The following is a 288,358-nucleotide window of genomic DNA, read 5'->3' as shown; positions in this document are numbered from 1 at the left end:
CAAATAACTTTCATAGTGATTCAATCATGCAAATATGTGTTCTAAGTAGGGATGGCAGTGGACCGGGGCAGGGGACAAGGTCTTCACCCTCGCCCCATTTCAAAATCTAAACCTTCATCCCCACACGGGGATGGATTTTAACTTCCACCTCCGCCTCCATCCCTGTTTCATATCCTCCATCTCCAATCCAAACGGGGTGAGGCGGGGCAGGGGCCCGTTTTCCCTCGGTCTATTGGCATTCCTTAAAGGATTGGGGATGGGGCGGGACGGGGAAAGGCGGGGATTGAGATGAGAATGGGGCGGAGCAAGGAAAGCGTACATCCATGCCCACCTTCATTCTCGCACAGGTTTTGATTTTAACCTTCGTTTCATGTCCTTCGTTCCATTCTAAACAGGTCGGGGTTTAGTTTTCCTCCGGTCCACTGCCATCCCTAGTTCTAAGGCAATAAATTTTTTTTATATTGATTCAATCATGCATATATGTGTTTTAAGGCAGTAAAACAATTTCATAGTGATGAAATCATGCTTATATATGTTCTAAGGTTGTCAAAAATTTTTTATAGTGATTAAATCATGCATATATGTGTTCTATGGTTGTCAATTATTATTTTTTTTTGCATCTTTTTTTTTTTGCTGAGAACTTTTATTTTGTATAAACTTTTTCAGTAATAATAATAATCAAAAGACATGTTTTATCATAATGATAAGTTCTTTTTTTGCAATTTTTTTTTAATAAATCTTGTTTAAGCTTGGCTCTGAGCTAGAGCCAAGCTTGGACAAAGTGATTTTGAACCGAGCCGAGTTTGAACAGCCCAGGCTCGGCTAAAACTCGGCACATCCCTAAGAATTTGATAACCGGGGTATGCATTCTATCTACAAGATCATGGCCAATGAAAAACTATTCTCAGTGGGTAGAGAGGGAGTACTGAAAGAAGCAACAGTGGATCAGGTGCAATCACATTGCATACTTTAGTGTGCACCTGATTCACGCTCCATCTTTTGTTGGGCTCCACAGCTAACAGGTTGTACCACAGAGATGATGCAGCAGCACACTCAAAAGTGTGCCAAGGCGCAATACCTTTAACAACTGGGGGCTGGGTGTGTGGTTGGTAGGAGCTGTCAGTGCACGTCTCCTGTAATGGGACGTTGCAGGTTCAAAACGCATTGGATAAAAACTGGTGGGGGTCTGCCTAACCCCAACTGGCCTGCCAAGATAATCAAACTTGTTGAGCTATTATCCCAGCTTATCCACATGCTTGAGATGACAAGGCCCTATGACACTGACCAGTGGCCGATAAATCAAACTTTTTGAGCTGTCATTCTTGTGTTAGATCCATACAAACAAGAGTCTACCATCCTATGGTATCTTGGTACAAAACCACCTTGTATTCTCTCTCTCTCTCTCTCTCTCTCTCTCTCTCTCTCTATATATATATATATATATATATATATATATATATATATATATATATATATATATTGAAGGGAGACCATCCGATCGAAAGAAAGTCAACAATCTACAACCAACCATCATCAAATGACTTTCCTTTGATCAGGTTTCATATACCTATTTTTTATAATTTATTTAATAAAAAACATATTTTATAAGAAGACTTTGTGACATGTACTATTATTTTGACCATGTTGAACGCATCCCTTAGTTCAGATTTGGTCAAATCAACCTTATCATGTGAGTTCTAACTAAGGGTTCCTTACCCACAAGGGTAGTAAATGATATCTCCAATACACATATAATTCAATTCATATTAAATTTCACCGTATTCAAATCAAAAGAATATTAATAGAAGCAAACGATCACCTTTCAACCAAGAAAGTCACTATTTTACATATGGTGGATTTAATCAAGCTATGAAAAACAAGAACCCCAACTTTTCAATCCCTTGAAGTAGGGCTGCACAATGAGCTGAGCTAGCTCTAGTTCGGCTCAGGCTCGACTCATTTAAACTTGACTCAGACTTGTCCAAGTAAGTAAACGAGTCAAGCTTGATTAAGCTCAATTAGCTCGATTAAGTTTGTCTAATAGATTCATATGGGGACTACTTTTAGGATATGTAATATTTTCGTTGAGTAATAATCCTAAAACCTGCCTTTAGCCAAGTGGGTAATGTCGATTTAATAAAAATTTTATTTTAAAATGTAAGTAAATGTAGCTTAAGAGCAAAGCCAGGCTCGAGCTTGAACTCGAACCGAGTTTGTATACAACCTTTCAAGCTCAACTCAATTCGAGCTGAGCTTTTTGAGCCTAAGCTCGGCTCGAGTCGGGCTCATGTGCATCCCTACCTTGAAGTCAGGATTATAATAACACATCGTGAGTTAAAGTGCTTGTAACCTTTACTTAAAGAGTTGTGCATTACAGGCCCCTAGTATCAAACTCTCAACCTTTTTCAACTTGAAAGCCTTAAGGCCATCCACCTAACCTAGTATGAAGAGCCATTATTGACTCTTAATGTGTAGCTTACAGACCATTTATCTCCCATACCATCATTTCAGATCCTTTTAAAAAATAATTTTTTATGTATTTTTTTTGTTTAATCTAAATCCTTAGTTATGATCTCTACTCTTTATTTTGTAGAAAATATGCATTGATCTAAACTTTTTTTTTTATATTTAGATGTGTTTTTAACTCCACAAAAACATCACTGGTATATATTGCACCAAATACTTGATTAACTAAAAATCAAGAATTCTTGTTAAATTAATTTAATTTAAAACATGATTTTTAATAAAAACACAAAATGATAAATGTTTGGTTCATGTAAAAACACACGCAAATATATTTTTTAAATAAGTCTAAGACTATATGGAAGATAAATGGTCTAGAAGTTAGACATTATTCTTATATTAAACACAAATAAATGCACTAAATTTTTTTTTCTTGGATAATCCAAAGAAACACCCCTCAAAAAAGATAAAAAATCACTGGCCGTGCACCTACTAGGGACACCACCGGACAATCACAAGTCACCTCTACCTATCTTGTATAAGCTACTAATAAGAAAAAGTTAACAGAGGCCAAATTGTTGATTTATTCTTTTTGGCTTCCTTTTAGGCAACATCAAAGAGGGCGTTTCATTTTGATTAATTGTCTTTTTTGCTAGGCCAGCTGGCTGGGCCCTAATCATATCACTACTAATTTATATGTTGAATCATAAGGACATATGAAAGATCTTACAGGCTGTTGAAATAGGGAGGTGCATTCATATTTTTGTAATAACCAATCCTACTGGAGCTTGTAATTAGGGGTGTCAATGGATTGGGTTTGGGTGGGATCCAGCCAGACTTGGATTAGATTTTTGGGTATGATATCAAGTCCGGACCTAGTTTAATCGGGTTCACAATAAAAAAACATACCTGGACCCCATAAGAACTACATGAACCAAACCTGGACCATGCCCTGCAAAACCATATTTTTATCATTTTTACATTGAAAATTTGTGGGTCTTAATTGAAACTCGGTTGGGGTCGGGGTCGGGATTGGGCATGGTGAATTTGCTAGAAATCAACCATTGGATTGTGTATTTTTTTGACAAAAAATGTGTTTTTTCTACAAAAAATGTGATTTTTCAATGCTTGAATATTTATAAAAATTATGTGCCATTGATTTTAAAGCCTTAAAACATCTGGTTTACGCATCAAAATCTGATGATTAAGAGTGAGTTTTTATGAAACCAAGCATGTAGATCACATTCGTATCGTTAGATTCCTGAGAAAAGAATAAAAAATCCATGAAAATCGTAGTTCACACATCAGTTTTTATAATTTTTAGTATTTATATGCTAGCTTGTAATTCTCTCTCTCTCTCTCTCTCTCTATCTATCTATCTATATATATATATATATATATATATATATATGTGTGTGTGTGTGTGTTGGGGGGGTGGGGGGGAGTGTGGGAGACCTTGTGCTTTGCTCTTTGTCTTTTTTTTTCTTTGAACTCAAATATTTTTCTTTGTCGTGAGGGGCGAACATATATTTTGGAGCATGCATTTGAATATTTATTACATGCATGACCATGTCTTGTCATTGGTGTTAAAAAATTGTAAAATGACAAACATTTCCATGTCGGAACTCATTTTTTTATTGAAATTTTCATTTAAGAATCCATCTTTTGCCTTATATTCTCAAAAAGGACGTTTCAGAACCCAACTTTTTTACTAAAAACTGTCAAATGGAGACTTGAAATAAATTTCATGGTTAAGATCCATGTAAGATATTTACAAGTCCTGTTTTATTACGCAATAAGAGCAGCTTTGTAATTTTACAATACATAATTCAAATTTAACTTGATTTAATCCAACCAAGATCTCCATTCGCTAGTTTTAATCAAAAGTTTGGTTCTGAAATGTCTTTTAATTAACATGTAAGCAAACAAAACATAGACTGATAGACAGAATATTGATCCTTTCTACTTGAAGGATGTAGGGATGCACACGGAACCGAGCTGACTTGGCTCGGTTAAAGCTCAGCTCAGGCTTGTCCGGTTCGTAAATGAGTCAAACTTGAACCATTGTATGAAGCTCGGATGAGCTATCATGCCAAAATGACCTGTGGAGTCTGATAAGGCTCGCTTTATTGCAAACCTTATATATATATATATATATAATATCTTTGCAAAACTGCATTATTACTATAATGGGTAAGGGCATTAGTCTTTATTAAGAACATGGTTTAGAATCCTGCCTTTTGCATCTTTTTTGCTGAGAACTTTTAGTATGTATAAAACTTTTTCAGTAATAATAAAAATAATTAAAAGACATCTTTTGGCATAATGGTAGGTCCTATTTTTGCAATTAATTTTTTTATAATAAATCTTGTTTAAGCTTGGCTCCGAGTTAGAGCCAAGCTTGGAAAAAGTGATTTTGAACCGAGCTGAGTTCAAACAAACCAGGCTCGGCTCAAACTTTGCTCGTATGCATTCCTAGAAGGATGCTAAAAATTTGATAACTGAGGTACGCATTCTCAGTGGGTAGAGAGGGATACTGAAGAAGCGACAGTGGATCAGGTACACTCACATTGCATACTTTAGTGTGCCGCTGCACCTGATTCACCCTCCATCTTTTGTTGACCCCACTGGTTATACCACAGAGATGGAGGGCAGTCAGATGCAGCAGCACACTCAAAAGTGTGCAATGTGATTGCACCTGCTCTCCAGGTAGGGCTATGCAAAGCACGACAGCTTTTAACAACGGGGCGGTTTGGTGTGTGGTTGCCTGGTTGGTAGGAGATGTCTGTGCACGTCTCCTGTGATGGGACGTTGCAGGTTCAAACCCATTGGATAATAACTGGTTGGTGTCTGCCTAACCCCCAGCTGGCCTTTCAAGAAAAATAAACGCAACATCTTTTATCACGTAACAAGAAAAATAAACCAAAGTGGTGATTTTTCCCCGTTATTAAAAAAAGGAAAGAAAAGCTATCATAAAACAAACTTCAAGAGCCATTGTCCCAGCTTATCCACAAGCTTCAGATGACGAGGCCCTATGACGAGGCCCTATGACACTGACCAGTGACCAATAAATCAACTTTTTGAGTTGTCATTCTTGTGTTAGATCCATACAAACAAGAGAGGTACGGCATCATGGTACAAAACCACATGTATTCTATCTCTTTAAATATAAATACAAATAAATAAATATATATATATATATATATATATATATATATTACTACAAGAAAAACTTTATTTAGCCATGAAAATAATCTATCGCACCGTTGCGACAGATTAACGATACAAAACTATCCGTACCTAAAATTTAAATTAATTGCATAATTTGCGACGAAAAAATTTCAGCGCCAATGTTGTCACTAATTTACGACGGATAAATTCTGTTTCATGCTCCGTCGCAATTTTGCGATGGATGAGCGACACTATTTTTTGTAGCTATTCCGTCACAAATTTGCGACGATGTTTGTGACATAATTTTTTTGTTGTTAATCCATCGCTGAATAACCCGTAAAACCTTAATGCGAGCCCCTTTTTTCTCTTTTTGTTTTATTCTATCGCCCGTCACCCACCGCTCGTCACCCGTCGGTCGTCGTCCATCGCCCGCCACCCTCTCATTCACCTCCTCCTTCTTGCCTCACTCTATCTCTCGCCGCCACCGCTGACCCCGAGCACCACCGTCACCTCCGTCCCCGAGCACCGACGCCATTGTGTGTTGTGTGCCAACGACCCTCAAACAACCCGATTAGTTGAGAATGCCTCGTGGTGCGACAGGGTTCGAACATGAATGAGCTCTCACCCTCTTTGACGCCGTGTGCAGCCGCCGCCGACTCCTGAGCATCGACGTCGTCGTGTGCTGTGTGTTGTCACCGTCGACCCCTGAGCACCGACGCCGCTGTGTGCCAATGACTCGACGACCCACAAACAACCCGATTCATTGACAATGCCTCGTGGTGTGACAGGGTCCGGACACGACTGGGCTCTGACCCTCTCTGATGCCTCCTTTCAGGGGACTTGGGTCCAGTCTGTCGATGAAGACGCTTCTACAAACTACAATTCGGTAGGCGAAGCCTATCGATTCTCAAGCTGAGCTATTCTCGGTTCACTCGTCGTTACTAGGGGAATCCTTGTAAGTTTCTTTTCCTCTGCTTATTGATATGCTTAAATTCAGCTGGTGGCATCACCTGACCTGGGGTCGCTAAGCTGATACGCGTAATCACCTTTAAAGTTCCAGCAAACTTCTGACGCTTCATGCGAACTGTGACAATCCACCGTACACAAAGTGGACGACTATGGTAATCTCTTGCTTACCTCACCGCATCGTGCCGTGAGCCAACATTTCAGTCGATGACACACCGATAAAAAAGGCACCGCAGGCCAATCCTCAGTTTGTATATTTATGCTTTGCAGGTGCGTAGCTGAGCTAATTGCGCGATACTTAGTGTTAAGCATCACATGCAGATAAAAATGCTATGCAAAAAGAAATAAAAAAATGCAAAGGTAAAAGCATGCAAATCAGTTAAATACCCATAGTGAGTAAGTGATGCAGGCACATCACAAGTTATTTAATTTCTTGAATGCAATACTTTTTTGTTCACACACTCACTTAGTTGTAGATATCTATGACTGCTTTGTTGGAGTTCAGAGATCATGATGAACATGATTTGAATGTATGAAAATATAAGTGATCTTATTTTTTGAGTTCAGATTTCATTTTAGTCATAGTAGTAGTTAGTGAGATATTGGAGTGTATTTACTACATGTACATATTTGACATTGTTTTGATATGATTGATTTGAATGTGTTTCAATGTTTGATGTAATTGTATCAATGCTTGCATGAAGTTATTTTCAATTTGATTATGCTTTTTATGTGACATTATATCATGAAAATATGCTTCAAATGAATGTATTGTGTTGATGAATGTGATTTCATCATTCTAAATATTCTTATGATGAATATAAATATGATGTGATGGTTTTGTAAATGAAACTATTAAGTTATCTACGTTTGTATCATCTTGTGATTGAATGATATATATATATATATATATATATATATATATATATCAAATCATTACATTCATCATAAATGCATGATGAATTAGATATTTTCTTCATTATAGCATTCTTATGATTCTCTTTTAACTGGTTAGGATAATATCCGTAATATCATAGAGCAAAATGACTCTAAACCGTGAATAAATGTACCGTAGGATACTTGACAATGGGGTATCCCTTGAATATATGGATGATGTTGACTGTTTTATTGAATTTGCAATGACAAGTGTCAATATAGTGGATCCCACTAGTCGGATCAGGTGCTCCTGAACAATGTGTAAGAACAATCGATTTGTAAATAAAAAATAATAAATGTTTAGTTCATGTAAAAACACACACAAATATATATTTTTTAAATAAGTCTAAGACTATATGATATATGAAAGATAAATGGTCTATAAGTTATTCTTACATTAAACGTAAATAATAGCGAGTGAGAGCAGTCCGGCCGACATCATACACTAAATACACTAATAAGAAAAAGTTTTTTTTTTTGAATAATCCAAAGAAACACCTCCCAAAAAAATAAAAAATCACCGGCCGCGCAACAACCAAGGATCACCGACCTCTTGTTTGAGCTACTAATAAGAAAAAGTTAACAGAGGCTAAATTGTTGATTTATTCTTTTTGGCCTCCTTTCAGGCAACATCAAAGAGGGCGTTTCATCGTGATTAATTGTCTTTTTTGCTAGGCCAGCTGGCTGGGCCCTAATCATATCACTACTAATTTATATGTTGAATCATAAGGACATATGAAAGATCTTACAGGCTGTTGAAATAGGGACCATTCCTCAGGTGCATGCATATTTTTGTACTAACCAATATTACTAGAGCTTGTAATTAAGGGTGTCAATGGGTCGGGTTTGGTTTCAATCCAGTCAGGGCCAGACTTGGATTAGATTTTTGGGTATGGTATCAAGTTGGGAGCCAGTTTAATCGGGTTCACAATTAAAAAACAAACCCAGACCCTATAAGAACTACATGAACCAAACCCAGACCATACCTTGTAAAACCATATTTTTATCATTTTTACATTGAAAATTTGTGGGTCTTAATCAAAACTTAGTTCAGGTCTGGGTCAGGTATAAAATTTCACAAACTATACCCGGGTCCATGTATTAATCGGACCTTCGAGTCTATACCCGGGTCTTCTTATTTATCACCATACCCAGACCCTATAGAGTTTGGTTCAGGTAGGGTCCGAGTAAACCAGGCCCGTTGCCACCCTAGTTGTAATGTTTGAATCATGATCAGGATTAGGTGTATTTTGGTGTCACGTGAAACGTGACCAAGTTCTGAAAAGTGTAAATATTGCTGCACAAGAAACACGAACAAGATCATGAACTAGGGCGACTTTTGCACTACTAGTCTAATTAATGCATGTGGAGGCCATTGTTTGGTGTATTAGTAAAGTTGTTTGGCCACCAGTGAGAGGTCATAGGTTCGAACACTGATGCGTCCACATCTTGCAAAAGGCCGAAAGCTAAAACGAAGGGTGCCAATCTGGTTGTGGGTGACCTGTAAATGTCACTAAGTTGACGGGACGTCACAAGTTTGAAATCCATGTCACAAGGTCCAAGCTGGGAGTACTCTCCAAGATCTGAAAAGCGTACGTCACAAGAAACGCGAACAAGATCATGAACTAGGGCTACTTTTGCCCTACTAGTCTAATTAATGCATGTGAAGGCCATTGTTTGGTATAATAGTAAAGTTGTTTGGCCACCAGTGAGAGGTCATAGGTTCGAACCCTGATGCGTCCGCATCCTGCAAAAGGCCGAAATTTAAAACGAGGGTTGCTTATCTGGTTGGGGTGGCCTGTAAATGTCAACAAGTTGATGAGACATCACAAGTTCAAAACCCACGGGTGGTGTAGCAAGGTCCAAGCTGGGAGTATTCTCCAGTGGGAAAGGAGGACCTCAAGAATCAAGATCACGATTAGGTTTGGTGTCACGTGAAACATGACTCAGTTCTGAAAAGCATGCATATTGCTGCGCAAGAAACGCGAACGAGATCATGAACTAGGGCTACTTTTGCCCTACTAGCCTAATTAGTGCATGTGAAGGCCATTGTTTGGTGTAATAGTAAAGTTGTTTGGCCACCAGTGAGAGGTCATAGGTTCGAACCCTGATGCGTCCAGATCTTTCAAAAGGCCGAAAGTTAAAACGAAGGGTGCTTATCTGGTTGCGGTGACATGTGAAAGTCACCAAGTTGGCGGGACGTCACAAGTTCAAAACCCACGGGTGGTGTCACAAGGTCTAAGGCTCTAAGCAGGGAGTACTCTCCTGTGGGTAGGGGGGACCTCAAGAGTTTTATCAACCGCCCCATCCTGCGTATCAAATGTGGGACAGCACACAGGCAGGGACCGTTCAGTCCCTGCACGGGTGTGTCCCGCATATCAAACACACCCATTACCACTCTATGATTTCAGGGACATCATCCGTATTTGACCTTAATAAATGGTGACAACAAAGCTTGCTTAAAAGGGCGGTGTCCTAATATTTTGCATGTTTTTTGTTTTCTTTGTATATTTTATGTGTATGTCAATCAGGGTTGACCTGAACCCGCCCATATCTAATAACCGGGTTCGTGTTTTGATGGGACTCAAAAATAAAATCCCAAACCTGGACTCACATAATTTCAGAAATTTATTTTTATTAAAAATATATATAATACTCAGGCCGGGTCAGGTACCGACAAAAAATCATGACACAAATCGAGCCCTCATATTGGATGGATGGGGTTTGGGTCGACCCGAATATTATTCAAGTTCGTATTTTCGATGCCCATTCTCGGGAATTCAGATTTGGGTCTGTTTCTGGTGGGTGTACCTAACCCCAGCTGGCTTATCCTAAAAAAAGGGCAGCCTCCTAACATTGTCAGTACTTACATGCCCTGTGGCTGCCTTCCTCTGCTTATTTTTGTCCTTTTGATCGTTCAAAGGCAATTCAATTGGTAGTAAATCTCTTTTTTTTTTGCTTTAAAACAGCAAAAGAACGTCATAGTTACATCGCTCTATAGTTCTTTGTTCGTAACTATACCACTTTTCAAGACCGGAGCTATTACTCAGCCATTATATATATATATATATATATTGTTAGAGCATGATCTATCATGCCCGTCATTTCTAAAGTAAATAAAACTGGACCCTCACCCCATATAAGATCCAAATAAGTAATGAGTTCTAAAGGATGAATAAATTCATGGCCAAATAATTCTTTTATGATGCATTTTCATGGCCAAATACCTTACAATTTTGTCTGAGAGATCAAATGGTATAGTTCATTCTAGCCAGTCACTTGCGTTTTAGAATAGGAACAGTTCTTGGGGGTGTAGACATTCATGCCCCAAATGGATCAAGACCAATGTCACAAATCCAGATATCAGGATTTTTGCGACAAGTTTCATGATAAATTAGAAAATTTTGTTGCCTTGGGAAAATCTCTGAAAAATTAGCAGCATATATATAATTTAAAAATAAGAAATTATTCAAAAATTTAAAGAAACATATGTAAATATGAGCAATAAAAAAGTAATAATATCTCTATAAAATCCTGATGTTTTAAATAGAAAATATTTTGAAAATGTCAAGAGTTTATCAAAATTATATATTTTTTGATGTATTAGAGACTGGTACAGTTCAGGACCTAACTATATATATGATGTTTAATCAAAACTGACTTTGTGATCCACCAAGATCCCATAGCTAAAGAAGAAACTAAAAATAAAAGTCGAAGAGGAAAGCAGTCTGATCTGGGGTCTATACCAATGTTGTCAGTATCGGTATCGGCCCTGAATCGTTTGGCCACCTATTCAGCTGTATCGGCCCCCATACCGATACTCAAGTGAATCGTTTTGTATTGACCCAAAAATAAGAAAAAATTATTACATATCAATCATAACGTGACACATTAAAGCCATTAAAATAATTACAAAATAATATTAATTTTTTTTTTGTATTTTTTATATTTATTAAAAAATAGCCTATTCGGGCTTGCAGTGTATCGATTTTCTGCATATACTATTCGTATCGGCCGATACAGGATGATACACACAGATACACACAGATACTGATAACATTGGTCTATACAGAAACCAACTCAGGCTTGACTAGGATCTGACTCAGACATAGATTGGTTTACATGTACCAGTTCCATATCTGACAAATACCTTCTCATACTGTTTTAGGTTGGGGTGGGTGGGTTCAGGTCGGGTTTGAGTTTTGTTTTGTTAGACCCATTTTAGAAATGGTAGACCCATATAAGTTAATTTACTTGCATATGTTTGGTTAAGAACAGTGCAAGTGCAGAAAACATTACCAAAGGGGCATAGCTTTCAAATATAATTTTTTAATGACGAGAAACCCTTGCCGGGTCACTTAATGGGCCTGCCCCTCCAAGGTAAAACCGGGTTGGGCATGATTTTCGAATGGGTCACGGTTGGAAGGAGGGCAGATCAGGCCATATTGAGCACGCCATATGTCACTTGGGAACCATGTATCTCACTTGGTGACTGTGAAACTAAGGCGAAAAAGTTAGAAAATGGCCCACTTTGATCCTCCATAAACTCATGGGCATCTTGGAATCAAGAAGATTCTCCTATTCTCCAAAGGGGTTTGGCATAGTGGGATGGGACCTAGGCTGCTAGGCAGTTGATCTAGGTTCAAACCCCATGGGCGTCACCCCTTGCACAAGCCGAAGCGTGGCGACTCCCTGAGAGCAAGGGATAAGCGATAGAGTTTTATGCTGCCAGGACAGTTGGAATCGAACTGGCATTGGCCATGAGCTGGTGTCGTTTTGTAAAAATGTAAATGACTCTTTTGATGCTATTGAGTTTTTTCACATGTTTGTACGATTTTCACATCTGTATCAGAAATTTTCTCCGTATATATAAAGGGTGGAGAAATGTCTTGTTTGTAATTTTCATGCTTTTCATATCGATGTGTTATGAATATTCAATCTTTCCATGAAAAATTGTACAGCTTCCAAACGTAGTCTAATACCATGAACTGCTGCACTATCAGAAGATCAAAACAATTCCATCAAAAGAATCTATAGACGTAGAATACAAGATTAATATAAAAAAAAAAAGAAAACAATAAAAAATGTATATAGACAGCTAATTAAACTGTCAGTAGTTAAATGCAATATAAAGTTGAAGTATGCCAAGGATTGGACACCCATGCAGAGTGACAAAAGTTAAAAACAGCAAAATCTCCGCAGGAAAAAACTCGAGAGATTTTGAAAATTTTATAAATCTCTTGTTTTTTTGGTAAAATCTGGGGAATAAAAAAATTTAAAAAAAATAATATATATATATATATATATATATATAATTAAGAAAATATAAATAAAATTAACACATTTAAAAACAAAAATCTCGAGAGTTTTTGTGATAAATATCTTTTAAAAATATAAATATCACGATATTTGTCAGGGTTTGAAAATCTCATGAGAAATTGTTGTTTTAAACTTTCAAGCAATTTCTTGCGCTATATCGGCGAGATTTTTTATAAATCTCACTATATTTGTCATGGAGCACCCATGTCATGTACAAGTTATGCCTTAAACCAAGCATTGAAAGAAACCAATTTTTAAAATAAAAATAAAACTAAAAATAAAAATAAAAATAAAAATAAAAATAAAAATGCTAACTTTCTTTTCTTTGGTAATTATAATAAAAATAAAAAATTTAAAAAACAGAATAAGAAATTCATTGATCCAAATTTATAAAAGAATTCATTGTTTGTTGTGGGATGCTCGAGATCCTCAATTAGATAATGATGCGGCAATCCCTCATTTGGGGTATCCAAAATTGAATTGCCAATTTTCTTCTATCTATGAAAGAATCCAAAACAATGGAGTTGGCAACAAGAAATGGGTGGATCCGGTTTTATTTGGTATCCATGTTGATTCGCCTGGATTCGGTAATCCCATTCCAGATCCAATTAGCCAAAAAACCTTGTTTCCATTTTCACATCTGAATCCAAACACATGTAAATTCACATCGGGTAAGGGTTGAAAGCTAATCGGATCATGATAGGGTGATCGCTTTTCCCATCAAACATGAACCCGAATCTAAACCCCCAAAAGGCTGAACCTGATTGCATTAGGATTCGGTGATGCCTAAACTGATTCCGACCCGTTTTGGTTCCTACTCCACTAATTCAGCTCCTGGACCCCTCCAGGGTCCAGATCCAAACAGCGACCCCCATTAACCCTTAGAAGATCATGGGTAAGACCGTCAGCATAGGCAAAACTACAAGGGCTAAATGGTCACACCAAAAAGCCATAAAATGTAAACAGATGAGACACTTAACCACCAACTGCCGGCTTACTCAGCCTCACGGGAAGACCGTGAAATGCAAAAAAGGCGCCGGCCAAGCTACCAAAAAGGAAAATAAAAAAAGTTATATTTCTTTTCTTTTTTTTCACGTAAGTACCTATCTTTTACATGACATTTTAAGTACATAAGTTTTATAAAATTCTTGATACATACCCATCGTTCCATCAAAACTGCCAAACTAGGACCTGTGGTGGTTGGCTCACTTCAGAAAAAAAAAACTTATATTTGCAGATTAAAATAAAATATTTGCCTTTGATACCGATTTTTTTAATTATATATTACAAATATTATAGCTGTTTGCCATAGGTTGTATAGGATAAGCAGGTTTATTTTCATAAAAAAATATTGATATAAAATTGACAATAACTTAGATAAATTTAAAATCATGTTTGTCTCAAAATATCATGATACTAACCCAATAAAATTCACATTTTAAATTTATTAAATTTATATAGTTTTATTTCCATATTATTTATAGTTTTATCTTGCAATTTTCAATTTATTCCCAATTTTTTTTTTCAAAAGATGTAAAATTTTAATTTATCACGACATTTTCCTTCATTTATAAATTAGCAGAGAAGCGCTTTCATGGTTAATTACTTTCAATTTTTGCTAGTATTTACTCTTACAAATGTATCTGTTTTTGCATTTACAGCCCAATTATGAGTAGCTTAGGGAATTATAAATTAATTAACTCATAACTGGATAGAGGTGATAGTGGGTCTTTTTTCTTTGTCAAATACACAAAAAGATAAGGCTTTTCTTGTAATATTCAAAATATCAAGTCATGATCCGGAATTATCATATAAGGTAGTCAGTTTGTAGAATTTTGACTCTTTTTCCTGCAACTAGTTTTAGAAATTTCTCAGATGCACTCGCTATTTCATAAATTCTCAAATCTCGCCTCTCCCTTTAAATTCCTTCCCTCCCTCGGTCTTCTTCCCGACTCTGCGTCCTTCCTCCGATCGTTGTCTTTCTTCTTCCTCAAAACCCTGGGGTTTCTCCGGAAACCGTCGACGGAAAGGCGTACGGCATCGCGGAGAGCCCCCGGCAGCGGGGATTTCCTGCCCGGCGTCGGCGAGGGCGTCCTGCCGGGGGTGGGCTCGATGGGTGTGGCCGGGGAGGAGGGCTCTGCGGCTAAGCGATTCTGGATCAAGTTCCAGAAGGAATCTCTCTTTGCGATGTACAGCCCGTTTCTGGTCGGATTGGCGTCGGGGACGCTCGACTTGGGGGCGTTCCGGCACTACATTGCTCAGGATGCCCATTTCCTTCGGGCGTTCGCGCATGCGTGAGTTTCTTGGGGTTCTGGTTCGGTTCTTGCGCGGGGTTGTGATTGATCGGTTTGGTTTGGCGTTTTACTGTCAGTCTTTGATGGATTTTGGGTGGGTTTTTAGGTACGAGATGGCCGAAGAATGCGCGGATGATGACGACGCGAAGGCGTCGATCTGCGAGTTGAGGGAAGGCACTTTAGAGGAGCTCAAGATGTACAATTCTTTCGCGAAGGTGAATCTTTACTCTTTAGTTCGGGGTGTTTGATGGGTTTGATCGGCCTTGGGTTTTACGAGCGTATTTTGCTTCAAATTTGCTTAAACTTCTGCTGTGCCTGTATCCTTTTCTTAGGAAGATTGTTTATGATCGTGTTTTCTTGCTCTGATGATTTCCTTATGAATCTGAGTGTCTGTGTTTTCTTGGTCTGATGGTTGTCTTATGAGTCCGAGTCATTTGAAGCTTTGGTAGTGGTTGTTTCCTCGTATGGTGTAATTGATGATCCTTATCGCGACAATTTGTGAGCTATTACCGCCATTTAATTGGTTCTTAAAACCTGAAGAAAGAGATTTGGATTATTCATGAATGTCAATATCATTATTTGTTAATGAAATTAGCGTCGTCCTTTTTGTTAGGGGGTCGAATCGCCGTTATTTGTCCTCTTTCTCTCTCTCATGTATGTGGAAGGGCGGCCGAGTTTTCCCTTTCTTTTTTTCTGTTTTGATGTGGTGGGTGGTTTAGGTGAATGATACAATGTAGGAAGTTAGTTGGGTATTTTGTCCAATTTGTGACAACCACGGGCTAGAGTTTTTAAATTTTTCATTTCGTTTCTTTTTCTGGTTGGGGGAATGATGATTTCGATGTTGGTTCCATTCTCTACGTGGAATATTACATGATGGGTTGCAGTTTGTGGAGACTATTTTTATTATCTCCTATTTAAACAAGCGTGTTTTTTGGTTATTCCCCTGCCAATTATGTGTTCTATTTGTGGTCTTCCCCATAGTCACAAAAGTTAAAAAACGGCAAAATATCTTTTTTCAAAAACTCGAGAGAATTTGAAAATTTTCATAAATCTTGATTTTTTTGGCAAAATATAGGCAATAAAAAAATAAATTAAAAATATATAAAATAAATTTTTATAAGAAAATATTAATAAAAAATATTTGAAAATAAAAACACATGTTTTTTTTCATGATAAATAGTTGTTAAAAATGTAAATATCGTATTTAAATCATGGTATTTATGTTTTTTCATAAATCTAGTGATATTTTAAAGATCTTGCGAGAAATCGCCATTTAAAACTTTCAAGCAATTTCTATCGATATTATAGCAAAATTTTCAGAAATCATGCGATATTTGTCACTATGGTCTTCCCTCCTGTCCACCTCCCTTACTGATATTAGATATAATCAGGGGCGGAGCCACATGGTGGGTAGGGTGGGCACTTCCCACCCTGACCTAGAAAAAAAAGCTCAAACCTTATCCTGACTGCAGGTGGGCATTGCCCCGGGTCGGGGTGCGCACCACTCATGCTCGACCCAAATAGGTCAGGGCATAGTTGGCAAACTAGTTCGAGTCAAGTCAAACCGTTGACTCGGCGACTCGGGCTGAGCAGACACCCTAACAATTTCTGATCTGAAGTAAAACCGGAAGTTGCCAAAAACTAGTGAAAGTTCTGCATAAACCAGTGAAACTCGTCCGAGTGGTGAGTTTTTGAAGAATCATACGAGTTTTGCATGTTTCCTTATTTTGTTTTTTAATATTTTATATGTATTTTTTATTATTTATAAAATTTGTTTATAAAATATACGAAAAAATCAGAGTCGTCGACGTTAATTGGCCCAGTCTTGCCGAGTCACAAGTTGGACCCAAACGATTTTTGGCTGAGTCACCCGGTGGGCCAACTGTGGGTCAGGGTGACCCCGAGCTGAGTGTGGCAAGTACGTACCCACCCCTTTCTCTAGACTCTGTTCCTTTGGTTAGACAATTAGGTTTTCTTATTTTCAGTTAGAATAAATTTATGATTTTTTTTAATTAAAGTATTGATTTTGTCTTTTCTGAATGATATAAAATTATAAATGTTTAATTAGACATACCCACCCCTCTCTCTGGACTCTATTCCTTTGGTTAGACAATTAGTTTTTTTTTTTTTTTTCAGTAGAATAAATTTATGATTTTTTTAATTAAGGTATTGATTTGGACTTTTCTGAATTATAAATAAATGTTTAATTAGGGGGTTTAGTTTTTTTTGTTCTTTTTCTTAAGAATTTTCTGATAATAGCATGAATGTTTTGATTTTAAGGGTTTTATTTGATTTTTGTTAGCATGATGTATGATGCTTGTTAGGGATTTTGTTTTTTATTTTATTTTTTAAATGAAATGAATATTTAATTAAGGTTTTAAGGTTTTTGTATATTTTTTAATTAGCAATTAGGCATATAATGAATGTTTGATTTTAGTTAGAATATTAAGTTTTTTTTTCAATGAACATAAATCCATGAAATTTTCAGAGATTAGGGTATTGGTTAGCATTTTTCCAAATGCTGCAAATGTTTATTTACAATATTTTGGTTTTTTGTGATATTTTTTCTTTTTTATATATCATTAAGCAAGATTCTATTAATGAATGCTTGATTTTGGTTATTACTTATTAAACCTCTAAATCTTTGATTTTTTTACAATTTAAGTTTTTTATTTGGTTTCTTAAATGCCATGAATATTTAATTAAGCATTTTTGTCTTTTTTATTTCAATCAATATTAAACATGGTTTCTTGAATACATGCTTGGTTTTGGTTAGAATTTAGGGATTTTATGTTTCTTTTTCAATTAACATATTTATCTATGAATCGTGTTAGAATTCCGGATTTGTTTTTTTACTGTGCATTTGTGCCTACCCTAGTTTAGATTCCGGGCTCCACCCCTGGATATAAGCTTAGACATCTTTGCAATTCAAGCCCCGGTCCATGCAAAGAACCCAAATTGGAAACCATGCTGTGAAACTGCACCCAAGACTCTACTTTCTTTTTCCTATATTGCGATAATATGACTCATTACCTTTGTTGTTTTACTTTTTTTTTTCTTTTAATTGGTCTGACTGACTTTTAACTTATTTTCAATAATGTGAGTTTTCTTGGGGTCGAATCAAATAGCTGGATGGTTAGCCTCGCGCTATCATAATTTACAGGTCTCGGGTTCCATTCCAGAGGAGTTATCTCCCAGCTTGCCTGTCAAAAAACAGAAAAAGTACGTGGGCTTGGACACAAGGGAACCTTGAGCAAGACTTGTAAATGAAGTACTTAAATCTAAGATGAGATATTCCATCAACTGAAGTTCTCGTGAGTAATATTAATCTATCTGGTCTCCCTCGTGTCATGCCTATTCAATGGGCATGAACAGTGTGTCATGATGCAATGAATAACATGGTGCACAGGGTTCCTATTGGGTATTGAATCATTTGGAACTCTTCAATTTTCACCAAAACTTCTGTAGTCTACACATGCAATGCCAAAGCACATTGGCGGAAGCCTGGAAGGCCATGTTTGCTGGGGCCTTGAATTGCTAGGTACCTAGAGAGTGGAGACTACATAAGAATCACATGCGATGCTTGCATTTGTGTGTGTACTTTCGAGTGAGGGAGTCAGAAAACTAACGTCAAGATAAATGTGTGTGCTTCTGTGACTCATAGGTCATGCAGATTGCTAGATATGGAGAACCAGTGCATTAGAGTTCAGTGGGTTCAGTAAAGTTCCATGACCTATTATGCATGTTGTTGGGTTACAGGCAGCATATATTTCATTTGCATGCCTGTGAGTATATCAATGCCTAACTATGGATTCTTAGTCTATTTGATATCAGTTTTAATGATGGTCTATCATGTTGTATGGGGTTGCAATAATATGACAAATGTATCATACAATGCTACCATTTTTGCAATTTTGGCATTAGGTTTTTTGAGTTTTGGTGGCTTTTGAAGTTTGTTGGGGCTTGAGCGCTTTTCAGATGGAGTGTGGCCTAAGTATTTTTATGCATTAATATCATTAGGTTTTTGAGTTTTATTTGCTGGGCTTTTGGCCTTGCACATTTTTTTATTTGGAGTTCGAGCCCCTTTCTCTCTTGATCGTATAGGTCCTCTCTCTCCTGCTTTTTTTTTTCTTTTTTTCCCCTCTTCCTATTATGGTTTCTTCTTTTGCAACAGCAAATGGAAGAACCCTTACATGGTGAGTGGGTAGGAAAGCAAATATGTGAAAGTCCTAGGTATGTATCAGGAGGGTGAATGGCTGAAGGCTTAAAAGAGAGAAGAAACTTAACTGAATGAGCGGATTAATGGATGTGTTACTATAGAGCTACTTACAGACGAGTCAACCTTCAATGGAAACATTTTGCATCGCGTAGGATCCACTTCCAGCTATTCTACATGGTATCTACTGGTTCTCTCATCTCTGTGTAGCCTACTTTTTCATTCCCTTTGCTGCTTTCACCAAGATCCTTTTAGTTGCATCCAATTTATCTTGCTAGTTTTGACTTGCTTCATGATAGAGGGGAACTTGTTCATGTGGCTGTCTAGCAATGAGAAGGGGAGGGAGCCTGTTAACAGTCTCAAGTAGGGCTTTGACCAAATCACAATGCTTGTCAACTTTATTCATTTAGCAACACTACATTGCACCAGCAAATCAACCAACTAATTCTTTTGTTCTGCACTTACAGTATGTTGTTCAGATACCATGCAATGGATCAGGCTTTGTGAGGTTGTCTGTATCTATTTTGCTTGTATGCTAGTAACAATAAACATGTAATCTGTAAAGATGGAAATGCCTGATGGCAGGATTATAGTCTTTTATGTCTGCTTAGCAGTATCTTTGGTTGGTATTCCTTGTACTTATTCCAAATGAATCTATGTATGCTCTGTCCAAGTATGGATTGTTGATAGACCTAAGTGGTGTATGGTTCTGTAGAGTCTATAGAAAACATGGAAACATGAGGTGAGGTGGATTGTCTTTCTGAGTTGATTTGTTTCTTCCTTCTGTATGCTTATATAGTTCATTCTATCATAGCACTATCTTAAGAATTTTATATTATAGAATCTGTCTGGTTGGGTCTCACGTGAGAATGAGTTTGATGGTGTTTCTCTGAAGCTAGTTCCTTTTTCAGGCATGGGGCGTTGACCTTGTCAAAGAAAGAGCTCCTAGTTCTGCGACAGTCAAGTATACTGAGTTCTTGTTGACAACAGCAGCTGGCAAGGTTGAAATTGGAAAAATTCCAAGCAAAATTGCAACACCTTTTGAGAAGACAAAAATTCCTGCTTACACTGTGGGCGCTGTGACCCCTTGCATGAGGCTTTATGCCTTTTTGGGTAAGGAGCTGAAGAGAGTTTTGGATCATGATGCCAGCGACCACCCTTACTGGAAATGGATTGAAAATTATGCCTCTGAAAGTTTTGAGGTTAGTATGGCCTTTTTCAACCGATTTTTAAGTTTTCTATATCTGGTGAATTGCTTGCTGATATTGTTATTATAAATATCAGAAATGGTATGTTGTAGAAAAGCTTTTTTCCTACTCCTTTAGCTGACTTCTCTCTCTCTCTCTCTCTCTCAGACATCAGCTCAGCAGACAGAGGAGTTGCTTGACAAACTCAGTGTTTCGTTGACAGGCGAGGAGCTTGAAGTTATAGAAAGACTTTATCATCAGGCCATGAAACTTGAAATTGAATATTTTGATGCTCAACCCGTGGCTCAGAGAAGTTTAGTCCCTTTCTCCAGGGCTCATGACCCAGCAGAACAGCATTTTGTTATATTTTCTGATTTTGATTTGACATGTAGTATCCTGGATTCATCTGCCATTTTAGCAGAAATTGCAATATTATCTGCACTGAAAATGGAACAGGATGAATCTGATACCTCAAATCCTCGGAAATCATCTGTGGATTTAAGGAAATCATTGGATGCTTTGTCAAGGCAATACACTGAGGAGTATGAACAATGTATAGAAAATATTGTGCTATCTGAAGAAGGTATATCTCACATTTAGATAAACTATCCTAGAGATCTGATAGGTTTATAAAAGTGTTTAATTTTGTAACAAAGCATTTGTTCTTATTATGTACTTTTCAGGAATAACCACACAATGTATGTACAAAAGCCTGTATAAGGCACTTGAGCAACTTTCTGAATTTGAAAAGCGGGCAAACTTAATAATCATCGAGTCTGAAGTACTGAAGGGCCTGAATTTGGAGGATATTAAGCGGGCAGGAGAGTGTTTAATACTTCATGATGGTTGCACAATTTATTTCCAGCAGATCATACAAAAGAAGGACGAGTTGAACTTAGATATTCATATACTTTCATATTGTTGGTGTGCAGATCTTATTAGGTCGGCTTTTTCATCAGGTAAGTTGTTTATCATCGTTTCTGCCATGAAAAGAACCCAAGACTCAGGAATGATTGGTTTATCATTGGGACACAATTTGATGGACTTACTGTCATGTATGGGCATGTGTATTGCATATGTGTTCATTTGTATGCCTCTTTCTCTGTGCGTGTGTGAGCAATCAGCAGGGGCTCATTTAGTTGCCTTGTGTATGTGGTTATTATGTGCTTTATGTGATGTATTAAACTCTGAACGGTATAGAGATGTTTATCATCTGATTGATGTGCATTTTTATGTGCACACATGTTTTTTATTCATTGACCTGTCCTTGTAGACATGAATCTGAATTTGAATATCTTTCTGTAGGCCTTTATATTTTCTGTGTTGCCTCCCTTTGTTTAGCATATGCCTGCTGTATCTAGAGGATAATTTACTTTTGGAACTGATTATTATTGGTGATAATTTTCATGTAATGGCATACTTTCTGAGTGTTCCTTCAGAGATCGTGGCTGAAATGTGCTGCATTTTGGAATTATTATTTTTCAATATGGAGTTCTTTTTTTTTTTGCTGCATTCTTTTTCTTCTGGAATGGGAAAATCACAAATATATAAAACTACATTAGAGAAGTGCTTTTGGTTTTTTTGATTGAGATAGGTCTTGTTCGTTCACCATTAGCTCATGCTATGGGCTTCTGCCTGTTTTTGGTTGTCCTACCGCTTGGGAGGTCCATTATTGGTCCCTTGAGCATCTTCAAGCCGTACTTGTGGTGCTACATGAAAATTCTTCTATCTTGGAACTATAATTGATTGGTTCCCCATAGTAACTGGCAAATTGCATAACCTGCTATCAGCATTCATGTGACAGAATCATCCTAGAATTACTGCTGTTAAAATAGAAATAATATTAGCTTCCAGCTCGATTGCACACCACATGTACACATATTGAGCTAGGGTCTTTGCGTGCACCATAAATCACTGCATTGTTCCAGAAGTTTGAGTAGGTTGATATAGTCAAGTTGTTTGGATCAAAAGAACAACTTACAAAATTTTTGGCATAATATCAAAAATATAGTAAATTTATATGTTCGGAGAGTGATGTAATACAAAATTATGACCACATTTATTAGCAAATGGTTGTTAGGTTTTTCTATGAATCATATGAATATTCATGTTTATGAGTTGAAGTTCACCAACAATAAAAGTGTCAGGTATCAACAGTATATTCACAAAAAAATGATACCATATGAACATAAGCATGTTCAGCTTAACTCTTTGTAATATTACCTAGTGCCTGATATTTTTGTTAGAGAAGTAGCACTTTACCTTCTTTCAATGGCCATTTCATGCCACTTTGTTAAAAGGAGTGCTCAGAAATTGCGACTTTCTTTGATGTGCAGATGGTCTTGAAGTTCTGAATATACACTCAAATGAATTTGTATATGATCAGTCCATCTCCACTGGTGAAATAGTCAGGAAGGTGGAATCACCTCTGGATAAGGTCCATGTTTTTAAGGATATCTTGAAGAACTGTAATGATGATGATAAGCATTTGTCTGTTTATATTGGAGACACTGTAGGCGACTTGCTCTGCCTGCTGGAGGCAGATGTTGGTATTGTAATTGGTTCTAGCCCTAGCCTTAGGAGGGTAGGAAGTAGGTTTGGCATCTCTTTTGTGCCTTTGTTTTCAGGGGTTGTGAAGAAACAACGAGAATTTGTTGAAGGGGGGTTTTCAAATTGGAAGCGGCAGAAGGGGGTTCTTTATACCGTCTCTAGTTGGACAGAAATACATGCCTTTATTTTGGGATCATAAATCATTTCCAATAATTTTTCTCGTTTTTCCCATTTTGTTCTCATTGATTGGAATATTGGTCTGATTTTGATATCTAGATATAGAAGTAGACATTAGTTGGTGGCTGATTTTACAAGTGCCACTCTGTAGTTGGACTCCTGTGATTATGAATTCCTGCTTGTCCTCTGGAAAGTTCATGGCATTTCTGGGTAATTCTTTTATCTCTTGTATCATCTATTGCTCCACACCACCTTTCCTAAGATCTCTTTCTGAAACATGCCTGATAGATTGTCATTTTCAACTAATGCAGGTGGGAGGTTCCAGCCCGTGCAACCCTTGGGAGGGAGAACTTGTATGTGATGTTGAAATTGTTAAGTTTTGCATTTGTTCTCTTTTATTTTCTTTGCTGCTTGAGAAGAGAACAGTCATTATTTTGTAAAAGATGAACCGACCCAAGTTTGTAAACTACAAAAATTGATCAATGTTTTGAATCGATCATGTAGATGTTCAATATATACTTGATCTTGGGGTGTATAAGTTTTGCTGTTAAGGCAATGAATAGTCTCCTGATTCCTGTCTATTGTTAGCTTTTTGTCTTTCCAGCTTTCTAGATCAAAGTTCTGTTTGTACTCAGTAGTGCTAATCAAAGGCACCCTCCCTTCCTGACTTAATGAACCTCCCACTAGCTGTGTGCTTATTTCAGATTTGGATGGTCGCATCCTTGTTTTATATCTGGAAGGCGAGTTTATACTTGATTAACATGTATTTTTTTGTTCTTTTTGATGGCCCACAAAAAGTGAAATTATTCAAAGCCATTGATCTTTTGAATTCTGATATTGGGTGCTTTATAAATTGGTGGAGTCACTCTTTGAACCTATCTCATAAATATTGGTGTGAAATTGGATTTCTAAAGTTCTTGATAAAATTGTGAAAAATTCAATTTTTTGTTGATTTTTAGTATATCAAGATGTTGTGGCTCGTTCTAGTACTTTTTTTTGTCGCATTTTGGAATTATAATGTATATGCAGATATTTTCATATTATTTTGATTTATTGTGAGTTTTTCCCTTGCTGGGAAAATCCTGACAATGAGATTTGTGTCATTGATTTGAAATTGAAGGTAGGAATGGTTCCTTTTAACAGCTAATTTGCTCTCTTTTCTCGAAGAAATCAGCATTCAGATGGAGTTTTGCTTCCCCTATAAAGCCTTGCCCCCCTATAAAGCTTTGCTCCATTCTTCATCAGACAAATTTTTATTCAATTACGAGGAAAATAATGAACTGAAATAAGCCCAGGACGAAACTGTTATCAATAAGCCTGTAACAAGTGTGCTTTGGGAGACCTATGCAGCTATGCTTATCAATATTTTTCCTTTTCTTTTCTACTTATCAATCTGTTTTATTTGTTTTCTAAAAATAATTAGTGGGTATTTATGCATCATGTCGATCTTAAGTGTGCAAACCTTGCAAGCCTAGAAAAGAATATATGAATAACAAGCTCATTTGTTTGATCAATCAGATTTTTATTATTATCAAGCGGGGAGATTAAAGCTCCCCCACCTTTAGCTACGGTAGACATGTCCTACTGTGGTTATAATACATACTAGTGTTCCCAATCAGGTGGCTTGTCTTTCCATAATACATACTCTCCTATTGGTAATTTTATATCTATGACAGAACAGTTTCACTTCAGGTCCTCTGCATCTAAATATGCAAGATTCCGTCTCACTGTGCACACCGATTCTCTGTCCCACCATCCATTTTACATATCTGATGTTGATCGAGTGCACCCGGATAGTTGGCTCTGTATCTTGGATTATTTCAATTAGCTTCTCAAGTACTTGGCTTTTTGGAAAAATTCGATCCTCCTCCATTTGAGTTGCTCCAATGGCCACGTAGTGTTAGTCTAAGTTCTCACGTCAAACCCAATTTTTATGTTGTTAGCTTTTGAGTAGGTAAGCAATTGAATGTCAATGAGAGTGGGTGGGGGTCCAACATTGGGGGATGATATTATACCTCATCCAGCAGTCTAGGTAAGATTTTTTATCCTTCGTCCAATTCAGTTTGAGGTAGTTTTTTCTGCATGAGTGCCAAACTGAATGGTTTTCAGCAACCACCGTGAATTTAGTTGAATAATGAATAATCTGATTTTGTACCTTCCATATCTGCCATATCACCAGATGAAATGATTGCTGTCAGCTGTAACCATTTTTGCTTGAATTTCATTCTAGACCACCACCTCGTCTCTTGAATAAGTGGCCGCTCTAATCTCTTTGTCCTGCCAAATCTGGAGATAATATTGTTTCATATCCTTCGTGAAACTGGGCATGACATGAGTAGATGTTGATTGTTTTCCAATGCCTCACAACATAGGTGGACATCGGTTAGCTATACGAATACTCAATCGTTGTATAAGATTTGGGGTTAATAATCGATCTTTATATGCCAGGTAAAGTGTCTATGCTGCATGAGGTAAATGATGTTTAATCCATATATTCATCCTCCATTCTTCTAGGTTAAATTTTGTTCTCATACCCTCCCATAGCTCTTTTGGAGTCACCTCTACACAATCTTTTTCTCTCCAATGAAGGGTGTTTGATGGATTGAAGATGTATGGGATAACATCGTCCCTTGTGGAATCCACTTGCAAATATCATCACGCCTCCTGTATAGAGAGGTGGCCTTGAAGACCATGAGATGTAAATCGCAACGGTCCTTTATCGCTGCAAGCTTTTTGGATGTTCGCTTGTCACTGCAGAAGCTTTGATAATTGAGAGTGCAAGCAATCACTCGAAAGCAATCACAACGAGGGTGAATAAAAGAAAGCTCTTTGCATTTGCATTCATTCAGCGATTTCTATGGTCATTTGATACCCCATTTGGATCTAAAACCAGACACCTATCAGTCTGCCTTATTTAAGTAACATAGGTTTTTATTTCATTTTGTAAGAGTCATATCTCCCTAACGGAAGATCATTTTCCAAATCCGTAAAAGGGGTTTTCTTTCTCTATGTGTCTAGTTTATATTTGGAAAGTTTTATAACTTTCTATGCTCATTTGATATTTCAAACCTGTTAAAAACCGAGACATATCTCTAACAAGTTATAATTAACTTCCATCTACTCAGTTAAAAGGGAATAATAATATGTCTCGGTTTTTAACAGGTTTGAAATATTAAATGAGCATAGAAAGTTATAAAACTTTCAAGATATAAACTAGACACATAGAGGAAGAAAACCCTTTTTACGGATTTGGAAAATGATCTTCCGTTGGGGAGATATGACTCTTACAAAATGAAATAAAAACCTATGTCACTTAAATAAGGCAGACTGATAGGGGTCTGGTTTTAGATCCAAATGAGGTATCAAATGATCATAGAAATCACTGAAAATTTACAGGAATAAACTAGACTTCATAACGAAGACACCACTTTTTACGGATTTAAAATCCGATCTCTGGTTAGGGAGATATGGCTCTGACAAGTTGGTTCTGATTCGGATAGCGATTTGTATCACAAATCGCTGTAGTGTTTAGCGAGAAACACTACAAATCGATATAGCGAGGTCCAGCAACACTATAAATCGCTGTGGGTCTCGTTAGAGACCCGAAAACACTATAAATCATAGTTAAAAGACCGAAAAACACTACAAATCGCTGTGGGGCTCGTTGGAGACCCAAAAACACTATAAATCATAGTTAAAAGACTAGACAACACTATAAATCATTGTTGGGCTCGTTGGAGACCCAAAAATACTACAAATCATAGTAGAGACTCATTAGAGACCCAAAAAAATCATAACAATTTGCTGAAGAATATTGTCAATCAAATAGCGATTTGTTGAAGAAGTGCTACAACAGTCATGATATGGGGGCCAAAATTAGAACATTTATAAAATCTGGATACAAGGTTCTGGTATTTAATCAAAATAAAATAGTAATTGACCATGAAAAATTCTGAAAATTTACAGGGATGAACTAGACACATAAACGAAGAGAACCCGTTTTACAGAATTGAAAAATGATCTCCCATTAGGGAAATAAAATTCAAACAAAATGGATCAAAATCTGAGCCGTTAAAATGACACAGGGTGACAGGGTTATGGTTTTCGACCCAAAACTGGTATAAAAACACCATAGAAATCGCTGAAATTTGGTATGAACAAACTAGATTCAATTTAGAAAACAACCCTTTTTACGGATCAAAAATATCATCTCTGGTTAGGGAGAAATCACTTCCGCAAGTTGGTCCTGATTCTGCTAAAATTCTGACGATGCAAAATAACAGGTTCTGAATCTCGATTTTTAAAGTGGGTCAAACAAACTCAAAATGATCTGATTTTTGGTGGAGAGCATGAAGACATATGCATAAAGTTGCAGTAAAAAATTCAGATTAAAATACGCTCTGGTTACATACAAATCGATAGATCTAAAATGCACTAGAATTCAAAGTATAATCTACAAAGCAACTGAACATGATGAAAGCAAACTGCACATGCGTGGATGTTCAAACATGAGATCTAATGCCTTAAAATATGAATGGGTAAAAACTTTGAATCAGACTCCACAATTCTTTAAGTTGAATGATGCTACCCACGCTGAGAGGAGCCCCCAAACCCCCCTCCTGTAAGGGCAAAAACTCTAAATCAGGCTCCACAACTCATCAAGTTGAACAATGCTACAGTCAGTGTGCATGTCGGTCGGTGTTTGATGGAGAAATTTTGGATCGTTTGTTGGATGTGCACAAAAGTAGAGAGAGAAGGGAGAGAGAGTGAGATGAGGTTTTACCCCTCTCCTGTAAGGGTAAAAACTCTAAATCAGGATCTACAACTCATTTAGTTGAATGATGCTACCCACACTGGGAGGAGCTCCCAAACCCTCCTCCTGTAAGGGTAAAAACTCTGAATCAGGCTCCACAACAGTTAATGTGCAAGTCAGTCGGTGCTTGATGAAGCAATGTAGGATCTTATGTTGGATGTGCACAGAAGCAGAAAGAGAAGGGAGAGAGAGAGTGAGAGGGTTGATGTTCATGGCCTCCTCCAGGGGAGATTTCTTTCTCGGATAATCCTGCAGTGCAAAGACTGAGTCTTAAATAATCATATTTGGGGCACTTAAGTCTTTTCAAGAATCCTTCCTTGATTTCTTCTCTAGAGAGAGAGAGGGTTTTACAGTGTTTTACAGAGAAAGAAGAAGAAGACTTTGAAGAGTCAACATCATCCTCGACTTTCTGGATGGAAGACATGTTTGTCCTTTTTTTGAACTGTTTTTTTTTTTTTTGAATGGAGGGCATTTTTGTCATTTTCTTAAACCATCACTTGCAACAACACCAGAGTCTGATGCAAAGTTATGTCAACATACACGGGAATACGAGCCCCATGTGCTTGTATACGTGGTGCTCATTCAAAGCCCCGAACACAGACGTGGGGTTCAGTGAATCATCGGGGGGGGGGACATACACCACTCCCTCTCTTAAAGGAGGCAACATTGGAAGATTTCAGAATGACTACTAGATGGGTGACCTTTAAAAGAAATCTTGAACTGCCTTGGTGACTTCATCGCCCACAATGTCCCTATGATAAAAACATGTCCGGAATCCGTCAGGCCGGAGCTTTATCACCATTCATTTGAAAAATAATGGTTCTAATCTCCTCCGTCACATTCAGACAGAGCATGGTATTTTCAAAGTGAGACACCTTGGGAGCAAGGGCCAGAGTTGAAAACATACCTCCTCAAGTTGAATCCTTGGACAACAGTTTCATTGAAATAGGATTTTCCTGCTTCTTGCATGCTCTCAAAAGATCGAATACTCTCACCCTCTACATCAATCGAGTGGTTGGTGTTTTGAGTCCGTCTCCCCTGAACACAGGAGTGAAAAAAAGAATTATCTGCTGAAGAAACGAGAGTCTAGGTTTTTGTTTATAGTACAATTCTTCTTCTTTTAAGTGCTACCACCAACTGTTGGCCCAATATAAATTCATGGTCAATTGCTTCCAGGTTACCAGCAGTCATGTCCAATATCATTGATTTCAATGCATTCCTACACTACATGAATCTTTTTTTCCACATCTCCTATGAAGTTCGGAATCCAGACCCACAACTGATTTTGAGACTCATGGAGTCTTTGCAACACACCTTGCATAAGGCAACCCCGGGTCTTTGTTTTCCAGCACCTTTCAACTATGGCTCGACATTGAGGATGCAAAAGCCCCATCTTAAAAAATCAGAATGGTTTTTTGCCACTTGGGTACGAGTGAAGAAGAGAGTATAGTATGGGGGAATGGTGAGATGTGATTCGAGGAAGAATATTTAGTGATTTGTGCCTAGTACTTCAAACCAGACTGTTGGCAAATGCCCAATCTAATTTGCAGAATATGTGATCTACCCCTTTCCTGTGATTAGACCAAGTGTATTGATAACAATCTCGCTTAGCCCACCGCATGAGATGAATTCATTCAGCTGCACACATGAGCTATGCAAGGGAGGGCCTCCTGTTTTGTCGTGATGGCTGCGCATAGCTTGAAATCCCCGACGAGAAGAGTAGCTAGCTGAATGCTGATCACCTGATTCAGTAAATACGCCAAATGCATCTCGCCTCAGCGGAGGTTCCGTGGGCAAGTAAACACCAATTAACATAACCTCTTTGTTTGTGATTTTGTGCATCGCACAGAACTGGAGATGATACATGTCTTTTATGGCCTGCTGGCCTGCCGCACTGTGATGGAGTTTGGGTCCCATAACCCAAGACAGATTGTTGTTGTAAAACTCGTCTATCTAGTAAACATAATAACCCAGCATGCTTACCTCTTGGTGGTTTGTTTGGATGGTGCGAAACGATGCTCCTGCGTATGCATCTTAGTGATCTTCCGCTTCCTCCAGCTCTGTCTGTCTGATGTTTTTTTTTTCTTTTGCTTTCTTTTATTTGTTTTGGTTGTTGCTCTCTCTCTCTCTCTCTGTGACAACCCAAACTGTTGATCTCAAAACCAAACTCATGATGGTTGGTTAATGACATTTCTCACTAGGGATGTAAACGACCCTATTCGGGTCGGATATAATAATCAGATTTGGAGTTGTATTTAACTAATCACATCTGATTTTATATGTAGTTGGAGTAAGATCTAATTGGATTGTATGCAGGATTCAGATTCGGACTCATGTGTAAAATCACAACACTAAATCTGATCCCATTGACTGCTGATTAAAAAAACAAAACAAAACGATTAGCTTGTCAAATTGTATATCCCTAATCGAATCTGGCTATAGTCGGATATGCGACCCAAGTATATAGATTACATCCCTATTTTTTGTCCGCCATAATGTATTAGAGTGATGAGAGTATCAAATCTTAGGGTCCTAGGATCTTGAATCTGAATTGGATGTTCTCTCGTCATGCCTGAATTTGGAATTTCAAGGATCTTAACGGGCTCAGATTTGGATTGGATATCCAAATATGAATCCGTTTAGTCAGATTTCATAAGCTATATCACATCTACTTGATAATAGTTTTCGGATTTGGTTAGAATTTATAATGGAATCTAAATCATGTCAAAGTCCAAACCTGAATATGAGTCGCAATTTAGATCCAGTAAAAACGATTAAAAATAAGGTATTTATATGAAAAAAAATACAAGCAGATGGTATCTGATTTAGATCCGACCTAAAACACTGATTTGAATTCGGGTCTAAATCTTACCGATTAAACCAACTCCGATCTAAATGCACATTCCAATCTTGTTTTAAAGATCTGGATCTGAAAATAACATGATTGTACCCAATCTATTTGCACCCTTAATTTGGAACAGACAATGGTTCTTTAAAATCGATCTCACCTTTTGCTAATGATACCAGCTCCACAACCCAAGTCCCGGCGCAGACCAAGATAACTAAACATTATATCCGATGTGTGGTTTTCTTTATCTAGGGCCAAAAGTATTCATACTGTGTCAGGATTGGGCTAAAACTAATTATTTTGTGTTCAAATCGGATTTGGATGAGTACTTTTGTTTGATCTAAATCAGATTTGGACCAAGAGCTCGTTTTTAATGTTGTTTTACTGGATTCAGTTTTACCACATAATTTGGATCCATATTTAACCTTACTTCATCGGATCTGACCTGAATTCAAGAGTTGAATTTGATTCAAATTTTGGATTCAAGGGTTGTATATAATTTCAAATTTAAATTCAGATCTGGCATGACCAGACCCCTATCCGATTCATTTGCAGCTCTTACTGCTTAATTTTTGTGCAAGAAAAAAAACATTTGAAGTGGTAGGAGAGAGAGATTGCACCTCTTACTGCTTAATCTTAACGCAAGAAAAAAAACATTTGAAGGTGGTAGAGAGAGAGAGAGATTAAGTCAGGTTGGAGGAGAATCCAAAAAGTTGGCGGATCATTCCCTAAGAGTACCAAAAAAGTTGAACACTCTATGTTTGATGGTTTGTCCAGGTATGTTTGATGGTTTGTCCAGGGTTGGACAAAATGAACAAAAAAGACGGAACAGGACATTGGTTCTGTTTGTTCCATAACAACTGTTCCAAGTCCAACGTTTGTTCGGACCGTACTTAGATACTATGTTTTAAATATCCGTTGTTTGATGACTATGTGCGGACAACTTGGGCAATCATGGATAATGGGTCGAATTACTTCATTTTGGATCGAATGACCCGATCTGTCCATCATTTTACATGTTTTAAGTTTATTATGGTTTTTTGCTCAGATATGGGTTTAATTACGAAATTATATCTAAAATCATGATTTTTTGCCCTGAATATGCATTTGGAATTGGATTTTTGTCCCAAATATGGTTTTTTGCCCCGAATATGGATCTTGAATTAAAATTTTGCTTTGAATATAGATTTTTTCTTTGAATATGGATCTCAAATTAGATTTTTGTCATAATATGAATTTTTGCCCCGAATATGGATCTTGAATTGGATTTCTGTCCCGAATATAGATTTTTGCGTCGAATATGAATCTCAAATTAAAATTTTGCCCCGAATATGAATCTCAAATTAGATTTTGCCCCGAATATGGATATCAAATTGTACAAGACTCTCTCTCGCTCTCAACATGATACTAACACATTAAAAACACATTTTCAACTTTTTAATATTGTTAATGTTATCCATAAGTTTATATATTTTTTACTGTTTTATATATTCCTATATCCTTCCAACACCATATAACTAAAATTTGAAAATATAGCAAGCCTTTTCTCACTTCCAACACTTGAAATTCGCTCTACCAACATAAGTGGTGATCATGAATGCCGACATTGTGGGTGTAAGAAGGAAAAATGGATTGTTTTAAATTTTACCAATGCTTATTGGCCAAGACCCAGACATAAAATATTGTAATTTATCACAATATTTCCAAGGGCTGATATAATACCCCCCAAAACATGATGTTTTCAAAATATCACTTTTTCATCATATACTAGCACAACAAAAACATTTTTCAGGTATTTTAATATTATCTATATTTTTCAAGTTTATATGCATATATAACAATATTTTCCAAGGATTTTTTCTAAAAAAACCCAAAACTTTTAAATTTCATGATTATTCCAAATTTTGTTGATATTTTTTTCTTTTTTTGTTTGAAAGGCAAGATGGGGTTTGGCAGACGACCCCTACCAAATATCTCTTAAGCTGCATGTGGCAGAGGGATTGGAACGACCTTCTGCTTTGCACAGGAGCCCGCTTACCACATGGAATATCACCTCAGTTTTTGTTGATATTTTCTTGCAAGAACAAGATTTGCACCAAAACCAACAGGGCAACACTGCATAATTTGAACCTAGCCACATTAGTTTTTGGAGTCTCGGTTGGACAATGTAATCTAGATTGTGGATTGCTCAAATTTTAGTCATCAAAGGCAGAAAATGTGTCGCTATCTTCATGTAAATGAAAATGTTAGTGGCATATGCACATGCATATGCTTGCATGTGCACACACATAGATAGCAGCCAATCAGACCATCACAACCAGCCTCTACCATCACAAACCATAGACATGAAGTTGGTGTCGCGTTAACCATGTGAGTATTAGCAAAATCAATGAGACCATAAATGTATTATCAAAATCAGTAAGAGATGAATGAATAAATTCTGGCTATAGAATTCACAGGATTAAAGAAATAAATTTATAGGTTTAGAAGCCTGATTCAAGTATAAAAGAGAGATTTTGTGCAAAAGAGACGTTTTCTTCTTTGTAATTCTTTCTCCAACGGTCGGTTCCACTTGGTGTTTCTAAGTTCTAAGATTGGTTGATATTTTCTTTTGTGTTTGCCTCTGATGAGTTGTTAGATAAGACCTTGTGCCTTCTACATAAAACCCTATCAAGTATTTGCAGGTCGACTGCTCTGCAATATGGACTTGCAAGGTATCTGGCTGTTCCACATATGATAAGGATGCTTCATCCACCTAAAAATGATATACAAAATGGTTGGTATACTCACAATAGATGATGTATGCATAGAAACTTCAATTTAAGAGACCCTTCACTGAGGATAAAATGTATAAGCTTTTTAAGCTTCTAGAATGCAAGTCAACATTACCTCAGAATTAATGTTTAAATGCCTATCAATTACATATGCTTCTTGTCCAATCCCAGAAGAACTTGAACCAACCTCACATAAATTATTTTCAGTGGCATCAAAATAGTGCAAGAGTTCATCAAGCATTTCAAAACCACTTGAGTCAACATCTGTAAGATTTGAAAGATCATTCATTTCTAAAAGGAGCCATCTTTAATTAGGATATTAGCAACAGAAGCATCAAAATATGCAAGGGAGTTATTGATTGTTTCAACAGTAGAACAAAGATACACATGTTTTGAAAGATCATTCAATTCCAAGAAATAGCCATCTTCAACAGGTTGACACACCTTCACTAGATCTGGCATGAAAACATTGTCAAAAGGACCACAAAACTGTTGTTTCATGCTCCATCTAAAGATATTTCTGGTTATAAATATCTCAAGAAACACAAAGAACTAATAGATCTCCCAAAAGAAGTGAGCCAAGCTAGGATGATGGTCCAAACCCAGATGCAATATGTATCACTTGAAAACCTTAGATGCAATAGTTATCAAATACTACATTCTTATCGAGACAAATACAAATCATATGCATTATTACGATAGATACCATGCAACAAAGCCCACTATCAGCAACTGACAGTACATTCTTTTATTGAAAATGACCTCACAAATCTTACATGACCATGTAACAAACCTCACAACTGACAACCCAAATATTGTGGAAGCAAAAAATATGAAACAGATTACTGTGCAAGAACAAATGGGCACAAATTAGACTTCATACCTAAAAAGGCTTGTAAATAAGTTCAGCTATGTCTTAGAGGCATTTCACCAAATGGTTGGTGAGCACCTCTCAAATGACCTCAAACATATTTTATAGGCACATTCAACAACACGAAAAGCTCATGAAACAGAAATAATTCATCTTAACAACGAGTTTCAGGAATTTAACTCAACATATAAGAATAATAAACATAAAGGTCAATCCCTTAGATTCAGCTGACAAAAGAACCCACAATCAAACATTCACACAACAAGTTAAGGTTACATCAATCATACACCTTCATTCAAAGAGAGGGAGAGTTACGAAACAGACTTAGCTCCAGCAAGATCGGTGCTGGTCAAGAGGGCTTCTCACGTTCTCAACCTCAACAATACACGGAGGAACCAAATCTTATGTCTCGTTCGGCCATTCGGATCGCCCCATTTTTTTCAAGGTTTTCATGTTTCTTTCAAAGGCAACCAGGTCCCTTCCCATTGCAGCTCATGTCTTTTTGTATTTGCTGGAATGAAGGCCTATGAGAGAGAGGAGATCAAAACGAGAAGAGAGAGCGAGATGCTGATTCCCTTCATCCTTCCCATCCCCTCAAATATCGCTCTCTTGTGTTTCTTGTAGAAGAAAGGTCATCGTCTCCTCCACCGCCATGAGGGAGAGAGAGATGCATTGATGAGGAGAGGGTGTCGGGCAAGAGATGTGCGCCCGTCAGGAAAATTTTGTTCCTCTCGTTCATGTTACTTTTGTAACAGGGGGCGAGGGTGGAACAAAAAGATCACATGTATAAGAACACGACAGACGCGCGGAACGCCGTCCGTCGCATCCAACGTTTGTTGAAAATTGTCGTTCTCAGTGAGAATTTAGTCTGAATCACGCTGGGAACGACACATCAAACATACCCTCAGGGCGCGGTATGAAAAACACACACTCCCCCTTTCTCTCTCTCACACAGTGTAGGCCGAGCGAGTTCCTCAGCGGTCGGCCACACCACCGTCGACCTGCCACAATTCTCTCTCTCTCTCTCTCTCTCTCACCCCTGTGCAGGCTAGTCGAGGCTACCAACGGCTGGTCATGCCGTCAGTGACTTGCCATGGTTCTCTCTCTCTCACCCCTATGCAGGCTGAGCTGGCCATGCCATTGGCGACTTGCCACAGTTCTCTCTCTCTTTCTCCTTTTCTTTTCTCTTTCCCTTCTTTTTCGATCCTCTCTCTTTCTGTCCCCTTTCTTCTTTTTCTTCATTTTTTTTTCTTCTTCTTCGTTCTTCTTCTTCATTTTTCTTCTTTTTCATTCTTTTTAGTATTGATTTCTATTGTTTAGGTTTTTTTAATCAAATTTTTTAAATTAGGGTTTATAGTTAATTTGATTAGAGTTTTTGTTTGATTTTTTATGATTAGGGCTTTGAATCAAAATCTGTTTCCGGAATAGATTTTCAAAAAGATTCAGAAAAGCTAACATCCCAGGCTGAATTTGTCTATTTGATTTTTTTAATAAAAAAGAATAAAATAAAAAATACAATAAAAAAGGGGCCTATTCAAACTGATTTTTCTGTTTCGGAGTTGAATTTGCAAATTTTAAGGTTTGATTCAACCATGAAGTGAGACCAATTGACTGATTCAATTGAATTCTGATAACATTGAATCAAACCATACTCAGGAGCTTTTTAGTGCTATTGATCTTTCATGCATTATCACAAAAAATGTATGAATTTTGTGTATTTTGCTAACCTCAACCCCCATGGTGCTGCATGTGAGGCATATTATGGATTTTCAAATAGGTCCACCCCAACAAGAACCGAATAATTTTGGTTAGTAGCATTCAAATCCTTTTTGCAAGCAAAGGTTGAAACCTCTGTCGATGAATTTGAAGCCAATACAACACCACAATTTGGTACTTGTCAAAAAATGTACAAAAGGTTGTAAAAAAAAATCAATGATTACACTATAAAACTTTCCAAACAAAAAGAATACTTATAAGCGGGTTAACATGTATGTTTTGAATTCACTAAACAGGAGGATCGTCAATTCAAATCATGCCTTAACATGCAAATAAAAGAAACTCTATACATCAAAGATATTCATAGCTAGAGTCAACTATATTTTTATCTGTTTATTAATCTATAAGGTACTTTTTTTATCAAGCATATACAATACCACCCTTAAGATAAGCTCAAAGCTCAAAATAAAAAAAAACTATATAGTCATCTTGCATTAATTTTCAAAACATTACAATTGTCACATTAATATTTCTCCAACCTCGAGAAGGTGAATACCAATAAGTTTGTTGACTCGAAGGAGAGACAATTTTGGCAAGTGTACGACATCTCGTATCAACAAGTTTGAAATCGAAGCAGCATTACCTAGTAGGGAATGATTTTAATAGCAATTTTTATCCAATTAAAAGCATATATGCATCTGTCAAAATCTTGACTCCTAAAGCATGTCAAACAAATATTACATAGGGGTAGAGGTATAGATGCATGATCTATTAAACTCTCAAACCAGAAATATGCCATTTGTTCTGTTCTCTAAGGCACATGACCAACAGTTAGTCTAATCAGCTACATCACTATCTCAGAGAGAAACCTTCCTAATTTTTTCATTAATAATGATGATCAAAACTAACCTTCACTTGACCACATTCAAGCTCCAATGCTTAAAGAAGCAAACAACTAATCTAGTTTTTCTAAATCTGTTGGACCTTCCACCTCATGAAACCAGAATTTTACTCAAATGGTTCAAGACATAGCTCATTAATCATGGGCTAGAAAGTTGCAACACTATGCTCAGATCTGTTAATTTTCTAGTTTGTCATACTTGTCAGAGAGTTACTGATTGAAGTGCAGTCGCAGTAAAAGAATGCTCAATATTCAAGCTGATTGGAATTGCATAAAAGCAATGCCTCTAATAAATTTAATACCACTGAGGATACAGTTCTGCAACACAAAGTATAACAAAATGTAAAGCTCCATCTGCTAAGAACCATTGTTGTGAGACAATGCTTCAAAATTTGAAGATCCATATATGATCCAAAATTTGAAGATATATACATATATATATATATAGCTAGTGATCTGCGTAAATCATGAAACAAATATCATATTATCATAGCAAAAGCCATGGATTGAATGGATTTCTTGGCAGAGCTGGCAGCCATTACTGATGTTGTGTCATAGGTGGCAATCAGTTACTAAAAGTTGGCCTTGTTCTGATACATTGTCTTATAATATGGAAAGTGAAGTTCATGGTTCCATTGTGGCACACGCAAATCCCCAATTGTCTATATGTGTGTGTCCTAAAACACCCTGCACAGTACTGGAACCCCACAATCAAGTACTTCAATTTATCAATTAGTTACAGGCGAATCGGTAGAACTCACTGTTGATTTTTGTCTACTGAAGAGAGCAAGTGTACTTGTTTAAATGATGATGGCTCAGTTTTTTTAAGAAATCGGTTCACTAGGTGAATGGGTTTTTTAAGAAAATAATAAAATAATAAAATTGGTTCAATAAAATCGGTTCACTAGGTGAATCGGCTTTTTAAGAAAATAATAACATTGGTCCGGATTGAATTGTGTCAGGATTAAATTTTCAGTTTTATTTAATATTTTTTTTTTAAAATATCCAAGTGAGTTTATTCAGGATATAGTCGGCCTGATTCTGTTTGACTATGCTGATTCAAATGAAAGTCCGCGGTTTTTTTGAATTGGGCCGAACCCGCTTTATATTGTTTCTGTAATGGACCAATTCCATCTGAATTGACCGATTAAGATTGATTTTAACAACATTATTCAAAATAAGGTAGCTCTCTGCTCATCTGGTAGGGGCGACTTGTGAATATCACCAAGTTGGCGGGGGACGTCACAAGTTTGAAACTCATGAGAAGCATCTCTTGCGGCAAGGTCAAAACTGGGTGTACTCTCCAGCGAGCAAGGGGACCTCGGCTGTTTTACCAACTGGAGGCCAGTCAATGTGAGGTGAGTGATTGGACCTCGACTTCTTTTTTTTCTTGGCCTTGCAAAAAAAAATATATTGTTCAAAATAAGGTATTGTACATGTTAGCATCAGGACCACATTGTGATAGATGATTCTTGAACTCGGTTCAAAATAAGGTATTGCCCATACCCACCAGTTATTAATCAAGGTACCACTTGGTTTTGAACCTGCAATCTCCCACCACAAGGAGACGTAGACTGACAGCTCGTACCAACCACACGGAGCCCCCCGCTGGTTTCCTGGATAAAAAACTGGCCACATTAGTTATGACAAAATTTTCCATTTTGATTTTTTCATTATGGCAATCAAACTTCTCCTTAAGGTAAGTTTGAAAGTGGAAAAGATATAAGAAAAATATGAGTGGAAAAGAAAAGATATAACTCTTAATTGTTTCCAACGGGAAAGAATTTTCACATAAATTTTTTTACAACAAAAAAAAAAATCAATCTCTGGAGATGGACAAGAATTTCATATGACAATCTGATCCCTCTCTCTCATCCAATAAGATTCTCATGTCATATAAACAAAAAAGAAATTCATATATAAACTTCTCATAAGTACATGTTTTCTTTTATATAAGATTTTTTCTCACTTTCAAATGTGGCCTTAGAGATACCCACATATAAAAAATAATGTCATTTAGAGATAGTAGAAGGTGGTTTCCTAGCTAGGCTATGGGTTTAAAGAAAATTAACTCTTGACAACTAAGGGAAAACGTGCAACAACTAATAACGATTTAAAAAGAGCATCTTCTTTTTTTACAATGGGTAGGGTTTGGACGTTCCACTAAGGCCAAAAGGTGCCATGTTCGATGTGGTATTATTTTGGTGCCTGAAACCTAAAAACTCCAAAAGTACTCACCAAACTTTGGCCACACCCCAGATATCCACCTGCTTAGGTGTGTGAAGCCTTTACAAACCCACCCATCCAATGAAAAAACTACTTTTTTGTTTATTGGCTGGTACATCATAACTTGACTCTTCGGTAGGGATGGCAGTGGACCGGGTCAGGACACAAGGTCTTCACCTCTGCCCCGTCTCAAAATCCTGCCCTCCATCCCCGCATGGGTCTCGATTTTAACCTTCATCCCCACCTTTATTCTCATTTCATGTCCTGCATCCTTTGTCCAAACGGGGCGGGCCCCGTTGCCTCTCGGTCCACTGCCATCCCTAAAGAAGGATCTGGGATGGGAGGCAAGGCAAAGCAAGGATTGGAGATGGGGACAGGGCGGGGAAAAGCGCAAGTCCATCCTTGCCTCTGTCCCCACATGGGTTTTGATTTTAAACTCCATCCCCATTTCATGTCCTCCATCCCTGGTCCAAACGTGGCGAGGCGGGGCAAGGCCCCATTATTTCCCAGATCCACTACCATCCCTACTCTTCATGGGGTAAAACTTTGAGTTGAGGACTAGGGTGTCAACGACTCGGGTTTACCTGGACCCAACCAGTATCAAACCCTATATGGTTTGGGTATGGTGATAAATAAGAAGACCTGAATCCGACCCCCGAAGGTCTGATTAATACATGAAGCCAGGCATAGTTTGTGAAATTTTATACGAGACCCAGGTCCGACCTGAGTTCCGATTATGACCTGCAAATTTTCAATGTAAGAATGATAAAAATATTATTTTACCAGGTATGGCCCGGGTCTGGTTAATGTAGTTCTTATCGGGTTCATGTATGGTTTCTTTTACGGAGAGCCCTCTTAGACCCAGGTACGGACCTGATACCACAACCAAAAATCGAGGCCAGATCAGGTTCCACCTGAGTTGGAACCAAACCCGACACTTTGGCCTATGCTGGGAGTCAGATAAGCAAGGGGATATATGACGGCCACAAAATTCGAACCTCAATTGCCAATTTGATAGTCTAAGCCCCACCCCACCCCACTATGCCAACCACCTCAGAGCTTTATTTACAACAACAACAACAACAAAAACAACAACAACAACTACGCCTTCATCCCAAAACAATTGGGGTCAGCGATATGAACCAAAAAAGAAATTCATTTTGGGTCTTCCACATGAATCCTTTTCCTCCAATCATTTCTATCCAACGCCATGTCCTCGGTGAGGTTCAAAGCATTCATATCCTTTCCTATCATCTCCATCCAAGTCTTCCTAGGCCTACCCCGACCTCTTTTAACTAATATATTTTCCCATTTCTCCAACCTTCTAACTGGAGCATCATTAGGCCTTCGCCGAATATGTCCAAACCACCGTAAACGATTCTCTCGCATCTTATTTTCAATGGGTGCAACACCTACCTTCTTACGTATCTCTTCGTTCCGAATCTTATCTTTTATTGTATTTCCACACATCCATCTAAGCATCCGCATCTCAGCTACACTCATTTTTTGAATATGATGTCTCTTGGCAGCCCAACATTCCGTACCATATAGTAAAGCGGGTCTAATAGTCGTCCTATAAAACTTTCCCTTCAACCGCAATGGCATTCTACGATCGCACAGCACTCCAGTAGCACTTTTCCATTTCATCCACCCAACCTTTATCCTATGATTTACATCTCCATCAATTTCTCCATACTTTTGAATGATGGATCCCAAATATTTGAAATAATCATTCACCGGTATATCTTGCTCACCAAGCTTCACTACACTCCCATCACTACTTCGTTGCTTACTAAACCGACATTCCATATATTCAGTCTTACTCTTACTCAACTTAAAACCTCTAGCTTCCAATGTCTGTCTCCATAATTCTAACTTAGCATTAACCCCAGCTTTAGACTCATCAATCAAAACAATATCATCAGCAAACAACATACACCACGGTACATTTTCTTGAATTGATCTCGTAAGCTCATCCATCACTATCGCAAATAGGAAAGGGCTTAAAGCAGATCCTTGATGTAACCCAACCGTTATCGGAAAATTGGTTGTCACCCCTCCACAAGTGCGGACATTGGTTACTACTCCTTCATACATATCTTTAATTATACTAATGTACTTGAGAGAAACACCTTTCTTCATCATTGTCCACCAGAGAACGTCCCTAGGTACTCTATCGTATGCCTTCTCTAAATCAATAAAAACCATATGCAAATCTTTGTTCCTCTCTCTATATCTTTCAATAAGTTGTCTAAGAAGATGTATAGCTTCCATAGTTGATCTTCCAGGCATAAAACCAAATTGATTCTCCGATATCATGACAATCTTCCTCAACCTAGACTCAATCACCCTCTCCCAAAGTTTCATAGTATGACTCATGAGTTTTATACCACGATAGTTTGTGCAATCTTGTATATCACCCTTATTCTTATATAAAGGCACCAAAGTACTCTTCCTCCACTCATTAGGCATCTTATTTGTTCGCCAAATCAAGTTAAAAAGATTTGTCAACCATTCTAAACCTTTCTCTCCCAAGCATTTCCAAGCCTCGATAGGTATACCATCTGGGCCAACTGCCCTTCTTGATTTCATTTTCTTCAAAGCCTCTGCAATTTCTTTCTTTTGAATCTTGCGCATAAAGTCACGATTTATCTCATGAAAAGGAATGGAGAAGTCTCCAAGATCTTGAGCATGACTATCATTAAATAGCTTATCAAAATAATCTTTCCATCTCTCCTTAATCTCCTCATCTTTGACTAAAACCCTTTGCGTTTCATCTTTGATACATCTAACCATACCCAAATCCTTCGATTTCCTATCTCTCATCTTTGCAAGCCTATAAATATCCTTCTCGCCTTCTTTGGTATCCAACTTGTCATAAACCTCCTTATATACCTTAGCCCTCGCGTTTCGAACAACTTTTTTAGCTTCCTTCTTTGCTATCATATACTTCTCCAAATTCTCATTATCACGACTCTTACTTAGATTTCTATAACACTCTCTTTTAACCTTAATAGCTAATTTGACATCCTCGTTCCACCATGATGTATCCTTACCTAGTGGTGCACCGCCTTTAGACTCACCCAATACCTCTTTAGCTACTTTTCTCATACCACCCGCTATCTTATTCCACATTGATTCTGAATCCTCCTCGAGACACCAATCAACTTCCTTAACTACCTGCTCTACAAACATTCCTTGTTTAGCTCCTTTCAGTGCCCACCACTTAATTCTAGGATCTATCCTATGTCTATCCCTTTTGCGGCATTGTCTAATTCTAAGATCTAAAATTAAGACTCTATGTTGTGTAGCTACACTTTCTCCTGGTATAACCTTACAATCGATGCAACAACCCCTATCTCTCTTTCTAAGTAGGAAAAAATCTATCTGACTCGTATTAACCCCACTTTTAAATGTTACTAGGTGAGACTCCCTCTTCCTAAACCAAGTGTTTGCTAAGATCATATCATAGGACAAACAAAAATCTAAAATCCTTTCTCCACTTTCATTTCTTTCTCCTATACCATAGCCTCCATGGATATTCTCAAATCCATCCCTACTAATGCCTACATGTCCATTAAGGTCACCGCCGATGAAAAGCTTTTCTCCATAAGATGTCTCTTGTACTACTCCATCTAAATCTTCCCAAAATTGATGCTTAATGGAATCATCTAAACCTACTTGAGGTGCATAAACACTAATAATATTAATAATATCCGTACCTAATACTAATTTAATAAGTAAAATTCTATCACCCTTCCTACGGACCTCAACTACATTATCTATAAACTGACGACTCATAGCAATCCCTACTCCATTCCTATTCCTATTTATTCCTGTATACCAAATCTTATATCCCCAAGGTTCTATCACTTTAGCTTTCTCACCTACCCATTTGGTCTCTTGAAGACATAAAATATCAATCTTTCTCCTACACATAACATCTACTAACTCTACCAACTTACCAGTTAAAGACCCTATGTTCCAAGTGGCTAACCTAATTTTATGGTCTTGGACTAACTTCTTTACCCCCACCCGTCCAACAAAGTGAGGGAACCCTTGCCTATTTGACACCACACCCGGGCGCCGGTGTGACGCGTCGCTTCTGGGCGACGACCTAGCAACCCTTGCACATTTATCACTGCCTCCGGGCCTAGAGAGTACAGCGCGTCGCTCAGTAGGGAACGCCCCAACGAAATTCTCATATTGGTTCATTTTCATAGGATATGACAAAGTTTTTATGCTGGCTGTCACAGGCCTACCGCAACCCTCCTCCTTTATCCGGGCTTGGGACCGGCAGTGTATAACTACACAGGCGGAGTTACCTCAGAGCTTTATTTATTAAAAGAAAAATATTCCTAGCTTTCTACATCTGACATGTCAGCATGCATTGTGCCGAGGTGTAGTGACAAGGAACACTGCTTCAAAGGCGAGCAAAGTCGGTGGTGTTGCCTTGAACACAGGCAGCAAAGTGGCCCCCATGTCTGATCAAGCAACCTGATCTTATCAGCTTGATTGGATCCACTGTGTTGGTTGTATGATCAGGTAGAACTTTGGATCTACCACTGACGACCATGGATCATATTATCATAATCTAAGACATGCTTTAAAGTGATTTTATGTTTACCAAAATTGTCAATGACTTCAAAGCAGCTTACCACCGCAGGGGGTCACACCCGCGTGGCCAATGAGGTGGTTGTGAAGGTGCTCAGATGAAGGCACTGGATCAAACCCCACTGGCACACGGGTGTGTCTGTAGCTTTTAGAGGTGAGCCAAGTAAGGCAGGGTGGTCATAAGCCCCACCCGGGGTTTTTCTTGCTTTGGCGAGGGTTCTTCGTCATAAAAAGAAGAAGACTTTAAAGTAGCTTTATACACCAAAATTTTCAGTATAAATGTTATTGAAATGGTTTCAAATCTGCAGCTCACCGATTTAATTGCAAATCGGCCTGAAACAGTTTTCTTTGATATTTATTCGCAATTATATTGTTTAGGCATTAATCTCATGTTTAGAGAATTGATTGGACCTATAAGTCAATTTGTACTTTTGTTTCTGTATTTTCCTTGTTTTAGATCATTTTCCTAATTTTTTTTATTTTTTTATTTTTAAGTCAGTTTTTAAAATAGACTGATTCAAGCAGAATGGATTCAACCCTATTTTTTGAATCGTTTTAAAAATTACAATTCAGTTCAGAAACGGATCTGATAACATTGCTTAAAACTCAAAAGGATTTCCATTGGATGACCTTAAAAATTAATACTGTATTTTCATTATTATTTTATTTCCAGTTTTAGTAATTGTCAGTCGATATTTTGTATGGCTCAACCAAGTTCACATTACAGTTCCTATAAGGTGTAACCGTCATCATAGTGATAAAAGTTAAAAACGGCAAAATATCGGCAGCCAAAAACTCATGAGAAATTGAAAATGTTTTGAAAATCTTGCATTTTTTGGCAAAATATTGGCAATAAAAATAAATTAAAAATAGAAATTTTAATTTTGTACAAAGAAATATAAATAAAAAATATTAAAAAAATAAAAACCACAGTTTTTTCATGATATATAGCCGATAAAAACATAAATATCATGTTTAAAACACGATATTTATGTTTTTGCCAAAAAACTTGGGAGAAATTAAAAATATCATGAGAAATTACCTTTTTTTAACTTTTGGGTAATTTCTCACGATATTTTCATAAATCTGATAAGCTTCACCTAACTGATTAATATATTGTGGACATTAAATGTATATAGTAACTATTAGGCTTTCAAGCTAGTCATCATATTGGAAACGTATGGATTGTACAATATGTTCCATCCCATCCAAATAGGTGTACTCTAACTATGGGAAAACAGAAATAAGAGAAGCAAATTAAAAGATGCACTATTTTAACGTGGTTCCTACTTCCACAACAATAATCACTCCTTTTTTTCACTCTATTCATATGTTTCATCGTTATATACACTAGTAATATATATGTGTGTTCCATCAGCCTTTCCTTTTATCTAGGATATGGATGTTATAACTACCTTACTTATTTTTGTGCTGGCCACAATTATCCTCAGCAATATTGGTATCACATTTCTTTTTATCCATGATATGGTTGTTACAACTACTTTCCTTATTTTTGTGCTGGCCACAATTATCTTCAGCAATATCGCCTTCTCTAAAATGTGGGATCCTTGGCAACATTATCTCCTTTGAATGTGAAATCCGGATCTTCTACAATATCATCTCTACTTTCTATGTTTGGTTAATATCCCTCCTCAAGCTCATTGCTAGGGGCGTAGCTAGGATTCATGTGAGGAGGGGGGGGGGGGCAAACAGGGGTGTAGCAAAAAAAAAGTTATTTGTGTGATAGTCGGGGGTTCGGGGGCGCTGCCCCCGAAATTTTTTTTTTACATAAAATAAAAAATGGCTACAATTATTAATAAAAATCTATTTCATGTGGACAAATCAAACTATTTGTTGCAGTCAGGGCTGGGCTAGGACCGGGATGGGCTACAAAAATGGATAAAAATCTATTTCATATGGAATCAGGGTTGGGCTAGGACTGGGCTTTTTAAAAAAAAAAAGAAAAATTTGAACTGTTTCGGGAGGCAAGACTGGGCTACAGCCCAGTCCTGCCCCCCCTAGCTACGCCCCTACTCATCGCATCTTTGATAAGATTGAGCTTGCTAACCATAAGAAGGTGATGCTGCCATATGAGAGGCTTTGTCAAAATGTCAGCTACCTAATCCTTGTTTGAGATGTATCGAATCATCAATTCCCCTCTGACAAGTTTTTCTCGGACAAAATGCAAGTCTATTTCAATGTGTTTGCACCTCTTATGATATACTCTATCTTGAGGAATACCCAATTCTTTTAATAAGAACTTGATCCATATAATCTCAGTAGTGGTGTTGGCAATAGATCAATATTCTGCTTCAATATTGGATCTAGATACGACAATTTGTTTCTTAGAGCTCCAAGATACCAGACTGGATCCAATAAATACCTCATATCCACCAGTGGACCGTCTGTCATCGGGGCACCCAGCCCAATCTGCGTCACTATAAGCTGATATGTTGAAGGAATACTTTGATTGAATTGTGAGACCATATTCAAGAGTATGCTTTAAATATCTCAAAATGTGTTTGACTGCATTCTAATGAGTGTCTATGTGACTGTGCATATACTGAGATACTTTGTTCATGGCATAGGAGATATCTGATGTTGTCATTGTACAGTACTGAAGAGCTCCAACTGTGCTTCAATATAGAGTGGGATTCATGAATTTGGATCCAGATTGAGCAGTTAGGAGAGGTGAACTTGCCATGGGTGTGGAGATAGGCTTGACTCCAATCATGCCTATTCGTTTAAGTAAATCAAATATGTATTTCTGCTGTGAGAGAACCAGTTCACCATTGATCTTTCTTGCTTCTATTCCTAAGAAAAAATGGAGCTCTCCTAGATCTTTGATAGCAAACTCTGCTAGAAAATGAGAGATTAGTTGTTGGATCTGCTCAGTAGAACTCTCAGTGACAATTATATCATTGACATACACAAGCACATACATGACCTGATTTGACTTCTTTAAAATAAACAGAGATGTATTTGTTTCAGTACTTTGAAAACCCAAGCTTAGAAGAAAAGAGCGGAGTCGAGCAAACCATAGCCTTGGTGCTTATTTCAGTCCATATAAAGCACACTCCAACTTACAAACATGATTAAGAAAAAGAAGATTTTCAAATCCGGGGGGCTGTGTCATACAAACTTCTTATGAAAGAAAACCATGTAGGAAGGCATTTTGGATGTTAAGTTAATGTATTTTCCAACCTCGGCCTACAACAATAGTCAAAACAGTTCAGATAGTTGTAGGTTTTATCACAGGACTAAAAGCCTCAGTGTAATCTATGCCTTTTTTTTACTGCTTCCTTTGGCTACTAATCTAGCCTTGTATCGTTCCAAGGATCCATCGACTTTCCTCTTTATTTTAAAAACCCATTTGCATCCTACAACATGCCTGACGAGTTGAGCAAGGACAAGCTTCCACGCATTGTTCCTCAGAAGAACATTATATTCTGACTACATGGCTTCCCTCTATTTTTCATGTTTATATGCTTCTTTGAAATCTGTGGGTTCACTATCAAGAAGAATGGTGGCAACTAAGGCTTTTGAAAGAGAGTGTTTGCTAGAAAGGAAAGTTTGAAAGTCATTATAATTGAGATTTGGTCTTAGGATACCAACTTGGGATCGAGTAGTCATAGGATGAGACCGATTTTGACTTGACTTGGTTTGGATATTGGATTGAGTTTCATTGGCTTGGGTTTGATCTTGGTTGTCTATCTCAGTGACCACGAGAACTGGATTTGGATCTGGATCGGGTTGCTGTGAGGCTTCAACTTGGGGAATAAGAATGTTGGTTCCTGGATCTGGATTGGTTAAAACAATGACTTGATTTGGATTTTCTAAATCAAGTGAAGTCGATTTTGAGGAGGCATATTCTTTTCTTGACTCAACAAAGGAAAATATTGACTCATTAAACTGAATATGGCGAGAAATAAAAAAAATTCATGTTTTTAGACTCATGCAGTAGTATCCCTTGTGTTGTGAAGCATATCCCAAGAAAACATTTCGTTCTGATCTAAAATCTAATTTGTGTCTCTGGTAGGCTCTTAAGCAAGGATAACATTCACATCCTAATATTTTGAGAAAAATATAGTCAGGAGACTCTTTAAATAAATTTTTTCAAGGGAGACACAAAATTCAGTACTTTGGTGGGCATGTGGTTAATAAGATAAACCACAGTACTAAAAGCATATGACCAAAATTTGTTTGAAATATTGGCTTCTGCCATTAAAGATAAACTAGTTTTGTCTATATGCTTGTGCTTCCTTTCAGCAACTCCATTTTACTCAAGAGTGTGTGGACACGATATTTTGTGCCTGATCCCATTATCAACAAGAAAAGATTTTAACCCTTGAAATTCTCCTCCCCAATCTGAATGCAGATATTTTATTTTATGTCCTATGAGGTTTTCAGAGAGAACTTTAAAATCCTTGAAAATATAGCCAACATCTGACTTGTTTTACATCAAATACATCCAAATATATTTTGAAAAGACATCCATAAATATCACGTAATATTTGAACCCATTTATAGTTGTGATTGGGGCTAGTCCCCAAACATCTTAGTATACAATTTCAAGAGGTGCTTGAATTTTATTAGCAGTATTAGAAAAAGGAGTTTGTGACTTTTTGCTTTTTGACAAGTTTCATATAAATAGTTTGAATAATCACTGTCATAAGATAAATCAAATTTATTCAAAATGTGCCTAACTACCGCAAGGGCAGGATGCCCAAGTCTTTTATGCTAGTGCTCAATAGAATCCTTCTTTCCATAATACTTTCTCTGTTGCATGTTCTTTAACATAGCAAACATTAGGATGAAATTTAAAATAAACATTGTTATATTTAGTAAACCTCTCACAGATAACAAATTCCTTATAATTATTGGGACATGAAGAACATCATTTAAAATCAAATTTTTGGAACATTTTGAAGAGCCAATGTTGAGAATTTTCAAACCTGAGCCGTCTCCAATTTTCACAACATCACCTCCTTGATATTCAACATGTATTGATAGATTGTTGATATCATTGGTGATGTGATGCGTAGCTTCCGAGTCCAAATACCAGTTATCGCCTCCTATATTCAAATTTGGACTATTTGTTGAAGCAGCGTGATACATCTGAGGACTTGATCTTTTTTCCTTAAGTAAGTTGGTATATGAATAACAAAATTTTGCAATATGGCCAACTTTTTCACAAATCTGGTAGACCGGCCTCTTATTATGATGTAAACGCTCACGACAACAAGCCGATGACACGCTCTGATACCAAATGATGTAAACACTCATGGAAACAAGCCAATGACACACTTTGATACCCAATGATGCCGACTCAGCACAGGAGTCAATCCACGATCCAAGGTCCAATTGGATCTCGATACGCACAAAGGCTTTCAAAAGGTTGTCTGTTGAGTCTGAACAGGACTCAGACATGGGTTGATTCAAGGTAGCAGACCTCTCTTTCGACAGAAATGATAAACACAAAAAATGTGCAAGATAGGTATACCTTTTCAACGAATATGAGAACTTAAAAATCGGATCTAGATCTCCTGATCCAAAAACAAGTTTCTGGACCAGTGGGACTAGTCTTCGATAGGCCGACTGAAAAGTAGTTAGTCATCTTTGAGAGGGGTTTTGAGCCCTCAGACAAAGAAGTTTTAGAAAACTCTGAACAGAAGAATCGAAGATCACTCTGTAATCTTTCCAGAACACCAAAGATTGCAATTTTAGACAACCCCGCAGGATTCTATGTCTGTTTAAAGTTGACAATTTTTTGTCTTAATCATTTTAAATAACAAAACTGAGCAATCAACATGCAATTAAACAAACATAATTTTGGGGCAACTAGAAAATTAAATCAGAAAAATCTTTAAGCTTGGAAAATCCTAAACAGGATGTCTACTTTGCAAGAAATCAAACAGATCCTTGAAATACACCGAATTGAGCAAAATATGCCAGATAGAACAGTCACTTGTTGAAAATGAATTACAAATTCTAGATTCGAAGAATAGGAGTTTAGCAAACAATTTCGAAAAGTAAAGAGGCGGATTCAACGAAACTGCTAAACATCAAAGAGATAGATTTGGATGTTCGCTTTCCAACAAGCTAAGATTCAAATTTTTTTCGACCAGCCATTTGTGAGAACACAGCAAAAAAAACCAGCAGCTGTCAGACAAACCAATGTCTGGATAGGACTTGGGTCACGACCCAATGATAGATTCTTGATAGAATTTTTATCTGCTCTCAGATGTAGTTCTGGCCAAACATACAACACAAAAGATGTAGCTTAACGTCTTCGCTTTCCAACGAGCCAGATATTGCATGAAACAGATTAGTATCGAGGGAGATACATACCAAATTCTAAGACTGTATCCAATAGTCCAGAATGACGAGAACGAAATGAATGTAAATCCGAGACTCGGCAAGATGCAAACTCAAATCCGAACAAGACAATTTCACCAAGAGCTTAACAATGCAAGAAATGTTTTTTTTTATTTCACTTAGTTGAATCAAAACATCAAATGCTTTCAACCAATCTATGATAGGAATAACTACCATTCATAAGTTACTGAAACTACAATCTTCAAAATGAGAGAAAAACAAGGTTAGAAGTTTGTTTATCTTCTTTGCAACCACGAAACAAAAACCAGTTCGGTTTCAATGGCATGAACACGATCAGGTAGACGTCTCTAATGTCTCAAATAGCAGCCACAAGGTGTCCAGACCTTGTTCATAGGACCAACAACACACTCAAACGCACAACTTCACCTCTCCTCCTTTCCTCCATTTTTACCATTCACCAATTTCTCTGGATTTTTTTTTGTCAAACAACCACCCTCAAACTCGCTCCCCCCCCCTCTTCAGCACCAAAAAAAGAGTGTCATTAAAAGAGGGCCTTTCCAAGGAGCCGCTTTTCAAAGCTAAATTCAAATTTTGCACTATTTTTGCCCATGGCTTGAATAGCCTTTTAACAACTCTTTTGACCTCAGAGTCAAAAGCTAATTTCAAACAAGGCTTATATTTGTCCACACCAAGGTGGCGCCAACTAGGGGTCCTCTTTGGGTTTGGATCTTGCCCCAGATCCAAACAATGCTACAATATGGACCCTGCATAAAATTACATTAAAATACAATGCGATTGAAAAATAAAAACTATCTGAATACCCCATACATCCTCTAGTGCCACAAAAGAGATCCTACAGGGCGCTAGAACTATCCGGATCCATAGAATCCAATACCTAAAAAAAACATATTTAATACGATTACTTAATATGACAAAACAGAATCTAAAAATAAAATTATAATCTCTGAGAAGATAAATGCAAAATATCTTAGAATTTGAAATATGATATTCAACATGGACTTGTGTTGGCATAGATCTAATTGGACTCAAATAGTCCAGCATGATTGGATCTGCTATGGATCGCATCTTGGATCAGATCTTGAGAATTAAATTTGGATCTAATTCATCTTCAAAGCTCGGATCTTCAGAATGCTCTGCATCATTCCCCCCTGGGTCAAAAGGCTTCATCCTCGGAGCCTGGTTCTTCTCAAGCGCCACGCCATAATCCTTGCACAAGTTCAAAATATAATCAGTGCAGACATTGTCCAAAGCACTAAAAACTAAACTATGCAAAGACGATAATTTTATATAAGAATGAAAATAATATTTTATGTAATATATTTCATCATTTTTAGAAAAATGGAATTAAAAAAAATGTGATAGAAGCACAAAAGCATCTAAGACAAGAAATTTTACAACTTGTCCATGCATTAAAGCTCGAATGATATAAACAAAATTTAGATCAGCGACTGATAACAACTTTCTATGTATCATGAAATTCAAAATGTCAATTTTGGCATAGAAATATGGACAATCACCAACAATTTACAAGCAACATAATAAAGCAGAAATCCAAACTTATTATTAAAATTTATGAAATATGCAGACTCCATATTATTTACTAAATCCTAATGGTTCCAAAATAAATTTGGAGTATGCACGATTGTCATTTCAACTTTACCCGATTCACATTCAGGGCTCACTTGAGGCTCAAAATTTTCTAATGGTGCACTAAGAGAAATTTCAATATCTAACTGCTCATTGACTTGCATTTCCTTGAATTCTCTTATAGATGTTTTAATTTTGTCATTTTTCTCAGAAATTGGTTCACAAATGACATATATGAAGTCATCAACGACATCCTCACACACAAATGCCTTTTCATCTTTGGCATTTTCATCAGCATCACCATAGAGCGGATTATCAAAGATGAAGTTGTTCTAGACCAAGTCTAGACAACCTTCGGGATTCTCAATGAATAAAGGGTTGTCAAACATGAAGTGAGTCAGTTCTTCACGATCTTCTATGTCAGAAAGTGAAGAAATGTCAGACAAATCGTCGAACTCTCTATCGTGGGCGATTTCCTCTTCATTCATCTTATCTAAAACTGGTTAACCAATAAATCCATGCATAGGAACATCCTCAAGTTCAGGTGAGGTTTCCTTCTCAACTTCATCAATTTCAAATATTAAGTCACCTACAACTTCATGAAAAGGCTCCTCAGGAGGATCCTTTATGGAAATGACATGAGTGCAACTGATTTCATTGCATTGGGACTCTTTTTTGCAATTCGAATCAATTTCAAAATCGTCGCCTATGACTTTTTGGATTTTTGGAGATTCTAAGTCATAAGAAACAAAATTTTTTTCGTCCTAGCAACTTGTATACGAGGTTTCCTCTAACTTGACCCAAGCATTAATACTCTTGAATGAGGTGGGGTTGGGTCAGGACCTAAATGATGAAATAGGCGTACAAGGGCTCTGCCTCGATTCCCTATATAAATAATTTACATAATTGGACTTCAGATTTGGAGTGCAAGACTCCCAATTGGATCTTTTAGGCGCATCTATCAGTCTACCGAATAAGAATACTGATGTGGGTCAGACTCACGAACGGAGTCAGACCACCTATAAGAACTCAAGGATCGAAGCAGATCCGATCTGTGTCAAAGTTCTTCCTCTAACTTTATTTCACAAAGTTTCAATTTTATCCCTGCAAATCGTGTTTGCTCAGCGAGAACTTGACATTCCATATTCCTAATTTTCTTATCTCGTTTCGACTCAAATTCATCATCAGAGTCATAAGAATATGTCTTACGCATTTCTCGAGAACCGTGCTGGCTTTGCTCAGAGGCTCTCTCCCGCTCCTTGGTAAAATCTTCCATTCTGCGACTTAGATTTTCAATTTTATGTCGCAGAGTTTGAGTTCCATACCTAAGGTCGTAAAGTTCCTTTTCAGGGCTATACTCACTTCGACCCCTACATCCTGTTTGCCCAAACATGGCAGATGGTTCCTAAAAAAAAAACTGGGGGGGGGGGGGGACCACAAACAACGGGATCATGTCAGATTAAGAAATTTGGCAACCCTCACTCTGACTTCTAGACCCACAAATTGTGTCGGATTAAGAAACACGATAACCAACTTTCATACCAAATGATGTAAACGCTGGCGGCAACAAGCTAATGCCACACTCTAATATCAAATGATGTAAACACTCGCGACAACAAGCCGACAACACGCTTTGATACCCAATGATGCAGACTCAGTATAGGAGCTGATCCACGATCCAAGATCCAATTGGATCTCGATACACGCAAAAGCTTTCAAAAGGCTATCTGTCGAGTCTGAATAGAACTCAGACATGGGTCGATTCAAGGTAGCAGACCTCTGTTTCGACAGAAATGATAAACACAGAAAATGTGCATGACAGGCATAACTTTTAAACAAATGTGAGAACTTAGAAATCGGATCTAGATCTTTCGATCCACAAATAGGTTTTTGGACCAGTGAGACTGGTCTTTGACAGGCTGACTAGAAAGCAATCAATCATCTTTGAGAGGGATTTCAAGACCTTAGACGAAGAAGTTTAAAAAAACTTTGAACTGAAGAATCGAAGATCACTCCGTGATCTTTCCAGAACACCACAGATTGTAATTTTTGAACAACCTCATAGGATTCTACGTCTGTTTGAAGTTGACAGATTTTTTATCATAATCGTTTCGAATAATAGACAGAGTAATCAACATACAATTAAACAAACACGATTTTGAGGCAACCAAAAAATCAAATCAGAAAAATCTTTGACTTAGAAAATCATGAACAAGATGTCTATTTTGTAGGAAATCAAACAGATCCTCAAAATACACCAAATTGAGCAAAATATTCCAGATAGAACAATCACTTCTTGAAAACGAATTACAAATTTTAGATTCGAAGAGCAGAAATTTAGCAGAGATTGGCAAACAGTTTCGACAAGCAAAGAGGCAGATTCAGTGAAACTATTAAACATCAAAGAGGTAGATCTAGATGTTAGCTTTCCGACAAGCTAAGATTCAATTTTTTTTCAACCAGACGTTTATGAGAACACGGCAAAAAAAAAAACCAACAGCGATCAGATAGACTGATGTCTGGACAAGTCTTGGGTCACGACCCAACGACAGATTCTTGATAAAATCTTTATCTGCTCTCAGAGGCAAATTCCAGCCAAATGCACAACACAAAAGATATAACTTAGTGTCTTGTCTTTCCAACGAGTCAGAGAATGCATGAAACAGATCAATATCGAGGGAGATACAGTCCAAACTCCAAGATTGCATCTGATAGTCCAGAATGACAAGAACGAAATGAATGCAAATCCGAGACTCAACAAGATGCAAACTCAAATTCGAACAAGACAATTTCACCAAGAGCTTAACAATGCAAGAAACAAAATGTTTTTTTTTACTTAGTTGAATCAAAACATCAGATGCTTTCAACCAATCTACGACAGGAACAATTACCATTCATAAGTTATCGAAACTATAATATTCTAAATGAGAGAAAAACAAGGTTAGAAGTTTGTTTATCTCCTTTGCAGCCACAAAACGAAAACCAGCTCAACTTCAATGGCACGAACACGACCAGATAGATGTCTCCAACGTCTCAAACAAGAGCCACAAGGTGTTCAGACCTTGTTCACACGACCAACATCACACTCGAACGCACAGCTTCATGCGACTTCACCTCTCCTCTTTCTTTCCTCCATTTTTACCATTCACCAATTTCTCTGGATTTTTTTTTTGTCAAACAACCACCCTCAAACACCCCCCCCCCTTGGGCTCTTAAGCACCAAAAAAGGAGTGTCATTAAACGAGGGCCTTTCCAAGGAGCCTCTTTTCAAGGCTAAATTCAAATTTTTGCACTATTTTTGCCAATGGTTTGAATAGCCTTTTAACAACTCTTTTGACCTCAGAGTTAAAAACTAATTTCAAACAAGGCTTATATTGGTCCACACTAGGGTGGTGCCAACTAGGAGTCCTCTTTGGGTTTGGATCTTGGCCCAGATCTAAACAATGTTGTAATATGGACCCTGCAAAAAATTGCATTAAAATACAATGCGATTGAAAAATAAAAACTACCTGAATACCCCATACACCCTTTAATGCCACAAAAGAGATCTTACAGGGCACCAGAACTATCCAGATCCATAGAATCCCACACCCAAAAAAACATATTTAATTAGATTCCTTAATATGACAAAATGGAATAAAAAAACAAAATTATAATCTCTGAGAAGATAAATGCAAAATATCTTAGAATTTAAAATGTGATATTCAACATGAATTTGCGTTGGCAGAGATCCAGTTAGACCCAAATTGTCCTGCATGATTGGATCTACTATGGATCGCATTCTGGATCAGATCTTGGGAATTGGATTTGGATCCAATTCATCTTCAAAGCTTGGATCTTCAGGATGCTCTGCATCATATTGTTTTTGAAAAAATCATTTTTTTGACTTTCTCTATTTTGATTTTGATAATTATTTCTTCCATGACCCTTGTAATTTTGATGCCTATTGTAGGTCTATTTTGAAGCTACATTGGCAATAGGCACAATTTGTTCAAGATTCTGATCTTCATTCTCTTTAAAATTTGCTTCTTGCATCAATAGCAGACCATGCAATTCATTTAATGAAATCAGATCCTTTCTTATTTCAATACTTGTTTTAAATGCAAAATAATCACTTGGTAGGCCTCTAAGGATTTGAAGAATCAAGTCATCTTCATCAACAGGCTTTAATGCTATAGCCAATTAATGAGAAATAACTTTGGCCTTGTTTATGTAGGTATCTATAGAACTGGATCCCTTCTTGAGGTCTTGAAATTGTGACTTAAGTTGCATCACACGAGATCTGGAATGTGCATCATAAGTTTGTTTGAGTGCATTCCAAATAGCTGGAGATGTCTTCGGACATATTATCTGTATATGAATAGTGTCTGATAGGGACGACTTAATCGAGCTTAATAATAACCGGTCCTTTCTTAACCATTCAACATATTCTATATTGATTTCATTTTATCCATTTCTAAACATAAATGGAGCAGATTTACTCCCATCAATATACCCCATAAGATAAAATAAAATCAAAATTGGAGTAAATTGCAAGTCCCAAATGAGATAATTTTTAGAAGTTAGCTTGATTGTGAGAAAAGGTTGTAAGTTGCTTAGATATTGAAGAAGTGGTGATGTAAAACTCATACCAGAGTTCATTTGATTTCTAGAACTTGTTGAGCTTTCTGAATTTATAGCATGCATTGCCGATTGAGTCGCCATAGCAAGGAAATATATTGACAAAGAGATGACCTTCTCACGACTCTGATACCATATAGGAAAACATAAATAAGAGAAGCAAATTAAAAGGTGCATGGTTTTAACGTGGTTCGGTCAAAGATGACCTACGTCCACAACAATAATCAGTCCTTTTTTCACACTCTATTAATCAGTTTCATCGTTATATACAATAGCAATATATATGCATGTTCCATCAACATTTCCTTTTATCCAGGATATGACTGTTACAACTACCTTCCTTATTTTTGTGTTGGCCATAATTATGCTCAACAATATTGGTATCACATTTCCTTTTATCCAGGATATGGTTGTTACAACTACTTTTATTATTTTTGTACTGGCCATAATTATCTTCAACAATATCGCGTTCTTTGAATGTGGGATCCTTGGCAACATTATCTCCTTTGAATGTGGAATCTGGATCTTCTGCAATATTATCTCCACTTTCTATGTTTTGGTTAATACTAACTTCTTACATGCCATATTAATCAATTAAAATTAACAACAATGTCTTACCCTTAGTTACTAAAATCGAAAGTAGGTGAAAAATGTAGGGATGCAAATGGGTTGGATTCAGATCAACAAAATACATAAGAAAGTTGTATCCGAATCGGGTAGAACAGTAAAAAAGTTATGAAAGTGGAAAACTGATTCGGCCTATTTTCATCCCTAGAAAGAAGTGATGCGTGAAGCTAAAATGTGAATGCGTGTTAGAATGTTAAAGAATGATTAGAAAATTCTTTACAAAGTTTTTGTAGAAGCTTGTGAAAAGCGATATAGGGAACATAACAGAAGCTAATATAAAAAGTAGAAGTGAAAATGGATAGAAAACAACATGGAAACAAGTATAAAGTGATAGAAAAACAAGTAGGATTTGAATATAGGACTTATTATAGTGAAAAACATTATATATATAAAATAAATATTGGCTACTAATGAAGGCAAGGTATATATATTACGTAAAAGCAATTGACTAACTTGAACCGCACCTTAACCACTTCCTCCACCTGACCAGCACCATCATCTCCACCTCCACTGGACCGACACCACCACCTCCTCCTACAATATATAGAATTGCACCACCACCTCTGCTTCTCAGGCCTGCCAAGAGGCATAGCAGGCCATGGCTCCTCAGGCAATATCGAGATCCCATTGGGGGAGTTCTAAGGCATGGAGGATCGATGTATCCTTGGCGGGGGCATTCTAGTCAGCGTTGTATCTTCGTGGATAAGTGAAGTTCCCTTGGCATATCAGCAAGGACTGTTGGACGTGATGGGGGGGGCATCGCTCAGCTGCTCCCCCGGACCCCGCTAATGAGACACTGACCAACTCCATGGCTTTGTTGTCTCTACTGTCTCACATGATGGTCTGAGGAACTGCGACGGGGGAGACTACCCAGTCTACCATTGTCGCACCCATGTTGCCACCTGCAATGCTTCTCCCGCTGCAAGGCTCTCTTCTCTGCGCTCCTTCTCTATAGCCTGCTGGTGGTGATAGGCCTATTGCTCGAGGCACTGCAATAGGGGAGGCAACTCGGTCACCCGTTGCCCCACTCGTACTCCCACCTGCATTGTCTCTTCCACTACAAGGCTCTCTTTCCTATACTCTTTCTTTGCAGCCTGCTAGTGGTGACATGTTTACTACAGTCAAGGACGCTGCCCAAGGCACCTAGGCTTATGTGGTATGACCTTCAAACTCTCTCCCATGATCTCTTTCATGTTTCAGTTCTGAGGCAGCAGGTCTGGCTAGGGAGAATTTGATGTCGATCCAAGTTCCCTGACTGGCGGTTCGGACCACCCTCGATCTCAGATCACTCACTCTGGCCTGGTTTCAACTGGGGGATACCCAACACTTCTCGCTGAGAGTTGTGTCGAGCTGCAAGCTTTGTGGCTGGTGGGTAGAGCATTTAGGGAATTGTGTGTGGCCTGGCAATCATGGCACCACATCGCGGGATCCAGTGATGAACTTGGGTCTCATTTAGGGTTTGTTCAGCGACCCCTCGGTGGCGACAACAAATAACTTGGAAGGGTTCCTGCCTGTGGTTGAACACTCATGAGTGTTGCCAGAGGACTATGTTGTGGGGTTCCCAGTGGATGGTGCTCCATCCCTGCGGTCTCTGTTGGAGTTGTTTCTAAAGAGATTGTCCCTGTAATGTCTAGTGGCTTTTTTGTTGGCAATCTTGTTGCTTCTTGCTCCTATAGGTTGCTCATCAATTTTGCCTAATTAGAACCTTCCCAATCCTTTGATGATTGATGAGAAGCACTCTATTCTTCTTCCTAGTTCTTTTTGTGATCAGACATTGTTTGGTTTGTAAGTAAGACCCGAGAGTAATTAAACAAGATTTCTATGTTCGTGAGCTTTGTAAATGGTAGGATCTCCCTATTGCCCTGATCTTTTTTACACATCGAACAATGAGTTTTTGGGTTTACGGTCTATTTTGGTATAGATTAGAATGCATGGTCTTTCACCCGCTTATTAGTGCAACGATGTCTTCAACTTGATAGTGGATGCATTGGAGGGAAAACTGATTGCTTTTGATGATAGAACCTCTGCCCAAGTTCGCTTGCACTTTTTCAGGATCCTCGTATAAGTTCAATCTAATTCGATCCCCATTGTCTTAGGCAAGTTCTATAAAGGAGACCTTCATATTAAAGTTGAATCAGGCATGCTATTGATGGTGATTCTCTTCCTATGAAACATGTTCCTTCAATTGTTCAGATTGATGGTTGCCCTGTTCCAGAGAAATAAGTTGATGCTGGCCTCTTCGACAACCAATCTTCTCATTTCTCTATGTTTGTGCATCACACTACAGAAGATATCATTAAAGAGACCTTTCTTGGTAACCTTTTTCTAACCCTACTTCTCCTCCAAGCTTTTTCCATTTTAAAAAGCAAGCGGATACGATAGTGTCTAGAGTTTTTCGTAGGGATACCTTATGTGATCTTGCTCTATTACCTTCGAATATGGTCTTCAGATCATCGACTAAGGTGGCCCACTGTAACTTTGCATAGATGTTTTGTGATGCACATTCTAGTTGCACAAGTGTTTCCCCATGCCCCTCTGTCAAGTTAGTGCTCAAGAGCGCTAAAAAGTTACACAAGCCTCAAAGAACTGAAATTGAGATGTTAAATGTGAACTCCAAGTAATGCCTGAGGTATTCAAGGAGAATGACCTTAAGATGTGCTTAGTCTACACTTACTATTGTAATCTCTTTCGTGTTGGCTCTTTATTTATGAGATGAGTGACCAATGTAATCACAATCTCATCCTGAGTGATATCTAATCATATAATTCTTCTCATCTTAACATTTACATTTAATTTATAATGAGATTATTTGCCTTTCTTCTATAAAAAAGAATTGGAAGTGTGCTTCTCACCATGCAGGAAGACCGTTTTTCACTATTAAAAAGCCACTTTTCCTTTTGTGTCCCTAATATTAATCAATGTTTATAATCCCTTGCTCCTAAACTTCACATAAGGTCCTAATGATGGGACATGTATGAAAAGTTAAGATCACTAGGGGTGTCAATGGGCCAGACTTTCACCAGACCCAAGAGGGTTTGAACCCAAATCCAAATCTAAGGTATTGGTACTGCATGGGTCTAGACCTAAGGCCAACTGAATCTACCATAAGAAAAACCGTACTCAAGTCCCATAAAATTACATAAATGAAACCAGTTCATACTCGGTATATATATGTGTATATATATATATATATATATATATATATATATATATCTTTAAATTGATAATTTGCAAAATCTTAATTAGAATGAGGGTTGAAACATGGCTAGTATGAAAATTCATAAACCAGAATTAACTCTATATGCTAATCATACCTCATGAGTTTAGCTCTGATAGTTAATCGTACTCTTTCCTTTGTTACCAAACCCTGTCACTACCAAATACTGCATGGATCAGGATAAGATCATACCCAACTCGATAGCACACCTAATTAAACTAATAAAAAAGCATGCATTACCTTTATATTCATCAACTTTGCATAATCACAAGACGGAATATTTGAGCACACTCCTCCAGCTAATTATCACGTATTCTTTTTCACAAGGTGGAGAAATTTAGAAGTAATAAACAGTTGGATAGGTCATTATGTAGGGCTGAGTTTATGCAGAATATGGGTCTGGACTATCTCTGATGACCAACTGGTCCATGTGACCCATAGCTGACCCACATCCAAACAGAAAGGACCCAAGTATTTGTTAAAGCAAACTTCAGTACTCTATTACAGTTTCTTATGCTTTTCACTTAATGAATCTAGGGCATGTCTGGAGGTAGGGAAATCAGTTGGAAAAATCCCACCTAGTTAGAAATATGGATGGTAGTGGACCAAGCAGAGGCAGAGGACAAGGTTGTTAACAATAGAGATAACATGAGTGGAGTATCGTGGATGTAGGTGGTAATTCACCGAACCACATTAAAATCATGTGTGCATTCTTTTTTATTTATGGTATCAGAGCTTGCTTGCATCTTGGGTGATTCTTTTCAATGGCGTCAACATCCATCGACTGCTCTATTAAATTCATATACCCCTTCAACCTAAATATGGAAAATTTTGTCACAATCAAACTCAACCATTCAAATTTTCTATTATGGAAGACACAGTTGCTTGGTCTTATTGAGATCCAATACATGATTGGCTTTGTAGATGGCAAAACTCCAATTTCAGTCCAAACCATTGACGGCGTCTCAAATCTAGAGTTTATTGCCTGAAAAAAATCTGACAGGCTGTTACGAGGATGGATTATGGGCACTTTGTCCGAGAAAGTGTTGAGTCTTGTCGTTGGCTGCCAAACATTCAGTAAGGTATGAAATACTCTTATCAAGGCATTTGCTCATGTTTCAAAGGAATGTGAATTCCTATTGATGTAAAAGTTGTGGTCATATAAAAAAACTCTGGATAAATGAGTATGTCAATGGGTTCAATAAAATTTGTGATGAACTTATAACTATTGGCAAGCCCATGGAAGATGAAACTATGGTATTATGGCTCCTCAATGATCTTGGTCATGAGCAAAATGCATTTATTACAACTATGCTGAAGCCGCCAATTCCATCATATGATGAAGTGGTTGGCTTGCTTCAAGAGCGTGAAACCATGTGCACCATACATGAAGAAGTTGTGAAAGAAAACTTTGCATTTTTCGGCCAAAAATTTACTAATAAAAAAATTAGCTTAATATAAGGCAACAATTTAACTTAAAAGGGACGTGGCTTTATCCCAGCCGAACAGAACGACGGTTGATTTAATCAAAACAAAACCAAATCTAGTTTTAATCAATCGAATCTCAAAGGCAATCAAGAAAAAGAAAACGGGGTCCTATGTCAAATATGTGGCAAAATGAACCATAGTGCTATCAACTGTTTGCACCGCTTTAATCACGCCTATCAAACTGAAGATTTTACACAGGCTCTTGCTACCATGAAACTTGATGATAGCCAAGATCAAGATTGGTTTTCTGATACAGAAGCTACCTCGCACATTACTGCTAATCCAGGTAATCTTGAAACTTGCTCTAAGTATTATGGGTCAAAAAAATTATAGTTGGAAATTGTGCCAAATTAGATATCACTCATGTTAAATCCACAAAAATCAAGAATGGTGATCATTCTATTCACTTGAACAACGTTCTGGTCGTTCCTAAGATTAAAAAGAATCTGGTGTTTGTAAGTCAATTAACTTATGATATGCCTTGTTTATTTGAATTCTCATTTGATGGTTTTATGATTAAGGATAAGAGGACAGATAGACAAGTGGCGACAAAGAGTAGAGTAGGAGACTTATACGGATTCAACAGCTCAAGGAACAAGGTTGATCATAAAAAGTAAGCTTTCTTTTCTTCAAGATTTAGAAACTCAAGTTGGGAAGTCTGGCATCAATGACTTGGGCATGTGCATGCACAGGTTGTTGACTTTCTTGAAAAAAATAATTTGATTTTAATAACATCAAAGTTTGTTAAACGTACTATATGTGCAAGCTGCCAAATGGGCAAAATAAGTAGACTTCATTTTCTTTCTATTGATGATCATTGCACGAAGCTGTTTGGAAAAGTTCATTGTGATTTATGGGGACCTGCTCCTGTTATTTTTCATCAAAGTTTCAGATTTTATGCAATCTTTATTAATGAATATTCTCATTTTTCCTAGATATTTTCCCTAAGACATAAATCTGAATTATGCAACAAATTTATTGAATTTCATAAGTATGTTCAAACTTAGTTTGAAAAACAAATAAAGATTTTTCAAACCGATGAAGGGGGCAAGTTTGAGAGTATTGAACTCAGGACTTGCTTAAAGTCAAACAGGATCATCCACCATAAAAGCTGCCCAAAAACTCCAAAACAAAATGGTATGGATGAACGATAACATCGGTCTGTCACCGAACTGGGGTTGACCATGCTTTTCCACGCCCAAATACCAACCCGATTCTGGGTGGAAGCCTTTTTAACGACATGATGAATTATCAATCGTCTCCCTACACCAAACTTATCTATAAAAACTCCTTACGAGAAGGTATTTAGGAAGAAACCGGATTACACAAGCTTGAGAGTCTTTGGATGTCGTTGTTTTTCATATCTCTCAGACTATGCAACCAACAAATTTGATCTGAAAACATTACCATGTATTTTTTGGGGTTATAGTGATCATCACAAGGGCTACCATTTTTTTTCCACTGGGTGTGTTTATACATCACAATATATTTTTGATGAAAATGTCTTTCCATATCACAAACCAGGATTACTCTTCTCTACCCACCAACAAGGAAGTGAGCTCATTAGTCTGGATGAATGGTCCTCTAAGACTGACTCCACCTTGATCGAGTCTCATGATTCATAAGATCCCAGAAATGTGTCATGTGAGCCACCACAAGATGTCACAGTCCTACAACGTGAACCAACTCAAACCGACTTGGTCAGCATCATCTCTATGGGTTCTCAGCCTTGTGATTTTTCTCCTGTTAGTGTTAGACAATCGGTTGCCAATGAAGATAGTGTTGAAGCTCCTTTGCCACTCAGTCCACTCAAATTCATCATATGGTCACTCGTATGCGGGACAACATAGTAAATCCCAATGCCAAATACTTTATTTCTCTCTCTGTGCCTCTGAAACCAAAGAGTCTCAAGGCTTCCCTTTCTCATGATGTGTGGTGTGATGCTATGCTTGAGGAGATGCATGCTCTTTGTCTTAATGGCACTTGAAAACTTATGCCTAAGAAGCCCGACATGCATATCATTCGGTACAAGTGGGTTTATAAAACCAAACTTAAAAGTGACGGCTCCGTCAAACGACTTAAAGCTCATCTTGTTGCTAAAGGATTTGATCAAATCCCGGGCATTGACTTCTTGAAAACTTTTTTCCAGGTGATCAAGCCAACAACCATACGTATTGTTCTCACCCTTGCCTTGACTTACAATTGAGATATTCGCCAATTGGATATGAAGAATGCCTTTTTACATGGTAATTTGAATGAGAATGTGTTTCTTGATCAACCTTTAGGGTTTCAAGATTCTCAATTGCCGGATTTTGTTTGCAAACTAAAAAAGGCCCTGTATGGGCTCAAGCAAGCTCCTCGGGCATGGTATGATCAGTTTGGCACATTTCTTTTCTCTCTTGGTTTCTTCTCCAGCGTTGTCGACCCATCTTTATTTATTTGTAAAAGTGGATTCATGATAATTATTGTTCTACTCTATGTTGATGATATTATTTTGACTGGCAATGATTATCAGTTTCTTAGTCAGTTTATCCACACTGTCAGTTAAGAGTTTGCAATGAAATATCTTAGATTCTTGCACTATTTTTTGGGTATTGAAGTTCACAGGTTCTCCAGAAGCCTATTTATGAATCAGAAGTGTTATGCCTATGAACTTCTTGACAAGGCTCAAATGGTTAGCGTCAAGCCTGTCTCAACACCCATGGTGGCTCATGTTACTAGCACGATAGATGGTGACTTGCCCTTCCAGGTTGCCACTTTTTACCAGAGTCTGATTGGCGGTCTTCAATATCTTACTATGACTCAACCTGATCTCTCCTTTAGTGTTAACTATGTTAGTTAGTTCATGCAAAACCTGACCAATGCTCATTTTCAAATGATTAAGTGGATTCTTCATTTTGTTCACAGTACTATTGATCATGGGATTCAACTGCTCTCCAATACATCCTTGTCCTTATATGCTTTTTTCGATGCCGAATGGGCAGGATGCCCCATTACTCGATGCTCTACCTCCGAATTTTGCGTGTTTCTTAGGAACAATTGCATTTCTTGGAGTGCTAAGAAGCAACCTACTATTGCCCGGTCCAGTTCAAAAGTTGAATACCGATCAATGGCATGTGCTATTGCTGAACTTATGTGGCTTACATTTTTTCTCTGTGACTTGGGAATTTTCCTCCATCAACCTCCTGTTCTATTTTGTGATAATATTTTGGCACTTCAGACTACCATCAAGCCAACTTTTTATTCTCACATGAAGCTTATTGAAATTGATTATCATTTTGTTCAGGAAAAAGTTGCTCTGGGGACTCTCATCAATTGTTATGTGTCCTCATTAAAACAACTTGCCGACATTTTTACCAAGCCATTGTCGCACACTCATTTCCTTGATCTTCGCATAAAACTAGGTCTCTCTGCTCTACCGACGACCAGTTTGAAGGGGACTCTTAACAATAGAGATAACATCGGGCATGATAATATAAAGAGAGATAATATCGAACACAATAATGGGGCTCTCACAAGAGGTTTTGATAAGATCAAATGTGAAGTCAGTTATAAACAAGATCACCACAAGATTGGTCACGATAATTAGGCTCTCACAAAAGGTTTTGATATTGTCAAATGTGAAGTCAGTTATGATAGAAATCATAATAATATCGAGAAAGATAATATGGTCAGAATAGAGAGACCCCAGGATAGTGAATGTAATAATCTTATAAAAAAGGAAGAGTCTAGAGAAAATCGACTAAGAAAAGTCGATAAGCCATGTAATACTTTGAATAGTGAAAAACTCTACAAATGATGTTGTTGAGTGGAGTATCGTGGATGTAGGTGGTAATTCACCGAACCACGTTAAAATCGTGTGTGCATTCTTTTCTTTTAAAGGTCTCCACCCCTGCCCCATCTCAAAATTCTGCTCTTTATCCCCGCTTCCATCCCCGCACGGGTTTGGATTTTAATCTCCATCCTTGCCTTCATCCCCATTTCATGTCCTCCATCCCTGGTCCAAATGGGGCGAGGTAGGGCAGAGCCCCATTTTCTCTCTGTCCACTGTCATATCTAAAGAGAATCTTAGCATTTTACTAACGGGGATCGAGGACGGAATGGGGCCAGGGCAAGGCGGGGCAGGGAAAAGTGTAAGTCCATTCCCGCCTCTATTCCCGTTTCATGTCCTCCATCTCAGGTCCAAATGGGGCGAGGCGGGGCGAGTCCACTGCCATCCCTAGTTAGAACACACTATTGCTTCAAATGGTGGCCAAATTTTTTATTCTGTACGGTTTCCCCCTCCAAGCCCCATTTATGCCACCTGCCTCTGAAAATAAGTTATTGCACCCAATAATGTTTACCATGTCCAACAAACATGGGAAAATTTTTCATAGGAAAAATGCATATAGAAACTATTTATTGGTTGACTCCCGGGTATAAGGGTATGCCCACAGAGTTTTACGTTGCCAGGACAATGACCGTAACTATGGTAGGCAGAACCAGCATGGCTAGATCTCTGATTACCAGGGTGGTTTTTCTGTATAAAAAAAAAAACTAGTGATCGGTAGATGAGCTCATTTCTTATATAGTAGTCAGTTGTGGCAATAGGCCTTCCATGTTGCAAAACTGAAAACAAAACGAGCAAAATATGTGATAGCTTTCACAAATTCACTTCTTGTAATTGTGTCAAAGCACCTAACTTTGTATTTTGCTTATTAATGAGTTTAGTATTTCCATAAATGATTGTACTTGATCTATAGATGCTTTTGCCTACAACCAAACATGTGGAGAACCACAGGGACATCTTGTTAGCTGAGGAAGATTTTGGAGAATAGAATGCAGAGAAATAAACATGTACTGCAAAGTTGGCAAGATCTTAGTGTGCAGTGGTCATGACTATGAATATTTGGTTCCAATCTGTGAGAACCTTCTAGAGCCGTTATGTTAGTGATTCATTGCCTAATTCATGTCTGTATTTCACATATTAGGTTCAGTGTAACTTTTTATTGTAGTTTCTGCAGTCACTTTTGTGTATATATTTAGGCCCTGCCCAAAAGCCCAACAGGCCAGGGCTGTGCCAGTTTGGTGGTGTTGTTTTTTTCCAGATCAAGTGTACCCATTTGGATAAAACCCATATCTAGCCTAATATATCCACAACAACTAGGGCTGCCTATGTGTATTTCAACCTGAATATTATTCAGGTCAACTCAAATCCGACCTGAGTAATATGTGGGCTGGGTATGAAATTTAATTTTGCCTGGATATCCAACCGACCCATTATACCAAAGTATTTTATATGTATTTTTAATAAAAATATGTATGTTAAATACTTTAAATTATATGGCTCATGTTTGGGATTCATTTTCTTGATCTGATATAGGGTTTGGGTAATTCAGATGTGACACATATCCAACCCGTTGACAGCCCTAACAGCAACCTACAACTTCAAAGACAACATGACAAGTTGACACTTAGGGCAAATTAATAAGTTTTAGCATTGCGTTGAACTCCTTCCTATAAAACAACAAAGAAAATTTGTGATAAAAAATCTGCAAACCTCACAAAATATTTGAATAATGTCATGATAAGATTTTGAGTGACTCTCATAATCAAGTGGATAGCATTTTTTTCAGTAAAAAAAAAGGTCAATTCTGTGTCTAGCATTAAACTTTTATTTGTGCCTTAGTATCTCATGCACTTGTGAAGCTTTTGGTAGAAAAGGAGAAACATAACTAAGAACATAGCACATAATTAAGGGTAAAGATCCCTTTGTTAGGAAAACTTTTAATGGGGACAAGAGAAAAGTAGGCATGTTGGCAGAATATTTTTTTCTAATGGTAATATCTCAATCATTATTCACATCCACTTGAATCTTTTACTAAGGCAAATTGAATGCCTAGGATAACATTCTGGGATCTTATCTTAGACATTTCCTCATCCTAACCCTACTTTGTTTTGACAGTCTTATGCATAAGTGCCTTCTCAGCTGGGCAGAACAGAAGTCTTTCCCAATGTTACTCTTTAGATAGCACATGCATAAACCGTAGATGCACATCATATTCATTCTTTATTCCTATGTCACAGGACCATTTTGGCTGAGTCTTTGGTGACATGAGCAGACATGGATTGGTATGACCATTAGTTTAATAATTTTATTTTTTTATCATTTTTTCATAATATTTCAAGGGAAAAGTACTTTTAAATATGGAAATAACAAAAAATAGTTTTTATTGATTAAATTTTTAAAAAGTTATATGTGTTCATATCTCAATTTTGAAAAAAAATAGTTGTAGGTGAACCCACATCCTTTGTGGCCGTTTCATTGTGTCTTCGAATCTTTGTGAGAGGTTTGTTCATCATCGTATAACTGAGAAATGAATCAGCTTGCTTGCATTGCTTTTAGTGATTGGCATTAATGGACCCTTTTGTTAAGCACCAAATGGATGCTCATGTCTCATGTTTCATCCGCTTCAGAGATGAACCGATTCTCAACCATAGGATGATCCCCTTCTCAAATTAGAAGCATTAATTTTTTGCTTTGAAAATTGTCAATATATAAAAATAAAAATAAAAATAAAAATGAAAGATAGATAGAGAGTTTTAAAAATTTCTCATATAAAATAAAAATAATATATTAGAAAGAGAGGCGAGGGAATAGAAAGAAATTTTGGCTACACCTTAGAAAAAGGTAGTAACCGTGCAATAGTGGACGACACTTTGAAAAGAACACTACTTACCCAAAAAGATTAAAGGTTTTCATGACATCACACTAAATCTGCCAAACTCCTACCTAAAGCCGAAGAGAATAAAGTATCAAAATAAACACCTATAAAGTAATAAATTAAGAGCCATAAAAGAAAGAGAAGTTTATGGTAGTTTTACTTGTATAATATATTATTCAAAAAATGATTGTACTGTATGACAAAAAATGACACATTTCCAAAATATATACATTTTTAAATCCGCCCATGCCTAAATTTGTAATGTTTGACTTCTTTAGGACCATTTTACTTTTCGTACGAGCGAACCTCCTGAAGTTCACGTGATATATTAGTACACTATCTTTGCATTACAAACTCTAGCTAAAAAGGAGATCCACACTTTTTTTTTGCACAACACATGAAATATGCATAAAATATGTGAACTTTTTATAACTTAAACTTGTCAAAACTTCATAAATATTTCATTAAATTCACACATATATATGTGTGTGTGAAGTTCACATAGCCAAATCTGCGAAATTCTTGTAATTGAAACCTATTAAATCTTTGCAAACTAATTTCACATATATAACATATATAGCATGAAATTTATATAATTAAATATGTGAACTTCCTGTAACTGAAACATAGAAACTTTACAAATATTTTACTAAATTCACATATATAGTAAGAAGTTCACATAATTAAATCTACGAACTTCCTGCAACTAAAATATGTTGTAACTTCATAAATATTCTCATAAATTTACATATATAGTATGAAGTTTACACAACTATATATGTGAACTTTTTGTAACTGAAACTTATTGAAACTTTGCAAACTAACTTCACATATATAGTATGAAGTTCGCATAACCAAATCTGCGAACTTCCTGCAATTGAAACTTGACAAATATTCTACTAAATTTGCATATATATAATGAAATTCACATAATTGAATCTGTGAACTTTTTATAATTGAAACTTATCGCAATCTCACAAATATTTCACTAAAATCGCATATATAGAATAAAGCTTGCATAACTAAATTCACAATCTGTCTGTAACTGAAAATTGTCAAAACTTCACAAATATTTTATTAAATACGCACATATAGAACAATGTTTGCATAACTACATTTACGAACTTTGTGTAACTGAAATATGTCAAAACTTCACAAATATTTTACTAAATTTGCATATATAGTTGTCAAAACTTCACAAATATTTTACTAAATTTGCATATATAGTACGATGTTTGCATATAATTGTGCAAATCTCCTTTGCAATTGATCCTTAAAGAGATCCTTAAATATGGAGTGATCTCGCTGAAAATACTCATCAAAAAAAGAATTTGTTAAGGAAAACACAATGGGACAAAGGGGGTTTGGGACTACAAACAAAACCATAAAATGCGAAAAAACCTTAAAATATGAATCATTGTTTTTTAAATATTAAAGTGTCACATTTAATGCTAATATGAACATTCACAAAAAATGAGAAAGTTTACAGTTAAGTGTTCAAAAAATTTGAGAATCTCTTATCCAATGTGAAAATATTCAAAAAATTCATAAATGAGGCACAAGATACTTATATAAAGAAATTTGCGAATGTAAGCATACAATTATGATTATCCTTGAAGAGTATTTATTTAACAAAGGTTCACAAGTTATATTTGTAAAGTTCGTATAGTAATATGCAAAATTCTCTACACATTTGCAGATCGCTTGAAGGATCGTATTTTAAAAGAAGTTTTGCATGGTTGCTCACAAAATTTATATTATATATGTAAAACACAGGGTATTTGAGAAAGTAAGCATGTTTTTAGTTATTCGCATGACATACAAACAAATTTTTATATTATGCACGAGTGATGCAAAATAAAACTAGGTACAACATTTCAAAGAGAACAATTTTGTACGGGGTTGTGAAATAGAAAAGATGCACAAGTTTGATATTCAAATATACTTTGGTGGGATGAAAATTAGTCATATTCACATTTTAAATTATGTAAAATTCGAGATTTCTATTAAAGCATCATAAAGTGGAATTTTTAGGGAGAGGTTACGAGATCCAAAGAGCATAACAACATATCACATTAAACTCAGGAGGAAAATCACATATTTAAGAAAAGACACATATTTAAGGAAAAAAATCATATATTTTAAAAAATTTACATATTTGAAAGAAAATTCTTATTTTTGAAAGAAATTCATTTGTGAGAAAGGTAAAAAGGTCATTTAAAAGTAATAAATTTGTGAATGTGTGCTCAACGAGATTTAGAGATATTATGAAAAACACATCATTTTTGTTATTTTCTCATATATTATCTATGCAGAAGACATCATTCTCAGCAGACCATCTCAACACCTTATTATATTAATGTGCATGATGACACCATCCTCTTCACATTGAAGCTTATAAATAACAATAATAGCAAACAAGGTCATGCAGTGCTTTCCTGAACAGAGCACGAACCAAAAAAGTTGGGTTTTTATGATCCACCAATGCCCATCACGAAGAAAGACATTAAATAAGAATTCACCTATTTTTTTTTCTTACCTAGAAACGTAGAAAATCACAATTCCCCATCTTTCTTGAACCAAAATGAAGGTGATCCCATTGCCTAGTTCCTCTTTTCCCATGTAACCGATTTCTTCCTTCTCTTGAGTAAATCAGAAAACCGTCTAGAGGCAGCGAGCTCCGAAATTTTTTCGTTTTTTCTCGGTAAAGAACATCAGAAATCGCCAAAACAAGACCACCCACTTCCTATCTCTCGATTCTGAGGACAACCACCTTCTTCTTTTCGCCGATAATCTCAGGAATAAACGCAGAGAAGCGTCGCCATTTTGCAGAAAACTACTGCACCTCGGTAGTCGGTACCGGCTCGCATTCCCTTGCCTCTCTCTCTCTCTATCAGACTATCTCTCTCTCCTGCGTCTTTTGTTTATATAGTCATATTGCTCTTCGTCTTGTGCTGCAGAGAGGCAGAAAACAACAACATGCGGCTCTCATGAAATCTTGTATGTCTATATTGCTCTCTTAGCAAGGTGTCCACGAACTCTTTCATCTAGAGATTCCTAATTTATTTTTGGTTCTGTCAGTGGTTGCCAAATTGCGGATTCGTTTTGTGTATGTCCGCTCTTCTCTCTCAGAAACGCAACATTTGGTTATATATGTACATATTGGTGTTTAATTCGGTTACGGAGCATCTGTATAAGTCTGCAAAGGAATCCCATCTTCCCAGTTTGGTTCTAGAGAAATGGGGTTGCTGGGTTTCCTGGGTTTTGCTGGTTCCTTCATCTCACATTGTTCAGCTGCTGCACTGCCCAATCTGGGTATGTTTCCGGATGGCGGTTCCATATTTGATTTATTAAAAAACCTGCCGGTTTTGGAAAGGATCGCTATTTCGATCCATTTGGTGCTGTTGGTGCTCCTGTTCTTCTCGTTGTCGGCTCGCCGGATCCTCACTTGCGTCGGCCGTGTCCCGTTCGTTAAGCGACGTCGTGCCGATTCGAGTTCCGGAGGCGGGAGCGGGGATTCATTGAAGATTGAGATTGGTAATTCCTTTAAGATCACTCTTTTGTGTTGTGGGTACATTCTTTTTCTGCAATTGTTGGTGATTGCATTCGAGGAGATGCACTGGGATAGGAATTTGGGTGGTTGGTCTGCTCTTTGCTTGCCGTGTGTTCAGGCTCTTGCATGGTTTGTTTCGAGTTTCTGTGTGTTTCACTGTAAATTGAGGGGTTCGGAGAAACTCCCTGTTTTAGTTAGATTATGGTGGTTCTTGTCATTCATAGTCTGCGTTTGCACTGTTTATGTGGATGGGAGAGGGTTCATTGATGGTTCGTTGAGGTTGAATTCGCATGTCTTAGCGAATATCAGCGCCAACCCAGCGCTCGCATTCCTCTGTTTCATTGCATGCCGTGGGAATTCCGGCATTCAGTTAGCCAGTTCCGATTTGCAAGAGCCATTGTTGAGTGAGGAGCCTGGTTGCTTGAAGGTTACTCCTTACGAGGAAGCTGGATTGTTCAGCTTGGCCACATTGTCGTGGCTGGATCCTCTCCTGTCAATCGGTGCAAAGAGGCCGCTTGAGCTCAAGGATGTTCCTCTTTTAGCTCCCAGGGATCGTGCAAAGACTTCTTATAAGATGTTGAACGCCAATTGGGAGAGGCTGAAATCTGATGATTCTTTGAAGCAACCATCATTGGCTTTGGCCATCTTCAGGTCATTTTGGAAGGAGGCTGTCTGCAATGCTGTATTTGCAGGTCTTAACACAATTGTTTCTTATGTTGGGCCTTATATGATCAGTTACTTTGTTGACTATTTGGGAGGAAATATAGCATTTCCTCATGAGGGATACATTCTCGCTTCGATATTTTTTGTTGCCAAACTTGTAGAGACGATAACAACGCGACAGTGGTACCTTGGAGTTGATATCTTAGGAATGCATGTGAGATCTGCTCTCACAGCAATGGTGTACCGCAAAGGACTTCGTCTTTCAAATACAGCCAGGCAAAGTCATACAAGTGGAGAGATTGTGAATTATATGGCAGTTGATGTGCAAAGGATTGGTGACTATTCCTGGTATTTGCATGATATATGGATGCTACCTCTGCAAATCGTGCTTGCATTAGCAATTTTATACAAAAATGTTGGCATTGCATCAGTTGCTACTCTGGGTGCCACTGTAATCTCCATTCTTGTTACCGTTCCTTTTGCACAGATGCAAGAGAATTATCAAGATAAGATGATGGCAGCCAAGGACGACCGCATGCGGAAAACTTCAGAGTGCTTGCAGAATATGAGAATCCTTAAGTTGCAGGCTTGGGAGGATCGATACCGAGAAGTGCTTGAAGGCATGAGGAAGGTTGAGTTTAGATGGCTTCAGAAGGCTCTCTATTCACAGGCTCTTGTTACATTCATCTTTTGGGGTTCACCTATTTTTGTTGCTGTTGTCACTTTTGCAACCTCTGTGCTGCTGGGTGATCAGCTCACAGCAGGAGGAGTTCTATCTGCGCTTGCGACTTTCCGCATCCTTCAGGAACCTCTTAGAAATTTTCCAGACTTGGTCTCCATGATGGCACAGACCAAGGTATCTCTGGATCGAATTTCATGTTTCTTACTAGAGGAGGAGCTGCGAGCAGATGCTACAATAGATGTCCCGAAAGGTCTCACTAACATAGCCATAGAAATCCGAGATGCTGAATTTTGCTGGGATCCATCCTCTTCTAAGCCAACACTGTCAATAATACAGATGAAAGTGGAGAAAGGAATGAGGGTGGCAGTCTGTGGCGTGGTTGGCTCTGGGAAATCGAGCTTCCTTTCTTGTATCCTTGGAGAGATTCCCAAGATTTCCGGTGAAGTATGTTAAGATCTCTCTTTTATTCCTCTACGTTCCAACAAAATTTCCATATGATACTCGGCCTGTGTTTCAGTTTTTTTTCTTTAAAGCTTCGTTTTTCTAACATTTGATGTTCTAATTGTGTACGGACAGGTACAAATAAGTGGTTCTACAGCTTATGTTTCTCAGTCAGCCTGGATCCAGTCTGGAACCATAGAGGAGAACATTCTTTTCGGTACCCCAATGGACAAACCTAAGTACAAGAATGTCATTCATGCCTGTGCCCTGAAAAAGGATCTGGAACTTTTCTCGCACGGAGATCAGACCATAATTGGTGACAGAGGCATAAATCTTAGTGGTGGTCAGAAACAAAGAGTGCAGCTTGCAAGAGCACTCTATCAAGATGCAGACATATTTTTGCTTGATGACCCCTTCAGTGCAGTTGATGCACATACAGGGTCAGAATTGTTCAAGGCATGTACAAAGATGTTATCATTATTTGTGGTTATTTGTCATTTTTATTTTCAAAATGCAGCTAGGATAGTTGAAGCTGTTCATGTTCTTGATTTATGCAAATCCTCCCATTTTTATCTACTGGTTGAGAACTCACCTTTCAAAGTATATAATATATATTTCAGGAATACATATTGACAGCATTAGCATCTAAGACTGTGATCTATGTCACTCATCAAGTAGAGTTTTTGCCATCCGCTGATTTAATTCTGGTATGGAGTTTATCTCTGTTCAGTTTGTTAGTTACTCCCTTGGTTGACTCTTTTTGCATGTTGCGATGTGCTTGTGACCTTAGCCATTTTTTTTCTTCTTGCTGTAGTGTTGTTGATGCATGGTTCGTCATGAAGTCTTTGTTAGGTGCAATATCTGGCACCATGAGTTGTTTTAACTGCTACATAGTAGTTTAAGCATGGAAAGTAAACACACTTTCTCATTTGCCTTTGTTCTTTATTTGTGACCTCTACAAGGTAGATAGGATTGAAGGCTGTCTCTTGTGATTGATATTGCCTACTTTCATTTTCTGCCAATGTTGTTTATTTGCATGTAAATAGGGGTGGACATCGGCCGGGCTTGGGCTGCAAAAAAGCAGCCCGGACCTGATTAAAGTTGGGCCCAGCAGAATTAACTAAACGGGCTTGAATCTGGCCCAGTCCAATATGCAAACACACATGGCCTGACCCGTTTATTGGTCGGGGATAAAGGACCCAACTCAAACCTGATTATAAATGGGCCAGGCTTTTGTTGGCCTAGGCTGGGGTCGGGCCCTTATGGGTTTGTAATTGGGCTGGATTGATGTCCACTCCTGCTCCTAAACTACATGAAATTAATTTATTGTTCCAACATGTTGCAGAGTCTGCGTGGTTTTTGTGAATTCATGTTTGTAATTATGCATATTTATATTCATCTGTTCATAGGCATTAGATATGAATTGAAAAGCTGTTTCTTATTCTTGATCTTGACTGAACAACATGCATGGACATTTCATTAGCTGATCTTCCATTGTTTTAATACCATGTGAAAAGAAAGAGCTTTGTAAGGGCTTATGTATTCTTGTTGACAGGAGTATACACATAAAATATAGATCGCTATATGCAATTTGTCACAAGAAAATAAAAGAAAGGATTTAACCTGCCCTCGTACATAAGGCCATAAGCGTAAGGACGTTAAAAAATAGAAAATGTGATGTGAAAATATGTACATATTATATGAGGCAAGACAGGCTTTTACTTGTGCAGTATTTAAACAATAGGAAGTTAGAAATCCATCATGCAGTAACTGGTGTAAGATAACTGGGAAAAACATGACTTTCTATTGCACTTCAGAAATTGGAAGTTATAACTTAGAAGCCTACCATGCAGTAGCTGCTGTAAGATAAACCTTACAACTGTCAGTCTGTCACTTGTCTCGACTTGCATCCATGTGGATCAAAAGTTCCTCTTGTTTGTGTGTCTATGTATCAAGCATATTCTTGTTTTTTCAAAATTGTTCTTCTTAATTATATATATAAAAGTTTACCTTTTTATATATGTTTTTCTTGCCAGGTTCTTAAAGAAGGCCAGATAATTCAGTCAGGGAAGTATGAAGACCTTCTACAAGCTGGAACTGATTTTGATGCCTTAGTTTCTGCACATCATGAAGCAATTGAATCTCTAGATATTCCAGAATCTGCTGCAGATGATACTGTTGAAACAATGCCTGATGAAGATCCAGTTATGTATAACGGAGATTGCGAATCAGAAACAAGCAATATTGATCATATGCAAAAACAAAATTCAGAGAATGATTCTTCTGATAAGAAAGCAATCAAGGAAAAGAAGAAAGCAAAGCGCATGAGAAAGAAGCAGCTTGTTCAGGAAGAGGAAAGGGAGAGAGGAAGAGTTAGCTTAAAAGTGTACTTGTCATATATGGCTGCAGCATATAAAGGTGCATTGATACCTTTGATTATCCTTGCCCAGACAGCATTTCAAGTGCTCCAAATTGCAAGCAATTGGTGGATGGCCTGGGCAAATCCACAAACTGCAAGAGATAAGCCCAAGACAAGCAGCACCATTCTACTTGTTGTCTACATGTCCCTTGCTTTTGGAAGCTCTTTCTTTGTATTTTTGAGAGCTGTTCTTGTAGCTACCTTTGGTCTGGCAGCTGCACAGAAGTTGTTCGTGAAAATGCTTATAAGCATCTTCAGAGCACCAATGTCTTTCTTTGATTCCACTCCAGCTGGACGTATTTTGAATCGTGTAAGTTGTGAGCTTTCATTTCTGGCAGTAGAAATTTTCTTAGCCTTTCCTAATTATCAGATTCGACAACTGAGCATAACACATGAGCATTCTTATTTTCATCACAACTTTCATTGTAAGTCATATATAAATCATCAGGTATCTGTGGACCAAAGCGTTGTTGATCTAGATATTCCTTTCAGACTTGGTGGCTTTGCATCCACAACAATACAGCTTCTTGGCATAGTTGGTGTCATGTCCAAAGTAACTTGGCAAGTCCTGCTTCTGATAATCCCGATGGCAATAGCGTGCTTATGGATGCAGGTATTTAGCCTTTTGTGTGCTTCTTTACAGTTTATATAATCTGAATATCTATTGGATAACCACTCAACCCACACGCATATCCATGCATGTTTGCAGTACAATACTCATAGAGAGGTTAGGGAAAACTACTGTAATTTGATTGGTAGCAAAGAGGGGGTTCAGATGCTTGAATTTGAGAAACTATTTGGTTTTATAAACATACACACACACACACACCAGATAAAGTGCTATATGTGGAACTAATAACTAATAAGACAGTAAGATGCATACCATTGTATTAAGTGACTTAAGCACAAAACAGAGGAAATGTTTGGATCAATTTAGCTTCATGGTTCCTGTTACTAGTGGCCATGTTTCAGATATCATTCTTGGAGATTTCTTGGTAGGATAATGTCTTAGGGCATTATAAAAGTTTTTTCTTGGAAAAACCTTGGCAAAATTTACAAAAGGGAAAAAAATGAAGAAAGAAATTTGACTACTGTACTACGAAACAATGTTGAGATGATAATTTGGTCTTACATATATGTTGCAATGAATTTGATACAAAACATTTTTTTAGGAAATATTGAGATAATTTTGCAGTCTTTTTTTATTTCCATATTCTGAAGTAGCACCAAATGTATGAATTTGGTAAATCTATTCAAGCAAAGCCACTTGTTGAAAACATGTCTAGCGTGCTACTATGGACATGACTGCACATTAATGTCATTTTCGGTCTTTTCATGGATGAAGAACCATAGATTGTATTAGTAAATACTTCCAGATGTTGGAAAATCAGCTTACACGTGTGCATGTCCATATTCATGCACATGTTCATGTAAATCACCTCCTCCAGCTGTAGTTGCAGAGACCATTAATGGGTACTTGTTACATTTTTTTGTGTTATATTCTTGAGATACGTCCTAAGTTTCATAATTTCTGCAGAAATACTACATGGCTTCATCAAGAGAGCTAGTTCGCCTTGTCAGCATTCAGAAGTCTCCTGTCATTCATCTCTTTGCAGAGACTATTTCTGGAGCTGCTACAATTAGAGGATTTGGGCAAGAGAAACGGTTCGTGAAGAGGAACTTGTACCTGCTTGATTGTTTTGCTCGCCCATTTTTTTGCAGCATTGCTTCCATTGAATGGCTTTGCTTGCGCATGGAGATGCTATCAACCTTTGTATTTGCATTTTGCATGGTTCTACTTGTAAGCTTTCCGCATGGAAGTATTGACCCAAGTAAGTGCCATGCATTTAACAGAATGTTTTCTTATTGTCTTTGAGGAGGGGTTTCTCTTCCCTGTTTTTTGAAAGAAGGAAAGTACACTTTTGTTTTGGCCTCTGTCGCAGAAAAACTAGAAACTGATAGCTGCAATTATTTCATGATTGAAATACGTGACATCATTCTTAGAAAGTGTTTTTTTCCGTCACAGGAAATTAGTACTTGATAGTCGCAAAATTTTCATTATTGAAATATTCCACACCATCCTTATCTAAGGATTTACTAGTTCACTCCCTATTTTCATAATAAAAATTTCTATTGGTATTTGTTTATTTAATGTTACTGCATGATTATAATATAAATCTCTTAAAATCGTATGAAGCTGAAAATGTTCCTCATCAAGAGCAGTTAACTGTTTCCTAAATCAAAAGATACATATTGAATACTATTTTGCTGTTTGTGCTCGCTTTTTTTTCTTTGTTCAGGCATGGCAGGGCTTGCAGTTACATATGGTCTAAACTTGAATGCACGTTTGTCAAGATGGATTTTGAGCTTTTGTAAACTGGAAAATAAAATTATTTCCATTGAACGGATTCATCAGTACTGCCAAATTCCAGCTGAGGCACCAGCTGTCATTGAGAATTCTCGACCTCCACCTTTCTGGCCAGACAAGGGAATGACTGAGCTTATTAATCTCAAGGTATTTAGTTCAAATATTTTCTTTCCTTATTTTCCTGCATTGATCTTTCATTGATGGGTTAAGGTATTCCAATGTTTTGGTTTCCCATGTTACTAGCATCTGATTATAATTGTAATGAAATATGCGGAAAAGAAATGTATGTCCTACAATGGACATTCACACATAGAAATCAAAGAACAAGTCCAAAAGAGGACATACACAAAAGCCAATAATGGCTAGAAAGCATAAAATCTTATAAAGGCACTAAAAGGCTTGAAGAAGCCACACATACAAAGGGGGAGACCCCACTTATTTATAGGCAAGAGAGGAGTGAGGGAGAGTTAGAGAAAAGCAAGAGAGAGGGACCATTGGGAGTCCCAACAAGGAGTCGTTGGGCTCCCAACGGTCACAATTGTGACCGTTGGGGGCCCAACGACTCTTTGTTGGGCCCCCCAATGGCTGTGCATTAAATGCACAAAAGGTACAAAAAAACAAAAAAAGAAATAAGAAAAAATAGGAAAAGAAAAAGTCTAAAATGCCCCTATTGGGCGAGTTTACAGAACTACCCCTTATCGGGTAGTGTATGATAAATATATTTATATATATATATATATATATAAATATATATAGATTACATATATTTTAACACCCTCCCTCAAGCTTTACGGGGATACAACGGAAAGCTTGTTGAGAAGAAACATGAAACGAGGAGCAGCAAGAGCTTTGGTGAAGAAGTCCGCCAACTGGTACTCGGATGTGACGTAGGGCAGTGCTATGGTTCCTTTTAGGTATTCATCTCGAATATAGTGGCAATCCATCTCAATGTGTTTAGTACGCTCATGGAAGGTGTGGTTGCTTGCAATATAGATAGCACTCTTGTTATCGCAACACATCTTCGAAGGAATTGAGATGACAATGCCCATATCACAGAGGAGACTTCTAAGCCACACAAGCTCCATGGTTGTAGTGGCCATTGCACGATATTCCGCTTTAGTTGAGGATAATGATACTTTATGCTGCTTCTTGCATCTCCAAGAAATCATAGTCACCTAAGAAAACACAAAAACCAGTGGTTGAGACTCTTTCATTGGGATTTCCTCCCCAATCAGCATTTGTATAAGCAATTAAATCAAGGGATGATGAAGAGGAAAGAAAAACTCTCTTAGTTATGGTGTTTTTAATATATCTGACAATCCTTAAGACTGCACTCATGTGCACAGTTGTAGGTGCATGTTGAAACTGATTGACGGAGTGAACTGCATGAACTATGTCTGGCCGAGTGATGAATAAGTATGTTAGAGACCCAACGAGTTGACGGTAGGGAGTAGGATTCTCGAGAAGGGTCCCATCTTCCAGCCTTAGCTTTGCATTGATAACCTCAGGGGTTTCTGTCTTCTTATCATCTGAAATTCCAGACTTAGAACAAATGTCAGCAACAAGTTTCATCTGAGAGAGAATATACCCTCGGGGAGAATATGCAACTTCAATACCTAGAAAATATCTTAAGAATCCAAGGTCAGACATGTCAAAATTTTTTTTTAAAATTTTCTTAATATCATGGATTTCTTGCTCATCACTTCCAGTGATAATCATATCATCAACATATAGTAGTAGAATAACTACAGAGGACCCTGCACTTTTCACAAATAACGCAGTGTCAGTGTAACATGAACGAAAATTTAAGCTAGTCATTACATTGCTAAATCTGTCATGCCAAGCCTTTGGAGCTTGTTTTAACCCATATAGTGCCTTTTTTAGTTTAAGAATTTTGTTTTCACCAATAGATACTTCTGGTGGAGGATCCATATAGACCTCTTCACTTAGTTCGCCATTAAGAAATGTGTTCTTAACATCCAATTGATAGATAGGTCATTTTTTAACGGATGCAACCGCAATAAGAGTCCTAACACTAGTCATTCTAGCTACGGGAGCGAAGGTTTCTTCATAGTCTATTCCGTACTCTTGAGCATATCCTTTGGCTATCAACCTAGCTTTATAACGTTCTAATGACCCATCACTTTTAGTTTTAATTTTGAAGACCCATCTACATCCAATAGACTTCTTTCCAGTGGGTAATGAAGTTATTTCCCAAGTTTTAGCCTTTTCAAGGGCACTAAGTTCTAGTTTCATGGCTTCAACCCATTGAGGAATGTTTTTGGCTTCATTATAGTGTGATGGTTCATGATAAGAGTGTAATGCAATTAGGCATGCCCTATATTTAAGTGTTAGGGACTCATAGGAAACAAACCTATTAGGAGGATTGGAGATTCGGCTAGATCTCCTTAAAGAGGTTTCTTCTATGTTGGAACTTTGAGAATATTTTTCTAAAGCGCTTATGGGAGTTTCTTGACCACGCCTAGCATAGGTTTGAATTGACCTATTTTCAAAATCATTACTTCCATTTTCAACATTACTAAGAGGAGTATCCTCTAAATCATTAGGAACATCCTCTACGTGAGGAGTCACATCTTCTTGAGAGAGAAGATCAAATAAGAAAGCATATTCACTTTCATCAATATCTTTATTTTTCTCAAAGCCGTTCTCATTTTCTAAAAAGGTAACATCTTTGGATACATATAGTTTGTTGCTTTTGGGGTCGAAGCACCTAAAACCTTTTTAATTTTCTCCGTATCCTAAAAACACACATTTGATAGCTTTGGGAGATAACTTATCTCTTTTATGTGTAAGGACAAAACACTTACACCCAAAAATTCTTAATCTATTAAAATCGGGTGTTCTTTCAAAGAGTTTTTCATATGGAGATATATTTTGTAAGGATGAGAATATCATTCTATTTATCAAATAAGTGGAAGTTAAGGCAACTTCAGCCCAATAGCATTTTGGATTTTCTTTGGAAATGAGAAGAGTCCTAGTGGTTTCCAAGATGTGTCTATGCTTTCTTTCGGCTAGACCGTTTTGTTGGGGAGTCTTAGGACATGACCTTTGATGACAAATGCCATTGATTTCCAAGTATTCTTGAAATTCATTTGATAGATATTCTCCACCGGAATCGGATCGAAGAATGGAGATATTAGTTGAAAATTGATTTTTGACAATCATATGAAATTTTTTAAAGAAATTAAAAACTTCGGATTTTAGATTGAGAAAATAGATCCACACATATCGAGTGAAATCATCAATGAAAGTAACATAATATGAGTATCCTCCTTTTGATATGACCGGAGAAGGACCCCAAACATCCGAATGAACTAATTCAAAGGGTCTTTTGGACACAAATGTTCTCTTTGGAAAATGGGTGGATTTTATTTTTCCAAAAATACAACTCTTGCAAACAAAATGTTTCTCATTACAAAATTTCTTTCCAAAAGGAAATGAGTACATTTTTGAGAAGCTTGGATGTCCAAGTCTTTGATGCCACGTTTCTATATTTTTATCTTGGACATGATTACAAAATGAGTTAGTGGGAAGTTTCAAATTGTTCATGTAGTAGAGATATCCCCTCCTATGGCCTTGCCCAATCCGCTTCTCGGACTGGAGATCCTGTATAGAGCAATCCTTGGTTGAGAAGGAGATTTCACATCCATGATCACATATTTGAGAGACAGATAAAAGATTTAAATTAAGTTGAGGTACTACTCTTACGTTTGGCACAAAAAAATCTTTTGAAAAGTCTAAGGTTCCAAAACTTTTAACTTATAAAGAGGTACCATCGGCGGTGGAAACAAAAGAATTTTTGGAGTTGCTACATACATTGGATAGTCCATTTTCAATAGGGGTCATATGAAAAGATGCTCCAGAATCAAGAATCCAAGAAGGCGTACCTGGAGGAGAAGAAGAGGCAATGACGGCTCCCGAAGTTGACGGCGATTTGAGTAGAATTTGAAGTGCTTCGGATAGTTGAGCAAGGGAAAAGGACTCTTTCCCTTTCATTGGCTCCTCCTTCTTTTGTGGGATTTCTTCAATAATAACAACTTTCCCTTTTGGAGGTTCATTTATCTTTGGACAATTAGGTCTTATATGACCCGGTTCTTGACAATGATGGCAAATGACTTTCCTATAATTGTCATTATAGTTATTTTGCCTCCCAAAGTGTGGAGACTTATACGCTTTCATATGATTGCCGGGTTTAGACACGACAAGAACTTTATCTCCTCCTTTAATCATGCCAAGACGCGTTTCTTCTTGGCATATTTCGGCTATGGCATCTTCCAATGGAAGCGGTTTTGATCTATGAAGAAGGGAGGACCTAACTTGTTCATATTCGGACCTAAGCCCATGTAAAAATTGGAAAAAGTGTTCTTTTTCCATTTGTTCTCTTCGCATTTCCACATCCTCACTAGATACCCATTTGGGTTCAAGAAGGGATAGCTCATCCCATAAAGGTCCAAGAGTGCTATAGTAATCTCTTACACTCATTTCACCTTGCTTAATGGTACAAATTTTTTCTTGGATAAAGAATTGACGAGCAAGGTCTTTTTGGGTATACATACCTTTCATAAAGAACCATGCTTCATTTGCTAGGCGGAATTTAGCAATGTTGGCGCAAATCTTTAGCTCCACGTTGTTCATGAACCATGCAAGAATTTTTGCATGCTTACTTTCCCAATCTTCTACCTTGGATTGATGATCTTCAATAGCCTTCATGCGAGCATTTCCTTCTAGAGCTTTTTCTTGATCACCATCTATTTTCGTAAGTTGAAGTTGAGGTTCCCTAATGGTGCCCATAACATATCCCCAAAGCTTTTTACCTTTGAGGTTGTTCTCCATGGCGGCGGCCCACATCATGTAGTTGGTACCATTAAGCTTGAAGGAGAGATCAATCTTTTGTTCTCCTTCCATCATATAATCAAGAATGGAGGACAAACCAAGAGAGAGGTAAAACTAGACAACTAGCTATATGAATCAAGAGCACAACCAAGGCTCTGATACCATGTAATGAAATATGCGGAAAAGAAATGTATGTCCTACAATGGACATTCACACATAGAAATCAAAGAACAAGTCCAAAAGAGGACATACACAAAAGCCAATAATGGCTAGAAAGCATAAAATCTTATAAAGACACTAAAAGGCTTGAAGAAGCCACACATACAAAGGGGGAGACCCCACTTATTTATAGGCAAGAGAGGAGTGAGGGAGAGTTAGAGAAAAGCAAGAGAGAGGGACCATTGGGAGTCCCAACAAGGAGTTGTTGGACTCCCAACGGTCACAATTGTGACAGTTGGGGGCCCAACGACTCTTTGTTGGGCCCCCCAATGGCTGTGCATTAAATGCACAAAAGGTACAAAAAAACAAAAAAAGAAATAAGAAAAAATAGGAAAAGAAAAAGGAAAAAAGAAGAAAAAGAAAAAGAAAAAGTCTAAAATGCCCCTATTGGGCGAGTTTACAGCACTACCCCTTATCGGGTAGTGTATGATAAATATATTTATATATATATAAATATATAGATTACATATATTTTAACAATAATCACATGGTGCCTATCACTTTGTATTGTAACCTCAAAAGTATTTGGAGCTTAAAGCTGATTAGTTTTTATGGGGGAAGCCCAGTTATTGTGTCTCTTGTTGCATGCCCAACCATGACCAATGAACAAAACATGAAAAATCCATGGGGAGGTTGGTCCCCAGTCTGTAGCACGTGCTGGCACTTAACTGGGTGGTGCATCACAGCATGCTGCGCATGACTAACAATCACTTTGGGTACCACCACTTCAATTCCTTCACTTTAACTGTTAGGGATGTAATCTTATCTATGTAATAAAATCTGAAAAATATACATTTACAATATTTGCTCATATCTGGCAACCTTAATCCAAATCAATCTTGATGACTAATTTTTGAGTCCGGATCGGGTTCAATCACATGGTACAAAATTTGTGCATTAAGCACCTGATTGCCCTCCATCAGGCCTTGGGCCCCACAACTGACATGCCCTGTCCCCAAGATGGAGGGTGATCAGGTGCTTAATGCACAAATATTTGTGCAATCATATTGCACCTGATCTTTTCACCTAATTTTTATTATGTAAACAGTTCTGTATCTAGGTCCTTGTCTCTTAGTTTCATTTGTATGTTGAATGGATTATTGGTTAGCTGTTAAATTTCTGAAACTTCTAAGCACTATGTCAATTTTCTCTCTACTTTCTACGGCAAAAACTTTTCCTGTTCCTGTATTCATTTTGCACTTCAAATAACACAGCTAAGCTTACTCGATTTAAAAACAATGGTGAAATTGAATACTGTTCTTTATTCATATTTTTTTCCCTTGATTACTGAATGCATTCCTGTCAATAACTTAATATTTATAGGTTTGCTACAAGGAAAATCTTCCAATGGTCCTGCATGGAATAAGCTGCAAGTTTCCTGGTGGGAAAAGGATAGGAATTGTTGGTCGTACGGGGAGTGGTAAATCTACTCTGATACAGGCATTATTTCGTTTGATTGAACCAGCAGAAGGAAGGATTGTCATAGATGACATTGACATTTCTACCATCGGCCTTCATGATCTTCGTTCCCGTCTTAGCATCATTCCTCAAGATCCAACTTTATTTGAAGGAACCATTAGAGGAAACCTTGATCCACTTGAGGAGCATACTGACTACCAAGTTTGGCAGGTTAAGATCGATCAATTAAATCACTTTTGACGAATTATGTTCAAGTATTTGTTGTTCTCTGACCCGATCCTTATTCTGCCTGTAGGCTTTAGATAAGTGTCAGCTTGGAGATATAATCCGCCAAAAAGATCAGAAACTTGAGTGTCCAGGTATTTTCAATAATCAGTATGCTTAAGTGCATATATGCATGAGCATGTATAGCTTCCCATTATTAAACTCAATTTCAATATTAGACACAATTCTCAGAAACTAGAAAATTGCCTAGTTTAAATTTAACTATCTTTTAACAGACAAAAAAGAAATGATGCCAATAACCAGTGTGATTTTGTTTAAAGCAAATGGTGGTATATACATGCTTTCACTTTATTACAATAGGCAGGAAAAGCCATACATAGTAATGGCAAGCAAGACAAATTTCTGTTTTTTGTCATGCTATCGTAGGGTAGCCAATGCAAAGTTGTGTGGCTTCTCCTTGTCTGCTGGCACCCACTTTTGGAGAAAGATAAATTGAGGATGATAGGGGTAAGCCTATCCTTTCTAGAAGTAATTAGTAAAATGAAAAAGTTGAAAACGGTACCCTACTCATTTCTTTCCTCTGTTTGTGAAAAGCCACAACTTTTACCATTGGGCCATGTACCAACTTTTGCACAAGTCAGATGCTAACCTTTGGTTGATCTTATGTGGCTATTATACTTGTCCACACACACACACACAGACATATGCTTATGTGTGCATCTACACCTTGTGGCTGTCAGGTTTTCCATTAGGTCTATCAGATGGATAGAAGTTCAATTCTTTTACCCACATGGTTTTACAGTAGATGGTTTCATGTTAAGATAACACTATCTGCTTGTTGATGTGTTGCATGCACCGACCTTAAGCACTGTCTACTAAGCATCAAATTTCGTGTCTACCTCATATATGTAAACAACATATACCAGTGTTGGCCATAGGATGCATCTTGAGTGCTGTCACCTATGTCACACGGACTCGGCTAGGGAGGCGCCGCACCCGAGTCGGCATGCCCCGACACGGGTGCGGCTTAGGACACGGCCCGGACTCGGTCAACGACGAGTCGGACTCGGTCAACGAATCGAGGCCGAGTCCGTCCTTGTTTTGGACTCGGTTAATGTTGACCGAGTCTATATTCGTCTATTTTAGGGTGAAAAACAAAAAAAATGATTCTATATATATAAAAGAGACTGCTGTGCACAGTGCACAGTGCACAATGCACAGTGACTGTGCACAGTCACAGCTGTGCCAGTGACTGTGCTGTGCACAGACTGTGCTGTGCACAGACTGTGCTGTATGCAATATATATATATATATATATATATATATATATATATATATATATATATATATATATATATATATATATATATATATATATATATATATATATAACCGAGTCCCCGTGTCCAAAATTTTTAAAATTGCGCCGCACCCGTGTCGCACCCGCACCCGCACCCATGTGACATAGGCTGTCACATATTTATGTACTATATCCTATAGAACATATACATTATATGCCTCTATCTATTTTACATTTATTAAATTATTTTCTTCATATTTTAATAAGGATCTTTACTTATAATCTGAAGACACACACACACACATACACCACAATGGAATAAAGTATACCACTATACCCCTTACTCTTATTTTGGAAATGCCTGTGTGCCACATTCTTATGCATGTACTGTTAAAATGTATAGGTTATCATATATATATATATATTATGCTTTTGTAATATATATATACCTATACATATATATTTCACATATATGTATATTTATATATAGTTTTATTTCTGTCTTTTGTAATGCCCACTAGGGGCAATTTAGTTTTTTTTTTGTACCTAGGTAAATACTCATGTCGACTAGGGACATTTTTGAGATTCTTATTATTTTTTCTTTTCTTTATTTGACCAAGGGCAAAAGAGTCCTCCTCTTAGAGTCGTTGGGACCCTCCCCAATGGTCATAAATATGACCGTTGAGGAGCTCCCAATGACTCTGTGGGAGCTCCCCTTGGTCCCCATAAAGTGTATAAATAGGGGTCTTTGTCCCTCTCATTCTTAATGCTTTTCTAAGCATTTTCAATACATTATTCTTTATTTTTTGTCCTCTCTCTTCTCATATTGTGAGTGTTTGGTGATTTGCCCTTTGTGGCTTATTGTATTTTTGCCCATTAGTGGCATCTTGTTTATGTGTTTGTGCCCTCTTTGTAGTCACTTTGTGACATTGTTCTTGGCATTTGTGTTTCATTACATGTACTCATGTGACATAGCTCTTTTAGTGCATTAAATATATTGTGGACATTTATGCCTGGAAGGCATGTATAAGAAAGTGGTGCTTTGCAATGCTCCTTTATTGCCTTTTAAGTGAAATAAATGCATGTTGAAAGTGGGTGTATTTAGTGCACCCCATTGATGTTTGTTTCAAAATTCGACTGTTGATTGTGAAATACATGTATACACATGTTTGACATGCAGTTGTAGAGAATGGGGACAACTGGAGTGTTGGACAAAGGCAGCTTGTGTCCTTGGGCAGAGCTTTGCTGAAGCAGGCTAGGATTTTAGTGCTTGATGAAGCAACAGCATCTGTTGACACAGCAACAGATAACTTTATTCAGAGGATCATCCGGACAGAGTTCAGGGACTGCACTGTCTTGACCATTGCACATCGTATTCCAACAGTGATTGACAGTGATATGGTTCTGGTTCTATGTGATGGTAAACATATATGCTTGGACCAGGAAAAGATAAAATTGAGACTGCTATTAAGTGTTAGATATTTGCTAAATTAGACTCAATCACTCGCAATTCTTTTGAGTTTATGAATCATGACTATCAGTTTACTATGAATCATGACTATCAGTTTACTGGTATAAAGGCTGCTGTTGAATCATTCTTGTTAAGTCCTTTGTTGGATAATAAACATTAAAGCTCCTGACATGTTTTTTCTTCTTTTCTTTCTTCAGTACTTGATATCCTTTTCTATTTTATGTGGTGGCATAGATGAAATTTTAACAACATATAAAAAAATTAGATCTGTTGTCTCTTAATTATTTGCATGTATTGCTTTTGATAATTGGAAAATCTACTACTAGTTAAAATCTGAGAGTGGACCTTTTTGTCATAAAAAATATCCTTTAGTATCCCTGGTTATTTTTCTTTTTTTTTTGGATATAATCCCTGAGATATTTTTCTTGTTATAATGTATCTTAAAATTCAACCTCACTTGGTGTTCTGTATTTAAAATTTAATCGGAGGCTTAGTTGGTCTATCAGAATGATGTAGAAATCCTTTTTTTTTTTTGAGGTAAAGCAAATTTTGTACGACTGCAACAGCAAGACATGGCTCCAAAAATCCAGGAACATTCTCATATATCTAGCAGTTCCATCTGGATACCATTTTGTGAAAGTCTTTTGGAGATTTAAGCAATGCCGATAAAAAGGTGGCATATTGATTGTTTGGGATAGGTCTTTCAACTGTTTTGTTTCGAAGGATGCCACTTTTGTCTGCCTAGAGAAACTGGGTCATTGATATGGTTGTTGCACTCCCTGCAATGCATTAGTAGGTTTGTAATGCTAGTAACTCTTCTGGTCCTTGAAACAGATCACTGGCTTCTAATATTTTATGATGTCCTTTTGTTGGTTACACAAGTTCCCTTTTGGATATTCAAGATTGCTGTCACATACAGTTTCACGTAATATGTTGTTGTCTGGTGTATCATTGGTGATGTTAAATCACCGCTTCCTCTTAGTATGTAATACAAAAATCATTCAGACCTGTGATGTCAATCTATCATGTTCTTTTTATTCAGGTTCCCACTGTTATCAAATTTTCTGAACTATGAAATTGGTTGTTTAGAAACACACTAATATTATACCTGACGATTCTGAGAGTTGCTTCTGGATATTGAAAATGCATGTTTGAATTTTGTACAATTCTTATTCGTCCACTATTTTAGCTTTCCTGAACTAAAAACATGTCTGACAATTCTGAAGCCTCTTTAAGCTTGCATGTTTTAAGCATAATAGAAGCAATTGTTAGTTAAATTTGAACTAATATGCTTCAAAAACCAGCATGTTATCTGGTAATATGCCTGTATTACATATTAGATAATTAATTGTTTTCTGTTTTCTGAATTCTCTGCACTATGGTTGATGCTCAGTCTGGACTGTTGGTCTCAGGTAGAGTTGCAGAGTTTGACATTCCGCTACGGCTGTTGGAGGACAAGTCATCCATGTTTTTCAAGCTAGTCTCTGAGTACTCGACTCGATCTAGTAGCGTTTCAGACTTGAGTTCTTTGTTTAATCCATGAAACCAAAGAGATGAAGCAATCACTTGCATGATTCTTTGTGCAACTAGAGTTAATCAAGACAGCAAATTAGCACTTACAGAATGGGACGGGATCGTAGTCTGTACAGAGCATTAACCTTCCTTGAACAAAGAAAGTAAAAAATGGTGGATTTGACCGTTCTCAAATTTCCGTGGATGAACGAGCACCATTCTTTCTTACATAAAGTGGAGAGTTGTGCATAGATGGATCGTTCTGTGTATCACAGTTGAACTGAGCCCCCAAAGGGAAAATCTAGAATAATGTCATCTGGTCACAGAGGATGAGGTCAGTCCCTTTGTTGTTTCTTTTGCTGTTTGTGCATTTTGCACGAGAGTACGCATCGTTTGGAAAGGCATTTTTATATATAGTTAGTTTCTGGTCCCTTCTCCATTGAGTGTTTTTATCCCCTCTCTGCAGATGCACCATGTTCCTGATTCTGTCTCTTTTCTGGGCCCGTGGGAAAGCCTTTTTAGCCTTATTGGTTAAGATTCGATGTTGGTTTTGACTTAACCTAATTGTGAGTAATCTAGCTCTAACCCTCTATCAAGTAGCCAACTGTGCAAATGTCTACACATATGTGCCATATGTTGAGACATCCTAAGGAACAGAGCTTGTTGACTTGGCTTGATTTGTTCAGGCCACCTTAAACAAGCATGAGAGAGAGAGAGAGAGAGAGAGAGAGAGAGAGGTGAACCAATACCATTGGCTAATGTAAATTATAGAAAAGTATAAAGATTCTGGACAAATCAAAAGAAAAATTGAAAGACAGTTGACTGGTGAAGGAAAAAAACGGTTCAATACTTCAATTATTCCAAAATCCAGAAATAATTGCAGTGCTAAGCTTTATTTAGAATTGTGTTTATGACAATTCTACCATTTGCCAACATATTTTTCTTTCAAGAAAAAAAAGACAATTCTACCATTTGCCCATGAGGTTTCTGCTCACCTGGTAGGGCCAACTCCTGAATGTAACCAAGCTGAAGGGATGTCATGAGTTTGAAACCTATGGTGCGCTTCCTCTGCCGTGAGGGTAGAAGCTGGGTGTGTTCCCTAACGATCAAGGAAGACCTGAGGTTTCGACACCAATAAGATCGTGAGGCAGTTTTCCACAGTGATTAAAAATAATCCCACCATTTGGTTATCAGGAATGTTCACTATCGAGTTAAATCTGAATTCAAATATCATTAATTTATTTAGAAGATTTTTAATTATTAACCAGAGTGCAGTACTACTGATTTGAACTCATAGTAGCACTTCAATGTTGCATCCTGCTGACTTCCTGTAAATTGTGAGTAGGAGCTGAAGCAATATTTCTGCTACTTTATACAGTTCTAAAAAATTTGGTGCCCAGCACAAACAGTACCTTCATGGTATTCAAAATTTCTGAACAGCTTTATCTTTATATACTGTCAATGTGGAAAACTGTTTCAATTTGGATATTTCACTCGGATCCATAAACTGATTCCTGAACTTCACAGTTCGAGTATAGTCCACTAGGTCGTCCTAGTCGAGTCTAATGAGGTGCAGACTTGAGTCCAGAGTTTTGACTGGAATTGTGGCATGAAAATAAAATGTTGGCAATGTGAGTGTAACAGGATTGGGTTGGTCAGGGTCCAATAGTGACCTGACCTATTTTGGTTGGGTCTGGATCTTGCATAGAGTGGATGACCACTGGAGTCAACAGTTCTAGATTTAACTCTGCCAGATTAATCAGGTCAGTACACCCAGGATCGGGTCTGGGTCTATGATTGCAGTATAACAGTGGGTCAGTTCATCTCTACCCAGCCCACTTTTACCCAAAGTATGGTCCACAAGGACCTTAAACTGCATTGAAGACTTTTCGTCTTCATTCATGATCTGTACTGGGAAACTGAGGACTATTTTCATCTGCATTCATGATTTGTACTGGGAAACTGAGGACTATTTTCATCTGCTTTCATTCTTCTTCAGTGAAAGAAGTTACATTAGTCCTCCCATTTCTCATGTCAACTAAAAAAAAGGCAACAGAAATAACAAAGAAAAAGAGGAATTAAAAAAAAAAGAGCCTCAAACTCTAAAGATCCAAGTCATTAATTCCTATAGTCCTTCCCCACCAACACCAAGTTGCAACACATAAAAGTACTATAGAAGTTGAAGTATCTTCGAATCTCTACCCTACCCAAGTCACAGAAATTGGGCTTCTCACCTTATAAGGACCATGGTGATGATGTACCCAAGTCAAGGAACCTTCTTCATACAACTTCTCTCCCTTGCCAGTCATCTTCAGTCTTGAGACAAACCACACCTTGTAACTCAAGCTTTGATCCAAATGTTCAAAAGTGAGAGTCTGTGGCGTTACTCTAACTTCCACTCCTTGTGGTGCTTTCACCTCCACACTATAAGTAGAGTTTGGGAGACCAACATTCCTGAGCCTCCTATACAACATCACCACCCTCGCATTCTTAGTCCCCATATTGAACATTACAGACATGGAGGGGTAATTAAGTCCCCTGCCCTTGTTCTCCTTCAGCACTTCTTTGCAAGTCGCATTCTTATGAGTGATGGTGAATATCTCAGTCCTACCATAGCCCAAGCTACAAAGATGAAGAGTGTAGTCTTCGGGTTCTATGTCGTAAATTAACCCCGGATCGATCGCTCTCAATGGGTTGACATTTCCTGCCCCAATTGCAAAAACTCCTCCGGCAATAGGCTTACGATGTCGATTCATTACGTTGGCTGTGGTCATTAGTGCAGACTTAATTGCAGCTGGACTCCATGAGCGGTGAACTGATTTTATCAGTGCAGCAATGCCACTTATATGTGGGCATGCCATTGATGTCCCTGACAAGACTGTGAAGTTCACCATCCTCCGGTCCTCTGCTAAGCCACTTGGGCCGAGATTCTCTGGCCAGGCAGCCACAATGTTTGCTCCCGGAGCGAGAATGTCCGGTTTCAGGATTGACGGGTTTGTTAGACTTGGCCCCCTTGCAGAGAAGGTAGCAACAGAAGGAGAATTGGAGCTCCCATACTTGGTTCCTCCAAACAAGATCCTTGCTGTTGGGCGCCTTGATGACTTGATGTAGCTCTTGAGTACAAGGGACTCCTTGTAACCGACCAAAGTTGCCGGTAAGACGTGGACATCAACGGAATCCTCCTCGCCGTTCACTGCAGCATTCGCGAGGATCATGGCGGCCGCACCAGCCTCCTTTACCACCTCGCCTTTCATGGCCCTCCCGGTCACTCCACGGTCACAGACTACCATCTTGCCACCTACTAGAGCTCTAGAGAGAGTGTTGTTAAAGCAGAGCTCTGAACCTTCTTTCCCGCCATTTTGGTACACCAATTCAAAATCTTTCCCGCCAAACCTCTCCTTGTGCTTCCCACTATTGTAACGCTCGAATTGGTTTCCTGGGTACAAAGATTCACCATACAAGTAATGGCCATTCCCCAACCTTACGATGGCCGGGAATCTACGGTCCATGGTGCTCGCACCCACCGTTGTAATCCACGGTGCCTCATTGGCGACGGTTCCTGGTGCTGGGCCATTGTTTCCAGCAGCACAGCTGACAAAGATCCCTCTCTCGGCCGCTCGAAATGCGCCGATAGCAATGCTATCATCGTAAAGTGGCACGGAAAAACCGCCTAATGAGAGGGAGAGAACGTCCACGCCATCTCTGATGGCATCATCGATTCCGGCCAGAATGTCTGAGCTATAGCATCCACTGAACCAGCACACCTTGTACATGGCTAGGTGTGCCCCCGGCGCCATTCCCCGGGCATCGCCGGCCGCATTGCCCAGCACATTGGCTCCGGCCACCACAGCCCCGCCTGCAGTCGAGGATGTGTGTGTTCCATGGCCATGGGCATCTCTCGGAGATGTGTATTCCTGTCCTAAATCCATCAGCATTCCCTCCGATGGTGACAGATGGTGGCCGCGGCTGTAGAAGCGGGCGCCTATGAGCTTCCGGTTGCAGCTCTTGGGAGTAAAGCTCTCACCTCCTTGGCAGATGCCTTTCCATCTCTTAGGCACAGGCGGCATTCCATGGTCATCGAAACTTGGGCTCTCCGGCCAAATTCCGGTGTCAAGAACACCAATTATGCTTCCCTCGCCGAATTTCAACGCCATTCGAGCGCCCCGGGATGCTGGGGAATGGCTTAATCCCAAGAATTTGTAGGAATAAGTCGTCTGCAACGGTATCAAACTGTCAGGATGGATGTTGATCACACCCTTAGCAGCTCGGAGAACTAATGTTTCTTCTTCAGTAAGCCGAGCTGCAAAGCCGTCAATGGCGGTATGGTACGAATAGAGTAGACGGGAGCTCGAACCGTTGCCGGACGCCGATTCTAGAAAGGATTGGTGCCATTGGAGCTTGGTCTGGAAGCCTGAGTCCTCCATAGCAGACGGGTGAAGGTGAACAATGTAAGTTTGAAGGTTGGTAGCATGAGAACAAGTAACACGACCAATGAGGAAGACAAAGAAAAGGATAAAGAACCATTGGGGGATTGAAATCTGGGTGCCCATTGAGTAAAACAATGATATTTTTCAGTTGGGTGTGCTTAGATTGAGTGGTAGTGATGGTGGTGTCCATTACGAGTTGATGGTGGTGGTATTTGAAGGGGTTGAGAATTTGAATGATGGGAGGAGAAGAAGCAAAGAAGAATTACAAGGCAGAGAAGAAACTCGTGAGTTTGAAGCTCTCTTGGTCATCACGAGTATCAGTTGGGGAGGGAGCTTCTGTTGTTTGGTTGTATAATTAGAGTGAGTTTTCTTGAAAGGGTTTATCGGAGCAGGAGGAAGGCAGCAGCAGCAATCCTCACGAGATCCATCACTGTGAGTTATTGCATTATAGTGAAATTCATAGGCCACACGCTCCTCACATTCCATTTCCATCAGAGAATCTTAGATATGGGTCTTCCCATTTGACCGTTGGGCGCTAAGGACACCATCAATGCATCTATGGAGTGCATTTATTGAGGTCTCTCCCCCTTCCTGTCATAAATATGGCACTTTACGTCATGCAGGAAGGGTAGTCAGTGGGTCGGATTTGTACTGGTTGCACGATCCGACCCTAACCTGAATTCTCCGGTGGGGCAAAGAGTACCAACCCAAACCTCACTCCAGCAATATTCCTGGCAAGTTTGGGTTATGATTTTTGCTGGGTTCCCAACTTTTTTGTGAAGTACCTAACCCAAGTGTTTTATATGTACTTTTAGGGTATGTCGCATCTTCGTGGTGACGATCTCCACACTCAGCCACCTTCTATATGTCACATTCTCGGTGATCATGCATAATTTCTGCATTTTAAATATATATTTTTATGCATGATCTGTCGAAAAAATGTATTAAAAATTCATTCTTGTTAGTATTTTTTAGAAACTACTTTAAAATAAAAATAAAAATAAAAATCACACATTTAAAACCTTTCCTGCATTTTTATAGTGTTTTGATTAGTTTAGAGTTTTCTAATTTATAGTTTAATTAGTTTAGGAGTTTTCAACTAACGTTTTATTTTGTTTACATGTGTCCTTTTTATTAAACATATTTTTTTAGAGGAGTGTAGTTTTTAGAATTTGTAAAACTTAATTAAAGTTTTTAGAAATTTTGGTTTTAACCTAAATTTTTAATATAAAAACCAAAATTCAAGACAGAGGGGGCATCTTTCCTCTAGGGATTCATGCCCCCTCTACCTTTCTCTCTCTTTTCTTCTTTTCCTGTTTCGTTCTTGGTCGGTTTCTCCTTCGGTTCTTCCTTCTTCTTCGTTTCATCTTACTTCTAACCTTTGCTATCGCCAGCTTCTTCTTGTCCCCATCGTCGGAGGCACGTGCAGCTCAGAGAAAGACCACATTCTTTTTCTCAATCCCTCTGCCGAGAGCAACTGCGAGGTCCGTTCCTTCACCCCTTCTCTTTATTTGAATTGCATGTAGTTTAAGTTTATTTTGTTTAGTTGCATATATCGTAACTTAATCTATTTCAGCATCAAATAGATAGGTTTCAGTTGTAGTGCACGTTGTTTGCTCCTGCTTAAAAGCTGAATTAGATATGTATATATAGGCAGGTCGGGTCGGTCTTTTGATGAAGACCAAACCAGTTGATTGAATCCCATTTTCCAACGTGATTCAGAGATCACGTTTGTCGTTTGACTCGGTCGACTCGTATTGTCAACAGAGCTTTTGTATATTAGACTGAACACGTGCATGTGCATAAGTCACAATCACGTCATTGGGTAAAGTGTAAGATTCAGCATGAGTGATTCTGGTTTGTGTGCTTGAGTCAAGTAGTTCATTGTTTCACGTAAGTTGCTTTAGAAATAGATTTTAGCCTAGCTCACGTTCTGATCTTGTTACTTCATTCATTAGCTGGTATAATAATTGAGCAAGTAGATTTTGGTTATTTAATATTACTTAGTTAAATTATTTGATTCAACGTTTTTGTTTCCTTAGACGATTTTGAATCTTTAGTTTTATGGATAATTAATAGTGCAACCCACGTTTTCCTTTACTAGTTAGTTAAATCCATAAGTTCAACATTAGTCATTTGTTAAAAACCAGTATTAAATTAATTAGTTTAGAGTAGAATTATTCAATACTTTATGTTGTGCGTAATTAGTTGTTTTAAAGTTGTGTTGGATAGTTAGTTTGTTAAAGTTCACATATTATAGTTAGTTAAATGTGACATTTTTCTAGATCTATTTAGTTAAAAGTTATTCTTAGTTAGTTAGAGTAATTGATTAGATTAGAACTTCTGGATAGTTAGTTTTAATTTAATGCCTTGAATTCAAGTTAGCTAGTTTGTTTCATAGTTTGTTACATTAGAATATTAGTTTGTTATATGTTAGTTTATTTGTTACAAGTTTGTTTGATTATTGTTTCTTATTTTAATTTGACTAACATTAGCTTTAGGGTTAGTTTCTCTTGTTTTTGTATTGCAGGAAAGCATTGGACTGTGCAATAAGCCCTCAAAAAGATTCTCAAAAGTACCCTCGAAGAGCCCTCAGAGGTCCCTAAAAGGTCCCCTGAAGGCCCCTAAGAGAGCCCTTAAGAAGGCCCTTCAGAAGATGTGATAAATGTAAGCAATGAATGCAAGGCAAATCAAGAAGAAATACCAATAGCACTCGAATTCAAGCGAAACAGTGAAGATCAAGGGACTAGAGCTCAAGCACTAAGACCATTTTCTTTATTCTTTTTCTTTTCTTCTAGCTTTAAGTTTATTTATTTTTAATTTGGGTTTGTAATAAGGCCATTTATTATTTTTGAGCCCTCTACAACAGAGTAATTCATTGTAATTGGTTAATTATTTTTATTTTTATTTTTATTTTTACTTTTAAGGCAATAAAGACTGCATTTCTGTGGAATACAAAGTTGTTCATCCCGTTCCCTAAGTTTGACTCAGATCTCACCTTAGTGTGAGCTAGTTTTTATTATTTGGTGTCTGGCTTTCACAAAATATTTTATCAAAAATATATTTTTAAAACTCCATTTCATAAAACTTACACCAAATTTTTGGCATCGTTCCGAGGAACGATGATCAAAAAATGAGTATTCACTTTATTACCTCTTGTTTATTCATGTTTTATTTAGGATTGGTAGTTTATTTTCTAAAAATTATTTAGGATTGCTAGTTTCTTTTTCTTACTTATTAAGTAAGATTGTTAGTTTGCTTTTGTATTTAGGATTTGTAGAACCACGTTACTTGCAAGCCTTAGAGCCAAGCTTACTTTTCTTGCCCGACCCACTTAGTAGGCTACTCCTTCATAGGTGGCTGTGCATGATTGGTACTTTGCACATAACTTGCTTTCTGCATAATAATTGCTTTGGTGCAAGTGTATGGTTGCTTATTTTCCACCCTTAATCTTTATTTTATTTTATTTTATTTTTTGCTTGCTTTCTTAGTGTGCTTTGATCACATTTGCATGCTAGGTAGGTAGAAAACCAATGCCTACGATGGTTGCTACACCGGTCTCTACTTCAGGTGTATTCAAGGGTGACACTCGCTTAACCCTGAGCTTGTAGAGCCAGTAGAGGACCCCAAGTCCATCATTAGGAGAGCCCGTAGGTCCAGTCCCATGGCTGAGGATCAACAGTTGACCCGTCCTCTAAGTGAGTACTTCATTCCCAATGCTTATACTCTCCCCTCCTGCATCGCGAGACCTGATGTAGGAGCAAATCAATTTAAAATCAAGGCCAGTGTTATACATATGTTATTCTCATTTTATGGCCTTAGTAATGAGGATACCTATCGTCATCTCAATGAGTTTCTCGAGATCTGCTATACAGTGCATATCAACAATTTCGGAGATGATGCGTTGAGGTTAACTTTGTTTTTGTTCTCCCTCAAGGATAAAGTCAAGCATTAGCTTAAGTCTTTAGATACGGTTCAGATTACAGCTTGAGAACAAATACAAAGAGAGTTTCTCAAGAAATACTTTTCAATTGGTAAGACGAACTAGTTTCGAAAGGCTATCACCAGTTTCTCTCAGATTGAGAGAGAACAGTTCCATGAGACCTAGGAGATGATGAAAGATCTTCTCCGAAAGTGTCCCCATCACCAGGTACCCCGATGGTAACTGATGTAGTATTTCTACGATGGGCTAATTGAGAAGAATTGTCAGATGGTTGATGCAGCCTGTGGGGGGGGGGGGGGGTACTTTCATGCTGAAAAGTGAGGATGAAGTGTGGGGCCTATTTGAGACCCTTAGCAAAAATTCGATACACCATGCTTTGGCCTCACACATTGAAAGGGAAACACATGCCCCTGTTGGAGCAAAGAAGGTTGGTATTTTCGAGTTAGGGACATGTCTTGAGTTGCAAAACAAGGTCAAACTACTAACCTAAAAATTGGATCGATTGTTATCAAATCCCTCACCAGCTATGCAGGTGTACGCGCTGTGTGCTAGCCCAAGACACCATGTTTTTTACTGCCTCATGGTGTTGCAGTATCCTGAGTTTGTTCAGGAGTAAGCTCAGATGATGCGAGGTTTCACTAAACCCGTGCCCAATCTATTCTCCAACACCTACAACCCGGATTGGCGAAACCATCCCAATTTCTCATGGAGAAATCCACAAAAACCCCCCATCCCTTACCAGAACCAACCCAAACAAGGCGATTATCCGCCAAATTTTTAGAGATCCAGCTACCTTCCAGCCCAACCCTTCTTTAGTCAGCCTCCATCCCAGGAGCCTACTTTCAACCAGTCCTTCGAGGACAAGATGCTTCAAGCTTTCATGTATATCAAGGAAAACCTGAGCTCCTATATGCAATCCATTGCCAAATTAGAGACGTAGATTAGACGACTCACTAAGGCGCTAAGCAGGTGAAGCAAAGGGACACTGCCTAGTCAGTCGGTGGTTAACCCTAGGGGTAAGGAGCTGATGCATGACCTGCATATGACAAATGCTCATCAAGAGCAGGCTTAAGTGGTTATTACCCTTACGAGTGAGAAGGAGTATAGAGCGATGGAGGCTATAGAAGAAAGAGAGAGATCAAGTGATAAGCAGTCGATCCCTACTGAAATGCTCTAGGAAAGTGGGAGGGTTCCCCCATCTGAGCCTTCCAAATCCTACATACCCAAAGCCCCCTTTCCTGAGGCACTTGAAAAACCAAAGTCATTTGACAAGCAGAGGATGAAGATGTAGGAGATGCTTGAGATTTTCAAGCATGTTCAGATAAACTTCCCCCTGCTTGGAGCCATCCAACAAGTCCCTACATACGCAAAGTTCTTGAAGGAGCTTTGTATGCAGAAGAGGAAGTTGTGGTCCAACGTTCCAAAGAAGATCTATCTTACTGAGCAAGCGAGTGTGGTGTTACAGTACCAAACTCCATCCAAGCTCAAGGACCCTGGGGCTCCTATTATCTCTTGCGTCATAGGAGACATAACGGTCGAGCGTGCTTGGCTCGACCTTGGGGCAAGTGTGAACATTTTGCTGGGTTTCTTTTATGACTCATTCGAGCTAAAGAAGATGAAGCTGACACCGATGACCTTGCAGCTGGCAGACCGATCCATCAAGGTCCCACGAGAGATTCTTGAGGATGTTCTGGTCAAGGTGGAGGACTTCTACTTCTCTGTTGACTTCATTATTTTGGATATGGAAGGAGTGGATGATGTGAGACAAATGCCCATTATTTTAGGTCGCCCTTTCCTAGCTACTGCCATCACATGCATCATTTACCGTACTGGTGCAATGGAGGTCTTGTTTTGTAACAAGAATATGAGGTTGAACATCTTCAATGCAACAATGGGCCCTGCAAGAGTGGATGATTCTTTCTAGGTCAATTTTGTTCATGACCTGGTGGAAGCAAAGTCGATATGGACGTTGAGTGATCCACCTTAGGATGATGATGATGAATCACTCGAGGGAGATAACTTTGTATTGATTGATATAGGGTCGGGTGAACTAAATTGGACTTGGCACTTTGAGCTCCTCCTGGATTTGGCAGACCAACCTGTCAAACCCTCTATTGAAAGCACGCTTGAACTTGAGCTAAAGCCTCTGCCAACTTTGCTCAAGTACACTTTCTTAGAAAAGGATCAGACTCTACCGGTCATCATTTCAGCAGACCTAACTAGCACTCAAGAGTATCAGCTTCTGCAAGTTTTGCATATGCATAGAGAGGCGATCGATTGGTCTGTAGCAGATCTCAAGGGGATAAACCATTCCTTTTGCATGCATAGGGTTATCATGGAAGAGGGCACCAAACCTTCTAGAGAGATGCAAAGGAGGCTGAATCCTCATATAAAAGAGGTAGTGAAGAAGAAGGTAGTCTAGTGGCTTGACGCAGGGATCATCTATCTCATCTCCGACAGTCAGTGGGTGAGCCCAACCCAGGTTGTCCCCAAGAAGTTTGGACTCACCATCACCATCAATAATAAAAGAGAAAGCATCCCGACGAGGACTACTACGGGGTGACGAGTATGCATCGATTATCAAAAGTTAAACAATGCAATGCAGAAGAACCACTTTCTATTATTTTTCATTGACTAGATCTTAGAGAAACTCGCAGGCAAGCATTATTTATATTTCTTGGATAGTTATTCAGGATATAATCAGGTGGTCGTTCACCCCGAGGATCAGGAGAAGACTACATTCACCTGTTCATATAGCACCTTCGCGTTTAGGAGAATGTCGTTCGGGCTCTGTAATGCCCCGACCACATTTCAGAGGTGCATGATGGCGATATTCTTCCACATGGTGGATGGCGTTCTTGATATATTCATGAACAATTTTTCAGTTTATGGCTCTTTATTCGATGATTGTCTCGAAAAGTTAATAATAGTGCTGAAATGGTGTATGGAGATGAATCTTATGCTTAGAAAGAAAGAGTCATTTTATGGTTAGACAGGAGATTGTTCTTGGACATATTGTGTCTGAGAAAGGGATCGAGGTCAATAAGGCCAAAGTGGAGTCCATAGCCAAATTTTCTCTACCGACCTCAGTACGGAGTCCATAGCCAAACCTTCAAAGATAAAAATGCCTTCAGACAGACATCATTAAAGATTTCAGTAAAATCTCTAGATCGTTATGAAACCTGCTATCGAAAGATCAGTCATTTCATTTTAATGATGCCTGTCTAAAGGCATTTTTATCTTTGAAGGAGGCCCTGACCATAGCTCTCATTCTTCGATCTTCTGATTAGTTGGTTCCCTTCGTAATCATGTATGACACGTCTGATTATGTGGTAGAAGCAATTCTTGGCCAAATGATTGAACAAAAATCTCATGTCATTTACTACGCTAGTAGGACCCTTTCTGAGGCCCAAATAAATTATGTGACTACTGAAAAGGAACTGCTAGCTGTAGTGTTTGCCTTAGAGAAGTTTCATTCATATTTGTTGGGCTCTAAGGTTATCATTTACTCAGATCATGCCGCCCTACGGTATCTAATAAGTAAAAAGGATACCAATCTGCGTCTCATCTGCTAGATCCTTTTGCTATAAGAATTTGATCTCGAGATTTGAGACAAGAGTGGATACAAGAATCTTGTAGTAGATCAACTGCCTAAACTGACTGTGAAGACATCCACTGATCAGAGACAGATTGATGATTCATTTCTAGATGAGAAACTCCTTCATTTCAAGTGTCTGCCCTAGTTTGTGGACATCATCAAATTTTTGGTGACTAGAAAGTTCCTGATAATGCATGATAATGCATTCATTCTTAATATATAAAATCATGCATTTAAGCATCTTTATTGGTTTTCATTTTATACTTATAATATTTCAGGATTAAAGAAGCCATGGTTCAAATTTCATGTGATTCAAAGTTAAAATGAGAAAGTTACGACCATTTTACGGTTGTGGAGCGAATCCCAAAGCAATTTGAACCATGATCCAATCCAAAACACATTAATTGGATCTTGGATCCAACGCTAATGTGTTTAGTAAATAAAAATCCCCAAATCCATTTCATAAATTTTTAGAAACCTCTTTTGAAAAAGGCGCCACCCTCTTTTTGCACATTTAAATTAATAGGTAGTATTTTAAAAATAGTGTTAAAATAGAAAACTTAATTTGAAAATTTGTAAAACCTAATCTATGCTATAAATAGAGAGCATAGGGGGGCATGAAATGGGTCTTCAACCCATTTTACGCCAACCCCTCTCTTACTTCTCCACTTCTTTGAAATTCCATGCTTTATCTTTTTGCTTCTTTTTCTCTCTCTTCTTTCTCCTTTTCCTTCTTCTTCTTCCCTGATTCTCATTAAGTAATAAAGGTATGCATGGAAGCCCAATCGAAGGAGGGCTGGACATCTACAACTAGCTGAAGATCATTCTTCTTCACCCTCACTCATCGGATTCATTGGATTTTGCAAGAAATTTGGTAGATTCTCTTTATCCATCTATTTATTTCATGCAAGGAATTAGATTAGTTTCTTTCTTTCAATTGCATTTTAATTTCTATAATTTATGTTTTAATTTTGCAATTAGATCATTTAGGAATTAGATTTTATTTCATGAATCTCAAATTTTTCATCCTTTGATCTAATTCAATAGATCAAAGTGTGAAAATCAGAATTCTGGAAATTTATTTTTGTTGATTTTCTATAGCTTTTGTTTTGATCATAAATCGAGTTTTCAGAATCCAAATCACGATTTGTAAAATGGATTTGATTCTTGCTTGAGTCATGTTACTCTATGCAAAAATTTAGCAAGAACGGATTCCATTTCATGGGCTATTCTGAGTTTTTTCCGATAGTATATTCTGACAACTCTGTTTTCTGCAATTTTTATTTTCTGTATTTTTTCTACTTTTTGTTTTTGATATATCTGAAGCTTCCAAACTTCAAATCCAAATCCATAAAATCGATTGAATTTTTTAATAAATTTAATTTTTGCTGTGAAATTTTTGTTTATTTTTAATTTGTTTTGCTATACTGAATCTGTTAAATACTGGAAGCAATCAGAAAATTTAACATCAATTTCCAGAGTTTCGAAGTTGTTGTTCATTTGTTAATAAATTGTGTTTTACATTGAATTTTATAATTCTATAAATTGGATTATCTTCATTCACATGTTTAGAACATATCTAAATTTTTTGAGAATGATCTGAATTCAATTGCTACCTGATTTGGTCAAATTATAGAAACTTGTTCTTTTAGGGAATTCTATATTAACAGTGGAATCATTATAATTTTGCATATTAATGAGTGTAAAATTTCATGTTTTTATATTTTTGTTGATTGTTTTTGTAGGAAGGCACCATTTGCTGATTCCATAGTGTTAAAGTGAAGTGTATTTGAATATAAAGTGGAGGCAAAGAGCAAAAAAACTTTATTTTTAAATTTTTTGTATTTTCTTTTTTTTAGTTAATTAGGGCTTTTTTGGCCACATTAAGGAGTTGTAATTAATTTCAATTCAAGTCTTGGGTTTATAATAATTCATAATTATATTTTATATTTATATTTTTAGTTAATTTAAATCTTTCCTTTTAAGGCAATAAACAATTAGCCTTTATGGAATGCAATGTTTTATCAACCCGTTTCTCGAGTTCGATCTTGGTTCTCACTACTTGTGAGAGTTGGATTTTTAAAATTTGGTGACCAACTTTCATAAATACTTTTCATCAAAATATTCTTTTAAAAATACATTGATAAAGTAAACACCAGTTCCCTATGCATTGAAGCAAAAACGAGAGAGATCATTTTTTGGCACATGTGAAACATTATTTCTAGGAGGATCCAGAGTTGTTTAGGTTATATCTCGATTAGATGATTCAGAGGTGTATCTCTGAAGAGGAGTTCGAGTCCATTTTAGATTTTTGTCATTCCTTGACATGTGGAGGACACTTTTCTAGTCGGAAGACCGTTGTGAAGGTCCTCTAATCTAGATTCTGGTGGCCAACACTACATCAAGATTCTCATGATTTTTGTAGGAGATGTTTATGCTGTCAGCAGACATAGAGTATTTTCAAGCGTGATATGATGCCCCTACTCCCCATTCTTGTAGTTGAGATTTTTTATGTTTGGGGCATCAATTTTATGAGTCCCTTCCCACCGTCGTTCGGTTATGTTTATATTTTGGTGGTGGTCGACTATGTGTCCAAGTGGGTCGAGGGCATGGCCACCTGAACCAATGATCACAAAAATGTGCTTAGATTTATCAAGCACAACATAGTAGGTTCAATGTTTTGAGAGCTATGATTAGTGATGGAGGTAAGCATTTCAAGAATGTGCATGTTGCTTCCTCACTAAGGAAGTATTCAGTACATTATCGGATTGCTATGCCATACCATCCATAGACGAGTGGCCTGGTTGAGGTCTCCAAAAAGGAGATCAAACCAATTTTTTAAAAGACAGTCTGGCCAGACTGAAAAGACTGGTCCCAACACCTAGATAATGCATTATGGGCATGTATAACTGCTTTCAAGACTTTGACTGGCATATCCCCTTATCGATTGGTCTTTGAAAAGCCATGTCATCTCCTTGTTGAATTGAAACATATCCATGTTGGGTGATTAAGAAGTTTATTTTTTATATGGCCCAAGTTGGCGAGGAGCAAAAGCTCCAATTGAGTGAGCTCGAGGAGTTACATCATAATGCGTATGAGAGTGCCAAAATCTATAAGGCTTGAACTAAACATTTTCATGATAAGCATATTTTGAGAAAACAGTGTGAACCTGATAAGAAGGTTTGGCTTTTCAATTTGCGACTCTAGCTATTTCTAGGGAAGTTGAAGTCTAGATAGGATGGCCCATTTATAGTTCAGGAAGTTTTTCTGCATGGTGCTATTAATATCTTGGACCCACGAATGGGCAACAATTTCAAGGTCAATGGGCAACGACTGAAGCCTTATATTTTTGAGGTTGTTACTAGTCAAGACATCAAAGTCATTGACCTCGTTGATGTGTGAGGCAATGCGCATTGTATGCATGTTGTACCTTTAATGTTTAGGCTGATTTTTTTTAGATTTTTTCATAGTCTTTTGCATATTTCCTTCTTTCTTGGTTTCTGAGCATGTATGATAGATCATGTATACATTTTCTTCTGTTTGGATATGATTTATGAGTTATAACTGATTGGACATATTCCATAGCATGAATCAGGTGACTTTTACTCCTTTCCTTGCATATCTTTTGTTTCATAGTGTACATTCATCTAGTTTCATATAAGCATGTGGGAGTGCCACTGAGGACAATGTCATTCAAGCATGGGGGAGGGTATAGTTTGCACACCCAAATTTTTTCTTTCTGTCCATGTATTTGCACTGATAAAAACTCATAAAAATTAGGCTTTTAAGGATTGAGTTTTAACCTATATGAATATTTTACATAATCTAACATTTTTAGAGAATTTTTAAGCCCCATAAATTTTTTTTCTGACACTAATATAGAAAAATGTGATCACTTATGTGAATTTCAAAGAAATGATGGTAAATGCATGTTAGAGTTTCTTTTGAATCACAAGTACGAATATCCATAGTTTATTTATGAAAAATTAAGCAAATAAACAACATTGAAAAGATCTCAAAAAATAAAAAGAGCATACGTTTAGTTGTTTGGTGCCTTCGGATTCCATAGTAGCAAGCCTCAAACACAAGTTGAAGTCTTTGATTCTCATGTTGAAAAGGATAACAAAGAAAATCACTTCTTTGTCTAAGTTGATATCTGTAGTCTATTTGGTTCGAGCAAGTAGAGTATGAGGGGTGTTTACACCTGGTTTCCTAAAGCCATATGGTCTGGGAGCCACCGGCTTGAAAGCCCGTTACATGAACTTTATAGAGAGCCTAAGAGATATTGACATTGCACATGACAAGAAGTAAGTTATATGTAAAACTATAAAAAATGAAGGTTTAGTGACTCAAGCAATTAAGTTTGAGGGATACTTTGTATTTGGTGCCCTAAGGTCATTTGACTTGGGAGTCATTGACCCAAAGCTCGTTACACGGGTAATGAAAATCTGAAAATTGATATAATGCTCAACTAAAAGAAGAAAAAGTATAAAAAATTGAAAAAGAAAAAGAAAGAAAATCAAGAGCATACAAATAAAGTTCACCGCTTAGAAATAATTCTTGAGAAACCTGTGCAAAAAATATATGTGAGAAGAAATAAGTCATGACGTGTGTATTTGATTTTTTGAGAATAACACATAAATGATTATGATTTTTCTTAGAAAAGTAAAATAAAAAGTTTTACTCAATGGTGGTATGTAAAAGGCTCTAATTATGTTTCAAAAGTGTAGTGGCATGAAATATTCATGAAAACAAAATCCTTAGCTGCTTAATGTTTCTTGAATTTGAATCTTTTAAATACATGACAGAGATGTTTGTGGGTAGCATCACTGCAAACCCTCACGAGACCTGACTCATCTACTAGGGTAACTTTGGAGTTTAAAGAGCTTGTTGTATACACTAAATACAATCGTGATTCCTACGAAAGTGAGATAGGTTTTTGTCTTGCTTAGTTTGCTTTTACTTTTTGTTATTCAGGGTCAGTTTGCTCGAGTCTTCTCTTCCTTCTCTTGCTTTTTCCTTTCCCTTTTATTCTCTTCCTCCTTCTGCTTCTTCATTTTCCTTTCCTTCTCTTCCTCCTCTTGTTTTTTTCTTTCTCTTTCCTTCTTTTCCTCCTCCTGTTTTTTCCTTTCCCTTTCATTCTCTTCCTCCTCCTGCTTTTCCTCGTCCTCCTTCTCTTTCCTTTGCCTTTCCTTCTCTTCCTCGTCCTCCTTCTCCTTCTTCTTCCTTTGTCTTTCCTTCTCTTCATCGTCCTCCTTCTCCTTCCTTTGCCTTTCCTTCTCTTCCTCATCCTGATGCTTCTTCCTTTGCCTTTCCTCTTTCATCTTCATCATTTGACTTTCATTTTCTTCCTCCTCCTTCTTCTTCATCATTTGCCTTTCCTTCTCTTCCTCCTTATTCTTTCTTTGCCTTTTCCTCTCCTCCTCCTTCTTCATTTGCCTTTTCTTCCTTTGCTTTTCATGCTCTTCCTCCTTCTTCCTTTGCCTTTCCCTCTCCTCCTCCTCCTTTTTTATTTGCCTTTTTTTCTTTTGCTTTTCATTCTCCTTCTCCCTTTTCCTTTGCTTTTCCTTTTCTTCATTATCCTTATTCTTCTTCATCTTTAGTTCTTCCTCATGCTTCCTTTGCTCTTCAGCCTCAATATCTGATGGATAATGCTCTGCATTATATAATTCTAATGCTTTGTCTCTTTTTTTATCATTCTCAATCTTCATTATATTTTGGTATCTTTCATAACGCTCATATAGATGGGACTGATGAATAATTTCTCTAATAGTCATCCCATCGAACGACAGGGGATTTCTTGTCTGTCGAGCTTTAGACATTGCTAACCTGCACAACACATAAATTTAACCGCATCATTATATGTTACAACCGCCTCTCCAAGTATATAATAATACAAATTATCTCATTCATTAAACAATCACCAACATTATAAATTATTGCAATATTTGGCTTCATAAGTAAACATCGTTGTAAGATTTAACAAACTTAAAGTACAAATCGAGGTAACTTCATAAATACACATCACTACTACTTTAAATGTATAAATCGTTGCTGCTTTAAACTTACAAAACGTTGTAGAAATTATAACCTTTATAAGTATATATCATTGTAACGTTTGGGCTTCATATGTAAACATTGTTATACGATTTATCAAACTTAAGTACAAATAATGGTAATTTCATTAAATCGTTACTGCTTCAAACATATAAATCGTTGATGCATCGAACGCACAAATTGCTACTGCATTAAATATATAAATTATTGTTGCATTCCAACATACAAATCGTTGTAGAAATTTAGCCTTCATAAGTACATATCGGTGAAATATTTGGCCTTCATAAGAACAAATCATGCTAACTATTTTTTGATGCCTAGAAGGTGGATAGGTACAAGTTGATTTGTTTTAGTATGAAAATAGGTGTTATTTAGCATGAATAGTACAACCAGTTGTAAGATTTAGCATTCAGATTTACAAATCGATTTGTTTGCATAACAAAACTTTACACGAAACTCACTGAAACGATACGAGTTTTGGTAATCTGACAGTGGAGGAGAAACACCCAGAAGGTAGACGTAGCCGATGGTGGCAACAATGCTGCCACTACACAGACGATGACAAAGGATGCTCCAACAACAACAAACGATGGCAAAAGGTGCTTCAATGACAACAGATGACAATAAATGTTGCTTCAATGGTAGTAGATGACGGTAGCAGACGATGACAAAGGGTGCTTCGATGACAGCAGACGACGACAAAGGGTGCTCCGATGGTAGTAGATGACGACAAAGGGTGTGTCGTCAAAGGAAGCTCTTGTTACAACAGATGGTGCAAACGAAACATTTGGACTTTGAAGAGTTAACATCATCCTCGACTTTCTGGATGGAGGACATTTTTGTCCTTTTCTTGAACCGTCATTTCCCGTTTTTGGATGGAGGACATTTTTATCCTTTTCTTGAACCGTCGTTTCATGACGAGAATGGCGGGAAAGGGTACTTAAGTCTTTGCAACTGCACTAGACTCCGATGCTAAGTGTTGCTGACACATACGGGGATATGAGCCCCACGTGCTTATATATGGGGTGCTCATTCGAACCCCCGAACATGCACTGTAGCAAACAATGTGTCTTCGGGGGGGAACATATAACCTGCTTCGGTCTCAAAGGGATTAGGTTCTTGTTTCTAGGTAGCAACACTGCTTTGAACACTGTGGTAATGGAAAGATGGGCGCTGGCTATTGGATCGGGAGTTAGAGGTGTCAACGAGTTTGGCTTGAACCAGATCCGACACATATCAAACTCTATAGGTTAGTTTTTGGTTAAAAAAGGAGGTTCGATTATAAACCCTATCAGACCTAAAGGATCCTAAGTATAGGGAGCCATGTATGGTTTGTGAAATTTTATACTAGACTCAGGTCTGAGTTTTGTTTAAGACTCATAATTTTTCAATATAAAAAAATTTAAGAAACATATTATTTTACTAGATTTGGTTCATGCAATCATCATAAGACCTCAGTATGATTTTCTTATGGCAGACTTCGATCTGATTCAGACCCGATAACACCACCGCAAAGACAAATCCGGGTTTGAACTCACCTAAGTTAAAACCAGATCCAACCGGTTGACACCCCTAGTCAGAAGCTTGGTTGTAGCAGTAATGCTTAGAAGTAAACTTGGTAAACAAGCCGAACAAACCTAAGGTATTTAAACTGAGCTCATTACTGTCGCAAGTTGAACCAAACTCAATATGGTGATGAGCCCGAGTTAAACAAGCTGAACTCAAACTAGTTTGTTAACAAAAAATACATTTTTAACATTAACAATAATATAAATAAAATTTTAAACCTACAAGCTAAGATCAAATTGGCTCATTTACAAAATAAGTACATTGTTTTAATAGGAATTTAACTCTAAACTTATTCCATTCAAGCTCAACCCTTCAACCATTAGAACTCTATAGGAAAAAATATATGTAAAATACATTGATTACTAGCAGTTTGGTTCATTTCTAGTCTTACTTAAATGTAAGGTTGGTAAATGAACCAAGGAACTCGTGGCTTAGCTCGTTACGAACCCGTTCATGATCGGTTCATATAGCTAGCGAGCCGTTCCATGAACAACCCGTTTAGCTTAAATGAGTCGAGCTTGAACACAAGATGTTCATCTCAGTTTGGCTTGAGAGAGATCGTATAGATAAAAAATATTATATATATATATATATATTAAATGTAATATATAAAAAAAATGCATAATATATATGAAAAACGATTGTACTATATGACAAATTTGATGCATTTTTTGTAATGCCCAACAATTTACCAAATAGACAATTATGTTGGTTCTCAATTTTTTTGCACGCTTTTACCCCTTGCAGTTGCAAATTTTTTATTTTCATAGGTTATGACGCTAAAATTTGAAATTTTAAAAAACTTGTGAAACTCGTGAGGAGTATCGCAAGTCATGTTGCAAAAATCCTTTAAGTATTACGAAAATCTTTTACCTTGGAAAATTTTCAAGTAGTATCGTATGAAGTAGTGTGAAATTACTAAAAGCTTGTGAAAGTCCTATACTGCAAAATTCCCAAAGAGTATTGCACCAGTATTGCGAAATTCTTTATCTTGCAAAATTCTTTTCTCATTTCATTCTTTCACAAAATGAAGTCGCTTAAACATTGCATTCATTCCATTTTTTTACAAAATAAAGTTACTTATATATTTTGTATTTATTTTATTCTTTTACAAAATGAAGTAACTCATATGTTTGCATTAATTTTATTCTTTCACAAAATGAACTCACTCATACATTTTGCATTCATTTCACTTTTACAAAATGAAGTCGCTCATGCATTGCATTCATTTCATTCTTTTACAAAATGAAGTCATTTATATATTGCATTCCGTCTATTTTTTTGTAAAATGAAGTCACTCATACATTGCATTCATTTCATTTTTTTCACAAATTAAAGTCACTCATATATTTTGCATTCATTCCATTCTTTCACAAAATGAAGTTTCTCAAACATTGCATTCATTTCATTATTTCATAAAATGCAGCCACTCATACATTTTGCATTCATTTCATTCTTTTACAAAATGAAACCGCTCGTATATTTTGCATTCATTTCATTCTTTCACAAAATGAAGTCACTTATACATTGTATTCATTTCATTCTTTCATAAAATGAAGTCGTTCATACAATGTATTCATTACATTCTTTCATAAAATAAAGTCACTCATATATTGCATTTATTTTATTCTTTTAAAAAATGAAGTCACTTATACATTTTGCATTCATTTTATTCTTTCACAAAATGAAGTCACTTGTGCATTGCATTCATTTAATTCTTTCACAAAATAAAGTTGCTCATATATTTTGCATTCATTTCATTCTTTCACAAAATAAAGTCTCTCATACATTGCATTCATTCTATTTTTTTTGCAAAATAAAGTCACTTATACATTGCATTTATTCTATTTTTTTACAAAATAAAGGCACTCGTATATTTTGCATTTATTCCATTCTTTCATAAAATGAAGTTGCTAAAACATTGCATTCATTTCATTATTTTATAAAGTGAAGTCACTCATACATTTTGCATTCATTTCATTATTTTATAAAGTGAAGTCACTCATACATTTTGCATTCATTCCATTCTTTTACAAAATAAAATTGCTCATATATTTTTTATTTATTTTATTCTTTCACAAAATGAAGTCGTTCATATATTGTATTCATTTCATTCTTTCACAAAATGAAGTTGCTCATTCAACGCATTTATTTCATTCTTTCACAAAATGAAGTCACTTATATATTGCATTCATTTCATTCTTTCACAAAATGAAGTCACTCATAGAGCGGAGGCTCCCCATCGATACTACATCACCATCCTTCATGTTATATATGATGAGAACGAATTTTTAGCTGATCAACTTTTGCACTCATAAATAACTCTCAGACTTTTGGTTTCATATCTCACCCATACCATAAAATCTCATCGCTGATGTTTTTACCAAAAAAACTCACAGTCAATGAAGTATCGCCGATCTTTTCACCGTTGATGCTTATATGAAAAAAACTCACCATCGATGAAGTATCGTCGATGTTCTCACCACTGATGGTTTTATCAAAAACACTCATTGCCGATGAAGTGTCGTCCATGCTTTTATAGAAAAGACTCACCATCGATAAAGTTTCATCGACGCCCATGTGTTCGAGATTTTTCACCACTAGTGAACCATTGCTGATGAGAAATTTTTGCAAAGCCAAAATATCGTCTGAATATCATCAAAATGTCACCGAAACGATTGAGGACTACCAGTTGGAGACCAAAAGAATTATAGAGTTGCGAAAATAGGGCATCTGCATGTAAATAAAGGTTTGAGATATGAAATGTCATTTATATAGATATAAATTTTGCAAGAAAAAGAAATTTCGTAATACCATTACGATACTCCTTGGGAATAGTATAAGACTTTCGCAAGTTTTCAGTAATTTTGCAATACTTCATACAATACTCTGAGAATTTTGCAAGGATTTTTACAATAATTTTTTAAACATCACAATATAAGTTGCGATTTTGTTGATGAGTTTTGCAAGTCCAACTTTTAGCATCATGACCTACGAAAATGAAAAATTTGTAGCTGCGAAGGGTAAAAGCATCCAAAAAAAATTGAGAACCTGCGAAATTGTCCATTTGACGGATTTGGTAATTTGTGAAGCATTTCGGAAAATATGTCAAATTTGTCTTATCATTTTTTGTGATATATATACCCTATAGGTTTTAAGTTTTCTATGATAGATCTGAACCGTTAGATGTGTTTTAATATGCACAATTTAGTGGGAATCGACTCTTGGATCATGCTTTTCCAATGAAAAAACATATTTTTTTGAGCCAAGAAAACTGGTACCTTCATAGCCATTGATTTTAGATCACCTCAAAAATCTGTATGCAAATCAGATTTTTGGCTATCTAAAAGTCAGTTCCCACTAAACAAAACCTATATATCATATTTACGGTGTTAGACGTGTGAAAAGACACTTAAAACTATGTTTTTTGATGGGGCCTAACATAAAAAAAGGGGCTAAGGAACTCATTAATATATCTATATATATATATATATATATATATATATATATATATATATATATATATATATATATTCCATGTGTAAATAACATGAAATGTTTTTACACGAGCTCAAGCACGCTCAATCCACTGGTAAACCAGCCGAGTTCACGAACATGTAACTTCCGATATAATCTGCAACTCTAAAATCTTTAATGTTTGGGCTGGGTCGAATAAGATAGCTTGATGGTTAGGTTCGCATTATCATAATCAAAGGGTATTGGGTTCGAATTCCACGGGGTTATCCCCAATACTGCCTACCCCCAAAAAACAATCGCTAATGTTAAACAAAAATGCCACAAGACCCACAAGAGCTCCTCTCAACTGCCCGTAATTGTAGTTTTGGTTCAGATAGATAACAAAACTCATTTGTCAGTGCTGTAAAGAAAATGAATTAGGAGCAAAACGATGGTTGCCATTAATAGTGAAAAAAATGAGAGCTGAGTTGATGATTTTTTCATGTATCACAGACTCGTATGGTCTTGTCTGTTGTTGGCAACCCATGGATAGTGGTTATATATGGTGCATTTGACTTCATGTTCCTTTTTTTCCTTTCTTGACTAGGCCAAGGAAAAACCCCCTCAATACCGATTGCACATTAGTAGGCCTTTGCCCCAAGGGGGTTGGCGTAGTTGGGGTGGAGCCTTGGCTGCTGGACGGGCAGTCAAGGTTTTGATTCTCATCAGTGTCTCCTCTCTGTGCAAGCCAATGTGTAGCATACGCTTTGGGGTGGGGGTATTAGCTTCAAAGTTTTACGTTGTCGGCACAATGACCGTAAGTATGGAAGGTTGAGTGCAACTAGGTCTTTATGCTGGGTGCAGTTTCTTTGGGTTAATTATAAATTAAAAAAAAAATATTAGCAGGCCTTCAATTGGTAAAACTCTTAAGGTTCTCCTTACCCACTAGGGATTACACAGCTTAGACTTTGTGGCAAGGGACCCACTCCATGGGTTTCAAACAATGGTGGTCTCTTGTTAGGTGACAGAACCATGGCCACCCCAAACTAGGAAGGCAAAGCCCTTATGGGTGACTTCACATGAATTTGGATCAGTTGCAACCTGCAATCATGTTGCACAAAGTGTATGCGCAGCTGCACCTGACCACCCATTTGTTGTTGGCCCCCACAACTCACAAACTGTGAGAAAAAATGGATGGTGGTTAGGAGCGGGTGCACATGCATTTTGTGCAATGTGATTGCACTCACTTCACATTCTATTATAATATGGTCAAAATAGCTTTTAAAACCATTATTCTAAGACATCGCAAAATTTAGAAAGAAAAAGAATATCACTTGAAATGAGTTTTGGATAAAAACCAAGTTAGTTCATTGCAGAAAATTTCCTACTGCTGCCTCCAGTAGTATTCTAGGCCATGCCATAATTCTAGTACGGCTGATCATCCTCTCAAACCAGTTTTTGATCATTGTTTGGTAAGCTATTGTCTTACCAAGTAATCAACTGAGCATCTCGTATAGTTTCAATATGACTAATCATCCTCTCAAACTTTCTTGGAGTCTCGACATGAGCATCGCATTCTATCAATGGAATCGACATGTCTGTCGTGAATGTGTATTCATGATTGATTCATATTCACTGACGGCGACCCCACTATATTCAACAAGAGAATATTTGGTCATAGCATTTACAAATAAAAACATAAGTTTTTAAAATTCTAAAAATTTGCTTTTAAAATAAAGTGCAGTTTGATAAGTGGGTTTCCAATTTTTTTTTGTTTTATTTTTAAATTCTTACATGTGATCTATGTACTTGATTTTATAGGAGAGAAGGAAATGATTTTCTCTTGCCAGAAGATGCCCTTGTACTCTTTCTTAAGTAAACTAAGGGGTTGCTGGGTTATCTGTGCCAGATGTAGGGCAATCCAGTCTTCAATCCAAGACTTAGATGATCACAGATAACTGAAACATTGACCCCAGTTATTAACTTTTCTTAAACAACAGAAGTCCTATTGAAAACATATCAGTGTTTTGTTCAGTCAATTTTGAGTTATTAACGATTATACCTATAAACGTGTGTCTGATATCAATAGTCACCTGCTGCCACATGTCTGGTATTTTTTTAACTTGGAGATTGTCAGAAACAATCTTTAAGCATCCAAGTCAACTTATTTTCCCACAAAACAAAATAAAAACTAGTTATACGGAGCAGGGCACTAAAAGCAAGATGTGAGACTTCGTGAAACATGGCCATGGAGATCTCATCAGATCAACATCTCTCACTTGGCCATGTGAAACAAATCAAGATGCAGGATTTAGCCTCCAGCTATTAGAGTATTTTTCTTGCATCAATATTTCTTGAATGAGTTATATTTTTCAGTTTTTTATCCAAACATGTCTTTGATAGACATATCTTAATCTCATACATGATATATGTTTCGAGAATATTTTCTCTAATATGCCATTTGTTCAAGGATCAACAATCATATCAGACATAGGTACATAGTTGACTTTGATTTCATTCCTTTTAATCATATCAGGAATATAATGGTATTTACCATTATATGTTTACTTTTTAAATTATTAGCTTCACTCTTCATAAGAGAGATGACAACCTGATTATCAGAATAAATTTAGATTGGCCCATTGGTTATTTCTTACTTCAAATCATTAATGAAGTGACTTATCCAAACGATAAATATAACAGTTGTATTGCATGCAATATATCCAGCTTCCTGAGTATGTTGTACTACGTAACATTGTTTCTTACAAGACTAGAAAACTGCTTTTTCTCTGAGGAGAAAAACATATCCAGAGGTTGATTTACTATTATCTTTGTTGCCAACAAAGTTAATTATAAAGAATCAACTTGAAAACATAGTTTCAAGTTTATAGTCCCTTTTAAATATTGAAATATTCTTTTTACTTCTTGCCAGTGTAGCCAACCAGGATTACTCTGGTAACGACTAACGAGATCAACAACAAAGCTGATATCAGGCCTTGTGCATAGCATAGCATATATCAAGCTTCCAACAACTTGTGGATAAGGGACATTTAGCCTTTTATGTCCATCACCTAGACTATCATTCTTACTCAACTTGATACCTTTACCACAGGTGTTTTAACTGGCTTACAATCACTAATTTTAAATTTCTTGAGTATATGATTTAGATACCTTTTTTGGCTCAGGCTTAAAAGTTTGGAGTTTCTTTCTCGAGTGATTTTAATTCCAAGAACATAGGATGCTTCTCCTATGTCTTTCATTTTGAATTAAGAATTTAACCATGACCTTGTTTTGACATTCATATCATTGTTATTTTCAATTAGAAGAATGTCATCCACATATACTGAGAGAATGATAAATTCACTCTTATTTTTTCAGATCTAAACACAATGGTCAAATTTATTTGCCACAAAGCCTAATAATGTGATAGCCTTATGAAATTTTAAGTACCACTAACGTAGTGATTGTTTGAGTACGTATAAGGATTTTTTCAACCTATATACTTTATCTTCTTTGCCTTTGATTACAAACCCTTTATGTTGTTACATAAATATTATTTTAATCAGCTCATCATTAAGAAAGATGGTTTTAACATCCATTTGATGTAGATCTAGGTCGTAATGAGCTACAATTGCAAAAATTATTCTTATTGAGGCAAATTTTATAACATGTGAATATGTGTCAACATAATCTAATTCTTCTTTCTAAGAAAAACTCTTAGCAATTAGTTTTGCTTTAAATTTGTCAATGTTATCATCAGACTTAAATTTTTTTTTTATTCATTTACATCCAATGACTTTTCTTTTCTTAGATAATTCAGTCAATTTTCGGACCTGATTTTTCTCATTAGACTCAATTTTCTCGTTCATGGCTTTTACCCAGTCTGTTGACTTAGATGAGTTTTATCGTCTCAGCATATGATAAGTTATCTTCCATGTCTAAAACATAAAAATGTTTTTTCGATAAGTAGACATAATAGTCATTTAAGACAAAAGAGCTTTAAACTTTTTATGCACTGATGAGATGAAGTAGAAGAAAAGATTTTAAAAGATTCGTGCTTATAGGTTTTTGTATGTCATCGTATATGTCTCTATTTATTTCTGAAATAACTTTTTTCATGTTTTAAATCAACTAGTAAAATAAAGACTCGTGCCTGCAGATGAGTGGATTGAAGTTTGGTTGTGTTAAAAACTCTATAGCCAACAGGTCAAGAAGAGGGGTTGTTTAAACTTGAATGTATTGCCGGGGGGCCCACCTTTTCTTCTCATGGTTGGCCCTGTTTCCCGGAACCGTTATTGCGTCTGCTGCGAACTCTGCTAGACCTTTTCTTCATGATGGTAACGCGTGTGCGTGCTTCTTCTTGCTTCTCTGCCTCGGTTGTCTTTTCTCCTTTGCTGCTCTCTCTCTCTCTCTGTGTGTGTGTGTGTGTGTTGGGATTGCTATGGGATATTAGTTTGTATGTCTTATTGAAAAAAATTTAATTGGGTATGCGAGAATTTGATGGGAACTTCAATGAATTGACGAGAACAAACGGATTTGTAGTGGTTGATCGATCTTGGGTATACTTTCGAATTATTTGGTATCACTAAGTACGCAATTCTGAACTGGTAGGTGTCTGCCTAACCTCAGCTTGTGAATCCAAAAAGAAAAAAAAAAACTACGCAATTCTGTGTGGAAATTTTGAAGTCTTTTTTGGTGGTGAGTTTTCCGGGAGTTCTGCATGCAATTCGATTGGATAAATAGAAGGATTTGGATGTAAATTTGTGGTGGTTTTGGTTTCCTTGTCATTTGATCGAATGGTTCAATATGATCATTTGTCTTTTAAAGAACATTAGGACTCGTAGTTCTGAAAACATTCATCAATACTGCGTATATTTTTTTGTGGACCAAATTAACGAGTTGGGTAACAAATATCCATGTAACATTATTGAAATGCTTTTTCATATAAGTGCATAGATGGAATTTGAAAATGGCACACCGAGAAATCTTGAAAAGGCTTATCGATAGTATGGAAAACTATGCTGAATTAGTTGAATGCCACTGAATTTTCAGCAGCGCAAGAAAAATACTTCTATTTGATCCTAAAACTGTTATGTTTTCCATCTGCATATTATGTCGCGATTATATTTTCTGCTTGATGTCCTTGGAACAGTAGCTAAATGGTTTATAAAATGCGTTGTATGCATCTTGAATCATCAGAACTAGTTTCTTTCTTGGCAGTTTCACGCTAAACTCGGGATGATTGGTTCGTAAAACTTGAGTTGTGCCCAAAGTGCTTGGGTTGCATCAGAAATATTTTTATATGTTTGATGTAGCATAAAGGATTCTTGTTCTGAGCTTGTATTATATGTTACAGTTACATGGGCGTCTTTGTCAAATAACTGAAGCCACAAAAGTGACGGCCATGACGCCTTCAATAAGGAGGCTTGTTTCATGTGTTATTCTCGATTTAGATGGAACTCTTATAAACACAGGTACATGAGCCTTCCTATCTGCCACTATTGTGAAAAAGCTGCTTTGCAATTTGTTTCATAGTTTGCAATACTTTATACTAAACAGATGATGTATATCTTTGTAGTGGTTTTAAGAATGGTTTATCAATGCACTTGTCCGTTTCAAACACATTCTTGTCCTTTGCAGAAGGAATTGTGGATGATGTATTGAGAGTATTTTTGGTTAAGTATGGAAAGAAATGGGATGGCAGAGGAGTACTAAATAGGATAGGGAAGACACAAATGGAAGTTGCAGCTGCCATTAGTGCAGAAGAATTCATGGCTGAAATTGCCCCATTTTTTGCTGACTGGTATGATTCATTCATTTCATTGTTTATAGTGCAACCTCTTATTTTCGTTGATGACTGCATTTAAAAAAATTGAAGGAATGGCAAATATTGGGTGGTCATCCGGTCATGTCATCAGGTGTATTACATTGGAATTGGAACTTGAAAATTATTTCAAACGTCACAAGATCTTATTATGGCATTGGATAGAAATGATTGGAGGAAAAGGATTCATGTGGAAGACCCAAAATGAATTTCTTTTTTGGTTCATATCGCTGACCCCAATTGTTTTGGGATGAAGGCGTAGTTGTTGTTGTTGTTTGTCACAAGATCTTATTATTTGCTATTGTTATCCGCAGCCATCGTGAAACTGAGTGAAGAATTTGCTGTATGCTTTGATAGCTCACTTGGCATTTGATTGTTTCAGTTGGTCGAAAATAAGTGCACTTCCAGGTGCTGACTGGCTTATCAAACATTTGCATAATCACAGTGTGAGGATTGCATTAGCTTCAAACTCCTCTAAGGCCAGCATAGAACAGAAGATGTCATATCATTGTGTTATGTCTCATTTGCTAACCATGATCATTTTAGTTGGAATTTTCTAATGCAAGAAGTGTTGATTGCACGCAAACACTATTTTATTATCAATATTTGTTAGTTTAGTTTTCCTTTATTTGTTTCATATTTGTCTGCATATAGGATGGAAAGAGTCCTTTTCTGTCATCATTGGTGGTGATGAAGTGCAAGAGGGTAAACCATCACCTGAAATGTGAGTCTCATGTTACAAAAGATTAAATTTCTTTTTATGTTTATGTTGGTTAAATAATTCATGTATTAAAATTTATTATTTTTAGCATCGAACTTTCAAGGTGGCTTGTTTTCTTAGATTTCTCAAAGCTGCTAAAAGATTGAATGCTGATCCTTCCAGCTGCCTGGTTGTTGAAGATTCACTGTAAGAAATCCCTTAGTGATAAATCCTACTTCATTATTTGAAGAACCAGGCTCATTATTACAAGGGACAGTTTGAAAACCACATTGGAGAAAAGTGTGCATTTTTTTTTAGGGATATTGATTGATGCCCATTCTGGTGTTAAATTTTCCAGTATATACTTGCCAACAGTGAGAGCATAACAGCATTTAATGGAATAGCTGATATCAGTGTATAACCTTGAGAATATCTATGATCATATTTCATCATGTTGCTAATTCATTTAGAGGTCTGCTTCCATAAATTGGATGATGATTGATGTGATTTTTCTAGAACTGTAGAGTGAAATATGCATTGCTTTCATGAGGTGATAAATCACCGATTTTCCAGCAGCCTGAAACTGTTGCTTATAACTTCCATGAATTATACAACTTTGCATATTTGTAGAAATATTGTGGATCTATCTTTTTGATAAGGTGATTAGTTTTCACTCTACCATCAATCCTCTATGGACAATTTTTATCATGTGAATATCAAGATGTATGACGATGTCATCTCTGCCTTGCCATTCACTAGTCACTCAATAAGGAGCTTATTACTTTGTTCTTTTCCCCAATTATGATCCCCCTAAATTTATGAAATTTCAAAAATAACTGATGTGTATACTATTTTCTATAAAAGATTCTATGCATCACTGGTTCATAATTAATCTGCTGTATCCCTATTTGGGCTTGTAACCCGAAATTGATGCCTGATCACCATTTTCCTCAGAGCAGGCATTACAGCTGGTAAGGCTGCTGGAATGAAGGTTGTTGCTGTCCCTTCTATTCCAAATCAAACCCATCTTTACAGCTCTGCAGATGAGGTCATCAATTCTCTGCTGGATTTGCATCTTGAGAAGTGGGGCTTACCACTGTTTGAGGATTGTATGCAATTAGTACCTTCAGTAGACCTTGTTTTTTCTTCTCCCGAAAAATTGGTCTTTTGTATTTCATTTTGCTTCTTCCAGGTAATAGTGAATGTTATTTTGGATTTCAAATACAGGGGTTGAAGGTACTTTACCTATCGAGCCCTGGTACATTGGAGGTCATGTTATTAAAGGCTATGGTCGTGGCTCAAAAGTTCTCGGAATTCCTACAGGTAAGTGAAGATATTTCAAAATAATGAACTACTGGGTACATATCTATTCTTCTAATTCCTCGAGCTCATGTCATGCATTGGGTCGTACCACTATCTTTGTGTGGCTTTTGATGCTGCTTCAAGCTATCAATCCAACTGCCATTTGGATTGTCAGTCTCAAAGATGGCACCACTGGTATAAGGCCATTTGGAAGGAGCTTTTGATGTATGAGATGGCAAATGGAGACTTACAACACACTTTCAGAACATCTGTACAACAACAACAACAACAACTACTACTACAACAACAACTACTACGCCTTCATCCCAAAACAATTGGGGTCGGCGATATGAACCAACAAAGAAAATCATTTTGGGTCTTCCACATGAATCCTTCTCCTCCAATCATTTCTATCCAATGCCATGTCCTCGGTGAGGTTCAAAGCATTCATATCCTTTTCTATCATCTCCATCCAAGTCTTCTTAGGCCTACCCTGACCTCTTTTAACTAATATATTTTCCCATTTCTCCATCCTTGTAACTGGAGCATCATTAGGCCTTCGCCGAATATGTCCAAACCACCATAAACGATTCTCTCTTATCTTATTTTCAATGGGTGCAACACCTACCTTCTTACGTATCTCCTCGTTCTGAATCTTATCTTTTATTGTATTTCCACACATCCATCTAAGTATACGCATCTCAGCTACACTCATTTTTTAAATATGATGTCTCTTGGCAGCCCAACATTCCGTACCATATAGTAAAGCGAGCCTAATAGTCGTCCTATAAAACTTTCTCTTCAACCGCAATGGCATTCTACGATCGCACAACACTCCAGTTGCACTTTTTCATTTCATCCACCCAACCTTTATCCTATGATTTACATCTCCATCAATTTCTCCATACTTTTGAATGATAGATCCCAAATATTTAAAACAATCATCCACCGGTATTTCTTGCTCACCAAGCTTCACTACACTCTCATCACTACTTCGTTGCTTACTAAACTGACATTCCATATATTCTGTCTTACTCTTACTCAACTTAAAACCTCTTGCTTCCAATGTCTGTCTCCATAATTCTAACTTAGCATTAACCCCAATTGTAGACTCATCAATCAAAACAATATCATCAGCAAACAATATACACCACGACACATTTTCTTGAATTGATCTCGTAAGCTCATCCATCACTATAGCAAATAGGAAAGGGCTTAAAGCAGATCCTTGATATAACCCAACCGTTATAGGAAAATTGGTTGTCACCCATCCACAAGTGCGGACATTGGTTACTACTTCTTCATACATATCCTTAATTATACTAATGTACTTGAGAGAAACACCTTTCTTCATCATTGTCCACCAGAAAACGTCCCTAGGTACTCTATCGTATGCCTTCTCCAAATCAATAAAAACCATATGCAAATCTTTGTTCCTCTCTCTATTTCTCTTAATAAGTTATCAAAGAAGATGTATAGCTTCCATAGTTGATCTTCCAGGCATAAAACCAAATTGATTCTCCGATATCATGACAACCTTCCTCAACCTAGACTCAATCACCCTCTCCTAAAGTTTCATAGTATGACTCATGAGTTTTATACCACGATAGTTTGTGCAATCTTGTATATCACCCTTATTCTTATATAGAGGCACCAAAGTACTCTTTCTCCACTCATTAGGCATCTTATTTGTCCGCCAAATCTTGTTAAAAAGATTTGTCAATCATTCTAAACCTTTCTCTCCCAAGCATTTCCAAGCCTCGATAGGTATACCATCGGGGCCAACTGCCCTTCTTGATTTCATTTTCTTCAAAGCCTCTGCAATGTCTTTCTTTTGAATCTTGTGCATGAAGTCACGATTCATCTCATGAAAAGGAATGGACAAGTCTCCAAGATCCTGAACATGACTTCCATTAAATAGCTTATCAAAATAATCTTTCCATCTTTCCTTAATCTCCTCATCTTTGACTAAAACCCTTTGTGTTTCATCTTTGATACATCTAATCATACCCAGATCCCTCGATTTCCTATCTCTCATCTTTGCAAGCCTATAAATATCCTTCTTGCCCTCTTTGGTGTCCAACTTGTCATAAACCTCCTTATATACCTTATCCCTCGCGTTTCGAACTACTTTTTTATCTTCCTTCTTTGCTATCATATACTTCTCAAAATTCTCATTATCACGACTCTTACTTAGATTTCTATAACACTCTATTTTAACCTTAATAGCTAATTTGACATCCTCGTTCCACCATGATGTATCCTTACTTAGCGGTGCACTGCCTTTAGACTCACCCAATACCTCCTTAGCCACCTTTTTCATGCCACCCGCTATCTTATTCCGCATTGATTCTGAATCCTCCTCGAGACACCATTCAGCTTCCTTAACTACCTGCTCTATAAACATTCTTTGTTTAGCTCCTTTCAGTGCCCACCACTTAATTCTAGGATCTATCCTATGTCTATCCCTTTTGCGGCATTGTCTAGTTCTAAGATCTAAAATTAATACTCTATGTTGTGTAGCTACACTTTCTCCCGGTGTAACCTTACAATCGATGCAACAACCCCTATGTCTCTTTCTAAGTAGGAAAAAATCTATCTGACTCGTATTAACCTCACTTTTAAATGTTACTAGGTGAGACTCCCTCTTCCTAAACCAAGTGTTTGCTAAGATTATATCATAGGACAAACCAAAATCTAAAATCCTTTCTCCACTTTCGTTTCTTTCTCCTATACCATAGCCTCCATGGATACTCTCAAATCCATCCCTACTAATGCCTACATGTCCATTAAGGTTACCGCCGATGAAAAGCTTTTCACCATAAGATATCCCTTGTACTACTCTATCTAAATCTTCCCAAAATTGACGCTTAATGGAATCATCTAAACTTACTTGAGGTGCATAAACACTAATAATATTAATAATATCCGTACCTAATACTAATTTAATAAGTAAAATCCTATCACCCTTCCTATGGACCTCAACTACATTATCTATAAACTCACGACTGATAACAATCCCTACTCCATTCCTATTTCTATTTATTCCTGTATACCAAATCTTATATCCCCGAGGTTCTATCACTTTTGCCTTCTCACCTACCCATTTGGTCTCTTGTAGACATAAAATATCAATCTTTCTCCTATACATAACATCTACTAACTCTACCAACTTACGTTCAAAGTAGCTAACCTAATTTTATGGTCTTGGACTAACTTCTTTACCCCCACCCATCCAACAAAGTGAGAGAACCCTTGCCTATTTGACACCACACCCGGGCGCCGGTGTGACACGTCGCTTCCGGGCGACAACCTAGCAACCCTTGCCCATTTATCACTGCCTCCGTGCCTATAGAGTACAGCGCGTCGCTCAGTAGGGAACGCCCCAACAAAATTCTCATATTGGTTCATATTCATAGGGTATGACTAAGTTTTTATGCTGACTGTCACGAGCCTACCACAACCCTCCTCCTTTATCCGGGCTTGGGACCGGCAGTGTATAACTAAACAGTTATACACAGGCGGAATTACACTTTCAGAACATTTGTATTGCATAAAATTGTTTTCACACATACGAGTCCTTATCAGAAACAGAATAATGTAATCTCTAGTTTGCTGCACAAATTGTATGACAGGACCATTATGATGTTTTGAGGTATTTGAGGCATGTTGTGTCAGTCTAGTCAGGAGCAATCTGTTTAAAGTAAAGTTGTACAATCGCACATATGGAATTTTTACTGTTTTGCCAGCTAATATATCACCGGATGCTTATGGTCTTTACTGTTTTGCAGCAAATATATTTCCAGATGGCTTTTTGAATATTCTTTCACTGCACGCCTCAGGTGTGTATTTTGGCTGGGCTGGACTCTCTACTCGGGGTATCTATAAGATGGTGATGAGCATTGGTTGGAACCCATACTTTAACAATGCTGAAAAGACTGTTGTAAGTATTTAGTTGGTTTGATAACATTCATGATAACGATTAAGTGTTGACAGTGACAGCTAAGAAAACTCATGGTTTCTCTCATCTCCTAGACCAATTAATATGCTTAAAATAGCTAGCTATTTGGCTTATAAAGAATTTTCAATGGAGCCTCTGTATGGTTTCTTGCAGCTGCTTTCCCAACCTTGCCCCCACTCCATGTATTTTCTGGCAGTCCTTTAAGCTAAACTTGGAGTCCAACAACCCGTGTTCCTTCTTGCTATTGATTCAGCTGACCTAGGAATATAAACTATGTTGGTCTTGAAAGTGGCAGTTTATAATCCAACTTGACTATAAGAGATGGTCAAAATCTTCTTGTCTAAGAATATACTGTTTCAGGAACCCTGGCTGCTTCACGATTTTAACGAGGATTTCTATGGCGAAGAGCTTCGTCTCGCTATCGTTGGCTACATCAGACCTCAGGTAGTGTTTTCCCAATCTGAATTTTTTGATTGCATTTGTAGATTCTAAACCATTTTCTTCCATGACTACTGTCAGGCGAATTTCCCTTCACTCAATGACCTGATTGAGAGAATTAATGAGGACAGAAGGATCGCAGACAAATCCCTTGACCTACCCTTGTATTCAGGCTACAAAGACGAACCATATCTGATAACTCCTCTCTCAGAGCATGATCAATGAAACCATGTGATACAGTTCTAGGAAAATTTTGGAGTTTTGGTTACCATTTTCCACTAAACTTATAGCCTCTGTTAGAAAACTTTTTAAAAAAAATGCATGTGGCATGCATTTTGGTTGTATGATTTCCTCAGAGAATGCTTTTGTTCAAGCATGAGTCAAAACATTTTCTAGGTGAATAATGGTTATGTTTGTAATCACTTTATATAGCATGTACACTGGGATGGGTTAAAAGATCAGCTGATACGATAGTGGATCAGGTGACCATAGCAATCATGCTCGACACTGCGATAGGCAATGGGGGCAGGCCATGTGTCATCAGCGCCGTGTTTTTGGGGCCCATGGCCATATGCTCTCGCATGATTGATGTGAGGTGGGTCAGGTGGTCGAGCTTCCTCCGATCACGGGATCCGCTGTCCCAGCTGATAGAGACATGTTGAATTTACTTATTGGAACATTTAAGTCCAGGATGATACTCAAAAGTTGTTCACATGCCATGATGCACCTACCAGCACCTCATTTGGTCATATGCATGCCAATCCCTATGCTAAAGCCACAAAGGGCCGCATCATCAGAGGAGATCAGGTCATATTGTATATAACTGATTGTCGGTTATATTAAATCCCTAGCGCGAACATCTCACTTGATGGAAATGTTTGTGAGCCCCACTCTTGCAGTTCCTAAGTGAGATGTGTGGTGAGGAATGGTAGATGCAGGTTGGTCCTCCAGCTTAAGCACTCATCTTCGTGTGCCTTAACCACTTCACCCATGCTGACCAATGGTATTCTGGGCTTTATCTTATATGGAATTAATAGTGAGTTTGGGACGTAATGGTATGGAGTCCATGGGCTCAAACTGGATGAATGGCAAATAACCAAGAAAGCCCTTAGGTTCAACCTGGATAAAGATGTGATTATATCATTGAGCCTTGAGTCCATTGTATGACCTGTTTGACCTACTCGATTTGACCCAGCTGTGTAGATGCCTTTCTTAGTCCAATCTGGCAATGCGGAAACCGATATTGGTGGCACCACCCTCATTGGCTGCTGACCCATCTGCACTAGAGTAACCAACTGATGAGGTTGGCTCAAGGGTACAGGATCACCAGGCTCAGGATGGAACGGGCTGGATATGGTTTGGGTCATCATTGACCTGAAAACAAATCCAATTTTTAAAGAGTGGATTCAGATCAGGATGACCTGAATCTTGCAAGAGTTCCAGGTCTAACTGTGCTCCAAGTTCCTTGACACTGGATCCACTGGGAATGATTAATTCTCATAAGTTAAATAGGATGGGTCTAGCCCTGATATTGATTCAGATACAATCATATTTGTTTATCTAATTCCATCATGGATCTGACTAGACTCAACCATATTTGATCTGAATCTGAGCCAGATTCAACAAAAGATCCTTGACACTGGATCCAATGAGAATGATTAATTCTCGTAAGTTGAATATCATGGGCCTAGCCCTGATATTGATTCAGATACAATCATATTTGTTTATCTGATCCCATCATGCATCTGACTAGACTCAACTATATTTGATCTGAATCTGAGCCAGATTCAATATAAGTTAACCGGATCTGACAATATAGATTGGATCTGGCTCAGACTCAGGAAGGACAACTGACCAATTAGCGTCACTACTTGGACACTGTATGTGTGTTTCCGCCTTCAATTCGTTATTCGAGTGCTTGACAGCAGACATCCCCTAAAGTTGAGTAACCATTGATATAGTGCTAGTGACTGGTGCTATATCGATCACATTTACAAAATAACTAATTACTTTTATAGTTTCATGTGGGAAGCAAAACAGCAAGTGCTAGCTCAGCCATTGTGAATGGTCTGATCACTGATGCACCGTGTCTAGGTGAGCCAACACAGGAAGTCCATTTGCTGAATGGAGTTCACATTTTAAACACAGAGATATGCACCAGAATAGAGTGATGCTTTTGGAATATGAGTGAATCCTTGAAACTTCTCATACCATGCTTTTATCTGCTTCGAGGTAGTCCACTAGCTTCTTATGTTGGTAAACTTGTTGCGCTTACCTGTAATCTGATGTACTCAAATGCAAGATTATATGATGCCCCATCTTATTCATTTGCAGGTTTTTGAGAGTAGTTCTATTTGTTGACGTCACCTAGTGAAGAGATTGTTGGCCCTGAAATGCAGGGCCAGGGTGGCCATAGTTAGGGCTGTCAACGAGTTGGGTCAGGGTCGACCAGACCGGCCCGTATAATTAATGATGGGACGAAAATGGAATCCCAAACCCAGACCTTCATAATTTCAGAAAATATTTTTATTAAAACATAAAATACTCAGGTCGTGTCAGGTACCCATAAAAAATCATGACAAAACCTCGACACATATTTCTCCGGTCGACCAAAATATTATTTGGGTCTGCATTTTGCTGGAATTCAGGTTCAGGCTGGGTCGAGTGCCCGATACAAACCCAACCCATTGACAGCCCTAGCCATAGTGTCCCTAGTGGGGTCCTCGTGGTTAGTTGGAGGTGGGCCGGATTCCCTATGAGAAAAGTGCAAACTCCCAACATTACACTGGCAATGAAAGCATTCAGAATATTGAGTAAAATTATCTTTAGATGGTAGTCAAATTGGTGACACGTTATATCACTAGTTTAATGAAAGAGTGCTGACTGAATTTTAATTATATGAATCAGAAGGAAGCAATCATTTATGCACTACGGACTACCAAAAGAACATTAGAACAAATAGATTGTTCTGCAATGAAGCTGCATGAGTTTGGCAAGGGATCATGAATGATTCTAATCTTCCCTTGTTATAATCTGGGGAGACGGTTTGGATCTGAGACCCTAACATTCCCTCTCCATCAGACATTCACATTCCAGCATTGCCTTGAAAACCATGCGATACCAACTTATTTAGAATAATTGGTTTGATCAATGACATCAATGATAAGGACTAAACATGGTTAACTAGGTTATGCATAGAAAACAAGCTTTTAAGATGTAGGGCTAGGTAACACCTAATTTGAAGGGTTAACAAATAATCCACCTTCATGCTACCATCACATCAACAACAACTAGAAGGGATGCCCATGAAAACACAAACTCAAATTTTCATTTATTCATAATTATGGAATAGCTCAAATTGATAAAACTGGGCTTCAGCCCACAAAATTTCAGCAACTTGCGTTGGATTTCATTTTTTCACATATTGTACACAGACAAGAACAACCCGCTATTTGGGGAAAAAAATTAGACTCCAAACTGCTGGATCAACAATGAAGTCTTCAATTTCTGCAGATGACCCCATAATTCTTTGGGTATATAGAACTCAACTTCCCTCTCTACAAGTGTGAGCCGCAGCCAGCCAGAGTAGCTCCAATTTCTGCAGATGACCCCATAATTCTTTGGGTATATAGAACTCAACTTCCCTCTCTACAAGTGTGAGCCGCAGCCAGCCAGAGTAGCTCCAAGGAAAATTATGACACAATGGAATATGATGGTGAATCAAGGAAGTTATTTCAGCGGTTCATCTTCACCATCCTCACTGTCATCACTGCATATTTTTGGGGGCCCAAGCAAACATCAATAAAGCACTATTTGGCAGTAAACCACTTTAACAACAGTTGACATTCAAATGTCACTGAAGAAAGGAAAAGGAAGCAAATGAATTTAATCTAAGCAAATCAAGAGAACATTAGTTGAAAGCAACAAACAACAATGCAAACACTCAATTCCATTTTACATAAACATGATCTACAGGCAAATTACCTATGCTCTGGTAGCTTTGCAATCTGCCTAGCATCCAGGCCTGTAATGTACTTTTGAGAGGCTTGAACATTCTCCGTACCTATTGAACATTCCGCCACACATTAGGTGAAGTAGGAAAAAAAGTGCAACAAATGAATGTTAACATGATAGAGATATAAAGCACAATAAAACTACCTTTAGTCAACTGAAACACGTGCAGAACACATCGCTCAGCAGCAAGTCGAACGGGAGTATTCCCATCCTTCAAACACTCAGCAAGAGCTGGTCCCAAAATTGGAAGGAACGGATTGATGGCAGAAGGATTTGCCTAATAATAAAACAACTAGCAAATTACTTTAGGGATCAATAACTAGAAATCTTTTTAACTGGTTGTATTAGCAAACCTTCGCGATTGCTTTCAGACCGGACAATGCTCTTCTTCTGACTTCACTGGAGTCATCACGCAAAGTGGACACCAGACAAGGAATAAGTTCTGATGGCCCGTGGGCATATGACATTTCACTTTGGACTTGATAAACTAGAAGCCTCCCTAATGCTCTATTTGCAGTCTCACGTATTGGGAACTAATTTGACAAACAAAAAAGAAAAAAAAAATCAGCCAGATCCAAGGCAGGAAATTTCACAATGCCAGATTTGAAATACCTTGTCATCTTCCAAAGCATCCTTGAGACGATTGACAACTGAGGGGAAGGCAGTACATGAGCATAACATAGATGGGTTATGCAAGACTATGGAAGAGAATGCCAAGATGGAGCCATGCCTAACGAACCAACTATGAGACAAAGCCATAGTTGTCAACGTCTGTGCCAAGTCCAGCAATTCACTGTCTGTCATGTACTACATTTTGCACATAATAAAAGTTTAGATGGTTTGGCAAAAAAAAAAAGGGGCGAAAGAAACAAGAAATGCTACATGGGACAACAAAAGTTCAAGTATGAAGACAGATGTATGGCCATGTAACAAAAAAGTATTTTCAGCAGTCATTTTTAATCAAATACAGGTTGAAGAGCTATAAAGCAAAGGCAGATATAGATAGTTGAACCCCTGGGATAATAACTGGATATACCAAGATTGATAATTCTACGTAGCTGATCTATTTAGCCAGGCAGTATTTCAACCTTCACACTTCAAAATTTACAATCAAGGATTCAATGGATTTAAGATTTTTCTTAGTACTTACCTTTTTCTTCCTCCCAAGCCATCAAAGAAAAGGACTATTAAATAAGTAAATAAATAAATAAAATTGGATTAAAAGAAATGGGTGGAGAGAAAAAGAAATACTTAATGAATCATTGATTAGAGATCAGTTGTTGGCAACTAACAAAATATACTAGCACAGGGGTGCAATTATGTTCCCCATAAAACAAATTAGAATGGGAACTAACTCAATGAAAAATCCACTCTAAAACCCTAGCTCCCATCACTAAGCATACATTACAAGCAATTTAAAAACCTAATTTTCAATGAAAACAAGAGGAAAAAGAACAAAATTTTCCCTAAATAAGATTTTGCCCGTTGATCTCCAACAAATAGCAACTGGTGTACGAGGAACTACTATTTTGCTGTTGCAGACCAGGGTACAAAGATCACACCCTTGAAAACAAACGTATAATCTTTCACATTGTCATGGACTAGAAATGACCACCTGTGAAGGAATCTATTACAAATTGCAGTACCAGCATCAGACAGTGATGGCCCTAGAAATCTATTATCTGCAACTTTTTACAAAGTGACAAGGCTGAAAAAGAAATGAGTTAGCAGGGAAATTCTGGCATATGAAAGCTATTTGACCAAAACTATCACCAGCAGATGGAAAAAAATACACTAGCACATAAAGTAAAATGGGAAAAAAAAAGAAATTATACAAAGCACGAATTGTTTTAATTTTGAAGGTATTCTGATTTACTTCAACCACACAAAAGGTATAGATGAAGAATAGTGTTGAACCCACAGAGGCTTTAGATGCATAGCCATAAAGAACCACCGTAGGAACTCTCTCAAAAGCAGATGGTCATTAACATGGATATAATGTTTGTGGGACTGCACCACAAAGAACCATAGTAGTAACTCCCCCCATAAGGAGATGGTCATTAACATGGTTATGATGCTTACGAGACTGCATATAAATGAGAGAGAGAGAGAGAGATGGTCTGTCATGGGAGTAGTCATGTATTTGCCAATAATATTAGAAGCTGAATTTAAAATTTAAGCCGAGAAAACATGCATTCAATAATATTTTTGTGGAATACCTGAGACAGCATACCCAACACACTTCCAGCTGAACTTCTAATATATTCTTCTTCAACCTGTATTAAATCCTTGAGAAGAGTTAATGCACGAGAGCGAACGAGACTGCTTACAATCTTTCCAGCATGTTTTATAACACCCTTCAGAGCAACCAACACAGCCTCCCGTACTCCACCAACTGATGCCTGAACACAATTATACAATTTTAAACAAACTTTTTCACAGTTTTGATCAGAAAGAATGGAGAAGAACAAAGGTCACCTGCAACGTGGACAGTAAGTCACTGACTAAAGGGTCTACACGTGTACTGAGAGCACTAAGTTTTCCCAGTGCTGAGGCAGAACTTGAACGGACAGTCCTGGATCAACAAATATGGTAAGATAAAATTACTCGAAAAGACAGCCATGAGATGAGCCAATTACAAACACACAGAAATATGTGAAAGTGTGCCTGGCATTGTCTTGAAGGCATTTGATAAATGTAGTTTGAAGCTGTGGAAGAAATGGCTTCAATGCAACACCTCCTTTGCTTATTATGATGCACAAAGTGGACAGAATGGCACTTTTAACCTGCCAAGGAAATCTATCGCCTATGATCCGAATGAGGGGACTGCAATTAAAATAACATAAATCAATTAGCCAAGTCATTGAAAATTAAGGTTAGCAACTAAACCATATGTATTATGTGGATTAGCATGTATCTGTCAATGAACAAATAAACGTAATGAATTAAATAAACATATGAAAATATCATAACTCCAAAAGGCACATTAAAAAATCAAACTAAAGTTTTTTCCCAAGTAATTTCTCATAAAATAAAAATATCATGTTTGATATTTTCTGTATATCACAATTTAACCACTTTTTTTTATTATATGGATGCAACTTTTTTCCACAATATTTTCAAAAATATCATGATGCAACAGAGAAAGGGTAACTCACAATATAATGAACAACTATAAGGATAAGCAGAAACATAGTAACAAATATCAGTGTCTATATCTCGGTGAGGCTATTTCTCGTGATATTATCAGTATGGTGATAAATCTCGGCAAAATCTTGGGACTTAAAAAATAAAAAAATAACAAAAATAAGTAAGAAAATTTCATGTTTACACAAAAAAGTACATAAATAATAAAAGAAATAAGTAAAATATGTAAAAGAAAGAAGAAAAGTATATTTAAAATGTAAAAAATAAATAAAAAAGTAAAACTAATTGATAATATCGTGATAATATCGCGATAATATCACGATATATATAAATTTCCGATATTCTGAAAATATTGTGATATTTTACCTTTAATATCATTTTTCCATCATATCGTGACAACATTGTGATATTTTCAAAATATCGCCAATATCCTTGAAAACAAACAGTACAAAATATTCAAAAGTACAATTCATGAGTAATAGTTTTAGAAAAGGAAACACCTCCTTGATGAAGGATAGGAATTTGGAAATGGAATATAAACAAAAGAATGAATATCAATTATACTGGCCATAAGAATATTCATATGCTCGGTGACCAGCAAAGCTTATAAGTGTGAATGTCCCCTAGTTTAGAACATAAGATAAACAAATTATAGAGTAAATAAAAGCAAGCAGAGAATCAATTCCTCTTCTGGTATCCACCAAAGCAGTTGAACATAATTCCTCCCCTGGCATCCACCTTGCCTCGTATAACAATCTCTCACCTCTGCCTCATGCTTTTCAAACCTTGTATATGCATGCTCTTCATTTGGTAAGCATGGAACTTCTATTTGCTAATTTATGTTCATTATCTTAATAAAGAAGATTCATAAATGTATTAACAAAAAAATGATTATCTGAATAAAAATTTCAAAAAAAGGTTCCCCTTATCTGGAGAGGAAATAGATAAACAAACTGACTGCCTGATACACATGGGAAAAGGTAATCCATAGATGATCTTGACGAAAGAGAAACAAAGAATCACAATCCACTTTGTAATTCAACACTCCTTCATCAAAGATCAAAAGGACACATGCCAACTCAGAATTCCCATTTTGTGCTTTTATGAAGAAAATGTTATAAATAAAAAGAGGAAAATAGTGTTGGTTAGAATAGCTGCTTGCAAACTAACTTGAAGTTAGGTTGCACTCTCAAGAGACTTACAGTTTAATAGGTCGAGCTTGGTAATCACAAACAAAACAACATAAACCATGAATTTTATAGATACATTATATTTCCTAGAAAATAAATAAAACTAGCAGCACATTCATATAGAATAAAAAAAAGAGGTGAACTCTCTCTCTCTCTCTCTCTCTCTCTCTCCACACACACACACAGATTCTCCTCATATTAGTCACCAATGCCTGCTAGTCTTTTAATTGTACTCTTCAACAGTTTGAAAAATATATTACAAAATTTATCCAATCAGCAGGAACAAAATTCTTATATTTTCACACGCGCACACATACATGCTCATATGTGAAAACTGGAACATATTAAATAATCTATTACCCTGACTGTGACATGAAAACACCACTGCATTTTACAAAAGAAAAGCAGCATGTGAAAAGAAAAATGAGAGAAGGCCTAACAAACCCAACAAACGCAGAAGTGGCTACATGGTCACTCTTGCTCTTGGGAAAATACAGAGATATTTTAAAATTTTTGTTTTCCTCAGAAAAATACCAATACGTATAAAATTTAAAAATATATAAGAACACATAAAAATATAATGAAAAACATTTAAAATGTAAAAATATATAAAAGTGCTAATATCTCATTAATAAGAGATAATATCATGACATGATGAAAGTTGAAAATATTGTGATTTCTTGCAATTATATAAGGTTCTGAAAATATTGTGACAATATCATGATATTTTAAAAAAATAGCCAATATTTGTTACTGTGCTATAAAACAAGACTAAAGCATGCTTGTCAAAACTAACCCACGTGTACCTTCCACAACTAGGTAATCACAAATACATGGTAAAAGTTGCATTTTACATGTAAATTGACGTAAAATTCAAGTTTTTGTGGTTGTTCAATGAAGCACAATGCACTACAGCATTTATCACTTTATGATACTATCTTTTTAGAAGCCAGGAAAGAAACCAAAACCAAAACTTCATACTCAAGAAATGACCAGTTACAGACAAAAATAAATAGAAGAACGGCTTCCGACAGCACATACCCGGTAATTGGAACAACAAATTCCTTTAATGGTTGTTCACCAGTAACATCAACCAATTCACCTAATCCTTCGGCAGCTTGCTCTCTCAATTCAGCTGAACCACTGATAAGACCCTGCCAGCACAAGGGATCATATGCTAAGCAAATTCATCAGTTTTGTGAAATAAAGATAGATGATAGTGTTGAAATGTATATATACTATATATATGTATGTATTTATCTATATGTATACATATTCAAATATGTATATATATATAAATATATATGTATTTACATATCTGTATAATATCCTTTTTTGTGTTTTATTTTTCCTTTTTCTTTTTCTGTATTTTTTATAGTCAACAGGCTGTTGACTAGCTGTTGGAACCAGTCTAACTAGTTTTTCTCCCTCGTGTGTATAAATAAGAGGTGTTTGCCCCATTGTAGGTATACATTTTGCATACTTGTGGATCAATAAAATATTAATTTTTTATATTCTTTATGCCTACTTTGTGTGTGCCCTTAGTGGCATTTTTGCTTGTCCACTTTAGAGTCTTTGGTGGACGTTTGATTCGTCCATGAAGGCTCTCTATTCTTTACATGGTATCAGAGCTATAGTGCTTTTGGACTTTTGGAGATTAGCCATCACGTGTTTGTGTTCGTGAGAAAGCTTTCAAAAGTGTTCATGTGTTCGTGGTGCTTGCGGTGACTCAAGAGGACATGTTTTTCTCTCTATCTCCTCTTTTGTAGACTTGGAGGACAAAAAGAGTTACCATTGTCCCCATTAAGCTAAATGATGTAGATTATGTAATGTGGTCTTCAATTATAAAGCACCACATTGTTAAATTGTAATTCATAAGACAATGTATTTTTTATATATATTTTATATATATAAAAGAAGATACATATACATATATATGTTTCATATATATGTACAGTATTCATCTACTTATATATATAAACTATATATTTATTTCTTGTATTAGTTGTAGGGGTATTTTAGTTATTTCTACATTTTACACATATTCATGTTTTTTAATATGATTGTAATTCCTCCTTTTTATTTTTTCTTATTTTTGTAATTTTTTCATTTCTTTTTTTTGTTCTTTTATGTAATATTTCTGTACACAGTAAGTGGCTGACTGTGTACAGTGTACAAGGCTGACTGTTGTACACAGTTTAAACATATAGACGTTGGGCTGATTCCCAACGTCTCCAATAAGAGCCGTTGGGAATAGCCCAACGACTCTTTAAGTGTGCTTATAAATAAGGCCTATGTGAGCCCATTGAATAAAGGTATTACTGTAAGGAGTTGTCTCCTTAAGCTTATAAACACTGTGCATTTATTTTGTGTCATGCGTATTTGAAGTATCAAGTTATTCGAAAACTTGATTGTTCGCAAGGATTCTTCACACACATATGGGCAAGGGTTTATGGGGATTAGTGGATGGGTCCGATCCAGAACCTAACCTACTTGTTACTAAAGTAGAGAATGAGAAGGACGTTGCCCAACAAGATGATGAGAGGAACAAAGACATAACCGACTATGAGAAAAAATGAAAGGAATGGAGAATGGGTCACGTGAAGATCATGTCTTGCTCATTAATAACGTAGAAAGAAGTGCTCTAGTCTAGCTAAATTTGAGCATGCCAATGATGTATGGGAATGCCTCAAAAATATGTATTCTATCAAGGATATTTCACATGTACAACTTTCAAGATAAAATTAGAACAATGACACAACAGAGTATGAGCATTAGAGAATATTATAATGCTCTATCTGAACTTCGGAAGGAATTGGCCCCTTCTTGAACACAAGTGGCATTGCCCTTTAGACATCGAGCTCCGACATAAACAAATTGATGTGCAGCACTTCTACCAATTCATTAATGGTTTGTAGCCTGAATTTGAGACCACCAAATCGGCTCTTCTTAATAGAAGAAAATTTTCATCTATTGTTGATACTATTGAAGAGCTAAATATGGAGGAGAATAGATTAAAAAGGCACATTTCCAAGAATAATGATGAATCCGTCTCTCTCTCTCTCTCTCTACCCATTCCTTGTAAAATGGATAATGAAAATGTCACCATTAAACCTGTGAAACTCAATGATTTTAACTAAGTAACTTGGGTTTCTATTATGAAGCACCTTACTTGGGGAAAGGGGTTGTAGGGACTAGTAGATGGATCCGATCAAGAACCCAAGCTATTTCTCACCAAGGTAGAAAGAAAGAAGTTCTACTAATGAAAAATGAAAAAACCAAAGTCATTACCAACTATGAGAAGAAATGGAAAGAATGGAGGATGGGACATGCCAAGATCATGTATTGGCTTATTAGTAGTGTGGATGTTAAAACATGCTAAATTTGAATAAACAAACAAGGCTTGGAAGTATCTCAAGAGAATGTATTATCTTAAGGATATTACACATTGTGTGTAATGTGCAAGATAGAGTTCGGACCATGACCCAAGGTGAAAAAAGTATTAGAGAATATAATAATGACTTGAAAGAACTTTTGAAAGAATTGGTTCTTTTAGAGTGAAAATGACATTGTCCTGAAGATATTGAACTCCGCCAAAAGCAAACGGATGAAAAACATTTTTATCAACAAATTGACACCAAAATTTGAAGCAACTGAATCTATTCTTCATAAAAAAAAAGTTTTTTCTATTGAAGACACTATAGAGGAGTTGAGTATGAAAGAAAATAGGTTGAGAAAGCGTGTAGCAAAAAATGAAGATAACTCGATCTTGGCCGTATCTAGACCAAGAAATTATGTTAGTAGCTATGTCACATGGGTGCGGGTGCGACACGGGTGCGGCGCAATTTCAAAAATTTTGGACACGGGGACTCGGCTATATATATATATATATATATATATATATATATATATATAAGACTCGGTCAAAGTTGTGCCCATTAGGGGACAGGTGATGAGTTGTGAAGGCATTCTGTACACTTTCTCCATACAGGAATAATTCACTTTTGGGCACTTTCTTCATACACTGTAATAATTCACTTTCTTCATACAGGAAAAAACCACAAAAACTTGAGTTGTGCCCATTCTGTACTTAAAACTTGAAAGTGTACAGGTTTTTTAGTTGTGATGGGTTTTTTTCCTTACAGCTGTAGCCCAGAAAATTTAAAAAAAAAAATTAAAAAAAAAAAAATTCCAAAAAATGGACCAAAATGACCCTGGGTGCGTTGACCACACCCAGGGTCGGGTTGACCGAGTCCGAGCCGCACCCGTGTCGGTGCGTGTCGACGCGGGTGCGGCGACCTTGGAGCCGAGTCCGTGTGACATAGGTTAGTAGATATAAACCACCTTATTATAGAAGACAAGGAAATGACTATAATAGAAGGAAAACTATTTGTCATTATTGTCATGAACTAGGAGACATCAAACCCCAATATCCTAAGCTAAAAAGGACATATGACAAAAAGGTTGCTTCTTCACAAGAGTCAAGTGGTATTCTCATATCTCAAGAATCATCTATTAGAAGCATGTCTCTAGATCAACTAGTGGAAGCTCTTCAACCTCTTCTCAAATGAGCGTCTTCTTCAACTATAGTCATCGTTTCGTTTGTTTTGAACCCTGGTAAATTTTGTTGGCTTCTCGATTTTGATGCATCGTTTCACATGATCTCAAACCATGATATCTTATCCGGATATCATAACTCAAGTGTCAAATGTTTTTACGGCAGATGGTACATCTCTTCAAATTGAAGGAATAAGGAATTTTGAAAAGAACTTTTCTAAATCAAAAATATTTTTTATTCCAAAGATCTAGCACATTCCTAAATTAAACCTAAACCTTTTAGGTCTCTCAAATATCTGATTATGGTTGTAGTGTTTTCTTCTCTTCAAATAAATGTTTGGTACAGTATCGCCAGCTAAGGAAGCTGATCGAGTAAGGCCATAGAGAAGAAAGACTCTACAATATGAATTTTTTGAAGATACCCAAAGATGGTTTTTGTTGTAATATCCAAAAATTAGATTTGAATATATGGCATAAAAATATTAGGACATCAAATGTATCAAAAATTTAATATTTTTCAAATTTAAAAAATTTTCATATCTTAATGATTTCTCTTGTGAAGACCGTGATTGTGAAAAAATGAAGAGATTACTATTCAATGATATAATATTTGTTTCATTTATACCACTTGAGTCAGTTCATTCAGATGTTTGGGGTCCAACACCCATATTATCTAAAGATGGATATGCATATTATGTCATATTTGAGGATGACTTTACTAGACATACTTGGATATACTTCCTTAAGCATAAATCTGACCACTTTCAAAATTTTCATAAGTTAGTTAAAAATAGGCTTAAAAATGAAATCTTTATACTTCGTACTGATTCAGGGAGAGAATTTGTATCAAATGATTTTAAAATTTATCTTAACCTTCACAGCAACACACAATAAAGATCTTGTCTCCACACACCATAATAAAATGGTTTGGCAGAAACAAAACATAGGTACATCATTAAAACATCAAGAACTTTACTTATTGCTAGTCATGTGCCTAAGATTTTTTTGGTATAACTTGTCCTAACCGTTGTTCATCTTATAAATAGAATGTCATCATCTTCTTTACAAAATATTTCACCTATTGAAAAACTTTTAAACTCTCTCCTGACTACGCTATACTACAAATCTTTGGTTGCAAATGTTTTGTATTAACCAACAAAAATGACAAGTTTTCTCCTAGAGCTATTCCTTGTGCTTTCTTGGGTTATGCCGACAACCAAAAGGGTTATCAGTGCCATGATCCTAAGACTGAAAATTTATATATTTCTAGAAATTTAGCCTTTTTAGAAAAAGTTTTTTTTTTATAAAAATCAACCTAAGTAATTGAATACTCGTTTTTATTTGATCTTAGTCGTAACCAAGATATTGATGATTGTGATTGTGAATATGATTTTGAAAATGTTATTGAATCACGAGATGGTGAATCTCTTGATAAAGTAACTCATGATGATCAAACTTGTATACAATACTCTAGACGGGGACACCAAAAAACTCCATGTGCACTTGAAAAATTCTCTAATTTAGGTGACGAAGAACTGCAAACTAGAAAATCATCTAGAGCTTCAAAGCATCCATCCAAATTTGTATCATGCAACTCTTTTTCGTCTAAATATCAAACATGCATAGCCTTAATTCACTCATATAAAGAACTTCCATCTTATGTTTAAGTCAAAGAATACTTTTAATGGGTTAAAGTCATGAGGGTAGAACTAGATGAATTAGAAAAGGCTCAAACTTGGTCTATTCAGAAACTTCCACAGGAAAAGAAACTCATATGTTGTAGGTGAGTATATAAGATAAAAACAAAGAGTGATGGGACCCTTGAGAGATACAAAGCTAGGCAAGTTGCCAAAGGATATGCACAAGAATATAGAATAGATTATGAAGAAACTTTTGTACTTGTTGCCCGTGTGACCATAGTCAGAACCCTTATTGTTGTTGCTTCAATTAAGAATTGACCCATATATCAAATGAATGTTAAAAATGTCTTTTTAAATGACAATCGTATGTAAAAAGTGTAAATGGAGGCACCCCCAGGTATGGGTATAGCTCAAGGGAAGGCTCTTCGCCTACCTCAAGGGAAGGCTTGGTATGATAGATTTAACAATGTTATGCTCAATATTGGTTTTAGATCTTGTCTGACTGACACAACTTTGTTTGTTAAGAATTATGATGCAGGTATTGTCATTTTGTTTCTCTATGTTGATGTTATGATAATTACTGGAGCAGACAAACAAGGAGTTCAACATATTAAAAATATTCATAAAACTAGTTTTAAAATGATTGATTTGAGTTTTCTATGATACTTTCTTAGCATAGAAGTTGTTTATTCTCCTAGAGGGTATTTATTATTTCAATCTAAGTTTGCTTCTGATATTGTTCTAAGGTATAGTATATCAGATGACAAGAAGGTTAATACTCATCAAGTAATAAATGTCAAAATGCAAAATTGATGATGGGGAGCCTCATTATAGACAACTTATCAAAGTTTTTTTTCACTTACAATTACTAGACCTGATATAGCACACGTTATAAACACAGCTAGTCAATTTTAGTACGCTCCCACATATGTTCACATGGGAGCTGTTTTGCATATTATTAGATATCTCAAAACTTCGATAGTATAATAATAGGCTTACTTGCATATAGATATGCAAATTGGGAAGGTGATCCTAATAATCAGCACTCAACCACGGGTTTTTGTGTTTTCATAGGTGAATTGTTGATCTCGTGGAAGTGCAAAAAGCAACAAATGGTCTCTCTCTCCTCAACTAAAGTCAAGTATCAGACTATGGCAATTATCACAATAGAGGTGGTATGGTTGAGAAGATTGTTGGCTAATAATGGGGACAAAGATTCTATGAGCTTCAAAGATGTGTTGCGACAACAAGAGTGTCATCTACATTGCCATCAACAATACTTTTCATGAAAGAATGAAGCACATTGAGATGGACTGTCATTATGTTCGAGAGAAATATCTTCAAAGAACCATTGATCTACCCTATGTCACATCTAAGTGCCAACTGGTGAACTTTTTTACCAAACCTCTCTCTTCTACTCGGTTTCACTACTTTTTTGGCAAACTTTCAGTCATAATACAGTAAGTTTGAGGGGGAGTGTTAAATTGTATATATATATATATATATATATATATTTGTGTAATATAGTATAATATATATGCATATGTACATATACACGTATATATACTTTTATATACATACTATATGTATATATTTATTTATCATATATATATATATATATATATATATATATATATAGGGACAAGTCAAACTGATTATCCTTGAACCCAATGACTAGTATTCTAGCCGTTGGGAGGTCTCTCAACCATTTGTTGTACTCTCTCTTTTCTAGCTCTCTCTCTTCTTCCTATTGTGTATAAATAGGGTGTTCCCCCTTTTTTATTTTCATGTGTTTTTACACACTTGTTCATTGAATAAAATATATTCTTTATATTGTGTGCTTTGTTGTGTGTGTACCCTTTGTGAAATCTGTGAGTGTGTTCCTTAGAGAACACTTTTGTGATTATCCACTCAAGTTAGTGGACTTTTGGTTCGTCATTGAGGACTCTTTGGCATCTTTTCAAGTACGACAAGAGAAAAATGATGTCACTAATGTCATGAACCAGGGCGCATCAAGTCATTATGTCTCAAATTGAAAAGAAAGGAGGAGAAAAAGGTGGCTTCGGTTGGTCCACCTCAAGAGACTAACGACATGAGCAACACACAAGACACATTTATTGGAAATATCCTTATCTCAATTAGAGGCACTTCAACCTTTTCTTAAAGGATCATCATCCTCAACCGGAGCCACGATCTCATCCTATTCTGATCTTGGTAAGTTACCATGGCTTTTAGATTCTGGTGCACCATTTCATATGACTCTCAACCTTAGTATTTTGTCTGAATGCCATACCAACTCACACATGTTAAATGTCTTCACTACCGATGGTACATCTCTGGAGATCAAAGGCATAGAGAATTTTGAAAGCAATCTTCAAATTTTCAAAAAAAAAATTTAATTCCAAATATTAGATATATTTCTAAGCTAAATTAAAATCTTTTGTCTGTTTCTCAAATTTTGGACCACGGATACAATGTTTCCTTCTGATCATATGGTTGGGTACAAGATAGCCAGTCGAGAAAGCTGACTGGTGAAGGCCATAAAGAATGAGGCCTTTACTACATGGATTTTGTTGTAATGTTCAAAAATTGAATTTGGATTTATAGTACAAAATATTAGGTCATCCAAATGTATCCAAAATTCAATATTTGCTAAATTTGAAACAAATTTGTAATGTTGAAAATTTACTAAAGATTGTATTCTTGGCAAAATGAAGAAATCATCATTTCAAAAGAGGACTTTTGTTTCCACTAGACCACTTGAGTTGGTACATTCGAGTGTTTGGGGTCCAACACTGATTATGTCAAAAGGTGGATATGCATATTATGTAAGCTCGAAGTTTTTATATATTTTCAAATGTTTCACAACTTTGCCAAAAATAGGTTTAAAAATGACATTTTTATCTTTTATACTGATTCATGGGGAGAATTTTTATCAAAAGATTTTAAAGATTATCTTGACTTACAAGGCATCACACACCACAACAAAATGGTTTGGTTGAAAGAAAACACAAACACATTATAGAAACCGCAATAACCTTACTTATAGCAAGTCTTGTACCTAATGTTTTTTTGGGCCGAAGTTGCCTTAACTATTGTATTTCTCATCAATAGAATGTCATCTTCATCTTGACAAAATATATCACCTGTAAAAAAAATATTATTCCATATTAAGAGTCTTTAAATGAAAATGTTATGTTTTTAACAATAAAAAATGACAAACTTTCTTATCATACAATTCCTTGTGTCTTTTTTTATTATGCGGATAACCAAAAACGTTATAGAAGTTTTGATCACAAAAATGGAAAATTGTATGTTTCACGAAATGTATCTTTCTTAGAAAATGAAAATTTATTTGATTTTGACGACTTTAAGAAAGTAACTGAGCATTCTTTTCTGTTAGATTTTATTTCAAAGCATGATGTTGATGTTTGTGATTGTGAATTTGGTCTTGATAATGACAAGGAATCAAGAGATGATATGATTAGTGAAGAGCAACCCATGGTGATCAAACTTTCTTGCAATATTATAGGCCTAGTGTTCCAAATCCTCCATGTGCACTTGAAAAGTATTTTGATGTTAAAAATACATATGAAGAGCAATCAAGAAGGTCCCCTAGAACATCAAAGCCCCCCCGGCATGTATTCTATTAATTCATTCATATGTATAACCTTCAACCTATGAACAAGCCAAGGATCATTTTGAATGGGAAGAATCTATGAGAGTAGAGTTAGAAGCCTTAGAGAAAGTCAACACTTGGACACTTCATGACATACCTCATACGACGTAGGTGGATATACAAGGTGAAAAGCAAGAGTGATGGGACACTAGAGAGGTATAAAACCAGACTAGTTGCTAAGAGATATTCCCAAGAGTATGAAATAGATTATGAAAAAACCTTTGCACTCGTCACTAGGATGAACATTGTTAAAACCTTAGTAGTTGTTGCTTCCATTAAGAATTAATCCATATATCAAATAGATGTCAAGAATGTATTTCTTAATGTGAATTTGGGTGAAGAAATATACACTTTATGGCTTAAAGCAAGCACTGAAAGTATGGTATGACAGGTTTAGTAAAGTTATGTTTGATATTGGCTTTAGATCCTGCTTGACTGACACAACTTTGTTAAGGAAACTGATGCAGGTATTGTCATTCTACTCCTATATGTGGACGATATGATCATCGGAGGAGGCAAACTGAGAGTTGAAAATATAAAAACTTCTTGAAAATAACTTTAAAATGACTAATTTGGAATTTTTTAAGATACTTTCTAGGGATTGATGTTGCTTATTCCCTTAGAAGGTATTTGTTGTCTCAATCTAAGTTTGTGTCTAATATTATTTTCAGGTATGAAATTGTGGATGATCAGAGAGTAGATATTGGCGAGGTTGTTAATGTCAAGAAGAGAATTGATGATGAACCTTTTGAAGACTCAACACCTTACCAACAACTGATCAGAGTACTCCCTTACTTTTCAATTACTAGACCAGATATAGGCACATGTTGTACACACAACTAGACAATTTCAGCACACTCCTACACTTGTTCACATGAAGGCAATCTTATGAACAACTAAATATATTAAAACTTCTTTTTCTGTAGGCAATTTTTTTCTTCTTTATCTGCATTAGATATAATTGCTTATACTGATGCTGACCGGAAAGGTGATACCAACAAATAGGCACTCAACCATGACTTTTTGTGCTTTTATATGCGAATATTTGATTTCATGAAGATGTAAGAAGCATCAGGTCTCACTTTCATCAACAGAAGCTGAATACAGGGTCATAGGCACTATACAATGGAGGTGGTGTGACTCAGAAGATTGCTAGCTAGCATGGGGATCAGAGTATGAGAAGCTTTGAATATGTGTTGTGACAATAAGAGCACCATTTACATCGCCAACAACCATATGTTTTGGTCATTGAAATAAATGTTCTAGAGTATTTTCAAGATAACATTGATCTGCCCTACGTTACATCGGAATATCATTTGACAAATTTCTTCACAAAAACTCTCTTAGCTCTTAGGCTCCACTTCCTTCTTGAAAAACTCTCGGTCATTATACCATTATACTGAAGTTTGAGGAAGTGTTAAAATGTATATATACATATTCAAATATGTATATATATATATGTACATATATGTATAATATACTTCTTTGTATTTTTTTCTATATTTTCTATAGTCAACAGGTTGTTGACTAGCTGTAAAACACAGTCTAACAGCTAAAAAAACTAGCCATTAGATCAAGGCTACCAGAAGCACCATAGGACATGGGGAAGCACACTTCCCCAAAGGGCATTTCAGAAGCACGAAATGTGTCGAGAAGCGCCAAAAATTTTTGGGAAGTGTGCTTCCCATTTAGAGGAAGCGCACTTCCCTTTCTTTTTTAATTTTTTTTGTTTTCATTTTTATTTTTCTTTCTTTTTTCTCTTTTTTCACTTCTCCCTCGTTTTCCCTTCGCTTCCTAGGTCGCTTCTTATTCACTTCCGAGACGATTCCTAGTTCGCTTCTAAGTCATCCCACGCTTTTCGTTCCTAAAATTTTGGAAGTGTCTCGCTTCCCGCTTTCGCTTCCTTAATCGTTTCCCGCTCTCGCTTCGCCAACTGGCAACTCTGCATTAGATTGTGTCAGTCTAACAACTAGTTTTTTCCCTCTTGTACGTGTAAATAAGGGGTATTTAACCCATTGTAGGTATGCATTTTGTATACTTGTGGATTCATAAAATATTTAATTTTTATATTCTTTGTGCCACTTTGTGTGTGCCCTTAGTGGGATTTGTGCTTGTCTACTTTGGATTCTTTGGTGGACGTTTGGTTTGTGCTTGAAGGCTCCCTATTCTTGACAGACAATATAGAACAAGGTTTTGATAGTAGGTGTAGCACACAAAAAACCACTCATGGTATCCTGAAACTGTTGCACATGCACATTAATCAGCAGACGTTCTCCTTAGATTCCTTCTCCAAATTACAAGGACCTGATGCTTCACCAGTGTTCGAATTTTACACTACAAAGTAAACATGTTCAGGTGAGGCGTTATAAGAACTCCAAACAAAAGATGCAAAGTTCATACTTTACATCTATTAAGAGCTAATTATTGTTTCCATAGATAGAAATTAACCCTTTCATTAGCAACAAAGTATGTCACATGGACTCGGCTAGGGAGGCGCCGCACCCGAGTCGACACGCCTCGACATGGGTGCGGCTTCGGACACGGCCCAGACTCGGTCAACGCCGAGTTGGACTCGGTCAACGAGTCGAGGCCGAGTCCGTCCTTGTTTTGTACTCGATCAACATTGACGGAGTCCAAAAATGTCCATTTTAGGGTAAAAAAATGATCTTTTTATATATTTTTTTAAAAAATATATATATAGCATGAGTCTGCCGGGGGGAGCCCCTGGACCCCCCTTTCTGCAAGGGCAAAAGTACAATTTGCAAAGTTTATAAAAACACTCATGCTGGTGCCAAACTTTAGAGGACAATATCCACATATATGCACACAGGATATATATATATATATATATATATATATATATATATATATATATATATATATATATATATATATAGCCGAGTCCCCGTGTCCAAAATTTTTAAAATTGTGCCGCACCCGTGTCGCACCCGCACCCGCACCCATGTGACATAGGCGACAAACCATATCGAGATGCACTTATAAGCATACAATTAAATTGTCCTAGCATAATTTTATGCAATTGAAACATTACAATGGAAAAAACCAAATTCAATTTCAATAAAAAACTGCTCCACATCTATGGTCTAGTTTGTAAACTCTTGAAGCAGCAAGACATGCACCACAGGATTTGTCAAGAACAGAACTAACAATACCTGAAGAAAAATTGGCAACAATGGTTGAAGCGCTTTGGGAAGACAAAAGCCAGGAATTAAGATGGGCCCACCCTGCATACCAGATACTATATTAAGGAATTTTATTATGCTTATAAGAAGTAGAACCAACACAGTGAAACTATGACAAAATTCACTTTACAAAATTAATGGCAGTTTATAGGCACTTTGGTTTTCATAATCATGATACCTTCCGTTTCCTCCGCTCTTTGTCTCTAGCAGTAGACACAGCATCACGTACTAATTTGATGTAAGAAGTAAGTACTTCTTTTGGTACTGACACAACAACTCTTCCCAAGGCTTCCCAAGCACCCTATTCCAAATGACATTGATGTTAACATAAACTATCAAAAACTAATATTACAGCATCATAAAAAAAAATAGCATAAGAGACAAAGCCATGAGTTACCATAACAGTAGCAGAATCTGAATCCGTAAGCATAATAATAAGAGTGGAGATCATGTCAGGGGCCTCATCAACCAAATACAAGCTACTATTCTTGAAAAAATATCCAATCAAAGAGGCAGAGCCTCTCCTCATGTATGCCTAGCAAAAGAGCCAAGAATGCATCAATAAAATTAAAATATAAATATAAATGATAAAATAAAAGGCAACCAAGTGCAAACAAACCTGGCTATCACCAGTGGCTTTGAGAAGCTCTGAGATCAATGGATCAACCCCTTCTTCATCAATGACCAAAACAACTGTTTCTGCAGCCTTCTTAGCTAACGATTGGACATCCTAAACCAATGCTATGAGTCAAACCATAGGGCGCATAGCAATGTATGCTTCGAAGTACAAACAGAAAAGATATTTGTTCATAAGTAATGATGACGAACATTATGGTTAAATGACTATACAGATGCATGCTAGCTATCTAGCAAACTTCTAATTGAAGTAAATATTCTTTGCTGCATTAAATCAGTCAACACATGGTAGGATAATGCAATACAAACATAAAGATGAAAACTAAATGAGATGCAATACAAACATAGCATAAAAAATGAATTGCACTTAGCACCGATAACTTGTAAAAATTACTATACAGATGCATTCTAGCTATCTAGCAAATTTCTAATGGAAGTAAATATTCTTTGCTGCATTAAATCAGTCAACACATGGTAGGATAATGCAATACAAACATAAAGATGAAAACTAAATGAGATGCAATACAAACATAGCATAAAAAATGAATTGCACTTAGCACCGATAACTTGTAAAAATTATTCTTTTCTTCTGAATCAAGGGAAAAAGCACCATTTCTGTCATTATCCCCATTAAAACCCATGATCAAGAAATATGTGCACAGAGAGATAAAGGGATATATGACATCATTATTATAAGCTAATGTATTGTAAAATTAGCTACTTGCATGTGAAAAAACCCAGTGAAACTACCAATAGAACTGCAAGCCATTCCATTTACCTCATCATCACTACCCATTCCAGAAAGTAAGGCAGGAAGAATAGAACCAAGGTGAGAATTCAGGCCAGGCCCAGCAACTTCTGCCAATGCGCCAAGGGCATGAGCATTAAATGCACTGTATTAAGGGCAAAAAGATGTTATTGAAAACAACTCTTATACAAGGTCAATAAAAAAATATCATAATAACTGAACTTACGAGAGAGGGTGTTGCACTAGTTTTGGCAGAATGTGAGGCAAAACAGCTGCGCTCCTTACACTGCAAGAAAAGTTGCATGGAGCAGATATCAATAACAAGAAAATTTAGCAAATATCAAAACAGTCTAAGTATACCTTAATATTTGCTTCAGACCATCAAGTGCAGTATCAGAGGTCTCATCATCCTCTAAAGCTTGAAGAAGAGTAGGAACAATTTCATCAATGGCTTGCATACCAGCACTCTGCATCATCAACATTGAAAACCAGCTTCATCCCAGTAGATAAGGTACAGAAGTAACCAATATAACTAAAGCTAAAATAAGTACCTTATAAAGAGTATTAAATGCCAAGCCGGCAGATTCGCGAACTTCAGGCTCACTTTACACAAAAATAAATGTCTTAAGTTTAAAATGGGAATGAAAAGAGAGCATTTTTAAATGTGGACATATAAATTAAAGAAATTTATTTATCGCTGAAAAACTGCACAAAAGAAGACATACCTATCACAGAGTGCAGCTCGAATTGTAGGTATAAGTTCATCCATGAAATTCAACAACTGGTGCTTACCAGCACTCGCCATGACTTCACTGAGCCCAACACATACACCCTGTTAAAGCAAACATCCAAAAGCGTATTAGAGTTTGGTCATGTACATGAAATTGGTGAAATGAAAGATTATAGTGAGCTACTATAAGAACGATATTGTTGATAACATAGTTGCCAGAACGGAAATCAAAAGCAGGAAGCAGTACAGGAATTGGAATCGGGAAGCAGTCAATCCAAATTTTTAGAGGACTCGGAAAACAGAAAGTGAGTAGGAAGCAGTAGAGGAAATCGTTTATGAAGCGGTATAACGATAAGAAATTGTCAGAAATAATGTTAAAATGATAAATGTAAGAAGACAGCTTGTAAGCAACGAAGTTCTTTGATGAAAAGAGATGTTAATGAATAATTAAGAAAAGGCATCTACAATCGACAATGGTATCACCTTATTAGAAGAAATATCTACATCATTTAATAGAATAACCGAATCACACACTAACATACATTCAATAAAAGCGCAAAACTTTAAAAAATTACAAGTTAATAAGTTTATTTTGAAGTTGGATACGAATAATAAAAAAAATTGGTGTAACAATTAATGCATAACCTATCAAATATATTACAATTCTACTTAAGATTAGCAAAAGGACACAAATACCCTTCCCTTTGAAATGTTTTGCAAAAGGGTATTCGTAGAAAAAGGTTACTCTTATGCCTTTAAAGTTTTTAATGTAGCACATGCAAATTGTCTACTTAAGTTTTAGGAACAAGAATTCCTATATATGAGGAATTGAAACTTCTCAACTTGGGAAATGGAATTCCAATACTTAATAACTAATATTCCTCGTATTGGAATTCCAATTCTTGAAAATGGAAACTCAGTCATTGGACTGTGGCTGGGAATCAGGATTCTGATGGATGGGATTCGGGATTCATGTGTATGGGAATCACAATTCTGTTGTTGGGGAATCACGATTCTCATGTATAGGAAGCATGATTCTAAGCTGCCCCTGGTTCCCACTTGGAAATCATGATTCCCACTTAGTAGCGCTTCCAGTAACTACGGTTGATAATCACATTTCAAAAACCAAAAACAAGGAAATATATGTTAAAATATATATATATATATATATATATATATATATATATATATATATATATATATATATATATATATATATATATATATATATATATGTTTATCACACACTACCCGATAAGGGGTAGTTCTGTAAACTCGCCCAATAGGGGCATTGTAGTCTTTTTTTACTTTTCTTCTTTTTCCTTTTTCTTTCTCCTTTTTTCTTATTTATTTTTTGTTTCTTTTTTTTGTTCTTTTTGTGCATTAAATGCACAGCCATTGGGGGGCCCAACGACTCCTTGTTGGGACTCCCAATGGTCCCTCTCTCTCTATTTTCTCTAACTCTCCCTCACTTCTCTCTTGCCTATAAATAAGTGGGGTCTCCCCCTTTTGTAAGGTGTGGCTTCTTCAAGCCTCTTTGTGACTTTATAATATTTTATGCTTTCTAGCCATTATTGGCTTTTGTGTATGTCCTCTTTTGGACTTGTTCTTTGATTTTTATGTGTGAATGTCCATTGTAGGACATACTTTCCTTTTCCGCATATTTCATTACATGGTATCAGAGCCTTGGTTGTGCTCTTGATTCATATAGCTAGTTTTATAGTTATTCCTCTCTCTTGGTTTGTCCTCCATTCTTGATTATATGATGGAAGGAGAACAAAAGATTGATCTCTCCTTCAAGCTTAATGGTAGTAACTACATGATGTGGGCCGCCGCCATGGAGAACAACCTTAAAGGTAAAAAACTTTGGGGATATGTTATAGGCACCATTAGGGAACCTCAACTTCAACTTACGAAAATGGATGATGATCAAGAAAAAGCTCTAGAAGGAAATGCTCGCATGAAGGCTATTGAAGATCACCAATCGAAGGTAGAAGATTGGGAAAGTAAGCATGCAAAAATTCTTGCATGGTTCATGAACAACGTGGAGCTAAAGATTTACGCCAACATTGCTAAATTCCGCCTAGCAAATGAAGCATGGTTCTTTATGAAAGGTATGTAAACCCAAAAAGACCTTGCTCGTCCATTCTTTATCCAAGAAAAAATCCGTACCATTAAGAAAGGTGAAATGAGTGTCAGAGATTACTATAGCACTCTTGGACCCTTATGGGATGAGCTATCCCTTCTTGAACCCAAATGGGTATCTAGTGAAGATGTGGAAATGAGAAGAGAACAAATGGAAAAAGAACACTTTTTCCAATTTTTACATGGGCTTAGGCCCGAATATGAACAAGTTAGATCCTCCCTTCTTCATAGATCTAAACCTCTTCCATTGGAAGATGCCATAGCCGAAATATGCCAAGAAGAAACACGTCTTGGCATGATTAAAGGAGGAGATGAAGTTCTTGCCGTGTCTAAACCCGGCAATCATATGAAAGCTTATAAGCCTCCACACTTTGGGAGGCAAAATAACTATAATGGAAATTATAGGAAAGTCATTTGCCATCATTGTCAAGAACCGGGTCATATAAGACCTAATTGTCCGAAGACAAATGAACCTCCAAAAGGTAAAGTTGTTATTATTGAAGAAATTTCACAAAAGAAGGAGGAGCCAATGAAAGGGAAAGAGTCCTTTTCGCTTGCTCAACTATCTGAAGCACTTCAAATTCTACTCAAATCGTCGTCAACTTCGGGAGCCGCCATTGTCTCTTCCTCTCCTCCAGGTATGCCTTCTTGGATTCTTGATTCTGGAGCATCCTTTCATATGACCCCTATTGAAAATGGACTATCCAATGTATGTAACAACTCCAAAAATTCGTTTGTTTCTACCGCCGATGGTACCTCCTTACAAGTTAAAAGTTTTGGAACTTTAAACTTTTCAAAAGATTTTTTTGTGCCAAACGTAAGGGTAGTACCTCAACTTAATTTAAATTTGTTATCTGTTTCTCAAATATGTGATCATGGATGTGAAATCTCCTTTTTAACCAAGGATTGCTCTATACAGGATCTCCAGTCTGGGAAGCTGATTGGGCAAGGCCATAGGAGGGGAGATCTCTACTACATGAACAATTTGAAACTTCCCACTAACTCATTTTGTAATCATGTCCAAGATAAAAATATTGAAACTTGGCATCAAAGACTTGAACATCCAAGCTTCTCAAAAATGTACTCCTTTCCTTTTGCAAAGAAATTTTGTAATGAGAAACATTTTGTTTGCAAGAGTTGTATTTTTGGAAAAATGAAATCCACCCCTTTTCCAAATAGGACATTTGTGTCCAAAAGACCCTTTGAATTAGTCCATTCGGATGTTTGGGGTCCTTCTCTGGTCATATCAAAAGGAGGATAATGTTACTTTCATTGATGACTACACTCGATATGTGTAGATCTATTTTCTCAATCTAAAATCCAATTTTCAAGTAATATCTCCATTCTTCGATCCGATTCCGGTGGAGAATATCTATCAAATGAATTTCAAGAATACTTAGAAATCAATGGTATTTGTCATCAAAGGTCATGTCCTAGGACTCCCCAACAAAACGGTTTAGCCGAAAGAAAGCATAGACACATCTTGGAAACCACTAGGACTCTTCTCATTTCCAAAGAAATTCCAAAATGCTATTGGGTCGAAGCCGCCTTAACTTCCACTTATTTGATAAATAGAATGACATCTTCATCCCTACAAAATATATCTCCATATGAAAAACCCTTTGAAAGAACACCCAATTTTAATAGATTAAGAATTTTTGGGTGTAAGTGTTTTGTCCTTACACATAAAAGAGATAAGTTATCTCCCAAAGCTATTGAATGTGTGTTCTTAGGATATGGAGAAAATCAAAAAGGTTTTAGGTGCTTCGACCCCAAAAGCAACAAACTATATGTATCCAAAGATGTTATCTTTTTAGAAAATGAGAACGGCTTTAAGAAAAATAAAGATATTGATGAAAGCGAATATGCTTTCTTATTTGATCTTCTCTCTCAAGAAGATGTGACTCCTCACGAAGAGGAAGTTCCTAATGATTTAGAGGATACTCCTCTTAGTAATGTTGAAAATGAAAGTAATAATTTTGAGAATAGGTCTATTCAAACCTATGCTAGGCGTGGTCAAGAAGCTCCCATAAGTGTTTTAGAAAAATATTCTCAAAATTCCAATATAGAAGAAACCTCTTTAAGGAGATCTAGTCGAATCTCCAATCCTCCTAATAGGTTTGTTTCCTATGAGTCCCTAACACCTAAATATAGGGCATGCCTAATTGCATTACACTCTTATCATGAACCATCACACTATAATGAAGCAAAAAACATTCCTCAATGGGTTGAAGCCATGAAACTAGAACTTAGTGCCCTTGAAAAGGCTAAAACTTGAAAAATAACTTCGTTACCCGCTGGAAAGAAGTTTATTGGATGTAGATGGGTCTTCAAAATTAAAACTAAAAGTGATGGGTCATTAGAACGTTATAAAGCTAGGTTGGTAGCCAAAGGATATGCTCAAGAGTACGAAATAGACTATGAAGAAACCTTCGCTCCCGTAGTTAGAATGACTAGTGTTAGGACTCTTATTGCGGTTGCATCCGTTAAAAAATGACCTATCTATCAATTGGATGTTAAGAACGCATTTCTTAATGGCGAACTAAGTGAAGAGGTCTATATGGATCCTCCACCAGGAGTATCTATTGGTGAAAATAAAATTCTTAAACTTCAAAATGCACTATATGGGTTAAAACAAGCTCCAAAGGCTTGGCATGACATATTTAGCAATGTAATGACTAGCTTAAATTTTCGTTCATGTTATACTGACACTGCGTCGTTTGTGAAAAGTGCAGAGTCCTCTGTAGTTATTCTACTACTATATGTTGATGATATGATCATCACTGGAAGTGATGAGCAAGAAATCCATGATATTATGAAAAATTTAAAAGAAAATTTTGACATGTCTGACATTGGTTTCTTAAGATATTTTCTAGGTATTGAAGTTGCCTATTCTCCCCGAGGGTATATTCTCTCTCAGATGAAACTTGCCGCTGACATTTATTCCAAGTCTGGAATTTCAGATGATAAGAAGACAGAAACCCCTGAGGTTATCAATGCAAAGCTAAGGCTGGAAGATGGGACACTTCTCGAGAATTCTACTCTGTACCGTCAACTCGTTGGGTCTCTGACATACTTATCCATCACTCGGTGGGCCAGACATAGCTCATGCAGTTCACTTCGTCAGTCAGTTTCAACATGCACCCACAACTGTGCACATGAGTGCAGTCTTAAGGATTGTCAGATATATTAAAGACACCATAACTAAGGGAATTTTTCTTTCCTCTTTATCATCTCTTGATTTATTTGCTTATACAAATGCTGATTGGGGAGGAAATCCCAATGATAGAGTCTCAACCACTGGTTTTTGTGTTTTCCTAGGTGACTCGATGATTTCTTGGAGATGCAAGAAGCAGCACAAAGTGTCATTGTCCTCAACAGAAGTGGAGTATCGTGCAATGACCACTACAACCATGGAGCTTGTGTGGCTTAGAAGTCTCCTCAGTGATATGGGCATCATCATCTCAGTTCCTTCGAAGATGTGTTGCGATAACAAGAGTGTTATCTATATTGCAAGCAATCACACCTTCCATGAGCGTACTAAACACATAAAGATGGATTGCCACTATGTTCGAGATGAATACCTAAAAGGCACCATAGCACTGTCCTACGTCACATCCGAGTACCAGTTGGCGGACTTCTTCACCAAAGCCCTTGCTGCTCCTCGTTTCATGTTTCTTCTCAATAAGTTTTCAGTTGTATCCCCGTAAAGCTTGAGGGATGGTGTTAAAATATATGTAATCAATATATATATATATATATATATATATATGTTTATCACACACTACCCGATAAGGGGTAGTTCTGTAAACTCGCCCAATAGGGGCATTGTAGTCTTTTTTTAGTTTCTTCTTTTTCCTTTTTCTTTCTCCTTTTTTCTTATTTATTTTTTGTTTCTTTTTTTTGTTCTTTTTGTGCATTAAATGCACAGCCATTGGGGGCCCCAACAAAGAGTCGTTGGGCCCCCAACGGTCACAATTGTGACCGTTGGGAGCCCAACGACTCCTTGTTGGGACTCCCAATGGTCCCTCTCTCTCTATTTTCTCTAACTCTCCCTCACTTCTCTCTTGCCTATAAATAAGTGGGGTCTCCCCCTTTGTAAGGTGTGGCTTCTTCAAGCCTCTTTGTGACTTTATAAGATTTTATGCTTTCTAGCCATTATTGGCTTTTGTGTATGTCCTCTTTTGGACTTGTTCTTTGATTTCTATGTGTGAATGTCCATTGTAGGACATACTTTCCTTTTCCGCATATTTCATTACAATATAATCTTATATAAGCATGTACCCGTTAGAATGTATATATAGGTGTATATATAGCTATATATACCTATATAATATGGTTGTATATATACAAATAAATATGTATATATATATATATATCTTGTACTTGTAATAGGAAATACTCATTAGGGGTAATGTTGTCATTTCACATTATGTACTAGGCAGTGCCCATTAGCAGCACTTTTGACTTTTTTTTATTTTTATCTTTTTCTTTTTGGCTAAGGGCATTATAATCTTTATAATGCCCTAGCCATTAGAGTCATTGGGGGTGCTCTCAATGGCCTCGTGGCTCTCCCCTTGTATAAAGGGGTTGAACCCCTTCTTGTAAAGGATGTTTTCTCAAACACTTTGGTTTCTAATAAATCTTATATTTTTACTTGTGTTCTTGGCCCCTAAGTGGCTAATGTGCATGTGTTCTTGTATTGACCCATAAGTGGTCTTTGTGTTTTTGTAAGCCCATACGAGGCACACTTTTGTATTGTTTTTTCTTCTTTCATTACATGATATTAGAGCCTTGGTGTTCTTTGGTTGTAATTTGTATTTGAAGATAGTGTTGTGGACAGTGAAGATCTAACATGTAGGCTACCGCGGTGAAGAGAAACTTAGTTGGGAAAGAATTGTGGCACTTAGTTGATAGTTCTACTTTGAAACCTCAACCTATTCTTACTAAGGTTGTCGTGGGAGAAGATGGTACAACTAAAGAAGAGACTCTCAAAAGAAATAAGAGAGACAAAGCTCTCTTGGATTATAAAAACACCAATAAGGCATGGGAACTAGGCCATGCTAAAGTGTTCTCTTTCTTCATGGGAAGCATGTGTGAGGAGCCATGCGAGAATATCTTAAACTTAAAATAGTGAATGAGACTTGGACTTTATCAAGCAAACATATACCCAAAGAGATGTAGCACATAAGTGGGAAATATGTAACAAGATTCATAAGTTTACACAAGGTAACAAAAGTGTGCGGGAATACTATGGATCTTTAAAAAGACTTTGGGATCAAATGAAGTAAGAGCCTATTTAGGACACACCCATTGATGCTCGTTTAAGAAAAAAATAAAACTTAGAAGAGCAATTTTTTCAATTTATGCAAGGCCTTAGACCCGAATTCGAACATGTGAGGGTCACAATCACTCATCGTGAGAAAGATGAGCCTCACACCTTCATGATGTGTTGGCCAAAGTATGTATGGAAGAGACTAAATTGAAGACCATAACCAAGCCCAAGGAAACTAAAGATAATGTGTTGGTGGTCCAAAGACACGATGGCAACATTAATACATATAAACCTCCTCACTTCACAAGACTCAATTTTGGGAGGCAACGTAATGATAAAAAAAGAAATAAGATTATATGCCATAATTGTGAAAAAATGGAGCACATTAAGCCCTATTGACTAGGATTTAAAGGAAATAATGAGCGAAGCGTGGTGAGCATAGATGCATCATATGAAGATAAGAGTGAAACCAATGGAGATTTCAAATCCATTGGAACCATGTTGTTGCCCCAACCTTAGTTGTCAAACGCGCTAGGCGGAGCCTAGGCGGTGAGCCCTTAAAAACACTAGGCGAGGCCTAGGCGGACTAGACGGTGTAAAAATACATGTAATCAATATATATATATATATATATTCAATCATACCCGATAGGGGTATTTTAGTCATTCCACATGTACCCAATAGGGGTACTTGTTTTTCTCCTCTTTTTATTTTTTGCATTTATTTTTTTTCTTCCTTTTTACCCACTTAAGGGGGCCTCACCATTGAGTCGTTGGGGGCTCCCAACGACTCCATGGGAGCCCCCTTTGTGGCTCTTCTTTTGAGGCCATTTGGCCTCCCCCTTCTCTCATTTTATTTGCATAAATAGGGGTGAACCCCTTTGTATATTTTCATTCTTGAGAGCTCCCTCTCTTTCAATAAAGAGGCATTTATATTTTGTGTTGTGTTGTCCCTTTGTGGACTTGGCTATTATCTCTTTTGTTTGTCCGTTGGTGGACATTGTAAGTGCTTATAGCACTATTTGTACTTCCACATATCTCATTTCAGACGGTACCCCAAATAAAAAGAAAAATTAAGAAAAACATACAAAATATATAAACAAACTACTAAAATTAATAACATGTATACAAGATAAAATCAATCAACACTAAGCAATAGACAATAACATGTCGAACATTGTAAAGCAATTATATTACATAAAAACAATCAAATAGATAACTCATACGCTTATAGATTATATATGAATTAAGGACACAAATATGTATATATATATAATTATATATATATAATATAAATATATAATATTATAAATTTATAATATATGTTTATGATATGTTAATATATATAGTTATATACAATTACATAGAAAACATATATATATATATATGTGCGTGTGTGTGTGTGCGCAACTGCGCATCAGACCGAGAAACTACCTCAGCTAGGCCGCCTAGGCGGTGCCTAGGCTCCGCCTTTGACAATTAAGCAAAGGGGTGAAAGGAGGAGGAAGAAGAAAAAAAATTAAGGTAAAAAAGAAAAACAAAAGAAGAAAAGGGAAGAATAAAAAAATAAAGCTTTTGAGGTGGGAGGAAGAAGAAAAAGAAAAAAATTGAAAAAACATGACAACTATGTCCTTGCAGCTTAGGCATGAACAACCTAGATAAAAAAACAAGGCCCTACCGCCTAGACCCATAAGCCTAGGTGGTGGCCCTACGCTTAGCCAGCCTAGGCGAAGCCTAGGTGCAACTTTTGAAAACTAAGGTCCCAACTAGTGGAGGGCCTACAACCGTTTTTCAAAGGTTCATCTTCTTCCGTCACAGGTGTCGCAGTCTTCTAATATTCTCTTCCAATAAAAATTCCTTGGCTCTTGGATTCTGGTGCTTCCTTCCATATGACCCCTCATAATTATTTACTTTTCGAATGTAGAAGTAATTCAAGTATATCTAATGTTTCACTGTCGATGAATCCTCTCCTGCATAAAAGGGATTGGTGATTTTAAAAAATCTTAAAATTTTTCTATACCGAAAATTAGATTTGTTTCAAAATTTAATCTAAATATTTTTTTTCGTTTTTCAAATAGCCAAACATTGTTGTAGAATCTTCATTTTATCATACCAATGTTTGGTGCAGGATCTCCAGTCTGCCATGCATATTGGGTAAAACCATAGAGAGGGAGATCTCTACTGCATGGATCAATTTATGATTCCTAAAAATACATTTGTTACAATGTATAAAATTTGGATATTGTTTTGTAGCATCAAAGGCTAGGTCATCCTAGCATATCCAAATTATTCAATTTACCTCATTTGAGAAATTTTTGTAATGAAAATTTTGAATGCACTGATTGTATTCTTGAAAAAATGGTCATTCACTTTCAAGAGAGAACATTTTTTCTACTAAACCACTTAAATTAATACAATCGGATGTACGGAGTCCAACACTAATTGTATCTACGAGTGGTTAGGTTTATTATGTAATCTTTGTTGATGATTATTCTTGATGCACATGGATTTATTTTCTTGGGCACAAAATTGAAGTATTCAAAAATTTTAAATCCTTTCACAACTTAGTAAATTATTTATTTAAATCCCCAATATAACCATTTTTCGCTCTGATTCAAGGGAAGAGTTTATGTCAAATGATTTCAAAAAGTATTTAGAATTAAATGGAAACATACACCAAAGATCTTAGGCTTATACCTCTCAACAAAATGGCTTGGCTTAGAGAAAACATAGGCATATCATAGAAACTATTAAAACCCTTCTCATTAAAAGAAAATGTCCCAAAGGAATTTTGGGCCGAAGCCGCACTTACCGTTGTTTATCTCATAAATAGGATTTTTTCTGTCAAGCTTTAAAACATTACACCTCTTGAAAAACTTTATAAAAATTTTCCTGATTATTCTAGATTAAGATCTTTTGGATGCAAATGCTTGTTCTTAGCAACAAAAAATAATAAATTATTTCCTAGATAAATTTCATCTGTTTTTCTCAGATACGAAAAAACCCAAAAAGGATTTAGATGTTATGATCTTCACCATGATAAACTTTATATCTCTAGAAACGTGACCTTTTTTAGAAAAAAAAGTTTTTTTTTTAATTAAAATGTGTCTAAGAAAAACTAACAATTACTCTTTCTTGTTTGAATTGCTTCCTAAAGATAAGATTCTTTAAGTATTGATCATTTGAATGAACATTAACTAAATACTCCTGGTGATGTGAACCATGATGTAGATAGAAGTAATCATGTCATTCTTCAATATAGCAGAAGGGGTAATGATAATCAGCCCAATGCCTTAGACAAATATTCTAGCCTTGAGTCATAGGAATCTAGTAACCTTAGGAGATTCACTAGAGAATCTAGACTCCCATATAGATTTGTATCCTATGAAACTTTTTCTCCTCAGTATAGAGAATACATAGCCAAAAAAAATTCTTATTTTGAACCCAATTATTATAAACAAGCCAAACCCCACCCAAAATGGATAGAATCCATGAACATAAAAGTTGATGCTTTAGAAAAATCTAACACATGACAAATAACAGCTTTATCTAAAGGAAAAAAGTTTAGAGGTAGTAGAAGAGTGTACAAGGTTAAAACCAAGAGTGATGGTTCTCTTGAACGATATAAGGATAGATTAGTTGCCAAGGGTTATTCCCAAGAATATGGTATAGACTACGATGAAACATTTATAACGATAACTAGGATGACCCCTGTCAGAACCCTTATAGCTATAACTAATATTAGGAATTGACACATCTATTAGATGAATGTCAAAAATGCATTTTTAAATAGAAAATTAAAATAAATATATATGGATCCTACATCAGGATATGAAATTCCAACATGAAAGGTTCATGATTCACATAAAGCCTGATATGATAAATTCAATTTCATTATGATTAAATTTGATTTTAAACTGATACTGCTATGTTTGTTAAGAAATATAATGCAAATGTCGTTATTCTTCTCTATGTTGACGACACTATTACCACTGGAGGGGGCAATCAGGGAATTAATTATATTAAAAATATTTTAAAATAAAGTTTTGAAATGATCAATCTAGGTTTTCTTAGGTACTTTATATGGATTAAGGTTGCATACTCTGTCCGTGGTTATTTATTATTTCAATCCAAGTTTGATACTGACATTATTGATAGGTTTGGAATTATAGATGAAAAAGGGTGGACACCCCTGAAATGAAGATATATGATGCCAGGGGAGAGGATCCTAATGATAGATGCTCAACTATGGGTTTTTTTGTGTTTGTAGGTGACTCGTTAGTGTCTTGAAAATAATAGCAACAAAAAGTATCTTTATCAACAACTAAATCTGAGTGCCATGGCCACTACAACATCTGAAATTGTGTGGTCGAGAAGATTGTTAAAAGACATGGGAGTGTATACGCAGTCACCCTCAAAGTTATGTTGTGATATTAAAAGTGCCATCTACATTGTTGACGGACCAAACATATCAAGATGGATTGCCATTATGTCTGTGAAAAGTATCTTAAGACCATTATCCTACCATATGCTGCATCAGAATTTCAACTTGCTGACTTCTTCACAAAGGCACTTCCTTCTCCATGTTTTCATTTCTTAGTTGACAAACTTTCAGTGATTAAACTATAAGTTTGAAAGGGAGTGTTAGAACGTATATATAGGTGTGTGTGTGTGTATATATATATATACACCTATATAATATGACTGTATATATACATATAAATATGTATATATATTTCTTGTACTTGTAATAGGTAATACCCATTAGGGGTAATTTTGTCATTTCACATTATGTAATAGGTAGTGCCCATTAGGGGCACTTTTGAATGTTTATTATGTCAACAATATATTCAACTGACCAACAAGAACGCTTAATATGAAAGTTGGATAAAGATAAGCAAAACGGATTGACAAAAATGAAATAGGCAGAGAAGAGAAGTATCCAATTTAGCACAGTTAGCTGCAACAGTAACCCAATGCAAGCATGTCAAGGATATACAACCATCACCATCTTACAATGAGTAGAAGTAATAATGATTGGATTTAACAAAATAATGACCTGGGATACTTAGGGATACATGCAACTGCAAGTTTTACTAAGTTCCAGCAACTAGACTGAAACCTACGCAGGCAACATCAAGCTACCATCCCAAGTTGGGTTGATGATACTTCAGATTTTCAGTAGACAAAATTACAAGTCAAATTTAATGAAGATGTTTAATACCACTGCATATAAATGTGGTTCGTTGAACAAGCATCACTGCAAGAAAATTGTGTAGGCTAAGCTTCAATACAAGGCTTCACAAAGAAACCTTCTAAATGTTGTAAAATTAAGTGCAATGTTGCATGTCCGCCCATGTGTTATCTGATCATACCCTTCATATTTGGTTTTCTGACCCCTAAATGCATATGCAAAGACAATATCAAGCAAGAATATAAGCAACTTTAATTAACATTAGACTCACGATCAAGAAATTTATTAGAACTAGTAAATACCTCTAAGTGACATATGATTAAAGACAAGTGTCTAGTATGGAGACAAATCTTGAAATTATTAAACTTAGAAACATAGAAAGAAGCAAAGATAAAACTTGATGTAGTAATCAGAAACCCATTAGTATCATAACCCTTAACACTCATGTGTGCATACACACATGCACATGTATGCATGTATAGCTGAAAAATCATTTAATCAACCAACTTGGGTAGATAAAAAGGGTTTATAAGAATTCATCCAGCATAGATTGAAAGCATACAAACACATACCAAAAAAAGAAAAAAAAAGATATGCAGAACAAGCATGGAACCACTAACATTACAGCACTTTCAGAATGTTGACATGCATAAACATACTTGTCTCCGACTTGGGTTTGTATCCTTCAATCCTTGAGAAAGAATTGGTATAATCAGTGGCAGGACACGTTCTCCAAGCTTCCGAACAAGCTCTCCAAGAGATCTTCCCGCAACCTAAAAATATGCCAAGCATAAGGTATGGAAAGTGTTGCAAATCAAAGCATCAAATCTTCATCCTCCCATGCAAAGACCAACCTGGCGTCTTTCAGATGACGAGGAGGCCAGTGATGATATAAGTGTATTCATTAAAACTGGCATTATTTCCTTCAGTGTCTTAGGAGTATTTGCTACAATTGTCTTCCATACATGTAACGCAGCCTATACAAGAAGCAAGTGTGATTATTAAGTCAAGAAAATATCACAAGTATGTTGCTAATGTTTGAGAAACCAAGGCTGCACAAAAGTACACACAGATGGGTGTACCAAGCAGCAATAAATTTCATGGTAGTGTCTAAAAGGCAAGTTGGCAACCTGACGAACTGAAAGGCTGACATCTGTTCTGACCATATAAACAGCAGCCAGAACTTCATTGCGCTTATCTCTTCCTAAAATATCAATGATTGCACGGCCGTGTGCCTCAGTACTTGAACCTTCATCATCACTTCCATCCTCAAGAGTTGCTTTGCCGGATGTTCCTGCAACCTGCATAACAGCATAAAGTGCCTCAGACAATGAAACAGGAACTGGTACCAGGATTTATTCTTACAAATCTAAGACGCATGTAATATAAGATCAACCTTGAAAAGAAGATCACCAAGAAGCTCAACAGAACTCTGCCGGATTCGCCAATTGTCACTGAAAATACCATCTTCAACAGCGGGAAGCAAAAGGGGCAATGACCTGATTAGGCATTGACAGAGCCATCAGTCAGGAAGAAGATAAAATGCTTAACAAGATATAGATCATTGCATTGTTCTAAAAGTCAAATATGATTACAGACGTTGTTGCATAATGTTCAACCAGCACATGCCCTGCACTGAGGGCCGCATCACGCACAGATTCATTCTCATCGGCAAGGCCTGCATTAAGAGAGAAAACTTAGCATAAAGCTTTCTGCTAGGTGAGGTAAAGACTAAGATAAGCCAACTTACCATCCAAAATAGCAGGCAGCACTTGTTGTAGGTAATTTTGAAAGATGTCACCTAAAGACCTTGGTAGATACTGTACCAATGGAAAACTTGATATGATAAGCAGCGTTCATTTGGTGCTCATATTTTTTATTATCTGTTATTTTAATATTACCTTGAACAGTGTAAGGTACCCATCTCGTACAGATGCCTTTAGATGAGAACAGTTACGAATGATGTCTGGAAGAATTTGCTCAAAATATTCCTTACCTAGTGCTGCCAAAACCTGCAATGTAAAAGAATACAACCAGAATAATCCAAGTTACATAGTAGGCAATGCTGAATTTCTCACAATAAATACAACCAAATGCCATTAATGCTAATGCAGACAGAAATTATATTGTCATATTATTTATATGGTGTTATGCGAGAATTTCCTTTTTTGATCTTTCAGTTCGGTTTTTCCTTTTAAAAATTGCCAAATGGTTTCTTGATGTTGTGCAAAAAAGAAATTAATTCAAGTTCTATTGAGCATGCCTCTCCAAGACTAGAATACTATCACCTGAATGACACATACATAAGCCCGAATAAAACAAGTTTCTTCAGACAACTAGAAAATAACCAAGATGAGCTCCAGAAAAATGATAATTAAAGAAACTTATTCGTGGGCTAATGACTTGAGTGAATTTGCCAAAAAAGTAGATAAGAAGATTCTCTTTGGCATTCTACAATCTACCCAATAGGATGTTTTCTCAAAGCCACGATAGACTGAACACTGTGCTCTAACCTATTCTAAAGATATGACAAAAGAAAAAATGGTTTTGCAGGAAATTGTCCATTCCATCTTACAGGGGCTCGTAGAAAATTTTCCATTCCATCTTGTAGGCATTCTTGGTTGACAATGGACTCAAGAGGAACCCACTTTCGCAACTGTTAAAACTAGCAGCAATAAAGGCAATGGGCTAGGTTCAAGCAAGGTTTGCCAATTCATATCAAGACACTTTGGCATTTAGTAGTTAGGATAATTAAGGTCCCACAATTCAAACTTGCAAGAGTCGGAAATATGCAGATAGATTAATATATCAATCTGGGGAAAAAGAAAAAAGTAATAATAAACCATGATAAAATATGAAACATTTCAGTTGTTGAAGTCTACAACAAAATCGCCTTGTTTTCAAATTTCTAGGCCAAATTGTAGCTCCAGCAATGTGGGGCACTAACCATTCAACTATATAATTATCAGCCATTCATTGGAAAAGGTAACCACTTATGGAGGTTCTACTGCTTTCCAGAAAAACAATGATCAATAATGATCATCGACATGAGTATGACATTTACAAGCTCCATAAATGTCAGTTAAGATGACAAAAAACTGCCACTGGACCACTTAAGAATGAGTAAGAAATTAAAATGAAAACCACAAATTACAAGCTAAATATTCCCAGCAATATGATAAAGAATACTCAAAAATATCGTTTTCCTGTTTTCTTTCTACTGGCATACAACCAAGCAAACGTAAATGCTTGAAAGAATTAACATGACATTATGACAGCATTGGTAGACAAGAAAGACTGGCCTACAATAAGATTGAGAAATTCAAATCAAATTTAGCTTGATACCTAAATCCCTATGCACATTGTGCAGTAAATTGTTAGTTGCAAACCTCACTCAATCCTTGGGCAGCTCCAGAACGCTCCACGTTACTGTTATCTGACTTGAGAGTATCCAGCAACCAGGGTACCAGGTCTGGGAAATGTTCCTGACCCATGCCCTTTATAAGTGATCCAAGAGCTCTAGCGGCAACAGAACGAACTTCTGGGATAGGATCAACAAGAACCTGCTTGAACAAAGAAACTGTACATCTAAGCAATAAAGTATTCATAGTTTACAAAATGTAGAACTTAAAAAATGGTATGACATTACCTTTTTTACTTCAGGAAGGAGCAGACCTATGTAAGGAATCATGTCCTTAGGCTCTGTCACTAATGAGCACATATTCCCAACAATCTGTGCTGCTTTTTTCTTGGTATCTGCACTCCGTTCCCTTAGACCACGATGCACTATAGGTACCAATAGTGCAAGCGACGGTGCATCTATCGAGTTGACAAAAGTAGTCTACAGTGAATGCACCAGAAATGAACAAGTCAAATATGGAAACAAGAAATTAAGGACTAAAAACATAAAAATGCTGAGAAAACAACAAATAAAAAACAGTTATCATTTTCCGACCTGAAGAAGGACATCAAGCGAGTGCTTTGTGTATTCATTAGGATCTGTAAGACCCAACAAAAGGGTAGGAACTAGAGATGATATCTCAGGATTCCTGATCACACCTCCGACCTAAATGGAGCAGATACATCAATTATGAGCAGAGGATGGAATGTAAGTAATGCACAATATTAAGATAAATTATGGAATCACCAGTTCCAAGGCCATCTGCCCAGCTAATTGAACTTTGGGATGTGTGTCTGTCAATACCTATAAAACATATTTAATCAATTTTTGGAACACACCGTGAATGATAAAGGAGAAACTGCCAAAAAACTTTACTGAAAATCTGAGATTATAAAAGTGACAACCTCAGTAAGTTTGGGTACAATTTTCGGGAGGCACTGAGACAGTTGCTGAGGTGCACAATAAGCCATTGCTCCAAGAAGCTGAACGCTACTTTGTTTGGTTCGCCATGCTTTGTCCTCCAGACCCTGAGAAAATTGCAAACAGAAACCCGTTGTACAAGGAAACAGCACTTTCAACCACTAACAGACAAATAATGTAGTATTGCACCATATATTAATATTAACTTGTCCATGACCAATTTAAACAGGAAGACCATGGTTAACATTAAATAGTAGCTCAAGACAAAATATGTGCCACATATAACATCAGCACAGACCAAATAAAAGTAAGTTTCATCAGCACATCAGTCTCTGACAACATTGCTCAAGGAGGTGTGAAATCAATCATAGTATCACTAGAATGCCGGGATAAGATCTCATATTCTTTCAATATGATACTATAGACAATTTTGTGACACTGAACTTTTGAGAGAAAGTGTCGACATACTTGTGATTCGTAATTCTGTAAGACCATGTTGATTATTGAGATAGTTGCTTCTGTTCACACATCACGTGTGCTTCACTAAATTATTCATATGGATATCACACATGTGGTCATCTTTATGGCAGGAGCTCATGGTCAAACCCTTTGAGCTCTGTGCTTGGGTTTGAGCCAAGTCCAACCCCAGCCGAACACAGCAGCCTATACCAGGGTTACCGGAAGCGCCTACCTAAAAGGGGAAGCGCGCTTCCCCGAAGTGCGCTTCGGAAGCGCGAAACGTCGCGCTTCCGAAGCGTGGGGGGAAGCGTCCCCCTTTTTTGGGAAGTGCGCTTCCCTTTAATGGGGGACGCGTTTCCCTTTAATGGGGGACGCGCTTCCCTTTAATGGGAAGCGCATTTCCCATCACGCTTCCCCCTCGCTTCCCCCACGCTTCCCCCTCGCTTCCCCTGTTTTTTTCAATTTTTTTGTATTTTTATTTATTTTATTTTTTTTTTCGCTTCCCCTCGCTTCCAAGACGCTTCCTAGGTCGCTTCCGAGACACTTCCCAAATCGGTCCTAAGTGGTCCCACGCTTCCCCGCTTCCTAAAATTTTGAAAGTGCCTCGCTTCCCGTATCGCTTCCCGCTCCCGCTTCCTCAACTGGCAACCATGGCCTATACACTACCTGTGTCAACACAGGTACTTGGAGGCATGGGATGCCGATGTACCCATGTTACTTAGGTGGTAAGATAAGCACTGCCAGCAAATCACAATGACCAAACCCTTAAAAAACTCAAAATCTCATAATACAAGATGACCCTTCAGCTTGTGAAATGTGGGTATAATGATCCTAAAATTGCAGAACAATATGTATTGTAAAAACATTGCAATCTTTATAGTGGTTCATAAGTCACCAATGATTGGGTCTTACCAAATCAAGAGGAAGAAAAGACATTATATCTAATCCCAGAGAGCATGGTCAACTAGCCTTAAGCTTGTGTATTCATGAAAAGAAGTACCTTAAGAAGGGAGGGCAGAACAAGCTTCACACCATGCCCACTAAGTTGGGACATCATTGCACGGGCAGCACATTCAGCAGCCTCACGAATGGCAGAAACTTGATCAGAGAAAGAAACCAGGAGCAAGGGCAAAATCTGGATTACATAGCTGAAATAGAAACAAAAGTTACAGAATGCTAAGCATCGATAGATACTCAATAACTAAACAATAATGTCATCGCTATTGTATAAAGTTTTTGTGGCATACGGCTCAAACAGTCGACCAAGCCTCTCACAGAGACATTCGAACCCAAGTAAAGCCCCCTCACGTGATTTTGCTGAATTCCTGTACAATCAGCATGCATAAGAATGGTAACAATATTGAATTCCCAAACATTTACATCTTACAAATTTAACCACTTAGGATACAATTTAATATAATAAACATCAATAATAATAAAGTACACCATCCACAAAAGGAGCTCAATAAGGGAAAAAATCAGAAGCATAGATGAAGAATGAAAAACTCAGATGAATTCCTTTTAGAAATTGCTCTCAATATTAATATAACCAAACAGATAAGCATGTGAAGGGAAAGGTGATATATAATGCTGTTGAAGACTAATATGATACATGATTTAGAAAGGATAAGAATTCATGAAGCATATGCCATCATATTGTCCCACAAGATCAATCTTATTTTCCCAGAAACAAAAAAAGGAAGAGAAAAGAAGCATAGGATTCTGAACATTCTTTGATCAAGATGCCTCATTGCAATCATGAGACAAAAAAATGAATAATTTACAAAATTAAATCCAGGGTAACAGACCTGATGCATGACACTTTCAGCAAAACCGAGCATCAGAAAGAAATGAGCCCTATAATTATCAATTATACACAAAATAGTCTTGCAAAATGAATGAAACAAGGAAGACAACATGATATATCATGTTATGCAAGACAAATCACAAACTTTATTCCAGTAATAATAAAAGAAACAAGTAAACAAAAGCTTTGAAACACAGTGGAAAATCCATGCCCACTACAAGTCCAAAAAAAGTGATAAAAGAGCTCAGAACATAAAGAATGATCATGAATATAATCATATCACAAATACATTAAGTACCTGTCTTCCATACCCTCCCTAAGAACTGAGACAATTCCAAATTTCTTCAAGCTTGGAATACCCAAGCCCTTAACAACCCCTGCAAGTCCAAATGCTGATCCACGACGATCCCCATATCTATCACTATGCATTAATTTGTCCAACAGTCTAGAAACAAGTGTATGGGCATCTTCCTATCAAAGAAAGTATGCAGGAAAGACAAATCAATCATTGGGCAAACAATATATGTGAACAATAATTAACAATTCCAAGAGAATGATAAAATGAAAGCATGTGCAGAATAGAAGATCATAGAAATATTATAGTAGAAATTTTTAATTTTTGAAGAAAAGTGAAAAGCATTTTTGTAGCACATCAAAACAAATTCCATCAAACAAGTTCACATCGCCACTGTCCAAAAACAATGACAGCATGAAATATTGTGTCTCAACATAAGAACCCAAAGTGAAAGTTATATATGATTAGAAAAAGAAAAGGTATGACATCCATAGGTTTTATACAATCAAATGCATCAACCACAATTACTGGCGAGAAAATAGTATGATATGATTCTGCACACATGCATGTGTGCACAACTGCACCTGCAAGCCTGCACAAACTCATAATTATGAGCATAGCTCGTTCATGACCTAGTTCTAAGTTCTATGATGAGAGACTATCTATCATGTTTATTCCATAATTTAAAAACTCGCCAGGTTAACCCAGTGACTCGGTTGACTTGGCCCGGATCTCCCCAGTCACTGGGTCAAAAAATGTGTTGAACTCGGTTTTTACAAAACTCGGTCGAGTCATGGGCTGAATCAGCCGAGTCATGGGAAAATCATATATATATATATAATATGAAATATAATATACATATTATGTATATTATATATAAAAATATGGTTATACATGTATTAATAAAATTATATATTAAATATTATATATAATTTAATGGGAAAATTCAGATCTGATCTCTCTTTGAATCTAACAGTCTCTAATCGCTAGTTTGTCGAAGGTTGATCAGCTTCAAAAAAAAAAAAAAGGGGCGACCAGCAAACCTCTTTGGCAGTAGACTGGGCATTTCATGAACACCCGAATATCCTTGTTCAATTCTTTTTCCTTCATGGATTCTCATTCTTCTCAATCGAGTCTTTCTTCAAGTTTCCTCAATCAACTTGTTTCCAAAAAGTTAATCACCTCAAACTTCTTGATTTGGAAGAGACAAATCATTCCTTTTATAAGGAGCCAAGGTCTCTTAGGTCACTTGAATGAAACCACCCCAGTCACACTAGATATTGTTGCGAGAGAAGAGAAAGATGATAAAGGGGTAAGTTCAATTGTGTATGTCAAAAATGCAGAATATCTCAACTAGGAAAGAGAAGACCAATCAATAGTTGCATACATTACATCTACCTTGTTGAAAGAGGTTCTTGTTGTAATTCCTGACAATTGTACATCCTTACAACTTTAGGAGAGATTGGTTCAGACGTATTCACAAGTTTCACAGGCGATGATGGTTTTTCTCAAGAGGGAATTTCAGCTGCTGAGAAAAGACTCCATAACCATCATAGAATATCTAAACAAGATTAAGACTATCACAGACCAACTTGCAGTTATAGGATGTGCAGTGAGTAACAGTGATATGGTGCAACAAACTCTGAGTGGATTAGGATACGACTATAACATGATCGTCACTTCACTGTTGTGCTTACCTGCCCTTCCTACTTTTGATCAGTTGCGGGCTAAATTAATTCAGTACGAAATGACTCTGAAGGAACCCACGCTCATGCAAATTCTCAAGAAGTTTTTGCCACAGGAGTGACTTATGGTCGAGGATGAGGGCTGAAATGAAATGGGGATCTTCGAAACACGAGCTTAGATTCACAAGGGCAAGTGTCAAGAATGACACTAAAGCATAACCCTTAAAAATGGTATAACTGGAAACAAAATAAAAATAAAAATGTATTCTTTATTGATATGAAAAACCAATTGCTTAAGAAGCATTGGAATGAAATACAAGGGGCTGCACCCCTTTATATACACAGCTGAAAGAGGACTCAATAGAGTTGTTGGACACAGTCCAACAACTCTATTAAGAGTTGTTGGAATATGTCAGTCCAACAACTCTACTGCTAGTCAAGTCTGGACAGGACTTGACTAGCAACAGTCATTCTAGTTCAAACTGAACTAGATGACATAAAGACAAAAAATAAAAATAAAGGAAAAAAATTACAAAAAAAAAGAAATGAAAAATGTATTTATATATATATATAATAATATAATATTATTATATATATGTACAGTTTTACATTTTAACACTCCCCCTCAAACTTAGGGTACAATGAGCGAAAGTTTGTCTAAGAGAAAGTGAAATCGGGGAGCAGCGAGAGGCTTTGTAAAGAAGTCTGCTAACTGATATTCTGAAGTGACATATGGCAGATCAATTATCCCGTGTAGATATTCCTCTCTGACGTAGTGACAATCCATTTCGATGTGTTTGGTGCGTTCGTTGAATGTTTTGTTACTGGCAATGTAGATCGCACTTTTGTTATCACAACACATTTGTGAAGCCTTTGTTGCTTCAGCTCCCATGTCAACAAGCAATCGTCGGAGCCAAACTACTTCCATGATCGTGGTTGCCATTGCTTTGTATTTAGCTTCGGTGGATGAGAGAGATACCTTCTGCCGCTTTTTACACCTTTACGAGATCAATGATTCCCCTAAAAAGACACAAAAGCTAGTGGTTCAGTGTTTGTTATTGGGATCACCTCCCTAATCAGCATCAGTATATGCAATTAAATCAAGAAAAGATGAGGAAGATAAGAAAAGTCCTCGTGAAAGAGAGGACTTGATGTATCTGATAATACGCATGATTACTCCCATATAAACAGAAGTAGGAGCATGTTGAAATTGACTTGCTGTGTAAACAACAAGTGCTATATCTGGTCTGGTAATGGATAGATAGGAAAGTGCCCTGACAAGTTATCTGTAAGGAGTAGGGTCTGCAAGAAGTTTTTCATCATCAATCTTCATTTTAACATTAACAACTTCTAGAGTGTCAACTTTCTTATCATCAGTAATACCAGACCTGAAAACAATATCAAAAGCAAATTTAGTCTGAGATAATAAATATCCTCTAAGAGAATAAGCAACTTCAATGCCTAAAAAATATCTCAACAAGCCCAAATCAGTCATTTCAAAATGAAATTTAAGAAGTGTTTTGATTGTTTCAACTCTCTATTTATCGCTTCCGGTGAGGATCATATCATCCACATAGAGAAGAAGCACAATGATCTCTGTATCAGAATTCTTAATAAACAAAGCAGTGTCAGTTATACAGAATTGAAAACCAATATCAATCATAACACGACTAAACCTATCATACCAAACTTTTAGTGTTTGTTTAAGTCCATAAAGAGCTTTTTCTAAGCGAAGGACTTTACCCTTAGGAATACTTAGACCAGGAAGGGGTTCCATGTATACTTCTTCAACTAGCTTTCCATTTAAAAAAGCATTTTTGACATCCATTTGAAAAATAGACTATTTTTTGATAGAAGCTAAGGCAATTAAGGTTCGAACAATTGTCATACGAGCCACCGGAGCAAAGGTTTCTTCATAATCAATCTCATATTCTTGGGCATAACCTTTGGCTACAAAACAGGCTTTATATCTTTCAAGAGTATCATCACTCTTGGTTTTTATTTTATAAACCCATCGACATCCTATAGTTTTCTTCCCTGGAGAAAGATCTTAAATATTCCATGTAGAAGCCTTTTCAAGTGCACCTAATTCAGCTTTCATGGCTTCTATCCATTTGATATCAATTTTTTGCTTGAAAATATGTGGATGGTTCTTCATATGAGTGAATTAATGCAATAACTACCCTATATGTGGGTGAGAAAAACTCGTATGATACAAACTTTTCTGGAGGCCTCGAGACTCGGGATGATTGTCTAGTTGAAATGTTAGAATATTTTTTAAGTGCACATGGAGGATTAGACTCTTGTCGCCTGGAATATTGAATACTAGTATCTCCATGAACTTCTTCATTTTCAACATTAAGATCAATAATTCTTTGATCATCATCAAAGTTACAGTCAAGGTCATATTCATCAGGTGTTGATGTTAGATCTAGCAAAAAGGAGTACTCAGTGACATCTTTTAATTTTCTAAAATCAAAGAAGCTCTCCTTTTCAAGAAAGGAAACATTTCTAGACATATAGAGTTTATTATTTTTAAGTCAAAACAGCTATAACCTTTCTGGTTTTCAGCATATCCTAAAAAGGCACAGAGAATCCCACGAGAGGAAAGTTTATCATTTTTGTCAGTAAATATGAAACATTTGCACCCAAATATTCTTAGTCTAGAGTAGTCTGGAGAAATGTTCATAAGTTTTTCAATGGGAGTGATATTTTATAACGAAGAAGATGGCATCCTATTAATGAGATAGGTGGCAGTTAAGGCAACTTCTGCCCAAAAGTCTTTCGGGACTTGATTTGTTATTAATAAAGTCCTAGTGGTTTCCATAATATGGTGATGTTTTCGTTCTGCCAGTCCATTTTGTTGAGGTGTATAAGGACAAGATCTTTGATGTGTGATGTCATGCAATTTAAGATAATTTTGAAAATCTGTGGATAAAAACTCTCCCCCTGAATCTATGCGAAAAATAGTAATATCATTTTGAAACTTGTTTTTAACCATATTATGAAAAGTTTGAAAGTATGAAAATACTTCAAACTTATGTTTGAGAAAGTACATCCACGTATGTCAGGAGAAATCATCGACAAAAATAACATAGTAAACAAATCCTCCTTTAGAAATTACTGGTGCAGGACCCCAAACATCCGAGTGTATTAATTCAAGTGGTTTTGAAGAGAAAAAGGTTATGTTCTGAAATGGTAATCTTTTCATTTTGCCGAGAATACAATCTTTACAATCAAATGATTCAGAGTTACAAAATTTCCCTAGATTTGGAAAATGTTGGATTTTGGCTATATGTGAGTGACCAAGTCTCTTATGCCACAGTTCCAACTCTATTTTTTGAATATTATTACAAAAAGCTTTCTTCGGCATTTCCAAAAAATTCATGTAATAGAGTCCTCTTTCTCTATGGCCTTCCCCAATCAGCTTGTCTTACTGACGATCCTGTACCAAACAACCATGAGAATAAAAAGAAATATTACACCCATCATTAGAAATTTGAGATACAGATAAAAGATTTAAATTTAATTTAGGAACATGTCTAATTTTTTGAATAGAAAATTTCTTTGTTTTATAAATTTTTTTAAAATTTCCTATTCCTTCTATTTCAAGAGAAGTCCCATCAGGAGTAAAGAACTTTGACACACTTGTTTTATTTTTAACACATTTGAATAGACTTTGATTATTTGGGGTCATATGAAAAGATGCACCAGAGTCAAGGAGCCAAGAAATTTTACCTAGATCAAAAAAAGATGAGGCTGTTGCGCCGGTTGAAGCTTCAGATAAGGAAGAGGCACCTTTGATGAGAGGTTGAAGAATCTCCATTAGTTGGGCCAGAGAAACTAGTGCATCCTGATCTTTAGGCTCCGATCCAGCAATTGCAGCTCTTTTTTCTCTCAGCTCATTAAGTTTGAAACATTGTGGCCTGTAGTGTCCCGGTTCATGACAGTGATGGCAAATAACTTTCTTCTTATCATAGTCACCATTTTTGTCGATTAAAGTGAAGAGGACTATATGATCGAACATAATTCCCTGGTCTAGACACAGCTAAAACGGAATCATCTTCATATTTTAAAGAACCTTTCCCGAGACGATTTTCTTTCATTGTTAACTCTTTAATAGTCTCAACAATAGAAGGAATTTTTCCCCGGTGAAGTAGGGCCGATTTAGTGGTTTCAAAATCCAGCCTTAATCCAGTGATAAACTGGTAAAAATGTTCAGCATCGAGTTGTTTCTGACGAAGCTCGATGTCTTCGGCACAATACCACTTTGGTTTTAAAAGGAAAAGTTTTTTCCAAAGTTCGGACAACCCATTGTAATATTCACGAATAGTTTTGCCTTCTTGTGTCATCATTCAAGCTTTTTCTTGGAGGTTGCACACGTGTGCAATATCTTTAAAGGAATACATATTCTTAAGGTATTCTCATGCCTTATCGGCATGATCAAATTTGGCAAGACTTGAGCATTTTTTTAATGTCAACGCTATTGATAAGCCATGACATTATCTTCGCATGAGATATTCTCCATTCTTTTCATTTCTTCTTGTATGAGGCAATAGCCTTGATTTTCTCTTCTTCCGATAGAGGGATCTCTTTATCTCCCTCCTTTTTAGTAAGAGATAGCTTAGGTTCCGAATCGGAACCATTCACAATCCCCCATAGGCCTTTTCCCCATATATGGTGCTTCATGATTGAAGCCCATGTTACATAGTTCGTATCGTTTAGTTTCATAGGCATGATGGTGACTTTAACATTGTCATTCATCGATTACAAGGAGAGAAAGAATAGGGATAGAAGAGAAACAAGGAAATTGAAAAAGAAAGAAGAAAAAAACAATACAACAAGATGTGAAATCTTCTCAAATGAAGTGATAAAACACTTCTCTTCAAGTGGTGAACACTTTTGCAAATGAGCACGGAAACCAAGGCAGCTTTTCCTCAAGATTTAGTACTATGAAAAACCAATTGCTTAAGAAGCATTGGAATGAAATACAAGAGGGGCTGCACCCCTTTATATACATGACTCAATAGAGTTGTTGGACACCGTCCAACAACTCTACTCTATTTAGAGTTGTTGGAATGTGTCAGTCCAACAGCTCTATTGCTAGTCAAGTCTGGACAGGACTTGACTAGCAACAGTCATTCTAGTTCAAACTGAACTAGATGATATAAAGACAAAAAATAAAAATAAAGGAAAAAAATTACAGAAAAGAAAGAAATGAAAAATGTATATATATAATATTATTATATATATACAGTTTTATATTTTAACATGGGGCAAGGTGGACAAGGGCGAAATGGACACGAAGGACGTGGTTTGCTTCACACCCCAAATATGTTGACCCATGCTCAGGGACAAAGACCTATCCCCACTTGCTTTCTTTATAACAAAAGAGGGCATATCAAGGCGAATTGTTGGCACAATCTTGAAAATAAACGAAAGACTCCACAGACAGAACCAAAAAGAAAGTTCAGCAATATCAGAGACAGTAGAGAGATTAGAGATTTGTTGATATCCGCCTTGTCAGAATTGAATTTAAAGCAAAATGATCAAGGTGTTAAATTATGTAATCTAATATATATATATATAAGGTAATACACATACACCACGGTACATTCAAGAAAATGTACCGTGGTGTATGTTGTTTGATGATGATATTGTTTTGATTGATGAGTCTAGAGCTGGGGTTAATGCTAAGTTAGAATTATGGAGATAGACATTGGAAGCTAGAGGTTTTAAGTTGAGTAAGAGTAAGACTGAATATATGGAATGTCGGTTTAGTAAGCAACGAAGTAGTGATGGGAGTGTAGTGAAGCTTGGTGAGCAAGAAATACCGGTGAATGATTATTTCAAATATTTGGGATCCATCATTCAAAAGTATGGAGAAATTGATGGAGATGTAAATCATAGGATAAAGGTTGGGTGGATGAAATGAAAAAGTGCAACTGGAGTGTTGTGCGATCGTAGAATGCCATTGCGGTTGAAGGGAAAGTTTTATAGGACGACTATTAGGCTCGCTTTACTATATGGTAAGGAATGTTGGGCTGCCAAGAGACATCATATTTAAAAAATGAGTGTAGCTGAGATGCGTATGCTTAGATGGATGTGTGGAAATACAATAAAAGATAAGATTCAGAACGAGGAGATACGTAAGAAGGTAGGTGTTGCACCCATTGAAAATAAGATGAGAGAGAATCGTTTATGGTGGTTTGGACATATTCGGCGAAGGCCTAATGATGCTCCAGTTACAAGGATAGAGAAATGGCAAAATATATTAGTTAAAAGAGGTCGGGGTAGGCCTAAGAAGACTTGGATGGAGATGATAGGAAAGGATATGAATGCTTTGAACCTCACCGAGGACATGGCATTGGATAGAAATGATTGGAGGAAAAGGATTCATGTGGAAGACCCAAAATGAATTTCTTTTTTTGGTTTATATCGCTGACCCCAAATGTTTTGGGATGAAGGCATAGTTGTTGTTGTTGTTGTTTGTTGTTGTATATTAATATATATGTATATGTAACTACTTATTATATATATCAAATATATATATTTTCGCATTGTTTAGCCATAGGGGTAGTTTAGTCTTTTTACATATATTCTTTTTTTAATATGTTTTGTAATTATTGTTTTTCTTTTTCTTTTTAATTTATTCTTTTATTTCATTTTGTAAAAGGTAGGATGTACCTTGGAGGGGCCCACTGTCTAGTCGTTGGGCCCCCTTCCAACGGTCATATTTGTGACCGTTGGAGGGGCTCCAACGACTAGAAGTCGGTCCCCTCCACGGCCTCATCCTCCTCTATTTAAAGGGGCTCTCCACTTGTGTATTCTTAAGGCTTTGGGATTATTGCCCAAGCATATTTTCTTAATGCTTATGATTCTTGTGCATGCATTTGCGCATTTGTGAGTTTGTATTATGCTTTTGTGCACAAGTGTCTCAAGTGTTCTTGTTGTGCTTATGTGCACGTATTTATTTCCAAGAATATTGTAATCTTGATCCTCATATCTTGTTGGAGATACTTTTACGTGGTATTAGAGCCTCGTTGAAGAAAGAGGATCGTGAGCATCCTCATTTTCGAGTGCCTCGAAAATTATGCCTTCAAGATTTTGAAGATTGAAGTGAATCACCCTTCTCGGGCAATATTTTAGAAGCTTCTCTTGTCAAGAAAGACGTGAAAAACTTTTGAGGTACGCGATTTTCCTCATCTTCTATCCTCTCTAATGGGTGAAAAAGACTCCCACTTCTCCCTTGGTTTTAAACTTAGTAGTTCGAACTATCACTTTTGGGCCGGCAATATGGAAGCCCATATCAAAGGGAAGGGTCTTTGGGGGTACGTTCAAGGTTCAATACCGGAACCCGAACCCAAACTTACCATCATTAAAAAAGGGGATATTAAGATTCTTGAAGGGGAAGATAGACAAAAAACCCTAGAAGATTATTCAAAAAAGCATGATGAGTGGGAGATGAAGAACTTCAAGATCTTGTCTTGGATTTTTTCATTCGTAGAAACCAAGATCAACGCCAACATCATTAAGTTCAAAAAGGCCTTTGAAGCTTGGTTGTACCTTTAAAAAATGTATAGTTCAAGAGATTTATCACACAAGTATTACATCCAAAAGAGGGCATTGACCCTTCAACAAAACGATATGTCTATTCGGAAATATTTTGCCGAACTATCTTCTATTTGGGATGAGCTAGCTATGCTCGAACGAAAATGGATCGGAGAAGCAATCGAATTAAGACACAAACAACTAGAGGAAGATCGATTCTTCAATTTTCTAAATGGACTTAGACCCGAATTTGAACAAATTCGGTCTTCTCTTCTATCCGCCTTCACATCTCCCTCCATTAAAGATGTAATCACTAAGCTAAGTTGTGAGGAAACCCGTATGAGAATTAGTAAGAATAATCCTAGCATCCTTGCTACCTCTTCTTCTCAAGATGATTGTGAAGGGGTAAATATTGTGTCAAGACCCGAGAATAATATGAAGGCCTACAAACCTCCTCATTTCAAAAATCAAGGTCGAGGAAATGATCGATATGGCAAAAGAGACTATAGCAAATTAACTTGCCATTTTTTGTAAAGAACTCAGGCATATCAAACCTATTTGCCCCAAATAAAAAAAATACGTGTTGCGACTATGGCATCCCAACTAGAGAAACGGCCATCTTCATCAAATGGGCCTCTTTCTCTTCAACAAATTGTGGATGCTCTACAATCTCTTCTCAAGGGAGGCATTTCCGGAGCCGCTATATCATCATCTTCACCTCCCGGTAAGACATCTTGGCTCCTAGATTCCGGTGCATCTTTTCACATGACTCCAAGTGTTTGTTCTCTTTCCGATTTTTCTAAAAATTCTCTTTCAGCTTTTGTCTCAACGGCGGATGGAACACCTCTTGAAATTAAAGGAATAGGCAATTTTAAAAAACAAGATTTCTTTGTTCCAAAAATTCGTCTTATACCAAAACTAAACTTAAATTTACTTTCAGTCTCTCAACTCTCGGACTATGATTACGATATAAAATTCTCTTCTAATAAATGTTAGATACAGGATCGCTAGTTCCGGAAGTTGATTGAGGAAGGCTCTAGGAGAGGAGACCTCTACTATGTTGATTTTTTCCAAATTCTCAAGAACCAGTTTTGTAATGTTGCTCAAAACAAAGATATTCATATATGGCATAAGAGACTGGGGCATCCCAATATTGTTAAAATCTCTTATTTGCCATTTATTAAGCATCTTTGTAATGAGAATTTTGTATGTAATGAATATATTCTTGGGAAAATGAAAAGTTTACCGTTTACTCAAAAATCCATGTTTACAACAAAATCTTTTGAAATTGTTCACTCCAATGTATGGGATCCGGCTCCTGTGATATCTAAAGGAGGATTCTCATACTATGTTATTTTTGTGGACGGTTACACTAGATTTTGTTGGATATATTTTCTTAAACATAAACATGAAGTTTTTTCAATTTTTAAAACATTTCATATTGTTGAGACTAACTGTCCTATTGAGTTTTTAAGCTTAAGCTTTCTTAAAAAAGTAGGTTATTTGACATTTCATAACTAAGGAGGGACTTGTATGTAATTTCTTTTATTGGCTTCTCTCTATTTAACTTAGAGGAGATTAGCCCTAATTAAGATTAACAAGTTCTCTCTCTCTCTCTTCTGCCTCGGTTCTGGTGCATCTCATTCAAGATTTCACATGGTATCAAAGTTGTGGATCTCGGAAGCCTGAGAGCGTGATCGGTCGACAACAAATCGTAAACAGGTGTGGCTATTTTTTTTACCTAATTGCATAAATCTGATGTCTGACTAATGTTATGACACAGATCTGTAATCAGATAGCGTGACAACTTGATCGATTGCAGCCTAGTTGGGTGTTACGGCAGAGCTGGTGTGATTTCTGTGTCGTGGAAGCAGCATGTTAATAAGTTATTTTCTCTGTGTCGTGGAAGCAGCAGGCGTGATTTCTGTTTCGTGGAAGTAGTTTTTTTTTGTTGTCGTGGGATTTATGTGTCGAGTGCAGTTGCTAAAATCATACCATGAACAAGATGTTGTATTTGACGTTGTTCTGGCTTTCTCAGATCTGTTCTGGCTTTCTCAGATTAATGTTTCTAAGCTGATTTTCCCATTGTTTCTGATGTGGGTTGAATAGTCAGGTGTGGTCGTGGAATTGGCTTACACGTGATCGTGAAACACGTTGTTTTCTGTGTCAGCTATATCCTGTCGTGAATTTATTTCTGGTGTGGCAGCCTTGTGTGGTCGTGGGCTTGGCTGACGTGTGATCATAAAACATGTTGTTCAAGAGAGTGAATCTGAAAATTTTTTGCAGCTGCATTAACATCAAATATCTCTCATATCCTGTTAGTATTACTCAGTATGGGTGAAACTTCGAAATTTGATTCTAAAAATGAGGCTATTGGGGAGTGCAAGGCTTTTGCAAATCCCTTCTTGTATGGTTCTTCTGTGAGATTTAATGAAACTAACTATGCCAGGTGGTCCAGAACTTTTATGATGCCGGTATCTAGACATCGTAGAAAACATATTTTGTTGGAAACCGAACCGAATGAAAAGGTGGGAAAATACATTACTTGGGACGAAGATAATGACATCGCTATGTCATGGATCATGAATAGCGTTGAACCTCATATCGCAGATAGACTAATTTACTATAGTACAGCAAAACAGATGTGGGACAATCTTCGAGATACATACTCTCAAGAAACTAATGTGAGTCGTATCCTGCAAGTCGAACAGGAGATATATAATTTGCAGCAAGGAGATCAGACCTTGACTCAGTATTATGTCGTCGTCAAAGCAGCGTTTGAAAGACTCAATGCCCACAGGCCTTTGTGATGTTCGTAGCAAAAGGATCATCAAGAACAGACTATGGTAGCTCAGTTTCTCACAGGTTTATCTTCAGAATTCTCTGTTGCAAAAGTACAAATGCTGACTGGATCCGATGTACCTACTCTTGCTGATGCATATAATCGTCTGAGTAGACTTATGATTTCTCTTCCACAATCTCACCCTGGGTCTCAGTCATCTGCTCTAGTTGTCTCATCTGGTTATGGACGTGGAAACATTCAGAATATTAGAGGACGAGGTCATGGAAGAGGTATTGGAGGCAGAGGAAAACTTTAATGTACCTTCTGTGGAAAATCTGGACATTTAGAAGATCGCTGCTGGGATAAACATGGTCGTCCAATTCCTTCTTCGTCAAGGCATAATGTTCCAAAAGCTAATATTACTATACTAGAGGTAGAAAATGCAAATGGCAATACTTCTGGAAGTGATAATATCACCCTTAGTCGATCAGAATATGATGAGCTGATAGCTCTTCGTCCCTCAGGCTCCTCTTCTCCTGTAGCTGGTGTGGCCTACTCAACAGGGAATCATCTTCATCTGAATGATAGTAAGTGGATTATTGACTCTGGTGCATCCAGACATTTGTGGGGGAATTTGCTTTTCTTTTCAGATCTAAAGGATATTACTGTTCATCGAGGAGTCTCATTAGCAGATGGGAGTTTATCACCAGTTGTTGGTCAGGAAAATATTTCTATATCCTCCGCCTTGCAGTTGAAAATTGTTCTTCATGCTCCCTCATTTCCTCAAAGTTTACTCTTTGTTAGTTGTCTTACCAAAGAACTAAATTGTAGAGTGATATTTGACCCGATGGGTTGTCATTTTCAGGATTTGCTGATAGGGAAGAAGATTGGTGGAGGCCATGAAGAAAATGAAGTCTACTACCTACATAATCCAGTGGGTAATGTTTATGGTGCAGTAGAACACTCATACAGCCCTGTTCAGTGGCATCGTCGTCTTGGTCATCCTTCACTGTCAAAGCTTCATCATGTCTTCCCTCAAATTCCTTCTACTACATCATTTCAGTGTGAAGCATGTCAGATGGGCAAGCATCATCGTAGTTCGTGCCCTTCTAGTCAGAGTCAGTCAAGTCATAAGGTTTTTGTAATTCTTCATGCAGATGTATGGGGTCCTAGTAAGATTCCTACTAGGACTCAGAGTCGTTATTATCTGCTTTTGTTGATGATTTCTCGAAGTTGTCATGAGTGTTTTTAATAAAAGAAAGATCTGAAGTTCCAAGTATTATCAAATCCTTAATTCTTGAAATAAAAACTCAGTTTGAATCTACTGTCAAGATTATTCACACTGATAATGCTCTTGAGTTCAAAACAAAAGCCTTGCTGCAATTTTATCAAGACTATGGCATTCTACCCCAAACTACTTGTGCCTATTTCTCTCAACAAAATGGTGTGGCTGAACGAAAACACAGGCACCTTCTTGATGTTGCATGTACCCTTATGATTCAATCAAATGTTCCTGCATTATATTGGGGTGATGCAGTTATCACTGCTTGTTATTTGATCAACTGCATGCCTTCATCTTCCGTGGGAGATCAAATTCCACTACATATCCTAAATCCAAATGCCCTACTCTTCTCTTTCTTACCTAAAATATTTGGATGTGTTTGTTTTGTGCACAAACTTGGACCTGACAGTGATAAATTAGTTGCTCAAGCTACAAAATGCATATTTATAGGTTATCCCAAAAATCAAAAGGGATATCGATGTTATGATCCAATTTCTCGGCGAGAGTATGTCAGTGCGGATATATCTTTCTTGGAATCCATTCCATATTACTCTAGTATGGTACTCAGATGCAAGTTGATCCAGCTGAGTTTTTTCCACTTCATGTACCTCATTTTCCTTTGGAATTTGTGCCCCCATTACCGAACCAAACTTTATCTCCTTCATGGTTTCATAATCATCCATTCGTATATGTGCGTAGAGCTCCAACCCCTTCAATGCCTTCATCTTCTTCTTCTCCTGAGGTAAGTACTACTGACAACAATGATCTTCATGATGATGATAACAGGCCAATCGCTCTACGGAAAGAGACACAACAATGTACTTTATATCCCATATCTCATTTTGTGTCTGATGCCAGAATTGGAAATCAGATGAAAGTTTTTGTTTCAGCCTTATCTGCTGAAACTATTCATTTGAACTATCAACAGGCAGAGCTTGATAGTAGATGGAAGCAAGCAATGTAAGAGGAAATGGATGCTTTATTGTCTCAACATACATGGGATCTAGTTGATTGCCCAGTGGATGTTGACATTGTTGGATGCAAATGGGTATATACAATGAAATACAAATCAGATGGTTCTATTGAAAGGTATAAGGCCAGATTAGTAGCCAAAGGGTATACTCACACTTATGGTATTGATTTCTTTGAAACTTTTTCTCCAGTTGCACGGATGGGTACCATTCGTCTTGTTATCTCAGTAGTTGTTCACCATGGATGGAGTTTGTGTCAATTAGATGTGGAAAATGCATTTCTATATGGGGATCTGATTGAGACAGTATACGTACAACAACCTCCTGGATTCGAGGTTGAGGGGGAGTGTCAGAAGGTGTGTAGATTAAGAAAGGCGATATATGGTTTGAAACAAAGTCCGCGTGCATGGTTTCAAAAGTTGTTTGAAGTGATGTCAAGTTTTGGCTTTAATAGGTCGACGGTAGACCATACATTATTTATTAAGAAAACTAACTCAGGTATAGTTGTTATGGTCGTATATGTGGATGACATCATTCTTACAGGAGATGATATAAAAGATATTGAAGCTACAAAGGCTCATCTTCAAAAACATTTTGTTATAAAAGACCTTGGTTCACTTAGATATTTTCTGGAAATAGAAGTTGCCAGGAGTCGTGAAGGGATGGTTTTGTCTCAACGAAAGTATGTTCTTGACCTATTAAAAGAAACTGGAATGTTGGGAGCTAAACCAGCTAATATTCCTATGGACTATAAAGTTCAGTTGTTTGAAGAAGGGTCAAAACCTGTTGATAGCAAAAGTTATCGCTCACTGGTAGGGAAGCTACTATATGTAACTGTGACCAGACCTGATATTGCTCTAGCAGTAAGCAAAGTTAGTCAATTTATGGACAAACCAATTGAAGTACACTGGAATGCAGCAATAATGATTCTCAGATACTTAAAATCTTCTCCTGGAAAAGGGTTATTATTCAAGAAAGGTGGAACCCTGGAAATAGTGGCTTACTCTGATGCTGACTATGCAGGATCTGTAGTGGATAAAAAATCTACCATTGGATTCTCTATGTTTATGGGAGATAACCTATTTTCATGGAGAAGTAGAAAGCAAAAATGTGGTTGATAGGTCGAGTGCAGAATCAGAATATAGGGCTATGGCCCAAACAACTGTTGAATTAATGTGGGTTCTCATTGTACTAAATGATCTTCAGGTGAAGATTTCCTCTCCCATGACAATGATGTATGATAACAAGGCAGCCACATATATAGCGAACAATCCTGTCTTTCATGAGAGGACAAAACATATTAAGGTTGATTGCCACTACGTAAGAGATATGGTTCAAGATGGTCATATCGCTACCAAATATCTAAAGTCGGAGGACTAAGTTGCAGATACGTTTACAAAGCCTCTTGCTAGACCAAATTTCTCAAAATGTTGTGACAAGCCGAGCATGATTGATATCTATGCTCCAGCTTGAGGGGGAGTGTTGAGACTAAATGTCCTAGTGAGTTTTTAAGCTTAAGCTTTCTTTAAAAAGTAGGTTATTTGATATTTCATAACTAAGGAGGGACTTGTATGTAATTTCTTTTATTGGCTTCTCTCTATTTAACTTAGAGGAGATTAGCCCTAATTAAGATTAACGAGTTCTCTCTCTCTCTCTCTCCTTCTTTTGCCTCGGTTCTAGTGCACCTCATTCAAGTTTTCACACATATAATGGTTTTAAATCAATTCAATGGAAGTTTAAAAATTCTTAGAACAGACTCTGGTGGCGAATATCTTTCAAATGAATTCAAAAGTTATCTTAAAAGTCGTGGTATTATTCATCAAAAATTGTGTCCAAAAACTCCACAACAAAATGGGTTGGCTGAGCGAAAGCATAGGTATATCATTGAAATAACTAGAACCTTGCTCATTTAGCAGAATATTCCAAAAAGACTCTGGGCTGAGGCGGCCCTTACATCGGTCTATATCATAAATAGACTCCCATCAAAAAAATTGAACAAGATTTCCCCATTTGAACGATTGTATGAGAAAGAACCTGATTATAGCAGGTTAAGGGTTTTTTAATGTAAATGTTTTGTCCTTACTGGTAAAAATGACACTCTCCCCAAAGGCCATTTCATGTGTCTTTCTTGGTTATTCTGAAACTCAAAAGGGTTTTCAATGCTATGATATTAAAAATGATAAACTATATGTTTCCAAAAATGTAAGTTTTTTGAAAAATCTCATTGGTTTCAAAAATCTTGAATCTAACGATGAAATGTAGACTATTCTTTTCTATTTGATCTTTTAACTGAAGGAGATGATACTAGTGATGATGAGTCAAATCAGAATGACTCAAGTGATAATGAAACCAGGGAAACCAGACCTATGTCCTCTCCATTTCATCAACATGTCGATGAGGAACCGCATAGAAATCCCATAACCTATACTCATAGAGATAGAAATACTTTCAGAAGTGCCCTTGAAAGATATGATGATGTTGTTGGGACTGCTCCTCAAAGTGAGGAGAACCTTCGTAGGACCGAAAGACATAGAAAAACTTCTTCTAGATTCATCTCATATGAGTCTGTTTCACCTAAACATAGAGTCTGTCTAAGCGCTATTCATTCTTACATAAAACCTAGAAACTTCGAGAAAGCACAGAAATGTCCTGAATGGATAGCCACAATGGATAATGAACTCGAAGCTCTGAGAAGAGCCAAGACATGGAAAAATTCAAGACCTTCCTAAAGGTAAGAAAGCAATATGGTGTAGATGGGTATTCAAGGTTAAGACTAAGAGTAATGGGTCCCTTGAGAGATACAAGGTCTGTCTGGTTGCAAAGGGGTATAGTCAAGAATATGAGATTAATTATGAAGAGACCTTTGCCCTGGTGGCTCGAATGGTTATTGTCTGATGTCTTATAACTGTTGTCTCAATCAACAAGTGGAACATCTATCAAATGGATGTTAAGAATGTATTTTTAAACGAACATCTAAATAAAGAAGTGTATATGGATGATCTTCATGGAATAGAGACTCCTAAAGGAAAGGTGTTTCGCCTTCGAAAAGCACTTTATGGTTTGAAACAAGCTCCCAAGGCTTGGTATGATAGGTTTAATTTCGTAATGATAGAAAATGGTTTTTCATCCTGTTTTACTGATACTGCTTTGTTTGTTAGAAAATCCAATGCAGAAATTGTCATCTTACTGGTGTATGTGGATGATATGCTCATAACTGGTAGTGACTCTAAAGGGGTTAAGAGCATAAAATCAATTTTAAAGGGTAAGTTTGAAATGTCTGATATGGGTTCTGTGACTTATTTTTTGGATATTGAAGTTGCATACTCTCGTAGATGGTATTTTTTATCTCAAACTAAGCTTGCTTCTGAGATCATTGACAGGTCAGGTATTCCAGATGAAAAGGCTTGTGAAACTCCTGTTATAGTAGGAGCTAAAATAAAGATTAAAGATGGTGTTCCCCTTTCATACCCCACTCTCTACAGACAGCTTGTTGGATCATTGATGTATCTGAGTATCACCAGACTAGATATCTCTCATGAGTCCATACTGCAAGCCAATTTCAGCATGCACCAACATCAGTCCACATGAGTGCTATCTTGCGAGTCGTAAGATACATAAAGGGTACTCTAAATAAGGGAGTTTTTCTGTCATCTTCTGATTTAAAATTAATTGCTTATACTGACTCTGATTGGGGAGGTGACCCAAATAATCGTCACTCCACCATTGGTTTTTGTGTGTTCTTAGGAGACTCACTGATTCCGTGGAGATGTAAGAAGCAACAAAAAGTTTCGCTATCCTCGACTGAAGCTGAATATCGTGCCATGGCAACTACTACCATGAAAATTGTATGGATTCATCAGTTGCTAGAATACATGTAGATCACAATACAAGGGCCCACCAAGCTCTGTTGTGACAACAAAAGTGCAATTTATATTGCGAAAAATCACACTTTTCATGAGCGAACGAAACACATTGAAATGGACTGTCACTTTGTTTGTGAGGTGTATCTCAAATGAGTCATTGACCTTACATATATCACGTCAGAATATCAGTTGGCAGGTTTCTTCACTAAAGCTTTGTGTGCATCGTGCTTCAACTTCCTCCTTAGCAAACTCTCGGTCATCCTGCCCTAAGTTTGAGCGGGGGTGTTAAATTATGCAATCAATTATGTAATCTAATATATATATATATATATATATATATTTGATATATATAAGGTTATACATATACATATATTAATATATATATATGTATATGTATCTACTTATTATATACAAAAACAACAACAACAACAACTACGCCTTCATCCCAAAACAATTGGGGTCGGCGATATGAACCAACAAAGAAAATCATTCTGGGTCTTCCACATGAATCCTTCTCCTCCAATCATTTCTATGCAATGTCATGTCCTCGGTGAGGTTCAAAGTATTCATATCCTTTCCTATCACCTCCATCCATGTCTTCCTAGGCCTACCCCGACCTCTTTTAACTAATATATTTTCCAATTTCTCCATCCTTCTAACTGGAGCATCATTAGGCCTTCGCCGAATATGTCCAAACCACCGTAAACGATTCTCTCTCATCTTATTTTCAATGGGTGCAACGCCTACCTTCTTACGTATCTCCTCGTTCTGAATCTTATCTTTTATTGTATTTCCACACATCCATCTCAGCATACGCATCTCAGCTACACTCATTTTTTGAATATGATGTCTCTTGGCAGCCCAACATTCCGTACCATATAGTAAAGCGGGCCTAATAGTCGTCCTATAAAACTTTCTCTTCAACCGCAATGGCATTCTACGATCGCACAACACTCCAGTTGCACTCTTCCATTTCATCCACCCAACCTTTATCCTATGATTTACATCTCTATCAATTTCTCCATTTTTTTGAATGATAGATCCCAAATATTTGAAACAATCATCCACCGGTATTTCTTGCTCATCAAGCTTCACTACACTCCCATCACTACTTCGTTGCTTACTAAATCGACAATCCATGTATTCTGTCTTACTCTTACTCAACTTAAAACCTCTTGCTTCCAATGTCTGTCTCCATAATTCTAACTTAGCATTAACCCCAACTCTAGACTCATCAATCAAAACAATATCATCAGCAAACAACATACACCACGACACATTTTCTTGAATTGATCTCGTAAGCTCATCCATCACTATAGCAAATAGGAAAGGGCTTAAAGCAGATCCTTGATGTAACCCAACCGTTATAGGAAAATTGGTTGTCACCCCTCCACAAGTGCGGACATTGGTTACTACTCCTTCATACATATCCTTAATTATACTAATGTACTTGAGAGAAACACCTTTCTTCATCATTGTCCACTAGAGAACGTCCCTAGGTACTCTATCGTATGCCTTCTCCAAATCAATAAAAACCATATGCAAATCTTTGTTCCTCTCTCTATTTCTCTCAATAAGTTGTCTAAGAAGATGTATAGCTTTCATAGTTGATCTTCCAGGCATAAAACCAAATTGATTCTCCGATATCATGACAACCTTCCTCAACCTAGACTCAATCACCCTCTCCCAAAGTTTCATAGTATGACTCATGAGTTTTATACCACGATATTCTTATATAGAGGCACCAAAGTACTCTTCCTCCACTCATTAGGCATCTTATTTATCCGCCAAATCTTGTTCAAAAGATTTGTCAACCATTCTAAACCTTTCTCTCCCAAGCATTTTCAAGCCTCGATAGGTATACCATCTGGGCCAACTGCCCTTCTTGATTTCATTTTCTTCAAAGCCTCTGCAATTTCTTTCTTTTGAATCTTGCGCATGAAGTCACGATTCATCTCATGAAAAGGAATGGAAAAGTCTCCAAGATCTTGAGCATGACTTTCATTAAATAGCTTATAAAAATAATCTTTCCATCTCTACTTATTGTATATATCAAATATATATATTTTCGCATTGTTAAACCGTAGGGGTAGTTTAGTCTTTTTATATATATTTTTTTAATATGTTTTGTAATTATTGTTTTTCTTTTTCTTTTTAATTTATTCTTTTATTTCATTTTGTAAAAGGTAGGATGTACCTTGGAGGGGCCCACTGTCTAGTCGTTGGCCCCCTTTCCAACGGTCATATTTGTGACCGTTGGAGGGGCTCCAACGACTAAAAGTGGGGCCCCTCCAAGGCCTCCTCCTCTATTTAAAGGGGCTCTCCCCTTTTGTATTCTTAAGGCTTTGGGATTATTGCCCAAGCTTATTTTCTTAATGCTTATGATTCTTGGGTATGCATTTGCGCATTTGTGAGTTTGTATTGTGCTTTTGTGCACAAGTGTCTCAAGTGTTCTTGTTGTGCTTATGTGCACGTATTTATTTCCAAGAATATTATAATCTTGATCCTCGTATCTTGTTGGAGATACTTTTACACAAGGAACCTGGTTCGTTGACTCAGGAAAAGCAACTCACATGACTGGTGATGCAGGTAAACTTTTTAAACCTATTCCTTATTTTGGCACTGGAGACAGATCCTACCATTATGTTTCTCATATTGGAAAATATGTCATTCTCATGTCACATTCTACTCTTGAACTTTCTGATGTCTTTCATGCTCCCAACATCAAGAAAAATATTGTCACTGTTTCTAAACTTGATGATAATCATGCTTCAGTCGAATTTACTCCCTTCTCTGTGCATGTCAAGAACCTTCGCACGAAGGAAACATTCGATGAAGGAAAGAGACGAGGCAATACGCATGTCTTTCAAGAAGCTCCATGTCATCCTGTCCGCCCTACTCACCTGGATTCGAAGTCTTCATTAGAGTCCTGTTCTTTGTCTTCTATAAATGTTTTTAGTATTTCTGAATGTAATAAGCCTTTCCTATGGCACAGTCGGTTAGAACATTGTGGGAGTCATTTTATTGAGAAACTTGTTTCTAATAATCTCATTCCAAAAGAAAGTCTCCATGTGGATGAGAAAAGTCAGAAGTATTCCAGTTGTCTTTTTTACAAAAGTCATGTATTGTTGTTTCACTCTGTTAATAAGAGAGCTTCAAAGCCTTTTGAGATAATATGTTCTGATGTATGGGGTCCTGCTTCAGTTTCCTCTGGATCTGAAAGCAGATACTACTTAATTTTTGTTGATAGCTACTCCCGATACACTTGGATATACTTAATAAAAAATAAGTCAGAAGTTTTCCTTTTGTTTCAAAACTTTCTTTCCTTAGTAAAAAATCAATTCTCTGAGTCCATCCAATTCTTCCAATGTGATGAAGGTGGGGAGTTCTCATCTAGTGACTTTATTTATTTCCTTCAAAATAATGGGATAGGAAAAAGGGTATCTTGTCCACACACACCTCAACAAAATGGGATTGTTGAGCGAAAACACAAGCATATCGTCGAAAGTGCCATGAGTATGCTCCATGACAGTAATCTTCCCATTAATCTGTAGACAGAAGCTTTTCATTCTGTCGTACATGTGATAAATAGATTGCCTAGGGTTGTTTTGGAAGATAAGTCTCCTTATTATTGTCTTTTTGGAGTTCATCCTAGTTATCATGATTTATGTGCCTTCGGATGTGTGTGTTATGTGCACATTGATCGGTCCCTGATAAACAAGTTTCAGGACAAGGCTCAGAAGTGTAGATTTATAGGATATGCAAACGACTACAAAGGATATAGGTGTTATGATTCTGCCAACGGACGTATCAGAATCTCAAGAAATGTTGTCTTTGATGAGCAAAATTTTGATCACAAAGCTGACACAACGGATATGTCCCCTAACACAACCGAAGTTTATTATCATTGGCTGAATTCAGAACTTTTTGCTAATTCCAATGAAGTCTATTCTCCAGACTGTGTGCAGCAGGAAGAAGAAATGTTTCAGACTACTGGTATATCGGGATCACAAAATTGGGAAGAAGTACCATCATCTATACCAGGCAGATATAAGGGCATTTCCTATACTAGACAGAGAACAACAACACCAAGCCTTATAAATTGCGCCCCAGCAGCTGATCCTACTTCCTCTCGTACTCTTGAGGTCAGAAGATCCAATCGCATGCGACATCTTATTGATAGATGGGTCAGCTACAACAACTTCTTGGATTTTCAGCTCTTTTTAACTGCCCTCAATAAATAAGATGAGAGAGAATCGTTTCCGGTGGTTTTGCCATATTCGGCGAAGGCCTAATGATGCTCTAGTTAGACGGATGGAGAAATGGGAAAATATATTAGTTAAAAGAGGTCGGGGTAGGCCTAGGAAGACTTTGATGGAGATGATAGGAAAGGATATGAATGCTTTGAACCTCACCGAGGACATGACATTGAATAGAAATGATTGGAGGAGAAGGATTCATGTGGAAGACCCAGAATGATTTTCTTTGTTGGTTCATATCGCCGACCCCAATTGTTTTGGGATGAAGGCGTAGTTGTTGTTGTTGTTTAACTGCCCTCAATAAGGAAGATAAACCTATTATATACTATCAAGCAGCCACTTCTACCAAATGGGTAGAAGCCATGAATGATGAAATGCAAGCCGTACATGAATGTGGAACCTGAGAAATTGTTCCCAGACCACCTCACAAAAATGTTGTCGGATGCAAATGGATCTACAAAATAAAGTATAAACCAAATGGAACCATTGAACGATACAAGGCAAGACTAGTGGCAAAAGAGTTCACTCAAGAAGCAGGGCAAGACTGTGATGAGATCTTCAGCCCAGTGGTGAGAATGGGAACGATTCGAATTATTCTTTCCTTGACTGTCGAACATGATGGAAGCTGAGTCAGCTTGATGTGAAAAATACATTCTTGCATAGGGATTTGAGGGAGGAAGTCTACATGGAACAACCCCCTGGATATCACGAGCAAAACTGTAAAACCCATGTGTGCAGACTAAAAAGAGCTATCTATGGCCTAAAACAAGCATCTCGTTCTTGGTTTGACAGCTTCTCACTTGAGATTCAAAAACATGGATTTTCACTTTCTCTACTGGATCACTCATTCATTTTTAGAAGTCAGGATGTGATCACCCTATTATTAATTTATGTTGACGATATTGTTTTCACAAGAAACTCTGAAGCTCACATCAAAGAAGTAAAAAACCTATTAGGTCAAAGGTTCAAAATGAAAGATCTTAGTGCCTTGCGCTATTTTCTTGGTGTAGAAGTTGACAGTCAAGCTCATGGCTTGACTCTCACTCAGCACAAGTATACCATAGATGTTCTCAGCAAGGCAGGTAGGAAAGACTGCAAGCCTCTAGGAACTCCAAGTGTGCTCCACCAAAAACTCAGTACTCATGATGAAGATCTGTGTGAGGACCCCACCAGGTATCGCAGTCTAATAGGGATGTTACAATATCTCACATTCACTTATCCTGATATTGTTTATTCAGTCAATCAAGTGTCTCAGTGTATGCATGCACCACGTACTGGACATATGGAGGTGGCTAAGAGGATACTCAGATATCTGAAAGGGACCATTGGGGACGGGTTGATATATTCTCCACAGTCGTCTGGCAAGGATGTGCGTGAACTTACTGTATATTGTGATGCAGACTGGACAGGAAATCCTGATGAACGAAGATCTACATCAGGATATTGTGTCTTTATTGGAAGAAACTTAGTCTCTTGGAGTAGTAGAAAACAAAAAGTTGTCGCTAGATCAAGCACTGAGGCTGAGTATAGATCCATGGTTGCCGCTACTGCCAAAGTCACATGGGTCAGGCATCTACTAACTGAAGTGGGAGAAACAATCTCTCGATCTACCTTGCTACGTGACAATCAAAGTGCTCTCAACATGTCATTCAATCCAGTACATCACAGTTGTGCTAAGCATATTGAGATCGACCAACATTTTGTGAGACAAAAAGTTGAAGAAAAAGAGATTGAGCCTGAGTTTGTTAATACTGAAAGACAAGTTGCAGACATATTTACAAATAGCTTGACAAAAGATCGTTTTTGGATGCTTAAAGGTAAGTTGTTCATGGTTCAAGACCATGATCAACTTGAGGGGAGGTGAAAAAGTGTGTTTATTGTATTTTTGGGGTCTGGATATCATATCAGACCCAAGTCCATACTATGTATAGTCTTTATTTCATTCTGGATCTGGATGTTATACCAGACCCGGACCCATATTGTATACTAACACATACTAATACATGGTTCTAGGTCACGATTTCAAGATTGAAATTGTGACAGTCGCAGCCGTAGCCTCTATCCTTCTCTTTCTTTCTCTTCTCACAAAACAGGTTCAGAGGGAAAATCTCACAACTTACAGCTTGATTCACGAGTTGCCCTTACCAAATGAGCAGAGCCCTTGTGGGCAAAAGCGCCACTCAGTATAAGGACAATTTAGATGACCATTAGAAACATAATATCTAACAAAGGATTGCAATCTCCTCATGGAGTCCATCCAATGAAATGCATGGCAAACTTCTAGCAACAGAAAATTATGTTGACTAACTTGTTTAGAACGCATCAATGGAGGCAAGCAATTTGAGACTGCCCTTTGAACTGACTCAGATGGGGTGCTTAATACATCTAGCAACTTCTCAACAACTGCATGCACTTTGGGATCATCCTGCCCAACAAAATAAAAACCAAAATCTTTGAGTATATAAGCAACTACTAAGGCTGATCTGTAAAGACTTAAAGAAAAACTACTAAACCTTGTCCAAATGCTTCGCAAGAGCACCAGTGAAAATCACAACACCTTCACGGACTAAGTCATATTTTTCTTCATCAGTTGCCTATTGCAAAGACAAAAGCATATCAGCAAAAAATTGTATGAGTATAGCGTTAAAATTTTAAATGGATAAAATGTGATCTTGACATATAAAAATAGAGCAAGCTTTTACCTTCTTATTCAAGTAGTTCTCAAAAATAGGAAACAAAAGGGAAACATTATCCTTCCCCTGTTTGTCAACAATCATGGTACCAGCATCTATCATTTTTGCACGAACATCCATATTAGGGTCAGCCTGCAATGTGTTATCCAAACAAGTTTTATGACACGCAACATATGGCAATTTGAAATTACAATAGAAATAAGGGGAAAAAAAAGATACCAAAAAAACTTTTCCCATCTCTCACAAGCTGATCCAAGAAAAAACTACACTTAGAGATACAATGTACAGTAGGAACATTTTTCTTTCTGAATTTCCACATCAAAGGTTAAATAATGTTCCCCTACTAAATCAAAACACTCTATTTTCCTTCAAGGCAACAGCCCACGAATCCAGGAAAGGCTAGCCATGCCAAACATTATTCTATTTGCCTCATGCTCACAAAAAGGTAAACAATATTTTGTTTGCTCCACGATGTGTCAAGCAATAGTGCAGGAAATTACTTGGATGTTCAGGGGCAGAATCATCCTTTCTCAGAATGATATAAATGCATAGTCTACCCAGGAGAGAATAATCATTTCAGCTGCTAGCACCAAACTGGATGGCATAACAGTGATAGTTATGTTGTTGTATCTGTTATTATTGTGTCTTAGGTACGGAACCTTTAACCGATCTGGTGCTCTTTTACCTTGGAGAATCAAGGAGCATTATCCTTTAACCTTTAACCTTTAACATGCCAATTGCCATTGAAAAGCCTTTCGTAGATCCAGCAAGGAGCATTCTCCTTTGTGCATCTAAGTTTTCAATTTAGCATGTTACAACTTCCCAAGACAAAAAGCTAATTGAAGATATTTATCCACGTTTTCCTTCCACTTTATAGCTACTTTTCAAACATGTTGTCAATTATATATTAAGATCCAAGGCAACCCACCCCCTGCTATACGCTCAGTTGCTAGTTAAACTTAAAAGTGTTCATCACAAAATTGTGTGTTCGTACTTTAACAGGCAGATTCTACCTTTCCCAGTGCGCCCATTTAGGATATCCCTCTCCTAAGGTTCATCATATTAGATGTCTCAAACCATAGAACGAGCATTATGTAGCCGGTAAAAACTATAGTCAAAATTCCTTTCTAAAACTTTCCTAAAAACAGCAATTTCAATGGTCAGCAATGAGAAACGCATGTTCTTTGCATAGTTTTCAGTAATGTCTGGGTTCTTTCTTACATGTTGATGCTTCATAGAATAGCTTGTAAATTTAATACCTCAACAACTAGCATATTTCATATACCCCTGCTGGTTTTCCTTTTTCTTGTACTTCTCTTGCTTCTCTTTTGATAAGCAAACTAGAGGTTGCACCATCAACAAAGACAGCATTTCTACCAATCCAACGGTCATAGTTGAATGAATCATCTTCATAACCATTGACAGTAACAAAGTTACTCTATCTCTGACAAAGGGGCAACTTTTCTTATAATGAAGATCATGAACAATCTAATTAATCAACCAAGAGTGTCCTGTCCATCATGTTTTTTATTGATATACCTTTGGGTCCAATGTTTTACGTGAAGGAACGTCTATAGGATTTCTTCTTAAAACTATGTGCATGGCTTTTGAGTAGCATGACCCACCTGAGCTGTACATATTTCACACTCCTAAGATGGACTCGGCCAATAGAATTCATAGCCACTATCTATTATAAATTCATACAAGTGAGCATCCTTTGAGACAAGCAAGGAAGAAGGCTGCAACAAAATGTAACCAGAGAAAACATGCTTCAATGAGTCAAACCCCCTGCCATGTAGCACATTCTTATTGATGAGTTATGCCCTCCCTGTGAGAGTTGTCTAGAAAGAGGCGTTTGACTGAAAAAATAAAACATACGAGTGTTTGTGCTAACCAGTTCCCTAAAGGTCCTCTCTCCAGGAAGCATAGGTACTCTCCAAAAGTATTACCAATTTTTTTAACATTACAGTCTTTGACAATATCAAATCCCTAAATGAATAAGCATTGTTCTGAACTTGCCACAACGGACCCAGTGCAGGAATTTACTGGAGAACTTAGAAGAGAATATCAGCATATGCTAATAAGCCTTTCTTTATATGAACACCAAAAATTCCCTTATTAAAAGCTTGTGCATTCTGCACATGTATCCACAGCTTCTGTCCAATAATAGCCCATATCAATGTAGTAAAGAAAGGCATACATATGGAGGCCACAAAAAGACAGTTTTATACAAGTAAAGGATAAGCAAGTGAAACCATTACAGATGGTCTTCAGAAGATGAATCACATATGAGGAATAAACATGGAAATATAGTACCAAAAACATTGGTTGCCTACAAACAAGTGACAATAAATGATCCCGTTCATTATAATGGAGAAGAAAAATGGAAGAAAAATTAAACTAATTTTCTGTATTGATAATACCTAAATTCAAGTTTAATTCTTATAGACAAAGCAAAGCATGACATAGTAATTAAATGCCAAAAAATAAAAAACAAAAAAAGTTGACACAAATAAGATAGACCATTAAGAGCCTACCAGTGCTCGCGATATTAAAAATGTCATCACCACTGGAAGATCCTTGGTTCTTAAAACATCAGCAGCAGAGTATAATGCCAAGGCTATTCCCTGTCTACCAATCCAGTTGAGATCCACTCCATCTCCCACTATTCCAACATCACGAATATACAATGAAAACAGATTTGAAAGGGTTTCCTGATGATGACAGAGAACAAGAACGAACAAAAGAGTCAGTAGGTAACGCTCAGCTATCTAACAACTGAAAAATAAGAACAGAACATAACCAACCTGTATTGACTCAGGATTTTCATCTAGTGCTGCAGCTAATGCCTCTGCAGCTGCCTCACGGACATTAAAGTGTACATGAGAAAGGGCAGCAAAAAGACCAGAGTAGTCAGTCCCAAAATCATAGCCATAACGGTCCCAGATATCCTCTGTGACTTCTGCAATTACCTGGAGAATATAAAAACATGTGCATTAGGGAAGCATCTTGCATCAATACTATTGAAGAAGCAGTGGATAAGAGAACAGCTAAAAGGTTGATAACCAAAACAACTGATACCCAAAACAAATCAAGATTAACCACTATGATGCAACAAGAATGAGAGATGAAACTATGCTTCAGTGATATACAGGACCACTAAATGTTTCCTCCTTGTCAACTATAACAATAAATCAATTTAAACAGGATATCAAACACAAAATGGATTAATTGCATCCTCCTGCTAACTAGTAAAATTTAGAAATGAAGACTGGATCAACTGATTAAGGCCCAATAAAATTCTTAAGTGCAGCAAGACATTTCAGGCATACATAAGAAACTGAAATGGCTCCAGCAACTCAACTGCATGCATGCATTCGTGCAACATTACACAGGTGTGAATATCCAGCATGCAATTCCAATTAAAGAAGTGGCACGGACACAGATAAGACCACAGAAAAGTGATCAGGCAAGTGACGCAAAGACAGACTAACAGAATTTTGTGGAGGCCGCAAACTCAGATGAGAAAATGCATCATCCACAAGGCATTCCTGAGTATACAACTCATTAACACTAGCCATGCCATTTATTTCAATGTTTATCCATAAACCCCAATATCCATTTTCAAATGAGTAAAGGAATAGACAACAGCTAGAGATCTCTAAAGATAGGAGACTAGCTAACCACATTTCTTAAAGAACTCTAAAAGAGATGGTTCACATGGCTGAAAGTCCTCCAAGCTTGCTTATATTACTCATTATATCTAAAACGACATCCTAGCTAGTGCATCTCAAAAATGGCCAGACTGACCTTTCTGTGATTGGGCATTTGAGGACTAGGTCCTTGAAATTCCTGTAATTACTTATCTTTTGTACTTTCTTGACCATATTTGTTGCAATTGATGATGAAATCTTGTGACCCCCCTGCTTAATACAATTTATTTCTTCTCAAAAATATCACCAAAGAATTTAAAAAGATTAATGATAAATATGATATACGACAAAGTTACTGATGCAATATGACTGACAAATGATTCTAGGTGTCCGCTTTAAAGGCAAAATTCTAGAATGCAACCAGAAATTAGATTAACCTATGTCTGCAATTGTAGCATATCGCATGGCATTAGTGATATGCTTGGATGAACAAATACATATGCTGCCTTGTAGGTCTCTGCTGCCATATGTATGTGCCCATAATTCCATATGCTTTCTCAAAAAATAGTGACAAGACAAACAGTTGGACAGCTTACAAGTTACAATGCAACAAGAACAAAATTATCTTGGTTATGTGATTTATGCTTTCCTGAGCATTTCTTCAAGTTCGCTCCATTCATCCCAGGAGAATGAATTGAAAAAGAAACAGGTCACAAGCTGTGGGATCAAGAATGATGTGCACAAACCAACATAAATGAAAAAGCACAGATATAAAAATATGCGAAAGTAAACCAAAATTTCCTGAGAAGCAAAAGATGATTGATGATTCCCCCAAAAAGAAGATGTAGAAGAATATTAGAATAGTATTCCCATATTGTCCACCTTAAGTGACTTTATGCTAGATTTGCATGCGGACAACTAACAAAGAGAAGATTCTCAATTTATTCAAAAACAAATGAACGTGTACATTTAATCAAACCTTCTCATGATCATGTAAAGCAATCCAAATATGAGTTGCAATATCAACATTTTGAGGAAGAGAACGACCAGCAACTGAAGGAATGCACTTGATAGCATTTAAGCAAGCAAGCCTCACATGAACATCTTTAGCATACACCCCAGAAAGTGCCTGTTAAATAATTAATGGACATGAAAGGCTTTATTAAGAGCATAGCAAAACGTCAGTTAGCAAGAATGAAATGAGTGAATGGAAGTAAACATACTGATGCCAGCTCGTGTGGTAGTATCCCTAAACACAATTCATTTAGCATCGACCCAATTAGTGCTTGATAAGCCGGAACAACACCAAGAACATGATAGAGAACCTGAAGAAAGAATAACCCTCAAGAACAGAGCAACAGAATACAGTTCCTTGAAAGTATTATCAGGTAATGCACATCACAAATATGCACAATTGCATCTCAGAGTTTTGTGAAAATAACTGATAACATTAGAAGCCTAGGAAGAGGCAGCATTGGATCCATGTGCATAGAAATTATATGAAGGACATCATCATGAAGTCTTGTTTTCTTCATGGAGAAAAGGATCTGCTCCAGAATCTGATCAAACATGAAATTCAAAACAAAGTTTAGGGCGAAAGAAGTGTACTATAAGATGTAGATTAAAAAATTTCAACAGGATAGAACAAATACAGGGAAGATGAAAACAAAAGAATCCACCGGAAGTGGACCAGATTTGCATGCTGTCACCAAACTTCCCACAATTCTCTCCAACAATCCAACAGATGCCCTTTCTTGAATCTCACTGTCACCCGTTAAAGGTACCAGCTCATGCTTAAAAGATGTTGCATCAACAGCAATCAGTCGTAATGCTGCAGCAATTTCAGGTGCTGAGTGGTGAAGAGGAGGGGCTATACACCTTGCAAGCTTCAGCATCGTCTCAAATGCAGCATCATTTACAATTGGTGAACACACTAAAGGATTTACAAAACTAACCTGTCATAAGATTACCATATGAAACATTCAAAATTAAATGAAATTTCTTTTAAAAAACAAGGAACCACATGTAGAAAAAGTTGGAATTTTCAACAGTTAATTTCATAAAAGAATACAAGTATGCAACCAAGTATTTATATGAGAGAAACCATCAGAGTTCAGTCAGTCCAGACATTGGACATCAAATACATCAACCTTCAACATAATATGTGAATCATCATCGCTCCATAAAACAGAAAAACACATATCTATAAAAGAAAATATATTATAGAGATACACAAACAGCTTGTTCTTAGCTCTATAAAGATTAGTTTTCGACTAACCCAAAATCAAAAGCTATTGCAAAGTATGTTGAACAGGTATGAATCTGGAGCTGCCATGTAGAAAAGGTAATTGTACAAAATGTTTCAAAAGCTCATTTAATGAATCAGGAAGTATATAAAAGGAACTTTTATGAGTAATCGAGTCTAAGAGGTTACCACTCTCAATTACAGCACACACACACAGGATCTAAATTGGCAAATATTGATGAAAACCAGATTTTTGGAGACTTCAAATAGGAAAAAAGAGGTGATGTATTGCATACCATCAGTTGAAGCTGACCATGAGCAAAAATTGGATTGGCTATAGCAATTTCTCCTAAAGCTCTCAACATCATAGTTAGATTAGTCTGTATACATTGCACTTTGTCACGAATTGTAGCTTCCTCCTTAAGTAGTAGTTCACGTGCCTCTTCTTTTGCAGTCTTAACCTTGTCTGCAATTGTTACTTTTAATAAATAAATATCAACACGTCATTTTAAGCTACAATAAAAGATTGTTTGGTACAATAAATTATGATTTAGACATGCCATTTTTCTTTGTTCCCTTAACCAAGTCCTTCTTTCCCATGCTTAGTGGCTCCTTTCTATTCAATTCCTTTTGTGGACCAGATTTGACATGATCCTGAAAGACAGAAAAGCCCCATAACCGCATGATTGTCGGTTCACTATAATGGTATAACCATGTGAAGCATGTAGAACTGAACAAATCCTCACCAACTCAGCACTGTCATCATACATACGGAAACGGCCTTTTGCATGCTTCACATTTCGATCAGCAACAGATTCTGCAACATAAACACCTTGTTCGCTGGAAAGCATTCCATCCAGTGTATGAAAAATCTGCATGCATACGAAGATGAAGAAGATAAGAACTTGCACAGGAATTAAAAAACACAGTTAAAGAGAGATCCTAACAAAGCTTTGAGTTCTGTCAATAGAAATTCACAAATAAAATTTACATATTTAGTGTGCAAAACATTTACAAAATTCAAAGAAGGTAAAGAAAATGAAATGAGAAAGGTCAAAGAAGATATGGCTGCATCAAGATTTGGCCAAGGAAAATTATGTATACATGTTCTCCAACCAAAACCAAATCCGAAGAAAGAACCCATAAAGAAGCAGAGACCCTGAGATTAAATATATGAGGTGGAGTGTCATGCACTATTTGATATTTTTATCAGCAGGTTTTATTATAAACAGAAAAATGCAACCTTACAAATACTTTTTTATTTTTAAATCTTCTACAGAAAATTGCAATTCAGGTGACAGGAAAAGCATTACAACAAGGTGATGGCTTTATCTAAACAACTTCAAATGTTTCAACCACCAGGGCATGCATATGGAAAGGAAAAGAGAACTTAAATGTAAGATAATAAAGGAATTCATGCATTTTCTTATTCTGCACTACATCATGCATAATTTGGAATGTTCTCTAGTTCATGATATGGTAATGGTATGTAATTCATTTCCTAAAAGCATGCTGAAAGTTTTGGTTACTTGGTTCTTGCTATGTGTTACTGCCTTATTGTTATTTATTGGTGAGTATATGCAATCTGTCACATGTATAAATTGTCAGATTCTGCGCATTTGTTATTCTTGCACTCACTCAAATTATTGCATGAAATCTAATCCATGTTCTTTGTCTCACCTGGTTTCTTTAGAAGTAGTTGTACTCAGAATTTCGGTTCTGACACCCTACTTTGTTGGTTTTCAGAAGGAATTGTGAACAGTGAGGTAGGACTGGCTACTGGGAATGGATGAGAGTCATACTTGGGCTTGACAACTTCAGCAGGGAACAGAGTGGCTCTTTCTTTTCTTTCAATTCTTCTTGCTTTTTCAGTTGCTTTATTTTCATTCGAATAAAACATGGTCTCTAAAATTTACTCTTATTCATAAATAAAGAAATTGTTTTGGTTCGTATGAATGATGGTTGTAAGTTTGTTTATGGTATTGGGTTATCCAGTTGGAATTGGAACTGTGAGGACCCCGGGTCTTTGAGAAGTTTTTCGCACTGTTATAAAAAAAATCTGCATTTTCAATGAGCATGAGTTGGGGTCGTTACAATTTGGATCTTGAATTCAGATCCAAATCCATGCCCAACGGTTTTTCCAACTTTAAATTCATTAAAAACCTTTAAATTGAAGTTAATTAATGTTAAGAAGTCTCCCAAGTTAATTTGACAATTTTTGAAGCTTCTAAAAATTTATTTATTGTTTAATATTAAATTAATTAATTAATTAATTAATTAATTTCAAAATTTTAATTTGACATTTATTTAGGACTCTTAGTAAATCCCTTAAACACACCTAGAAGCATCTAAGAGGTTTTAAGGAACATGAAGTTCCAAATGAAATAAAACTTTGAAAAAGTAAACTTGGAGAGTTTTGAAATTTTCGAAACTCTAAGAGAGAAGAGAGTTTCAGCTAGGGCTGCACTCTATTCTCCAGCCCATCTAGAGCTCTATAAATAGATTAAAAAAAATAAGAAAGAGAAAGAGAAGGAAAAAAAAAGAGCGAAAGAGAGAAAAAGAGAGAAAAGAGAAAGAAGAAGAACGTTACCTTCTTCAATCATCCGTCGTTTTCAACCATCCATTAGTGTTCTTCCTTCGTTCTTTGTGTAAGGTACGAGTCTTTCTCTCGTTCTGAATGAGAAAAAGGGCATGAATAGGATTTTCATGCAAGATTTTAGTGGAAATCCATGAGAAAAGAGAATCTGAAAATTTTTTCTAGTATATAAAGTTTGGGTTTTACTTTTCTCTTTTTCAGGTTTTATTTTGGAAAGAGTACATATATTGATACATGATTCGGAATATGTATTTCGTTGTGTTGTGAGTCCCTAAATCGAGACAGATTTGCCATGTTGTAACATGCGCAAATCTGGTCCAGATTTAGTGTATTAGACTCTTGTTGAAAAGAAAATACATGATCTGCAATGTTTTATGAATTTTCTTACCTATTTTCGGTATATGCTTGTAGTTTGGTTAAAACAGAAATTGGTATTGTGTGTGTCCATGTTAAAACAGTAGGTTTAGTTGTATATTCCCTGACAATTTATTTTTGTATAGGATTCATCTGGAAACTGAATGTAAAACTCAGCATATATATATATATATATATATATATATATATATATATATATATATTGCACAAAAATTTGTTTACACCTGCATATCTGAATATAAGTCTGCAAAGGTATGCTTACCTGTTTATAAATCTGGGTATACAGAAGGTATATCTGGATGAATTTTTTTTCATATACATACATGCTTGAATTTAGAGATGCAGATACATGCATACCTGAGTAATAAACCTAAGATCTACTCGAAGGCATATATATATATATATATATATATATATATATATATATATATATATATATATATATATATATATATATATATATATATATATATATATATATATGTTTTTATTGCTGTTTTGCTGGGCTTGTGGGCAGGACCAACATGCTGCCAGGCCCAGCCAATCAGCTGGGCTAGTGCAGGCCTAGCCGGCCCTGCCTGGCCAGCCACTTGGCTGGCAGCCTGGCACCCTTTCAAAAAAAAAATTATTTCACATACTTTAATTACCGAGAGGGTTCGCAGTCTGGTCGGCAGACCAGCTGAGCTTGGCTCAGCTGGCCAGACCTGTTAGTGCCCTGGCAGGCCTGCCGAGCCAATTGGGCCCAGCTGAGTGGGTTCGGCTGGGCAGGTTCTGAATATATATATTGTGCAAGTTTAAAGGCCCAGATTTAATACATATTAAGTCTTGAAAATAGAGGTTTTATTTTTTGCCAAGATGGTATGCTTGAGGTATGTCCCACGGCGAGTTGTCCGTGTTGTCATCATGTGATATTTGAATATGAAACTAAGTATATGCGTGTATACGTGTAAACAGCCTGTTTGTAAATACATATCTAAATGGTAAGGGTGCATATGCGTGTTTATGGAATTATGAAACCATGTATAGCTGAATGTAAACATGCATATACCTGCACGTTTTCTTTTATATGAATTGTTAAAAAGGAAATATCTTTTGGTGTGGGTAGTATTATGTAATTAGTGAAAAATAGAAGGATTCTTTCTGTAACCTATTATTAGCCAATTCCTTTAAGAAGGGATTAGGGTCTAATGCATAGTTATCGAGTTTCCCTCTTCTCTCTCTTCTCCCTCCTTTCTTCTCTAGGGTTTCTGAGTGTTGTGTGTGGGTCATCTGTGATCTAGCGACCAGGATCATCAGGCCTGATTTAACATGGTATCAAAGCTATGTTCCCTCCGGGGATACTGTTGCTGATTGTGGGTCGTGGGATGCTGCTGTGGCTGATTGTGGGAAGCTGCAGAAAATCTCGTGAAACGTGGAAGCAAGTAGATCAGGTGGGAAGCTGATCTGATTCAGTTTGGCGCAAATCCGAAACCAGATCTGACGGAAGTCACAGGGATCTACCTAGCGTTGAAGATCCAGATCTGAAATCAGATTTTACATGATAAAAATTTGATCGCTGTCGATGATCAGATCTGGTGGAAATCTGATCAGTGTAAATCGATTGCATGTTGCTGGCCTCAAAACAGGTTTGTGTTTAAGTTTCTACTGCTAATTGGATCGTGGCGTACGGCCGAAGATGATCGTGGAATGATTGTTACGTGTGGATCATGGAGAAGACCAGATCAAGTGGAGATCGGGTATGTTGAAGAGTCAACTTGTAAATCACTACAGAGTCAGATCCGACGTGTTCTTTTCTGCTTTTGTAGTGTCACAGATCTGATCTGGACAGATCAGATCTAGGTCAGGTCTGATAACTGTTTGAGAATCAGTCAAGATGACAGATCTGCAGTCTAAAGATGGTGATCTAAAAAGGGAGCTGATTGGAGAGTATAAAGCCTTTGCGAACCCTTTTTTTGTATGGGTCCTCTGTCAAGCTAGATGACTCTAACTATGCGAGGTGGTCCCGGACGTTTATGATGCCCGTTTCTGGTCATCGAAAAAAACATATTCTTTTATAACCAGAACCACCTGATAAAACTGGAAAAAAAACAGCACATGGGATGAAGAAAATGACAATGCTATGTCGTGCATGATGAACAGTGTATTGCCACATATCGTTGATGGTCTTATTTACTACAACACTGCGAAAGAGATGTGGGACAACCTTCGAGATACGTACTCTCACGAGATCAATGTGAGCCGCATCTTACAAGTCGAGCAAGAAATTTATCAACTACAACAAGGAGATCAATCGCTGGCCCAGTATTATGCATCCGTCAAATCTGCATTTGAAAGGCTGAATGCACACAGGCCCCTATGTTACACCACACAGAAGTCCCATCAGGAGCAAACCATTGTTGCAAGATTCCTGACTGGACTATCATCTGAATTTGCAGTTGCAAAGGTTCAGATATTGACAGGATGAGATGTCCCAACTCTTGCCGAAACCTACAATCACCTGAGCAGATTAACTATTACTCTTCCACAAACTCATTTTGATTCTCCAACATCGGCTCTTGTAGTCTCCTCAGGTCAGGGAAGAGGAAATTTCCTAAATACGCGTGGCAAAGGTCGAGGCAGAGGTACAGGAGGAAGAGGTAGATTTCAGTGTACCTATTGTGGCAAATTGGGGCATCTTAAGGATAGGTGTTGGGATAAAAATGGTAGACCCCCTATTTTTCGCAGACATCAAATGTGTCCAAGGCCCAAATTGCGAAGCTTGACATAGAGATTCCCACTAGCTCCACCAATGAATCGGTCACTCTTAGTCGTACAGAGTATGAAGAATTGATGTCTCACCGCCCTTCTAGTTCAAACGCAGTTACTCCTATTGCTGATGTTGCTTGCTCTGCAGATGAATGATTAAATCACCAAGGTAGTAGATGGATTATTGATTAAATCACATAGGTGCCTCTAGACACCTATGTGGGCCTTCAAAAAAAAAATCCAAGCTAGAACCCATGTGTGATCAGCATAAAGTTGTCCTTGTCGATGGGAGCTCATCTCCCATTGTGGGACAAGGAAATGTTTCCATCTCTCCGTCACTTCAGCTGACAGACGTGCTTCATGCTCCTTCCTTTCCTCAAAATTTATTGTCGGTTAGTCGTATTGCAAAAGAGCACAATTATAGAGTGATTTTTGACACTTTGTGTTGTATGTTTTAGGATTTATTGACAGGGAAGAGGATTGGTGGAGGCTATGAAGAAGGAGGTGTCTAATATCTCCATCAACCACTGGGAGTCGTGCACACCGTGTCTGAGTCATCCTCCAGTTCTTATCAATGGCACCTTCGTCTTGGTCATGTACCGTTGCCAAAACTTCGTAGAATTCTTCATCAAATTTCTCCTTCAGCCTTATTCCAGTGTGAAGCCTGCCAGTTGGGTAAACACCACAAGAGTTTGTTTCCTTCAAGTCAGAGTCCATCGAGTCAGAGATTATTTGAGCTTCTTCACGTTGATGTATGGGGACCTAGTAGAGTTCCCAGTAGGTCTTAGTGTCGTTATTATTTACTCATTGTCGATGATTTTTCCAGATTCTCATGGGTATTCTTAATAAAAGACAGATCGGAAGTTCCTTCAATCGTTATGTTAAAACTGCCAATAGGTTGGCGTGTTTTGTTGTAGAAACCGAGAAGAGGAGTGGGGGGGGGAGAGAGAGAGCAGAGACTTCTTTGGTGAAATCGGCAGCCTTAACTTTTTCTACACAGCTGCACTAATACTTCATTAAGATAACTAGGGTTAAAGTACTTTTTACATGGACAAAATTGTCCTGTGTTAGTAATACAAATTACATTGGAGTATAGAACATACACGAACCATATGGATCTTCTACTGGATCCATATCCGATCCATATTCTAATACCCTCCCTCAAGTTGTGCATGGGAGTGAACCATGTGCAACTTGTTCTTCAGGTACCAAAAACGGTTACTTGTGAGACCTTTTGTGAACATATCAGCGACTTGGTCTTCTGAAGGCACATAAACTGGTTCAATCTCTTTGTCTGCTATCTTTTGTCTGATAAAATGTTGGTCAACCTCAATATGCTTAGTCCGATTGTGATGAACCGGATTTAACGCAATTTGTATAGCACTTCTATTATCACACATAAGAGTCGATCTTGAGATATCCTCTTGCATCTCTGTAAGTAGATGCCTAATCCAGGTCACTTCTGCTGTGGTAGTTGTCATAGATCTATACTCTGCCTCTGTGCTAGATCTTGCCACAGCCTTTTGTTTTTTGCTACTCCATGAGACAAGATTCCTTCCAATGAAAACACAGTATCCTGAAACAGACCTTCTTTCATCTGAGTCTCTTGCCCAGTCTGCATCTGTATAGGCCAATATGTCAAGTTTTGGTGTCCCCAAAGGAGATTATGCATATGTGAGTCCATCACCCACCGTGCCTTTTAGATAACGAAGGATACGTTTGACAGCATCCATGTGACAAGTCTTCGATTCATGCATGAACTGAGATACTTGATTTACAGAATATACAATGTCTGGTCTAGTAAAAGTAAGGTATTGTAACATGCCCATCACAAATACTGAGCTTTTGATTGACAACACTGTGTGTAGGCACAGGTTTGCAATCCGTCATTCCTGCTTTGGTCAAGAGATCAAGAGTGTATTTCTGTTGAGTTAATGACATTTTTCCATCCTGTCTGTCCACCTCTACACCAAGAAAATATCTCAGCTCTCCAAGATCTGTCATTTGGAACCGCATGCTTAGTAAAGTTTTAATTCGTTGAATATGATCTGGAGCATTACCAGTGATCACTATATCATCAACATATATGAGTAAGAAAACCATAGTGGTTTCATCCCCGTATATGAATAGAGAATGATCTAGTTGGGAACGAATGAAATCGTGGTTCTGAATCTCTAAGGAGAAGCTCTCAAACCATGACCTAGAGGCTTGCTTTAAACCATACAATGCTCTGGTTAATTTGCATACATATTATTTTGGGTCTCCCTCTGCATAACCTTGAGGTTGCTTCATGTAAACTTCTTCTTTCAAATCCCCATGAAGGAATGCATTTTTAACATCAAGTTGACTAAGGGGCCACCCATGTTCAATTGTCAGGCCAAGAATCATACGAATAGTTCCCATTTTCACCACTGAGCTGAATGTCTCATCATAATCTTGGCCGTATTCTTGAGTAAAACCTTTGGCAACAAGACGTGCCTTGTATCGTTCAATGCTATCGTCTGGTTTGTATTTAATCTTATACACCCATTTTGAGCCAACAACATTTTTATCGGGGGGACGACCAACTATCTCCCATGTTTGACACTCATGAAGTGTCTCGATCTCCTCATTCATTGTTTCAATCAATTTGTTAGATTGAACAGCTCGACAAAACCCAAGTGGTTCCTCATGTTTTTGAATCTTGAATAGAAAGATCTGAAAATCCATAGAAGTTATCATAACTCACCCATTTTTCAATAGGATGCCTTATCCTGCCTGATCTTCTTGGTTCCTCTTTATTACTGGACAATGCCACTTGTTCTCCAACAGGTACATCTGTTTGCTCTCTGGGTCTCCTGGTATAGACATTTCCTTTGTATCTCGGACATTCTGTTTCTGATACCTTATCTGAAGTTGTCTTATCATGTACGCTTTCAGGAACCAAAGTGGTATGTTCTGTAGTATGTGAAATAAGTTCAGCACTGAGCCATGGATCATACCAATTAGCAGCTGCGTCAATATGTTCACGATTGTGATCTGTTTTATTTTCTAGAAAATTATTTTCATCAAAGACAACATTTCTGGAAATTCTGATCTTCTTATTGGCGGGGTTATAGCACCTGTAACCCTTGTGTTCATCTGCATAACCTACAAATTGGCATATAGAGGCTTTGTCCTGAAATTTAGTTCTCATCGATTTATCAATGTGTACATAACATCTGCATCCAAAAACTTGTAACTCATCATAATCAAGTTGTACACCAAAAAGAACATAATAGGGAGACTGATCTTCAAGGATAGACATAGGAAGACGATTTATCACGTGAGTGGCAGTGTGAAAAGTTTTTGTCCAAAGACTAATAGGCAAGTTACAACCATGCATCATACTCATTGCACTTTCCACAATATGTCTGTGTTTACGTTCAGCAATTCCATTTTGTTGTGGAGTGTACGGGTAAAAAACTCTACGATGTATCCCATTTTCTTGAAGAAAATCTAAAAATTCTTTGAAGGAATACTCACCACCTCCATCATATTGGAGAATTTGAATATTTTGGGAGAATTGAGTTTTAACGTAAGCATGAAAGTAACGGAAAATAAGAAAAACCTCTGATTTGTGTTTCATAAAGAATATCCAGGTAAAGCGAGAGAAACTGTCAATAAAGGATACATAATATTTACTTCTAGAAGAGGAAGGATTAGGGGTTGGGCCCCAAACATCAGATTATATTATCTCAAAAGGCATGGAAGCTCTTTTATTTATTTGATGAAAAGGAAGTCCATGACTTTTGCAGACCTGCCAACTAGGACATATTTTATCCTTCAATGAAGGTGAAACAGACTCTGAAAGAAAACCATTGGACACTAACTTTTCAATAAAGACTGGACTACAATGACCAAGACGGGAATGTCAGAGATCTGGCTTATTACATTTGGATAAACTTAGGACGCTTTTAGAGACATGATCAAACTTGGGCTTCAGGACATTGGAGGTTGGATTTTCATTGAAGACATACATGTTTCCACGTCGCTCTCCTTTAGCGAACATCTTCTTCGTTTGAAGATCCTTGACAAAGACAAAAGTAGGAGTGAATTCCACAGATGAATTGGTAGAGTCAACAAGCTTAGAAACAGAGATAATGTTTTTCTTTATATTTTGTGCATGAACAACATTAGATAAAGGAATGGAAGAAAACTCGGACAAAGGGATGAGGACATTGCCTACGTTTGAAATAGGGTGGTGAGTCCCATCTCCAATTACAATATTAGATTTACCAAAATAGGGAATCAAAGTAGAGAACTTACCTGCATTGCCAATGACATGAGCTCCTGCCCCAGAGTCCACATACCATATCCCATCATCACTCTGTTTCAGGTTCAAGTTGGTCATAGCAGACAAGAGGAGATCCTTAGCATCATCACTGACCCGAAAGGTACCTGCAGTTCTTGATGTGCCAACATTTCTATTGCTTTGTATTCTATTACGATTTTGGGGGTTATACCAACAGTTGGCTTTAATGTGACCACGTTTGTTGCACTGGTAGCATGTGGGAACATTTTTTGAAAAGCTGGCAATGAAATTTGGTGTAAGTAACAGCCCACGTCCACCCTGGAGTTGTGCTCCCCTGCCTCTACCACGCCCTCCTCGTGCACAATCAGCAATCATCCCTGTGGCAAGAACATCATGCGTAGATAGTTCTTCGGCCGAAGCATCCGACATGCCTTTTAAAGACATCTCGTACTGGATCATTTTAGCGCGTAAATCTTCAAAATTGGGCAACGTCGACAAGCACAATAAAGAAGTGACAAGAACATGATACTTTGCTCCTAGGGCATTTAATGTCTGTTGCACTTTTTCTTTATCTGACATTGGATATCCAACAATGGCCGATTGATTTATGATACTTTTGACTTGATTTAAAAATTCAATAATGGTCATTGCCCCCTTTTTTAAAAGTTGGAATTCACGTTTGAGAAATAACACCTTAGCCTCTGATATCTGAGAGTAAGTCTGAGCTAGAGTCTCCCACAATACTTTAGTTGTGCAATCATCAGGAATAGAAACTAATACTTCTTGCGACAATGTGGAAGTGATGTACGCAACGAGGGCCTGATCTCGCTTCATCCAAGCAACAAATGCAGGGTTGCGAATGATGTTTGACAATCCTCCGTCCTCTTTGGCTTCTTGTGTGATAGATTCTGGAGGCGTTGGAATGGAGTCATCCAAGTGACCTGAAAGGTCTTGACTTCGAATGAAGGGAGTAATCTGCCTTTTCCAGGTCAGGTAGTTGTTTGTGTTTAACTTTTCGGAAACTAGTTGCCCCAGGAAATTGGAAGAAAGAACAGAGTTTGTTGAATTATCCATTTGCAGAAATTTATGGCAGAAATAGACTTTATGATAGAAAGATCAAGGTTGGCTGAAATGAGATTGATATCATAAAAGACTCAGAAATCGACTTTATGATAGAAGAACCAGAGAACGTCACGATAGGATTTTAAAGAATGTCACAACAGGGTTTAGACAGCTGATCTGGGAATTGTTTCAGTATTTATGAGACAAATAACGAACCATGAGCATATCTGAGTGTATTCAGATCTGTGAATGGAATAACGAGTCTTGAATTGGAGTAGCAGAGGTGTGTTAAATAAGAAGAATGTAACCAGACCAGATTCTCGTGACCAAGAGAGGTCACGTGAAACAAGAAGAACAACACACACAAAAGAAAATGGGAGAACTCAGCTAGAGTGACCAGTCTAGACAGAAAGAACTCAAAACAGAGGAAACTCGACTGGGGTGACCAGTTCAGACCAGATTTACGTGAGAGGACACGTGAAACAGGGGGAACTCGAAAATAAAAGAACTTGGCTGCGATGATCAGTCCAGGCAAGATCAGATTCACGTGAGGAGATACGTGGAAACAAGAATAACGAGGAAAAAACGAAAAGAAAAAGAGAAACAAATCGTGACCTGTCGAGGAGGAGAACACAGCTTTTCCAGAAATGAAGCGTGACATGACGAGAATGGAGATACAGCTTTTCACGTCCCTGATGAAAGTCGTTTTACTCCCAGTATTGTCGTTGCTCTGATACCATGTTAAAACTGCCAGTAGGTTGGCGTGTTTTGTTGTAGAAACCGAGAAGAGGAGTGGGGGGAGAGAGAGAGAGAGAGAGAGAGCAGAGACTTCTTTGGTGAAATCGGCAGCCTTAACTTTTTCTACAGAGTTGCACTAATACTTCATTAAGATAAATAGGGTTAGAGTGCTTTTTACATGGACAAAATTGTCATGTGTTAGTAATACAAATTACATTGGAGTATAGAACATACACGAACCATATGGATCTTCTACTGAATCCATATCTGATCCATATTCTAATACCTTATGTCTCTCATTATTGAAATAAAAACTCAATTTGATTCTCTTGTTAAAATCATTCGCAATGACAATGCTCTTGAGTTTAAAACCAATGAGTTACTACTGTTTTATAAGAATTGTGGCATTCAACCTCAAACTACTTGTGCCCATACCTCCCAACAAAATGGGGTAGCTGAAAGAAAGTATAGACATCTTCTAGAAGTTGCTCGCAGCCTTATGCTCCAATCATGTATGCCTCCATATTGAAGAGATGTCATCCTTACAGCTTGTTACCTTATCAATCGCATGCCTTCATCCTCATTGGGAGAACAAATTCCTGTGAAAATCCTATATCCCAATACTCATCTTTTCTCGATCTCTCCCAAGGTGTTTGGCTGTGTTTGTTTTGTTCATAAACTAGGGCCTCAGCGAGACAAATTATCGGCTCAAGCTATAAAATGTATATCTATAGGCTATCCAAAAAATCAAAAGGGGTACCGGTGTTATGACCCCATTGCTCGTAAAGAGTATGTCAGTGCGGATGTATCTTTTTTTGAGTTCATTCCTTTCTTTTCAAGTATTGCATCCAGATTACTATGTGATCAAGGTGATGCTATGCACTTGGAGTCAATTCCTACAAGTTTTCCTATATCTCACACTCAGTCACGGTATCATGATCATCCTCTGGAATTAGAACCTACACTGCCTTCTTCCTTAGAAGTCCTCCAGCTACCACGACTGAAGCCTCTGTTGTGGATGACCATTTGTCCATCACTATCAGGAAAGGTAAATGGCAATGCACCTTACATTCCATTTCTATGAAGAAGTTCACCATAGCTCTATCTGCTGAATCTCTACCTCTTAATCACCATCAGGCAGTCGTAGACTCCAAATGGAAAGGTGCTATGCAAGATGAGATGGAGGCCTTAATTACACGGAATACCTGGGAGTTGGTTACTCCTCCGGCTGATGTGGATATTGTTGGGTGCAAGTGGGTCTACACCATTAAGTACAAGTCGGATGGCTCAATCGAACGGTACAAAGCCAGGCTGGTGGTAAAAGGGTACACAGACGTATGGAGTAGACTTCTTGGAAACATTTTCCCCTGTGGCATGCCTTGGTACTATTTGGTTGGTCATATCGGTGGTTGTCTATAATGGATGGAGCTTATGCCAGTTGGATGTGAAGAACGCATTTTTGTATGGTGACTTGTCTGAAACCGTGTATATGCAACAACCTTCGGGGTTCGAGGTTCAAGGGGAGTGTTTCAAGGTATGCAAGTAGGGAGAGTGTTACAAGGTATGCAAGTTAAAGAAAGTAATATATGGTCTAAAGCAAAGTCCGCGTTCGTGGTTTCAGAAGCTTTTTGAGTGTGTCTGCATTTGGCTTTAACAGGTCAACATCAGACCACTCATTGTTTGTTAAGAAGACTCTCACGGGTGTTGTGATTATGGTTGTGTACGTGGTTGTGTACGTGGATGATATTATACTCACAAGAAGCAATAAAAAGGATATCTTAGATACCAAAACTCATCGGCAGAAGCATTTTGTTACCAAAGATCTTGGTCCTCTTAGATACTTCCTGGGTATAGAGGTGGCTCAAAACCGTGAAGGGTTAGTTCTATCACATAGGAAGTATGTACTTGATTTGTTACAGGAAACAAGGATGTTAGGAGCCAAACCTGCTAACATTCCAATGGATCCTAAACTTCACATGTTTGAAGAAGCAAAACCTGTCGACAGTAGAAGTTTCAGATCTCTAGTTGGTAAACTCTTGTACGTTACAGTGACAAGACCAGACATCTCCCTGGTCGTGAGCAAGATTAGCCAGTTCATGGATAAACCAACCCAAGTACATTGGCAGGCAACAATGATGATTCTCAGGTACTTGAAGTCTTCTCTAGGTAAAGGACTACTATACAGACCAAGCTCATCTCTTGATATAGTTGTCTATTCGGATGCTGACTATGCAGGAGACATTAATGATAGAAAATCCACTACGAGATTCTGTGTGTTTATAGGTGAAAATTTAATAAGCTTGAGAAGTAAAAAGCAGACAGTAGTAGCCCGATCGAGTGTTGAGTCAGAATATAGAGCCATGGCTCAAACTGCAGCCGAAATGATATGGGTTAGATCAGTTCTCAGAGATCTACATGTGCATACCTTAATGCCGATAGTAATGAGGTGTGATAATAGAGCCGTCACGTATATTGCAAATAATCCAGTGTTTCACGAGAGGACGAAACACATTGAAGTTGATTGTCACTACATAAGAGATCTAGTACAGACAAGACAAATTTCTACGTGTCATGTTGCTTCAGAGGATCAAGTTGCTGATGTGTTTACTAAACCTCTTCCTAGTGTGGGCTTTCTCAGATGTTGTGACAAGTTGAGCATGATAGATATATATGCTCCAGCTTGAGGGGGAGTGTTAAAAAGGAAATATCTTTTGGTGTGGGTAGTATTATGTAATTAGTGAAAAATAGAAGGATTCTTTTTGTAACCTATTATTAGCTAATTCCTTTAAGAAGGGATTAGGGTCTAATGCATAGTTGACGAGTTTCCCTCTTCTCTCTCTTCTCTCTCTTCTCCCTCTTCTCTCTTTTCCCTCTTTTCTTCTTTAGGGTTTTTTATTGTTGACTGTGTGTCATCCGACCAAAATCATCAGGCCTGATTTAACATGAATTTTGTATGGGCCTATATAGTTGTATCTTCTACAAGCATATCGGGATTGGGTCATGTCGTTTTTCTGTATCGTTAAGTTTTCCCTTCCTTTTTGTTTCCTGATAGGTCGACTGGTAGCTCAGCTGAATCGGATTCAGCTGGCCTACCAATGCCTGGCACACCCACCAGGCCTAGCCAAATAGGCGGGTTGGCAGGAGGTTTACAAAAAAAATACATATATATACATAAAGTTATTATGTGTTTGAAAAGGCATCTTCTTCCGAACAGAATGTTTTAGTACATGTGAAAAATACATTCAAATTGTATTTGTGGTTGTATGCACAGTTTATGCTCATTCTATGTGATTATGCAATTCTGAAATAAAATTCGGTTATGCATGTTGATTTCCAGAATTTGTTATTTATATTAGATTTAACCTTATGCATGCAAAAGAATGAAAAGTTCACATGTTTAGAATTGATGTATTATGTTGAATCAAAATATTATTGCAAGGTTGTTTTATGTGCATGTGCATACATGAGATGGATGTGTTTTGCATGTAAGTAATTGCATGAATACTCACATGTTTTAATTGAAAAGATTCATGAATGAAAGCATGTCTTTGACATGAATATGTGAATCAAATAAAAGCATCTATTTGATATGAACGTGTAAATTAAATAAAAGCATGCATTTAGCATGATTATGTGAACTCATGCGTATGCATACTAATATTATTGTTTCATGCACATCTTTTTATTGGCATACATGAATGTGCATTGAGAAGTATTTAAAAAGGAATGTATAGTGGCATGATATTTATGATTTTTGCTTATGAATGCATCGTTGATCAAAATGGATTATCATGAGTTGTGTGAGCCTTGAGCATGCGTTGCTCTTTGTTTGAAATGTTATGCATTGCAAAAATCAAATGTGATATTATTGTTTTAATTGCATTGTTCTATGTTATCATGGGTTATAGTCTCGTGAAGTGTTTTGCATGTGGATGTGCGAACTTGTATTATTAATTTTGCATGTTGAATTGCAAATTAAAAGAGGTGAATTAATAACAAAATAAAAAAAATTAAAGAACTGTGTAATTTACGTTTCCTTAATGTCCCTTTTATAGTGTGAGAATCTTGAACATTGCGGTTTTGGAGAACCATGAGGATACTAAAACTCTGTGTGCGTTGTTGTTGCCACTAAACTCGATATTGAGGTTCTTCTCCTGGCCACAATTTTATAGAGAATCCGCCAGTTTGCCTGGAGGTGGTGTGTAAACACAGCTGTTATTTTGGTATACCAAGAAAGTGAAACTTGTGGATTTGGATGTCCCTAGTGTCCCCGACATTAGATTTAGATGTCTAATGTTCCGAAAGTTGTTTCAATCAAGGGCTAAGTTTGGAACCCAGTAATAAAATACAAATTGTATGTTAAGCTACCTTGAGAACTTAACTTGACCTCGAGGATTTTTAACCATTTGAAGTATCCGCGGGCAACAGTAATTAAAAAGAGTTAACTTAAATTTTGTGCATTTAATAAGGACATGCATATGAAAAGAAAACTCTGATAAAAGATAATAATTTATTCATGCATTACACTGAGATCATGCATATTCCTGTTATACATTAGATCATGCATATTTACTTATTCTCTTAATTTTAATATATTGGTGAATGCATGACGTTTGTTCTCTAATGCATGTAAAATATCTTTAATGCTTAAATTGTGGTCCCTATTGATAATAATTATTCTCTATTGCATAAATAGTTAATTGAGTTGTAAATTTGTTATGATTGCATCCCTCTAGAATATTGCATGAATCTTATTTGTTTTTGTTTTTTTTATTTGTTTCATTAGAGGGATTCGTAGATATAATTTTTTGGATTCTTACACCCCTACTTCTGTGTTTTTCGCAGCCTCAGATGCCCAGTGAGACAACTTGGTTTTGTAAGAAGCTACGAAAGCACTACACGACTGTTTGACAGTTTCTTTTAGACAGCGTGACTCTTCTTTTTGCTTTATTTACATTTCATTTGCTTATGTCTCAGACCACATACACTTTAAATAAATAAAATATGGTTTTGTTTGGTTTGATTTGGTTTAAAAGATGAGTATAATATCTCTTGTGGTGGTAGTTGTATTTAACTGTAAGGGTCCCGGGTTTCTGTAAATGTTTCCGCATTTATTTAAAAAAAAATTTGTCATTTTTTCATGGGGTATGAGTTGGGGTCGTTACATATTAAGTTCTACCAATACCCATAACAAAGATTTTTTATTTCTTTCCTCATCTTTTTCTAACATCGACTTCACAAACCTTTTTATTTGAATTTTTTTTCTTTTTGAGTGATCAAAAGGTGAACTTTAAAAAAAGGTGATAGGGAGTCAGCCAAGAGAACAAGAAAGAGAGGAAATGAAGGAGAAACTTTGCATCAGAGGAACTATGGCACAGCCAACATGCAACCCACCCACAACAAACTTACTAAAACTTACACTTTAAATTAGTTCCCTCAACCACCCACTCCCAAAAAAAAGAAAAAATGTGTCATCAACCCTAACCATCTTACTTAGATCCGAATAGAGATGTCAGTGTTAGACATGGTCATGAAGTGCTGAACACATCAAAGCTTACAGCTAGATCTGGAAACAGTAAACACACACACACACACACACACACACACACACACACACACACACACACACACACATGCAGAGACATGTGCACACCCATGCATGTGTATGTATGTAACTGCACCTGCACACACACATGCATGCATGGACGCACACATAAACACACTCGCACCCACAAGCATAAGGCTATTGCTTGTGTGAACCTTAAACCCCAATGAAATAGTGTGTCATTTCAGCAATATATCTAACACTTAATAAAATATAGTTCATTGCTCAATGATACTTACAAAATCATGAAAATACCATGTCCAACTTAATCATCAAGATTCCCGTAATTCTAAACAAAAGCAACAAAAACTTAACCACAAATGAGTTTCAACCAAAAACAAAAAGGTCTAAAGTTAATGCAGTTGTTTGTAAATGTCAAATGCATGATGGTCTAAAAGTAACAGATAATCCATGTATTAAACATTGTACTGTCCAGAAGTGCCAGAAGCATTAGTGGCACCAAGTGTTAGACACCAACATGCCTAGCAGGAAATTTTTCCGGGAAATATAGGCTGCTAATCATATTAAACAGTTCATATCATTAACATGTATCTGAGAAGAATGACAAGAAGCCAGTTTGTAGGCAAACAGGATAAGATGATGAATACCTAGAACTGAGCTCAAAAATACAATTAACAAAAATTATACAATTTGATAACTAGTGAGATAGAACTTATAAAAGTACACTTGGAAGTACCAATTGTTTAAAAGAACATTGATTGAGATTGAAATTCTCAATACCTTTTCTAAACTATATTTTATATTCAAAAGAAATAAATCCGATGACAACAAACTATTGAAGACACTATACTTACCTTGATGTCATTCTCAGAAAGTTTATCATGTAGAGATCGGTCTGGAAGTTGGCTAAAATGCTGGAATAAAGTATATGAAAAAGTTAACTTGGAAACAGAAACACACGGAAAGAAAAATAGGAAGAATCTGAACCTTATCAAACTGAGAAAATGTATCTTTTGGAAACAAAAACATCAAAGTTGACAAAGAATGCAAAGCAGCCTCTTGCTCCATCGGGTTCAAACTCAGTACGCCAGTTTGTCCAAATAAATCCTGAATTAATTATCAAAAAACCATTTTTAAAAAATGCAATCTATAGTAAGGGATGAAAACAAATGGACATGGAAAGCAGCATCTAATCAATGAGAACTAATTAAAAATGAAAAATAACAACAAAAAAATGTATACAAACAACAGAATCAGAGATGGAGGCAAAGGGCTTCACAGAGATCAGAAGCACAATATCTAGTAGTTGCAGTTAAGACTTAAAATTTCTCCTTTTACTATAGAATCTTCAGTGCAAGAGAATCAGATTCGTAATGAATGTAAGCCAAAAAAACAGAATATCAGCTGCAACTTCCGCTAATTAATATTTCAGATCTGTATGCATACTCACAATATTCACAAATCTTAAGAGAAAAACAACATATCTAAAATATGAAATCGCAGTATACGATTAAAAAAGTACCATGTGAGCAACTCATGAAAGGTGACAACAGAAAATTTTGAAGGAAAACTAAGGAAGATCATCCAGAACAGCCTTTTTCTATCTAGAATCAAAAAGATAAATTTGCAGTAAAGCAACACAAAGCACATTTTAAAAAAAGCCAATGAGGAACCAACCAAAAGAGAAACATAACATCATACATGGCTCTATGTTTGCATGAAGAAAGATATGTACAGTGATGGCGTGGTCAATGATATGAACAGAAACAAGATAAATCAAGTAGGTGATGCAAGAGCTTCATCCAAGTGCTATCCAGTTATTTGAGAATCACTCCAAGAGATCACGCCCTGCTTATCAATCCCTGGCACAAAGAAAGAGAAGGTTCTGGATTTGACAATGAATGGCTATAGGTTGCTCATGATGTCACAAACATCCTTGAATTTCATACCGTAGAGCCCCACCATACAAAATATTAACACCAGTTGAGCATGAGTGTGACTTTCAAACTTTAAGTGTTGTCCAAGCAGTGATTTATACAATGTTAGACAAGGAACTCTAAATAACATTCTAGCAGTACCAAATCTTGTCTCAACCTAACAAGAAAAGAACAGATAAAAAATAGCCAGAAATTGGATGCTTAATCAGTACAGCAAAGTGAGCCGCAACTAGCCATTTGCAAACCCCTATATTCAAATTTGAATGGGTTGAAGGTCATTTCAAACCAACTAGTAATTGAAATAAGACAGGCATGAGGTTAGTTCAGGCCCCTAAATAGGCGACAAGAGCGGTTAAATAGGAGATTTATAGAAAGAAAGAACTGTGAAGAGCTCAATAGGTGTAACCTAGAAGAAAGCACTGCCTGCCATTCAATCTCCAGACATTGGAGAAGTCATCCCTGACTTGGAAGATGAAATGTTACAATAATTAAGATGATTGATCACCATCACCGATAACTTCAAAGACCAGAGAACATTATCGAGTTAAATAAGAAGCATTGGAGAGAACTGATATTGAAATGTTGAATATTTACATTCCAAAATTTTAAAAGTACTATAACCATAAAGACTCTAGCAACGCTCGCTCTAATGTGTTTTCTTACTTTCAAGTTTCAACATAAAAATTTTATCATTGTATGTAATACTATGATGACCTTAAAACCACAAAGCTAACCAAGACCACCCATTCCCAAATAGAAAATGCCCTGACAGAAATATGGCCTGCACTAAATTGCCTAGGAATGGTGTTTGGCTTCTGTCCAGACCATTTATCATAGATTGTTTTCTCAATGGTTAATATCCTGGCTATCAAATATTTTTACCTTAATGGTGTTACTTCAATGAGAATTTTACCTTTCTCACCGTTATGCAAATTAAATCATCTAAGGCAAATCGAATATCTTAGATTCATAAATACTTGGAATATCTTAGAGGTTCGGAATTTACATCAACAGACATATTGGCTTACAGAGTAGAAAATGAAAACTTCGTGGAGCTATTTCCCGAAAGAGACAACAGATATTATAGATACTTTGATTTCTAGGATTGAGAATTCTTTTGATATTTCCTAGTTAAAATGCTTCACATATTTTGGCTCGTAAAGTAAATTGCTTTTCTTGGGTTGGAAAAGATTGCCACCATTGAATGTTTACGCTATGCCAGCCAAAAGTTTACTAAAGCCAGATGTTTATTTCACATACAGCCACCATGTGAGCATATCAGCACGCTTCCAGCAAAACAGAAGTTGCCGGCTACTGATAGGAAATGAAGCATGCAATAACATCACCTCCATCAACCTATCAAAGCAAGGCACGCATCAAATAAGCATGAAATAAAGAAGCTCGATGGGATATACATATATATATAAAAGAAAAGTGGGAGCTGCCTACCACTTTTGTGGCCTACCACGAGTGAACGGTCATTTTCGGTTTTTTCGCAAATCTGACCCTGCAGATGTGTTTGGCATGGTTGATTTGTTAGGAAACGACATTTGAATCATGTCTTCAATATAAAACATGATTTTTTAAGCCTTGAATATTTATGAAAATTTTAAACCGTCGATTTTTAAATCTTATAAAAACTTACCTTCCTATAAAATCAAGCATGTAGAACACATCTGTAAGGTCAGAGTTAAGGAAAACATGGAAAACCTCCTTGAAAAGCCCGGTAGGCCAGAAAAGTTGTAGGTAGCTACCACCTACTATATATATCGCCTAGCATAAGTCAAGAGAACCATACCTTTAGTATAACACATGATACAAAGCATGGGAACAAACAGTGTATAAAGATAATTGTACATGAGAACCAACTGAGTAGCATAAAAAGAAAAAGAAAAACCTTATCACAGAACAGTTTCTCAATTACATATAGCTCAAATTACTTGGCACCTGGCATAAGGCTTCAATTTGGCATGAAAGGATACCAGCAACATCAATTCCATAATTCTGCAAACTCTTCTGAAGTCTCTGAATCAAATAAAACAATATATTTATTAGAAATTCAAAGAAAACTAAAGAAAATACATTGCCAAGAACATGATATTACAACGAAAGGAGCTACCAAATGGTGAAGGTTATGTCACATGGGTGCGGGTGCAGGTGCCGGTGCGGGGATGCGGAACTTCCAAAAAACCCGGGTGTGCGGCAAAAATATAATATATATATATATATATATATATAAAGTCTAAAAGTTGGACATAAATGACCCTGGGTGCGTTGACTGCACCCAGGGTCAGGTTGACCGCATCGGGTGCGGGTGCGGCACCTAGTTGGAGAATCCCTGTGACATATACGGCAAAAAAAATTTCTTGGCAAATTTTGTTTAAGTCCGAAAATTGGACCAAAATGACCCTGGATGTGTTGACCGCACCCGGTGCTGCACCCGCACCCGCGTCGCATCGCGTCGACGCAGGTGCGGCACCCTGCTAGCCGAATCCCTGTGACATAGGGTGAAGGCTATTAGATAATGTAAAGATACTTAATTTTCCCCCATCACAACGGGAGCTTCATTACAAAACTTCTTTCGTCTAAGAGGTGGTGGCTACCAATGTTATACCTCTGTGGGGGGCTCCGAAGTCCCGCAGATGGTTATCGGTCGAGTGGTCTCAGTTGGAGATGGGATTGCACGTGTTTATGGATTGAACGAGATTCAAGCCAGGGAAATGGTGGAATTTGTCAGTGGTTGACATATGAAACCAATGTTTTAAAACCCACTGACTCGAGACTTGACTTGGCAGTACCTGATGCGTGACTCGGCTGAGTCATGTTAACTTTTTTAATGTATTAAATCAAATAGATAATTACATATATAAATATGTATGATATACAGTTACATAAGTATACTTACATATACATTATACAAAATGTATACATTGTAACTCATACAATATATAAATAAATACATACAAAATATACATATACATATGACTCGGCTAAGTCATAGCCTAATCATATGAAAACTCAGCTGACAGCCGAGTCTTGTGGATAACCTGGTCAAACAAGTTTTTTGACGAGGTGAATGGGTGAGTCAAGCTGAGTTAACCGAGTCACCAAGTTGACTCGGCGAGTTTTAAAGCATTGTATGAAACTTCCAACAGGTGCCCTTGACCAGAAAAGGCATCTTAATAATCCAACTATGGTTCTTATGGTGAGATCCACTTGCAACTACAAAGACAATGGTAACAGATTAGATAGGGTTTGAACTTCTTAAAGCATGACTGAATTGCAAAACCAGTTGTTTCCTTAACAGTTGACATAAGCAAACAGACAAACAGAAGCCAACAGGTGAGGGATGACAAGAAATACAAAGTTCCGGGGAAAAAATTTAAGTTTCAAAAAACAACCATTTTAGCTAATGGTCAGTCGGATCCTTTTCTATTCACAAATTTTCTTTCCATAGAAAGGGGGAAAAAAGAACCAAAATATGTCCAAGTGAAGGCAAGCACACTATCAGTTGCATAAATAATATCCAGTTTTGGGCATGAGGTGCAATGTCAATGTTGCAAAAGTATGTCCACCTCAACAAGTTATTAATCCACTGGCATCCCCATGCTTGCGGGCATTGATGGAGTGGAAAGAAAATCATTGTAATCACATTTGCTTCTTGATCGTGCCTCAAATCTTGAGTATGACTATGGCTCAAAATGCCAGTACTTGTTTCATAGGTGGGATGTCATCACTTATATTACAGTATCAACATTTGCTCAGGCAGCCAATTTCACCAGCTTGTATGGCCAATATTGCCACAGGAAGAGCTATAACTTCACTAAACTGAGTGAATGAAAATGATTGAGATGGAGAACCTTAATCTGCATTACATTCATCCAGAATAGATCCTGAAGCAATCTAATGGAGAGCCTGTCCAAATTATTATTCAAAATGACCAAATACTTCCATTAACTACACTAATAAGAAAGTAACAATAAGTGTACATAACTACATTACACATGTAGCAATTCCTATAGTGCATTCACAATCCTTCCCTCTTCTACACACGATACATTTAAAAATGTCATTCTTCTCTTGAGTTGTGGGGCAACCTTGACAATTCATGAAAACTGAAAAAGGTCACTTAGAAACAAGTACCATATTACCAGCAACCGACCACCACAATCGAATAGAGAGCCTGTCCAAATTATTATTCAAAATGCCCAAATACCTCCATTAACTACACTAATAAGAAAGTAACAAGCGTACATATCTACATTACACGTAGCAATTGCTATAGTGCATTCACAATCCTTCCCTCTTCTACATACGATACATTTAAAAATGTCATTCTTCTCTTGAGTTGTGGGGCAACCTTGACAATTCATGAAAACTGAAAAAAGTCACTTAAAAACAAGTACCAACTTACCAGCAATTGACCACCAGCTGATGCAAAGTCACAGACTGCCTACAGAATGTCTTTGATAATAGTTTTAACTTCTTGAGTCCTTTCATCAGTTTTTACCATCAACCCTCCAATCAAACTAACAACGTGCATTTTAATATCATCTCATTGGAGCATAAGTCCCCTCCTTAGGATATCATCAACAACTACTCGGCTATCTCCCACAGGTCAGCATAATCAATGACACATGCACAATTCCATCTTTCAAAAAATCCTCTGGTATAAATAAATGGCAAGTGCTTCAATAGCTTTTCACTTTATACAAACAAGTAACCCTCTGCCCCTCCTTCATATAGCATGTGTTTTTTTCCTTATCAACACCCCTATGTCTCATATGTACCAGTGTGGGTGAGAGTGCAGACGGTACAACACGAAAGTTCTAAAATTGTGAGTGTAATGAGTTTTGATTGGATTAAAATCCATATCCAATAAAAACAAACTGTTTTTAATTAAAAAAAAATGTGGAAAGGGACCAACCCCCACCCCCTTATCTCCTTCATTAATGAAAAGAAAAAGTAGGGAGGGAGGGTCTCTCTCTCTCTCTCTCTCTCTCTCTCTCTCTCTCTCTCTCTCTCTCTCTCTCTCTCTCTCTGCCACTGAGAATAGAGATGCAAACGGGGTCGGATCCAGAACAGCTAAATACATAAGGAGTTGGATCCGGAACAGCTAAAAATTGCAAAACATCCATCCTAGATACCGAGTGTAACCCAACCTGATGCATAATGTACCGGGTAGAAGCACGATTAAGCCGTATTGACGACATGGACACCAGGCCCCAAGTCATGTACCCATGTGACATAGCAAAGCACCCTCATTCTCTAAATCATCCACCCACTAGTATGGATGAATCTTCATGTGTAACGCCCCAAAATTTCAAACTTGTGAACCTTTCAGAAAACATGCAAGAGACTAGAAAAATTCTCTTTCCTTTCAGAGTTTATGTAATCAGCGGAAGACGATTCTTTTGTTGAATTCAGAAAGGCAAGCTGACAACTTTGGGCACGTTAGCTAAAAGAACCAAAACTCACTCCACATGTTACTTGCAAAACACTTGGAAAAGCCTCTTTCATTGAAAGAAGTTCCCAATGGTACAAAATTTGGATATCCCAAGAAAAATCCGTGACAAAACCCAAAAACGTCCAGGACGCGAACTAAGAGCAGGAAAAAGAAATCTTAAAATCATCTCGCAATCGTGCCATCGCCCGTGGTGTACCTAATCATCACCTGTACCAATAGAACGGGTTAGTTTCGCGAAAAACTAGTATGTGTACAAGAGAGGCTACAAAAAACTGAATTGAGAGCATTTAATTCATCAAGCTAAGCAGTTCAAAGCAGATCGGTAGTTAAACGGGTAAGCAGTTCAAAGCAGGTAAGCAGTGCAATTGTCAAACGCACATGACGATTAATTTGATCGTAAGTTGTGAACTACCCAGCAACTAGCAAGTCTTATGACCCATCAACCAGTGTGAACAGACTTATGTTTCGATATTACTGGCATGCGGGTACGCGAATCGTAGAAACAACTGAGACTAGTTCGGGAGTCAGTTATTCTATTATTTTCAATAACCCGAATAGCTAGTTGAGTCTGCTCCTAAGAGAACGGCTTTCAACCGAGAGAGGATTCTCCAAAGGTAGAAACAACTGAGACTAGTTCGGGAGTCGGTTATTCTATTATTTTCAATAACCCGAATAGCTAGTTGAGTCTGCTCCTAAGAGAACGGCTTTCAACCGAGAGAGGATTCTCCAAAGGCAGTTACTTGGCAACAGATGCATCCAATTTCTACAGAAGTCCATGGAATCTACCACCTAGGATAATGTCTGGTAGTCCCATTTCCCCTAACTCCAATGACTGGGGAGGCCGGATCTTTGCCCGTGGGGTGGTTGTTAACAACCTTTCCATTGGAGTTTTTGTACCGATCCAAACTCTCCCTTGACAGAAACAAAAGGCGAATGGGTGCGTTATGCGTTGCTTAACTAACGACCCATTTTACATGCTCTGGTCTTTCAACCGCTCGAGCATCTTGCCTGTGAAGGTGATCAATCACCATTTTATTTGATTACAGCATTGTGCATTTAGCATTGTTCGAGGTCGCTCGGTCGTCTCATCTGATCTTCGTAGTACTAACGTGCAGTGCACGTCTACAAGTACTCTAGGATGAAAGGGGTATAGCTCCTCAATAGGAGCCTCAACAGAAGTATTTCGCAAAGATGTAATGTTTCTCAAACTTTACTTTTGACATTCTTTATCTTTTAAAACAGTCAACAACTCGTGACAACATATGGCATGCGATTTTCTATAATCTCATCCACTATCGTAGTATTTGCATGCCTCGCATGACTCAATACTGGCCTCGATAAACGGGATACAGGTTTCTCAACAGAACCCCCGCCAAGAAGTCCGTTTGAGCCCCGTTTCGGGGTTACCCGAGATGTGTCGGATGCACAAACTAAAATAGACAAGCACATTTTTCCGAATACTTCAATTTGGGCAGTCTTTGATGCTTTTGCGCAGCTCCCTAAATTCTCAAGTCTACTTTGCAGGACTGCTCACTCGAAAAGCCAGGATCCTTGCTAGGGATGCCTCTCCTTAGACGAGGATGTATCGTTAAGCCCCCGACTCAACTCTTGTCGCAAGAGGAAGAGTGGTAAATGCCTTTGCATCCTCTACGAGGATGCCCTTTTTATAGAACATGAAATGAACAAAAACTTAAGCGTCATCTACCATGACAAGGCAGTAACGAAACATTTGCAAAAGCAGAAGCCTGGGCGCAAAGCGCGACGGCAAAGTAAAGACTGAAAGCAGAAGTGCAAACGCAAAGCCTGGGCGCAAAGCGCGATGCCAAAGTAAAGACATGAGAGAAAGTAAAGGACAAAGATCGTGAAACCGTGTCCTTGAGTAAACTGCATACTTGTATAAATATATATATATATATATATATATATATATATATATATCTTTTTTAATTAATTGAACTCAATTCAATTGTCCAAGTCCTCAGTGCAATCTTCCCCAACCTTGGGGAGTTGCGAGCTTGTTGGCGTCTGCGGGTGTAAGCGATTGACGGCTCAAATCGCGGGGCGCGAGCGGGATCCGTCGTACGAGCTGCAAAAGCAAGAAGTCAACATGCTATCTCAATCGAAAATAGATAGGACAGGGGCACTGTCGTTGTTCTGTCATAAAAGAGGCAGAGGCAGGGGCAGCGTGCCTCTACAAACCTGCTTTAAGTGTAAGAAGCAAAGGCAGAGGCTGCGAGCCCCTGCTGACCTGCTGTCAGCGAGAAACAGGGAGGCAGGGGGTTGCACCCCCGCTTGTCGATGGTTCAGACAGAGGCAGGGGTTGCACCCCTGTCTGATGAAAGCAACGAGGGAAGCAGGGGCTTCGCCCTGCCTACCGGAAGAGCAAAGAGGCAGGAGTGAGGCCCTTGCCCGCTAGCCACAAAGGGGGAGGCAGGGGGCTTGGCCCCTGCCTGACGAACACGCAAACAGGTAGGGGGCGAAGCCCCTTCCTGACGCCAGAGAAGAGGGAGCAGGGAGGGGGCTCTACCCCTCCCCTCCCCTGACCAATAGAGGAGGGAAGGGGGTCTCAGCCCCTTCTCAGCGAAGCATGAAAGCAGGGAGGGGGTCGACCCCTCCCCTAACATCAAAGGGACGGAGGAGGGGGCTCGACCCCTCCTCCTGCGTACTACGAAGGCAAGGAGGGTCCCCTCCCTTGCGTAGTTCGAAGGCAGAGAGGGCTCGAGCCCTCCCCTGCGACAAACAGAGGCAGGGAGGGTTGAACCCTCCCCTACGCATCAAAACAAGAAAACAGGGAGCGGCTCAACCCTCCCTGTAAAAAAAGGAGACGGGGAGGGGGTTCAACCCTCCCTGGTGAAAGAAAAGACAAGCAGAGGCCCCAAACCCCCTGTCGGAACCTTTCTCACAGGCGACAGGGGTTTTACCCCTGCCGACCTGTCGACAAATAGGCAGGGGCTAAAGCCCCTGCCGGACAGCCATTCCCTATCGTAAAAGACCGACAGGCAGGGGCTTTTTCCCCTGCAGTCGATGGAAGGAAGAAAAGAAAAAAGGAAGAGGAGGCGGCAGAGGGGTGCGCACCTAGGCTGCCAACCTTGGGTTTCCGGAAGGGAGCTCGGGTCGGGGTCGCCTGTGCCAATCCCGTCAATAGGAGAAGACAGGAGAGGTGAGGAGTGGTCACCTGAGGGCTGCCGGACGGGAGGTCGCCGATGGCGGTAGGTTGTCGGGGGATCTCCGACGAGCAGAAACGAGAGGGTCGGGGGAGAGAAAGTGCAGAAAGAGAGAGAGAACGGGAGAGCAGAGGGGAAGGAGGTTTCGAGAGACCCCCTCCCCCTTTGTCGCTGCGTGCTTTTTTTATAAGCACACAGCCAACTAACCACCCTGACGGGTCTGGGTCGAGTCCAGGTCCGAATCCGGCCCGGGTCCAAAAAAAAATATTTCTTCTTCGAGAGTTTTAGATCATGTCTATAGCCACAATATTGAAGAACATGGTGTGCATTACCAAAAGGCACAAAACTAAGTGACCTTAGATTTCATTGATTAATGAACTATTGTTTGTGCAAGCACGCGCGCACACACACACACACACACAGATGAGCCAGTGCATATTCGAATGAGTCAAACCCACCCAAAAGTCTTGATTCACCTGAAAATCAATCTGACCAAATTATTAGAGTGAATCAAGCACAAAGAGAGATAAACCAGCATATAGTCAAATGACACAATCCCACCCATAAGTCTTGAATCTTGATTAACCTTTGAATCAATCTGACCAGATCATTAGAGTAAATTGTTTACACAAATAGGTATCTGTACATGTGCACATCTGTACAAATTGCATGGCCAAATGCTTATGTATATGTTTGTTCATGGACATACATCCTAGAAACTTACAATATCATGGGCAGCTTAAACAAAGGCACTACAACTACAGTGAACGAAGAAAAAAAACTTTTTTATATATATCCATATATCGAGAATTCTCCAAGTAATGTAGAAAAATTACCTTCCATACGGCATCTCTTCTTGTACCAGTAGTAAAACAGGGATGGTGGGCTAAAAAGAAAAGCCTCTTGCAACCAGACAAATCATTTTTCATAGCTATGGAGGATATCACTAGCAAAGCCTTCACCAGAACCTCAGCTGATGGAACAAATGGCACTTGAGCATCCAATGAATTTTCTGCATCACTATGGTAACATATGATTAGAAATTCTTGACATTACAAAGTCCAAATTCAAGTCTATTATTTTACAACACATCAGAATACCTTATGAAAAGTTTTTCTAAGTCTTACAAATTGAAAACATTTGAAGTACTAAAACTATTCACTAGGCATTGACCGCAATAGAAGCCACAAGCAAAAAAGGTAACCTTACAAGCATAAGATTAATGACCACTCACACCCAAAGAACCAACAAAGCAAATATTTTATCATTGGTAATCAGATGTGTTGAAAGCAGCCAAAAAGAGCACAATGGATATTCTCATCAAGAACCTAGGAATTCCCATCAAAAACAAGAACCTAGCAATTGCAAAGGCAACACCATTTCTGTCTGTCAAAGTTCAAGCAAATAGTACTTTTCTGTATAACATATAACCATTAGGCATAATCATGATGAAGAATCATAAGCCATGTGATCATAAAAGAATTTGTATAGTGCATTACCACCCAAGAGAATATCTGAAACCATAAAATACATAGCTATCACACTATACTCACCTGCAAACATCTAACCAATAGCATATACAGAAATAGAAGACACACATCATGGAAACTCTCAACAAACACCTGAGTTAGTGATGGAATTATTAATTTGAATGGTGACTTTATATTGCATTACATATAGGGGGTTCCAAATTAAGGTGTTTAGACTTTTACACATGAAGTGTAAATAAAAAGAAAAGGAAGAAAAAAATATAAGCAAAAACTGCTGTACATAGAGTACATGAATTTTGTAATCTCGGTGAACTTTCAACACATTTTTTTCATGAAGAAATAACAACTAAATCAAGATAAGCAACAAGAAAAGAGTCAAAACACTAATTCTTCATATGACTAAAGAATTAATTCTAAAAAAAATGATTTTGTTATACACAAACACTTTATAGATGATGCCATTAAGGCTCAACTAAGGTCAGTCATTAACTTTGCCAATTATTCTTGACTGATGGAATTAACCCAGCTTCCAGTTCAATATGCTAGGATACATATACCTAGACCAGTGGTTTGTATATTCAACTGAACATCCTGAGTCAAGCACAATTTGCAACTCATGGCCCATCAATCCAAAACCAGCTTTTGGTAAGGCTTGAATCTTTGAACTAGGATTTGGTCAGACACGCTAACAAACAAATATGTACATCAAAAGCATCTTGATGGATCACAAGTTTCAAAAGAAAAGTTACTGAAAATAACATCATAGATTCACAACAGAGGTTAGTAACCTATCTTGCTGATAAGATGCCCAATATTAGTTTAAGATCATGATGGACATAAGAAATGAATAATCAGTTAAAGCTATACTCCCAATTCTGTAACACAGGAAATTGCCATAACAGAATTAATCTCTGTCACAGGGACTCGCCAACTAGGTGCCGCACCCGCGTCGCACCCGATGCACCCATTGTCATTTATGTCCAACTTTTGGACTTTATATATATATATATATGTGTGTGTGTGTGTGTGTGTGTGTGTGTGTGTGTGTGTTTGCCGCACCCCCGCACCGAAGTTTTTTGAAAGTGCCGCACCCCCGCACCCATGTGACATAGGAATTAATAAAGCTGGAAGAAGAAATTGGTGTATAATCATGCACAATCGAACCATCAAAAACCATTATAAGAATATAAAAGACTCAAACATCAAAGACATTTAGCTGATACAACCAAGTTAACAGAAAAACATAACATGAAACCTTTCAGAGTATGAATGCTGGTGTAAGGTATCAGTGGTACATGCAGAAGTGGAATGAACGGAAACTAATCCTCAATCTGGATGTAAAGAAAAGCCCAAAACAATCCACCCGTTTAAATGCTATCAGACTCCCACTCCCAGTACACTAAAGTTATTCACTATATGTTCATTGTATATGTGGTCAATGGTCAGCAAATATCACTGTCACAAAGAGAAACAAATATTTCCACCAAAATGTGCAGACCATTCAGTATCCCTGACAAGTATCTAAGTAAACACAACTAAACAAAGATCTCAAAGAGAAGCAAAGGTAGACTAGCAAACCCACAAACAAGAAGCAGATCAAAATCAAACTTCAGATAACTAAGCTGCCACATTTGTCCATGTGACAGTAGCTCCTCAACCATAATAGATTGCATCAAATAGAACAGAATGAAGCAAGACAGAAAAAAGCCTCAAGAGGTAACCAGCAACAAATGGTGGCTGGATATAATAAGAGATATTGAAAGAGATGACCTAATACAATCAGCCAAAACCCAGAAATGAAATTCTGAGAGCTTCAGCATCTTGTAACAACAGCACCAGGCATAAGGATAAACAAGAAGAGAATGGCTTTCATGATTATATCCAGTGGTGACGTGCAATGGTAAAATAAAAAGACCCTAATTGATGAACTCGGAAATTCTCATAGAGAAAACCAATCTATCCAAAAGCACATAAGTGACATCTTATACTAAAAATGACTAGCAAAAAACTCAACCCCAGAAATCCCTTGAATTTCTTTAAAATAAATCATCCTGTTGGATGTTTGACTAAATATCACAACTAAAGAATTAGTCAAAAGCAGTCCCGGAAGGAAATTATGGATACAATAAAACAGGACTTTTCATGAGTGCTCATGATTTAGATTTTGTAGTATCCATTCTGCTAGCACCACTTGCATACTCAAATGATTGTAAATGGTACACAAACAAATCAGACGTAATTTAAGCCAATTCATGCACTGTAACGACCCCAACTCCTACCTTTGAAAAATGCGAAATATTTTTTTTTTCTAAGAGTCGCGAAAAACTTCCCAGAGACCTGGGGTCCCTACAGTTCCAATTTCAGTTGGATAACCACACACCACAAAGCAACTTACATTTATCAATCATAACCAATCCACTGAACTCTTTTATTAATGAATCAATAAGAGTAATATGTTCAATGTCAAAAGTGAAATATCAAATTGCAGGAAATCAGAAGAACTAAAAGAAAACACAGGTAGAGCCACTATGTCCGTAAGTGAAGCCGTCTGAAACAAATGTGACCATCGTATCCCTAAGAAGCGAGTTGACTTCACTGATCACCTGTGCCTGGGAAAAACCAATAAATAAGAGGGTCAAAAATCCGAAGAATTCTGTGTACAGGTTTCCCTAATGAATCAAATAAGAAAAAAAGCATAAATAAGATCCATGTAATATTTTGAGGAATACGATTATAATCAATTCCTAAGTCAATTAACCATTCATGCATAATTAAACATTTAACATGAGGGAACACGAAATATGTAACATTGATCACAACTTAATCAATAAGGCAATTAAATGCAAAAGAGCTCAACATCATACAATGATCAACATAAACAACCAAGTGAACAGGTAAACATGCATGAACTAATGCATAGCAAGAATATGCATGATTTATGTGCAGTGCATGAACCATTTATTATCTTCCATTTAAGTTTTCCTCTTTCCATATGCATGTCCTATTAAATGCACACAATCCTTAAGTTTCTCTTTTTAATTACAGTGGCCCGCGGATACACCAAACGGGTACAAACCCCGAGGTCAAGTAGGGTTCCCGGGGTAACTTCACACAAAATTTGTATTTTATTACCGGGTTCCAAACTTAGCCCTCGACCGATATCAGGAAACAGCACCATCCATCGGAACCTTGAAAAACAGCATCCAAAGTCGGGGACACCAGGGAAAACAGCATCCACTGGCGCCACTTTCTTGGTATACTAAAACAAACTCACAGCTGTGACTAACACACCACTCTCGGGTAAAGTGGCGGATTCTCCCTAAAACCGTGGCCAGGAGAAGAACCTCAATATCGGGTTCAGGAGCAACAAAACGCACACGGAGTTTTTGTATCCTCACGGTTTCTCCTAAACCGCAATATCCAAGATTCCCACGCTAAAGCAGGGACATCAAGGAGAAAGTGAATTACACTGTTCTTTACTTTCTTTTATCTGGTTATTAATTCATTTTCTTTTACATTTGTCAATTTATATGCAGAATTAATAACATAAGCTTGCACATCAGCATGCTAAGCTTTTCACGGGACCACAGCCCGTGACAACATAGAACAATGCGGTAAAACAACAAATCTCACATTTGATTTGTTGCAATGCATCAAAATAATTAAAACGGAGAACAACTAGTTCTCGAGGCTCACCCAGCCTCCTGATGATCATTTGATTATCAATGCATTGACATGCAAAAATCATGAATAACAGTTCATTATGAATTCTTTTCTATGTCTTCATTCCATACACATGCTCATATCCCATGTATGATTTTATTTAGCCTATGCATTTATGTCAATGCATGCTTTAACATACTTGTTTTTGTCACATACATACTTTGATGAAATTACACATCTTAATCAGCATATGAACCTTCAAGTGGCAGTGCACGTGTCAATACATCAAGTTAGTGTACAATATGCATAAGATGTAGCTTTGCAGCAAATACTTTGATTTTGGCTTAATGTGTGAAATGTAGAAAAACAAAACATATCATGCTCTTACACACATAGGTCTGAATATCAGGTAAGCATAAATGTGAAAATTTCAAGAAGAACTGAACCTTACACAAGCTAATTTAACTCAGTCTATAATATTTAGTTTAAGCCGTGGAAAACAGCCTGTACGACAACAACCGAAAACATTTACATGTTTAGCTAAATTATGATAACATCCATAACGTTTGTGTCATACAGATTACATGGGTGTATGCCTAACAATCTTTGCACGTCCATATGCCTCTTAATCACCTTGTAAATAGGTATGACAGGATGCATGACATTAATCAATTATGCTACCAAGAAATCTAACAATCATGAGGCAAATGACCACTTACACATGAGTATATAAAAAAAAAATAATATAATCATGCAAAGCTGGACTAACACAGGTATAATGTAGTCTTATTTGAGAAGCAATGACCCAGCCAATATATTGAAACCAAATTAACAACATAATTAACACGTAACTAAATTTGTATATTAAACATAAACTCAATCATTTCATGTATCGAAACATAGGCAACTTATGAATAATCAGATCAATAGAGAAATCAGATAACCAAAAGCTTCATAAGACATCAATTGAAATCTTAAATATATATATATATATATATATATCCTGTTTGTGATCTACCCATCCTAATGTAGAACAGGATTGATGACAGGGCAGTCGACTCATTCAGGAGCCCCCTCCACAGACCAACCCGAAATCCAAACCCATTTTTCCTTTGAATTTCAGTCGTACCCTTGGTTCCGACATACCCAGCAAGAGCTCGGTTCAAACCGACTCTTGTGCTCAGCTGGACATGTACCATAAACAGATGTAGTATAAGAGAACTTTAAATTTGTATAGATACCGAAACTACATAAGTGGTCAATTTAAATCCATGTCCAACATGCTAACCCAAAGAAGTCAAGATATTTTATAATCAACTATACTAAAAAGGAAATTTGCGCATGTAAATAGGTCTGAGTTTGTTCGCAAATTTAACCACGTAAATCTTTTAACATGCTGTCCACCATATCAGCAATGAGTCATGGAATCAACACATCAAAAACTTCAGGAAACCTTAACTGCAACCCTGAATACATATACATATACATGCTGACCCGTGTGTGCGTATATATATAAATATATATATATATATATACATATATATATACCAAAATTAGTATGTTGGCAGACCTATTTCAATAAACACACAAGAGTTCTACATACCGGGAGTTATTACTACCGGTCACTGAGAGCAGCCCAAAAAGAGTGGCATTTATCAGACTTTCTCTATGTGTTTTTCAACAAATATATATATATATATATATATATATATATATATATATATATATATATATATATACTAGTGCAAATTGAAAAGGGCCAATCTAAGATTTCATTATATTTCTCAGTCTCAAAAAGTATATCAGATCACAAGAGTGTACCATTCAGCATGTCTGCAATTTATCTTAGTTGTTTTCCACAGATAACACCATGAACGAATATGTATTTTCAGAAATTTGTCCATAAAATTTCCAGACTTCGGAATATAGCAAGCGTTAAGCCTATTCCAATACTTATTAAGACTACATAGATTTTAAAGCAACATCAAATGACTATTAAACAGGCAGAGATTTACCTAGATGAAAATTTACCAGAAAACATAATGCATACGCCAGTTAATAAACAGAGGCTCATTCAGTTGGACATCAGAACCCGAAAACATAGGTCGTGCAGAAGTTCCCTCAGATAGGTATCGATGAAAAACAAACCAACACACTAAGGCATCCCTTTTACATGCAAGAGGAAAAACAACCAAACGCATGAATGACTATGATTCCTTCACCTCGTTCAGAATATATTGGCAACACAACTCATAATCCCAACATTAATCCCTACCAAACTATCGCATGGGATACAGACCTATGCTCCCATTCTTGATTGAAGCAAAAGAGAACCCGTACCTTTTAAAATCCAATGTTTGGGGTTGCTGCCGTGCGAGAAAGAGCTATTCCACCGGCCTCGACTGCTCCGGTGTCGTGGTGGTTGCACGCAAGGGAAAAGACAACAGAAGGGTTGTCGTAGCCTGCGGTGGCTGCTGGTGGCTGCAGCCTTCCGGCGACTTCCAGCCTTCCGCTGCACGTCTACACGAGAGAGAGAGAGACGAGGGAAGGGAGAAACGAGGGAGACAAGGGAAGAGGGTGAGACCCCCTCTTCCACCTCCCATTTATCGCCGAACCCCTCCCTTCTTGCCGAGATGGGTGGGGTTTCGGTTACGCCTGCGTAACCCCCACCCTCATGCCCCTTTCTTGATTTGCTGAAGACCTAACGGGCAACCCTTATCGGGTTGCCCCTTTCTTTAAAAAGGGTTACACAGGGGGCGCGGCTCGGGTCCGGACCCGAGGCCCGTAACCCGACCCCCAAACTATATGGATCCATCAGTTGGATCCAAATGGATCCAACTATGGATCCTCAGATAAATAAATAAAAATTTAAATTTTATTTATATATTCTTCTTATTATTATTATTATTAGTTTTATTATAGATATGGATATAAAGACCATTTTTATGGATCTTAGATCCACATGTTGGATCCATTTGGATCCAAACACGAATCCAACCTTAAATACTTGGTTTTTCTTTTCTTTTTCTTTTCTTTTTTTATACTATTAATTATTTATTTAACTATTATAAGTATAGTTTTAATACCTCATGGTGGGTTATTTATGCATTCATTTCTGGATCCGGTAACGGATCCGAGGCCCAAATTTAGAAAAATACTCGTTATTTTCAAATAGATTTAAATAAATAAATTACAAAAATTGAGGTTATTACATGCACACACCGCCGTGCACGCACACACACAAAACAGCTGTTGAGCACGCATGCTTGCAAGCACACTGAAACACACACATGTGCAATGGACAAGGAGATCATTGATCTTCAGACTCTTTTAATGGACCAGGAGGTCATTGATCTTCAGACTCTTTTACTAGTTAGACAAAATGCAGCATCCACAGCAACTATGCTAAGATTTTGCACACTACCCTGGTTGTTTGCAGATGATACCAATTTATTCCTGCTGATGAAAGCTGCATAATGTTGATCATCTACAGGGCGATGTTTAATCTCTCATGCTATCAAAAGCAGGTCTTCCAGAACAGCTTTTATTTTGTGCTCCCATTTAGAAAATTTCTAACCCACTATTGAGAGCAGTTGAGGATGTCCGTTCAGATCAGGCAACCAAACCTAGTTATGCCCTAGGTTAGATTTCTAGCCGTTGGACTAGCTCCAACGGCCAGATTTTGGTCAAGTTCCAACCGGAACTTGACCAAAACACTAACTATTTAGTTCTATTTGAATTGGATAGTTAAAATACAAAAAAGTAAATAAGAAAAAAATAAAAAATATATAAAATACAAAAATACAAAAATATTTTACATTTTAACACTCCCCCTCAAACTTACGGTACAATGAGCGGAAGTTTGTTTAAGATAAAGTGAAATCAGGGTGCTGCAAGAGACTTGGTGAAGAAGTCTGCTAACTGGCATTCTGATGTAACATATGGAAGATCAATGGTTTCATTCAAGTACTCCTCTCTGACATAGTGACAATCCATTTCAATGTGTTTGGTACGTTCGTGGAACGTCTGGTTGCTTGCAATGTAGATTGCACTCTTGTTGTCACAACACATTCGTGAAGCATGTGTTGTTGCAACTCCCATGTCTGCAAGTAGACGACGGAGCCATACGACGTTCATTGTAGTGGTTGTCATGACTCGATATTCGGCCTCAGTGGAGGATAGAGAAACCTTCTGTTGCTTCTTGCACCTCCACGATATGAGAGATTCAGTGGTTGAGGGACTATTATTAGGATCATCTCCCCAATCAGCATCAGTATAAGCAATTAAATCTAATGATAATGAAGCAGACAAGAAGAGTCCTCGTGAAAGAGAATTCTTTAAATATTTAATAATACGTAGAACTACTCCCATGTAAACAGATGTGGGAGCATACTGAAACTGGTTGGTTGTATATACGGCATGCGCAATATCTGGCCTAGTGATAGAAAGATAGAAGAGTGCTTCAACAAGCTGTCTAAAGGGGGTAGGATCATCGAGACGCTCTTCATCATCAATTTTCATTTTAACATTGACTATATCAGGGGTGTCCAACGTCTTTTCATATGTAATGACAGACCTGGAAACAATCTCATAAGCAAATTTAGATTGAGAGATCAGATATCCCCAAGGAAAATAAGCAACTTCTATTCCTAAAAAATATCTCAAAAATCCTAAATCAGACATTTCAAAATGAGTTTTAAGAAGAGTTTTGATATCTGTCACTCCCTGTTTGTCATCACCAATGATGATCATATCGTTCACACAGAAGAGAAGAATGATTATACCTGCATCAGATTTCTTAACAAACAAAGCAATGTCAGTTAAACAAGAATGAAATCTAATATCTGTCATAACATGACTAAACCTGTCATACCAGGTTTTTGGAGCTTGTTTAAGACCATAGAGAGCTGTCTCAAGACAAAGAGTTTTACCCGTAAGAATACAAATGCCAGGTGGAGGATCCATGTATACTTCTTCAGCAAGCCTCCCATTTAAGAAAGTGTTTTTAACATCCATTTGAAAAACATGTCACCTTTTAACAGAGGTCAAGAAGATTAGGGTTCTGACAGTAGTCATACGGGCTACAAGAGCGAAAGTTTCTTCGTAATCAATGTCATACTTTTGAGCATAACCTTTGGCTACGAGTCGTGCTTTATATCTTTCTAGAGTCCCATCACTTTTGGTTTTGACTTTATAAACCCATCTACACCCTATAAGTTTCTTTCCAAAAGAAAGGTCTTGAATGGACCAAGTCCTGGCCTTTTCTAAAGCATCCAATTCTACTTTCGTAGCTTCAACCCATTCTTTATGATTTTTGGCTTCAGAGTAGGAGGAAGGTTCAACGTAGGATTGGATTAAAGCTAAGACAACCCTATATGATGGTGAAAGGGAGTCATAAGAAACAAATTTGTTGGGAGGTCTAGAAATTCTAGAAGTTCGTCGAGGAGGAACTTTGGAGAACCTTTCTAACGCACATGTAGGATGTGGTTCTCCAACTCTTCGTCTTGTATAATGCAATCCAACATCTCTACTGGTTTGGTCTTTGTTGTCAGTGTCAGGAATAACAGGGCTTTGATCATTGTCAAAGTTGCATTCAAAATTCTCTTCACCAAATTTCGAGATTAAATCAATTAGAAAGGAATATTCAGTAATATCCTTAGGTTTTTCACTCTCAAAAGCATTCTCTTTTTCTAGAAAAGACACATTTTTTATACATATAATTTGTCATTTTGAATATCATATCACCTGTAACCTTTTTTTTCTCAGCATATCCAAAAAAGACACATGAGATTGTCCGAGGGAAAAAATTATCATTTTTTTCTTTTAATACAAAACATTTGCAACCAAAAACTATCTACCTAAAGTAATCCGGTATTAAATCATAAAGTTTCTCAATTGGAGAAATATTTTTCAAATAAGAGGATGGCATTCTATTGATGAGATAGGTGGCAATTAGGACTGCTTCAGCCTAAAACCCTTTTGGAACTTGACTTGCAATTAGCAAAGTCCTAGTGATTTCCATAATGTGGCGGTGCTTGTGTTCAACAAGACCATTTTGTTGAAGTGTGTGTGGGCATGATCGTTGATGAATAATGCCATGTAGATTAAGATAATTTTTAAATTCTCCGGATATAAATTCTCCCACTGAATCGGTGCGAAAAATGGTGATATTACTTTGAAACTTATTAATAATCATCTTATGAAATATTTGAAAATGAAGAAAAATCTTGGATTTACGCTTAAAAAAATAAATCCAAGTGTACCTAAAAAAAACATCAACGAAGATGACATAATACGCATAACCGCCTTTAGAAATAACTGGTGCGGGTCCCAAAACATCTGAATGTAGTAACTCAAAAGGTTTTGTAGAGACAAAGGTTCTACTAGAAAAAGATAATCTTTTCATTTTGCCAAGAATGCAGACTGTACAAGCAAAATTCCCAAACTTGGGAAGAATTGGATTTTAGACATATGAGGATGGCCAAGTCTTTTGTGCCATAATTCTATCTTCAATTTCTGAATATTTAGACAAAAAATATTCTTTGGTAATTCCAAAAAGTCCATGTAATATAGTCCTCCTTCTTTATGGCCTTCCCCAATCAGCTTTCCTGACTGGCAATCCTGTACCCAGCAACCATCAGAAGAGAAGGATATATTACATCCATAATCAAAAATTTGTAAAACAGATAGAAGATTCAAATTTATTTTTGGGATATATCTAACATTGGGAATACAAAAACGTTGGTAATTTTCAAAACAGCCAATTCTTTTTATTTCAATAGATGTTTCATCTTCTGTGAAAATTTTTGATGATATACTTGAGTTGTTTTTAAGACATTCGGATAAGCACTTGTCATTTAAGGTCATATAAAATGAAGCACCAGAATCTAAAAGCCGAGGAAAATTACCTAGACCGGAAACAGATGCAACTGCCACTCCAGTTGAGGCATCAGTTGAAGATGATACCCCTTTGAGAAGAGGTTGGAGGATCTCCATCAGTTGAGCCATGGAAACAGGCACATCTTGATCTTTTGGCTCGACTTCAACAATGGCAACCCTTTTTTCATCCCTCCTTTTTAGTTTAGGGCATTGGGGCCTGTAGTGCCATGACTCATGATAGTGGTGGCAAATAACTTTTATCTTGTCAAACTTATCATTCTGTCTTCCAAAGTGAGGTGGCTTGTAAGTACGAGTATGATTCCCAGGCCTAGATACTGCTAGGACGGAATCATCATCAGCTTTAGGGGTGCTTTTCCGAAGACAATTTTCCTCCATTGTTAATTCTTCAATAGTTTCCACGATAGTGGAAAGTTTTCCACGGTGATGGAGGGCCGATTTGGTGGACTCAAATTATAGCCTTAACCCAGTTATAAACTGGTAGAAATGTTCAGCATCGAGCTGCTTTTGGCGAAGCTCAATATCCTCGGCATAGTGTCATTTTGGTTCCAAAAGAGATAGTTATTCCCAGAGTTCGGATAGCCCATTGTAATATTCTCAAATTGATTTGTCACCTTGGGTCATCATCTGAACCTTTTCTTGAAGATTGCACACATGCGCAATATCTTTAAGAGAATACATATTTTTAAGGTATTTTCATGTCTTATCGGCATGATCAAACTTGGCAAGACTAGAACATTTTTTAATGTCAACACTATTGATAAACCATGACATTACTTTTGCATGTCCCATTCTTTACTCTTTCCATTTTTTTCATAGGAGGCTAAAGCCTTGATTTTCTCTTCCTCTGATAATGGGACCTCCTTATCTCCCTCTTTCTTGGTAAGGGATAGTTTGGGTTCTGAATCAGAACCATCCACGATTCCCCATAAGCCTTTACCTCATATGTGGTGCTTCATGATTGAAGCCCACGTTACATAGTTTGTGTCACTTAATTTCATGAGGATGATGGTGATTTTTTCATTGTCATCCATCGTTTACAAGAGGTGAAAAAGAAGCAGGATAAAAGAAAAAGAAACGAAAAAGAAAGAAAAAATGTGTGAGAAGGGAAAGAGATACAATACAATGATGTTGAAGCCCTTCAAATGATACATTTTGAAGTCAATAATGAAGTGATGAACACTTTTGCAAGAACAAGGTGATAACACACCTTTTGCACAAGGGGCAAGAAAATCGAAGCAAATTGTCTCCAAGATCTAATAATCGCGTGGCTCTGATACCATGTAAGAAAGTGATGGTGTTCCACCAAAGCACTTGACCCAAGCAAACAAGTGCCTAGAAAGACACTTCACACAAGACCCGTAAAAGGATAAAAATGGAAAACACAAAACTAAAAAAGGATTTTTATTAAAATGTGAAATGCTTAAAAAGCATTTTCTACAAGTGAGTTACAATGGGGGATGCACCCCTATTTATAATAGAGAGGAGAGGAGAGCTCATAAGGAGCTCTCCCTCTAGCCGTTGGAGCTAGTCCAACGGCTAGAGTTTGGTCAAGTTCCAGTTCCAACTGGAACTTGACCAAAACACTAACTATCTAGTTCTATTTGAACTAGATAGTTAAAAAAAAGTAAATAAGAAAAACTAAAAATAAATAAAAAATACAAAAATACAAAAATATTTTACATTTTAACACTTTGTTGCTTGAAAAGAGAGCTTGTGGATTTATAAAGACCTGAAAGAACATTCCACTGCTTTGTCTAAACTTTGTAACTATTTCCAGCAGATGACATGCTTATTTTTGAGATTGACCTTGTGAAAATGTCTTCAAAGAGACAAAGTGTACAAAAATACTAAATGCTAAATACGTAATGTGTGCATAAAGGCACAAGATGAACACTTAGAAATAAGTGTGCTCAAAGGCACAACACATAGAAGAGATCACAAATGCTCACAAATGCACGAAGGCATATAAATAAAATATAATCTTTATTAAATAGTGAAGAGCTTTTCCTAAAAGCTTAATAATTTACAAAAGGGAAGACCCCTATTTATAACAAGAGAGGACCCTTGGAGGGGCTCCCTCATGTGAACGTTGGAGCCCCTCCAACGGTCGTATTATTGACAGTTGGAGGGGCCCAATGTTCCTATGAGGTGGGCCCCTCCATGGCTACAAGACAAAAAGAAAAAATAAAAAGAATAAAAAAAAGAAAAATAAAGAAAAGAAATGTGCATGGAAAAGGGAAAAAGACATATTTACCCTTAATTTTGTTATTACAATAAAAAGAGTATATATATGTGTGTGTGAGAGAGAGACAAATTAACACCCCCCCTCAAACCTAGGGCGAAATGACCGAAAATTTGCCAAGGAGAAAGTTGAATCTAGGAGAATAGAGTGCCTTGGTGAAAAAGTCCGCCAATTAATATTCAGATCTTACATAAGGAAGGTCTATAACTCTCTTCAAATATTCTTCTCTAACATAGTGGCAGTCCATCTCGATATGCTTGGTGCGCTCATACAATGTATGAATTTTGGCAATATAGATTAATCTCTTGTTGTCACAACACAGCTTCGTAGGCCCTTGAACATGAATCCCCATGTCTTCCAGTAGCTGACGAATCCAGACAATCTCAATATTAGTAGTTGTTATGACTCGGTATTCAGCTTCAGTGGATAATAAAGACACCTTTTGTTGTTTATTGCACCTCCATGAGATTAATGATTCTCCTAGAAACACACAAAAACCAGTGATGGAGTGACGGTTATTTGGGTCACTTCCCCAATCAGAGTCAGTATAAGCTATTAAATTTAATTAAGAAGACGAAGATAGAAATACTCCCTTATTCAAAAATCCCTTTATATATCTGATGATCCGAAGAATTGTGCGCATATGAACTGATGTAGGGGCATGTTGGAATTAGCTTGCAATATGAACAGCATGTGTACATTAAAGATCCAACAAGTTGCCGGTAAGGGGTGGGGTCTTTTAGAAGAATTCAATCATCAATTTTCATCTTTGTTCCTACTACTTCAGGTGTTTCACAGATTTTATCATTTGTAATTTCTGACCTGTCAATAATCTCAAATGCAAGTTTAGTTTGAGATAGAAAATAACGAGACAAGTTCAATTCCTAAAAAATATGTTAAAAATCCAAAGTCCGAGATTTCAAATTTATCTTTTAAAATAGATTTTATGCTCTGAATTCCTTTAATATCATCACATGTTATTAGCATATCGTCAACATACAATAATAAAATTATTATCCCCGCATTAGATTTTTTGACAAACAAGGTTGTGCCAGTAAAACATGAAGAAAAATCACTTTTCAACATTACATTATTAAATCTATCATACCAAGCCTTGGAAGCTTGTTTTAAACCATAAAGAGTTTTTCGTAGGCGAAGCAGTTTATCTTTAAGAATCTCCATACCTGGAGGGGCATCTATATACACTTTTTTATTAAGATCACCATTTAGAAAAGCATTTTTGACATCCATTTGATAAATATTTTATTTTTTAATTGAAGCAACGGTAATGAGACATATAACAGTAACTATACGCGCAACATGGGCAAATGTTTCATCATAGTCTATTTCATATTCTTGACTATATCTTTTGACAATTAAATGGGCTTTGTAGCTTCAAGAGATCCATCACTCTAGGTCTTAACTTTGAAAACCCATCTACACCCTATAGTTTTCTTTTCACTGAGAAGATTTTGAAATTCCCATGTCTTAGCTTTCCTAAGAGCTCTAAGTTCGTTATCCATTAACTTCTCTCCGTTCAACACTTTTTTGGCTTTTTCATAGTTTTTAGGTTCCACATATGAGTGAATGGCGTTAAGACAGGCTCTATATCTAGGTGAAAATGAATCATAGGATATAAACCTAAAAGGAACTTTCTAGTCCTTGCGGTTCTTCGAGGATTTATTTCTTGTGAAGAGGTAGATTCACTAGGTTCACTATATTTTTCAATTGCAATTCTTAAGATGTTTTTATCTCTATGTGTATAAGTGATAGGATCACTAGATGCTCTTTCTTCAATATGATGATCGGTAAATTGATGAGAAGAGTTATTATTTTCTTCTACTTCATTATCACTAAGATCATTATACGTGAATTCATCATCACTAGAAACATCATCATTTTTAGACAATAATTCAAACAAGAATAGTCAACATTCTCTTCATGAGATTCACATTTTTCAAAACCACTAATGTTTTCCAAGAAGGTTACATTTCTACACATATAATTTGTCATTCTTAATATCATAACATCAAAACACTTTTTGAGTTTCGAAATATCCAATAAATGCACAAGGAATAGCTTTTGGTGAGAGTTTGTCATTTTTATCTATAAGAACAAAACATTTGCATCCAAAAATTCTCAATCTATTGTAGTCAGGTTCTTTTTTATATAATATTTCAAAAGGTGAAATTTTATTTAAATTTTTGGATGAAAGACAATTTATAAGATAAACAAATGCAAAGGATGCCTTGGCCAAAATCTTTTTGAAATGTTTTGAGAAATAAGTAAGGTTCTAGTGGTTTCAATATGTCTATGTTTTCTTTCGGCTAAACGATTTTGTTGAAGTGTTTTTGAATAAGACTTTTGATGAACAATTCCGTAATTTTCAAAATAATTTTCGAACTCATTTGAAAGATACTCACCTCCGAAGTCGGTTCTAAGAATCTTTAAGTTTCCATTAAATTGATTCTTAATCATCATGTGATATGCTTTAAATGATGCAAAAACCTCATGTTTATATTTAAGAAAGTATATCCAACAATACATAGAGTAATCATCAACAAAAATAACATAATATTCAAGCCCTCCTTTTGATATAACGGGTGTCAGTCCCCATACATCCGAATGAACAAGTTCAAATGATTAGGTTGTAAACATAGATCTTTGTTCAAAAGGCAAACTTCTCATTTTTCTAAGAATACAATTACAAGTAAAATCACTTTTACAAAGATCTTTAACAAAATGTAAATAAGAAAGCTTGATGACATTGGGATGCCCAAGTCTTTTGTGCCAAACATTTATATCTTTATGTTAGGCAATATTACAAAAAGAGTTCTTTGGTATTTGAAGAAAATCCATGTAATATAGATCTCTCTTCCTAAAGTCTTCCCCAATCAACTCCCTGGACCAACGATCCTATATCCAACATTTGTTAGATGAAAATTTTATATCACACCCATAGTTCGAGAGTTGAGAGACCGAAAGAAAATTTAAATTTAGTTTTAGAATAAATCTAATTTGGAGAATAAAAAAGCTTTGATTTTCAAAATTTTCAATCCCTTTTATTTAAAGAGAAGTGACATCCGCGGTTGAAATAAAAGATGGAGATACATTTTTTTAATATTCAGAAAGAAAAAAAATATTTGGAGTCATATGAAAGGAGGCACCCGAATCTAAAAACCAAGAAGTCTTACCGGAAGGAGAGAATGTTGACATGGCAACCCCGAAAGTTGCTCCGTTGAGAAGTGGTTGAAGAGCTTCACTGATTTGACTTGAAGATAGAGCTCCATTAGTGGAAGTAGATGGCCCCTCTTCCATATGTGGTTGAAATGTGGTAGACATAGCCACCATCTTCTTCCATTTTGGACACACCGGTTTGATGTGTCCCGGCTCTTTACAAAAATAACATAATTTTGCTATAATCTCTTCCTTGGTGCCTTCCGTTTTGGCCACCATTTTCTCTCACTCCTTTATTTTGATTTTTAAAATGAGGGGGTTTGTATATTTTCAAGTTATTCCCCGGTCTAGAAATAGCATATGCTCCTTTTTCTTCTTGGTTTGAAGGTATTACAAGAACACTCGGATTGGTCTTGCTCATTCCCATACGAGTTTCTTCTCCACTTAACTTAGTAAAAACATCTTCAAGTGGTGAAGTGAAAGAAGATAGAAGAGAAGATCGTATTTGTTCGAACTTGGGTCTAAGCTCGTTCAAAAAATTAAAAAACGATCTTCTTTCAATTGCTTGTGTCGAATCCCAATGGCTTCTCCACTCCATTTTTGTTCAAGCATACCAAGTTCATCCCAAATAGAGGACAATTCGGCGAAATATTCTCTAATAGTTAATTCGCATTGTTGAAGGGTCAAAGCCCTTTTTTGAAGATAATACTTGTGAGACAAATCTCTTGAGGTATACATCATCCCAAGATATTCTCATATTTGAGACACCTTAAATTTCAAAATATTTGCATTGATTTGGGTCTCAACCGAAGAAAAAATCCATGAAAGGATTTTGTAATTCTTCATTTTTCACTCCTCATGCTTCTTATTATATTCTTCAAAAGCTTTCACTCTTTCTTCCTCGTCAAGAACCTTAATTTCACCTTTTTCAATAATGGTGATTTTTTGTTCGGGTTCGGGTTCAGGAATAGTGCCTTTGACATAGCTCCAAAGGCCTTTTCCCTTAATATGGGCTTCTATATTGCCGGCCCAAACATGATATTTGAACCCATTGAGTTTAAATCCTAGGAAAAATGAGAATTCTTTTCCCCCATGGAAGTGCCTTTATGAGAAAGAAAGTCTTCAGGAATTGAAATCTCACCACAGCGGTTCTTCTTTGAGCTTACTTGATGTATTGCGCTTAATGATTTGCAAGAGATCTTTGTGCCAAAAAAATGAGAAAGAGAAATGGGCACATTCTTCAAGTAGACCACCAGGATGACTCAATACCCAAGCTCTTTCTAGAGACCATGTGAAAATGTCTTCAAAGAGACAAAGTGTACAAAAACACTAAATGTTCAATACGTAATGTGTGCACAAAGGGACAAGATGAACACTTGAAATAAGTGTGCTCAAAGGCACAACACATAGAAGAGATCACAAATGCACAAAGGTACAAGATGAACACTTAGGGTGCTCAAAGGCACAACACATAAAAGAGATCACAAATGCACAAAGGCATATAAATGAAATATAATCTTTATTGAATAGTGAAGAGCTTTTCCTAAAAGCTTAATAATTTACAAAGGGGAAGGCCCCTATTTATAACAAGAGAGGACCCTTGAAGGGGCTCCCTCATGTGAACGTTGGAGCCCCTCTGACAGTCATATTATTGACCGTTGGAGGGGCCCAACATTCCTATGAGGTGGGCCCCTCCATGGCTACAAGACAAAAAAGAAAAAAAAAGTGCGTGGAAAAGGAGAAAAGACATATTTACCCCTAGTGGGTATTACAATAGAAAGAGTATATATATATGTGAGATACAATTTAACAGACCTCACACAACATGAGTGCTAAATATAAGGAATTTCAAAATGTCCACATCTACAAGGCTTAGTGATCAATTTTTACATTTCCACAAACATTGTAATGAAATCTAGTGTTCTCATTTTGAAACTATGTAACACGGACTCTTCTAACAGGGCACCGCACCGGCGTCGCACCCATGCGGGTGTGACACTTGAACACGGCTTCCTTTTTGTTAAGTGAAGTCAACCACACTAAGGTCTATTTCTGTCCAAAAGTAGATTCACTTAACCCTAACCAAGTCCAGTTTTATCTATATTATATATATAAATATACAGAAATACATAAATGCACACACATACATACATAAATATAGAGTAATGGGTCCGTGCTGAACCCATTTGGTGCTAAACCACGTGATAAATGGGTTTTTTGGGCTTTTTCATTTTATTTTTAAATTCTGACTGTACATATGTGATCTATGAAGTTGATTTTATAGAGATCAGCTCTTGGATTCCAATACATTGGTGGGTTTTTAAAAAGTTCAAAAAATCAACGGTTCAAAATCTTTGTAAATTTTCGAGGCTCCAAAAATCATTTTTTTCCTCAAAAACACATGATCCATGTATGGATTCTTAGTAAATCGACCATGCCCAACACATTTATAAGGCCGGAACCACATAAAAAGCACCGGAGAAGCTGAAAAACCCATTTAGCATGCGGTTTAGCAACAAATGGGTTTAGCACGGACCCATTACTATATATATATATATATATATATATATATATATATATATATATATATATATATATATATAGATCCGCACCTCCGCACCAGTGTGGTGTTGTTTTTTATTGACGAGGAATAGCAATTGTAAATTGTTAATTTGATTTATTGCATGATGAATTGATGATATGATAATTGTTTTTATTTCACTAGTGTTAACTTAAAACTCTTAAAAATTATATATATATATACACCCTCCCCGCACCCCCACACCAAAGTTTTTTTAAAGTGTTGCATCGCCGCATCCGCACCCGCACCTTGTTAGAAAATAATACATATATGTATATACTTGAATATATATATATATACATACATACATACATACATACATACATATACATATTCTTCTTAATACAAGAGTATGTATGTGTATAAGTATATGTATATAAATACATATTTAAAGTATATATGTATATAAATACATATTTAAAGTATATATGTATATAAATACATATTTAAAGTATATATGTATATTCTTGTAATTTTTATTTTCTTATTTCTGTAATTTCTCATTTTATTTATTTTTCTTTTTCAGTTTTTGTTCCCTTTCTGTACATAGTCAGTAGCTGACTGTGTACAGTGTACAAAATTCAGACACTGACTGTGTACACAGTCTGTCAAATAAGAGCCGTTGGGCTGATTCCCAACAGCTCTAATTAGAGTTGTTGGGAATAGCCCAACGGCTCTTTCAAACTGTAATGCATTATAAATAAAGGCAATGAGCCCATTGTATGTACATATGAATGAAAGGGTTTTATCCCCTCATTGCAATAACACAGTGTAATGAAACAAGGTACAATAGAACAATAAGGAAACAAACACAATGCCAACAAAGGGCTTTAATAAACTCACTTAAAGTTGGTTACTAATGGACCAAATACAATCTCAAAAGAGATAAAAATACCAAACAGCACAAGAGGCATACAAGTCTATAAGATGGAAAAAACTCTAGAGAAAACCCTCAAATGCTTCTAAAAGCATTGAGGAATAACAAGGGAGTGAGGCTCTATTTATAGAGCCTCACTCCAACACATGGGAGGCAGTCCAGCTCTTTGAACTGCCTTCCAACAGTCATTATTATGACTGTTGGGTGGCAGTCCAACGTCTAGTTGGATTGCTGCCCAACAGTCATATTTTGACTGTTGTGCCTAAGTTGTATGACAGTTTATTTATTTATTATAATGTTAAATTACATTTCAGTCCCTAGTGGACTGTACTATATGATAAAAGATAAAAATACCCTTATTGGGTATTTGGATACAATTTTATTTTTAACACTCCTCCTCAAACTTATGGGGAAATCACCGAAAGTTTGCTAAGAAGATACAAAAATTGAGGTAGTGGAAGAGCTTTGGTGAAGAAGTCTGCAATCTGAAATTCGGACTGGACATATGGCAATGTAATGGTCCCCTTCAAATATTCTTCGCGAACATAGTGACAATCCATCTCAATGTGTTTTGTTCGCTCGTGAAATATGTGATTGCTGGCTATATAGATGGCACTTTTATTATCACAGCATAGCTTTGAAGGTTCTTAGACATCAACACCCATATCGGAAAGTAGTGCTCTCATCCACACAACTTCAGTGGTTGTAGTAGTCATTGCCCTGTACTCAGCTTCCGTAGAGGATAAAGACATTTTCTGTTGTTTTTTGCATCGCCAAGAAATGAGAGAATCACCTAAAAATACACAAAAGCCAGTAGTTGAGTGACGGTTATTGGGATCTCCTCCCCAGTCAGAATCAGTGTAATAAATAAGACTTAAAGATGAAGAAGAGGATAAAAATAGTCCTTTAGATATAGTTTTCTTGATATATCGAACTATTCTTAATACTGCACTCATGTGGACGGTTGTGGGCGCATGTTGAAATTGACTTGCAGAATGTACGGCATGCGCAATATTTGGCTATGTAATGGACAGGTACATCAACGATCCAATAAGTTGTCGATAAGGGGTTGGATCATCTAATAATACTCCATCTTCAGCTCGCATTTTCGCATTTATTACTTCAGGAGTATCAGCATATTTTGTGTCCGTGATTCCTGAACGCTCAACAATATCAGCTGCAAACTTGATTTGAGATAAAATATATCCTCTTGGTGAGTAGGCTACTTCAATTCCTAAAAAGTATCTCAAAAAACCAAAATCAGTCATATCAAAAGATTTTTTAAGCAAAATTTTAATATCTTCAATTTTCTTTTGATCATTCTCTATGATGATCATATCATCAACATACAAAAGAAGAATGATCAATGAGGTACATGTAGATCTCACAAAAAGAGCAGTGTCAGTGTAACAAGATTTAAATCCAAGTTTTAATATCGTACCACTGAACCGATCATACCATGCTTTAGGGGCTTGTTTAAGCCCGTATAGGGCTTTTTGAAAACAAATGACCATGCCTTTTTCAATAGACAGACCAAGGGGAGGATCCATATATACTTCTTCATTTAAGTTTCCGTTCAAAATGCATTTTTAACATCTAACTGATATATCGGCCATTTTCGAATGGATGCTATAGCAACTAGAGTTCTAACTGTAGTCATACGAGCTACTGGGGCAAAGGTTTCTTCATAATTTATACCATATTCTTGAGAATATCCTTTTGCAACAAGTCTTGCTTTATATCTCTCAAGAGACCCGTCACTTTTTGTTTTAATTTTAAACACCCATCTACACCATATTGTCTTCTTTCCGATAGGAAGAGGTTGAATTGCCCAAGTGTGAGCCTTGTCTAATGCATCTAATTCAATTTTCATGGCTTCAACCCATTCGTTTATATTTTTGGCATCGTTATAGTTAGATGGTTCATGATAGAAATGAATGTCTAGAAGACATGCCCTATAGTTTGGTAAGAAGAATTCATATGAGACAAACCTACTTGGAGGGCTATGTGTTCGTTCTGACCTTCTAACACTAGTTTCTTCAGTATTTGTTAATTGATTATATCTGTCAAGGGCACATGGATGCTCCCTAGTATTTCGGCTAGAGTATTGAAGAAGATCTTGAGATGGTTCACTACTTGAGTCATTAATAGACTCGAAGGTTTCAATATCATTACTAATACCTTTATTGGGTAACAAATCAAATAAGAAAGCATACTCGGATTCTTTCTTAGGAACTTCAAAATCAAATCCAGTGTCATTTTCTAGAAAGGTAACATTTCTAGAAACATAGAGTTTATCATTTGTTTTATCATAACATCGATATCTTTTTTTATTATCAGCATAACCAAGAAAGACACATTTTATGGCTTTAGGAGAGAGTTTGCTATATTTTTCAAAAAGCACGAAGCATTTACAACCAAATACCCTTAGCCTTTTTATATCAGGAGAAATTTTAAAGAGTTTTTCAATAGGAGACTTGTTTTCCAAAGTTTGAGAAGGCATTCTATTTATCAGATAGACTGCGGTTAGGGCAGCTTCAGCCCAAAATTGCTTTGGAATTTCTTTTGAAATAAGTAGGGTTCTAGTAGTTTGAATGATATGACGATGTTTTCTTTCAGAAATCCCATTTTATTGAGGTCTCCTAGGGCATGATTTTTGATGCACAATTCCATGATTTTTTAGATATAATTGAAATTCATTTGAAAGAAACTCTCCCCCAGAGTCGGAGCGGAAGACTTTAATATTTGTTTTAAATTGATTTTTAACTAGATTATGAAAGTTTTTAAAACATGAAAAAACTTCGGATTTGAGTTTTAGAAATTAAATCCAAGTATGTCTACTAAAATCATCTATAAATGTAACATAGTACGAATAACCACCTTTTGACATAACAGGGGCGGGACCCCACACATCCGAATGCACTAATTCAAAAATTTTATGTGTCACAGAGGTTCTAGACCCAAAAGGTATCATTTGCATTTTTCCAAGTATACAATCTTCACATACAAAATTTTTATCTTTACAAAATTTTTCCAAAAATGGAAAAAGAGATAATTTGGATATACTTGGGTGTCCTAATCTTTTATGCCAAAGATCTATATTAATGTCTTTGACATGATTACAAAACGAGTATTTTGGTAAACACAGGAAATCCATGTAGTAAAGGTCTCCTCGTCTATGGCCTTGCCCAATCAGCTTCCCTGACTGGAGATCCTGCACCCAACACGCCTTAGATGAGAAGAATACTTTACAACCATAGTCAACAATTTGAGAGACTGAAAAAAGATTCAAATTCAGTTTGGAAATGACTCACTTTTGGAACAAAGAATTTTTTTTGAAATATCATCAAGGTTTCCTAAGCTTTTGACTTTTAAAGAGGTACCATCGGCAGTTGACACACATAAAAAACATGATTTAGTGCAATCAGATAATAGAGACTCATTATGAGTCATGTGGAAAGAAGCACCTGAGTCTAGAATCCAAGAGGCCTTACCTGGAGGAGACGAGGAAGAGATGGCAGCTCCGGATGTAGAAGGTGCAGCCTTAAGAAGTTGTGAGACGGCTTCTGCTATTTGAGCAAGATTTAATTCATTGAAGCTGCCCCCTTTTCTTGATTCTTGAGGTTCTTCACTTAAGGCGGCCACCTTTTTAAATTTGGGACATTCCGATCTTATATGTCCGGGTTCCTTACAATGATGACAAATAATTTTTCCTTTGTATCCTCCTTCATTGTGTTCTTCTCCATTGAACTTCTTCTCAAAGTGAGGTGGTTTATATGTTTTCACAAAATTTTCGGGCCTTGCCATGGCAAGGACCTCATCATTAGACTTGTGCATTCCAAGTCTTGTCTCTTCTTGACAAATTTGAGCAAGGGCCTCACTTATAGAAGGAGAAGTGGTCCTATGAAGTAAGGAAGATCTTACTTGCTCAAATTCCGGTCGAAGGCCATAAAGAAAGGAGAAAAGATTTTCTCTTTCGATTTGGGTCCTTCTCATATCAATAGCCGAACCTTCCCATTTTGGTTCCAACATGGCTAATTCATCCCAAATAGGAGATAAAATACCGTAAAAATCTCTTACACTTTTATCTCTTTGTTTTGAATTACGTACCTTATCTTGGAGATAATAAAGTCTAGCCATATCCTTTTGGATAAAAGTACTTCTTAGAAAGCTCCATGCGTCACATGCCTTCTTGAATTTGATGATATTGGTGGCGATCTTGAACTCCATGGTATTCATAAACCATGAGAGTATTTGTGCATTGCTTGCCTCCCAATCTTCCAATTTATTTTGGAATTCTTCCAAGGCTTTTTCTTGTTCTTCTTCGGACAAGGCTTTGACTTGATCTCCTTCTCTTCTAGTCAATTTGAGTTGTGGTTCACTAGTAGAACCACTAACAAAACCCCACAATTTTTTTCCTTTGATATGATTCTCCATAGCCGTCGCCCACATCAAGTAGTTGTTTTCATTGAGTTTGTAGGTGATGACGGTGGCGAACTCTCTTTCTCCCATAATGAATACTTGAGTTTAGACTAGAGAAGATAGGAAATGATCAATGATCGAAGAACACTTCCTTCACGAGATTCTCCTTCTTTCAAGAACCTCGCTCTGATACCATGTAATGAAACAAGGTACAATAGAACAATAGGGAAACAAACACAATGCCAACAAAGAGCTTTTATAAACTCACTTAAAGTTGGTCACTAATGGACCAAATACAATCTCAAAAGAGATAAAAATACCAAACAACACAAGAGGCATACAAGCCTATAAGATGGAAAAAAACTCTAGAGAAAACCCTCAAATGCTTCTAAAAGCATTGAGGAATAACAAGGGAGTGAGGCTCTATTTATAGAGCCTCACTCCAACACATGGGAGGCAGTCCAGCTCTTTGGACTGCCTTCCAACAGTCATTATTATGATTGTTGGGTGGCAGTTCCAACAGTCATATTTTGACTGTTGTGCACAAAAGTCATATTTTTTAACAGTCATAAATATGACTGTTGTGCCTAAGCTGTATGACAGTTTATTTATTTATTATAATGTTAAATTACATTTCAGTCCCTAGTGGACTGTACTATATAATAAAAGACAAAAATACCCTTATTGGGTATTTGGATACAATTTTATTTTTAACACACAGTGCATTTGAAGCACTTGTTCTTTCTTGTGGTGTGAAGCTTTTTAATGCTATTTTGTGTTGGCATATGTTTTTAATATCAAGTTATTTGGAAACTTGATTGTGTGTGAGACTTTTCACACACCTATTTGACATAGTTTTGGAACTACATAGCATAATATTGTCAACTGAAAATTTTGTGCTACCTAGTGATTCTTATAGGACGCTTGAGCCCGTATGTTTCTCTCATAATACACATACTAGAACAGCACACCTATTAAAGGTGATAGAATAATAATAGGTGGAATTTGCATATAGACGCCTAACTCAGGGCAAAATTACAGTTAACCACCTACATTTTAAGAGTTTCCAGATATGGCTGCCTATGTCACTTTTTCTTGCTAAAGTTACTCACTTGGCACTAACTGTACTACAACTACAAAAGTAACATTTAATCATTTATAAGAAAAGAAATGGTTAAAGTGTCACTTTAAATAATCAACTGGGAAAGTAGGTTAAGGAGGTCATATGAGCAATTTGTTCAAAATATAGGTTCCTATCCAGGAATTTTTAAAACATCAGCAGCTAAACGTGATTTTGCCATAAGGTAGGCACCTATACCGTACATAAAGTCCCCTGAGTAATATTAAACTTAGAAGCTCAGAGAATTAGAAATTATCACATTCACATATATTTTAAACCAAATCTATGGGTAAAAGATGGCAGATCTGAAGGAGTATGAATAAGTAAACATTGGCTGGCACACATTATTAAGAATTTATAATAAATTCAATACACATCTGTGTAGAAAACTATATTATTATTATCCACTGGCAGCTCATCCAAAACTTGATGTACCACAAAATTTCAATGGAACAATTAACAGGGGATCAGTTCATGTAAAAGATTTTATTAAAATTACATAATTAAGACAGAGTAAGTTGTTCTGTTTGATGCTTTTCTATTTATTCATGTTTATTCCTAGACGCCAATAGGCTGGCTGAAAAAAAAAGGAACAGAAATCTGGTAAAATAGGGGCAAAAACGGGATAAGTACATTCCTTATCAGTTTCAGTGTGTTAAGGATATTTTCTTCTTTCATGTGCAAAAAGCATACCATGCCATTACACACCATTTATTTTCAAGGGTCTATATCATCTTTTTTTTCCAATAATTGAAAAAAATCACAATTTCACGACTCACGATAGATTGCCAAAAAATCCATATCATCCATTCAATGTTATTCTATAAAGGTTTAACTTCATTCTAAATTTACATGAAACACATTTGTACAATATAGCCCAACTAAGATTCTCCAAAGTTCCACAGTCAAAATAACACAATCTCACAAAACAATAAAGCTTAGGATTTGGCATCCAGTATGGGGAGGAGCATCTCAAGGCTACAATTTAGAAACTAACAGGACACTAAAATGAATAAGCAGTTAAGCCCATCATTTTCAGAAGTACCGACAGAACCAGAACCAGAACCAGATACAAAGCGAACTCAGCTTATACCATATACCTTGCCTTCAGAAGGTGCATTTTTTCCCCAACTAGTGATAGCCAGTCTGTAAATTCCATCAGGAAAGACTCTGATAATAGTGGTGAAGAAATAATTATCTGTTTAACAGCATCTAAAGACAGCCTACGAACTTCCCATGTTGGATGGCAAATTAAGTGTATCATCAACTGTTCCAGGTAACTGAATTATAAGTAACATATTTGGAATCATTTGATGCTAAAATGGTGGAAATAGCTACAATTGTTCCATTCTACTTATTTCACCTTTAACATCTGTTCAGTTGATAACACCTCTGTCACCCTGCAGATCATAAAAGGAAGGATTAGGACCTGATCAGGTTTCAATCATCAATAAGCCTAGATTCAAATTACACTAAAAAATTCACTATTTCTCAACAAATAACACGCAATGACCTACAAAATGAACAAGTCATAGACCTGCTTGGTTGTTCAATAAGTAGCAACTCAACAAGATCCACACATGCCATGCAATCCTCAGCTGGTAGTTTTAATGCCTGTGAATAAAACAAGGGAGAAATTATTGCAGAGAATTGCAAAAACAAAGTACTTGAGAGCATCTCAAAGCATTTTTAACCACAGTTACTAGAGTAAGAAGCAAGTTTGAGAAGTGATGCATGAAGCGTGAAGTGAGAGGCCAGTGTTCAAGAACTACTTGGATGTGTCAAATGTCAAGCATTCAGGAATCATAAGAAAAATTGGGAAAAATATGAAAAGTAGAAGATGACATAAGAATACAGTCTAAACTTGTTTTTTTTTTTAATAAATTGTAAGTATCCTTATCAATAACAATTATTATATAGGTATATGTTACAAGAAAAACATATTTTGAAAAAAGAAGGTACAATCCTTTTAACTTGAGAAAGGCATTTACAATGTCAAGAAGTTCTATTTTATAGTAGGTGAAGCAATCTTTTCATCTTTTTAGAATAGAGCTTCTCATGAAGTTCTGGAAGCGGGAAAGAAGTGTGTCATTTCACACGTACAAATAAAGCTTACACAGTTTTCAGATGCTCCAAGTAACCAATTTTAGCACATAGTATTACCTCATCAAGATAGGAACCAGTAGAAATAATCAGGTTATGAACTTGTCAAGTTTTTTTTAATGTCAGAATATTCATGGTTAAAACCATTTGTAAGAAGTTATTCCTAGGAGAAAACGGCATTGTCGGCAAAAATTACCAGAGATACAGGCACAACAGATGCATCATTTTGAGAAACCACTTGCCACATCCTTTCTTTCAATACAATCTCTTCTGTGATGGCAGACCAAATGAATTATTTGAAAAAGGAAAGCAACTATAAGGACACAGTTACAGAATAATAGTGTAGCACTACACCAGTGAAGATTTGACCGAAGATGCACCTGATTTTGAGTCTACAGAGACCATCTTTCCCACTGAAAAAAGAGCATAAATACCATCTAGTCGTTGTGCAGACTTTGTGAAACCAGTTTTCACAAGTTGGACAAGTAGCTCCAATAGAGGCAGCAACTGCAGGTTCAAAACACAGATTAATATGTTGGACAACAAATCTCGAAGCCCAAAAGGCACAACCATGAAGATCCACAAATGACTTCAAAACTACCTTTTTTAATGCATCAGGATTCTTGCAGGTGCTTTTCAAGCATCGAAGATGTGCCCTCCTTAAAACTTCTTTCTCTTTCAGTCCAGCAGCAAAAAATGAAACAACATCAGAGTTAATAACTTCCGAAGACCTTACTGCCCAACATGTCAACGCTGCTAAGATTGCAAGTTTCGCTTCCTCACTCGCTGCAAGTCATCAAGTTCACAGAACTAATGGCATGAGAAATAGAAAATTAACAAAAAATGGACCAAAGAACATCAAATGATAATAGACTTACCATCTGCTCTGTAGCAGGATACCAAATAGTTACAAATGGAAGAAGCCACATTGTTCATCATTTTCCCCACAGGAGCCTTTGACAACTCTTGCAGTGATTTAAACATACCTACTCTCTGGTAAGGAAACGCTAACTTTCCCTCTGAACCTGTATGAAATAATTATTCAGTATAGTACCCCAAAACGAAAAAAAATTTAGGACCACAAAATTCAAAATGGCAAAAATAGAGGTCCTTTAGGATCACAGTTAAATAATAGAACACGAGAACAGAAAAGAAGACAGGATTGACCACTAATAATGGAGCTGATAGACTTGAACATTGCCATTATAACATCTGGATCGCTACACCTTTGGCTCATATAACCAACAAGAGCAGTAGCCTCAGCTCTCCTTCCTTCCTCTGCATGTCGAGCTTGTTGTAAGACGACCGGAAGAAGCTCAGTTGCATATTTGCTCAAATCGAGATCAATTGATCTCAAAAGCACTCCAACAGATACCAGAACAAGTTCTGGGCTGCGTTTAAGCATTTTAATGGAGGATGGTAGCACAACGGTCCTGAAATCATCATGGCCCATGTGCTTGAAAAGTGGGCCAAATGCTTCACTGAGAGACTTTTGTGGTCTCTCCCTTGCACTCAAGACCATTTTTACATATAGATCAATAAATAAAGCCTGTCAAAACAGAGAAACAAAAAAGAGGTCAAAAAAATGACAAACCACAACGGGGAAATGACCAGATAACCTCAGGCTAGTGCAAGCAGCTCATACAAACAAAGGGAAAAAATGTTCCCCAGAACATAGTAGAGCAAAGTATGCATGAGACTTGCCTTGTGTTGCTCAAAAACAGAGGTTGTTCTTGTTGAATAATCTAACAAAATCCCAATCATATCAGCACCATCACCAAGAGACAACTTGAAGTCTTGTAGCCCATCTATATAAAGTTTGTATGCATCCGGCACCTTAAAAACACAGGGCACCAGGGAATAGTTAGTGCCAAGACAACAATTTCAATAGTGAACCAACCCAAAATCTAACACATGAGGACTAGAAACACATCTGCAAGATACCTCAGTAATGAACCGAAAAAATGCTTTCCTACTAGCCCTACGCACACGAAAAGAACCCTGAAAAGCAATATGAAGTAGGGATGCTTGTAAAGCAGCAATTTTTGAAAACCCATTCTTAGAGACAATGGTAAATCGGCTCCATCTAAGGAGAATGAAGGACCACTTGAGCAGCTTGTAACAAAAAAAAGGGTTTCGAGCCTTGAACTGTTTTTCAACACACTGAACGAGTCTGGCAGCAAAGCTTTTCATAAATGTATCTCCGTCTAGTGCTTTTGCAATAATATAATCTACAGCTTCTCTTGATGTCCGATCATCATAAATGAGTAATGTTTGAAATACAATGTCAACTAATAATGATGCAACATCCGGTGGCATTTGTCCTGCAGAAAGTCAAAATCGAAATTGTTCAGCAGAAAAGAAATGCATCCTCAATGATTAAAATAGCAAAATAAATTAGATTTGGTGGAAAGAAAGGAGAGAACTGCCAGGTATATGCACTATCTATCCAATGCATCTCATGAAAAAAGAACCTAGAAAAGTACCTAAAGCTTACGAAGAAAGGATTTTCAGCCATACAGAGAAAGCATATACACATATTTTTAAAGAAACCAATGAGAGTGCCAAAAGCCGACTTTGTAACGAACAGTCTAAGAAAATATCTTATAAATCACAAGGACACAGTGGCTATTGAATTTAATGAGGTGATAGTACGTGAAAAGGCATTGGAATAGCTTATCATTGTTCACAAATCCTTGGAAAGTGATGATTAGATTTACATGCTTCCATATCGTTACCCGTATCAGTCGGGTCCAAAATAAGATAAATCATAACTTTTCAATAAAAAATTTCAAAAATCTAAAAACTCATAAAGAAACAGAAAAATTAGCAAAAAAAAATTTAAAAATCATAACATGTGAAACAATTATGAATTGCACAAAATGCAACCATAAAATCATATATGGAGCATTTATGTCTCTATGAGCTGCTTAAGACATCATCAAACATCAACTATCTCACATGAACAATACAAAATATTAAATATTTTGCAATTAAGAACATGCCAGAAGACTCATACTTTCATATTACATAAACAAAAATATTATGGCAATAGTTGCACTCAATTTTAAATCGGTTTTCACTCATTACTTGAGTATCTCGTTGCTATGCCAGATCATCTTATGCCATATTTGTTTTACTGTGAAGCCTGATTTCTACCTTGATATAAATTTTTTATTTCTGCAAATCTTTTAGGGGTAGTTTTATAATTTTACTTAGTAAAATTTTTTTACCTTAACTCCCTTCATTGAGTGAGAAAAATGATAGAAATGCACTCTTACTTGAGCAAACCGCAGAAGACATCTCCCTTACGCATAGATCGGCCCTTAAATCGCTCTCACGACACCTAAAGTGCATGGATACCCCTCTAATAGACTACACAAATGAGGAAGTCAGCCCTCAAGAGATCTTTAAAACCCATAAAATAAAAAATAATTTCAGCCATTTTTAAAGTGCATAAAAGGTGTATCGTACGATACACCTTGTATTGTACGATACGAACAATACTGGGATGTATCATACGATACACTCTCATATCGTGATACGAGTGTATCACGATATGAGTGTGTATTGTATCACTTTTGCCTACAGTAGCGATATGTATCGTACGATACTTACAACATTGCATGCTTCAAAACCTTTTCTATCAGTGGGGAGCTATTTGTATCGGAAAGCACGAGATGAGAGGACATCTCATGTGGAGTCTTTAACTTGGAGGGACCTAATACTGCTGATGGTAAAAAGGAATGATACACTTGGTGTGGCATTGGTAGGGGTGTCAACGGGTCGGGTTTGGTTCAAACCCAGCTGGGACTAGACTTTGACTAGATTTTCAGATATGGTATCAGGTCTGGGCCGGAGTCTAATTGGGTTCACTATAAGAAAAATCATACTCGGACCCGATAAGAACTACATGAACCAAACTCGTAACATACCTAGTAAAACCATATTTTTTATCATTTTTACATTGAAAAATTATGGCTCTTAATCAGAACTCGGGTCGGGTCTGGGTCTGGTATAAAATTTCACAAACTATACCCGGGTCCATGTATTAATCAAACCTTCATGTATGGACCCGGGTCATAATCGGGTCTTCTTATTTATCACCATACCTAGACCCTATAGGGTTTCGTACGGGTCGAGTTCGGGTAAACCAGGCCCGTTGATACCCCTAGGCATTGGTGGCTCTCCTATGTTGGTTGGATGATAGGAAGAGACACAATTATGAATTTTACACATAAAGCCAGGACTCATGCCTAACGAGATACAGCCTACCATTTTGTAAACGGGCAAACTTTCATGGATCATTCACATGAAAGAGCACTTCTCCTGAAATCAATAATCAACAAGATTCTTCCTTGTCTTTGTTTAGAACTTTCTTTCTTTTGTAAATCAAGCGTGTAGCATTTCTTTCTCATTTTAGTATCCATATTTTCAAGTAATAATAGTAGTTCATAAAGAAAAACTGCTTAGGTCATTCATGGCAAGATCTATAAACCATTGGCATATGAGATATAACATGGTAGATGACATATGAGCAAGTATGTTTCTCCATTATCAGTTGATGGAATCATTACAACAGCTACAGGTTGTGAAATTTTATGGACTTAAACATTTCCAAGCTGATCATAGTCCTCTACTTTTTTTTGTTTTTCTTTTGTTTTTGTTTTTTGCTGTGTGCCGGTGTGTGTTTGGGTGGAGGGTATTGAATGCAGCATTGCAAATGTATTATATGTATGTATATATCTATGTCACACGGACTCGGCTAAGGAGGTGCCGCACCCGAGTCGACACGGGTGCGGCTTCGGACTCGGCCCGGACTCGGCCCGGACTCGGTCAACGCCGAGTCGGACTCGGTCAACGAGTCCAGGCCGAGTCCGTCCACATTTTGGACTCGGTCAACTTTGACCGAGTCCAAAAATGTCCCTAAAAAACTAATTTTTTATATTTTTTATTTAAAAAAATATATATAAAAAAGGCATTGTGACTGTGCAGTCTTTGCAGTGTGCACAGTCACAGTCACAGTCTGTGACTGCACAGACACCTGTGGCATTTTAAAAATAAAATAAAATTTTATATATATATATATATATATATATATTTTGCCGAGTCCCCGTGTCCAAAAATTTTAAAATTGTGCCGCACCCGTGTCGCACCCGCACCCGCACCCATGTGACATAGGCATATATATATATATATGTGTGTGTGTGTGGGGGGGGGGGGGGGGGAGGGATTATGCTGCCACCTTTTTTGTTAGGTCACCATTAGGTCCTCCAAGAATCATAGTTTTAGGTCTTTAATGTTAGATCTGAACCGTTAGATGTGCTTATCATTGCTTATTTATTAAGAAATGAACTTTGTTTCGATTTTATTTTATGTAAAAATCATGAATATTTTATCATCAAATTTTAGTACAATATCAACCATCAATTTTTTTACCTCTTTAAAATACAGATCTGAGCATAAAGTTGCTCAATCAAAAACATGTTTATTATTGAGTAAACAATGATAAACACATCTAACCATTCAGATCTAGCATAAAATACCTAAAGCTGTGATTTTTGGAGGATCCTAATGGTACCCTAAGGAGAAGGGGCAGAATAATCCTCATTATATATATATATAGAGAGAGAGAGAGAGAGAGAAATGGACATCTACCAGATAGAGAACGTACCAACCCTACCCACTAAGAATTTTTTTCGGTGTTTTTTTGAAATTATGACCGTACAGATGTGTTAAGCATGATTGATTTACTAGAAATTGACACTTGGATCATGCATTTTGGATGGAAAAAATGGTATTTGAAGCCTCGAAAATTTATACAAATTGTAGACCTTTGATTTTTGAACCTTATAAAAACCTATTAATGCATCAGAATCAAATGATCCAAGTGTTAATTTCTAGTAAATCAATAATGCTGGTCACATCTGTAAGGTCAGAATTTCAAAAAAAATACCAAAAATTGATGGTCCCAAGCAATCTGGCAGGGATGCAGTTGGGTAGCCTCTCTCTCTCTCTCTCTCTCTCTCTCTCTCTCTCTCTCTCTCTCTCTCTCTATATATATATATATATATATATATATATATATATATAACAGAAAATGACCATACTATATGACTAATTTGACACATTTTCCGAAATGCCCTACAATTTTTGCTATTTTACCCATATCTAAAACCGCAAATATTGTTAAGACCTTTTTACCCTTAGCAATTATGCACAGACATATTATTGTGATAAAATTGTACAGCTCGTCGGCTAGTGCAAACTTTCACTTAAATCCAAAATCACATGTTTTCTTATGTGGACCTCACGAAACTCGCATAAATTTATTTGCGAACATTCGGTGAAACTAAAACCTCCAACATAGTCAATATCCTACATAATTTGCATATATAATATGAACCTCACATAAATTTATTTGTGCACATCAGGTTATACTGAAACCACTAAAACCGCAAATATCCTACTTATTTGTATATACTTTATGAATTCGCATAAATATATGTGTGAACCTCCACTTAAACTGAACATCGCGACATCGCAAATATCCTACTTAAATATTTGTGAATTTATGTTATAAATTCGCAACAATGCAAACATCGCATATATGTCATAAATTCGCAACATCGCATATATGTCATAAATTCACAAATATTTAAGTAAGGTATTTGCGATGTTGCAACGTTCAGTTTAAGTGGAGGTCCGCACATATATTTATGTGAATTCATGAAGTATATGCAAATAAGTAGGATATTTGTGATTTTAGTGGTTTTAGCCTAACCGGATGCGTGCAAATAAATTTATGCGAGATTCGTATTATATATATATATATATATATATATATATATATATATATATATATATATATATTTGTGATGTTCAGGGATTCAATTTCACCAAATGTTTGCAAATAAATTTATGTGAGTTTCATGAGGTCCGCATAAGAAAATGTGTGATTCTGGATTGAAGTGGGAGTTTGCACTGGGCAACGAGCGGTACAATTTTATTGCAATAACTCATCAATTTGCAATTGCGAAGGGTAAAAAGGCCCTAACGAAGTTGGGTATTTGTGATTTTGGACATGGGGAGAATAGCAGAAATTATAGGGTATTTCGAGAAATGTGTCAAATTAGTTGTACAATACGATCATTTTTCGTATATATAATGTTGCAATGCTCCGAGAGTGCCTACAACAATCAAGTAAAAATCAATATGTGGTTGCATTTTCTCAATCAAGCTTCATAAATGTGTTCAACATAGTTTATTTGATAGGAATCTTGTCTTGGATCATGTTTTTGGACATAATAAGATTTTTTAAGTCATTAAACTTTAGTACATCGTGAGCCATTGATTTTTTAAGGTCTTAAAATCTATACAAACATCACAATCACATGATCCAAAAATTGTTTTCTACTTAAAAATGCATGTAGATTATAGCTATGAGGTCTGATCAACCAAAAAACTCAGGAAAATTGGAAAATTGAAGTTCTTATTAGGTGGGAGTAGGTGGACCCAAAGCACCGTAGCATTCCTAATATATATATATATATATATATATATATATATATATATATATATATATATATATATATATATATATGATCCAGTGTATCATCAGATGCCCCTGGGCATCGGACAAGGATGGACATGCGGCTCCGCACCGTGCGTCCAAAAAAATTTCAAAAAGAACCCTTTAGCAGTGGTCCAGACCGCTGCTAAAGAGTGACAAAAAACACAAAAAATATGTGCTGCTGAAAGCGCGCACAATCAGCGGTGCATATTGTGTCAGACAAGACAGGTGTTTGACAATCTCTCTCTCTCTCTCTCTCTCTCTCTCTCTCTCTCTCTCTCTCTCTCTCTCTCTCTCTCTCTCTCTCTCTCTCTCTCTCTCTATCTATATATATATATATATATATATAACACGAGGGAGCACTCACAACAACAACAACTACGCCTTCATCCCAAAACAATTGGGGTCAGCGATATGAACCAAAAAAGAAATTCATTTTGGGTCTTCCACATGAATCCTTTTCCTCCAATCATTTTTATCCAATGTCATGTCCTCGGTGAGGTTCAAAGCATTCATATCCTTTCCTATCATCTCCATCCAAGTCTTCCTAGACCTACCCCGACCTCTTTTAACTAATATATTTTCCCATTTCTCCAACCTTCTAACTGGAGCATCATTAGGCCTTCGCCGAATATGTCCAAACCACCGTAAACGATTCTCTCGCATCTTATTTTCAATGGGTGCAACACCTACCTTCTTACGTATCTCCTCGTTCTGAATCTTATCTTTTATTGTATTTCCACACATCCATCTAAGCATCCGCATCTCAGCTACACTCATTTTTTGAATATGATGTCTCTTGGCAGCCCAACATTCCGTACCATATAGTAAAGCGGGTCTAATAGTCGTCCTATAAAACTTTCCCTTCAACCGCAATGGCATTCTACGATCGCACAGCACTCCAGTTGCACTTTTCCATTTCATCCACCCAACCTTTATCCTATGATTTACATCTCCATCAATTTCTCCATACTTTTGAATGATGGATCCCAAATATTTGAAATAATCATTCACCGGTATTTCTTGCTCACCAAGCTTCACTACACTCCCATCACTACTTCGTTGCTTACTAAACTGACATTCCATATATTCAGTCTTACTCTTACTCAACTTAAAACCTCTAGCTTCCAATGTCTGTCTCCATAATTCTAACTTAGCATTAACCCCAGCTCTAGACTCATCAATCAAAACAATATCATCAGCAAACAACATACACCACGGTACATTTTCTTGAATTGATCTCCTAAGCTCATCCATCACTATCGCAAATAGGAAAGGGCTTAAAGCAGATCCTTGATGTAACCCAACCGTTATCGGAAAATTGGTTGTCACCCCTCCACAAGTGCGGACATTGGTTACTACTCCTTCATACATATCTTTAATTATACTAATGTACTTGAGAGAAACATCTTTCTTCATCATTGTCCACCAGAGAACGTCCCTAGGTACTCTATCGTATGCCTTCTCTAAATCAATAAAAACCATATGCAAATCTTTGTTCCTCTCTCTATATCTTTCAATAAGTTGTCTAAGAAGATGTATAGCTTCCATAGTTGATCTTCCAGGCATAAAACCAAATTGATTCTCCGATATCATGACAACCTCCCTCAACCTAGACTCAATCACCCTCTCCCAAAGTTTCATAGTATGACTCATGAGTTTTATACCACGATAGTTTGTGCAATCTTGTATATCACCCTTATTCTTATATAAAGGCACCAAAGTACTCTTCCTCCACTCATTAGGCATCTTATTTGTTCGCCAAATCAAGTTAAAAAGATTTGTCAACCATTCTAAACCTTTCTCTCCCAAGCATTTCCAAGCCTCGGTAGGTATACCATCGGGGCCAACTGCCCTTCTTGATTTCATTTTCTTCAAAGCCTCTGCAATTTCTTTCTTTTGAATCTTGCGCATGAAGTCACGATTAATCTCATGAAAAGGAATGGAGAAGTCTCCAAGATCTTGAGCATGACTATCATTAAATAGCTTATCATAATAATCTTTTCATCTCTCCTTAATCTCCTCATCTTTGACTAAAACCCTTTGCGTTTCATCTTTGATACATCTAACCATACCCAAATCCTTCGATTTCCTATCTCTCATCTTTGCAAGCCTATAAATATCCTTCTCGCCTTCTTTGGTATCCAACTTGTCATAAACCTCCTTATATACCTTAGCCCTCGCGTTTCGAACAACTTTTTTAGCTTCCTTCTTTGCTATCATATACTTCTCCAAATTCTCATTATCACGACTCTTACTTAGATTTCTATAACACTCTCTTTTAACCTTAATAGCTAATTTGACATCCTCGTTCCACCATGATGTATCCTTACCTAGTGGTGCACCGCCTTTAGACTCACCCAATACCTCCTTAGCCACTTTTCTCAAGCCACCCGCTATCTTATTCCACATTGATTCTGAATCCTCCTCGAGACACCAATCAGCTTCCTTAACTACCTGCTCTACAAACATTCCTTGTTTAGCTCCTTTCAGTGCCCACCACTTAATTCTAGGATCTATCCTATGTCTATCCATTTTGCGGCATTGTCTAATTCTAAGATCTAAAATTAAGACTCTATGTTGTGTAGCTACACTTTCTCCCGGTATAACCTTACAATCGATGCAACAACCCCTATCTCTCTTTCTAAGTATGAAAAAATCTATTTGACTCGTATTAACCCCACTTTTAAATGTTACTAGGTGAGACTCTCTCTTCCTAAACCAAGTGTTTGCTAAGATCATATCATAGGACAAACAAAAATCTAAAATCCTTTCTCCACTATCATTTCTTTCTCCTATACCATAGCCTCCATGGATACTCTCAAATCCATCCCTACTAATGCCTACATGTCCATTAAGGTCACCGCCGATGAAAAGCTTTTCTCCATAAGATATCCCTTGTACTACTCCATCTAAATCTTCCCAAAATTGTTGCTTAATGGAATCATCTAAACCTACTTGAGGTGCATAAACACTAATAATATTAATAATATCCGTACATAATACTAATTTAATAAGTAAAATCCTATCACCCTTCCTACGGACCTCAACTACATTATCTATAAACTCACGACTCATAACAATCCCTACTCCATTCCTATTCCTATTTATTCCTGTATACCAAATCTTATATCCCCAAGGTTCTATCACTTTTGCTTTCTCACCTACCCATTTGGTCTCTTGTAGACATAAAATATCAATCTTTCTCCTACACATAACATCTACTAACTCTACCAACTTACCAGTTAAAGACCCTATGTTCCAAGTGGCTAACCTAATTTTATGGTCTTGGACTAACTTCTTTACCCCCACCCGTCCAACAAAGTGAGGGAACCCTTGCCTATTTGACACCACACCCGGGCGCCGATGTGACGCGTCGCTTCCGGGCAACGACCTAGCAACCCTAGCCCATTTATCACTGCCTCCGGGCCTATAGAGTACAGTGCGTCGCTCAGTAGGGAACACCCCAACAAAAGTCTCATATTGGTTCATATTCATAGGGTATGACTAAGTTTTTATGCTGGCTGTCACAGGCCTACCGCAACCCTCCTCCTTTATCCGGGATTGGGACCCGCAGTGTATAACTAAACAGTTATACACAGGCGGAGTTAAAACCAATAACTCATAATCTTCATAAACTGTGTGGTTGTTGTTCGTGAACTGTGTGGTTGTTGTTCAATGTCCACGGCAGTTGTTTGTTGAAATCAATTGAGATACATTATCAATTTACCAAATTCAACAGATCCGGAATGAGATTGCTCAAAGAATTCATCGCATCGGTCTACCTCGACGTGGTTACCTCAAGCTCGTAATGCCAAATTAAGATAAACGGTTCAGCAAACTACCCTGTTGAGATCAATGCCAGATAAAGTGCCCCTTCCTACTACTGACACTCAACAAAAAACTAATAAATTTGACGCGATGCAGCGTATCGAGCACCTTTTTTCAACTCTAACAACACCAGCAACAGCGAAAACAACGAGAACACATTCTCAGCACCGTAATTCAGTAACGATACACCTTCTCAACACGCAATTCAGTATCGAACAGCCGAATTGCGCCGAATCGAATCGGATCGCCATCAAAACGCAGTGCAAGAAAACAACGACCGATCAAAACAAACCGAACAAAAAACGATCGAAAAGATGGGAGACTCCGACGATCGCCCTGACCTTTAGTCTGGTGCACGACGGACAAGACATCGTCGCGGAAGATCTTCACCCTCTGCTTCGTCGAAGAGGTGCAAACCTGCTCCGACGCTGCAACGAGCGTCTCCATCGCCAAGGCAGCAGCAGATCGATCTCTGGAACTAAACGAGCTAAGGTTTCCGGTCAGCCACGAAGTCGGACGAATGCCCTAGGGTTAGGATTTTGGCTTGGCTAGTGAGAGGCAAACCTAGCCTTAGAGGATCGACGTTGGGCTCGCGGACACACAAGGGACGGAGAACGAACGAACAAGAACCACCGTCGATCTCTCTCGGGATGGCGGCAAGATAGAGGGCTAGGGTTATAGTGAAGTTTGGAGGTGGATAGGAATAGCGGTAGGGGTGTGGTTTTGGGTTTGGGGTTTTGCTTTGGTAAGTGGGTGGGTTGGGACTTTTGGGTTTTAGCTGACAACGATTTTAAACCAATATGATCATTTTCTTATACTTTTTTTTTGCAAATCCAACTATGAGGATGTGTTTTGCATGGAGAATTTGCTAGGAATCAATCATTGTATTGTGTATTTTTTTATAAAAAATATATAATTTTTTAATGCTTTAATATTTATGAAGATTATGAGTTATTGGTTTTAACTCCGCCTGTGTATAACTGTTTAGTTATACACTGCGGGTCCCAATCCCGGATAAAGGAGGCGGGTTGCGGTAGGCCTGTGACAGCCAGCATAAAAACTTAGTCATACCCTATGAATATTAACCAATATGAGAATTTTGTTGGGGCGTTCCCTACTGAGCGACGCGTTGTACTCTATAGGCCCGAAGGCAGTGATAAATGGGCAAGGGTTGCTAGGTCGTCGCCCGGAAGCGACGCGTCACATCGGCGCCCGGGTGTGGTGTCAAATAGGCAAGGGTTCCCTCACTTTGTTGGACGGGTGGGGGTAAAGAAGTTAGTCCAAGACCATAAAATTAGGTTAGCCACTTGGAACATAGGGTCTTTAACTGGTAAGTTGGTAGAGTTAGTAGATGTTATGCGTAGGAGAAAGATTGATATTTTATGTCTACAAAAGACCAAATGGGTAGGTGAGAAAGCAAAAGTGATAGAACCTTGGGGATATAAGATTTGGTATACAGGAATAAATAGGAATAGGAATGGAGTAGGGATTGTTATGAGTCGTGAGTTTATAGATAATGTAGTTGAGATCCGTAGGAAGGGTGATAGGATTTTACTTATTAAATTAGTATTAGGTACGGATATTATTAATATTATTATTGTTTATGCACCTCAAGTAGGTTTAGATGATTCCACTAAGCGTCAATTCTGGGAAGATTTAGATGGAGTAGTACAAGGGATATCTTATGGAGAAAGGCTTTTCATCGGCGATGACCTTAATGGGCATGTAGGCATTAGTAGGGATGGATTTGAGAGTATCCATGGAGGCTATGGTATAGGAGAAAGAAACGATAGTGGAGAAAGGATTTTAGATTTTGGTTTGTTCTATAATATGATCTTAGCAAACACTTGGTTTAGGGAGAGGGAGTCTCACCTAGTAACATTTAAAAGTGGGGTTAATACGAGTCAGATAGATTTTTTCCTACTTAGAAAGAGAGATAGGGGTTGTTGCATCGATTGTAAGGTTATACCGGGACAAAGTGTAGCTACACAACATAGAGTCTTAATTTTAGATCTTAGAATTAGAAAATGTCGCAAAAGGGATAGACATAAGATAGATCCTAGAATTAAGTGGTGGGCACTGAAAGGAGCTAAACAAGGAATGTTTGTAGAGCGGGTAGTTAAGGAAGTTGATTGGTGTTTCGAGGAGGATTCAAAATCTATGTGGAATAAGATAGCGGGTGGCATGAGAAAGGTGGCTAAGGAGGTATTGGGTGAGTCTAAAGGTGGTGCACCGCTAGGTAAGGATACATCGTGGTGGAATGAGGATGTCAAATTAGCTATTAAGATTAAAAGAGAGTGTTATAGAAATCTAAGTAAAAGCCGTGATAATGAGAATTTGAAAAAGTATATGACAGCAAAGAAGGAAGCTAAAAAAGTAGTTCGGAACGCGGGAGATAAGGTATATAAGAAGGTTTATGACAAGTTGGATACCAAAGAGGGTGAGAAGGATATTTATAGGATTGCAAAAATGAGAGATAGGAAATCGACGGATCTGGGTATGGTTAGATGTATCAAAGATGAAACACAAAGGGTTTTAGTCAAAGATGAGGAGATTAAGGAGAGATGAAAAGATTATTTTGATAAGCTATTTAATGAAAGTCATGCTCAAGATCTTGGAGACTTTTACATTCCTTTTCATGAGATGAATCGTGACTTCATGCACAAGATTCAAAAGAAAGAAATTGCAGAGGCTTTGAAGAAAATGAAATCAAGAAGGGCAGTTGGCCCAGATGGTATACCTACCGAGGCTTGGAAATGCTTGGGAGAGAAAGGTTTAGAATGGTTGACAAATCTTTTTAACAAGATTTGGCGGACAAATAAGATGCCTAATGAGTGGAGGAAGAGTACTTTGGTGCCTCTATATAAGAATAAGGGTGATATTCAAGATTGCACAAACTATCGTGGTATAAAACTCATGAGTCATACTATGAAACTTTGGGAGAGGGTGATTGAGTCTAGGTTGAGGAAGGTTGTTATGATATCGGAGAATCAATTTGGTTTTATGCTTGGAAGATCTACTATGGAAGCTATACATCTTCTTAGACAACTTATTGAGAGAAATAGAGAGAGGAACAAAGATTTGCATATGGTTTTTATTGATTTGGAGATGGCTTACGATAGAGTACCTAGGGACGTTCTCTGGTGGACAATGATGAAGAAAGGTGTTTCTCTCAAGTATATTAATATAATTAAAGATATGTATGAAGGAGTAGTAACCAATGTCCGCACTTGTGGAGGGGTGACAACCAATTTTCCTATAACGGTTGGGTTACATCAAGGATCTGCTTTAAGCCCTTTCCTATTTGCTATAGTGATGGATGAGCTTACGAGATCAATTCAAGAAAATGTGTCGTGGTGTATGTTGTTTGCTGATGATATTGTTTTGATTGATGAGTCTAGAGCTGGGGTTAATGCTAAGTTAGAATTATGGAGACATACATTGGAAGCAAGAGGTTTTAAGTTGAGTAAGAGTAAGACAGAATACATGGAATGTCGATTTAGTAAGCAACGAAATAGAGATGGGAGTGTAGTGAAGCTTGGTGAGCAAGAAATACCGGTGGATGATTCTTTCAAATATTTGGGATCTATCATTCAAAAGTATGGAGAAATTGATGGAGATGTAAATCATAGGATAAAGGTTGGGTGGATGAAATGGAAGAGTGCAACTGGAGTGTTGTGCGATCGTAGAATGCCATTGCTGTTGAAGGGAAAGTTTTATAGGATGACTATTAGGCCCGTTTTACTATATGGTACGGAATGTTGGGCTGCCAAGAGACATCATATTTAAAAAATGAGTGTAGCTGAGATGCGTATGTTGAGATGGATTTGTGGAAATACAATAAAAGATAAGATTCAGAACGAGGAGATACGTAAGAAGGTAGTCGTTGCACCCATTGAAAATAAGATGAGAGAGAATCATTTACGGTGGTTTGGACATATTCGACGAAGGCCTAATGATGCTCCAGTTAGAAGGATGGAGAAATGGGAAAACATATTAGTTAAAAGAGGTCGGGGTAGGCCTAGGAAGACATGGATGGAGGTGATAGGAAATGATATGAATGCTTTGAACCTCACCGAGGACATGGCATTGGATAGAAATGAATGGAGGAGAAGGATTCATGTGGAAGACCCAGAATGATTTTCTTTGTTGGTTCATATAGCCGACCCCAATTGTTTTGGGATGAAGGCGTTGTTGTTGTTGTTGTTGTTGTATGAGTTATTGGTTTTCTTTTTTATGCATCAAAGTAGGATAATTCAGGAGTGGGTTCTTATGAAATCAAGCATGTTGGATGTGAAAATTGTGATTCAAGAAAATCATAAAAATAGCAATTATACATTAGTTATCATATTCTAGTAACTCATCGATGTGATCTACATGTTTGATTATGTAGAAACAGCTCCTTTGAATCATATTTTCTCAATGTGCATGTTTGATTCTAAGTATGTGTTGTACGATGTATTGAATTCTCAACCTACAATAGAATTGTATTTTGATATCCAATAAATAAGATCTAAGGATAGGTTCTTACTATTTTGACCACAATGAACACATTCAGTGAGTCAGATTTCGTGAAAATGGCATTCCCCTGTGAGTTTTGACTAGGGGTTTGGAGCCTACAAGTATAGCCAATATTTTCCCTTTTGTATTTTGTATTTGTATTAGTAGAATAGTGTTCAAAATACGTATAATCTGAGTGGTAACCTGGTGAAGATGAAATCGGATTTGGCTTTGAGGTCTGTTTGGAATCTTGGCGTTGGGATGGGCATTTATGCATTTGATGGTCTCTGGTCAAATTACTTTGGTGGTTCTGTTTGGAATCTCGGTCTCTTTTGCATTTACACTAAATCATGAATTTGGCAGCTGTCACTTCTCCAAATGCATAGACTTTATAAACGCCCATCGCAACTACAGATTCCAAACAGGCCCTTGAGGTGAGCACGTCACAAGTTTCTTTGACACACGTTGGATCTTGCTGTAGGGGTGTAATATGATCGAATACAAAACTTATCATGGTTGACACAAAAATATAACCAAAATTCAAACATATACCAAATTTCTTATACGGATCCAATTAAGTACAGCTGAATACAAACCTATACTTTACATGGTAACCTAGATTCCACAATGAAAAATGTTTAAAATGTGTGGTGAACTTTGTGAAAAGAGCACAACCATATTAGATTTCATATGGATAAAATCTGAGACTGGTTGGAAAAGTATGAAAATCCAAATATATAATCTCATTTATTTTACTGTCAAATTCATTCCCTTCTGGGCTCGCATTGGAAATCCAACCAACTCCATCCATTGGCGCCTTCTATATGGTTGGCATTTATATGACCATCATGCACTTGGGTGGACTTGGGCTGGAGTTCAAACTTTCAACTTTAGCAGCAATATGTCCAAAGTGTGTGTATTATTATGGATATATACGGGAGGGTGTTGTGTGATCTCCCTTGGAGACGAGGGGTTTGCTACAGTGCATCTTCGCAGGTCTGAATGAGCGCCACTTATATAAGTACGTGGGGCTCGTATCCCTGTGTGTGTCAGCATCATTTAGCATCAGAGTCTGGTGCGGTTGCAAAAACTTAAGTACCTTTTCCCGCCATTCTCGTCATGAAATGATGGTTCAAAAAAAGGACAAAAATATCCTTCGTCCCGAGAAGGGAGGATGATATTTAACTCTTCAAAAAGTCCAAACATTCTATTTTTGCCCTAAGCAGTAAACTCCTATGCTGACAACGGATCACCCTTTGACGATGCACCATCTGCTGTAACATGAGCTCCCTTTGATGATGCACTCTTTACCATTGTCTGCTGCCGCCGGAGCACCTTTTGTCGTCGTCTCGAGTCCAGGTTCCCACCTTGGTTTTTAGCTTGTGTTACAACACATTGACGCCTTCTCGTTCCTGTCTTGTGTTACAAAATATTTTTGGGTTCGTTCCTAACTTGTGCAGATAACTATAAATCGATCGACTGGTTCGATCATTGGTGGGCGTCATAAGGGCATTTGTCGGCCATCTCTTTTTACACTCTTCTCTTATTCTTCGTTTTCATTAGGAAGTATGGAAAAAAGCAATGATGCACAAACATTTCAACAAGTGTCGTTAAGGCGTCGTGAATACCTTTTCATGTCATCATGCTATTATTGAAGAACATATGTCATCGTGAGTGTCATTAAGGCGTTGTTTTGTTATTGCAGGTGGATGTTGTCTTTTCGACAATTGGAAAATTAAAGATATTTGTAAAACTTTGGGACGTTTTGACAAAAATGCTTGTTTACAGATGCGAGGAAGGGCCTCTACTCCATCCGGTATCGTCTATTCACTCAGTATATGCAATGTAACGCAAACCGTGGTTGTAGTAACATACTACCAATTTGTGAGATATTATTTTGTTTGTTAATATCGATTTGTAAGCTATTATGCTTAATTTCTGTATCGATTTGTAATATATTATGCGATATGTATATCAATTTGTAAGATATTATGTATCTTGTAATATCGATTTATAAGCTATCATACTGAATTGCCGTATTGATTTATAATATATTATGCGATATGTATATCGATTTGTAAGATATTATGTGTTTTCTAGTATCGATTTGTAAGATATTATGTGTTTTCTAGTATCGATTTGTAAGACATTTATAGTATGATTTTAAAACGTGTGTGCAGAAATCGTTGTAAGACATGTATAAATCGTTGTAATATGTATCCTTCACATGTATAAATTGTTGTCGCATCTAGCCTTCAGTGCTACAATTTTGATACAGTTGTTCATTGCTTATACCATTAGTAAAAATTGTTGTCTCATCTAGCCTTCACATATACAAATCATTATATATATTGTAGTTGAATCGTTGCGCAAAAAGTTGTTCTGTAAATAAACTGTCTTAAAAGTAAAAAGTTGTTACATTTACTACCTATGCATGATCGTTGTTTAATCGTTGTACCTTAATTTTTATATTATTAGTAAATGGACTCTATGGTGATTTATTTGGTATATAAATCATTATACCATGTAGTGTCCTATCGCGATTTATACAATAACGTCTATGTCGGCCACAACTTGATGAAAATTGCATTATGCATGAGTAGAAATCGCGATAAAAGTATAAGTATAAATTGTTGTCTCATCTAGCCCTCACATATACACATTGTTGTATATGTAATGTAGTTGAATCGTTGCAAAAAAAGTTATTCTGTAAATAAATACTATTAAAAGTACCAAATAAATTTAATTAAAATATATATATGTAAATATGTATATATATATATATATAATAGTGTAGACTGGGTTTGGATTTGATGAGAGCTAAATGGGTCTCACAACCAACCCAATTCAATCACTCTCCCACCTAAACCCATAAATACAAATCGATGTGAAATTTAACGATAAAAATCAAGGTAAATTTAACGATACATATCGATTTACAGTATGATATCGATTTATATTTTATGCAGAAACAATATTTTAGTAACAATTACAAATCGATATGAGTAAATTACGATATTACATATCGATATCGTTTACAATGACAAACAAATATATATTGTTGTCGCGGTAACTTCAAAACTACAAATCGATGTGATTTACAACCACAATCATTTACAGAAAATATTAATATCTAGTTACAATACATCCTGACCAATGGTTTGGCTTAGATAAAATACATGATCATCATCATCAAAGAAAACATATATCATCACTAGTAGGTAATTATCGGGACATCGAATTGTATTTATGAAGTTACTGCGACAATGATATGGCTTTATTTGCCTTTGTGAGTGATATCGATATGTAATATCGCGATTTACTCATATCGGTTTGCAATTGTTACTAAAATATTATGAACGAAAGAATGAAATCGATTTGCAACTGGTACTTAAATTGATTTTTACTTTACTAAGTCTCAACATCGTGTCGATTTGTGTACACGTGCGTAAAATCTTAGTATATGTAAAACCCTAATATAGATCTGTGTAAAACCCTAGTATATATAAAACCCTAATATAGATCTGTGTAAAACCCTATTCTATGTAAAACCCTACTCGACCCGACCTGACCCATTGTCGAGGTCTAAAACCCTAATCTATTTAACCTCTTTTCCTCTTTTTTGCGGTAATGCAACTTCTTCTTCTTATTTCTCCTCTGCCTTCGTCTTCTTCTTATTCTCCTTCTTTTTCTTCCTTGTATTTTCCTTTCTTCTTTGTTCTTTTGTGTTCCTTCTACTTGTGCTTGATGGATGAGGTTTGATGCTAATAACGTAGTTGTTTTACGTCGTGTGAAAAGATCTGTATAATATTTGATGATGATTATGGTGGTTATCTTTTATGTATGCATCGATATATTCATGACACATACGACTGTGGCGTATTTATCATGAAGTATATTGAAGTTTACACATAATATAATGACCATAATCATCCTCAATCATTGCCACCATACCAGAGCAAGCACAAATATTCTGCATGATGACATGGGGTGATGCTGATGACCATCTATTTGATCTATTTCTATTGTCGGACCCTCCATTGTTCACAAAATACTTCGCAGTTGGAAAAATATCTACCTAATCTTTGATATACTTCAAGATAAATATGTTGCAGTCATGCGAGGTTCATCTTATTCACGTGTTGGTGTCCCATACAATCTGTAGCTTCGAAGCTTTCTACACTAGCAAGTTATATTTCATGCGCATTTGGATTGCATTCGAAGCACATCACTATTTGGACGTGGGTTTCATAGTGGTGATGATATCTTTTTTCTTTGATGATGATGGTGTATTATAACTAAATACTAATATTTTTTGTAAATGAATGTGGTTGTAAATCATGTGGATTTATAGTTAAGAAGTTATCGCGACAATGATATATCTTTGTGTGTCTTTGTGAACAAAATCAATTTGTATTTAAGAAGTTAACACGATTTGTATCGTTGAAGTTACCTCGATTTGTACTTTACTAATTCTAAACGGGATGTCGATTTGTACCATTGAAGCAGTCATTGTGTAAATCACAATAAAAAATATCGTTGACATAGACATAGCCCGTAAAAGAAAATCGTGATAGCACATAGCCTTCATACGTACAAATCGTTTCAACCTTTTATCAATCATTGTGTAAATCGCGATAGGAAGACCATAAAAGCAAATCATAATTTCTACCTATACACAATGCTAATCGCTTTTATAATTTTTATTTATGAAGGCTGAACATTACAACGATTTGTTCAGTGGCACAAGTGTTATACTTATTAAAAAAAGAAGTATACATTTATAGATGTCCTATCATGATTTACAACCACAAACAATTCATAGATACATCGTGACCAATGGTTTGACTTAGATACAATACATGACCATCATCATTACAGACCCGACCTGTTGTTGAGGTCTAAAACCCTAATCTATTTAACATCTCTTCCTCTCTTATGCGGCAACTCAACTTCTTCTTCTTCTTCTTTCTCCTTTGCCTTCATCTTCTTCTTTTTCTTGTATTTTTCTTTTTCTTTAATCCTTGTCATCATACCGAAGCAAGCTCCGCAAGCATGAACAAAGAGCTTGGTTGCATGTTGGTCATGTGAAGCCTTATATGTGCTTGATCTAAAACAAACAAGAAGACCATGACTGTGGCATATTTGTCATAAAGTATATCAAAGTTTACACAGAATATAACAATGACAAATATGCTACAGTCGTGCGGTTCCATCTTCTATGCCTCTAGAAACATAGCGTTGAAGTTACCTCAATTTGTATCATTGATGTTACATTGATTTATAGTTTACTAAGTCTAAACATCGTGTCAATTTGTTTATTATTTTTCTTTTCTGTTTTTTATGAATGAGACATTATGCAAATCATGATAGGACATATTATTCACATAGACAAAGCTCGTAAAAGCAAATCATGATAGGACAAATACTGTTATTCTATGAAACTTAAAGAATTATGGTTGTAAGTCGATTTGTATTTATCAAGTTACCTAGATTTGTAATTTACCAATAAACATCGTGTCAATTTGTTTTTTTTCTCTTTTTCACATTTTATCAGTCATTGTGTAAATCGTGATACGATAAATCATTGTACATATATTATATTTTAATCGTTATACCAGATAGTGTCCTATAGGGATTTACATAATGACATCTATGTCACATGACAACAAATTATGTTTGCTATGACGTGTTTGGTCAAATCAGGGTAATTGTTGAATTTTTATTTTAACCCAGAGATTTTTGTAAAACTTAAAAACTTGATTTTTCTGAAAAAGTGGGGTTTTCAAGTTTTTTTTTTTAGAAAACCCGAGGGTTTTCCCTCTGGATTTGCCGACGACCCACGCCGCCCGTCGGTGACCCACGCCGCACGCTGGCGACCCACGCCGCACGTCGGCGACCCATGCCATCGTCGTGCCGTCGATGCATCTTTGACAAACCACATTGGAGCCCCGGCAACGACGCACCACCGACAAAAAACTTGTCGCCCGACACAACCTGCCGCCCTGAAAAGGAACGACGGAGTCCCCCGGATGTCGTACGTCGCTAGATGGTCCCATGCTACCGTTGTGTCGTCGACGCATCTCCAGCAAACCACATTGGAGCCCCGGCAACGACGCACCACCGGCAAAAAACTTGCCGCCCGACACATCCTGCCGCCCTGAAAAGGAACGACGGAGTCCCCCGGATGTCGTACGTTGCCGGAAGGTCCTTGACACCGGCGAATCGACCGTCGAAGGCCTCTGTTTCCCGGCGATACATGGGAAAAACGAAAAAGGGGGTTTCTTCTGCCCTGGATGCCACATGATGCCGGATGGTCGGCGGTGGTGAAAGCAACGGACAAAGGCTGCCTCCTCTCAACGATGCATCCATGGCGTTCTGCAGACGATCGGCTGTAAGAAAACCCCACAGCCCGACGGCCACAGGTAAAAGACCCGAGCAAAATTTTTTTTTTGTCTATCGCCCAACAGCGACAGTCGCCGATGACCAGCTGCAGCGTCGCCCCATGGCAACCTGCATTGCTGGACGACCAGAAAAACACACCCCGCAGCGGAAGCAGGTTGTGGGCCCATAACCCAATGTTGGGCTCTCCTGTGGATCAGATAGACTGTACAAAAAAACCACAGAAGAAACCAGATTCTGTGTAAAAAAAAAATGCAGTTGCAGGGGGCAGATATACCTGATGCCGCCATTGTTGAGCTGCTGCTGTGGTTACCGGAGATGGAGGTCGCCGGAGGTTCATGAGCCCCATCATCTGTGTCAGATTATCAATGGTTTGGCTTGTCCTATTTATCATTCTTGAATGCAGCAAAAAAATACCATAAATCAAAATTATCATGATGCAAGCACTTATTAATTTCTTTGCTAATTCAGAACTCTCAGTTCTATTCAACCATAATTGTATTTTATGAACCAAACTCATAATATAAATTCTTCTTTTATTTCCTTGAATATTCTTCACAACTTTAAAGATGAGTTCTCTTCCACAACATTACAAATCTCAGTGAAGGCTTTCCTACATCTTATGAACATTCTTATAACCTCCAAATCCATCCTATCCCATGCGGAGGAACCTCAAATTTGGCTATGTACAACTCAAATCCTAAAGCCAATGCCCAGTTCAATACACTGTTGATGCCTTCATCTGCAAGGCAGAAGATCAACAAGCAGGAACTTCATGTCAACATAAAGGCCTAAAGTGCATACATCTTCTTGTACTCACTGTTCAACAGCTCTGTATCTGAAACCACAGATATTGACCGCGAACGAGACCGGCTTTCTGATGCTCGCTGTACATTACTCATGTTTGATTCCTCCATCCTGTGTTTGATAACACAGTAGGCCATGGAGCCGATGGTGACCAACATGATTGAACCACCAATCACTGTCACAGACCCGGCCAACCACCAGGAATGCCGGCCAACAACAACATATGTGAGTGAGATGAAGGCTACAGATATGAGAAGACAAGCAATCCACATTAGCTTGTTAATCACAAACATCAGCTGCTTCTTTGCCTTCGGCTCAATGACAACAATGGATGTCTGAGCTACGACGAGAGCCAAAGATATGAAGAGTGCCAGTGAATCAAATATAAGGAATACAATGAAAGCAGGCTGTCCAGCCACAAAAGCTTGCCCCAGTGAAATATGTTTGCTCTTATCAGACTCTTCAGCAAATTGACCTGGTACAGTAAATATAGCGGCGAAAGCGATTGTCGCAATAAGAACTGCAACAACGGTGGCAGAGTTAATGGCGTTGTTGAGCCCCTCAACATGCATTTTCTTAAGTCGCTTTGAGATTTTCTGGACCCGCATCCTTGTTTGGCGAGTCTGCTGAATCTGTGAGTGGACCTCATGCTTTATGTCACTAACTGTCTGCTTAAGTTGTCTAGCAGCAGTAGGTGGATTTGAACTCTCCTTGGAACTTTTTGCACCTCTTTCTTTCAGAAAAGCACTAATTTCTGCATTTGAACTTTTTTCAGCAATATCCAATGCAGTTTCACCAGCCTTGTTGACTGCGTTCACGTTTAACCCCTTAGCTGCCAACAAAGCCCCTACTATCTGAAAGAGGAAATCATTCAGTAATGATGAATTATAAATCACAAAAGGTAGAGGATGCAACAACAAACAAAATTCAGAACCCTATTAAGTAGGCATCTGCACATAATCACTAACAACTGATACAACTGCAGAACACTATTTTGTCAGCTGAACAAACAGAAAGAGGAGAGAAAAAGGAGCAACAGCAAAAAACCTATAAGCACAAAAGGAAAAATAAAAACTGAAGTTAACAAAAAGTAAAACTGGATCTTCTCTTATAGTATCCTGTAGGCATGTACAAAAAAGAAAAAAAAACATGCACTAGCATTGGTATGCTATGGACCATTCATCAGCATATCTCAAAATTGAGTAAAGCAAGATAATCCCCATGAACATATACAGGGAACTGCAGGGCCCAAAGGTTATGGAAAACCACAAAAAGTTAGAACATATTAGCAGCTCCTGTCCCACTGGCTAAGATTGAAGAAAATTGCAATGCAATACAAGCTATAAGCCCATCACTATTGCCAATACTGCCATAGACACTGCAACAGAAACAGATTTGGGAGTTACCAATGCCACAGCATCCAAGTTAAGCTGTCAATAGCATATTTTCTTCTGTAAACCACTCTATCATGATAAGGCATCAGTATCGCTACTTATACGAAATAAGGAGATGCAGTGTTTTTTGTTTGAGTTATTTCAAATACCACTGTTTGTTCCAAGCATACAAACTGACTTCTGGCCACACAGATTCTTTGCAAAGTGACTCGTGTTTCAATATTTTTTATTTGCATGGAAATCCCAGGTACATTATTATGAGATAGCAAAAGTTCACCTGCAATAATTGTCTCTAAGATTACAATTATTACCAAAAAACTTAGCAGATATCAAGTGTCTGATAAGTAAACACAATCTTCTTAAGAACTCTCTCTCTCTCTCTCTGTGAAAGTTTTGAGCGATTACATCGAATCATGCAGCCATTACAGGACAAACAACTGATTCACTGACACATCACGACTCACTATAACTTGCAAAGACATAGATTCATCCTCCAAATAGCAGCAGAAGGGCGTATTCTTTGACTTTACCATGCATTCTATGTATGGTGCATCATAAAGAACCGTACAATTAACATAATATCATATTTTCTTTTATACCACCAAAATCCAATCTCTTTCTGGTTAGTCTTTCATTTCCAACCATTTTCTCCATAAAATTTTCACCAAAATATGGTGATATTTTGACTATTTGTATAAGCAATAGGCAAGCCTGTCCATGCTCAAAAGTATTACCAACATACCTAAGAGTGATTATTTTCTTGATTTCAACCACAAACACTATAAGTAGATGCCAAGTTTATTGGAAGCAGCAGAGGGCGCCCCCCCACCCAGTGATCACATTAAAGGAAGCTTGACCTATAAGTTCAAGGAAAAGCATAAGTTTGTAATTTGTGTACTTATTTTTTGAGGCTTCATGGTAGATTTCCTGGATTTCTTTCCATATTTTGGTCATTTCAGTAAGATTTTAATTTCACCTTCTGTACATTGCATAATTAATACTCTTAATTATTGCACATACTTGAAAAAGCAACTCTTTAAGTGCCATTATGTTTCTATCCCATTTACTAGTTTTTCAAAAATTACAAATGAAAATTGGTGGTGAAAACCAAAGAGAACTATAATATACACTACAATGTTATGAACCACTTAAAAGTACAAAAGTTCAGAAGGTTCTAGATTTTATTCTTGAAGAGAAGAACTAAAAGTGATTTATTATGTTAAAAAATCATCTAGCGAGTTACAATGATTATGTCATTGGATGTAGATCAATCCCCCCAGAGATAGCCAAAAACATAAATCTGTGGTTGAAGGATGAAAAAATCAAGAATTCCAGGAGTTATGGATGGGGAAGAAATTGATGAATCTATTCAAATGAAGAGATTGTGGAAGAGATGAGATGATGAAGATACGGCAGGGAAAATATGTTGAAAATTAACATGAATAGGAGTTATCATGATATAGTGATAATAAGGCAACAATACCTCTATTGCCAAAACTTGAAAAAAAAACTCTATATAATTTTTCCTTTACCCTATTTGGGGTGAAAAAATCCTTTTTATGTAATTTTTTTCTTTATCTTATCTGGGGTGGTATTTTGAGAAAACACAACTCGAGATATATGCCTTTATAAATAAATTCTCATGATCAAGTATCAGCAGCGCGGTTTTAAATAAACACTTAGTCTCCCAGAATGCCATTTGGAGAAGAGTTAAAGAGTACTAGCAATCAATATTTAATGCTTTGTGGATTCAACATCAACATTTGTAAGGATACAAAATATTCAAGCCCAAATTCTTGACAGATTACCCTTGCTTTAGGTAGCGTTACCCAAGGGATACAAGCCCCAAAAAATGGAATTTAAATGAATAAATAGGGATAGAGTATGTCACAAACATGTTATCTCCTCTACCTAAGGAACACAAGCCTCTCAAAATGGAAATCAAATCAATAAATAGGGGATAAAGCATGTCACAAACAGGTTACTTCCTCCAACCGATAATTTTTTGTCTTTTGTAGACATTGTGGAAACATCAATTTAGAATCTCCCTTGATTAATAGGAATCAACAGTTATCTGTTTCTTCAAAAGCCACTCAAAACAAGAGAGACATGAAGGTCATATACATGTTAATAGGTACAAGATAACATCTATAGAAAGAGTGGAAAACCTCCCATACAGTCAGGGCATACACATGACCATGCACGTGTGCATGCAATGACAGAGGACCAATGCAGTCAAAAGCAAGAGGAGTTCATATCAGTGATTGTGAAACTTTGATCAAGGTACACAAGAACATACAGAAACAAAGACTAGAGCAAGGGAAGCAAAATTTAATATGCAAAGGTGAAGGGCCAAGATGTAGACATTGACAACGCTGATTCCACTTGATAACATGAAACAGTGGTAATTCACCAACAACATCAAATCCAAAGGCCTGACATAGCTTCAACAGACATCAAGCCAAAAAGATTTCAGTCACAGTAATGCCAAATGGCCGAAGAAAGCAATACTGTTTTTCAACCAGAAAATAGAAATGTCTCTAGATGTTAACTCACAAGGAATAAATACCATGCGTACACCTCCAAAGGCCTGATATGGCTTCAACCACCATCAAGCCAAAAAGATTTCAGTCACAGTAATGCAAGATGGCCGAAGAAAGCAATACTGTTTTTCAACCAGAAAATAGATAATTCTACATGTTAACTCACAAGGAATAGATACCATGCGTACACCTGCTGCATACAGCAGGAGAAGACAAAGATCATGTATTCTATGAAAATAAGGTGGTATATTACATCTTCCACAATTGGAACAACTATGCACAGGACAATGTAAAAACAATAGATAGAAAAGAGAAGACGAAGTTTCTTTGGATTCTATAAAGCCTGCAGAAGGAAACACTATAATGTATACCTGGAGGCGCTCCTTGCTCGTTGCAATATGAAGAGCTGTGTTTCCCTTGTTGTCCTCCAAACTGATCACTGTTGGGTCAGGCCTGAGCAATTCCTGCACCACCTCAACATCTTGCCCTTTCACAGCCATGTGCAATGCAGTCTGCCCCTTTTTATCGGTCCTAAGACAAAAACTTGGATCCTTGGTTAGAAGGGCTTTCACTACTGCTACGTGCCCCCTTCTTGCAGAGGAATGAAGGGCAGTCTTTCCGTTGCTCCTCGCTATCTTGGCCAAGCTAGCATCTGTATCTAGGAGAAGATTCACAACATCAATATGGCCCAGACAGGCAGCAGAGTGCAATGCTGTTGAATTTGATGGGTTTGTAGTCATAGCTAGTTCAGGGAAAGGACGAAGTAGCTCTTTCAAGACATCTGCAAAACCCCAAAAAGGACCTATTCAAGGGAAGAAGAAGAGTAAAAGTGCAAATTTGGAACCAAATTCAGCTTCAAATTGATTAGAAATGATAGATGGAAGCGATATAGGCAGATTTCTTCAGAATCCTCAAAATCAGAACTGAAACAAAGCAGGAGAATTCAGAAACAAATCTATATGTTTAGATCATTTGCAAGAATTGTCATTTCCCTTCAGAAAGATGAGTTATCATAAATCACATAATCTTGATCTGTGCATGTTCTTCTCTAGGAAAAAATAATTATGGATCATGCACGAAATTTATGTCCAATTCAATCACTTAAAAGCATAAGATTACACATAATTCAACAATCCTACAAAAACTTAAAAGAGATTTAACCCAGCGGATTTTCAAAAGATGATTGATTACCAACATGGCCCTCCTTAGCAGCAATATGAAACGAGTCATAACCATTCCTGGCCTTGACAGAAGCGGTTTCGACATCGCAGACCTTCAAAAGCTCAGCAACGACGTGAGCATGGCCGTTCTCAGCAGCGCCGTAAAGCGGGATCTCACCACCTTGGTTCTCCTTGGACAGCAATCCTTTAAGGCCATCTCCCTCTGATTCACGGATGATCTCTTGAATCCGCAACAGGTCCCCAGCTCTACAAGCCGAATGCAAAGGAGTATCACCCTTCTTCATTGATAATTCTCTTGTGCCCTTCTTGACAGGGAAACTAAGCTGCCTTGCATTTGGCAATTCTCTGGTGAGCTTCCTTTCATGGAAACTAAGCTGCCTTGTATTTGGTAATTCTCTGGTGATCTTCCTTTCATGGAAACTAAGCTGCCTTGTATTTGGTAATTCTCTGGTGATCTTCCTTTCATGGAAACTAAGCTTCCTTGTGGTTGATGCCATAGAACCAGATGGAGAACAGTGGAAAAGGAAAACCTTTTGGGGCTTCTACAATATATCCCAGTTTCAAAGGACAATAGAAAATAGAGACCCAGAATAAGGAAGAAGAAAAAAGAAAAACTCTTGGCCAAAAGATACTCGCTTTAAAAGCACCCAATTTCTAGTGTCTTTTACAATCAAAATCCATGTGCCATGTTTATCAATTTCTGAGAGGCCCAATTCCTCTCTTTGGCATAAAAAAGAAAACAGGAAAAAAATGGGTGTGCCAACAACGGGAAAAGGAAAAAACTGCTCCCCTGAAGACCCTTCAAAATACAATTATGCTCCTTCTCTGCAATAAAAGCCCCCAGTTTTTACAATCAACACCCTTACCCACATTCAGAAAGCCACCATGGTTTATCAACAAACCAAAAACACACCAAAAACACACCAAAAACACACCAACAGCATACCTTTACCAAGTTCATAACCCCAAAACTATTTTTAGGATCACTATCCCCATTATCTTTACCAATCATGGCAGCTCAAAGTCTACAATCAAAACCAGGGATAAAACCAAAGAAGAAAAAAAAAAGGACTTTTCTTTCCTTTTTTTCCTTTACCCTGAATCAAAATCAAGATTTTAAAAGATCCCGAGCCTCAGAAGCCCCAGAAGAAAGCAACCCACAAACTGAATTCTAAGAACTCCCCTCTTCTTCTTAGGATGGGAAAACCAACCTTTTTTACTTGCAATCTTTCTTACCGTCAGGCCATTTTTTTGGGGTCATCCCTGCTTAAGGGCCTCTAAAAGCCAACAGAAGAGCTTTTACAAGTTGGGTAATAAGAATTTCTTGGGGATATAAAACAGGGTTTTGACAGCCATTTGGGGGGACAATGATAGCTTTTCATAAGCTTCGAGGAATGCAAGGCACCCAAGGAAAAACCAAAATGTAGGCAAAGAGGGGATGTATGCTGCCACTAGAAGCACAAAAGGATGGATTATTTAATTGAATTAATTAAAAGGCAAAAGAGACGATAGTAAAAAGTAAAGACAGCCTAAAAGATGGTGGGATGAGAGAGAGAGAGAGAGAGCTCCATCCAATACCATGATTGGATTGCTTCAGCACAATTTTTTTCCACAGCCAATGAACGCGTCTCTATGTTTTGAAGGGAAAGGGTAAACTTTGGTTTTATTAAAGCATGAAACAAGAGAGGCTTAGGGCGATGAATTATCGGCCCCAGGCCCACAGCCTTACAAGAAATTCAGGGCAGCCGGCGAATACTGGACGCAACCGGCCACTTAAGAGAAGCCATGTGAAAAACGTCTGATAATACGCTAGCGAGTATTACGGAGATAGGCTTGGCTCTGTCGTCGAACGTCCTAATGAACGGCTGAGAATGGAAAATAGAATTTGTGGTGGTTGAATGCCGTTCATCGCGTAAATGAACGGCTAGTAAGGGAGTGAAGTTAACATGAGGAGCACGTCAGAAAAAAAACGGCTAAAATTGTGAGGCTAAGTGATGAAATGGGGAGCCAATAAGAGAGGGTGGGCAAAAGGGTTTCTGACATCAGGTGGCAGTCGCTGCCTCAAAATATTGGTGGTATTTTTAAACTAATTCCAATTTTATCTCAAAATAATATTTTTAAAATATCGTCTCTTGTAAAAATGGCTTCTTGGTTTTAGTATTAACAGGATGAGAACCTTTTTTCTATTTTTTTTTTATTTTGTATAAATTTACACTTTTTACTTTAGACTTCATAGAAAAGCATGTGCCATTGTTAAACAAATTCCAGTTCAGCACAAAAATTTCTTAGCCAAACTTTTTTGGACATATGTGACATTGTTCTTCCTTTTCTTTCAGAAAAAATCTCAAATGTGCACATAAAATTTTGGCAATAATAAAAAACATACATAAGTTTATATATGCTCCGTTAGTTAAAAGTGCATTTTCATTTATTTAAATCGATTTATTTGTAGGGAAAATAAAAACATTTCATTCATCATAATCAAAGAGCCTTACATTTTAGGAGGTCGAGGAGTCGACCAACAGTTAAGTAAGCGTAACCGAGTGACCACGAACAAAGAACAAAGTCACTCTACGTCTTCCCACCATGAGTAGGATGTTGGAAAGGATGCTCTTACGAATACAAGCAGCAGTAGAGTGAGAGTCCTTAAAAATTCTTCCATTTCCTCCCATGTAACATGGTCCGCGGACCAAGCATTAAGTCCCTAAACCAAGATTCCTGCTGAATTATCAGAGCAGGAAATGACCAAGTGGCGTGAAAGATCCCTTAACAAAGCCATTAAGACCTATTTGACGTTAACCGGGAAAGATAAAATGGTCTCTATTTATTGGAATATCAAAGAATATTTTAAAGTTCTCAAGATTATCGACTATCAATGACTCATCTTTATCTCATCGTGATTATTTTTTATGGTAGATAACTAATATTTATCTGTGTCGTGTCTAACTTGAAAGATTAAATAAATAAAAAATAAAAAAAAGAAAGAAAGAAAGAAAGAGAGAGCTTTTTTCCATGGACGTAGGTTTTTGATTAAACTAAGTATGTGCATGTTATTTCTTCTATCTAATTTTTTATTTAATTTTTATTCAATCAATTTTTTATTTTGTAACATAGTATCATAACAGGACTAGATCGGTCTTTACTAAGTTGAAGTTTCGCCAAGTTCATACTACAATTTTTACATTATGTATCTTCCATCGACTTTGGTTCAGATTGTAATCCGTCTGAGATTTTATTGTTGAGTTACTATCTGGAGATCATTGATGCGTTCAATCATCTTCATCAATTTCGGCTTATATTTTCATATTTTCAAGTTGTGAGTTCTCTTCATTCATTCTTTAACCTGAGAAGGTGTGTTGGAATCTATAACAACATGAAAAAATATTTTCAATCAAAGATAGTTTTTAAAATCATGTCCTCAAAATTATCGTCTATCAATCACTCATCCTTATGAGTATCTTAATTATTTCTCATATTAGTTGTAGATAAAAAATATTTAGCTATATCATGTACCTATATAAATATATGAGTTGAGAGATTGAATAAAAAAAAGAATGAAAGATGTAAAGAATTTTTTTCATAGATGTAAGCCTTTGATTGAACCACGTATATGAGTGTTATTTTTTCATTTCTCCTCCATAATCTTTTATTTAATTTATATTCAATCAGTTCTTTATTTTTAAGAGGACCTCCTCAGGAGGTGGTAGGTTGTGCCAAAGGATTAGAAATTCTCAATCTTTTCACCTTTTGTGGACTTGAGCAAGGCGACACAATTCACCGCACTTTTGCTTCTAAATTAACAGCAATGGTAGGCTTAAGGGAGCCCAAAAGAGAGATACTAAGCGCAGATTACGTCATCCATAGGCATGTCCAGGAAGTAGGGATGCACAATGAGTCGAGCTAGCTCGAGCTCAACCCATTTAAGCTCGGCTCAAACTCGTTCAAAAAAACAAATGAGCTGAGATTGAAAAAGGGTTCAGGCTCGGTATACATAAGTGAGCCGAGCTTGAACATGCAGTCTAGCTCGGTAAGCCCGATTAAGCTTTGCTCACATAGTTATAAAAAAATTAAATTTATATATGTATTTTTTTCATAATGTTAACACAAAGAAAGATCTTACTCTAATATATTTTTCATTGGTCATCTTTGAAAATTACATGGGTTCAAATCCGTTTTCCTTTCTTTCAAAAAAGCATTTTACACAATTTTCAAAAAGTTTAAAACATATTTAAAATAAAAGTTTTAGGTTCAAGCTGAGACAAATCGTGCTCGAGCTTGACTTGAGCCGATCCCGAGCTCCAGCCCGGCTCGTGTGCATACCTACAGGGAAGTGAGAGCGATTTATCATTAACCCAAGTTGGGTTATTAAGATAAAGTTATTGATTTACCCTTTAAACACATTTTCCCTTAAAAACGTGTCAAAAAAGAAAAAACTCACAATTAGTAAGAATTTTTCAGAAACTCACCTATTGTTTTGCTGATAATAAAACACACACCCGTGTTTTAGATATTTTAAAAACTGCACCCAAGTTTTTGGATAAGTCTCGTTTCGTTTAGATA

General features: G+C 37.1%; 6 protein-coding genes across 8 annotated transcripts; 3 read left to right on the top strand and 3 right to left on the bottom strand.

Annotated features, from left to right (window-relative positions):
- The first annotated feature begins 14,730 nt into the window (after positions 1 to 14,730).
- On the top strand, positions 14,731 to 23,795 carry LOC149819315 (bifunctional TH2 protein, mitochondrial-like). The gene is made up of 7 exons (XM_089986379.1): positions 14,731 to 15,149; positions 15,256 to 15,364; positions 20,277 to 20,567; positions 20,721 to 21,135; positions 21,236 to 21,511; positions 22,889 to 23,489; positions 23,591 to 23,795. Exons 1-6 carry the CDS (start codon positions 14,731 to 14,733, stop codon positions 23,299 to 23,301), a joined length of 1,923 nt encoding a protein of 640 aa, XP_089842505.1. The 3' UTR covers positions 23,302 to 23,489; positions 23,591 to 23,795.
- Positions 23,796 to 71,770: 47,975 nt separating this feature from the next.
- On the top strand, positions 71,771 to 90,208 carry LOC149819314 (ABC transporter C family member 5-like). The gene is made up of 11 exons (XM_089984765.1): positions 71,771 to 73,987; positions 74,120 to 74,440; positions 74,605 to 74,691; positions 76,021 to 76,713; positions 76,852 to 77,016; positions 77,941 to 78,235; positions 78,704 to 78,918; positions 85,168 to 85,473; positions 85,559 to 85,622; positions 87,969 to 88,208; positions 89,672 to 90,208. Exons 1-11 carry the CDS (start codon positions 71,885 to 71,887, stop codon positions 89,800 to 89,802), a joined length of 4,620 nt encoding a protein of 1,539 aa, XP_089840891.1. The 5' UTR covers positions 71,771 to 71,884; the 3' UTR covers positions 89,803 to 90,208.
- Positions 90,209 to 91,969: 1,761 nt separating this feature from the next.
- On the bottom strand, positions 91,970 to 94,321 carry LOC149819313 (subtilisin-like protease SBT1.2). The gene has a single exon (XM_089986378.1). The coding sequence runs from the start codon at positions 94,319 to 94,321 to the stop codon at positions 91,970 to 91,972; it is 2,352 nt and encodes a 783-aa protein (XP_089842504.1).
- A 22,722-nt stretch (positions 94,322 to 117,043) lies between these two features.
- On the top strand, positions 117,044 to 125,629 carry LOC149819312 (bifunctional riboflavin kinase/FMN phosphatase-like). Its single transcript, XM_089985132.1, has 11 exons — positions 117,044 to 117,167; positions 118,178 to 118,295; positions 118,462 to 118,624; positions 119,028 to 119,147; positions 119,289 to 119,369; positions 119,487 to 119,552; positions 120,300 to 120,454; positions 120,573 to 120,668; positions 124,439 to 124,590; positions 124,969 to 125,052; positions 125,128 to 125,629. Exons 1-11 carry the CDS (start codon positions 117,153 to 117,155, stop codon positions 125,269 to 125,271), a joined length of 1,194 nt encoding a protein of 397 aa, XP_089841258.1. The 5' UTR covers positions 117,044 to 117,152; the 3' UTR covers positions 125,272 to 125,629.
- A 2,752-nt stretch (positions 125,630 to 128,381) lies between these two features.
- Positions 128,382 to 267,438, bottom strand: LOC149819311 (protein ILITYHIA-like). 3 transcript variants are annotated; one of them, XM_089985129.1, is made up of 60 exons: positions 267,313 to 267,438; positions 257,512 to 257,891; positions 257,272 to 257,403; positions 256,735 to 257,116; positions 256,446 to 256,592; positions 256,169 to 256,353; positions 255,948 to 256,074; positions 255,764 to 255,837; positions 255,002 to 255,078; positions 254,828 to 254,864; positions 254,565 to 254,731; positions 227,829 to 228,012; positions 220,309 to 220,386; positions 217,412 to 217,531; positions 217,279 to 217,338; positions 199,816 to 199,941; positions 199,630 to 199,723; positions 199,366 to 199,535; positions 198,477 to 198,779; positions 198,267 to 198,383; positions 198,048 to 198,149; positions 197,804 to 197,953; positions 195,979 to 196,143; positions 195,709 to 195,885; positions 193,181 to 193,303; positions 192,992 to 193,072; positions 192,787 to 192,903; positions 168,089 to 168,261; positions 167,231 to 167,308; positions 166,984 to 167,131; positions 165,509 to 165,631; positions 165,351 to 165,407; positions 165,159 to 165,269; positions 164,853 to 165,044; positions 164,593 to 164,766; positions 163,105 to 163,215; positions 162,954 to 163,023; positions 162,803 to 162,881; positions 162,600 to 162,702; positions 162,334 to 162,504; positions 162,058 to 162,180; positions 161,863 to 161,976; positions 148,586 to 148,692; positions 148,412 to 148,463; positions 148,221 to 148,327; positions 148,087 to 148,146; positions 147,891 to 148,005; positions 147,096 to 147,206; positions 146,874 to 147,011; positions 146,655 to 146,777; positions 146,447 to 146,518; positions 134,439 to 134,551; positions 131,728 to 131,886; positions 131,539 to 131,635; positions 131,280 to 131,462; positions 129,673 to 129,867; positions 129,414 to 129,593; positions 129,205 to 129,337; positions 129,031 to 129,109; positions 128,382 to 128,815 (listed from the first exon to the last, which is right to left on the bottom strand). In XM_089985129.1, the coding sequence occupies exons 1-60, from the start codon at positions 267,416 to 267,418 to the stop codon at positions 128,776 to 128,778; spliced, it is 7,872 nt and encodes a 2,623-aa protein (XP_089841255.1). In that variant the 5' UTR covers positions 267,419 to 267,438; the 3' UTR covers positions 128,382 to 128,775. The 3 variants fall into 3 exon arrangements, with proteins under 3 accessions (XP_089841255.1, XP_089841256.1, XP_089841257.1); XM_089985130.1 differs by having other exon boundaries at positions 198,504 to 198,779; XM_089985131.1 differs by lacking the exons at positions 254,828 to 254,864; positions 255,002 to 255,078; positions 255,764 to 255,837; ... (5 more) ...; positions 257,512 to 257,891; positions 267,313 to 267,438 and having other exon boundaries at positions 254,558 to 254,582.
- Positions 267,439 to 278,395: 10,957 nt separating this feature from the next.
- On the bottom strand, positions 278,396 to 285,402 carry LOC149819310 (ankyrin repeat-containing protein At5g02620-like). Its single transcript, XM_089984817.1, has 3 exons — positions 283,809 to 285,402; positions 282,989 to 283,398; positions 278,396 to 279,534 (listed from the first exon to the last, which is right to left on the bottom strand). The coding sequence occupies exons 1-3, from the start codon at positions 284,293 to 284,295 to the stop codon at positions 278,665 to 278,667; spliced, it is 1,767 nt and encodes a 588-aa protein (XP_089840943.1). The 5' UTR covers positions 284,296 to 285,402; the 3' UTR covers positions 278,396 to 278,664.
- Between the last annotated feature and the right edge of the window lie 2,956 nt (positions 285,403 to 288,358).

This window comes from Nuphar pumila, chromosome 13 (assembly GCF_984573655.1).
Source record: "Nuphar pumila chromosome 13, dmNupPumi1.hap1.1, whole genome shotgun sequence".
Lineage (NCBI taxonomy): Eukaryota > Viridiplantae > Streptophyta > Magnoliopsida > Nymphaeales > Nymphaeaceae > Nuphar > Nuphar pumila.
This window is presented reverse-complemented; position numbering and strand designations above follow the sequence as displayed.

Bases quoted from the DNA above. Each gene is read 5' to 3' on its own strand.
- LOC149819315 (XM_089986379.1), top strand. From the start codon at position 14,731: ATGCACTCGCTATTTCATAAATTCTCAAATCTCGCCTCTCCCTTTAAA. The intron at 15,150-15,255 runs GTGAGTTTCTTG...GTGGGTTTTTAG, and splicing joins CTTCGGGCGTTCGCGCATGC to GTACGAGATGGCCGAAGAAT. The intron at 21,512-22,888 runs GTAAGTTGTTTA...TTTGATGTGCAG, and splicing joins TAGGTCGGCTTTTTCATCAG to ATGGTCTTGAAGTTCTGAAT.
- LOC149819314 (XM_089984765.1), top strand. From the start codon at position 71,885: ATGGGGTTGCTGGGTTTCCTGGGTTTTGCTGGTTCCTTCATCTCACAT. The intron at 74,692-76,020 runs GTATGGAGTTTA...TTTTCTTGCCAG, and splicing joins CATCCGCTGATTTAATTCTG to GTTCTTAAAGAAGGCCAGAT. The intron at 77,017-77,940 runs GTATTTAGCCTT...TAATTTCTGCAG, and splicing joins TAGCGTGCTTATGGATGCAG to AAATACTACATGGCTTCATC.
- LOC149819313 (XM_089986378.1), bottom strand. From the start codon at position 94,321: ATGGGCACCCAGATTTCAATCCCCCAATGGTTCTTTATCCTTTTCTTT.
- LOC149819312 (XM_089985132.1), top strand. The intron at 119,148-119,288 runs ATATCATTGTGT...GTTTCATATTTG, and splicing joins AGCATAGAACAGAAGATGTC to TCTGCATATAGGATGGAAAG. The intron at 124,591-124,968 runs GTAAGTATTTAG...ATACTGTTTCAG, and splicing joins ACAATGCTGAAAAGACTGTT to GAACCCTGGCTGCTTCACGA.
- LOC149819311 (XM_089985129.1), bottom strand. From the start codon at position 267,418: ATGGAGACGCTCGTTGCAGCGTCGGAGCAGGTTTGCACCTCTTCGACG. The intron at 163,024-163,104 runs GTAATATTAAAA...CCATTGGTACAG, and splicing joins GGTACCTTACACTGTTCAAG to TATCTACCAAGGTCTTTAGG. The intron at 131,463-131,538 runs GTGACCTTTGTT...AATTGTGTTCAG, and splicing joins ACTTACTGTCCACGTTGCAG to GCATCAGTTGGTGGAGTACG.
- LOC149819310 (XM_089984817.1), bottom strand. From the start codon at position 284,295: ATGGCATCAACCACAAGGAAGCTTAGTTTCCATGAAAGGAAGATCACC. The intron at 283,399-283,808 runs GTAATCAATCAT...GGGGTTTTGCAG, and splicing joins TGCTAAGGAGGGCCATGTTG to ATGTCTTGAAAGAGCTACTT. The intron at 279,535-282,988 runs GTATACATTATA...TTCCTCTTTCAG, and splicing joins CGAGCAAGGAGCGCCTCCAG to ATAGTAGGGGCTTTGTTGGC.